Here is a 288358-nt window from a genome sequence, read left to right on the forward strand (position 1 = left end):
GATGCATTATGTGTACAGCCTCACTTCTGACATGCTTCCCAGGGGAAGCGAATGATAAAAAGTACTGTGCTCTTACAGATCACAGGAAGAAAGACAACCCACATACACACCCCATGTTCCACACAGGGTGAAATAAATGATTTAATTAACACATCCACGCTTTGGAAAAAGCACGTAAAACAGGTAGAGCATTGCCAGCAGTCTTCGGGCCAAGCGCCTTTAACATCCCTGCCCAAATTCCTCTATGGACAGCAGTTTCTTTAGTTCTTCTCAGCTGTGAAGGAAAGCTGGGAAATTGGACTGTAATTCAATTTCCAATGCACGCATAATCAATCTCCATTAGGTATGGCACACAAGACCAGATGAAGTAACATTAGTTTTCCAAGGGTAAGCCCGAGTGCTTTGTTAAATCAAAACCTAAATACTGGTTACTGTGAAGGAAAACTAATTCACATTGGGGAAGTTATGATCAGCAGTACCTTCACTTGTAAGCTCTGCTGCCAAGGAGAATGAGCATGTAACAGAGCAGAGACGGGCCGATAGTTCTTGAAGCATAGGAGGAGCCCAGCAAGCACCAGAGGGCCCTCAGCCAAAGCACATTAGCACGTCTGAATCCTTTCACCAATTCTCTAGAAGTACAAAGCTGAAATTGGCTTGACAAAGAATGCGGAAGATTTTGGGAAAGGCAGGTTTAAACATGGGTCTATTGCCATGCCCGATTATGCTGTATTGCCTTCTGTCAGATTGATTTAACATTAGGGTAGCGACTAGCAGTTTTGGGGGAGAGGGGGAAGAGAGGGCTTATATTATAGAAACAGTCATGCCTGTTTCTTATGTAACAAAATAATACTGATGAAATTACAGTCACCAATGGGTTCCTAAAATTTACATTTGCTAAATCCACATGAACACACCATGTCTAGAGGCATTCTATTTCCATCATTTTCCTGCTCTTTACAAGCTGCTAGAAACAGTACTTTTCAGACTTCGAGGCAACATTGCTTATAACAGCCAGAAAGAGGTAGGACTGCTCACATATATTTCTTAAAAGACCATGAGAGAATTAAAAAAAATAATAATCCTTCAGCTATGTTAAATACATAGCATATAAAAGATTAGCCAAGTTGGAAATGTCTGCCAATTACATGGCCAAATTAAATACATAGATAATTGGTACCAAGTTAAACTCCCATCTAAAGGGTTGTGAAATCGCAGATGGCAGAAGTGAAATGAGGAGGAGGTGTAAAGTTAGCCCTGATTATGTCTTGTTTGACTTGACCATTTGAACAGCTAATCCTTTGCTAACATATCTGGTTTTAGAGATATCTCATTTTTATGAGATTGAATCAGGTTTTGCCTAATGTTATATGCAGGATGGTTTTGATGTGATCTCAGGTTTGGGGTGGTGGCAGGTTGTTTTATGCTGCTTCAGCTTAATGAATCTTTAATCACACTGATGGAGAAAAGTTAATAGAAAAATTAATGAAAACACAACATCAGTGGCTGTGATGTGTAATGAATAATAATAAGGAGAACAACAGATGCAGTCTGTTTGATGGCCCAGTTTAAAATACTTCATGCTCAATTACAGAGACACTCATTTCCTATAAGGCAAACAGTTGGATAAGAAATAGATCATAATTTTCTGCTTTATGACTACTATATAGAATACCTAAGGTCATAACATGGATGATTTGCAGACAACAATAGTTCTTATAGGACAAGGAGCCCCAGCTCTCACCTGGCACACAAAGGTACAACCAGGAGGGCCCCAGGTAGCCTTGGGAAAGAAAAACACCGAAGGAGAGTTTGTATTTTTTTTTTTTACAAAAATCACCACAACAAGAAGAGTTTGTCCTTGAATTGCATCACACAGATGCAGGTTTCCTGGTTAAAAAAGGAGGTTGGGGTACAATTGTGTCCTGCACAGCTACACACTCCACCTTCTCCACTTTCTTGCCTCCCACAGGGACTATACCTGTCCGTGCTTCACCTTCACTGTTTCTCTTGCACAAGTGAAACTTCCCCCTAGAGAAAAGCTATCTGAAGGCCCTTTATTTTGGTGACATCCTCTTTTGAATATCCTAGATATCCATCCCTCTCACTCAGGCAGAAATACAGTCCTACTTTACACAAGGAACTCCAGGATCTCCATATAGTCCGTGCTCCACAACCCCCCTCTGATTCGAATTATAAAAAAGAAACAAGCCCCACACAAGTAGCAAACCCCCAAAAAACCCCAAACCAACAACTCCCTCACAGAAGGTCCAGGCTAAACTATTCAGTTTGAAATAACAAAGTACAACATTGTGATTTCAACTTCCTCTATTATAACCTACAGTATGAAAATTCTAGACCAAAAGTATCTGAAGACAAAGTGTGTTCTTTATTCCTCTGTTCTCACAGGGTTCTGTTCAGGTTTTGAGGGTGGGGAGGTATGTTTGAGTGTTTTATTGCTTCCATTTTTAAAAAACTAGAACTTAGTTCAGCCTCTGATGAATTGGTACTTTTGAATGAGGGAACAGTCTGCTGGGAAATCTATGACTGGATATACTTCAGGCTCTTGCACAGCAGAAGTTCAATATTACTTTAGATAACCTGACATGAACCACTTTCCGAGCTCTTTAAAATAAGCCTGCAAACTGACAAAGTTACTGCATATTAGTTTCATCCAGTACAAATTTGTATAAAGGTGACGACTCAGCATTAGATTCAAAGACTATTCTCATAGATACCAGAAGCTAACTGCATCTGCCTGTTGTCTGCACAGGGGCAAAACACCTCAGAGAAACAATTGTTTGACTTATTAAACCCACCTGAACAGCTCTGAAACATAAGGTCACTGTTTTAACGGGATCTTGTTTAGACACTCTCCCTCTTATTGATTTGGGTAGAACATAAGGGCTAGGAGTAAAGCTGAAAAAAGCAATATGATTTAAACTAAATTACTTTTACTTGCTACCCAGGGCAAAAACACAATGAGGTCTGAAATAGGTCAAGTCCTGTTTTATCAGCTGCCACCTTAATCAGTCTGGATATGTGAAGCTAATAACCATCCATTTGGCTGTTTTATCTAAACAAGGTATTCTGTATTATTGGGAGAATCATTTTCAGATTCATGAACTTGTAAATAATCATTTTTGAAAGAGCCTAGTCAGAACTGGGGTTTCATTTATTTTTCGCTAGGTGCCCTACAGGTACAGAAAACAACATTACTAAAGTCTTAAAATTGTATATTAACCAAAAGGGGTACATATCAAGACTCGTATCACCTAGAACAAAGATTTTAATGCCAGTTAAACAATAAGCTGGTACCTGCAGAGACCAAAGGAGCAAACAGGCTGTATTGAATCAGAGCAAAGTCAATCCAGCACTTAGTTCTGTTTCTAACTGAGCCCAACAGGAAACAGTTTAGGAAGAGTGTAAGACTGGGGAAAATATATCCCATTCTTTCCCCACAATATACTTCCAGCGTCTCAGGATCTAAGGCTCAGGGGCTTTTCAAACCAGAGACAGTACTTTTGTCTAGATATTAGCAAATTGCTCTTCCAGAAGTTTGTCTGTAAGTTGTGGCCATCGACAGCAGCATGCAGCAAAGAATCCCACAGTTTCACTTCATACGATTTAAAAAAAAAGCATCCTGGCCTCAAACAGACATAAACAAGGAAGGAGCCTCCAAAAATCATTCCTAGACAAGAAACTGAATAATATCAACCTCCCACTGCAGCTACAGAATTTTCCACTGCATGAAGAAATTACTATCTGCAACATTAGAAATAAAAGACAATATTAACTGAAACATTGCCAGAATGCCTCCTATTTATTGGTTCTTGATAGTTCAGGTTGCCTGTAAGATACAGTGAAACATTCAGGACTTGCATAATCCATAAGCATATGACAGCAGAATGTACAAGCCAATGCCACAACAGTACATATGCAAGAAATAAGGGAATATAGATTTGCAGTTCACTTCTGTAATCATCCATGCAATCGAACGTACACAAGAAGCAGCTGGCTGTCTCAAGCAGCATTACACCTGCTGTTTCTGGGTGAGTTGTCGTCTTTGACATTAACTTTGCGCTGCTTCAGTACAGAAGTTTTTACCTATCCGAAAAAGCTGAGATTCTCCACAGCAAAGGCACATGGGCTAGGAGGACATAGGCGACAGGGCGGTACTTGGTACACCAAAGAACATAATTACTGCAAGCTCTTTATCAAAGACAGAAGACAGGGTGGATGAAGAAGTTTCTGCTTCCTGGTGGAAGTGTTTGGTCATGGTAGGAAAAACAGGAAACAAATCCACAAGGCTTATTTGACACTGTCAATCTTTCCAACACTCCCCCATCACATTGTCACGTGCAGGCTGTACTACTTGCATACAGCCACTGCGGCACTCACAAAGCATGCTGGTAAGAGATGGTGAGCCACCTCGAGCAACAGAGCTAAAGCACCACAGCAATATTTTCCTACACTTCAAGGAAAGTATTGTTTCTTTCCCATGCTACTTTTAAAGGAAGGAATGCAACTTCTCAGAAATCTCACACTCAATGTTTTCCTTCCTAGAAGACAAGCAAGGCGTAATATTATCACCTTCCACTTCAGCTTCCAACACACATCAGCTAGCTCCAGTTATCCTAAACTATGGGACTCACCATTCTTTTTTGATGGGATAATTGGATACCCACTAGTACATGTACGGTAAGGGAACAGCATACTGCACCTTCCCAAATCCAAAAAAGCAAGCTTGGGAAATACTGCCCGAGTCTTAACCTGGAGGATGATTCTGCTAGTAGGTGGTGATAGTTTTGAGCCCCTTTTGTTTTCAGTACAGTTTGATACAACCTAATGAAGAACAAAAATAATGCAGTTTCGGCAAAGCAAGTCTTAGGGGTTTGATGGGTTTTTTTAAAGCCAGCTTTAAAGTTCTTTTTATGTCTTTTGTTAATCTCTCTGCTAGCAGGAAGTAAAAATCACAGAAAGAGTCCAAACTTAAAAGTAAAAGTGCTTAAAAGTGAAAGCTCTGCTTTGACTTTGGCCATTCCCTATAGTGAAAACCTTAGGATACCCATTCAGAAAAACAGAACACAAAACACAAAACGAAACAGCAACAACAACAAAAAAAAACACGCAGGAGAGAAAGGCAAACAAAAAAAATCCCATGCAGGTCTACAGGGAGCCACCAAGCAGGAAAGAAATCCACAGCACTGCTAGTAAGTAGTAAACATAGCTCACAAAAGAGATCATACCAGTTTTTTACTGGTCACCATTGCAAGAACATTTCCTGAAACAGTAATGTGCATGTCCACATTAAACATGTATATTGCTGACCTAGCTGTGGGTCATCTTTAGCACCCCTCCTACAGAAATACCTGCAGAGACACTTCTCTGTGGCCAAACCCACCAGCCCATCACAGCTCCAGCATCTTACTGTCTATGCAGACACCAGGAACCCTCCACAGCTAGTTACTCTGCCCAGCAGCAGGACTGAAAGGAAAAAAAAAACCCAACAACAAAAAAAAACAAAACAGAGCAAGCAGGTAGGGTGTGTACAAGGTAAGAACTTCAGTGTGTAATAGATCAAGGACTAAATAAACGGGGTTGACCTGAGAGCCAGACTACACAGTAGTAGGATTAGAGCAATACTCTGCACTGAGGTCTCCTAAGAGCTATAGTAGGAGGAATGGGATACTAGGACAAAGAGGCAGGGACCCAACTTTCAGAAGACGCAGGGAAAAGCATTGGAATATGCAGGAAAAAAACCCCACTGCTCACAGCATGCACATTATTTCCTTCACAGCATTTCAGAATATTAACCAATTGATTGACGCAGCACCCCCATTCACTACAGTAGGAAAATCCCATCTCCCAAACCAATCCAAAACAATCACAGCTTCTCAGACACCAGAATTACAGGATAAAGGAACTATTCAAATTAGTACTCACCAGGACTGACTCCCAGAACTCTACTCAGCCCACCATTTTTCTTCCTTCCAGAGGGAGGAGCACAAGCTGTCAGGAGGATCAATTATACACAGCTGCTCCATCACCACCACCAATGGCAGTAAGGAACGCACAGGTGCTGCCTAACAAAGCCAAGACTTATTCAGAGTATCAAGCTCAAGTCTCCTTGAAATAATAACAAAACTCTTCAGGATGATTGTGGAACAGAGACTTTGTGTGTATCTGTGAGGGGTATCTAACCAAAGTTTTAGTTCATGAGCAAAAGCATGAAAATAGAATAAGATGTTTGTCCACCTCTTTCTGATTTTGGAGCATTCCTGTAAAACTGGAGGGGCGGTGTGTAGGGACACTGACATGTTTGTTGCTAGTTAAATCTTTGTTCCCTTCCTCAGCCCTTTGTAGAAGTGTTTATGGAGCAGGAACCACTCAGAAGTTAACAGTGTGCTGCATACAGGTCAGTCCTCAGCTTGGGAAAGGGGATGTGGATGAACAAAAGTGCATTAAACAGTTCGGGCTCCTGCCAGCTTTTTCAAGCCTCAAACTGCACAGCTCATTTATTTAAAACGATATCCTCGAGGTAGCTTAACACCAGCTATGAAACGCTGTCAGGGCAACAGAGATTGGGATCAACCCTTGTCGCTACAGAGGCCCCACCATCCATATTTAACACCCACTCCAATCTCTCTATGTTACAGTCAACCCAGAGAATCTTGCCAGAAGTTTGGAAATCAGGAGGTCTCAAAGCACCGGGTGGGCATGGCTCCAAGCCATTGACAGTCACCCATGGATGAAAGGAATAGGGTGGCACAGTGACAGAATGCCTTGACACAGAAGGTCCATTTAAGGCTGTATTCCCTGTTTTCACGCTTAGATTTGTATTTACACAAAAAACCACTGGCCTTCATGATGTTTTTGTTCCTGCTTAGCTATCCCACATGCTTAAAATGTATCCACAAGGACATTGACTTTGGTCATGGGCCCCACAGGGACCCTTGATGTGTGTGTCCACGTGGCAGCATCGTGGAAAGATAAAATGAACGAGCTATCAAAGAGTGACATTAGCGTACAGGAAACCCCAATGAGCCCACTCTCATTCTGTTAAACTACAGCAAGCTGAGGACACAATTTTCAAATGCAGCCTCCCCAGGAGACTTCATGTGCTTTATGTTTTTCAAACCTTGCCTTGTTGGAGATATTTAATTTCACAGTAGGTCTGCTGAGACTGAGGTGGGGGGGACACCTGATGTTTTTCAGCCCTTCTTCAGGTGTGTACATTCATGCCACATGCCTTCCTTTCCAGAGGACCTAGGAGTGCAGTGCATCTGGGCTTACAGGATACAGCCATATTTAGCTCTGTCTTGCAAGAACCTGGTCAAAATTTGCCCCATTTTACAGTACTCTTATTAAAATCTCAGCATATAGGACAGCATAGGTAAAGCAGGAAGCCACGTCTCATTTTCCATCCTGCAAGTGACTGCTTTTTCTACACAAGTCTAGGAAACCAGGCTGCTGCCACCAAAATGAACCCTGGGGCATACAGAGAAAAAGTTATTGAGTGATGCACTTGGCTCCACCAGCTCTTCTTCTCCCATTCTCTGGCAGCCATACAAAAGGCAGCGAGCCCAACTTTGGAAATGTCTTACCTCTTTACCTTCTCTTATCCATGTTCAAACTTTTCCTTTACCAGCCAAACTCTGGATCTGACCTCACTTCCATCCCACATCTTGATTTACTCTGTAAGGGAGCTTGCAGCAGAGCCTGAGCAAAGTTTAGCACTTCAGTAGCGGGGACAGCTGCACTGGCTTTAGATGGAACCATGTGCCTCCAGCTAGGCCAGATTAGCTCCTCTGCCAGCACCACTACCTCTTGCTTTATTGCCCAGGATATCTCCTGTGCTATAGCCATGCCTGTCCAAAATGCCCGGTCCTGACATTCAAAAAATCATCACCAGCTGACATGTGATATAGTTACATTTCTTTACAGAGACACATCTTTCTGTGGCTCTTTTCAGTCTTACATGAAGGAAAAAAGAGAGGAAAAGAGCCCACAACGTGTATAATGATGCATTTAAACAGAAACATAAGCATAAACCCTCATGAGGAGAGTCTCTTTCCAATGAAAGGCACTTCCATTCTGCTTCCTAGATGCTGTGTCTCAATTTACCTGTAAAGCCATGTACACCTCAAGTGTATTTCAGAATTGGGCATGATTTCATGGGAGTCAGGAGACCTGAAATCTGTTCCTATTCCTGCTGCTGAACTGTGGCCTTCATTGGGTCATTTCCCTTCTCTTCCCACTCTTTCAAGATTAAAATTCTTTTGGGGATAATTTCACAAACCAGCTCTGCTGCTGAACAGAGCCATTATTCCTGCTGCCTTACCCATGAAGTCTGCATGGCTGCAAGCAAACCATGGCATTGACCCTGGTCAAAACGACATAGGGTTTTTTTCTGGTTTTGAGACTGCTAAGGGCTTGGGCTGGGGAGTGGACAAGGATGGGGCAAAAGCAGAAAGTTCATTCTTCCCCTTGTCTGACAGGAGCTTGTGAAAAGACCGCTCACACACATGGTCTCAGCAAGAAGCAGCTGCCCAACCTGCCTCCTCTGAGCAGCTCTCAAACTGGAGCTCACAGCCAACAGGCCCGGATGCTGCCTGGCTCTGAGTTTCCTGCTTTCTGCCTCCACGATGCACTCTTGATAAACATAGGGAGCCACAGCTGAGTTCAGATAACCGTCATCTTGTGCCCTGAAAACATACAGAAAATAAATACTTTCAGGTGCCTTACAAAATACCTAGCACTGGGCAAGGCTCACAGGCTGTTGAGGTGCATAACTCCCTCCCCCTCCTCTCTGCTCACTGAAGCACTGTGCAAGAGGGAAGAAAAGGAACAAGCACAGGGGAAGCGTGCTTGAAATTGGACAAACCGAGTATGTATTTCAAAGGTTTCACAGTAGCAGACAGCAGCAGTACAGTTCAGATGTATTTAACATCATGTTAATACTCAGCCTCATACCCTAATGAAAAACAGTGTGACATTATTTATTCATTCTAAAATAATTTACATCTGTGATGGTGAGACTGAACTACGGCTCCAGCAGAATCTTATTTTTCTTACCAGCTGTAATGAAGTTGGTTTCACAGGAGCACTCTCCCAGTTGTAATGAGCTGCCTGTCTCCTGCCACTACAATCCAGTGAGAGAAATAAGACCAGCTGAGAAACACTTTATACTTTGATCTGTCTCAACAAATCAGTTCAAGAGCTCTAAAACAGAAACCCCAGGGAGAGGGGAAGGGGAAGAGGAGAAGTTCAAGCAGGGAAGTTTTAAAGCTCTATTTGATTTGTTTCACTAGAGCTGTGGTAGTTAAAAAAAAATCACATCTGTCCATCTTTTTTGAGCTTTCTCAGCTCTTTCAGGCCCTGCTACACTCCAAACTTTGGGCAACTTTATTTCAGTGATAACTAAAAGAACAAATATATATATATAAACTTGACATCTTGAAAAGTCAGGTTCTATAAGCTGGCTGGGTTGGATTTCTCCTGTTGCCAATATATCAACCACCCTGTTGTCAACCTTTTAGGGGAAAAAATTAATTGAGCAAGAAAGTACAGTAAGAGAAGGCAAAGGTGGAACCACCCAGGTTTTGCTCCTTGCCTTTGAAATTAAGCTGCTCTGAATGAGCAAGGCATGAATCCTACATCTGAGGTTCATCCTGCGCCCTCCTTTGCAACACTGGGGACAAAGAACTGATTACAGCTTTGAGAATTACCATGCTGACGTCTCCCAGTTTTAAATCAGCTACATGAGAGAACTTTGTATTTCTCTTGCTCTCTTGCAGTCTTTTTGTTTCTTGTATTTTTGTTACTTGCTAACTTGCTGCATGATCTTGATCAAACCCCTTCACCCAAGTGGCTCCATCTGCTAAGAAATGATGAGGCTAGTCTCCTTACACAGGCGGTACACAATGAAACATCTGGGGAAAATTATTATCAAGAGTTTGGTGCTGTTGGAGAGGGTTTCTTATATTATCAGCAGTTCCCCTGAAAGAGGGTAGAAATTTTAAGACTTTTTAGCAAAACAGAACAGAAATTAGAAGGAAGAAGCAGACTTCAGTCATGAAGCTCCACATTATCAGCATCCAAAACTATCCTCATTTTCCTGTATGTCAATGCTATCACTGCTATTTCTAGATACCAGCAGACACCAGGAGTTGAATCCATGCACAAAGATGGCCGTAGACGTGCAAACCAGTGATGTCTTAATGCAAGTTTTACGTTGTGCAAAGCAGGGAATTGTATGAACTTTGCAAATCTAGTCCCTGAGACAGAAGTTTTCCTGCCTGTCTCTGTTCTGTAATGGACAGCTCTACTACACACATTCAGCCAGAATGCTCTTTCAGAGGCATGCCAGTTAAAGTCACGTTTGGTACCATCTCCTGTATCTTAGCCAAAAGCATATTAGCTAGCCTGAGTGCCAACAGCAGGTAAGATAACTTATGTTGGGGGAAAAAATATTTCCCAATGTATTGGCTGTATTTATGCTCTTAATACCACATTCCATTTCCAAGAGCGTTTTGTATCTATGAAGAACGGTTTAAAGAAAAAAAAAAAGTTTATAAAATTATGAATTTTAAATCTACAGAATTCAGGGAGAGATTCAGAGGTGGTGACAGTGCTTGGAAAATAACTCTTCCCTTCTCTTCTAATAGATGTTCAATGGTGAATAGCGTTCTAAGAAAAATGCACAGTTGAGAAAGCACACATAAGAAGGAAGAAATAAAAATGAGGGAATAAATAAAAAGCATTCAAGTACAATGCTAAATTAGCTAATTATTTACATTTTTCCTTGATGGTTTTGGTGTTTGCCACTATCTTACACGGACTGATAGCAGAGACACAACAAAGCTGGAACACAACACAATTTTAATTAGCTAGGTTTTCACAAGGACTTTATGTCAGTATTAAGCAACTTCTGTACATGTCCTACCTCTTTCTATAGAATCATGATGGAAATTACGAGGGTCAAAAAAATGCTGCTACCTTGTATAGCAGCATCCAATGCACTAAACACAAGCACTCCCCAGTGCCACGGTTGCTCCCCTAGCTTGCTGACTAACATTTCTGACAGGAGCTAGAGTCAGTGCTCTCTGTGTGGTGGAGCGAGCCTACGTTTAAAAGCAAAGAGACAGCATGGCTGTGCAGGAACCCCCCCCAGCGCCCAGCTGGGCTGGACACTGCTCTGGCTTTCAGGAGAGCACGCATCTTTGGGGAGAGCATGTCTACGCTGGCTGAGATTGGAAAAATAACGCCGGCAAAGTTGTTCTGTCCGTTCCCTAGAGGGCCCTGCTTCTTCTAAAAGCCAAGCATGTGCAATATTTATACCGGTCATATCAGCTTACTTCGGTGCCGGCCTTTGCCAAGCAGTTATCGCTGCTGGCTGGGAGGAGGCAACGCCGCCTGCTGAAGCCCAGTTCCAGATTCTGCTGCCGCAGGCATGGGGGGCAGCTCTTAATGCCTGCTTCGGCTGCTATAAGCAAGCAAGAAACAAATGCAGGATTAAGTGTTGCAGCAGATTACTGAGCAGGACGCCTGCTTTACGGTGACTCTGAGCTTCACAGATGCCAGGATGGCTCGGTCCACACAAGTGACCAGAAGGTCGCATAGCTGCATGTCTAGGCCCATCGGCATTAGGCACTATTTGCAAGCTAAGTGTGGATGTGAACGAAAGCTGACTGACAGGAATGTGCATCTGTTGAGGCAGTTGGGCCCGCAGATGACATTCATTGCTATCTGAAAACCAACAACAACGTGGGTCTCTGCTGTCGGGGTCTTAACTCCTGCATAGGCTGGCGTGGGACCCAGATTTTCTTACAAGCTGCCAGCCACCATTTCACTCTGAAATAGACCAACTGAGAAACTGGACACAGACAAATGACTGTTGAGAAGAAATGCAGTGGGTAACAGACTGAAAAACAGAATGGTTGTGAACCTCTGTTTTCTGGGATTCAGAGCCACGTACACTGAACCGAAACCCCTGGCTCCATTATTCATCAGTGGCAAAGATCACACCCCAGGACTTCCCCTTGGTCTTCCCACAGCTCAACATTTTAATAATTCTGAAGAAATAAGTCATTCTGTGAGAGAACATCCCAGACCTTCAGGCCTCTTCTCCAACTGCTACCCATGAGACACACTACACTGATGCATTTCAAAAAGGCTGTGCTCTGCTCTGGTAAAATATTTGGGGTTGGGGTGTTTTAACCATAGCTGGCACAGGGCACTGGCAGTCCAGTAGTTGCCACCCGTCTACCTGGAATGATTTTTGTGCCCTGGGTATCATTTATCCCACTTCTCACTGTGTAGAAGTTAGATGGCAAGCTGCACTAAATATCTTGGCTCCTATATTGTCAATAGAGAGAGAAATGGGGACTTGCACAGAGCAGTTCATTCCACCCTAGAATATTGCATCCTTACAGATCTCTGTAAAGGAATGTCTTTATCATGAAAACCTGAGGATAATAGCTCTTCTTTTAATGAAAGCAGCAGCAGCCAAGGGAAATATTCTTTATTGGTGGCACAGGTTGAGAATCTCTAATAGTGCCTTTCCTGCCTGTTTGAGCTCAAAAGTTTGGTCCTCTCCCACAGAACCAGTCCCATAGTGTGATTATTAGCATCTGTTTCATCTCCTTTCTGGATCTTGAGGGTGCCAGAGTGTTAGGCATCCTTTTCCTACTGCTCTTACACATATTACTGGTATTAGAAATACCCTCCCTAGTACCACGCGTATGGCCACAGCTGGCTTCTTCATGCACTGCAACACTGTCCATCAATCATAGGCGCAGAGAACATGCAGCCAGGATATGACTTCATTTGCAAACCACGTTGGCGTCAGATCATGTACATTGTTCATGCTGGTGCACCTTCACAAGCAAGCATGAGTGCAGGCTCCTCGCTTTAGCCAGCAGCTTCACAGACTTTGCCACGCTCATCTCCAGGGGTCAGTACACATGCCTGAAGCATACAGCAGCATTTTGTCTGCTCTGAACCTCCTCACATGCTCCCAAAAACTAGCTGCCATCACACCCCTCCCACTGAATCTGCAAACTGTTTGTTTTCTGTGTACAATGTTTCAGAGCCCCTTCAATCCTAGCTACCAGCAGTACAAGCTTATTTACCTAGAACAAAACTGTGCAGCACAAAAAAAGAAGGGAAAAGGGGGAAAAAATGCAGTAAAATTTCTCTTTCAGCCACTCATACCGGTCAGTCAGCATCCACAGAGCTCATCACAGCAGAGCTGAGCAGCTTGCTCTCAGGTATTTCTGCTGCTTTTGAATGCAGAATAAATTTTCAGTTCTCACAAAAAAGGCCTATTTCTTCACACAAAAGTGTTTTAAAAGAGCCACTGATACCTTTGTAGTTAAACCTTAGCCCCTGCTTTTTTTTAAAAAAACATGCTTTATTGCTGAGAAGAATGGTCATAAATTACAGTTACACCAGAAGAGTCCTGTGTTGGATGAGTGGTTTGAAAAAATTGCAGCATCCTTTTGCACATTTGTACTTAGACAGTTAGTTACTCTCACTAACAGACATTTTTGCTAAACAGATACATACATCTGTTCAGACAATTAACCTTCCCACTCAAAAAAAAAAAATAAATCCAAACCCCAATTATTTCTTAAGAAAAGAGAGGCAATGCTTCTAGTCCTGTACTGCAGAATATCTGCTATAGAGTGAGGCAGGTTTCTCAAAAATAGAGCCCCTGTCCATGGGAGCACAGAAGCACGCGAATAAATAATAGAATGACTCTCAGATCAGAATTTTTCCTATGCTGTATGAATGCTTCATGTCCAGAGCTCATTCCACTGCTGTGTGACAGCTCTGATGTCTGCAACATCTTTATTTGCACATCAGCAGCAACCTCTTTCACCACATGCCAACTACATATAATCCTCAAGTCCCAATGGACTGGAAAGATAAATTCTGTTCAAGAAATACTTAAAATGGACCTTTTTTACTGCTCTCCATCCCCAGGACAGCAGGAAGGATCCAGATTTATCCAAGCATCCAGATTTACCCAAGTGTTGCCCATATAATTTTGACTCCTTTGTAGTTTCTGAAACACTCCCTGGTAATTTCAGCCTAGTGGAAGATGGCAGCAGCCCCATGACATGTGGTTTTCTGATATCCATGCCAATAAAATAACTATCAAGCTGTGCATAGCCCATAGTCCTGGGAATATGCTGCCCAACAAGTTTATGCACCCAGCAGGAAGCAGGACTGTGGATGCCTGAAGCAGTTCTGGATTACAACGTGCTGCATGTCTCAGTGCTGCATCTGTGGAGATAAAACAAACTGAAAGAGTGTCCGTTAACACACACAGGGGCTTGGTTCAAGTGCCACATCATCTGCTTCACGCAGATGCGTTCCTGCTTGCTCCACAAGAAAGACACCTCACCTCAAGCTCAAGCGTAGTCAGCACTTGACCCTCACTGAAAATTTGGGCCAGGGGGATTCTGCATGCTTGTTGGCCTCCATTTTATTTACTGTTAATGTGATTAACTGAGAGTGTATGTGTGAATTGCTCTAAACTATTATTTATAGGAAGCTTACAAATATCCAGCACTTTCCTTGAAGGTTTGATCTCCTGGCCTTTCAAATGGGTGACACAACCTGAGGGGTTGAAAGCGATTTCTTTTTATTTCCCGATGGAAATATTCTCTAATCTATTTAAGAAGTTTTTATCTGAAAGGCAGAATCTGTCCAGATTTACCATTTAGGTTTGATCTCAATGTCAATTTTTTCCCTCCTTGTTTTTTAGATAAGAACATCTGTTGTGCAAATAACTGCATGAAATTTTGCACATCAAAGGATTGTACTGTGACCACCCACCTCCCGACATTGCATCCCATGACTAAATCCTATCCTCAGTGACTCAGTGACACTTAGCTTGGAAAACAGGAGCATGGTTCACAAGAAATTTTGTAAACCCTTTGTTTTTAATTGAAAGGCTTTAGAAAAAAAAATAAATTCTTTTTCCTCCACCGAAAATTTTTACTCATAGATACACACAGGCACAGAGGCCCTTTCCCCCGACAAGCTCCACCTGGCATAAGATTTGATCCTGGTGAAATCAAAGTTAATGGGAGCCAAGCAGAAAATTTCCAGCCTGCTATCAATTCACTTGTTCTTCCTACTACATATTCAGTGGCCACTACCTAAAAAAAAAAAATAATAAATTACCAAGGGATTTAATGTACAGTTGTTTTCCACACAGATAAAAGCAGTTTTTCCACAACAGTGGAGATGATCTGGCATAGACCTGCAAGCAAAACTTGGGTATGGCAAGTGCCTGGATTCACACCCGTATGATTCACACCCATATGATTCACCCTCAGGGTTAATACCAGCCATGTAGCCTTGGGAACTGTGAAGTCTGCTCTTTATCTCAAGATCCACAGTCCTCTTTGAGGGGACCTTTTTTAAACATTCCTCTAGGCATATATATAGTAGAGTTCAACAGAGCTTATTTCTGCACTGGGGAGCATATAAGTTTGCGATAACATTATCTTCTCCTTACATTTCCTTTATATGACTGTCTTTTGTATAACTGCACCCACGGCATAAAAGACAACATTTTTTTTGTCTTATTTTCCTAAATCTGCAGCCTCCAAAATTACTCCTTAAAACCCCAAGGATGAACTGAGATATAGTGCTTCATTAAGCACTTGTAGGTTTGCAGCTGATCTCTCCAAATGCAAGCCAGGGAAGGATTCAATACTGCTTTTCAACAAGCTATCCCTAAGTTTACCCAGGACACCTGTTCAGCTTGAAAGCTAATCTTAGGTGTTCTCTGGCAGTTTATTCCTGTAATTCCTACATCAATTAATCACTCAAGTCAATGACAAAACACTATTAAAAACACCCTCAGCAGCAGCTACACCTGATGCTCAGAAAAGCCAGGACTTTTGACATGAAATAACAGATTATATACCAAAAGCCACCTCAAAAGCACGTATTTCTGTTATTATCAATTAAAGCAACTCTTAGCACGAAAGCATTGCTTATGCATAATTAACCTTTGCAACAATACTGAATGATTATGTGTTACAAAGAAGAAATGAAAGATGATGAAAAGATCATGAGAAATAAACCACTGAAAGGTTTATTTCACCCTCAAGATGGTATTACGTCCTGCTCTGAAGAGCAGAACAAGCAGATGAGTAAAGCCAGTTGTGGTTACCCATGCAGTCAGGGGCATTTGGCACTAAATAAACTGAAGAAAATTATCCCAAAGTCAGATGTACCTCCTCCTTCTGATCCTTACAGGATTTGTTACAGGACGGACTCTATAAGGTGATATTAATTACTTTTTTTTAATTTGCTTATTAAGTATTGGGTAACAAATGCTGCTTTAGGGAACTGCCATACTTCATCAGATCAGAGGTTCATTCTCAGTCCAACACTCATCTCTAACAGTGTCTGAGGAAAGGTTTAAGAGCTGGGGCAATGGTACAGTGACATTTCTTTAGGCTGCTCTCTGCCTTTGTGAACTAGACACTGGCTGGCTGTATTTAGCAGCCTTCACTACAACTTTCTTTTCTGACCTCATCCACCCATTTCTGAAACCACACCCAGCATCCCGCAGCAAGGAACGCCACATGGTGTCTATATCCTCTATGGGGAAAAAAGAGCTCTTCCTCTGTTTTCTTTGTTTGGAGACTGATGTTTCAGTAAGGTTTGGGGTTTTTTTTCCTACGTCCCCTTGTCCTTATATCAGGAGAGGTAATGAGGAGTCATCCCCTTCCATAGTTGGTAGGATATTGTAAAAACCCAGAAGAGCAGGATTTGATTTCCCCCTCTGACATGCAGTGGAAAGCAGTATTTTTAGCAGCGTTCATCCCAAAGTCAAACTCTGCAAAAGACAGAGCAGTATAGCGACAGTTCATGCCACTCACTGAATGCTGGGCCAACCATCTTCAGAAGCACCGGGTGGCATTAATTACTTAACCATCAGTCCACTGCCTCAGAGGCTCATTATATCCACTTTTCTGAAGAATGAAAGGAATCAGCAGAGAAGAGAGCCAATTCTTACAGCAAACCAGAGACAGAAATCCAATTAGAAATGGGAATCTTTTGCCCTGCTTCGGGAGCAGGCATCCCCAAAACTGTTGTACCACCTGTATTGTTGTAGGTGCAGGTGATATGCATGCAGCCAAGCTTCTTCCTCTCCAAAACACTCCAGGCATTTCTGTTGCCTGCCGCGCAGCATGAGGCTCTTGGATCGCTGTTAAGGCACTAGTCAGAGCCTGGGTTAATTTTTGCCCTAAGCTGGACACTGCCCAAGATTAGATGTTGATGTCCTACAGCAGAAATGTGGGTTTAGATAACATAGGCCAAGCAGGTGTTGAAGGCTGTGAGCATTTCTGAAGCATGGTCTTGGGGCTAGGTGTGAGTGGCATATTCCTGAAGACCAGGGAAACCAGTATCCCTCTTCCTTGCCAGTCAAGAGAGGAGCTCTGGGAGACAGCAAGCCAGAGCTCTCAGCCCAGAGTGGGCATCACCCTCCACCAGAGCCTCTCCACCAAGTGCTAAGGGAGGAAACTGGTTTCCCTGCAGTTAGCCCAAAGAGGCAACACAAGCCACAGTTCCTCAGCCTTGTGAATGGGAGGGCTGAAAGGACACTGGCCAGTGTGTACATTGCATTGCTTTTGTGAATGTCAGTAAAACAATTGCACTAAAGTATTCAATGGCCATGGTGTGAGCCACCTCACATGCTACAGAGCAGCTAAGGGGGCAGAGAGCAAGGTGCTTTGGGCTTGCTGCAGGCTCCATGTGCATTTCCATTCCTTGCTGCTGGGATAATTCATGCGGTCTTCCTTTGATACAGGAAGCTGTTCATACAGAGTTAAACAGAAACAGAAGGGAATACAGTTTTTAGAAGGAAATCATTGACTTCTCGGGCAGCACAAAGGGCAAAACAATAGCAAATGGCATCTGGCTTCTGTTAGGACATACAGCCTCTGGAAATTACAGCCCAAATGGATTAGACCCATCCAAAAGGCTGATCAGTGTCATCTGATGCAGTCAGCTTAATTCAGGATATGCCTCTTTTTTTTTTTTTTTCAGTGCAATATAAATTAAAAGAAAACAAAACAAGACAAAACCAGAAAAAAACAGTGGCAAATTAAATATGCATGGGGCCTAGGGAGAACTTTCCGTTGACTTCAGAATATAAAAAAGGAAAAAGCAATATACAATTACCAAAGCAAGTATTCAGCAGGTAAAAGTAAAATGGAAAGAACAGTCCCTAGCACCACAACAGGGCTGCCACAGAGCAGCTGCCTGAGCCTGCCAAATTCCAAGGGAAGACGAGAGAAAAACAAGCCCACTGTGACAGAGCAACTCAGAGGAGAGAGGCACGTCTTATAAATTATTTCACTACTATGAGCTGGACTCTGAATTCAAGGTGACCAGTTGCTGAATTGCTTGAACTAAGTTCGGCCAAGTGAGTCTAACAGCACTCCTCTTAAGGGGATTGCAAGCAAAATATTTCCAAGGACTGAGAAAAAACCACTGAGCTTCACCTACCCATTTTTGTTATGTGTGTTTGCAGGTCACTGTTTTTTTCTCCTCCTCACCTTCTGCCAATGCTGAAACATCTCTGGTCTAATAGCAGAAGGCTGCTAAGCAATCCAGCTCAGAACATTTTTATTAATGAACAAAAAGTTTAGGAAAAAAAACTTTAAAATATTGTATGATTAAAAAAATTAAACTAGAAAATAATTTTTGTGCTTCACTTGCTATAGAAACATAATTACTTCATTGTCTCCAAACAGAAAACCTTCCAGCATAAAGCAAATACGTGCACCACCACGTGAGATGTCTCCCCCATGTATATAGTACCTCAATAATTAGGGCATTCTCCATAGCTGAGGGAGATCACATTCCATCTCCTCCTGTGCCTAAGGAGATTCAAACTCTTTGGAGATAGAGACAATCAGAACATGTAGGCCATTTTGGGGTGGGTGGCTGTGACCTCCCCTGAAACTGCTTGATTTTACATTTAAAAAAGTGTCATTTCAGCAGGAAGGAGCATTAATGTGCAGGTGGGAGCTGCTGTCACACGGCCGAGAGAAGTCAGTCAGCAGGACCCCTGCTCCCACAGCTACGTGCATGTTTTACACAAGCTGGTCTTTGAACTGGCAGGGACAGTTAAATCATTGGAACTCATGGCCATGGTCAGTCATGGGATATGCTGTTTGCCGAGGGGACGTGACCAACGGTGGTGTAAGCACGTGAGGAGCTTCTCTTTAAAAAAGCAAGATTCTGAGGCTTTGCTTTCTCACTCCCTTCCCCATCACTACTGAGAGCATTTACAGCCCAGCTTGCCATCGATCTATGATGCTGAGAGTGGACTTTTTTTAGCAATGAATTCATAGTTCCCTGACACGAAGGAAGATCAGTGAGGTAACCGTAGTGCTTCAGAGAACAGAAGAAATGCGACGTAAATATAGTGATTACCAAAGGGTCTTTTCACTCCAGACACCACATGCATGGAGATTCACCCTCCCTCCTCTCGCGTTCAGCCTGGTTACACACAACCTGTCCTGTGCAAGGTCACCTGCAGGTCTTTCCTGCTGGCCTCTGGAGCCTTGACCAAGAAGGACACCCATTCATTCAGCTGTCAGTCATTCAGCAGCAGCAAACCTAATTATGTGTAATTATAGTAGTGTTAAAAGAGAAACCCCCATAGTATATAAAACACTAAAAGGAAATAAGCCATACAATGCAGGGCATCTGAAATGAGAGCTCAGGGTCGTGGGCAAAATTTTAATGCAGTGTCTCGATTTAAAAAATAAAAAAATAAAAATAAAAAATCAATCAGTAGGTTCTCCCAAGGCATTTCACCTCTAATTGAAGAGTGAATTGTGTTTACTTACCTGCTCATGTTCTTGACTGTCTCTCTGCAAATGAATCGTGATTACACTACATAAAACCTGGTGTTTGGCTTTCTTATAATCCCATAGGACTAGATTCCCCACTTCCAGACACATATGTAAAAAAAAGACTGAACTCTAAAAGATACCTGTTCAGCGTACAGAAAAGAAAAGCGTTTTAAATATGGGTTGTACTCCTTCCAGTTCCTGCCTCCAAGGCTGAAGCATGGAAAGGAAAGGCCACCCATCTTAAAGGTAAAATAAAAGCTGTTGCACATTCAGATTAACAATGGTCAAGGGCATTGTAGGCTGCTGTCAACTCGGTTGTACCTAAAATTGTACCATGGCACATACAGATTTTATGCACAGAAGGATCTCAGGCTTTTTTATGATGCGTATGCATAATTCCAGAGTGCTCAACTCCTGCTTATTTTAAAGGTGTTCCAAATGGATAAAAAAATACAGCTTAAGTGAAAAATGACATAGGTTTTTTTTTTTCTGGTAAACATATTTGTGACTCAGATGTGATCACTGAAGCAGAATGAGGAACTCCATGCAGCATTTATGAATGAAGAATAATTTATCACAACAGGCTGGGAATTTGAGTGAGCATGGACATAACAATGAGAAACACCACAGGAATTAAAAAAACCTCCCAAAATTCTAGAAATTCTGGCACACCATTGTGCTGCATGTTTTAAGAGCCAAACCCCCAAATATATTGTTCATTCCCACTATTTGACCATGATGGATCAGATTCTGGGGTTGTCACTTTTTTTGTTGCAAAATGGCTTTATAGCTGGAGTATGAATAATTGGGTAGAATATGTCTTTGCAGCAGAAGAATTACTGGGTACTGTGGTTGCTACAGCAATGATCTTCCAGCCAGTGGATGGGATACCATGGGGCATCTATGTTGTCTTACATACAACAGTTGTATAGTCTCCTGAAGAAGTAGGACTTAGTAGAGGCTTGTAGCAGTGGTGAACTGCATTTGTGACATTAATGGCCCTAGGGATGGTAAAAGCACAAACATAGTTTAAGATGAACTGGTACATCATTCACTGAACATTTTCTGGGTGTCTATGCTACAATTTCTAAGTGATCTTAGCTGTTATGGTGCTGCACACTAAGACACAGGTATGTTGCCTTCTCACCAAACTCCCATAAGCCCATTAAGCATCATTCCCTCATTAGCTTCCCCTGAAACAAGACAATGCAGAACCAAAGGGAAGTTCACTCACTCAGAAACAGAGGAGACCAAGCAGGTGGTAGAAACATGACCTTTCTCCATGAGGTCAAATATCTTTATTGTGATTAAGCACTACAATACAGTATATATCCATAAAAAAACTCTATAGTGTATATAAATTATTCCTTCCATTCAGTAATTCTTCTTTTTTTTTTTTGTTTGTTTTCATTTTTTTTCATTTCCATTACAGCTTTGGTACAATGTGATTTTATTATATTTTTAAATACTTTTAGCTTCACAAACTCAACACAAAGTACAAAACTAATCCGAATTGGGGATATTACAATCTACACAGTGGTGTCCAGTGGTAGGAAAAAATCTTACCTCAATGAATTCATGTCACTAGCTAAGCTATAAAGGCATACCTAGCAGACATGACAAAAATATGCACCATTAACCAGCAAACATTTTTTTTTTTCAAAATTTATTTTATTTGATTTTTTTACAGATTTTTCCAGCAGCAAATCACTTGAGCATAGTCAGTACTTATGTCCTCAACTGATTATCCTGTTGTATTCCTCTTCATTTGAAGGCCATGAGTTATTTGTCAAATAATGCACCGCTATCCTCGTATATCCACACTAAGCCACAGTGTCAGTACTTGACCTGCCACCCTGCATTGTTAATGCTTGCACAGTTTGTCCTGCAGCTGGCAGAAATAACTGGAACGTTATTGGAGGGGCAGTGTGGGGCAATCAACCGTAGGTTGTTCTGTGGGGCAGGAGGTATGACATTACAGTAGACAGGCATTCCAGTGGCTGTAAGTGTTCCTTGACCTGATTGATTAGGTAGCATGATTGGTTGTTGATATGATTGTTGCGGCAATCCTTGAGAACCCTGGGTCATTGGCACCTAGGCATGAATATGGAAGGGCATAGCAAAACAAAACAAAAAAAAAACCAAAACAAAAACAACAAAAAAAAGTGATTAGTAAACAAATCAAAGATCCCAAGTATCACTATTTTCCTTCTAGCTGAATTTGAGTATACAACATACTTTGTCAAAACATGCCACCTTCTGATGCTCAGAACTGGTCACATCACTGAGGATTTTATTTGTTGGTGAGGTTTTAAAGAGAAATCCCTCTGTTCCCAGCTGATCTAGCTGAATATGAATTTCTGGGATCAGTGCAAACAGAAAACTCAACCCTGGCATATCTCAGCCATCTAAAACATCTAAAACCTTTCACTTGATCATTAACCTTTAAAACACATTTTCAATACAGTAATTCTGAAGATATAAGGGGAAAATTTTACCCACAAGCAATCCCCCCATTTCCATCTGGGTTGCTGCAGTGCTTTCAGAGAAGCTGAGAGAAAAGGTGAATGGCTGCTCCATCAGTGCCATCTATTAAAATGAATTAGATGTCGCTTAGTTTCCTGACTTTCCAGAGGAAATGGAAGCACAGGCCACCTTTCACAGGCTCTTGGCATGTCTCACAGAAACCAGGTAGAAAGTTGGGGAAATAAGTCTGGGTAACTCAAGGACTTCATAAAAATCAGTCCACTGCCTTCCCTCTCCCCAGAACCCAATAAATAAAAATCTATCTGATACAGCTTGTTATAGAAGACACGGTGAGATCCTTGGCAGGAGTCTCCACAGGTGAGTAATTTTCAACAGGGTCAGGCAAAGCCCTCAACTTCATTACAGGCAACAACACTGGACTGGCAGGAAAAAAAAAGGAAAAGTAACAAGAAAAGAACGGTCTTCTGTGTTTTGGTTTTTATAAAATTCATTTTCTTCACAGGGAGAAGTGTAATTCCTTCATAATTCCTTCATTCTCTGTGACATTTTACCCGCACTGCAGGCTATAATAAACAGTTCATTTGAAGAATTCCCAACACAGAATGAAAATCGGGAGGACTAAGAATACGTAAACAGGAAGCAAAAAAAGATGATTTGACTTAGAAGTGTATTTATCAGGAGGCCTCCTGCCACACGCTGTCCTAATGAAGTAATAAAGACCATTCTGGGATTACAAAACTTAATTTAATTAAGCACTCTCTGAGAAAAGCAGTGTTTATGGCTCCCAAGTACCTGATAAGATGACATGGCTGGATACTGCACCATCATGCCTTGCACCTGGTTTCCCTGTTGATTATTCATCAGGTTCTGGCTTTGGGGTGGCTGCTGCATTCCCATGAGACCCTGGAACCCCTGCTGCTGGTTCGGCAGGACAGGCTGGTAACCTGCGCGAGAAAAGACGTCTTCAAATACCCTGTCACTCGGAGGGCCCAAATTAAAACTGTTCTAAGGAACAACAAATGATCTCATCGTTTCTCCCCACATTCATCAAAAAAGTTGCTGCGTTTCTAGAGAAGCGTTAGTGGAAGAGAAAATTGAAGCAGAATAAACAAATGCTGTGAGCTGACAGCCCAGGCATGCTAACACGAGCAGGCAGTGCACTTTCCTCATGTTCTTCCACCCTGTGGCAGAGACCACCTTGAGGGAGCTCTGACTGCAGCACAGGCTTGTAAAGCCCTGAACGGACACAGGGTGCCCTGGCTACTTCCACAGAGGCAGAACTCCCACTGTCTTCAAGGACACCAGTACTCAGCCCTCACAGTCTAATTGGGTAGTTCTCTTTCAGGTCACGTTTCCTACCTTACCCTCTTACCTTTCCTGTAACGCAGCTCCCTCGCATGATATAAACACAGAAGGCTTTATTTAATTGCAAAGAACGTCCATATACATACTGTCTCCTATTTGCAAGGATTTTTATGTGATCAGAGCATATTAAGGATCATATTCCACTCTGCTAGTTTCATGTTTAGCAAAAGAGGAAAATCATAAATTAGGGAGCATCTGGTCCCCCTGTTGCTTGGTCGGAACACTGCTGAGACAAGCCACTACGCAGGGCTGAGAAGCTGGTGCTTCTGTTTCAGTCTGCAATTGGCTCCATGTTCAAAATCACCACAACATTCCAGGTTGCTGCTGGGACAGCTTCTCTAGGACTAGCTGAGAAATGGGTAAAGTCTGGATGATCTGGAGGGTAAAGCTGCTAATGAGGCAGAAGCGTGGATGGGAAGTGAAGTGTGAGTGGTGCCCTGCTTGGCAGCAAACAAGATCCAGCCTGAGAATAAGCCTTGCTGGATGGAAGCGGGCTGGCTGGGTGATGCTACTCTTTGGAGATGAAGGATTTTGCAGAAAAATGGGAAAGATGCAGAAAGATCTTGTCCTTGAAAAATACAGCCAGCCACAGACATTACAAATTTATGAATAATTTCTCCTTAAGACATTCTGTGTCCTTTAGCACTCATATTTTTTAACGTGCAGTTATGCAGTGTGCTATTAACTTTGTAGTGATGTTCTCAGAATAAGCATATTTCAGGCAAAGAATTATTATCAGATGGAGCAACGCTGTGTTATTTTTATATGAAAAATGTGTGTCACGTCTGCTTGATTTATATGTATGAATACAGTACATGGTTCAATATATTTCACGAATTGGAAATCACCACCCGGGTATTACTTCATTATGTAAGAAAAATAAAGTAATGAATGTCTCTGTTTCTGCTGATCTATTGTCAGCTGATAGCCTTTCCTCAAAATCTTTTCTGATGCCAGAGAAAGGCTGGGTAGCTCTCATCAATTTTTTGGCATTAAAAATGCCTTTCCACAAATATGAGATTAACATCTCCAGTCAACTGAGCAAAATAAAAAAAATAGAAAAATAATTCTATGAGTGATTAACTTGCTGGGATATAGCATCAAGCATCTCCTAAATGCACCAAATTATTATACATTCAAATTTGCTCTTTTCCTACGCACAAACACAGTGTCAGCATATTTTTAGTCACAAAAAATACCAACATCAGAAGTGCTGTAACTGAGTTTAAAGAAGGCTTATACAGCAATAATAAAATCAAGTCCTTTTCTGCTCCTGTATACCAATTATGGGCGGGAGGGGAGAAAGGACAGAAATAAAAAGTTTAGCACTACTATTCTGGTATTTGCAAGTTTAAGCAGAGATGAGTCAACTGACAGCGGAAGCAGCAACAGATAATTCATCTTATGTCACTCATAGTTGTCAAAGTAAATCCCAGATGTTGTAATGAACTATAGATTGATGGTGGACCAGGGATCAAGTTGGGGAATGCAATCAACCGTCAGACCTGGGCTCACAGGGTTGGACCGTGATGCACTGTCACAGGGTGGTGGACTGGTGCTCTCCAGAAACAGACAGACAGACACCACTGGGGCCAAGTAGAGAGACCTTCTGTTATCTCTAGTAAATATAATTGCATTACCGTTACTTTAGTCAGACTACTGCTGATACTCTACATGTTTGAACATGCAGCTGTCTCTCCATCTCAGCTTTGTCTTCCACATTCTCCAATAAAACAAATTCATTACCCAATACAGGCATGACTATCAAACCGAAACAAAAATTTATGGAAATTACTAAGTATCTACCCTTATGCTGAACATGTAGGCATGATCTCATGGGGGTATTACTATAAAATGTACCTCTGCCCTCAAGATCTCCTCTGTATTAGCAAACACTGCTTAGTACAATGGCACAACCACTCCACATTGTAGATGCAGGAATACAGAAAGGGTATGGGTTAAGAGCTGAGGTCCACTAGGCTATGGATTATTGTTTTAACAATATTATTACTCTTCAAGGACTTCAGCAATTTCTCCTGCCCATCGGGCATGTGCACTCTCACCCCTGTCCCAACTTGCAGAGTGCTGCTTATACCCCTGAGTGTCAGGAGACCTCTTTCCTACTCCCTCTGCACACCCTTTACAATGCTCTGTCCACACAGAGGGCCCTCAATACAAGCAGAAAAATACTTCCCACGCACTCTAACACAACTCCAATGTGATTAGATGGGAGCAAAGAGGTATTAATGTACAAATCTGATCGCCTTGTCTCCTGAACCTTCTTTGCTGGTAAGGGAAATAAGGTCACTTTTTTGGCCCAGAAGGAGGTACTGTGGTCTCTTGACCATTGGCTCCCTTGACTTATGCACATAAACAGGGATATTTAAGAAGGTTCCTGGCCTGCCTGCATTCTTGCAAAGATGCTGCTGTCATATCTTCCTCACTTAATATTCGTGGACTTCCTTTTTATGATCAGTACCCTTTGGAATACAATGAAGTAATTGATGTCAGACCTTGATGCAACACCCCAGTACAGCATTTGGGCAAAATCCAGCATCCTCTTCAAGGCTCTGCAATTCTACTGAAGCCACTTCACCTGATAGCAAAGTCTGACCCTTTGCTACGTTAAATATATGAAAAAAGATGTAAGTTCTTCCATTCCATCAAATATAAAAACCTGACAAGGTACAAAAATATACTCAAACAGTGCAGAGGGGGTAGAGAGTATTAGAGGGTGAACTGATTTCTTTACAACAAGCTCTATAAGCAAGAGAAAAATGCTGTGATAAAACAAAGAAGCCCAAATCCATTCTGCTGAACAGCTTCTGTTTCAGTACAAATGCAAGGGGAAGGAGTTGGCACTCTACATGGCAATCCATTTGAACAAGCAGTTCTAAGCATCAGAAACCAACTGCTCTGAATTTCCTACCTCCGCAGCCCAAATTCTGCAACTCTGACTCTGCATACCATGTAATATTTGAAATGCATCATTCAGCATTTATAGTATTGTATTGATGTCTTCATATGTTTTTGTGCCCTGGCCAGAGAAAGAATGGAGATGGGAAAATTAAGACTCTGCATAGCTGATAGCCTTAATATATCAATGTTTTAGGAATGTTCATGAAACTGTATCATTCTAGCAAATATTTTTTTTTTCTTCTTTGAGGACACAGACTACTGGAGATTGGTATTGCCCCAGAATTATTTATTTTGTATACACACACCAGTTTCAATCCTCAATTCGGCTCTGCCATGCACTTAACATGCTATTTATTTTTCAATGAAACGAAAATAATAGTGTTCTCAATGTCTCGGGAACTGACTGCAGTGCACGAAGGCCTGGCATTGCTGGGCAGAGATGGATGTTTTGGAGCTTCACAGGTGTCAAGAAACAAGTGAGAACAGGAAGTGGCACCATACTTTCTGCAGGAATAGTTTTCTTCATACTTGCTCTGTTGCTCATTAGCTTTCACACTACATAAAGTGTAATCCTTAAAAGCCTCTTTACTGTCCCCAGAGAACATACATACGTGGGTTATTTTCTAATGGCAGTACACATCAGATGAACCATCCTATTACTGCAAGCTCCAGGGCCTCTTTACTGCAATTATATCATCCTGCTCTATGTTATCTCTGCTACAAAGGAGGATTTTTTAAATCAGGGCAAACATGAGAGACATTGTTAAACAACCAGAGGAACAAATCGTGCACAGAATTTCAATGAACACCTCAGAGGAAAAATAAGCCTTGGATTGCAGTCAAAATGGAAGAGGCCGTTATACCATGAAGGTAATTCTCTGAACCTTTACAGCCTGTATCACCATGCTGACAGTCAGCTAACTTAAACACCCCAGGGGGAGAAAGACTGCATGAAAGACCCAGAGATGTTTTAATTTCTTAATGGGGCTAGAGAGCTCAAAAGACAAAGCACAGAGGTTACACCTCTGCCAGTAATGTCACCTAGTGCTGGTGATTAAAGCGTATTTGGTGCTCTGCTGGCCTCAGCATACATCCTTCATGAAGAGTACATCCATGTTTGAGGGGCTTTTTTGTTGCTTATTCTAGATTTGAAGCATATATTAGCAAGATAGCTTTGCGATACGTGTATCGGCACTCTCTGTAAAGAGTAACCAGCACTTGGGCTGAAGAACACGGCAGCCTGGCCTGAGTCGCTGCAAATCTTATCGTACTCTTGTTGCGTTCTTATTACTTCAACAGAGTCCTTGCATCTAACTCCATCACATGCAAATGCAGAAATCCACAGCGGTTTTGATGTGAAGTAATTTGAGAGCTCATCTGCTCCCTTCCCACTTCACTCAGTGCAGTGCTGGGAGAAGCCGAGCCGTTGCCACCAGTAAATCCAAAATGCCAGTACCTTGGCAACACGCTGCAGTGGCTTAGGCAAGTAAAGCCCAAAAGAAATTCAAAAGGGAAACCTCAGCAGGGCTAACTGGGCTGGGTGTGATGCTACACAGATCTAGTTGTGCTCCTGCTCACCCTGCAACTACTGCAGTACCTTTGTGGTGCCCTACGCACGCCTATTATAGACCAGGTCAGCCTCTGCTGCAACTGCCACCAGGAGCACCAGGAAGAGACTGAATTTGGGCTCCCATGGAAAAGCCAAGGGGAGTGAGCACCACTTCTGGGTGCGGACACAAAGGAATACCCTCTGATGTACTGAAAACAATCTAACGGCAGATTCTGCACCCAGCCCCATGTGCTGTGCTCATCACAGGGGCTTATGTTTGAAGAAGACTCCCCAAAACTGATAAGACCTGAGAAGAGAGCTACAAAAATGATACAAGGTCAGAAAGCGCACCTCTGCCTGGGAGACCTAATGATCTCACTCTGCTCAATTTATTCAAAAGATGAAGAGGTATCTGCTGGCGGAGAGTTCTTGAACAGAATAGAAAACGGTGTAATAAAATTACATGGTTGGAAGATAAACCTAGAACTGTTCAGATTAGAAAAAAAAAATCAAAGTTTCAACAGACCTTATAATTAACAAGGGGGCAATTTACCCAGAGAGGAAGCACATTTGCTATCACCCGAAACCTCTAAAACAAAGATGGACAGCTTGCTAGAAGATATTCATCAGTTTAATAAGAAGTTCTGGGAATAAAGAGATGATTATAGTGAGCTCTGTGTCCAGTATTATTCAGAGCATTAAATTACATGTTCCAAACTTGAAATACTTATGAAAATGTTAGCCACTTAACTCTTAACACTTTTCCTGTCTTCCAAGGAAAATGACTAATCTATTGCTTGTGAGACAGGATCTCCTGCCCAGCCTCTCCTCCCTGTGATCACACACTGGCAATGCCACCCAATTCCTTCTGCAGGGAGAGAGTTCATCTGTGCATGGTGGATATTCTAAGGGCTATTTCTGGCCTATTTTAGTGTACTTTGCCCTGGCTGCAGTAGTGTCCAGTAGGTTCTGTAGGCTGAAGAACATGTTCGGTACCTATTCCCACAATTTTGCTAAGGCTACATTTTCCTTTACTTTTCAAAATAAGCTATGGGTAAAGTACTGAAGCGGCTAGATGTAGCTTTTACTCTATAATCACAGAAACTTACAATGTCCATGATAAGTTACTACTCAGAAAAGAAAAAATGTCACTGTAAAACTACAATTCAGTCATGCACACATCAGTAAATTTGGTAAAGTTTTTGGCAACTCACTTATTTGCCAAAAGCTCTGAGCTGGTCCATTCCAAAGTATTTGCAAAACTGGAAGGAAGAAAAAAAATGAAGCAAGCAGTTTGGCAAGATCAAACGCTGTGCCTTAGAATCACAGAATAGAATCATAGAATGGTTTAGTTTGGAAAAGACCTTTAAGATCATCAAGTCTAACTGTTAACCCAGCACTGCCAAGTGCACCACTAAACCATGTCCCCAAGCACCACAAAGAACCTTTTGATTCTCAGACACAAAATGTTATCTGTAAAACACAAGGAAAGGAAGCCAGGTTGGGGAACCTTGCGTTTAGGACAGTTGGCCAAGCTGTGGGAGGTATACACTGAAATCCCTTCCCAGCACCACTCAGAGCAGGAATTTGAGGCAAGGGATTTCTAGCTGGCAGAACAAAGCCCTTCCTGCTACAGGCATCCATCAGTCCCTCCTGCTGACGTTCCTTACCTCACATGAGACATTCAAGTACGGAATTGCAACCAGATGTTTCACCTCCTACACTGAGCATCGTCATTACCAGCTACAAAACCTCCCCATATACTGCCTGCTCTAGAGGAGTGCTGACCCAAGGCGTTGTGCTCAGGCTGTTTTCTCACGCTCAGCTGTTACATGTTAGATTTGGGTGGCTGCTGGGGAAATTGTCTGGTTATTTTTTTTAATTATGCAGTTGGTCATTACCTGGACAGTTTCACCGCAAATGATGGACTAAAAGTCTCATGGAAAACATAAAATTAAGCTTTAAATTTAAGCTGATTTTGATTTTAGCCTCACCCCAAAGCGTCTCTGCAGTTTGGAATATTCTCAAACAAGATACACTAATGTCTCCCTGCAGTTATATCATTTTCTGTGTGAGTCTGAAGATTTAAACTGCACCTTGTGCAGCTGGAATCCAAAACAATTTGTAAACAATTCTGTAGTTTAAGCTTGGATCTAAAATCCAAGGCATGCTGCAAACCAGATCTGCCACAGTTGATGGATCCACTCCTACCATGCCTGCTTTCCTTCTCAAATACACATAAAAATGTCTTGACCTAGTAAGATATTTGGGCTTTGTGTTCCACTTGAAGGCATCACAGATAATTTATGGGCATGAACTGGATACCATGTGAGCTAGAAGGACAAATATGTAATAACCGAATGCTAAAAGTCCATCCCTTTCCCCTCAAAATGTAAGACCATACCATTATTTTAATTAGTTTTCACACACAAACAAAGGAAAAAAACAAGAACACCTATGCCTGAAATAAAAGTCTTCAGAAGCAACAGATAACTTGGAGGTATGAGGTGGCTTATAATACACATAAAACAGCACATGTGGCACAGACCACACCAGCATACAGACTCCTTCCCCGTGGCACTCTGCAGGCTCAGACCCTCAAAAATAAGAGAAGCCTTTCACATAAGCCGCTTACAGTTTGGCTTCTTTCAACTTGGCTAAAAGCACATCCCACTCCAGCAGTACAGCTTGCAGGGGAAAGCATGGGGTATTATGCTAGTTTTGTTTTCAAAATTTAGAACTAATGACATCGATTCTTTCAAGTTGTGCGAGACCAAAACAATTTTTAGCTAATGGCACTCCAGCTACATTCACTGAAAACACATAACACAGTAAATACACTCCTAAGTGACCCGAATAATTCTCTGCAGAGTTGGGGTTATAAAACTGCAGGATTTTGAACTTAGAGTCTTGACACATAATTGCTGCCAGAATCGTAGCTCCCTGATCCCTAAATTTGCCACAGCTTTGCTAAGAGTACATTCATGCTTCCTGAACCTGGTAACAGACGTTTGTTGGCAGACCCACAGAGAAAGAGCCATATTCAGTTGCACCGAGAAACTCAGCAAGATGTATGTGCATCAGAGATATGAGCCAGTAAGATTTATTATCACAAGAGAAAGAAGAAAAATACTGGTTAGAGGACAGCTTGTCTGTCTTCCCCACCTCTCTTTTTCTCTCTAGTTTATAAAGCTACAAATCCCACAAAATCAATAGGGCAAAAATATCTTCATCCAGCTTCTTCTTTTGAAATTTGGAAATCTGCTGCAATTCTGCATTATTTCAAAGCAACCTATTCATTTTATTTGGTAAAAAGTGCCAATGAAAATACTCTGATATACAAGACACTTTTTCTGGATAACAGCTCTGAAATCCCCCATCTGGCTAGTTCTGTCCAACTGCTGGAGCAGGACCCGTCTTCTCCAGCTGAACTGCCCCTCCCTGTCCTCTTCATTTATTCTTCCTCAAAAAGCTATATAAAATCCTGGGTTTACTTGTTTTGGAACCCTGGGGCTGGAAGAAACCCAAAGCACAGAGCATCTCAAGAAGGGATGGTTTCATGTGCTACTTGAGACAATGCTACCAACCGGGGGCACTTCTCAGCTGCTAACAAAATGGGAAAAAAATTAAGGGAATAAGGCAACTCCCCTAGCAATGCAAACCCTCCCCGTTCAAAAGCTGTGCAGGCTCAGGGCCTCACAAATCTATTTTTTAACTCTGCTTGTCCTATATAAACCAGAATAGGTACATCTTTACAAAAGCTAAGAGAGAGCGCTTTGTTCACAGACTTTCCCAGGAATAGTCACTGCTTAAAACAAATGGCCTCTTCTGGGTGGCAGAAAGCTCCTGTTATGGGGGTTTAGATTATGCCAATGAGAAATAATGAAAGTTATAGTGTATAGCACACATGAGACTTAAAGCTTCTTACATGTGAATGAAAAACCCATCACATTTTCTTTTACCCTTTTTCTATGATGCCAAGTTCCAACTGCGGGAGACAAGGAATAGCATTACCTTTTAAAAACCATTTATATGCATGCTTGCTGTCCCAGGAGGGCAAAATGTTTTTGCAAAGAGCACTGAACTGTTATTTAGAGCCTTCTACTTCAACATCCAAGCAACTACCTTTAGGGCAAACATGCAAAATCATGGATACAATGAATTTATGGATCACTTAAAAATGCATACCCACCCTTCAGTTACTTTTCCACACCTTGAAAGAGTTGTTTTAAAACTCAGTGACCTCACTACCAAGCAAAAAGGCCTAGACAAATAAGAGGTATGATTAAATACTTTCATTACGTACCTAATGAAATCACATACTGTAACATCTTCTGAGACTAAAATTTTAATTAAGGCAGGCTGGCATTTTGGCTTTCCCCCCCGCGCCTGTCCCCATGTTCCAGGGAAACAGCAGGTAAGGTCAAACAAAAAGCTTATGTGATAAAATTGCATGAGAGCACTCCTTGGAGACCTGGCATTATTAACAAGAGCATGAAGAAGGGCACAGTCGAACAGTTCAAAGATAAACGATTGCATTCAGTTTACTTTTTGCTATCAACTGGAGAACCTGAGAACTGTTATTTGACAAGAAACGTATATAAATAAGCATCAAAAAGAGCTTGGATAGATATGAATATAGGAGATTCAAGGTTGGGGAAATGTTCTTCTTCAGTTTAAAATCTGGATCTATTATTTTACTTCTCTGCTCAAAGGATTTCCAAATTATAGGGACAGCTTTAAGAACAACTTGCTACCAGTAAGTGGCTTGAGGCTGAAAATAAACCCGTTCTTGCTGAGAACCTAAAACCATGTCATTATATGACACTTTAATCACTTATTTTATTCCCTTTTCTATACACTTTTATTTTATGGTTTGAGACCATTTAGCACTGCTCCTGTTCTTCAAAAACTATGACAAAAATTATTTGCTCTTCTCCTTGAAGATAAACCTGAAAATAAATGGAGGGGCATCTCTCAGACACGGTATGTAACTCAAAGCTGCTGTGAAATTCAGAAAAGAAAATTCTATTTTTAAGACAAAATCCTTCTATCTCACTTCAGTAAAAATATAGAGGGAACAGCCAGCTGCAAGCCAAAATAATTGCAACACAATAATGCAGGGCTCCATTACAGCAGCATAATTCTGGTAAAGCAGCTGATCCAGGATCTTGGCACTTACCCAGACCCTGAAGCCTGACTTAAATGCATTAACCCAAAGTATGTGCAGCTGTTTTGGTAATCTGAGGCTTCTGCATTTTATTGGAGACAAAAAAACCCAAAAAAACCCCACAACAAAATCTCACTCAGCCAGCAAATGACACAGGTGATATAGAGAAAGGAGGAAAGTATTTATTGCTTTCGAACTAAGCTAATCCATGGAGTCACGTGGGTTGGCAGCTCTGGGGAGATGGGCTTTGGAATGCATTTCCCTTTGGCCAGCACAATGAGCAAGGTCTACACTGGAGTGGTGTAGATGCCCAAAGCCAGCTGAGGTTCCTGCAGGGAGGTTACTACAGGACCTGGAAAACATTATTCTGAGTGGGGTGAAGCCTTCTCATCCCCATAGAGCTAAGCCACTGAAGGCAGATATTGCAAGCTGGTGCGTGGTTCTCATGACATCAGGGAGGTCCCGAATAGTGCTAGGGAAAAACTAAGTATAGTCCTTCTGCTCTCAGCCCCTGCCTGCCAATCCCACCGATGTTAACAAGGGTTAATGCAGATCCATGGGCAGGCCAATAGATCATTCTGGAGAATTTGTGGGTTGCTCTTAAGAGACCTTACTGCTTAAAGACCAAAACAGATGTATATCTAGTCATAGCCCTTACTATGGCTATAGACTGTTACACTGCTGTAATCTGCTGCAATTCCCCTTTATGGGATTTTTGATTAGCTAATATACAGATAAAACACCCATGTAAAAACTCATTAGCGTTGATAGTAAAATTCCTTTGGCATACGACATGCTGTAGGTCTTGCCTCATATTGTAAAGTGGCATCTAGAGAGATGCCCCTCCTAGCAAAACATTATAGTTTTCATTTAGAATGACTACATGACATTATGTTCAGGATTCTGCTGAATTCAGAGACAAAGTGTCCATACATTCTTGCAGAAAAATTGTGTTTTCTTGAAAGCTAAGATTCACAGTGAACTGTGAAGAAATGAAGCATATGATTTTTTTTTTTTTACTTTTTTTTTTCAGAAAAAAACCCAAAGCAATAGCTTTGGCTGAAGACTGCAAGAACAAACTGCTCTTTTCTCATCTCTCTATCCAGAAAACTATATTTTGCAGAACTGCAAAATGTAACCTTTGTTACAAATGTATTCATTTTTACATGGGAATATTTTTCATATGAAATGGAAAATTCCTGTAGTTCAGGGCAGGAATATCAATGCTGTAGCTGGTACAAACTTACACTTGGTATAAATTCAAACCTTTATTAAAAAAAAAAAAAAATGGCACTAGCAACTCTTAGTATACATACACATACACACACACGTGTCTGTATCGGTGGAAGCAAATATCAGATAACAAGGAGAGCTCAAAAACTTAAATAGTAGCCTGTTCATTGCAATCACTGGGCTCTAACTTAACTGCCTGCTTTAACGGTGGGATGCAGGGCACGTGACAGTTCCAGATTGCATGATGCAGCGGTCCAACTCAGGGCTGCCCGGGAGAGTTCATATAAATAATGAAAACAGTCAAGTAACATCAACTCAGGATAGTTCACTAGAGAGACTTTGTGATTGCATTGGAATGATTTCTTCACCTGAGTCAGGTGCCAATATGATCATTTTCCCCACCGAGTATAACAAGACTCGCCTTTCCAAGGACAGCAGACTTAGAGCTGTTATTTCCAGCCAAAAGTACCTGCAGACATGAGTGATGGGGCTCAAGATACAGGATGATCACAATAAACGTCCAAGTTACTGATAATCAGCTAGGCTACATGAACTGACTGTGCACAACTGCTCTGTGCTGAATGCAAAGCAAAGCAGGAGGTGGGTTAAGCCTTCGTGCATAAAGCAGTCTGAAAGCACATATGGTCGTAGCTCCTTAAATGAACAGTACCCTGTATAATACTCCCTGTATGTACCTGTGTGTGTGTTTCCATTCTGTTATATAAAACAGTTCCTGGCTATAGCGTAACAACTATTTGCAATACCCATTGGTTTTGTTAGCAAATACATAAGAACGGTGTGTAACGTGACAGCTAGCCATTCCAGCAAAATTTTGATTCAAAAAAAGAAGGAATACAAAATCAGCAGGATCAGATTTTCCATGCAAGCTTGAACCCACAGATTCACTGAATTTCAGCAGGTTCACCTCTATGTTACAGGAGTTTGATTTTTCTGGATTGCCCCCAAATAAATAACAGCAGGTGTGAGCAAATAAACTGTTGATCCCCATTTATTGCTCTGTAACTTAGCTCTTGATATTCTTGAAATATCTACCAGCACAAGCCCAGGCTGAATCTCTACCATGCCAGCTACCACGCAAACTCCAAGGAATAGCTCCAGTCCCTGCACTGAAAGATAGTGCATTCCTGAACAGGCAAGACAGCTGTAGATGGGAAAATAAGCACCCGGGAGAAATAACTTGCCCAGAGAAAAACAGCAGAACTGCACAAAACCTTTCTGGAAAATACGCCAAAATGTCTATCCACTGCCTTAGATAGCACTAGTGCTTAGAGCCCCAGCCTGAGCAGGGAGTGCTCAGGCAGGCTGCTGCTCACCAGCACAGTCATGGAGGGACGGTCCATGTGCTTTCACTGCTTCTACCATGCTGTTTGCTTCCACACAGCTTCAGGTACAGGCTCCTGCCAACCTCCTGTGCACTGGAGGAAGGCTGCAGTGTGCTGGTCGTGCACAGGTCACAATACTGTGCAGCATTTTACTGAGGGCAGAATGGGGTAAATAACTGCCAGCACCATAAATTCTCACTAACAGTCTCCACTTTTCACTCTCCTAAGCTGGGCTTTGTTTGTGACTCAGCCTCAAGAAGCGTTTTAACAAACAGAACACCAACTGTAAATACCACCTACAACAAAGGCACGGCCGCTACCCGATGGCACACTGCTTCTGCACACATCTATAGCTTAATGTATCAAATCACTGAGCAAAAGGAGTTTTGTTTACTTACCTATAACACACGGGCACAGCAAGTTATAGGCTACATCCCCCAGCTAGATACAAACAGATGTAAGGATGATACTGAAGCCAACAGAACTTTGATGGAACATATGTCTGCCCATATGGGTCCAAGTGCAAAAATCTCATCATTTCCAAGGGCACCCATGCAGAACGTAATCCAAAGACTGTTGGGGTAAGCAATCAACTTTAACCAGCTCTGCAGCATATTAGGAGCACTCGCCTGCAACATAGTCATTACTCTGGCCACTATGCAGCAGAGCCTTTAAGCATTTGCTTAACTTTTAAGCATATGAGACTACTTCTTGATTTCAGAGCACTGATTTACAAGCTTGGATACACTTCTGGACTGAGGCCAGGGAACTCAGCCCCTTGAAGGAAGGGCTGGGGAGTCCTGTAAGGAGCAGGGAGTTGGACATGGTGATCCTTACGGGTCCCTTCCAACCCAAGATCTATGATTCTATGATCTCCAACAGGGGAGATACTGGCACATTTATTCACAGTGTATTCTTACTATTCTTTAAAAGGCTCCTGCGAAACTTGACCAGGCAGGTGGTAATCAACCTAGGAAAAAGAGGTCCCATTCCAATAAAATTCCGTTCTGCAATATACAAAACCAAATAATTTCTCAACTCTCCTTTTGCACAGTCATTGCTTAATCTAAAAAACCTAGAAGGTAGGGCAAGATGGGACTGTGTCTGCATTCACATATGGTCAATGCACATATCTGTACATATATGAAAGCACCATTAGACTAAGCACTGGCTATGTACCAGGAGATGCCAGCAAAGAATAAACCAAATGGCAACCAGGGATGAGTCTAACCTACTTCACTTCTATGGCACAGGAACGGAACACTCCCAGGCATGTTTACCTTGCAATTAACCCCCCCTCCTGTTTACTAGCAGACCCTAGTTTACTTCTCTTGCCTTTCTTAATTAAAAAGAGCTGTTAAAGAAATTGGGTCAGACCTTTTCTGCTACTAAAGCAATCATTATCATTAAGACCCTCCATACCCATCACTCCCTGAAGCAGAAGACAAAAGACGTGTAAAGTACCTGCACGTACTTTGCATCAGTCTCTGTTCTAGGCACCCCCTCCACTCTGTATCACTGCAGAAATGTAAACAGCAATAGCAATTCTGCCAGGCTTACAAAAGCAATACATCAGATTACTGCACTAAAAGTGGGCTGTATTATTTAGCTAGAGCTTTTTCTTGGAAGGAAGTGAACAGCAAAATCTACAGATGTAGTCATCCCAGTACCTGGTTAGCTTCACCTGTGGCCAAATTACTCATCTTACAAAGGAGGGAATAAGTGAGTAAAAGTCAAACATGTCTGAAAAAGTAAAAATATTCCTTTCTTACATTCCAAATAGAACAGTACCAATTTCTAAAATGTCAAAAATTTTGTTTGATTTACATTTAAAAAAATATTTTAAATTAGATGCAACAGTTTAATTGTCCGTAGGCAATTCAGAGCTTTGCTTCATCATTTGGTTTGCCTTGGGGAGGGGGAAGAGGCAAGTCTCATTTCACAGGAATTTGAGGGTTTCTTTGTTTTAATTGGCCAAAGAATCTGCAAAATAACTTGTTCATACAGTTTTATAAACTCTTGATAAATCAGACGGCCACATCTGCAAAGCATGCCTATCTCCACATCACAGGCAAACACATTTTCAACTCTTCCATTTGGTGGGCAGAATAATGTGAACATTAAAAAAAAAATTGAAAAAAAAGAATTAAAAGAAAAAAAGGAAATTAACTGTGGATGGAAACCTTCACCTTTACCTTTTCTAGAAAGGGTTTAGTGGCACTTTTGAAAATGTGAGGATTAACAATTGGAGCCACAAACTCCTTGTGTATTCACAAAATAAATGAATAGATATGATACTGTCAGCAGCAAGCTTTCCTGAACAGCTGTGCCAAGAAATCTTGGCCCAAAGAGATCGAGAGAAAGAGAAAAGGGACAGGATGGAGGTGGCTCCAGAAAAGACTGCATCATTTCTACATTGATCCCCAAGTCTCTGCCAAGTTGGCCAACAGGTTGACAGTGGTGCTTGGGACAAGGGCAGATGTCACTCCACCAGCCCCTGCCTCGCTCGCATTAGCAGCAGTATGCAGCTTGAGCAAGCCTGGAATCAGGCCTGTGGTCAACAGATGTCACAATGTTCAGCCAGAGCAAGGTTTAATTCAGCTACAGTGAAAAAACCAGCCAAACCTCTTTTTGTCCTCACTTATCCCTGGCTTTCACTGTAGGGCACATTAGTTGGAAAACTCCTGCTATAGCCGGTCCAGTGTTACTGCTGCAAAAGGGTATTTTGGTTAACCCAACCAGTGCAATAGCCTGAGAAGGCTGATCTGCCAAGCAAAAGCTTTTCATGCAGACTTGTTCTGCAAAACTCATAGGATCAGTCCTGATGTCCTTATCTTCCCTCAAAGTATCTGCAACTGTGCAACTGTACATGATGCAAAATTTACTTTCATTAGCCAAAAAAATTAAGTATAGCACAAATTTAACTGTAGGAAAGTTTCCTGAATATTCATGCTTTGTCTGCTGTAGGTCTCTCCAGGGTGGTATCTGCTCTCAGCAATCGCTAGGGCAGAGCTACCACAGAGCATTTGCTGTCACACAGCACACTTTTAATGGTTTGCAACCCCAGCAAAGCTGTGTTTACAATTTTCATGGCCAAAAGTATTTGCAAAGTCTGATCTCATAATCAATGTCAGCTAAGCATTCAGAGCTATGGGAAATGCACAATAAAGACCATAAACATAGGAAGTCTTCAACTCAGCGTAAATACTGAAGATCAGCCTGGATGTGTGGTCAAGGTAGATTTGAGAGCCAGCTGCAGAACTTCCTTACATACTTCATAAATTCTGATAGCTCTTTTTTGCTTGCCTGGGACATAGTACACCCTGAGTGCATTACTTCTCCTTTCTGTGTATTAGTTTTCTCATCTGTAAAGTCAGGTTTTGTGGGGCGACTTCACGAGACATTTTGAAATCCAGCAGCGCTGAGAAGTGTTGTATACTCAACTGATAAAGTCAATGGAGAAACAACTATCTCCAGTATAACATATCATGTGAAGAGACCTTTGAGTGCTGAAGTCACTAAGAGTTACATATGGAGTTTTGCAAAATTCTCAGTTGCATGAAGAACACTACTTTGATCCAAAAAAGGCATGTTCTTTTTCTGTCAGCACCTGCAAGGGTAGGGCCAAAGCCCCAGAGCCTGAAGTCTGCCAATAGTGGCAGGAAGGTGAGGAAGAGAGCATAGTGAAAGTCATTTGCCAGAGCACAAGTCTTAACTACAGGTCTGTGCAAATCAGAGATTTGTCAGCAAACCAGTAGAAACGGGTATTTTAAAATCAACCCTGAAGGGTTTGCAAAGGCTTTGTAATGCTTGCTAAAAGGCAACCACCAGCTCCCCAGGCTCAGCTCAGACAGGAGAGACGTCTTCTGTGGGAAAAGCTGGTTTTACACAGAATCACAAGTGTCCTCCATCCTTAGCTCCTCTGATCCTCTGAAACGAGATATGCATGCAGGCAGAAGTATATATGCATTCCTATACATGCAATCATTGAATTTAATGCAGCACCATCTTCCAATTCGACCTTAGGCTAAAATACTTATTTCTTGCTTATGCTGTCTGGGTGGGGTAACTGAACTTCACATACTTCTTCTGGGGCTCCTCAAAGTCAAACTGCAAAGCAGCTGCCAGAAATTTCTCTCCATGTAAAATTTACAATGTGCATTTCTGAAGTGGTGGCTGATGTGCCTAGCCAATCAGCTGAAAATGTCTGTGTAGCTAAAATTTTTGAAAAGGAAAATCACAGGATCTGCAAACACATCTGCAAAATGTTCTTTAGCAACAACTGCTCATTCTGAGTGCAGACCTTGAGAATAAACACTAACTTCTGTAACGGCAAAAGGACAAATGTGAGTCATACCTTCAGACTACTCCTCATGACAAGGAACTTAATCTACACCTATAAATATTCCTTACAGTAGAGCCATTGTTCAGTTTTAAAAAATCAGCATAACTTCTTCAAACTAAACCCCAGATGAATACAATCTTCACATTTTAGCAAATATATCTGCTGCAAATAAATAAATTCCTAATTATAAAAACTGACTAGTTTATAGTCCTTGTTCTCATGTTCTGGAATGAGCTATTGCATCAATTAAAAGAAAAGCACTTTTTTCCCCATCATAGGAGAAGCCACGGATAATTGGTTCATAAATATTCACTGGTATTTTAGGCATGGCCATAAAAAGGAGCCATTTTACTGGCTGTCCTGGAAACAGCACATTTAATGTCAAAGCACCCCTGAGAAAGGAAAGCTGAGGAGAGGCTCTCATTGCAAGGAGTTAACAGTGAGATCCTGAAGGAGCCACAGGTCACACTCACAAACAGATCTACCACCGTGGCATGAGAATAAAAATATAATGGATGAGCTTGTGTCGGTCTGGAGCTTACAGTGATGTCAGCAGGAACCTGCCTGGCCGGGAGGCTGAGCTGGTGGGTGGTAGCAGTCCCACGCAGCACACCTGGGACAGGGACACGGCAGGCAGTGGGAGCACGGTTGGTCCTTGCCCAGGAGAGTGGATCTGGCTGCTGAGACACAACTTTCCCCCTCACCAGCCCATGCCTGAGCCAGGGCACCACATCACAGCTCTGAGTCCTTGCGCCGCTCACACTCCCAGCTGTTTTCTATGATTCCGGGGAAGGACCGGCAGAAGAAGGAATTACGCCTTAGGCCCAGTTAACGACTCATAACTTCCCTGTCATGACACCCTGCAGGTCTCAGGTATGAGGGCTCGTCTGCAGCTGCTTTCCAGATTTGAGGAAGTTTTTATTTTAAATCCACACAATTGATTAGCTTGGTGGATATTCTGCACAGACAGCAAACAAACTCTTTGAGGCAGGGAGGCTCCTGCACCTCCCCCCGGTCCTGCCTGCTGCAGAGCCTCCCCGGCCATGGATCCCTGTGTAGCTGCTCTTCCTGCTACACAGCAGAGTGGGAGACAGAACAAAGCTACCCCAGCTGCATGAACTGCGTAAAAGAATGAAAATGAACAAATTGAAAACAAACTGCAAGTGTTCTTAGAGCTAATTAATAATAAAAATAATAATTAGAACTATAAAACACATCCCATAAAAATGCTGTCTTCTTTACAGAGCAAGGGAAAGTTTCCATTTAAAAAATCATAAAACAAAAGAATGAGGGCTGCTCAATTTTTTTTTTTTTTTGATAAAATAAGTTATGATGCATTACAATTTACACAAATAAAGGTCCAGAATAATATCAAGACTATAAAGCATGAAGATAACATATTGTTCTGGCAAGTGATAAAACTGCTCACAGTGACAGCTGTGATTTATTGAAGCAATTCAAATACACTTTGAAAGTATATTAGCTTCGCCTCTGCCCACAAAGGGCACATTTTAGCAGGGCAGGCCACGTCGGTGATAAATTACATACCAGCAAGAAGTGAAGGCAACTGGCAACATCAGATGCCCGAAGGCCCTGAACTACTGCGATAATGTGTTTTTCATGATAATACCGCACATGCAATGGCATCTGAGCACCTAAGGAAACACATCAAAGCTGTATTTTCATTGGCTTATAATGGTGAGAGTGGCTGGGACTTCCCAGCTAAAGCTGGCGTACAAAGCATTTACAAATTGGCTCTGGAACAAACTTTGGCAAAGAAGGTCACAGTTTAGATGCTACCTTTTAGGGGGAAGGTGGAAAATAGCTGCCTCTTGCTTCCGGGTTGTAGGCACTGAAGCAAACCACAGGCTGTGGACCTACAGGCTGCCAGCACACCACAGACCTTGCCTGCGCCTGCCTGCTGCACGACTGCGACAGGACTGGTAAAGTGACCCATGTGCTGCTGTGGTTTAGCTGTGCTAATACCCAGAATGGGATGGGGACTCGGCCATGTGGTCACCATGGCCATGCTGGCACCTGCACTGCCACTTCTGCGAAGGAAGCAAGTTACTGGGCACACTTGTTCACTGGTCACACCAGTTCAAACCCACAGTAAGAGCCAGGCTCTTCCGATGGCTCAGAACAGCACTGGGAAAGGAGCACAGAAAAAGCACCATGCCAGTCTCCTCCCACAGCAATGTTCTACTACTGTAAAAGCAGTGAAAAATTATTTTAGTTTAAGACACTTTGGGCTAAACGCTACCCTCTGACATTCTAGCGCAGACAGTCAACCTAGCCTTCAGAGGGTGGTTTGAAGAGGACATCTCCCTAGACAGAGCCAAGGCAGGCTCTTCTCACATTACCAGCGAAAGTTTTACAAATTGGGCCTGCCTTCAATTATTACAGTCCTCCCATTTTGACACACCAGGAAGCTCATCTTTGTGTCTTTACAGCTCCTAAATTAAGAGCAACAAGAGAAATTAATGACTTGGCCAAAACAGTTACATCTTGCTGTGGATTAAAAAAAGTTTATCAGCAATAATACTGTAATTGGCTTATCTCCAAAAGATAAAACACATTTATCAAAGAGTTTGTTTCTGGTGTTTGAACTTCTATTTCATCCAAAACATTCCCTTGGGAAGTGATAATGAGTATCTATCTATTTCTATGGTACCCATTACTGTATAACCTGAGGACCTTGGACGTATCGCATACTTACAGAATGAGTTCATGTAACTTTTTAGAGGAAGTTGACCATTTCTTGAGTTTATGCCAGTAAATGCCTGACAGAATCATGTTTCTGTATTTAGTCTCTGTATGAAAATCATCCCTGTGACACTGTAACTGAAATAGTATAAAACAACTATATACAGATTGATACTTTAAAACTAGGCTAGCTAAACGCTTTACAGATCGAGACCCGGAGAAGATGCAAACCTGGCAAAACTTAGTAGTTATTTCCCTGATTTCCCTAAAGCATATGGGAAGGAAGAGCTCAGCACCATTTTGAACCTGCCCCTTTATCTATTTTTTGTAGCTCTAATCTAATGATTATAAGAAATAACTTTTTTTTTCCTTGAACTGAAATTCTGGGTAGTACAGATATTACAGCACAGTGCAGGCTATCACTTCATTTATTTATGGCTCTGCAGCACCATTCTTCTTTAGAAACACTTGCAGGAATTAAATTGATTGTATGTTAAGTGTTATTCTTAATAGTTTTTTCATTGCTAGCTAATGGAAATATGGATTCAACATTATTTTAAGCTTAATGCAGTGTAAAAGAATTAGTTTAGTACACTGTAATTATGATTTTTTTTTTACAGCACTTAATAGAAATACAAGGAAGAAATAGATTTCTTCAAGCAAGAGAGAAGAACAGCAGCATTTTGTTTTTTCAGCAACAGCTTGAATATCAAAGCTGTAATGTGGAAGTCACTCCTTTCTCTTTCTTGTCTACAACCTTCAGATTTACATTTGTCACTTAAATAAAGGAACGTGTTTGTAGCATGCCTCAAATTCTACCTTACCAAAAGACCAGAAACATTCTGCTAAACTTTACATCCGAGCAGAAGAGGGATTCCCTCCTCTCTTCTGCAAATTGGGTAGGAGATAGTAATCACCACAGCCCCTGACTTGATTTCAATGACAGAAGACATGAGAGTACCCTTCCCTGCCCCACCACATGCCTGCACTTGCCATTCTGAAGCAATGAAATAACCCTCACAGCATGCCAGTAATCAGGGCAGTAAACGTGACCAGAAAATTCTTATTTCTATTCCTCCCACAAGTTCTAATCCAGAAAACATTTATTTTATCCCCTGTCCCCTGGAAAATTTCATTCTTAAATAGGTTCCAAATCTCCCACCTTCCCAAACACCCATATCTATGTTGGTATCTTCAGCATGTCTTTTGGGACATTTTAACTGGAAGGCTAACTTCCACATGTGGGCACAAATGTTACTTTGTCTGAAGAGCCCAACTTACTGGAAAACTGTTGCTCCACCTCCTCGGTCGGCTTCCCAGGTTCTCCATGCTGCACAGCCTCTCCGGCCACAGCAGCCAGCCTAGCTGCTGCAGCAGCAGTTCATTTTTCTTCCATAGGGAGAAGGATGGTCTCCTGGGCCTTTGAGATCTCATTACAGAACCCAGCATCTTGTAACACAGTGAGTGTGACAGACTTACAATTTCATGCCTCTCTTTGAAAGAAAATGACTAAACAGAGAGCACCATCGAAAGGAGAGAAGGCGGTTTCTGATCTTGCCATCTGCTCCTTGCTGTCCCCTTCTCCCCATTTCTCTAAGCTGCTGAGAAACTTGCTGAGGCACACAGTCCCCCCCATCCCCCTCTCCTTTTACTAGGTGTTCGATAATAACCAGGCATGGCTCTACTTGAGGGCTCTAGCAACTATGGCAACACAAACAACAAGTTTACATGAAAACTGGAAATGCTCCATACATGTCAGGTTCCTTAGGTCTCCAAGGAAAATAGTAACGGGGTTCCCAGGCCTAAGACAGTGGTTCTGGAAAGCTGCCATAAAAAGCCAATACTGTGTAAAAGCTGAGAGTATTTTACTATCTGCTTTTACAGCCTAGTAACCGTAAAGCGTCCTTTTGCAGTATTGCCCTTCAAATGAAAGGAAAAATCCCCCCTATATTACATTCAATTTTTCAGTTTCTGTTATGTCAATATAACAATCTTTTGTAACAAGGAGACAAAAGCTTCTCCATCTTCTTGGGATCAATATTATTGCTAAAGCAAGGACAACTGGTATCTCTTTGTTAAGGTTCTATTTTGATGTAGTGCCAAAATACAAATACAGTTCTAACTCAGTAGATAATAATCTGCTTTTCAGATCAAAGGCTGAAGTGCCCAGGATGGAAAAACCTACATACCCTTTAATCATGCAGCACCATTCTCTCCCAAGCTCTGCACACAAATAAGTAATCTGATGATGCAGGATGATCTGTGCAGATGCACCTGTCCCAAATGTCACTTCATGCCAGCAGAAGGTTAAGGTCTGAAGTAAAGAGAAGTCCCATACTCCCCACAGCTCCCTTCATGCCAGCCCCGCTCTTCCACAGGGTGATCACAGCAGCTTCACTACTGAAGGACCCTTCAGCAGGGAGCTGCAGTTATTCCTAAAGCTATGGATGCATGAACTGTAAGAAAAAGCTTGAGAAATCTGGAGCAAACCACACAAAGACATCTGTACAGAGACAAGCAGGTCCCTGAAATAAAAATCAAGCACTGAAGACAGAAATTGGGCATTGCTTGGCTACAGCCGCATTGCCTTAAAGGGTCACACTTCCAGCTTTTTAAAACAGGAACCCAGGTCGATGCATTTGTGTCCATATGGTCTCAGAGAGCACCGGGGTGGCATGGTTAAATATTCAGAAATGAGAAAAAGCTAACACAAAAGTAGCCCCTACAATGTTAATTCCAGCAACTTAGGCATATATGAATGAGATGCAGTATTTAATTATTACCTAATAATTATATATATTGCAACAGGATTTGCCCTACAAATTGCCGAAGTGCCCCTCAGCAGTATTTCTAATCTTCGTATTTCCTAAGCTGCAAACCACGGGAGGACTTCAAAATGGTTTTGAGCATGACAGCTTTTAAAGACTACCTCATCCCTCACACAGGTCCAGACATGGAAGCGCACAGACGAATTGGTATACAACGTTAGCAGTTTTGCCCAGGTGGATCATTTGTGACCCGTGAGAAAAACCCTGTGAGAAGTACGCTGAGTAGGCAAAGTGAATTTCAGAAGAGCAAGCCTCGATGAAATCTGCATTTGATTTTGCTGGGATACCTCAAAAGGGCAGATGTCTTGTCAAACGTTAACCTCCTGCCCTGGGGAGAGTTGGCACTTGAAGCCACAAGTTTCCTTTCCTCTTTGTTTGATCATATGAAGAACTTACCTGCCTACACATGTTGTCCTCATACTCTGAAGTCACACACATGGGGCTTTTGTTAATTAGATAAAGGATGTTTGTCTTTGGAAAGAAACAGACTAACACAAAACATATTGAAAAATAAATGGGCAAAAAAGCTCCACACAAACTCATCTGGTCCTGGGGTCAGCTCAAAGCATGGGTGTTGAAGATGTGAAGAAACCACAACTGCTTGCTGGTTAACTGAGATCAGAACAGAATTTGCTGTTCCTTGGGAAGCAGCATTGCTCAGTTTTGCTCATGCTCTTGCCTCAGACATGGGAAAGCAAATCCTTATACAGGAAAGCATTCTAAACATGTAAGCAAGTCTTATGGAGCAAGATGGGGTTCATATCTGTGAAATGATTACCTGAACAGGAATTGATGTAAGTATGTGCTTCAGTGCCCCACAGCTCCACTGCAGGGAAAAAAAGAAAGGACAAGTCAAAGGAGGCAGATGGTTTTCACATGAAAGCAGCCGAATTGGGGGAACTATTTCAATAAGCCTTGCCTGTTTCATCTTTCCTTCTATCATATAGTGACTGCTCTTAACGTCACAAAATTTTTTTTTTTTAAAAAATAATCTTAAGCATTTTTTAAACAAGATTTGGCTGCTGGTACTAGGAAGTCCCTCATACATTCATGCAACAGAGGGCAACTCTTGAGGCCAACACAATTCTTCCCAAGGACACCAGCAGCCCACGGGCTGTGTTTCTAGTATGATAGACACAGTGAGTTGTAGAAATTGCAGGTGTTTAGAGAAACAAGGTTTTAAAAAGGATAGATTCAGTATCTTCTTCTTAGTTCTGTCCTTCTTCAGACACTAGAAAGCAATAGAAAATGCTTGGATAGCCACTTTTTGAGTGGTAAAGGTAAAAATTCAGCTGATAAACTGAATACTGAAAGAGTGCTTTTGGTACCTTCACTGTGCAGCAAGACTAAGGCAGTTTCTTAAGTGCCTCATGGGGATTCTTGGAAAACAAATGTAAAACTGTCCCTAGTTTCAAAACCACTGGAAATACATGACACATGACCTTGACCTAAGAAATTGAACAACCTGGAACATTACAGCTTTTGCTCATTTACAGCACAACCCAACTATGAAATCATACACATGACCCCATCTAACTGTTGGACTTCTGGGTTCCACTCCACTAATATAGTTCTTAAGATTTTTGAAGAGAAGCCAACTCTTGCAAATTAAGCAGATGGTATTCTGAGGGCTGATTCCTGGAATGGACGCCCAGACATTCCCTGCTTTTCCACATCCAGGAAGCCCTGCCTTCCCTGCAAATATTCTCTAACCAGCAAGCTCCATGGTCCTTGCGCTAAACAATGGAGAGCTGGGAGTCCTTTGACTTTCAGGTATTAAAAAATAAATCTCATTTCAAAATTGCTGAACAAGAAGATAACGAGATATTCTTGAATCTGCTAAAGCAGAGTCTGAAATCAACCACCTGCCCAGCAGATCTACCAATATCCAACCCTGTTCCATCACCAGCAGAGAGTATATGGTGAAGTCATACCTCTCAGCATGACAGGTGTATTGCCAACACAACACATACAAAAATTAAGCTAGATCACATTTCTGATGATCAAAATTTATCGAGATTTTTCACTTTATTACAATATATTATAAGAACTGGGTTATCACTTCTTTCATCTCCAAATTAAACATCTCCAGACCTAAAGATTTTGAAAACACTTGTAACAATGCTGCTGTAAAATGCATATTCAACACAAGTTCTTGTCATTCACTTTTGTGCTTAGCGAGTGCAGCCTCATTTGAGCTATTACAGTAACTACTGACGTACTTGCACACCAAAATGTAATGAAATGAGGTAAAATGTGGTAAATGTGTAAATAAAATGAGGTAAAATGTGAGACCCCTTAAGAGGGTATCAGAGAAAGGTTTTGGTTTACTGGCCCCCTTTTTCGTGCCATCATTCTTCTTGACCTAGTTTAGCCACCTTCTTGGCATACAGTAGCTACCACAAGTGTACTAAAACTTTAACAAACCTATGAAAAATGAGAAATTCAGTATTTCTTTCCATCGCCAATGTTGCGATCACCCAGTGAAGTGCCCTGCTGTGATTGCTTCACAGAAATACAACCACTTTGCTCACTGGAGAGTCAGGCTTTTTCCCTCTCTCATTTTCTCAGTTTCTACTTGACAGATGTCCTGAATCTGTTCATTTACAGAAGGAAACTCAGGAAAGGAGTTCTTGCTGATTAATTATGACCTACTTGGAAACAGCATTTTACTAGTCAGTTAGAAACAACTCTCTAAGGCAAATTGTATTTCCACATGTCCACACCTGTTTCTTCAATAAATCATATTCCTTATTTACACAACGGGCCATATTACAGCAAAAATGAGCTGCATAACGCATTTCCAACACCACTGTAAACTCATGTAACATATTAATGAGGACCAAGCAGAAAAAACAGAGGGAAGTTGAACTAACTTTTCCCTCCTCCATGCTTCAAAATGGTCAGAAAACTCATTTGTTTGAGGTCTAAAAAGACTCAGTCCTACCACACACTGCTCATCTGACTAACATTCTTAATAAAAATTAATAGCTCTGCACTTTTTCTTCCTTATCATGTAACAAGTAAATACATCAAAGGGGGAAAAAAAAGGGAAAAAAAGGTACAAACTAGCCTTCCTCAACTTCTGTCCAATTGAAGTATACCATGTCAGCCTTTGTAGTCTTTTGGTTAGTCTCAAGTTTGCATAGAAGAAATGAAGAGTGTTCGTGCAGTTACACATTACATTCACCTTTTACATTTTATAAAGCTAAGAAGTCTCTTCAGTTTAGTTTGTAAACACTCCATAGCTCACTATGAACATAAGACAAATTGGATAGAAGCAGATGAGTCTTTATCACTCGTGAAGTTTCCACCACAGTAGTATAAATATGGTTCTCCGCAGACTTATGGTGTCTCCATGAAATCAGCGGTACCAAAGTGCAGACCCAACATCGCCCTACAAACCCACTGCTGTTAGCTATGGTTCTTACTCCTTATATCGCAAGGTCCTATTTCGAGGCAGATGAGCAATTCAAAGAAAAGCAGAATAATATTTGTTTTATTTTACTTAGGAATGTTTTCTTCCTTTAATATGACCCTGAAATAGCAAACTCATGGCTTCCCATTTTTGAGGAGCTAGGCGGGGGCTTGAACAGCTCCTGCCTATTGCTCCAGTAGGCAAGCATGCTGAGGCAGAGGTCTGGAGTAGAAAAATACAGCTCTTCACATTCCTGCATTTATTTATTTTTCCACATCCTTTGCCTTTCCTTATCAGAGAAAGCATCCTGTACCCTGCCCCATGATATGAACTGATGATCCATCCCATACATGCATCATTGATCCTTTCACTGACCAGCTTTCACTCAGTTGGCTGAAAAGCCCCAAGGTGAAGTGAGGTTAGCAATGCTGCTTTGGGATCTGCAAGGCATGCGTGGGAGCTGCAAGGAACAGTAGTGTGGCACTGAGGGGAAAAGTGTCCCCTGAAGCTGCATGGGCGGGAGAGTGAGATTCAGGGTAAAGCAGCTCTGACTTGTATCTTCAGCCCCCTTAGCAGCTCACAACAGAGCAGAAACTTTATATGATGCAGTATCACTGAAAAATTTGTGGAAGGCAGCACTGATGATATGGTGCCCTCACTGAAGAGCAGGAAATTATTCAAAAGATGTTAATACACCCATGCACCTTGGACATCACCTTCTCCCTCCATAAAACAAGTCCTATCATCAGAAGCCTTATGTGAGTTATAGCTGAGAGAGTGCAAGAGCATTTGCCCACGCCAGCAGTGCAATACAAATCATCTGGTGATAGCTTGGGTATAAAAGATGCTTTGTAAAACCCGGCTCCACTCTTTTACACACAAATCACAGGCAAATTCATACTTTTCTGGAACAAAGAACATCATGAAACCTAATTCAGATTTCTAATTCCTGCATTAGATGATAATTCTATTTCACCAATTACTTTTGCCTTGCAATGTAGCTGCATTTATAATTATTTATTGCCCAGCTCAAGGTTAAGTGAAGGAACAACCTCACTGAGATCCTGTTTAAGCCCTTATTTTTCACAATGTGCTACAAAGATTAATTGCTTTCTATTTCTTCAATAGAGACAGAATTAAAATTGCCATTTGATACAAACTATTAACACAGCAATCATTTTGAATCAACACATTGCTTCTTATAATTTAAAACGTTTCCCTTCTTTTGCTTATTCTATAAGGTTGTACTTGGTACCCTTAAATTTTTTAATTTGTGGAGGTTCTTTTGTAAGACCTGTAAAAATCCAGTCTTATGCACTCCTGCAGACTTGGTACCTGATGAAAGGTAGCTCTCAACAAAGAGCAAACTGGAAATGCAGCATTGTTAAGCAGATGCTATTGAAGATGTTCTGTTTTACCAGCATGCTACTTGGAAGCCCTGAGGAGAGTGCTGAAGCATATAATAAATTGTTTTGATGACACAGGTTGACAAAGAGCAAGGATACATACATATATATATATACATATCTCCTAAATATTTGCTTGCTCAGAAATGGCTACCTTATTATTCTCTTTTTCTTAAGTAATGCCACAGGGGCTAAGGTCTTTCAGAAAGAAATGATTTGCAACATGCAAAAGACTGCTGTTGTTTACAAGCAAAGTCCACTACTCGCTTGTCATAATGGTTGTGGGTTTTCATTGCATAAGCAAACATAAGGAACACTTACACTAAAGATAAGGAGACGTTCAAATACTTGCAAAAATATGAATTATTCCAAACAGTAATATTTAGGAAAGCACACTTAGGGTTCCTACACATATGATCTCAAAAGCTACTTACTGTTTTCAGCACTCAGCAGGAACTTGGGTGCCCAAAGTTTTACAGGTAGCGAATGAATGAACAGCTGCCACAGTAAAAGCTTCTTTCTTTTTCTGATTTACCTAAGCTAAGGAACCATCTAGAGATGGACAACAGTCCTGAATTGGATGGCCACCACAGTGTGTGCCTTAATACTCTTTTAGCCCTGGATGCCAGCTCTATGCTGGGCATCAAGAGCGAAAAGAAAATCCCTTCACATTTATACATACAGTTCTAGCACAGAGGGCTCTCAATGCTAGCTGTAGCTCCTTGGTATGACTATGGTACAAAAATCATTATGGCACAGATTGGCTTCTTTTCCTTTCCTTGCTCTTAATGAGTTTATATGATGGTAGTCAAAGGACTGTATTCGTTACTAAGACATTAGGATACTGGGAACTGCATTGAAAATAAAAATTAGATTAAATATGTAAAAACAGAGAAGGAAAAACTGTGTTAAAGTACTTCTAATCTTAGCTCCTTTCAGATAAATTGGGGTAAAAGCTTATCTAAATTTACATTTTTCAGGTATGGTTGCGTTAGGGATTCGGACTTCTTGGATAAAAAGGAATTTCCATTCAACATACTGAGCAGTGTGCTTATTTGTCTCTCTATCCTGAAAATAATATTTCTGATAAGGATATAGTCATATCTTGCCATCAGCACATAAACAGAAGCAGAAACAGAAGCTCTGAATATTACTAACCAACCTCTATTTGTCAGTTCTGGAGTGAATTACTGTAAATTGACTCACATTTACAGCTAGGTCTTTAGACTGGGAGCAAAGGCTGAGTAAAGAATCACCTCTTCCCCTTCTCAATCTACATCCTGTTGGCCACAAAGGAACACTCGCCAGTCTGCAGCAAGAAATCCTGTGTTTATCTTTATCACTCATAATGATAAATGCCAGAGATACCCATTGGAAGTGAAACCTCAGCAGGGAATATGTATCACAAGTAATAACAGAAATAATCAAGCTGTTGTTAGATCCAGACACGCAAACAGCAAATTCAAATTCTTTTATTTTTTGTCCAATACCAATGACAGCTACCAGCCATCACGCATTACAATTAGCTCACACAGCAAGAATGCTATCTGTTCTGGTGCATAACGAGCAAGCTGCAACAGACAGCAGGACCTGGGGAAGAGCTTAAGAACTGTTTGGAGAGGTATCGGGCATCTTTGCCTATTGTGGAGGAAACCAGCTCCTTTCTTTAGGAAGAATCAAAGGCTGCTTCCTTCACACACCCACACTATCAGCCTTAATTCACTTGCAAACAAACCAAAGAGAAATAAAATCAATTGCTCACTTGCTGTACTAATGCATAGATTCTATATATCTAGTGTTGGTGAGTCAAAATGACAAGGTCCTTGCAATTGCAGAGGGATGATGTTCTTGCGGACGGTTTAGGCAAAACAATAACTGACTGTAACAAAGGTCGAACAAAACTCAGGTAAAAGCACTGGGATCATTTTATGGTTACTGCTGGTCAGCAGAACACCACTTCGTTACTGGGACGTTGCTCTTGAGTTCCTCTGCCCTAACACTGAACACACACTGTGGCCCTTCTTCCAGGCAGCTCATGCTCATATACACATTCTTTCTGTCATGTCCAAATCTAAATAAGTGTCCTATTTATTAAGTCTTACAACCACAAAGGGTGCTTCAATTCTTTAATCCTCAGTCAATAGCAACTGTAAGGGAAAATTCTGTGCCCCTCCCCCCCCCCAGTGCAGATCTCTGGTGTGCATTTTGAGTATTCAATTATTAGCTTAGACCCAAAAATCCTCCTGCACTTCTCCATCCTGGGGCATGCTTTCATCTGCAGGAAAGTTACAGAAAACTGAGCCCCCAAGCTTATAGACCTACTGTGAGCAGAATGCCTGAAGCAGAGCTGGCAATGGCCTCTGCCCCTCCAGGGAGGCCTTCTAGCATGTCTGTCAGTGGTAGGGCTCCACTAATTCTAGCAATGGCAGGATGGTACCAGAAAAGACAAAATACAACAATTTAAAAAAAAAGAAAAAAAGAAAAAAAGAAATCTGTCTTTGTTCTCAAGGACTACAATACAAACCTCCAAATTATTCTGTGCTGGAAAATTCCATCGGAAGAAGCGGAAACACTGTGCATTGATCCAACACAGAATTAGCAATAGAGATGATGTATAACTCTTTTTGGCAAAGCATAGACAGAAATACAAAGATTCTTTGTAGACATTGTTGAATACCTTAAAACATTCCCTACACCTTAGTGGTGTGGCCTCTGCAACTTTTACAGAGGTTATTTTGAAGTCCTAACCGCCACACAATGCTGTTAGAAATCTTTTCTCTCTCTGCTTGCTCCTGTACATTAACTGACATGAGATTAATACATGCTAATCCTCGGGGGGGGGGGCGGGGGGGGAACTAATCTGTATATTAGTGTGAAACCCCAGGAACGCTGTCAGAAATGGCTTAGAATTTAATTAGTGCTAGACAAGTTCAACAAAACTTGAGAAGCCTTGAAAGAAAACCACAAATAAATGCCTGTCTTTAAGACTCTTATGGTTGTTGAGCCTACCGGTATTCTCTTCCCTCAGTATTTGCTCTCTCTTGGTGTGAATGCTGAATAATTAAGCAAGTCATTTGAGGAAGAACAAAGCTTTTTTGACAAAAGTGATTTTGCCTTTTAATTTTCAGAATCAAGTATGCTGCAGGGAGTGTGACCATATTAATTCTGCTATTAATTTAAATTACAGATGTTCTGTAAAGCTGAACACTGCTGGTTCAGTACTGGTGCAGCACTATTGCTTAACGTCAGAAGGACAACAGGATTTAGTCTTTCTAAGACTTGATATTTTAAAACTTTTAAGTCCCAGTTCTCAATTTCTCAGCAGGATTCTGAAAGTCTTGAACGCAATACTCAGTCACACAATCCTCCTCTAGCAGTAGGGGAATGAAATCCAGGGTGCAAAACTCTAGGTAGGAAACTCCCTATGGGTAGTGCATAGGAAACACTGAGGAGGTGGATGGGTCTGGGAGCTAATCTTCCTCACACAACATATAAAATAGCAAAATACCATAAAAGCAAGACCTCAAAATTGAAAAAACCAAAAACCCACATAAAAATATATAATCAGGACTAAGTGAGTTTCTTGCTTTACGTCCTTCTCTTTCATGCGCTTAATTCTCTGTTCCTTCACACCTTTAAAGAAAGCACTGTAAGAAAGAAGGAGAACATCCCTGAAGAGCAGAGATCTTGGTGAGCATTTCCCCTGCAATGCACAATATGGGTAAAAACCCTGTCAGGCCTAGGCACCTGGGTTTCTCATACCATGGGAACGTCTGAAGTTGTAACCAAATCATAAAATTAATTGAAAAAAAGACAAGGGCTCCTTCTTCTCCAAATGTAATTTAGGGGGAAAAACTCCAAACTGAACAAGCCTGAAGAGCAGTCTCCTAGGTTTGCTACAAGCGCTTCCATGGCACAGAATTCTCCACCACAGCCGGCAGGAGCACTGAGCTCTGCCTTGCAGACACTCTTGGTATGAGACACTCAGTACCATCCAAATGGAAGTGCTTGTAGGTAAAGCTTTACGTTTCCGGGCAACTTAAACATAAAATGCTTGGACAGAAACTAACAGTGTGGATCACTTCAAGATCATAATTTCAAATTTAGCCTTCCTACTGCAATTGCTGCAAACTCCTTGATCCGCCCCTACTATTTCATAAAATGCTTTTAAATTTCAAAGCCTTACATCAATGTTAATGAGCACAGTCCTACACTTAAGTATCTAAACCAGTAGGGCTCTTTCCCTCCCGTTCCTGCCAAGCCCCTGTAAAAACAAGACACACATGCCTTGCAATGCTTTTCAGGAGCAGCAGTATCCGCTGAAAAAAATACAGCGTTAAACACAGACGGACACCTTTAGTACAGATCTGTTTCAATAGCGCAGTAAGCAATTACTGTTGGAGAAATAGTTTCTTCAGATAATTAGATACTTAAAAATTGAAGTTGTTATGTTTATACAAGCACAGAAATTATAGACTGAATTATGCAAACAAATCTATCATGGACCATGAGCTCCTGTCAGGTTGCTAATGAAGGTAGAAAGCAGCAATCTTTCTTTATAAGGCTCTCTAATGACCATGATAACACACCATATTTTTTTTTAGTGCTGCACATTTCCCTTGCACATTTTTTTCCCTCTCAATATCAGTTTATAGTGACAAATGCTTTCAGAAGACAAAGGGGATGAAAAAGACTTGAAGATAACACTCTTCAATTATGCTGACACCTAAATGATTAAATTAAGCAAAAAATCAGTATTTCATTGTCAATTTGACTCTGATTTTTGCGTAAACAAATTTATGGACTCTGTTAAGGTACATTTTGTCTTCACTTAAAATTTGTTTCAGAGACACATTAAAGAGACAATTACCTCTTTTTCCTTACTGGAAGCTATAAAGGCTAATAATACAGTACTCCATCAGAAATATTACCTTTCCTTCAAGACAAACATTTGCTGTTTACAGAAGATCCATGTATACTTACATAAGAAAGGATCCTACATCCAGACAGTGTTCAGATATATACTTCCCTCACATAATGGCTTCCTTTGCCTACTGTACACAACCGACTAGACCATTTATAGGAAAAAGCAGACATTTGCTTTGTAATCTGAGCCTTCTCGTGTTATCTGGGCACTGGAACAGGTTATAATGGCAACATTAGTTGAGTCTCAAATTTATGAGAAATCCTAAAACATTACATTAATTCCAGGAATCACAGACCATCCAATTATGCCAAATGCCATCTTATTTCTCTGGAAATATTATAGTGTAAGCTTTTGGTTGGAAGATTTTTTTTACCAAATACTACAGGTCTTCACTTTAATCCCCTCAAAAGATGATCTTCATTACTGATGCAAAACACATGCCATGGATTTTTTACCTTACAACTGTGTGATAAACCAAGCTAACTGACTATTGGAACTAGGCCCAAACACACACCTACATATTATTTTATTCATAAAATTTCTGTTGCACTCTGAAATTATCTGGAACACATGAGGCAAACATACAACAATGAATCAAAGCAGGAAAAAAATCATGTCATTTGTTGCAGCTTGTTCGTTTGTGAATGGCAGTTAGAACAGTTGCATATCCCAAAGTAATACTCATGTACTTATCTAGTTCATGTTTATGAAGCACTTTAAACATGAAAAATCCTCAAAGCGCACAGCACTTGCTATAATGAAAGAAAATACAGATGCAGATAACACATTGCTGATTTCTTCTGTCATGACAAAATAAAAATAATTCCTGATTTATCATCCATATAACTCTATTTTATTCAAACACAACAACTAGGATTGAAAGCTTTCAAATCTATCAGTATAAAGATAATTACTGAAGAATGAAATACTGATGATGCTAGACGTGCAATTTATAGAGTACTCCTAGCTGAGAATACAGAAATAATATTTTCTTCTGTGTGGTTACAGAAATGGGCATTTCACAGTATCTTAAGTATCATCTGTTATAGAGCACAGAAATGAGTAATAGCAATATACCCAGTCTGAAAAATGAGCATAGGATTTTTGAGAACAGCTGCCTAACACACACTAAAAACCCACCCAAGATGTCCTCCCCATGCCAAGGTGTGACAGACACTGGCTTCATCCTGGCCCCACTCAATGGCAACACTTTGAAAAACTTTGCACTGAGCAGGACTGGACACAAGAATGGTGCAGAAACAGCATAATGAAGAAAAGCAACAATGGTGTATCTGAATGAAAAAAAGAAGTATTTCTGTTTACAGACCATGCTACAGTGCTGTCAGATGCTACATTTTGGCTTGAACAGAAACAAGTGTAATTCAAATGGCAGAGGTTTTTAAAAAATCTTTTTGGACAAGTCTCTGTACCATGCTTCTGCCAGAAATGGGTCACTTATGTTCTCATACAAGACAGCACTTAAAGGAAAAAAAAAAAAGTAAATAAACACACACACAAATTCTCATCCTTCTCTCCAAATGATTTATTGCTGCCAGAGCTCTAATGTAATTTTAGGTGAGCTCATCTTTTTTTCTGCCCTGGAGCCATTTTAACTTAATATTGCTCTTCTTCCAGAGCCACGAGAGAGTACAGGCTCCCTTAGCCACCACAGATGCTGTGCTGACATTTTACTTAGCTGTTTGCTGTAAAAGTCATCAATATCACTCTGCTCCTGAAGAGACCTTTTCTAAGAAAAATGAAAACAAATTGCTGGCATTAGATCAGACTTTGACCTCTGCAGCCCAAAGTGGGGGAAATAAGATCCGAATGCCTTCCTGCTGCTTTGAAAGCTTCCAAAAGCTCCTCCAAGCAGGCAAACTTTTTTATTTTAATAAAATATTTTCTGAGGTGCCAGGCTGATGCTGCTGCCATGTGAAGCAGCCGGCAGGTACAGGCAGCCAGCCTGGGCTCCCACAGGCTGCCTGAGCTGCAGCCATCCTCCCTCTGAAGCAGCACAAGTGTTGAGGGGTCTTTAGGGAAACCATTTCAGAAATCATTCTTTCATCTGCCTCCTTCCCATCTGTTCCCCCTTCCCATCCTCAGTATTCCTGACCTGCACGCTGTTTCACCAGCACTATTCTCTTTCACGTGTTCATTTTCCTGCCCTAGTCCCGCCTCATTCCTGGCTCTGGCACAACCTGCTCACGTGTTAATGCATGGGAAGGGAAACTGCAGTCTGAAACACTCGCTTGTTGATTACCATTTTCCAGTCATGTACAAGTCTCTAGGAAGATTTCAAAGCTTTTTTGGTGTTTCTGTGTTTTGGGTTTTTAAAACTGGTTTCTGAAGGAAAATGAGTGTGATTGCCAGTTTTCCTCAACCTTCAGAGTAACGTTCCGAGTTCATTGTCTAATTTCTGTCACATTTCACAGAGAGATGAAAGCTGCAAAGATATGACATTTCTAAAGTTTCATAAAAATCAGTGGCTTAAAAGAGGAGAGGCATGCCCCAGCTCACTTGCCCTACAATCGAAAGACTGCACTATGAGCTAGCAGTTATTTGCTCTGGTTTTAGGTGCTAGTCAATCTGCTGCGATGGCAAAACACCATCTCCTGCCTAGCGAACAGATGTTGGGCATCGATGATGAGCCAAAAGAGATGAGGATTTTACAGGTGGTCTGAGGTCACAGGGCACAGGAGTAGCAAAATGTATGTGTGTGGGGAGGCTGATGGTAAGAAAAGCAGATGCAGCAACACTGGGCATGAAACCACCTTAAACCATCATTGAATCATTTGGTTGTTTGGTATCTCAGTGCTTATACTGAGCTTCCTGCAATAAGTCTGTAACATAAATAATATGCTTTCCTATACTTAATTTCTTTTTTGTTTTAGTATAAATTAAGTGACAATCTTGAAAGCTATTTATTTTCCAAACACAAAGGGATGCAGTGGAACATCAATTTGAATGATTCTTACACAATCTCCAAGAAAAGACCTTGCAGTATGAAACTGCAAGCTGCTTCCTGGCATGCCTATCACACACTCGGACGATGACTACAGGAAAGGATGCATCTGAGCCCAAAGGGATGAACCAGCTTGAGGAATCTGTTCTCAGCAAAGTCTCAAGATCTGAGAATAGCTAAACGCTTAAAATCATTGCCACAGCAGGGAGTCTAAACTGTAGTCACAATGTTTTCATTTTTAAACAAGAGATAAAAATAATGTTTCCAACTGAGCGGGCAGCTGAAAAAGTGAATTGCAGGAAAAGACTGACATGCTAGAGATTCTACACAAACTCCTTGACTCATGTTTTCCAAACACGTAAGGAAAACGATGCAGCAAACACAGAAACAAAATTAGCATTTGCATCTCTGCACTGTCTGTACTCAAACATAACAGCTCCCATGCTACAATACATCTTCAAAACTAGGTTTTCCTCAAGATCAAATAGCTGGATCTTATCCGGAACATCAGTCAAGTGCTTCAGACAATCTCTTGTGCACTTCATTTACCATAATCTCCGCTATGCTATGGATGTAGCATTAAACTGACAAATATGATTTTGTAACAACCCACTAGACCCAGATAATGTCATCTAAGTTGATTTGCACTTAGGTTCAAAGATCCAGTATATACGAATAATATGTATGGCACCAGACTGTCGGGCAGAAGAAGCCAGAAGAGACAGATGACCTTTGTGCAATACTTCACCTTCTTTCTCAGGAATGTATAAATACAAAGGTATGAAAGCAGACACAGTCAGCCACCTCTGACACTGACCAAAACACCACCAATTTTATCAGAATATAGAATAGATTAAAAAAAAAAAACACCAAAAAAGTAATCAATTGCCTATAGTTATAGCTGTGTTTGCTGTGTCTTTTGTTTCCCTGAGCACCTGAGAGAATGTGAACAAAATTTCCAGCAGTCACATTACAGAAACAGGTTGACAGGCTGGATGCCACCCTAAGTCTTGTTCACGTCTGATGTCTGGGGTCTTGACTTGCACCTTAAAAGACTTTCATATCAATGTCTTTGCAGGGAACCTGCTTTGCCATTCAGAAAGGTTTCTGCCAAACCCAGTCAGAACAATGAATGCTTTGCCCTACCAGGCACATCTGTAACTGCAAGCCCTATCTGGAAACAACACCCCCCCATACACCTTGGCATTACTGTTTGAGACTCCCTACGAGGGGAGGTGTGAACTAAATAAATGTACAATCAATAGCTTAATATATATATATATGTATATATATATAAAATCTCCAAAACCCGAAGAACTGTTTATTCTCTTGAGAAGCAAGGATGACTTCACAAGCACAACCCCTGCCCTCCCCAGCACACACCAGTCCAACTCTGCCTTCGTCCCTCTTATTCTGGTGTCATCAGGAGTGACATGACACAGCAGGAAAAGAGACCGGTTCACTGTGAGACCTGCTACTCACTCTCTTACAGTGTAACGGCCCCCCTTCCAGCCGCACATCGCTGTGGGGAGCTAGTCCTGCCGGGCACCACATGGACCACCTTGCCACTCCTCGGGCTCATGAAGAGCAGAAGGTGGTGGAGCGCGACCAGCCCTTTCTGCATCACTGCAAACCTGTCCACCATGTAGAGTCTTACAAATGTTTGGAGAGTTTGCATGATGAAGGATAAACCACAACAGCTGGCTTGAACATGCAGTGTGACTGCTCACATCAGTTCTCTCCTAGCTCTCTCTGTGCCCTGTCATATGGAGCACAGACACTGAGGACACAGCACTGTGTGCAGGACAGCAGTGGTGGAGAACACAGCCTCCACTCTTCCACCGCTTGGTATCTCCAAGCAAAGAGGTTTTCAATTTGTAATTTTCACTGTAGTTTTGAACAGAACAGTGACCAGCTTTCTCCTCCGCTGTTCAAATTCATAATTAAAACACAATCAATAGGTTTCATGAGCAAAGGCACTGCGAGCAGCTGAAGAAATGAGTAACAGATCATGTATAATGTAAATACCTGCTTGCTGTGCAGTCTGTGGGATCTGTTGACTCCGCTGTGCATTGTACTGAACTGAGGCAATGGGTCTGTACTGCTGAGTTGTTGAGGTAGGGTACTGACCAGATGGGTAGTAATACACTGGCATCTGCAAAGAAAGAAAACAGCAGCTAACTATGGAGTCTACAGCTCAAAGATTCACAAAATAGAATAACACTGAAAGGGGAGCAAGAGTTCAAGTCAACCATATTCGTGGTAACAGTAATCAAGAGGAAAGATGTGCATCGTGTCTCTTCAAAAATTGCTGCTTGCTTTCAGCTTTGCTAGGAAAAGGGCTATCAGTGCCCAAATTACTTCTCCGATACTTTAAGAAACAGAAGAAAAAGAATTTTAATTCCAAGAGACAAAGACGTACAGGATGCATAAAATACTACATGCATATAACCGAAGAAAACACAGTAAAATATAAATGCTGCAGAAAAATGGATGCAAATACCTTCAATATCAACGCGATACATATAGACAGCATATTGAACCATTAAATGAACTCTAGAGAAAACAGTCAATTTGAAACAAAGAAGGTCCTGGAGTGAACATATATAGGAGTGAGAGAGAGGGAAAGATGGAACGCATGTACCCTTAACGCCTGTAAGAAACAATTATTAAATTCATGCTTTTGTTTAACAGCTACATCCTTCCTTCCATGAACATTTCCCTGTAAAGCCTCTCTTGCACTTGGTGTGAATGCAATTACAATTCAAAAAACAATCAGTTGTTTTCTTGCAGGAGCTGAGGGTAGGCATTGAGTCAGCAAGTTCTGCTAGGCAGCCTTCTTTATTTTCTATTAATTGTATCATTACAGAGCAACGTGTACTATATCACCATATTACATAGGTGAACATGGAAGTTTGAGGGTGACTGGAGCTAAAGACTTTTCTTATACACGCCATACCACCATAACTGAGACATTTGAGCTAAACAGCTTTCAGCTGACCCTTGGCAAGTTCAAAGCACTCAAAATTTTTCGTTTTCAGCTGCAGTGGATGCTGTAGGTACCTAACACCGTTCAGCAGCCTATGGTATCAGCAAACTGCTGAGGGACACAGGCTTGGGAGAACATTGCTTCTCTTGTGACTGTTGCCACATCTGTCAGCATTTCTTTATTAACCATAAAAATATTTTTCTCCCTTTATGTGTAGCATTTATCCTACTCAGACACAGGCAGAGAGTCATACTAAATGCTTTGGGTTTTTTTTCATACAAAACCAAGGACTATTTTTGCCACTTTTATTTGCATGGAGGAAATGTTCCTGGAACAGCTCATTCAACTTGATCACCCTTAAAGTATTAGCACAGTAAAGGTAACTGCATCATTTTGTAAACTGCTAGGACATCACAAGAGAGAGCAAAAATTTTCTGAGAGACAATGTCAGAGAAGAAAAAACAGGCATAGATACAAAGGACTAGGCAAGAAGAGGGCATGGATGGCTAACTGGGCAAGTAGAAGACTACTGAATGGGTAACTGGTGGGAAAAGTATCAGGATCAACAAAGCTGGACTTCATGGTGAAGTGAAATCCCCAGACCAACTGACAATCAATATTATCCATCAATCAAGAGGCTGAATATCCATTCATTCTTCAAGGTCTTTTCATTTTCTCTTCAATCAATGGAAATCTTTTTTCTTTTCTTTCCTGCCCCTGGGTGCCTGCCATCCACCTACCCCCCACCCCCCAATATCAGCCAGGTTCAAACAAATACCAGAAAAACAAGAACAGTTTGATTGGAAAATGATGTGAGCTATCCTCCCTCCAGACAATACCATGACACCTAATGGCTACAGCCTGCCCTTCAGTCATTTGTTTTGTTAGACTAAAGTAACAAAAGCAAAATGCCTTTGTAAAATCGACAAAATTATGATGAATTTGTTTCTCTGCAAAGAAAAGCCACAAGGTATAGGAAAGTTGACCCAGACATTTAAGGACCAAATCATTCTTTAAACATCATAGAAGCATAAATCATGGATCAGGCAAGTTTAGTGTGATAAATTCATCTTGTGGAAACCTGGTCGCTCTCAGCAAGACTCTACAATAGGAGACTTAAAAGAAGCCAGAAGACTCAGTCTAAGTCAATGCAAATAGTTGATCCTTCCTTGGAGCAGGAGAAAGAACAGACATCTTCTCAAAGATTCTTTATTTTCTATCACCGTATTCTACAAATTAAATATTAAACCCCTGTGGAAATACTCTCACTTCTCCTGGCAGCAGCTTAATCTCACTTAAAGAATTTAAATTTATTTGATTTACCCTTAACTTCCTCATTTTCCTTGTGCAGACAAGCCCCTAGATATTTGAAAATACACAAGCATATGAGAACAATGTAAATTATCTCCTATGGAAAGATTTTGCAGGTATTAACTTTAAAACATAGCCTAAAGAATATAGGTTTTGAAGTGAGGTTTATAGTTGAACATGGTTAGCACAAAAACATGTATGTGCACTGAAGCATTCTCAGTCATTTCGAAACACGTATTTATTTTTGCCACACAGATAACACCTCATAGTCAAAGGGGTTTCTCCCTTTCTCTCATCTTCTCAATTCATTAGAATACACTCGTTATATACTCCACTTAGGGGCTTATCAGAGTGCTATCTACCAGCCTGAAAAATGCTAGTAGTTGGAATATTGGGTAAAAAAGAAATAATTTCACTTAGAAAGATTAGTAGATGAATTTGCCAGTAATCATGCATGCACACATGACTTGCAAAGAAGTAGTCTGGTGTTTTGTTGTTGTTGTTGGTTTTGGTTTGGTATTTTTTAAGATGTCAGACATTAAGAAAGGCCTGGTCTAAAATATAGACAGGGATAAAATAGGTCTTTCATGGCTGAAGGGTTTGGAAGGATCCATTTTCATTTATCTTGAGTACATCTGTGCATCAATAGTTGAAACATATTATTTGTCCTTTCTGATATTACTTCAGTGAATAGTGGAATCAGAGGGATCAGAGATAACAAGTATCACTTACATCGCTTGCTGTGAACCTCTTGAATTTTTTAGTTTCTCATTACATCAGTGTTAGTAACACCTTTGCTTATGTGTTCTTCAACAAAAAACATCACATTTCTGTAGCAGCCTAGTGACATGCTAAATTATACTTGGATTGCTTTCCCATGTGAATGCACAGTCTAACCTTGGACCTTTTGCTTGTATGACGTATTTCATTTACAGAAGCAGGAAGTTTCCACTGCACTAACAAGCATGCCAACACAGCTATATGGTTGTCCTAAACCAAAAAACCAAACAAAACCCACAAAAAAACCAAAAGACATTTTTTTTAAGAAATAATCTAAATAAATGCTGCTGTCTTTAGTCTAAAAGCATTGTACGTTGATCTTAATCCTTGAACACTGCGAACACCCCACCACTTCTTAATTATTGCCATTGAAATAGTTGACAGATGATCCTCACTTCCTGGATTTTCTTATTTTGAAGGTGAATACCTTCCTTGTTTGTAGGTTGACCATTCCAATGCATTCTGTTTTTTCTTTCATATATAGCGTTTTCTTTACTTAAAATCTAACAGGACTAGGGACATCACTTCAGAAACACTCAAGAAATGTCACAACAAGACATTACTTTTTCCTCCTTCTAAATTACTTTGACTATAGATGATGGGCAGACTCAGTATGATATTGGCTTTCTGCTTTGATCTGTTCACATACAGTTTGAAACCCATTACCAGGCTGAGTCTCCCTTGGACTGCTCTCTAGCAGCACCTCTTAAATTTACAGGTATGTTGTTTATTTCCTCATGGTAGGGATAGGATTCCACACATCTTTAAGGCTGATCTCACTTTGCTAAACTATATCCCTACTGATTTACAGCTTGGTTCTGCTAGGTATCCTACCTTCTCTTAATGTTGTTGATATCCAGTTAGGTTTGGATTAACACCTTCATTCAGATGATGAGCGATGCTGACGCTACTATGAATAGCAGCTACAGTGCATAAATGGGAGTGAAGAAAACAGAAACCACAGAGATGTATGGACACATGGAGGTATCATTACCTAACTAACTGGGATCAGTCATTCTTCAAGGATTTCTCTGTTCCCCACCCACCCCTTCCATCATAATTACAGTAACAATTCAAAAAAGAAGAAAAAAAAAAGGGGGGAGGGGGCTTGTGTAGAACAATGGTAGGATGTCATCCAATATAATTTTTGAGATCCATCCACTTGCAGTGACTCCCCAACCTTCTTCAAAACAAGCTTCCTAGAGAAGACATGTTACGAATAAGAATTTGTCTTAGAGTAGTTATGGAGTGTCTAGGAGGGGGTTTCTGCAAAGACACAGCTAAAATTAATGATGATACAAAATGAATTCAGGTAAGAAATCCCTCAACTAGCGTATTACTTCTTCAAACCTCTCCAAAAATTCATGCCATCTCATTTTTTGACATCATTTTGCCAGTATACCTTCCAGAAAGGAGGAGTCAGGTGAAAATTAATTTTAAGGGAGCATATCCTTTCCCACTGGCATAGTACTCGCATTTTTCCCATTTCATCATTTGCAGAGGCAGAGCAATAGCAAACACCACTGACAGAATGTTGCAAAAAACTAATGTGGACCCTTGTTGAAGTGCGTGGGCCCATCAGTGCTATAGAACCACCATTGGAAAGAGAAGAAAATTGAAAATAGCATAAAAAAGAAAAAGTAAAGATGTACATTTGCTATTTGTGATACAGAAAGCAAACAGACATTTGTTGCTAAAAGTCCCTTTCAGCAAACCCAGACTAATGGTTGGGTTTTTTGTGGGTTTTTTTCCAGTTGGCTGAACAAAGACAGATCATTATTTTTAGGTTATTAAATCACGACTCTGTTGTCAAGATGGGGAATAGGTGTGATGAAAGAAGCAGCAAAAGAAATGTAAGGGGTCCTCTCAGCATTTCTTAGGCATCTCATTTCAAACTCAGTCTGCTTCTACTTTGATACAGACTGGGAGAGAGAGTCCTGCAGAGCAGCTGTACAGCCACATTTAATTAAACTTTAATGCAAAACCTAAAAATTTAAATGCAGTACCATTGGGTTTGTAGGCTTGGAGGGCATTTCTTTCTCCTCCTTTCAGCTCCCAAATGAAAAGATCATACTCACAGGACCTCCACCCAAGTTTTCACTATTACCTTCCAACAGTATACAGGACATAACAGCCAGCCTACTAGAACCCTTACCAGCAATGCCATTAGAGTCAATCCTCTTTTTGATGGGTATAAATTCAATAGCAACATTTAAGATATAAAAGTGCTTTTACATTGATTGCATTGCATTGATTAATGCATTGTATCATGTTTTGCGTGCATTATCATATTCATCACACCCTTTTTTTTTTCCTTTATTTTTTTTTTAAAGCCTGCCTTAGACCACCTGCTTTGGCATCAAAGAGCAACCTTACTACTGCATCTAAGCCCAAAAGTGTAACAGGTGACTGAGTTTGCCAATAGCCACTGCCACAGTGAAGTTTTGCTCATGGGCAGAACAGGGAGTAGAGTCTAGCTGCCCTGCACAGAAAGCTGAGCTGCTAGGCAAAAAACCCTATTGTTTCCCAAGGCTTTGCTCATCTTTTTATAAGACAGATCCCCTATTTGCTGTAAATGTACTACAAGCAGCATCCAAAGCACTGTGCCAAATTCTAGGGCTGAAGAGAATGAATTAAGACTTGAAACGTCAATCAGCAGTTCCCACCTGTGCAGGTGGATGCAGAGAGCTGCTGCCCCCTCTCCCTCCTAGCAGACCAAGGCCACTGCGCTCTCACAGTATAGGGACACAGGCAGCAGGGACTAAGCCCCCCGCACCCTCTTCCACACAGGTGTCGGACAAGGATTTTTTGGAATAGACACAAGCTGGAGATGAATGGTGCACGCAGTGCAATGAATGCAGAGAAAGCTGACAGCACTGAATTTTTCACCTTGCTTCACCCCCTGAGGACAAAACATTCCCCAGTGAAATAATTGAAGTTACTGCAAATCCAAAAGATATTTTTCTGTCTTTGGTAACTTTCCACTTTTTTACACTGTAGGAGGAAAGTGCCCTCATCTGCCGTATTTGGGGTGTGGACAGAGACACAGTGGCTGTTAAACATACCAGTATGGTACTGGTCCTCCTATATATGAAAAGGCCTCTCTTCATCACTTGTCCTCTGAAGTTACCTGCCTCTCTAGTAGCACCGGAGCAAGTACTAATGAGGGAAAACAGCTTCACAAAGTAACACTGCATCAGACTAAGTGAAAACCCTGCATCCTGCTGCACACCCAAGGGTGAAATCCAATGCTCCCGCTCTAGGTGATGAAGGCTCAGCCACAGGCAGGCAGAAGCTGCAGGCAAATCCACAGAAGCAGCCTCTGCAAAGTCAGCCGAGGTAGGATCTAGCAGAGAACCCAGGGTGAGCTGCAAACCTGGTCTCACCTAAGGAGGAGAGGAGTTGATGCAGGTTCCCCTTGGCACAGCAGGCAGCGTGATGCTGCAGCCCCCTCAGCTCCCACAGCAAACCCCAGCCAGCAGGGCTGGGGAACGCATCGCTTTGCCTGCTGCGGTGACAGCTTGTAAAATGGAGGTGCTCACATTTATCTGGTTCACTAGAAGTGGCGTGAGGCTTGACTAAACGATGCTTGAAAACACTGACGGCACCAGGGGGTTGTACATGAGGAGAAAAGCCTGGACAGCCTCTACTTACATAAGAGACACAGTCTAGATGAGGAGATGGATTCATCAGGGGATTCTGCTCTTCAGGTCATTTTTTCCTCTCAAAATTTTAGAAAAACACTACCTTTGGCAAACAGCAAGATCTTTTTCTAGCAATATTTTCAAATTTAAAAAAAATCACATTATATTGAACTTTTGCTCTTTAGAATTATTTTTTGTAAGCGTTCTCTCAGAAAAATTGGCTGCAAAGTTTCTAACTACAGAAACTATGGATGTCACAGTCCTCTATGGGATGTCAGCATCCAGTACTCTTCACATTTATTTTATTGTTAATTAGTGATGTAATTAACTAGATCTCTAGCCCACTTAAAACATTATAACAGTATAAATTCTTAATTACTGTGGCAATACAGAATCCCATTAACAAACACAACTGGAGATTTGCAGTAAGAAATGCAAACAAAACAAACAGTAGGGTTTACACTACTACATTAAAAGAAGTTGTGAATCTTTTTCACTTTATTTTTTCTAATTTTCTTCCAAAGGATAAAATGAAAACAGGAAAAATACTATTAAAACCATTTTAAAGTAGAATTTAAATGAATTTATCTATAACTGGATAAAGAAATTTGGGGTTTTTAAGTGTATGCCTTGAAAATAGGCCAGAAAGTCATCTGTGCATTTTACTTCTTGACAGTAATCACTTTCAATATTCTGTAAAGGTACCCAGGAGACAAGTAGAGATGTTTGGTAGTGAACAGTAAAACATAATCAGTCTTCAGGAAGACAGTTAAAATTACTGATCTGTGACATCTCACATGTTCAAGTCAATTAAATATGATTAATGACTACCTGGGCTGATGTGCATGTTGCTCTTTTGGTATATATGCAGGGAAAAGGGACTATGGATATTTACTCACCCTCCTCCTTCATATTCATGTGCAGATGTGTCCTGGAGTACGAACATATGTTCAGAAAATGGTTTGAAGATAAGGAAGGACTTACTGTAACCCAGGAAACAATAGGAGCTTTGCAGGTTTCCTGCTGCCTAAAAATCTGCTAAGCTTTTTACCAGGGGAAAAAAAAAAATTAAAAATCCAGAGTCTGGATAATTTTTTTCTGTTCTTTTTATGATGTTCTAATGAGTGCCATGCCAAACTGTTAGCAAAGGTTTTGCCTACCTGAGCAGGTGGTGGTGGTGGTTGTTGCACAAAGCCCTGGGGCGGCGGCGGCGGCTGCAGCACTTGCTGGGATACTGGTGGACCTGAACCTGTAAAGCCTCCTGGGGGAAGCTGCTGACTTGGGGAAGCCATAATGTAACCTGTCTGCTGGGCAGGCTGCTGCAAGATAGGCGATGGGTAGACAGGACCAGAAGGTGATTCGGGGTTGTCTCCTGACGATTGACGACTTAAGCTCATCTGGTTAAACTGTGTTGTCATGTCATCTCGCTGCAGGGCAAAAGGCAGTAGAAAATGATGTAGACATGATGTCTGCAGTAGACACGCAAATTAGCAAACCAAAATAGGTTCAAACAGAGCAGGAGGGGGAAAGGAATCACTCAGCTCAAATACGTGCCACACTTTGCATGGCTAGCTACAAAAATTGAGGCAATTAAAATGAAAATCACTATAAATGCTTTGACAAAGATGTCCAGCCTGCAAGGTGAACGGCATTGCTTGGCACAAAAGCCAATTATTTTGGCTTTTACCCTGCCCTCCCCTTTTATTCCAAAATGACAAGTGAACTTTATAGTGTCCAAAAGAAGACATTTTAAATATAAAGGGCATGAAAATAACATTACAAATACCTCTTCCCCCATACACAAGATCCCTCAGCCAAACACATGCGGGTAATTTCACCTGTGTTTCAAAATGATCCCAAGAGGAATTCAGTAGGATTCAGGCGTGGACCTTTTCCTTTTTGGACTGTTTTGAAAATCCAAGGTTGTAAACATAAAGATGGTAAAAACCTCTAAGCCTACAGTGGCTATTTCAAGTGGGGTTTTTATTCAGTGTTGGGAAGAAACAAGTATTTTATTTGACTGAAGGGGGGCAGGGGGAATAAAATCTGTGATAGAATGCATGTACCAAATAAAGTCAATGGACCTGAGTCTCATTACATGCTGGTAATGATACACAGATTCTAGACAGTATCTGTTCAGTCTTGCAAAAAGATCCATGCTAATCAACACTCTCAAGTTTATTCTGTGAAGGTCAAAGATTTACAAATGTGGCTCTCTGCATATTCATTTGTGCCCACACCGTAAGACTTTTAATACTCAACATTAAAACATACTTTATACAGCAATAAATCCAGCATAAAACTCCATTGTGTGCTAATATGCAGATTACAGTCCCTTCCTTATGCCCCCTCATGGATAGGGAATAAGCACTATAAAAATGCTTTTCACTTAGAACATCCATGCTGTTTTTTAAAAGGAGCCTCTTCGATTTTGTTCTCATTCCTGCGGTGTTCATTCTCCAAAACCATCCCACAAGGTATTTATTGGCCGGAAACTTCAAAAGAGAAAGAAAAAAACCCACGTTTATTTGTGGAAAGCAATGCCAAAGATGGCAGGCTCACCCCCAGACTCTGAGAGTGGATACCATGGGCCAACATTTTAGAGTACTCCTGGAAGATCTTCAGGTTGCATAAGAAAGTAATGCTATTAACTTTACCATCATCCTACATGCATATCCAGGCAAATAAGTTGTCTGTCTGAAGTTGTTTCTGTAAAAAGCTAGGATATTCATTACCTGGACGGCGAATGACTGCAAACAGATCCTATGAGAAACTTCACTGAGTCTGGAATGTCTCTGGATTCGCACAGCAGAGACCTAGAGCTTCAAGCCCCTATAATTTATATATCGTGTGCATAATTAATAGACATTGAAGACATTAATTCAGGTGAAGTTTCACTATTAAATTAGCCACTAAAAATATCAGCCTTCCTATGACTATCACTAGAACAACCCGAGATGCCTGCAAGACACTTTTCAAGAGAATTAGCACTGAGATATGCAACTTCGTATGTTCAGCATGGAACATTTTTTATTGTCCTTTAAATGGTACCGCTCATCTACCAGGCATTAATAACATCATTTTAGCTGCAAGGATCTGTTCAGCTTTGTTTCTATCTCTTACTATAACTATGTGACAACTCTACCTTGGGAAAAAACACAGTCATAAATAAAATTACCAGACAACAGAAAAAACAATCTTGTAGTCCCTCTTAAAATGTCAACTTCATTTTACAACAGTATAATTTTAGCCCTGTAAGCACCAAGCCAGATTAAGACTCCAGAAGAGCACTCTACTTATTTTTATTATATGTCCATTGGTGCTTTGTCATGATGCATAGCGTACCACACCTTCTGCAGCTGGTTCACCACCACTCTATTTTCCAAGTGCTCTGGTATCGTCAGGGAATAAATCCAGGCAGTGGATTTAGTATACTGATAAAATAATATTAAATAAAAAAATAACAATTTCTAGAGGTCTCTTCTCCAGTCTTTATGGACATAAAAGAGGGATAACCCAAACCTCAAATGCTCAACTTAGAAATTTAAGTTCCCTCGATATAAAGTGGGGAGGCACAAGCTCCTATCAGGCTCAAGCACAACAGAACATTTTTCTGGAGGCTCTGCTAACCAGCTGGAGAGCCCTGCTCCTAACATCCTCCTGGTTAGATAACCATAATCAGCAGCAATGCTCTTACAGAATGCTTGTCAGTACCAAAAGCGTTAAGGCAAACAGGAATTTAGATGAGGCTCTCCTGTGGGACACCCCTTGCAGTGCTTTACAGAGGCTCTCAGGCATCCTCATGCTCACACATCCAGCTTCAACTTCAAGGAAAGAAAGAAAGAAAGAAAAACATCTTTAGTACCACAGAAAACTGCTGCGTTGGAGAGACTGGCAGGAGATGCTGGGGAGGATAAGAAACTGCTGGATATTGGACTGACTGAGAAGATGGCTGCATTGCCTGAACAGGCTGCAAAATAAACACAATGAAAAACAATAAATACAACCTACTTTGAAAGAAACAATAACAATAGCCATCACTAATTCTGTCACTGAGAACAAAGGTCTCAACCACAGCTCTGAAAATGCAGGTGACTCATTGCCAGCCCAAGAACAAGAGGTCAGGTACTGCAGTTTTCGTCTTCATTTTAGCCTTATATCAAGAAATTCTGTATTAAAGATTTTTCTGCCTATTTTAAGATATTTGATGGCTGTTAGATTAAAGGAAGCCACAGCTATACCTTCTTATTACTGAAGTAAAGCAAACACAAATTATGATTCTACATTTAATTTACAGAGATAAAATCGAAGAGCAGCACAGTATAAGTGTAGATTTGAATTTTTCTGATAATTACTGATTTAACTCTGAGTGTGTCATAGGCAAAGGAATAATGCTATAAAGCTGCTTTGGCAGAACACAATAGCTAAAAAAAAATTGACAAAGAACAGGCTGAGAATTATCAACAGACAGGCCCGTCAGCTTGGAGCAGACATCTAAGTGAAAGAACAATTTTCTAGAACACTGTTACCATGGAATAGCTTTACTATTCCTTTCATTTTAACCTCTCATTTAACTTGAGTCTTACACAGGTTTGGTACTACCTCCATCTTCTAAAACTGCTAGGACCAAATCAAGAAATAAGAACCATATTAAGTCCAAACCCAGTAAAATCAAAGCAACTGCACTGAATTTAAACATTGTTTTTCTGGGTAACTTGGGATGAAACTGTGCCAAATTATAAAGCCACACAAGAACCACAGTAGATCTTGGCTGCTCTGTGAGTAAGCAGGATGTAGGATTCTTGCTTGAGTAGTTCCCGCCTGCTCTGCTCTGGGACAGCAGACACACAATCCACAAAATTAAGTCTGAACCAGACCCAAACCCTGCTGCCCATGCTCAGTCACATCTGGCCACATGCCATGGCTGGCCAGGGGCCAGAGAGCTGACATACTGTGGCAGTGTGCCCAAACCACGCTGCTCTTCCCCTCTCCTGCTGTAGCTCCAGAGCTTCTACTTCAGAGAAGGGTCATGGCCAGAATACAGGGTGCAGGCAGAAGACCCACAATCTGGGTCAGGGGTGCTCAGAGAGCTGCCCACCCATAGATCAGGCCTGACATAACCAGATACAGACAATTTTTTAAAGCCCTGTGTACTACTTGATTCTTTGACTCAACCCCACGGCTGTCAAAAGAGACAGGGAAAGGTTCCTGCCTCTTTGGAGAGAATTATAGACTGCACTGGTTTGAGAATGAATGCTTCAGCAATTTCTGGGCATTATGGGCAATTTCTGCAAAATAAATTTATGTATACACCAACTTGCTTAACAGTCCTTTTCAAAATGAAAGCATCCTTTAGATGGAATTGAAAAAGTAATCTTGCCTCTCCATCTGTTTCCCCCACATTAAAAACACAGATCATAAGTCCCATTTGTTTCAAAAGAAAGTAAAATCCTGATATTTTGTCTAGCTGCATCCATCCCTCCTACCCTTTAGGTCATCCTTTGTATCCCTGAGAGTTTCTCCTCTTTTTCCAATGACTACCACACCTACCTGTGTGACAAGGTGACTTGTCATTTGCTGCTGTGGCTGCTGAACCTGCTGAGGCTGCTGGGATGAAGGCTGCTGCTGAGACTGTCCCACCATCTGGCTCCTCATTGTCTGCTGGCCACTGGGAGGATTGTATATTGCCGGTGTCCCATCAGGATTTACAAACGGTTGACCTGAAACAAAACATCCTGCCTTTGCTGAAAACTTTTACAAATATACTGTTTCCTGTATGAAATCATACAACCTTGCTTTACCCGTCTGGTCTTCAGCTGACCTGCTACAGCAGTAAAGAGCTCATTACTCTCAATGCCTCATTACAGTATCACCTTTTATTTTTTTTTTCATAGGCAAGGCAGACAGCAAGTATCTGTTTCGGCTGTATTACTTTCCAAGGAATGGGTGGAAGGTTACTACGACTATAAGATGATTCAGATGCTATGGTTACCTGAAGACTTTCAATGATCAATCAGTTGATACTAAAATTGAACTCTGGAGCAAATACTGGAGGTAGAGAATATTCACATACATTTTATTGCCACACAATAGCAGTCAAATGTACACAACTATGCATGACATACTGTAGTTTATATGAAAAGAAAAAAAAAAAAAAAGAAGAAAAAAACCCATCCTCGTTACTAATTTATTTACACATTCTAATATCATATTGCTGTACTTCTGAGTGTTGTGGCCTATGTAATCAGATGAGACAGCACTGGAATTTATCAAGGAAGCAACATTTAAGATGTTTTTGAAAATCTGTTATATAGAGGACAAATTCTGTCCAAAGTTCTTCTAAGCTGCTGGACTCTTTTTACTTCAGATATTTTAGCTGGGGAAAGAAACTTTGTAAAAGTAATGTGTTTTGTTGTTTTTTTGGTTTTTTTTTTTTAAATAAAATTACCCAAGTCAATGACTCATAAACAAAAAAGAAATGTTATTTATCTGTAGCAAAAATGTTTTCCATGACCTCAGTGACCTTTTCACTTCCATCATAAATTCATAAATTAAAGGAATTACAGATTTTTTCTATGAGAAAAAAGGAATCTTAGTAATGAAGTATAACATTTGAAGTAGATAACTAAAGTATGAATATCTGAGACAAAAAGGGAGATGCAGTGACTGGGAGCAACAGTGAAATAATGAACTTCTGATTTGTTCACAAGCACCTCTACCATTTCTATTTACTCAGACTTTCAGTTCCCTCTTATTAGTCATGATCAGAAATGTATGAGGAGCGCTGGCTACAGAGACCTTGCCTTCTCTCTCTAAAGCACCAAGACTTTCTGGATGAAGTCACCATACTCTACTGGGCACGTCACACCCACAGTGAGAAAGGTCACAGTTAGAGTGAATGGAAAAGAAGCACGGGGAAGTACTGTCCTCTAGTCAATTTCCTGCTTCTTGCTGTGAACACATGGGGTGACAATGGCACGGACTCCCTAGATTTGGGAGTCCCAGGCTCCAGAAGTACTTCAGGAGACTGGGGAGGTCAGACTGGGTGAGCAAGATAACAGGCTCATGAATCCTACACCAGACACTCAAGCGAAGCTGTGAAGAACATTTCCTGTGGCTCGGCAAAGTATGACAGAACTGAAAGAGAAAAGGTGTAGTAATGCTTTTAAAGATGAAAAAAAAAAAACCTTTCATGAAGAAATCTTGAAATAACAAATGAAAAGGAGAGATCAGATGGCAACAGGGAAGACATTTGTAAGTTACGAACTGTGGCCCTGATAGAAGGGCAAAGATTGCAATGTCACTTAAAGGAGTAAGAATGAAACGTAAATGCTCTTAAATTGTCAAAGGGGTTAAGTCAGAGAATGTGTCAAGAGGAATTCTTTAAAGGGTAAAACAGACTGGTGAAGCAGCTGAAATAGAGAGTAAAACAGCATAGCCACATCAACAGTCTTTTCCCAAAGCAAGCAAGAAGCTTCTCTGTCTGGGGAAGTAGAAGGGTAAAGCAGAGGAGAGGAAACAAAGGAAATTGAAGATATGGAAAAGTGTGGATTGCCAACACCTGAGAAGGAGCCAACAGGTATAATCAGAGCAGGGAGATACTGACAGTATCTATGGATGCTATTAGAGGCTTGCCCTGTTAGTGACTATGTAGTGTGAAAGGAAGCAAAGATCTTTAAAGGACACGGTGTTATGATCAAAAGAGAGAAAAAGACTGGAAATAGCCACTCTGCAAGAGAAGAAGGAGCTAAAGAATGGTGTTACACAGGAAAAGAAAATCTATTCATTACAGGAAACAAAGCTCCCTTTTTCCTTTTCTTTAATCTGACTTCTCTTCATCTATGTTTCTGACAGCATCCATCACTTTGATAGTCGATCACAGCATCCAGCAATCTAAGTCTCCTCCCTATGGAGCTTCTTTTGTAATATTACCCTAATAAGATGCAAAGATTCTGAGCCCAAGGAGTGGCAAACTTGCAGCATGTATTTTGTTGCATGTTAAAAACACAGTAGACACTGCAGCATAGCCTGACTTCCAGCACAGGTAGCAGCGTGAAGCTATACATCTGAGACAAGAATCTCAGTCTTCAAAAGAATCTGCTTCCTCCATTTTCTTTATTAGGTATGTATTTACACGGGAGCCACAGAAACAAAACACAGGGTTTGAAAGAAACACAAAATTATACATACATAAAAACACTTGCTCCCTGAATGTCCGACATAATAAAACACATGGAGCTCTCAGTGATGCCTCTGCAGACAATGAGGCATGCTAGGAGGGGACACAAGGTGCTCTGGTCTAGTGACAGTATTGAAAGACATTATACCTACAGCAGAAAAAGACTAGGTACCAGGGAAAAATGCAAGCTAGCTGCTGCAAATTGCTAAATTGACGAAACAAAAGGAGATGTTCCTCTTATACAGCTCTTCTGGCTTGCAAGTGTAGCGAGCTCCAGCCTCCTTGCCGTGGCCAGTAACAAGGACAACCTCTCAGCTGCTGTTGGGCTCAAAGCAGCAGCAATTCCTTTTGTTTGTTTCTCTCAGTCCTGTCACCTGAATTATGGATGACTTCTGTCTAGGCCTGCTGAGTTTTGTACAGAAGTGGACCACATAGTACACAAAATGCTTTCTTCTGTATTGACTAAGAAATGCCAGTGCTACAGACAGAACTATCAACTACCAGAACAACAGAAATGAGTAAATTAATAATGATGGGTTTTCTCTTATGCCCACCTATCATTCTATCCTCTGCCCGAAGTGAGTTTTTAAGAAATGTCCAAAATCCCCATTCATGATGGCAGCATTAGGCTCTCATGTCAATAATGTAATAGCTTGAAGAAAGTGTACCTCAACAGTAAAAGATTGAGAAAAGTACAAGTTTGTGCAAGTTACTAAGTCATCTTTCCGGAAAGAACTTATCACACTGAATCTAAACAAACAAGAACTCCTTCCTGATTTTATATATGTTGATTTATATAGATTAGCTCCAGCTACTACTATCTCTAAATACTCATGGAATGCTTGGTTTAATAGTTTGTCAATGCTGTGTTTTTCTTAAATACTGCAACTTTCAGTTTTTCTTGACTGAATTCTGACCAAAAAAATTACTATTTTTAGCTGTGGACTCACAAATAAGCTTTGCACATTTTCATCAAAATACTGGAACACAGGGGTGTAATATATACAGAATGCTGACTATATATATAAAAAAAAAAATCCCCAAACAAAAAGCTCCTGAATGCTCTATTAAGAACTTCGGGAAAATATTTTGGAGTTCAACTCTCAGTTTCCAGCATAATGGTAAATACATTTCACTGAAGGCTTTGTTGTTTTAAACCCAGCATAACTCAGCTAAGGTTGACAGCACAGCTAGTCATGGTCACCGAATCACTGAAGAAGCATCGAAGCCTCAACCTCCCTAAACCTTTTGAATACTGTCAGTACAATACTGTGGGGAGTAATAGCATAACATGATCTGGACCAAGGAGGTAACAAATTGCCTTAACCTTTCAGCAAGCACTCAAGCTCAAGCTGAGTGGTCTAAAGCCCCCACAGTGCTTGGGTGACAGCAAGTGCCTCCTTTGTGTGCTGCAGCACTGCTAACTACCAGGAATTGAAGAAATTACAACTTTCTCTTATCACAAAGCTTCTGATTTAAATACAATTGCTAATCATACAGCTCACATAACAAAATCAACTCTGAAGTGCTAATTCAAATGCAGCCCTCAAGCCTTTTGAAATTCTGCTGTTAAGCACAATCTCTAAGACTTTGATATTGTATTTTGGTTGCACTGTATCTCAGCATGCTCAATATGGAAGAGTATCTGTCCTTACTGAAGCTAATGGGATCTTGGAGGATTCACAGCCAAGGAGCGCCAGGGTTTTTACGAGATGAATATCCTGACCACACAAGTGTGTTTTGTATCACTTCCCACCGGCTATGCCACAATCCAGATTTGCCTGCAGATTTGAAAAAACAACCTGCCATATGTCATGTCTATGTATATTTGCTACTTACTTCCTCATAAAGTGCCTCAAGGAAAATAATTCTAGAAACAACAAATTTGCCAGTTCTCTAGATGACATCAGAAACAACCAAGGGCAGTACCAGGCAGGAGAGCATCGTACTGACCTGTGTGCGGGTTGAGAAGGATACTGCCAGGCGGTATCCCTGCAGCTTCAAGTGGAAGAATGATATAGCTGGTGTTGCTGGGAGCCACCTGGCCATTCATCCCGTTCTCAGGGTAGGACACGTTGCCTGAAGAGCTGGCCGTCACCCCGGGCACAAGAGATGCACTTTGGAGAGGCTGATGTAGTCGTGACAGTGATCCTGAGGAGCCAGCACTGCTGGAAGACTCTGAGCCTAACAGAGAGACACAACCACAGCAGGGGGGTTACAAGGGATCCCAGTCCCCATCAGACACGGTGCATATGCAAGGACAGCCTTCAGAGACTGCAAAGGCAAGTGCTAGTCCATGCCCAGCTATTAGGAGTGGGGTTTTCACTCCCCGCTGAGCTCAGTATCCAGTTGTATTTCTACAATTCAAAAGACCACTTTCCTCCTGCAACATATGCTTCCCTCAGCCAGTAAAAAGCTTTATCAAATAGAACACAAAATACTCAGCATGTATTTATAATGCCAAAGCATTGGTTCATAAGATATAAAAACTAAACAAAGGGTTTGTAAATTAAAAAGAAAAAAAAACCCATGACAAAAAACCAACCCAGCACAAAACCCCATCAAATATTTTCTGTAAGGAGAAAACATAAACCAGCAACTGAGTTGTCAGTCAAGTAACAAGGTAGCTGTGCCATGCATGTATTAAATTAAAGCTAGCTAAGATGCTACTTAAAACGTTTGCCACTTTGGTCTTTCAGCATCTAGCCTATTAGAATTGATTATCCAAGATAAATCAAACATGTGAAAACCTGTAAAAATGGGGTGATGCATTATTCTGAAAACAAATATAATTTCCAGATTTCAGAGATTTTACTTGATTAGGTTTCAATTTGCTTCGTGTAAAAATGACAAGAATCTCTGACAGCAAAGGTTCAGGTGAATGGCTGCCTTCAAACAGGATGTTAAGGCAAATACAAGGGAGGTGTGAAAGCAAATGTCTGTATGGATGCTTCCTCCCAAACATAAAGCATACTTTAATTGCAACCTCTTTTATTTTACTTCTTTGCACTGTCTGTGCATGTTACGCTAATTACTAACCTCCTTAGTGCCCTCCGGCACGTATAGACAAAAAAAACCCACCCAACAAACAAACAAAAAACCAACAAAAAAACGAACTCAGAGTTAGATTTTAGTGAACTTCTTTCTTAGAGAGCAAATTGCATCCTGTCATATTTGGGATATTACAAGAGGACCGTGCAGTAGACTGCTTAAAGACTTGGATTTGTTTTCAGTCAAATCCATATTGGTATCCAAATTTCAGGTTTCCTCTGAAGAAATCACACCACCATCCTATTACTAAACAGAAGGTCTTTCTACAGATTACTGCGGATTCCTGTGTAAAACCCATTTTTATTCATCTCCGAACTTCATATTCATACGGCAGCTGCTACTGAGACAGTCCTTTTTATGAGCTGTGCATTATTTGCCATCGGCAGGACCCTAAATCTGTTTCTTCAGTATCTAATTAAGAAAGCAACAGAGGTTTTAGAGGAAACTTTTAATTTCTATAAATACACTTTAAAGTTGTATTAGTTGCTATATTTTTTCCCCTCCTTGTAAATGATGTTGGAAATTTAGAAAGAGTATTCCTGCAGGGATAGTTTTATCTATTGGATCATTTCCGATTTCAGTATTTCTACAAATTGCAGAGATACTCCTGAAGGTCATCCTCATCAAGCTGCAAGCAGTATTTGGCATCTTCCTCACTAATGTACATGCAGAGATTAATTTTTTCTTCTACAGCAGTTACCACATTCTTTTCTGCATTTTCCTGCCCCTTCCACATGCGTTTCATGTTGCTTCTTTGAGTACTTGCTTTACTTTCTCCTTTATTTCCATCACCTACTGAATTCAATGGGTTAGAAAGCCGTCTGCAGATGCAGGAGTGGCTATGAGACTTCATAAACCTGTTATTTCTAAGCATGTAAGTAGTATCAGGCTTGAGTTCAGACTTCTTCCTCCCCATTTTGTCCTATTCCGAAGAAACGCCACCAGCATGAGAGAAGGTTGAAGATCTGACATTCAACTGTTTTTTTCTTCTCCCCCTTTCAACTGCTTTTAGGGCAGAATCACAGATTGATCCTTACCAGCATCCATACGTTAAAAGCCAAAGGACTGCAATGAATTCAGATGTACTGTGGTAGGCAGAAGTGAAAAAACCTCTGGAGCTATCACCCCTTACTGGGCGAGATGATAGCAGCTTTAAAAGACCTGGCATCTGCTCTCCTATGTCAGTAGATCAAAAGTTGGTTATTTTGAAGGAACACAAATAAGACACAAAACCATTTCAGCACTTCTCTGAATATTAAAATGTATATATATATATCACAGAAATCACTACTTTACCAATTTTGCCCCCATTTATCCTGAATGATCTGTTTTCATTTTTTTCCATCACTACACTTATTTCCTATCATTTGAAGTCTAGACATACTAAGGCAAGTAAATTCCAACACTAATGTTTGGAAATTAACACCAATTAATCTTGTCTTTGTAGCTCTGATTAGCTGTTTTCACGGTGTCCAAATCTGGAATAAGAAACCACCACATAATTAATTCAGTACTGTAGCAAATGGGAAAAAAAATGAACTATCTGACTTTATTCAGATTCACATTAAGAGATGTCTTGCTAAAGACTTCTAAAAGGAACTTTGACTAAATGAGATTTTTGCCCCCATGACATAAGCCAACCGTTTTTTTTTTCAGTATGTAATGATGGCGACTTCTTCTAGATTCTTCTATAATTTTCTTGCTGCTTCACAGCTGACATAATAATAACCTTCATATTCTCATCAATTTCCATTAATATATTTTTAAAGTATTCTGAGAGATACAGCAGTTCAAAGAGCGATGAAAGAAAGACAGAAAAATCACCACAAATGCTTAATAGCTTAGAGGGTCTGCAGAGGGAGAACATGGAGGTACCATTAATTTTCCGATATTCTGAGCACTAGCGAGCAATGCAACATGTCTCGCTTTATTTTCTTTGGGTCAGTATTCAGTATCTGATGACTTTGAACACCTCTGCTCATCTCACCTTCCAAGCCAGAGGTAAATTTTTCACTTCTTATCAACTAGACTCTCAAGATCTACCCACTACTTGCTCCAGACAGTCAGTTATTCAGGAACAGCAGAGCACCGATCGCCTCTGGAAGTGGTTTTGTCTTGGATATAGTTTCTTGGCTTACAAATATTTATTTTCACTTTTGTAAGTCACTGGTATTTCTGTGTATTACAATGTATTTAGACTTTTTAAATGATAATGGTACATGATAACATGAACATGATTATTTCTTTGCAAGCTGCACTTCTAAAAAAAATATTGATGTCTCAGCACAGTCAGTTGGTGGGAAGAGTATGACTAGAAGCAGTTGCCTCTTGATTTATTGCCTGTGCATCAACATTCCTACAGTTTCTTTTGGACTCTACAAGGTCCAGACGACTAACACCCAATTAAAGAAAATCATAGAGAAGCAGAAATCCATTTCTAAAAATCACAGACAAATTTATAATTTACAGGAAACTTTATTACAAAGAAAAAAAAAAAAAAAGAAGAAGAAAAAGAAGGTGGTTAGTGTATTGAAATGCCTGCAGTATGCAGTATAATCATCTTTCCCCAGCAGGAAAAGCAAAGAACACCTAACAGGAGAGATCAGACTGTGGCTCCAATTACTTGGAGCCCTGCCAAGGAAGCTAACAATCCCTCCAGATCTATATCAACACAGCTGATACCCCAGTGCAACCAGCTTTTTGTAAAGGGGTGGTGGGGGGAGGAGAAATACTTCAACAGATGTGCATTCCACCGAAAGGAAAAAGCATTAAGAGAAGCTAATGATGCAGTAGTTGAAACGTTTAAGTCATCCAACAATAATTTAAATAGATACGTAGACACAAAAAGGACACTTCTTTGAAAAACATCTTGTCTGCCCTCCTAATAATGTATATTAAAAGCTGTTGCAATGTGTCAGTGACAATAACATGGTAGTTGATGTGCTAGAATTTCTCTTCACGGATGTGTTAGAGACTGCACAGGTACATCTTTGGTGGCTACAGGGACATCCATTTCACTTAACATTCTGCATGCTTAGTCAACCCTGGAAATTCCACTATATTGCTGGAAATCTAAACTAACCATTTTGTATGATGTCCTATGTTGCAGGAATGCAATGTGATTACAATTTGTTAAATTATTAACTTCCCACTCATTAGTGAATTATAGCCTAATACATCTCTACGTATCTCCTAAGCTTTGAAGAACAAAGAAGAAAATTTTATTTGCAATACACAATATGTGTTTTTCAGTGGAACAGGACTTTCTAAACTATCAACAGGTGCATGAAAATAACCATCAGAACCAGTAAGATAAACATGTAATGGGTTTCAAACAGCCCTTTTTGTGAAGTTTGGAAGAATGAAGTAACATAATTCCTTTGCTAAGCTCTAATCCCCATGCAGCTGAGTGCAATTAAAGTCTAACACTAATTCACATTACTGGACTCTAGTGCAAAGAACAGCATGTTCCATGATCTCTCTTCACCTAAGGGGTGGCTAACATCTTTCTGTGCTTCAGTTTCTGTTTGTCTGCTATGTACCACTAATTACTGATTTATCAGAAGTTAAAGTTAAGGGCAACACATTTAATTTTGGTGACAACATTAAAAATGATCCAGAAAGGCTACAATGCTAGTATTGCAGCACTGTTATATACTCTCAAAGGCAGCTGTGAGCCATCTGTGAAAATTCTGAAAGTGTTAATGTTCCCATGCTCAAGAAGGGTGTTTGACAACGTTTCTGAATAACTATCATATATGTAGAATAATTTTCACTTTTAAAATGGTCACAAACACTTTCCATCATATAACCAGCGAAGAACATTTTGACCAACTCATGACTTCAGACTGATTTCATATGTACTATATACAAGACAAAAATGGTTTAAATTTATTACTGTGAAGCATAAAGCACTTCAGAGAACAGGCTACTACTTTCTTTAGAGAAGAACTGGGGTAGAATTGGTGCCTACCAGGTGCCCTGCCACACTACCAGGGCAGTGTGCCTAATGTTAGTAGCTACACCTCTGCAATCTCATTTCAATAACTGTAGTAAAGACACAGCAAATAAACAAAATCCTCCAAAATAAAACCACGATCAAGCCTTAAATGTGTACTGAGCTACGGAACACCCAGCATTCCCTATAACTGGAGCACAAAGTGATGATGATCTAATGCAAAACAGACACAACAAATTGTCACATGGTACCTATGGAACCTTAGAAAACATGCAAACAGCATGTGGGGGCTTCGACAGCTGTGTGAATGCACTCAGCATTTTTAGTGAAGGAAGAAGACTTCATTAAGATATATTCCCCATTACTTTTTTGAACAGCCATTCTTTTCTGCTTTAATGCCACTCAATATGATTTTTGAGAGAAGAATAGAAATAGGAAACCAGGTATTTCCTATGACTTTCCGCAGGCTGACTGACAGTTTGACTTTGTGTCCTGGCTTTGAAGGTGTAAGTTTGTTTTGACATCTAGCCTTGCTCTTTTTCCCCACCTCTTCCTTTTAGTTCGTTTCTTTTTTACTCTTCTTGTGCCTCAACTAGCTTTCAAAATTAAATATTTTAAAAATGTCAACTCACTCATAATATGTAATTGCTTCACAAATAACACAGAATTTTAGTATCAGTGATGTTTTAAAAATGCATTATAAGAGCTTTCATTTGAAAGCAATTTTGAGTTTGGTGCAAGGGAGTGCAGATGCATTTACAAATATTGGCATGCTTCTGAAATCTCTCCTTTAGTACATTTTCTAAGTACACCCTTTAACACGCTTGATTTTAAGACTAAAACAGCTACTTAAAAGCATTACTCTTTTGCAGTTAGATGTCTCAACCCTCCAAACTGGATTTCCCTGACACCATTTTAAATGCTCTGCACCTCTGCAATACAATGCTGCAAAGAAATGTATTTACCTGCACTCTACTAAAGATGAATAATATATTAAAAAAATATAGTAGGAACCTGTGCCTCCTCTCTAATTCACATATATTAAATTGAATTCTGATGCCATGGAAAGATTCACGGGAAGCAAAGAAATCTGGAAGTAAAAACATAGTTTACTTCATGCCCCACTATATAGCCTATTCAGTCTTTACACAAATAAAAAATACAGGAGGGTGTAGTTTCAAAACTACATACACACTTGTTTTGCTATGTTGCATATATATATATGGAACAAGCCAGAGGTAAAGAACTATACTGTACTGATTCAAAGTCAAATTAATGTCTTAATTCCATAGGATTTCCCATAAATAAGGATGGAGTAAAGCAGAAGAAGGATATTAATATTAAGAAGGGATCCTTATGGGTCCCTTCCAACTTGAGCTATTCTATGAATCTGAAGATAATAAAGCCAGTATTTATCTAGAGTCTCAAAAGAAACACAAAATGAAAGCATTAAGAAGAGGCAGGATATTCCAAAAGCACCCGGCAGCTTTATGACCAGCAGCTTTCCAGCCAGCCGGGTTCCTTTACAGCTGTGACATGTAACACACACACATGGGGGGGGGGGGGGGGGGGCCTGAACCTCAGGGGGAGCAGCAAACCCCGCCGGGAGCTGGCGGCTCACAGGGCAGCGCCTGGGCAGAGCCGGGCAGGGCCAGAGCAATGGCGGCCAGGGCCCCGTGAAGTGAAACAGGCAGGGTCACAGGAGACCCCTCTCTGAAGGGGACAGAAGGCCCCGTACGGGACCGGACCCACAGCTCAGAGCAGCTGCTGCCCCACTGGGGCCCAGGTTAAAGATAGGAAGGGAAAGCTTCCTACCCTGGTACGGCCCTCAGATTACCTTCCATTACGGATTTTTCAGGTAGGCAGCGATGAAGTTGGAAGAAGTAGCCCAAGATCTGCTGTTTGTGAAGGACTGGTGGGTGATGTGATGGCTACAGGCTGTCTCGGGTACAGAGATCACGAAATGGTAGGGCCCTCGATTCTCAGAGAAGTAAGGAGAGGGGTCAGCAGAACTGCCACCGTGGACTTCTGGAGGGCAGGCTTTGGCCTGTTTAGGAGCGTGGTTGACAGCGTCCCTTGAGGGGCAGTCCTGAAGGGCCAAGGGGTCCATGAGGGCTGGACATTCTTCCAGAAGGAAGTCTTAAAGGCTCAGGAGCGGGCTGTCCCCATGTGCTGAAAGATGAGCTGGTGGGGAAGATGACTGCCCTGGCTGAACAGAGAGCTTTGACTGGGACTCAGAAGAAAAAAAAAAAAAAAAGTTTATGACCTTTGGAAGAAAGGGCAGGCCACTCAGGAGGACTACAAGGATGCCATGAGGTTATGCAGGGCAAAAATTAGAAGGGCCAAAGCCCAACTCGAACTTAATCTGGCTACTGCTATAAAAGACGATTAAAAATCTTTCTATAAGTATATTAGCAACAAAAGGAGGGCTAAGGAGAATCTCCATTCTGTATTGGATGTTGGGGGAAACATAGTGACAAAGGCTGAAGAAAAAGCTGAGATACTTAATGCTCTCTTTGCCTCAGTCTTTAATGGTAAGACCAGTTACTCTCTGGGTACTCAGCCCCCTGAGCTGGAAGACAGGGACAGAGAGCAGAATGAAGCCCCTCCTAATCCAAGGGGAAATGTTCAGAGACCTGCTAACACCTCTTAGACACACACAAGTCTCTCAGGAACAGATAGGAGCCACCCAAGGGCACTGAGGGAGCTGGCAGGAGTGCTCACCGAGCCACTTTCAATCATTTGTCAGCAGTCCTGGCTAACTGGGGCGGTCCTGGTTGACTGGAAGTTAGCCAACGTGATGCCCATCTACAAGATCTGGACAGGCTGGATGAATGGGTCAAGGCCAATTGTACGAGGTTCAACAAGGCCCAGTGCTGGGTCCTACACTTGGGTCACACCAGCCCCAGGCAGTGCTACAGGCTGGGGGAAAAGCAGCTGGAAAGCTGCCTGGTGGGGAAGGGCCTGGGGATGCTGGTTAACGCCACCTGAACATGAGCCAGCAGTGTGCCCAGGCGGCCAAGAAGGCCAACAGCGTCCTGGCTTGCATCAGAAACAGTGTGGCCAGCAGGACTAGGGCAGTGATCTTCCCCCTGTACTCAGCACTGGTGAGGCCACACCTGGAATCCTGCATTCAGTTTTGGGCCCGTCACTACAAGAGGGACGTTGAGGTGCTGGAGCGTGTCCAGAGATGGGCAATGAAGCTGGTGAAGGGTCTGGAGCACAAGTCTTATGGAGGAGTGGCTGAGGGAACTGGGGTTGTTTAGCCCGGAGAAAAGGAGGCTCAGGAGAGACCTTATCGCTCTCTGCAACTACCTGAAGGGAGGTTGTAGCGACGTGGGTGCCAGTCTCTTCTCCCATGGAATAAGCGATAGGACAAGAGGGAATGGCCATTTAGATTGGCTATTAGGAAACATTCCTTCACCGAAAGGGTTGTCAAGCATTGGAACAGGCTGCCCAGGGAGGCAGTAAGTTGCCATCCCTGGAGGTATTTGAAATACGTGTAGATGTGGTGCCTAGGGACATGGTTTAGTGGTAGACTTGGTAGTGCTAAGTTAATGGTTGGACTTTATGATCTCAAAGGTCTTTTCCAACCTAAAGGAGTCTATGATTATATAAAATTTAAACTACATTCAAGATCCAGAGGCCCAGAATGTAGTTACCAAGTCAAAGGTTCTCAATTTATTCTGAAAATTCCATTCCCCGGCATCCTGAATCATGGCAAAGGCTACCACACTATTTTGGGAATAGAAGTAAAATCTGACCAACCCAGGTTTGATAAACTGGTTTTAAATTAAGTACCATCCAGAAAACACTCTCAAGCTGAAAGAGCACTAAGTGCTAAGTATTGATTACCACTTGTCCTGTACTATATGTATCAAATGAACCAAAGTGATGGAATCATCTGATGGGCCCATTATTTATTATGCACTTTTACACAAAAATGTAATAGAGTAGCTTAATGGCATGGCTTGAAATTACTTAGATCCAGACCTGTGACTCAATCATATGTTAATGTACCCGTGAAGTTAATACAAGTAAATGCAGAATTCCCACCAGGTTCATAGTCTCCTTAAAGGGTACTTTCATTTAATAGGAACTAAACAAGAAAATGGAGAGATGGTGGGACCTGTGTGAATCCAGTGCTTCCGCCTGTTTCCACCACAGCACACTGCCTCATTGGCCAGCAGCCAGGGAGAGGCTGTATTCCAAGATACAGATGGTATGCTTTTTAGCAACAACAACAAAATGTTTTTGAATTTCTCATCAGATATATAACAATTAATTTTTCGTGATTCAAAAGGATTAATATTAATAAAAAGATAAAATCTGCATTTTGTCTGAAAGGAGCACCACCTTTTCAGGCTACAAGTGCAGTCAGTGCTCAAAGAGGTAGTGCACATGCTCTGCTCAGGGGAAAGCCTACCTCACCTATGATTTGCATACCTCAGGCACCAGGTTTTCTTCTTGATTCTAAAAGCTCAATACCAGGTACCCAGACACTAAAGTACATAGATGGACATACACATCTGCTACACACAAGGAATACCACTGTTCATGTAAGTTACCACCTAGTGCAACCCTGGGAGTTGGACTAGATGATCTCTGAAGGTCCCTTCCAACCCAAACGATTCTGTGATATACCACACTCAAGTAATTTATTGCCACACAACAAAAAGTACTGTGAACCCAATACAGTACTAGCTACCTGTTTTAGACAGTTTGCCGGTACTTCTGTTACTTGATGAGCTATCTCCTCTTGTCAGGACAGTTATCCCACCAAAACTGGCTGTTTTTGTTATGGCTGGCTTCAAATTTCGATTTGAGCTGTCAGAATCTGTGCTGCTCCATGGCCTTTGGTGGTCTGTCCACTTCAATTCGTTCTCCGTACTGCTCTGTCGACTGCCAGATGCCTTCCCCATGCTGTCTCTGTTACCCCTATAGATATCAGGAAACAAGGATTTATACACAAACAAAACTGTGTCAGGATAGAGTCTATCTTTAGGTATCCTGCAGTGCATCTAATGAGAAAAAGAAAATAACCTGCATTTATGAAAGCACACATGAAACAGGGGATTTGACCCCCATACTCACCTGCTTTCAGCAAGTAAACGGCTATAAATATTTATATGCGCAGCACTTCACCACTCCCCTTCTGCATATATCCTGAGAGCACTTCACCAGAGGGGGCTGACATAGCATTGCTGTTGCCTCTTGATCAGTCTCTTCCCTAAGCAAGCCCCTTGCTACTTTGCTGTCCCATCATCTGTAATGTTTTTCTCACTAATTTCACCTGCCCTCTACCTTTGTCTTCATATCCATCCTACTTATTTCTATTGCACCTTGCCCCCACTCATCATCTGCTCTGTGAAGTCATCCAAATCCCTCCCTAAACATGTGTCCTCCCAGTGTGACCACAAACTCCTCAGTGCTAATGCTCCACTTAGAGACCCACCAGCTGGGGTTTGGGTTCCCCCCCTGCATACAGTAATTGCAAAAATCTCTGGGTAGAGACTGTCCTTGAACAGCTGCAGAGCACCCAGTGTACTGTGAGTAAAACCATAGTAATCTGTGAGCAGAATCTGGAGGAGAATTTGGCTTATTTATGGTGAACCACTTACAACGTGCTGCTAAAATGACAAAATCAGCATGCTTACCACAGCTTAGTGCACCACAACCATTATCCCAAGTGGTGCTAGTAACATTGGTTTTTGGAAAGCTTTTAGAAGACATTTTCCATCCCTCTGTCTTATTTTACAGTATAATACCTCGCAAGCTCAAAGCTCTTTATACAAATCAAAAAGATGGGACTACACTTTTTTTTTTTGGTCCTCTTTCTCCTTGCAAACATGGCTTCTGCTTTTTATTTGGAGAACCTGCTGAGCTGTGTCACTGGGGACATGAAAGAGCGGTGTGTCAAAGATACGTTTCTTGGCTGTGATCAGAACCTCTCACAGATGTGATCAGCAGTGTTAACCTGTTGACCTTTGCTAGACCCAAACAGTAGAAAAGCATGAAGAGGAACAGCACACAAGCAATAACATAAAAGGAAGAAAAACATTTTAACGAGAAATTGTCCTTAAGATTTAATTGGAAAAAAAAGAAACCCAAGTATATTATTTACAGACTCTTTTGCACTCTTGCACTTAGAAATTGACAGTTCTTTTGTATTTACATTCTAGTGGGAAAGAAACAGGATGTTTTTGTGTCCCAGTCATCTGTGGGTTTGGGTTACACAAAATTTCTTTTTGGTCCCCAAACCCGAACAGATATTTGTTATTAAAAGTGTCTGTGTGTAAGATGCCTCCTTACTCTTGCATGTCTAATGACTCTCAGATCATCAAGGCTAGGCCAAAGCATGGAGAAAAGTTTTTCTGCCTGTGGCAATGGGACGCAGCTCTGGATGCTTCAGCACCGATACTTGTCTGGTGCATTCTCACCACCTCCTCTGTGACTGCTGGGATGGATGTACAGTTGGCAGCCACACATCAGATAATCCTGCATCCTTTCCTCCTCATAATGAAAAATTATGTAATATAGAAGATGCAGGTTTGAAGCGACATAAACTATCACTGCCAACATATGCAAATTCTAATGCCTACAGTCATGTAGCGATCACCCTACTTCTGCCTAGCTGTCCTCATGCCTTACTGGCTGAAGGACATGCTTCTGAAAGCATCCATTACTTCTGCCCACACTGCTTAACACTTGTGGTAGCTGATGACTTTAAAAGCAGCTTGGCATGTTCAGCTCTTGTTGATTTGAACTGAACCTGTGAGAGCTCAAGGTGTGGGAAGAGAGCCTTTCTAAGCCTCTCAGAGGAATACTGTCACCGCTAGGTTGGGTCTTCCACTGATCCACTGTGTCAAGTGAAGAAAAAAAAAAAAAAGTTCTTCATGAAAACATGGATTGACTCGTACTGATTGCTTGTGGCTTGGGACAAGATTTGGGATACAGGATACATCTGAATGTTTTCTGGGCAGAAGGAATTGGAGTTTGGAAGACAAAGTTCACAGAAAAAAGGTTTCAAAATATTACTGCTTTAGATAAGGGAACTTCAATCAGTTTCACCTCATCATAATTCTACTTCAGCTTTTAATAAACGAATGAAAGGAAAAAAGGTCAGTCTGGGCACTAGTCTGCGAAACATGCCTGTTGGATATACTAGAGCAAAATGAACTTCCACCAGTCACAGTAACCCCCAAACTGTGGCAGTTTGACCAGCTGGGCAGCTGAAAAACTCATATGGTTCCCGACTTAATGATCTGTAAAACCAAAGGAAAGGGTCCCATTGCCACCTCCCCATTCAGGGAGCGTGCGATCAGCAGGGTAAGAACTCCATTCTCCATGCATCTTTCCAACCAGAAAAATGACATACCTGTCAAGGTCTCCCTTGGTGAAGACACAGACAGAATCACAAGTGAGAGTTACTGTGAAATGAATATTAAATGAAGTCATACAAACCTAAACAGCTGTCTTTTCTTATGGGTATCATTGCATACACTACTGTCTTCCAACAGCCTACTGAAAAATGAAAAGAAAGATTATGGTAACAGACATGGTAATTCCAATTTATCTGGTCTGTGAAGCTACATTTAATATCAAGCACCATCTTCCAACTTATACTAGATTCATAGTTTAAAAGAACAAGGCTAAAATTGATAGCCATGTTGTGTGTGTGTCCCCTGCCACGACCCCCCACCCCCCCACCCCCCATAACTGTGCACAGTCACATGAACATAAGAAATGTCAGCCAGGGAGGCTGAAGGCCATGTAACATTTCCTGTTACTGAGCAAGGTAATTCTCAGAAGGCAAGGAACCATACATCTACATCCAAAAGAAAATTCATAAAAATGTCACCTAATAAGAACATAAAAATGCAAGCCAGCAAAATACTGCATGTATAATTTTAAGCACTTGCTAAGTCGCTTGGAAATGTCTTCAGCTCAGAGAAATGCTCAGGTTCTCTGATGAAAAAGAAAGGCAAAGCACTTAAACACATACCTAGTTTTCAACACAGCAAATCAACAAGATCACTCATGTGCACAGAGCTAAGTACGAGCTTCAGCGCTTTACCTCATTGAACGTTGTAAGGCATGCAGCAAGAAAAAGCAGTGTTCTGAGGAACGCAGCTGAAGTCTCTCTCCTGACAACAACAGCGTAGGCAGTAACAGAAACCCAGTTTCCAGCCTGGCCCGTTACTGGTCTCCACTTGGGTATGCATCTTCCCACCAGGAAAGCCAGTCAGCCAGCTCAGGGGTTCAAGCAAAGCAAACCATGTGCAAACACCAGAACTGGCCACATTTTCCCGCACACAGGTGTGGGATCGAATGCATAAAACCAGTGGAGGCCTGTCTATGAAGCTCGTGGTTTACCCCATAAAGGTCCCCACCCCACCCTCAGCAGCGCAGTGTCTGAGCACTTTCCATACTGACTTGGGAACATGAACAACTACATGATATTTATCATCCCAATCTCTCCAGACAGGGAAGAGTCAGTTTATGGGAGCATCTGCTTTTTGCTTTTTGGGTTCCTTTGTTGCAATTTTGATTTATTTTGATAAAACATATCTCCATAGTCACAATACAGAAAAAGTAGCAGAGGCAATATCCCTGGGTCTCAGAATAAAAGGTGGTTTGATGACAGTGGCTGTTACCTCCTGAGGGCCTTCCCTCATGCCACTTTTAGGACTGTCCATTAGGGAAGCCGGTTTATACCCTTACTGTGGAGTCATTTTCCATGGGAACAGCCTCACCCATAAATACATCTGACAGACAAGAGGACGGACAGAGATAGAAATACTGTGAAAGATAGCCTCCCCTTCTTCAAGGGGATGATAATTAGTTTTAAAACCTGGCCAGGACAGACCTGGGATAGCACTGCTCAAACACTCAGCAGTGAAATTCCCAGCTTTTTGGTTAAAATCCTTATCTGCCATAAAGATGCACAGTTCCCAGGATCTTCAACACAGTTAAGCTAACTTATGGCTGCTATGGAGCTAACACTTCATATTTTGTAGATCTTAAACACGGTTTCTTCTTCCTTTGCTTTAAGTGGATTTATTATAATGAAAAGAACATCCAGAAGTATCACACAGTAATGCAAGGTAACAGCTGGCTCAGATATCACCATTCCATTACTGCAATGCAGCAGCAAAGCAGGTCTGGTCTGGGGGACTTCTGAACCTTCGCAAGCACCAAGTGAAGTCAGCGCTGCCGCTCAGCCCCACAGGAAAGCATGTTAAACAACAGAAACACAAGCGTGGTGTTTCATAAATATCATCATCCAGCCACTGCTAGAGTGCTTTTTAAAGATCGATAAGTTAAATTCTAAAGGCACTCCAAAGACAGATTGGCCATTTGAAATGAAACCTTAGGTGGGCACCCCCTCCCTCCCACAATCTGCTTTTTAGACTGTAATGCAAAGTCTCAGGAAAGAAGCAGTAACACCTTATCTGCTCAGACACAATACTGCAAGGCAATCTCTCTTCCTCCCTCTTCAAGCACAAAGCACTGCAGATAATACAAATCACAAATTTGCTCAATAGTCTTCACATTAGGATAAACTATAGAACTATAGATAGACAAAATAATAAAAGAAAACGCTAAGTTTAACACAAAAATAAAAAGCTATTTTTTACCTGTTTTCCACAAAAAGGTTTTCCTGGGAGCAAACTGACTGAAAAATAAAAAAGGCATTGTATCAGACGTTCTAGATATGCTCTGCTGTTCCAATTCCTTCCTTGATTTTAGAATTACCTCCCCTGTTCAGGCTTAAGGGGATTTCCATTCATGCACCATTTGCATTTGCAGAAGACAAGAGGGAAAAAAGGTCAAGAATAAGGTCAGGCCAGTAAAATAAATTCCATGCATTACAACACATTGCCAACGAGGGGTCTCAGTTTCGAAACAAACTGAAATTTCACAGTCCTGAGGTCAGAAGGCGGTATGTGCAAAATACTGACCATTTGAGGGGAAAAACATTTTTCCTAAATAACGTAAGGTTCCACTGGTTTGCCCTACCACCTCAAATAAGATAGCAGAAAAGCACAGAGCTGCAGGTAAGAAGGAAAAACAGAAGGAAAGCATGCAGGATTGACAAAGTTCTTCAAAGGGAGAGAAGATACTGCAGTACTGAGAAATAGTATGTGATTTCACATTTTATAACTAGAGAGGAAACAGTCATACCCATGTTGAGATATAAAATGATGATAGCCATCTTAATAATAATATTAAACAATAATAGTCTATTGCAAAAAGGTTCTCTGCTGGAGGACTTAGATCCCAAGAAAGGTGAAGGGCTCAGAAGAAATAAATCCTATGGGCAAGTATATAATTCTTTTACCATTACTTAATTTTTTATGCAGAGAAATGAAGCTGTGCTCAATTTCCCATGAATAATTCTCCTTCTTTGATTTTTTTTCTTTCCCTCCTATTTCATGTTCACTACAGAAAGTGCCTTGTAGCTGTCACTGGATTATATCTCCTTGAGGTAGAGAAGAAAGGATAGTCAGTACTTGCACTGAATTTAAACAAAAGGCTGGCAATGGGAGGAGGGCACCAGAGATCATACCCATTACTTCTGTAATAACGGGACTCAGCTCAAAGAATAGTGCAATGCCATCATTAGCTGTGCCAGATTTTAACAGCATGGGTTATGCACAGATTTGGGATCTTTCTGTTTGGAAAAGGGTGGGCTTATAACCTACTCAGAGCACTGGCCAACACCAGAAGCAACACCCTGCTCATTCCAGTGCTCCAGCAGATGCATGGGCAAAATTTTCCCTTGGCACCGAAGCCAGTGCCATCCCATCAATTTACACAAGAAAGGAATTCAGCCCTGAGAATGCAACCTGTTTTCTCTTTAAAGCTGTAATTCGCCCACCCAGCATCCGCATCAGGGAACATGTGACACCTCCCTGGTCTTCCCAGGCAAGCTCCCACCTTGCACTCCTACTAAACACACAAGGCTCTGGGCTGCATTGGTGGCGAGTGCGTCTCTCCTTAGCACAAACCCCTAGATATCAGCAGCAAGATCTCCATTGCCAGGGACCAAATCTCCATCAGCTACAGCAGACCTAGGCTTTCACCCTGGGCCGAGACAAGACACAAACTGTTCCATGTACAAAGGATTCTAGTGGTTTTACAACTGTCTCTTTTCCCATTTTATGTACCTTACAAGGTTTCATTAACAACATGGCTGCGCAGACTTCAGCATAGTCTACCTACCTACGAGCACAGTGAAATCACCCTGTGGGCCTGTACAACCTCAGCTGTGGGGCTGCATCTTCACTTTGAGGTTCATGATAGGCATTTGTGCACTGACCTCACTGCACATTTCCAAAGCAGCATTATAGTGACTCTTCCAGAACAAGCAAGTAAAAACCTTTGCTAAGACTGGAGTACTGGTCTGTGTCCCCACAAAGTTACAAAAGCAAAGGGGCATGCACCTGTCTGGCTTTTTTTTATTTATTTTACTTTTCCAAGTTTTTAAAGAGACTGGGGCATAAGGCAGAATAAATATCTGGGTTTTCTATTTTACCAAGCAAGTGGAGAGGTCTGCTCCCTTTTTAGGGTCTTCATGGGAACCTCTATCAACTGCGTTAGTCTTACAAGACAGAGTCCATAACAACTCCATTTGTCCTCCTGGCTGATGATGCTGGCACAGGGCCACACAAACCCTGGAAACTATGTTTCAGTACAGGTGTAAGGCTGAAAGGCAGAGAAGACAGGCACTTTTTTTTATTACATTATTCCTACTGTTAAAAATCAGATAGCTAAGCAGCTCTGGATAGCAATTTAGCTACTACAAGGTCAGGACTCACTTTCCTGATCTATAGCATCGATAATGCTCAATTTAAAACACCAGGAAAGCTTAAGTACACAGCACAGCTGCTGTCATAAACATTCTTAAAACACTTGGTTCTTGTATACCCAAAGACACTGACAATAAACCTACAAAAGGAAAAAAGTTATGTAAGATTACCTACAAATCTGCCTCCTTGGAGACCTTTGTGTGCAAGATTTCCATGAGGATGCTCTGTATGACTAATTGGCATTTATGAAATGAGTATTTCACTCTTCCTATTTTTCAGAACCTTTTAAAGTCCTAACTGGAAAACACGAATCAGCTCTGCCAGTGCACTAGGTACACTGGGGGTTGCTGCTCTTGTTTTTAATTACATTAGCCAACCCAGATAACTATTAACACGCAGCAATATCCTGCAGTGGATACCATCAGGTGATCATTTTCATGTCAGTTAACAAGACGTGATAGATCTCAGGCTTCCAACTAATGCTTATTGCTCAATTTGCAGCCACTAACTAAAGCTCTGTACAGCAGCATGGGAATTTTAGTACCTATGGGTTTATGGAAGCCAACATGAGGCATGCCTTTGTTTTGGTTTTACTAATTTTAAACCCTCTTCTTCCTAATCTGTTCCTACTAGAAGGATAGGACAGTCCGAAGCTACCTTTTCAAATATTTCTTTCATTACTCTCTTTAATCAAAGGGTGATAGAGATCCCCAGTGTTTTCTTAAGTAGGAGAATCATGGTTTATTTTATGTAAATGATCCAGCTCTTCAGAATACATTCTTTATTCAAAAATAGTCATAACAATTAATAACAAAAAACAAAAAGCATGGCGTATTTCCTTTAATAAGTTCCATGTGCACCATGGGCAACATTTGTGTAAGTAATAAAACATCTACATTTTTCAGTGAATACACAATGATTACTAGAGAATACATTTATGAACGATGGTCCTTATGTGATTCTGGCTCATGAGGTTATACATTGCATTAACCTTGAAGAATGAAATTTCCCCCATGTAATTTGATTGCTAGTCTTTAGAATCAATTTTCTGCATGCTTAAAAGCCAAATGTAGTGTACCATTTACGCATGCATTTGGGATTCCTCAGTTAAATCTACAGTCTGAGTTAATGCATAGGGAAAGAACAACACGTACTTTTTTTATTCTTTTAGATTGTTTCTTTGTCTGTCTTGGACAATTACTTTTCAACTTGCTAAGAGTAATCAAAGCAGTTCAGACAAGAAACTACTGCTTTGCAAGACCCAGATACCCCAGGTCCTCTGCTCCAGTGCACTTGGTTGTAAAAATCACCAACGGTACAACTCAGTTTCAAAAAAAACCCGCCATGTTTTAAAGGTTTACAAGGAAGATTGTAGGCTTTGCAATTAAAAAATAACCTTGAAAATAGCTTTGAGCATAACAGAGTTTGTGCAGCACTGTTTTACTGTTAGCAGCCTGAAAAGTTTGAGGTGCACTTTGTAGTTCTTATTTCAGTGAGCTGGAATGATCACATTTGTTAACTAGTTATTTCTTCACTGATCCTTTTATTAAGATATCACATTAACATGCTTCTCAATCCCTGTCACTTGCTATGACTCTACACATGACTGGAGTCATTAAAACCTCCAGCTCCCCTTGTCAAGATTTATGATGGCCAACACAGCAGATGGAAAACTTGCCAGAAAGTATAATTTAAACTGACTAATATCAGACTAATAATCATAAGGACTATTACAATGATGACATTATTCATGAACATATTTATTTTTGCTAAAATCTTCCCACTTGGAAATGAAGATATCTGGCATACTACAGTGCTGCAAAAGCAAAGGAAGGACAAGGAAGCTTTCCTTGGCTGGTATGTGGGGGCCCAGGTTAAGACATTTTTCACAGCAATTGAAATATGGACAGAACTCTTTGTCCCTGTAACCAGACTGCCCTTTCTTCCTAACTTTTGGGCTGATGTGTTACCCAAGGAGTTTCGGGTACCTCAGACATGTTTAGAGAGGGGGTGCTAGGTGCAACAAGGTATAGCAGTACTCTTGACCTTCATGACCTTTGGGGACCTCTCATGCAAGCTCTCTTCATGCACACTCTAATTAGAAGTGAAGTATCTATAATCCATTTGCTAAGGTTCATAAGCAAGGCACTGATAAAGGCTTGGCTACGGCAGTGTAAACAGTATAGAGACAATAAAAATACCACATGATTAATCCCTCCCTGTCAATCTTTCTACAGCTATAATTTGCAGGATGACAAGGCTTAGGTACCTACCTCAGAGAAACCTGGGGAGAACTGGATTAATTAATGATTGCAGAGGGCTTCAAAATTATAAAGTCTTACATGCAGTAAGTAGCTACCTATAACAGGAAGCCATTGCTCTCTTTCCTAAAACTGACCCCCCAAAAAACCCCCCCAAAAAAACCATTGTCCACCACCGCAGCCACTGACATCATCCTAAAAACACCTCATATCTGTGAGGAGTGCTCCACTCAAAAAGCTCAGCTAAGACACATATTCCTGTTGACATTATTAGTACAGCTTGCTGCAATTCACTGCACTATGATCTCACTAACACCTGCAACAGCAGAGAGAGAGCGCAAATGAGTGGGTATGAGAGAGAGAGGGAGAGATATCTAACATTGCTCATCTTTACAAATGCTCACTCCCAATCCATTTATACTGCCTGCCACAAACCACGCTGTTACTTAGGACTTGCCACTTAGAGATGCTAACCCAATGGACCACAACAACCTCCTGCTGTGGGCAATTAAAATGCTCACTGATTGCCTGTCTTTAAAACTCAAGCATCTCAAGACAAAACCAGCAGCACATTGTGGAGCCAATTTCAGCACACTTTTCCAGACACCTCCATTTCCAAGCCTGGCATTTCTAGCTGCTGCTTGTGATAGAAACTGCATTATTTTGGCAACAACTTTCCATATGGTATTTTTAAACAACATTTTGCCTCATCTGAAGTCTGCTTCAAAACCCAAAGATTTTTTGCTTTTGCACAAGCTCCTTTGTAATAACCCAGAAACAGCAACTTTCATACAGGAAACAGGATGCAAAGAGACTTTTCTTTTGCAGCCCTTGAGTGACTCAACTCTACCATATATATTGTGACAGTATTTACATCAGACTCACATGCTGAAAACAAAAAGTAAACCAAAAGGTCTCTGCTTTTACTAGAAGTGTCTCAGTCAAGAAAAAAAAAGTGCGAGGCTAAAAAAATCTAGATGTGGCAAGCTACTTACTAAAAAGCAAAATTCCTTATCACAACTGAGAGACAACACACACCTTAAAACTATACAATGTATTCTGCTAAAGAAAAGTCACTTGGATGTGTGCAACTCCAAAACCAGAGCAAAATAAAAGGGTATCTAAAATAGTACTATTAGCCCTGCAACATATGAACAGTTTTAATTTAAAAGGACACTGTCAAGTATGATTTTCAGTAATAGCTTTAATTGGGTTGTGTTCATTCCCATGTTCCTCTAGCCGGCAGATCTTGCACTGAGATCCAAGATAAAACAAAATGTGGACTTTTTTTCTTTTTTTCCTTTTCGGACCCCATCATTACAGTAGTATAGCAAATTATGATTTTCCTCCTCTTTCAGGAACATAAGGTATTGCTCACAGATGTTTCAAATTTTGATGTTTTCCTCTAGCAACATAGCTTGTTATGCAAGTTCTGTTTTTTTTGGTAAAGGCAGGACTTATAATGCCTATTTCTTTTTATTCCTTTCAGAATAAAATCATCAACGTGACCAACTCTTTCTGATGGCAGAAATACAGTTCCTAAATCGGTCATTTCCAAAAACTCCATGCAACTCCATGTTTAACCTCTGGCTTTTCTTTGTTCTTAGTGTCCTAGTGCTACAGCACCAGTCCAAGGAAACAAAACCATGAGGAGGATCTGCAGAAGGACACTTACAAAATTTGATCCAGCTCAAAACAAATATGAAATAACATAGCTACATGAAATTATTGAGAGTGTCCATTTAAATCACTGCTCTTTGGCTGGAAAAAGAGAAGGGAAAAAGAAGGAAACCTAGACCACACAAATATGAACATTCAAAGAAACAGGATAAGCACTCCCCAGACAACATGCTGGGCCTGATCTCTCCTCTACCCTTCTCCCTGCAACTCTCATCACCTCCTTCTCCAGAAGCCAACCTCCACACCTCTCAAGCTCCTCTTAGACCATCTGCACCAATCGCCCTTCCCTGTCACCTCCAGCTCCACAGGGTCAGTCCGGCTGCGGTGTTCATGTTGGAGGGGGGCAAAACTGTCTGACTACCGGCGAAGGTATGGCACTAAAGAGGCAATTAAAACAACTACTCACATCTTGTGCAAATATTCTCTCCCTCACTCTCTGATACTCCTCTTCTCTCTCTTCAATTGATTTACTTCGTCTGTCATCTCTAAATGGAAGAATTCTGTTTTGCTGAGCAGAAAGAAAACCAGGAGGGTTATATAAGTTGAGCTGTTAAAAACTGCCATTAAGTAACTGTCAGCTGAGAATAATAAATGTTCACTTAAACAAACGAAGCATGAAAACGATAGCTGTCGTTCCTACATGAAGCGCCCTGCAAGGCTGGTGCCTAAGGATTTCCAGTTAGATACTGCCCATGGGTTTGTAGAGCAGGTGGCCAGACTGAGGCTTTCTGCAGGGCTTTTGTGGACCCCTTGTCCTAAAACTGGGTGTTCTCACCCCAAGCCTAAGTGCCATTGCTCTCAACTGCTAAGATTTCTTGACTCTCCTGCTGGCTGCAAGAAGCAGGAGGGCAAGCAGCGCTGCACTACCTACAAAATCAAGGAAGAAAAAAGGGAAACTAAGCTGCAAGAGCTAAACTGCAAACCCTAGAAGAAACCCACTGAGTCCTATGTGCACAAGGAGAAGTCCCAGATGTTCTGCATGACGGTTTTAAGCATTTCTACACCATAAGTAACCCTCCACTGCAGTTTCGCTGGGAAAAGGGCCATTTGTGCCTCCTGATAAATCACAGTGCACGAAAACGGCTGTGCCATAGGAGGAAGGAGAGGAGAAGAGGACCCCCGGCAAGAAATGCTGCACTGGCAACTGGGTTTCAAGTACCGCTCCTTCTCCCCCTGCACCCCAGCACCTAGAGAGAGGTCACGCTGCTTTCCTTTGGCTGATCCCCCTGTTCACCACACCCTGAGAATGCTTGGGGTTTGTTTTCGGAACCAAATCAGATGCAGCATAACTGGAAAGGCTGCTATGTGCAACTGAAAGTCAAGGAAATAAAAGGCAGGGGGCGGGGGGAGAAGAAAGAAAGGAAAAATCAGTCTTTTACTGAAAACATGAAGGAGAGTGGAAATGAGAGACTCACTGGCAGGTCCCTCCACAAATATAACCTAAGTAAAAAAAGCATACACTGTCATCTTACCTGTGAGAATTTTCACATAAAAGCAATACACATCAGAAAACTTTTGGGTTGTGGGGGTTTTTTTTGGTTTTGGGTTTTTTTTGTTAATATGTTCCACATACACAGCTTGCACTGGATTGAAACAGCACAACACCCACTCTTAAAGGTAGCACAAACACACACGTTTCCCTGGCGCTCCCCTACTCGTTGGGCTCACCTAAGGTAAGGTAGTGTTAAGGCACAGGCAACACAGAGGGGGAACGTCTGCCACAGTACATGCACAACAAGCAAGTAAGTTTACACAGACAGTAAAAGGTGGTGAGGGCACAGGAGGAGGGAGGGAACTAAAAGATGAAACTGATTTATTTTTGGTCAAAACAATTTAGGATGGTTTCAAAAGAAAAAACAAAAATCAACCTGCCCTCACCATCACATGTTTGCTTAGGGCATTATTTTTTTAATATATTTTATTTCCTCTCTCCTTTTTGGGCTACATCACTTTATCATCAGTCCATACTGAAATCCAACTCTGAATAGGTACAATGGAAGGAGGAAGCTGTAGGGAGCGGAAAAACTGCCATAGTTAGGCAAGACATTGAGAGATGCGACTGACACAGCCTTCCACGCAGCCCAGAGCCGCTGGCATTCCCCCTCCCGTGGGCATGCAGCAAGTCCTGCGCCAAGCAAACCACCCATGCAAACCCACACACTGCCACGGCTGAAGCGGCCACGCCAGGGCTCGATGCTACCCATGGTGGTACGTACGCCGAAGGAGGCGGGGAGGGGGACAGGGGAGGAGGAGAGCAACAACAAAAGAACAACAATAACATCAGTCAGCCCACCTTCAAAAACAGAACAAATTTCAGCAACTCTCGAACCGAGAACCAACCTGATTGTCTTCTTTATCAATACTAGAGTTATCTCGCTTCAAGATAAATCGCTTCTGGGATTCTTCACCTTTTTCATCTTTTAAATGTTCAGAAAACCTTTGCTCTGGTCTGCCAGCAAAGTAAAACATAGCAATAAAAAAATCTTTCTTTTGGTTTTGCTTTGATCTTTATTTCTCAGTGCTCTTTGTTTTCACAGAGGCATTCAGTGCAAAAGCAGTTAACATTTGTGGTCATGGTGAGACGCTGCCTATAGCTGTCTGAGGCTGCTGTATCGCTGCTAACTGTTATTGCTATAAATAGCTTTTGTTGTTGTTGTGTAGCAAGAAGCAGGAATCCAAAGTCTCAGTCACTGAAATATTTAGACCCTCCTCACTGTAACTGAAGGACAGGGAAAACAAATTAACATACTGTATGTTAATTTGCTTCCTTCAGTAGCTGTGGCCTCTGGCAACACTGCTACTCAGTGAAGCCTATCCACCTTTAAAAGTAAGGAAAAACTGACAGAAGTCTTAACAACAAAACCAAGAGTTTCCTCACTCCTAATAAACAAAACAGTTAATTGGAGGGATTGATGGTGTTTTGTTTAAACAAAATATCTCACAACCATTAAATGGGGAGAATACTCCAGAACAACCATACAGTATCAATTATCTCACCAATTTAAACCCATCCAGACGTTATTTTATTTTTTTTTAAAAAAAGTTAAACACCACTAGTTAAAAGCTCAACATTTTCAGGTTTGCAAGCTGGTAGGACGCTGTTCGATGTTGTCACCTTGCACAAAAAGCAGCATCTCATGTCACCTCACCCTGTGCAAAAAAAAAAAAGTTTAAGCATCTCATGTCACCAGGCTGGTCACTGACCACACCTCGTAGCTGTCATTAAGTCACGCTCCAGCCTGCATGACTCCCAGCCCAAACGTTTTACGTCCCAGCAATGTTGATAGAGCAACCAATGGCCTCAAGAACTGGGCTGGATTCATATGCTGCTGTCATCCAGCTGAGGGTGGCTGCTACCACACAAGTTTTTTTTTTTTTACAAAGCAGTAATATGCTGTGTCACACCATGGTTTCTCTCAGGGAATGCAAACCTTATACTCTGTGCTGAAGGAGCTGCTAACAGCAGTACCGGTAGGAGATGCTCCTGCCTAGAGACCCACATAAACAAGACACAAAGCTTCCACTGACATTAACTGACCAGTTGTGAAGAAACCAAAAGGCAAAATTCATGAAAGTCAGTGACTTTGTCACTGAAAGTCCTCTGCAGACTTTAAAATAAAAACCTCAGCTTCATCTTATTTCAGAATGAAAAATTAAGCCAGATGCACAGATCAGTCACCATTTTGTTGCTATAGCATTCAGATTTAATTAGCAATGGATTTCAAGTTGAAATACAGCACATATTCGTGCCACAGTTACAGCCCATTACAATTCACTTTCAGATGTGCAGGGAACGTTTATAATGAACCGTTAGCAATACAGTATTAAGAGACAGCAGCTCTCCTGCCTTTCTTTTTGTAGGAATTTGAAGGAGTCACACTTCTGCTCACAATTTGCATTTTTGCCACAAAGCAACAAAACATACCAGCCCAACTGCCATAGATCCTGAAAAATTAAGAAAACTTTGTCACGACCCATAGGTGCTAGCTTTTACTAACAAGTATAGGACCCAACACACGAAAGTCAGCAGATTCCTCTGATGCCCTACTAGCTGCCTTTTGGGAAAGTCCAGAGGAGCATGGCTTTCTGCATAGTTCTCTAACCTAATGGGTCATTCGTGATGCTTCCTCATAAACAGAAAGGCTACAAAGCTCCATTAATGGATTGCTAGGTGGGTTGTTCTGCCTTTGCTCCCATTAATGAGCCTACACAGCCAGAAACGAAGATTCATTCCCTCAAATACTCTGATTTGACAGGACCAGCTGAGGAGTGTTATTTTTCTGGTTTTACATCCTAAAGCACAAACAAAACCTCTGCAATTGTACTATCAGTGTAAAATACATTGTAAACTACCTGCTGAGCATCTAATAAACTAATACCAAGCATAACAACTAAATGGGAATTTACATCGTAGAGGAAAAAAAGGTAATAAAAAATTAGACAGAAAAAAAATCTTGAAAAAGCAATTTGGGAAAATGTGTCTTTGGAACTACTCACTTGGTTTTCATACGTCATAGCATTCTTTTCATTTTTAAATCCCATTTTCACTTTATTTACTATTTATAAATATGCTTCTACTTGTCAAAAGAGAACAGGAAAAGCACAAGGTCAAGCCAAAAGCCTGAACTAATGATCTGGTATGTACCTGTTAATAAAATTAATCTACAAGCCCCGTAGGTGATTAATCTCTAGATGTTGAAAGAGGTTTGCTTGGGCAGAGAGACTCTGCAAATCTACAGAGCATTACAGAGCTACCAGCATCATGAGAAGGTCCTTCCCTCCCAGTCATCGCTGCAACTCTGGGTCACCATTACCAGTGAGGCTGCAAACAGCATGACCAGCTCAGTTAATAAGGATGAAAAGCTTGAGGGAAGGCCGCCAAGTGAAAAATAGGGTACCACAAATAACTTCAGGCACGCCAACCTGCAGGCCTCCCTCAAACATTAAAAATCAGAGAAGGACATTTAGTTGAAAGAAATGTAAACTAACTGTTTTAAAGCAGATCTCAAGACTCCAGTGATATTTACACGTTTTTGTGGTTTTTTCTTCAGTACTGCTTACAGCATCTTCTTTTTTAACACCTATTGCAAAAAGGTATTATCAGTAGGATACAGGTGGCAAACAATGTTTAAAACCAAGAAGTGGAACCAAATGCTCTAATCATTTGGGTAGAGAAGAGGTTGACTCTGCAAAGATTTGTATCTCGTCCTCTGATAGAGGTCAGTACAAGTTCTGTATTCACAGCTTTAAAGTTTCCTGTAACTGTATAATGCATTTGCTAAAAGGAAGCAGAGATATTGTGGCTATTCTGTTAGAGAAATCTGTTGCATCAGTTTATGAATCCACCGGTGAGTCGTCTACTTGGAAATGGAAGAAGTTAACATGTAATTCTGAGTAAGATGCAGTATATTGTCAATACTAATACACTAATACAGTATATCATTACAGTAACACAGCAGATGCAGTGATTTCATTTCATGCAAGTCCTAAATTAATAACAATCACATTTACTTCTCTTCTGAGCTTTTTTAGTCCTAACACTGTCAGTAGTAGAGTCTGCACAATATACCAGATTGTGTCCACAAGTGAAGTTATCGAGCTTATTTTCAGTACTGACATAAATTAAGGTCTTACTCAAGTCAAAGCATGGTTTACAATTACTATCACAAACCCACGTAAAATCAGGAATTTACTCACTATTGTCACACTGGTTACCTAATTTACATCTTCAAATCCTAACCACACCTCAGTTTAATTTTAAGTGGTAACAATGGGATTTGCATACCCTTTTTGAAGAGACACCGAGTACTTCTGAAGACCCTATCACTAACTTGAGTATTCTGCTTAGGGGCCCACTACAAAAAAACCCAAACAAAACAACCTACAATACCTATCCATATTGGCAGATTGACCCTGGCCACACAGGCCACCCATTTACATGCCAACAACTGCTTGCAAGAAGAGAGCCAAGTAAATGTATGCTTACAAAGAGTGCTGCCTGCCTGTATGACCTTCAGTATTTAGCCCCCATGTTTGGAATCAGTGCATTGCTTCAGAACACCATTACTCCAAAAAAAGCTTATGGAAGAAATACCAGTTCCCTTTCAGGTCAATAGGATTTTTGCAATCTGGGGACTGTACTGAGAAAACTGGGAAGTATGACCCAATTACACCTTAAAGACTCAGAAACCAGCACACAGGGAGGGGGAATCACACAAGATAAAAATATGTAAATTTTGGGGTGTTTTGTTTGTTGGTTTGGTTTGGTTTTAGCTGATATAACCTTTTGGTCATCCAAATTTTTATTGCTTGACAATATAGGTGGAAGCAAAACACCTGTGCCATAAAAATGCAACTTCAAAAAACCACAGCTGCATGTGAACTCATTTAATATTTCCTCAAAGTTGTTAGGTAGCTCAGTTAGTCTTCTTTCTGGTAACGTGTTTCAGAACAAAACACCTGGCACATTTCTTCCTTCCCGGTAAAGCTCTTGATCAGGTGCTACAAATGCTTTAAAGAAACTAGATCTCAGAACGAGTTAGTGCTCTTTGCCATGCATCCTCAGGTGGCTGCACAGCCCCCTTCTCACCCCCAGACCTGCCAGTAAGCGTAGGCACTTTCAACAGCCAAGACAGCCTCCCTTCTCCATCCTGCATAGCAAGGTAGCACCCTGCTATTCAGGTATGTGCCAGCAGGATCCCTACAGGGAATCAGCTTCAGTAGGCATCCTGCAGCATCCAAGCCTTTCACCATGAAAAGCTTCCCAAAACTCTCTGAGTATTTGCAGACTTCTTCAAAGTCTGTTGACACTCAAAATCTTTGGAAACCTTTTCCTAATCCATTTTCTTTCACAGCGAAAAGAAGAGGATGAATTATGGAATAACTTTCTGGGGAGTGATCAGTTTAACCAACTGCCAGACACAGTATGTACCAGGCACTGTTAAGCCTCCTATCCAGTGTTTTTGCCTGGTTCCAGAGCACTTCTGCATACTTCACTGAAATATCAGGTCCAGACTTGGGGAGAGTATTCGAGCAAAAATCTCAGGGCAATACTGATTTCCCATTTCTAGTGGCTATGCTCTTCCTCATGTAGCCAATGATCATTTCAACTCTTTCAGGCTCATTTTTATGTCGGGAGATCATTATAACAGTCACTTCAAGATATGTGTTAAGTTTATTATCTCTGTGCTTGGAATACTTTAACTGTGAGGGGAACCAAGCACTGGCACAGGATGCCCAGAGAGGTGGTGGAGTCTCCATCCATAGGATGGTCCTAAGCAACTGGCTCTCAGCGGCCCTGCTTCAGCAGGGTCAGGGGGGGTTGGACAAGCTGACCTCCAGAGGTCCCTTCTAACTTCAACCATGCTGTCATTTTGTGAAACAGAATCAGATATACAGTAACAAATCTATAGTAGAACAAAACCCCATCCTACCTTTTAGAAGTTTTTTGTGCCTTCTTTTTCTTTCACAAATTGGCCATTATCATTTACCTTTCTCATTTTATAGTTACTTAAAAGCCACCTGCAGTCCTTACTTAAGCAATGCCCAGCAAGGATACTCTTCTGGACTCAGTCTTCACAAAGAAGCCCATATTTTGGAAACAGTAAAAAAGGACTAACCAGCAAAACATTTGTGTGTGTCAGAAAGGAAAAAAAAAAAAAAAAGAAAAAGAAAAAGATTTTGATAGCAACAACCATTATAATACTTTTTTCTATCACCATTATGGTGACCTTAATGTGAGATGCTTCCATTCATTTCAAGAGAGTTCTTCTCAGTTTATCCCTGTATGACAGAAAACAGAGTTCACCCCTCAGGCATATTTTTTTACATGGACTCTTTAAGCAGAATTTCCCATTATGTGCTCATTTAATGCTTTTGATTCTGAGTCAACCACTGTAAGTAGTAATGAAAAAAAAAAAAGCCCCAAACCTTAAGTACCTTAACCAGATATTCACTATTTAATCAAATTACAGATTTTAAAACATAATGCAGTGTGGTAATAGCTACCAGGATATACAGACTAAGGAAATCACAGGGCATTTCCTTGCGTCTGCCGTGTTAGAAGCAAACTAATGCAGTTTCATAGACCTCTATTTGCATGGGAGACAAATACTGGGGGCGGGGGCGGAAATCGGCACTTATTTAATATAAGTTAATTAGCTCTGAAATAACCTGCTAAGAAACAGGAAACACAGATACCAACCAAAAGGACAAATGGAAAGAGACAAGCATGAGCTTTGAACGTTACAGTTTTGAAGACTTAGTCACTGTATTAGCAGAGCACACAAGCAGTCTGGTATTGTCAGGGCTGACATATACAGCACATAAATCTTTGTTATGAGGCATGTGTTTCTGAAAGCTCCACAGCACACAGGCTGTTGCAAGATGCCTTTCAAAAGAACCAACAATATCACCATGTGTGGAAAAGATGGGTTTGCCAGTACAGCACCTGATGTAGTTAAAAAAAAAAATATCCAAACTAGCAAGTGCTATAGCACATTATTTGCAAAAGCCTCATAGGTAACAGCAAAGCAGCTGTCTGGAGGAATACAATATAGGATAGTGAGTTCAAAAGCGGAGATCGCTGTGGTGAGCAAGAGTATATATATAAAAAAATTCAACTTCGCATTTGCAATGCAACATTCATTTAATGCATGTAATGGGGGGCAGCATGCTAATATTCCTCTCCAGAATGAATGGCAACACAAAATGAAAAGTAGGTAGGGTAATGGGGCTAGGAAAGGGCAAAACACCACCTCCAGGTACCCGCAGGATCATCATCCAGCACGCAAAATAACTGACAAAACATTCTTACACAAGGATGCCATCAGGAGAGCAACGGGACAGAGGGGGAGAGAAGTGCTGCTGCCAACCAGATTCAGAGAAGTTGTGAAGATTAGGACACTCTTATGCAGGTTTTCTGATGGTTTAATGGTGTTTTCCTGTTATTTGTGCTTGTCTTTAATTAAACTGACTGTGCAGTCCAACATCACGTTGGCGTCTATTCTGAAGACACGCTGTGACACAGTATGGTGCCAGCATGGTGGCCTTTCTTGTTTTGCTAGTTTGTGACTATCTACTACATCTGCCTGCTGTGCTGGTTGTGGTTTGATGCTGGAGGCTCTCCTAGGGTTCTGCGTTAACGCCGCAGTAAAACTACGTTAGCATTACTGTTTCTTTCCTTTACCTTGCAGGCCAAAACGTTATTATCTGCAGTACAAATGGTTGTTTTGATCTTGGAGGCATGGGAACATATTCTGAGAGTTTGAGAATTTACAGAACTTGGAAGCAAATATCATTGTCAAAAGGCCCCTACTTAATGACATAAGACAGAATTCCAGCCCAACAGGTTAAATTAGTTGATTTAATTCTCTCAGAACTATGTTTTTTCAAGAATGACGGCCTGGAATTACAGCCTTCAAATAGGTTTCATGTATTTAGGGGTTGATAGATGCTAAAACACAGTTTCAAAAAGCCAGAGTGGGAATTTAAATACAGATAATTGTTAAAGAACAGAGCAGTTACATTATTACAACTTAATACTTAAAACACTCAAGATGGCATTTCAAGCATTTGAAGGTAAATGCCTCATTAACAGATTGCTGCTTTTATAATATGAGTCACTAAGAACTTCTCTCATGATGATAAAACGCAAAAGCCATCAAAAAGAAAAATCAACCCTGTACAAGACAGTTTCTTCAAGGTGCCGCCTTCTCTGTAGCACAGGGGCAAAAACCCCCTCAAATACTACACTTTTCCTGCTTAAAGATTGCATATTCTTTAACACTTTTTTTCAGAACAGCATCTGGACTGTAAACATTTTGCTTTTCAAGACGCTCAGTCCAAGCACTCCAGCAGCATGATTTCAGTGGGGCTGGCACCAGTAGATTTTCCCATTAGGAAAACAATAGCGAAGCTGAAGGCTGCAGGATGGATCAAGTCGATGTGCACCGAACCTCCTCCTTGCCAAGTTATTTTGTGTGTGAAGCAAGCAGAGGGCCAGATCCTGAAAGCTTTCAAAGTACACAGTATTTAAAGAACCTGATCTAATGATGAGGCATCATCGCACAACTCATGACATTAATTTCAGGTTTAATCTACGCGTGCAAAAAACACAGTACATCTTGACTCCCTGAGAGCCTGCCTCAGTATATTGCCCCAGTATTTTGGGGCCAGAATATGAGAATCTAGCTCGGAACTCAGGGGAGAAGCCAGCAGGCCAAGGCCATGCTGAAATACCAGTTCTGCTAGATGGGGCTGAAGCACAACACCTTCTCTCAGACAGGGACCATTTTAGGAGCTTCAGGATGCTGTGCTGTCCTCCTGCGATCAAACCTAAGATTATTTCTGTATCTGAGGGACCAGCTTCTCCTGCTCCCACTCTCCTGTATTGGATTTAGTTCTTGATATTCAAGATGTCTGCTGAGACTGAATATCTTGCACAGCACCAATTTATTTCCAGCTATTAGAGGCTCATAAGTGGTAGCATAGTTTATTACAGGATTCATTAATATTTGATTTTAAGGATGTGGCATACCCTGTAAGTGGCTGCAAATTACAGTGTTGCATAACTGCTGTGTTCTATTTAAAATTACATTTTTTTTATTTCAGAAGTTCAAAATTAACAAGGAAAAGAGAGAGAAAAAGGAAGCAAATTCAAGATTTGAAGACTACCAATAAAGGCAAGATGGTTCCCCAAAAGCCAACAAGCTAACAAAGAAACTATTAGTCCTCGTACAATGCCCCATGCATGCAAATTAATACCATAAAAAATACTTGTGCTTACTTCTACTTCAGGCCATGAACATTTTCCCCATCTCCAGCAGGAACACTCATGGATCACCAGTCATCCCCTGAACAAACACTGGCCTGAAGAAGAGTGCCTGGTTTTAATGAACTGTCAGAGACAGCCTCACAAGGCTACCTTGGAAACAGCCAGCACAGACAACTGACTGCTTATAAAGACAAAGCTTTCTCAAAACTCCAAACAATACTTTTTTTCATTTCTAGTGATCACATCATATTTTCCTACATTAAACACGACACAGGCAAGCATAAAAGGCAACTACTAAAAGCAGTTTGGACCACCTCTCAAATTCACTTGCTCATATATCAACACCTCATTCCTGAAATGCCCAGATTTAAAGACATTACTTCACCTACTACTGACATACAGTTAACTCTGAGGAAAGCATAGGGGCTGTTTCAGGTTTCCAGATCTCCCTCCAGTGATTTGAAAGTATAAATGACCAAACAGCACCTTGATTGATGGGACTTTCCTGCTACAGCTTGGACAAGACATAAAGACGAGGGTTAATTACTCATGCAAGGACGAGCTTTCCTAAACCAAACTACCTACTTGCGATTCCACAGTACTCTCTTCTTGAGTAACTTCCCATCTCTTTACACACAGCAGGTGAGAATAACCTTCTAGGTGTATTAAAACTTACACTATTAAGTGGTGTGATTGTAAAGCTTCAATAAGAAAAAAAATTTAAAAATGCCAGACGTCTTGTGATTAATGCTTAAGTAATATTTCATTTCAGTATAGGACAGCTGTAAAGTACATGTCCACCTCAATTATAAACAATTTAGTTTTGATAAATTACATTAGATGAAAATTTAATATTGGAGCTATTAGAACTGGTTCATTAACCCTAACATCTCATTTACAGAGTAAGTAATTTCCATGGGTCCAGTACATGGCTTACACTCATTGAAGTAAGAATGAAGTCAGTATCTAAGGGTCAAATTCAGCTCAACGTGAAATGCAGTCAGTATTTAAGGGTCAAATTCAGCTCAGCTTCAAGTGTACCAAGTATCATTTTTTTCTTTTGTATCTTTCATGTAAAACAGGCACATGACTAAAATGAGAGTGCTTGCTCAGAAAAAAAGGCTGTCGTAATTCAAGTATCATTAAAATAAAGAACATAAACATTTTTTAAAAAAAAAAAAAAAGACTGGGAGAAAAAGCAGCTCAATTTCTTCCAGATGAGCATCAAGCAGTGAAATGATGAATGCACACAACCTCAAATGATGCATTTAGCAGAACAGTGGCAACTTTATGTCCAAAACAAATGCCTGTAGCATAATAGTAAGATATTGCCAAAATCCCTACCAGTTTTTAACATATGTACACCCTGAATTACTTCTCCAGTCACCATGTGACTACATAAGAGAAAGGCAATTCCTCCTGCCATAAAAAGCTGAGGCACTGCAGTGCACGAGGAGACTCAGGCCCCTGCTGGAGGCAGACATGTCCTGAACCTCAGTGCAAAATATCTAATTCCCCTTAACGTTTTTCTGAAGCGTTTCATGGGAAGTTGCCCACTTCTTGCATGTGAAAGCCTTCCCCTGCTCGGTGTGCAGGGATGCACTGCCCAGCTCCACAATGGGAAAGGCCAGAAAGGAGCTGAAGGCTAAAACCTAAACATCTCAGCAATGACTACTGGGACACTGGGCTCTTGCATCCTAAACACGATTATTATTGCACTGAAAAAAGTTTCCTTCTAATCATGTTTCTAATTTAATCCCAGACTGAAATAAATTATTTTCGTGTGACAGAAGAAAGAAATCCATGAAAACCAACATAATTTGTTACTTACATGCTACATGTTACTATGCAGCTACATAAGCTCATAGTTATTATTATACGTTATTGTTTTATTGATGTTCGTACCAAATTCTTAGTTGCATAATGAATTAGTTCATCTTAAACTGGAACAAAATGTCTCAGCCAATTACAGTGTTATTTCTCAGTTATACAGTTTTTCCATTTTATTTGTATACATCTACTATGTACCTTTATATTTCTCTACACATCTGTAACATATGATGCCAGTACACTGATAAGGCAACCAGAATTGTAAACCAGAGGGAAAGTATAGATGTCCCCAGTTTCTGCTTATTTCTAAGTAGTCAAGGAGCAACTATTCTGTAGTGAAGATGGGAAAAAAGTACTTACAACAAGAAATAGTGGAATGGAGCTCACTCCATAGTGCCTTGAAGTAATGCAAGACTCCAATGAAAAAAAAAAAAACCGAGAAATAATGGTGTTCACATGTTTTCCTGCATCGTATGGCTCATAAAAGTGATTCTGACCTCATGAGATCATTACTCTGTGTACATACATGATAACCCAAGGACAGCATAAGGTGCTTATGTGCAGATGCAACACCAGGCAGCAAACCACTTGCCAGATAACTATTCTGTATTATGGGGCAGGTGGGTACAGGATAGGGACAGACACCCAAAACCACGCTTCAAATGTTCTAGCAAACACCGAGTTGCTTTGACAGATTTTACAAAGAAGAGACCTACGTGTTCAGGTACACAGTTGTAACTACTACCATACACCTAATTAACTAAAATAAGAGCCAATATGAACTGCATGTGAAAAATCTTTCCCATCAGCAAACAACTCTTTAAAGAAATTGAAGTCACGTACACCGAATACCTTACTCAGTCAAGGAAAAAGGCATACTTCTCTGCATTCAGCATCTCAAGGAAGTCTTGCCACTTTAGCCTCCAGTTTAAAAAATGTCTAAACTATTCCTTATTGAAATTGCCAGTGTTCAGTGAATGCCATTTTACTGACATGCCTGTAGGACCCGGTACCAAAGTTCAGATTCTTATCTTAAGACGGTGAAATGAGCACAGCACAGCTTTACTAGCATAGGTGTTATCTACAGCAACATCACTCGGTGTATACACAATAGAAACTTGAACAGAACTTCTCTTCTTTGCTTGCGATTCAAACCACCCCCTCACAGAGGGGATAGAACAACAGATTGTATGGCATAACTACAAAAGTCTTGTAAGTTATTCAAGTACATACTGTACATCATGTCTCCTTTTGCTGATACAGTTCAGCCCTAGATTATAAGGGACCCCTGTAATATACATAACATCTTAGTACTGGCCAAAGTTTTTGATGCATCTCAAAGGCACCAAAAAACCTTCCAGCTGGGTCAATATTACATTAACATTTACTTACTAACAGAGTAGAAAGAAAACCAAATAATAAAAGAATCATAACTCACGATGCTCTGGAAAAAACATTAGTCATAACTGAAGACGTGAGTATTGGTATAAAGTTCGTAATAGGTATGTTACACCCTCAGAATGTATGAAAATGTCTAAATACAACCATTATACATCATAAGCACTCCACCTTCTCAATTCTGACGAGCCCTGCCACTCACGCTTATGTAAGGGACATGAATGCACATGTGGGCTGTGGTACAGACATACTTGTCACGTGGTCGATGATCTCAACCAAATGAAAACCTTTTTCATTTACCAAGCCCACCAAACACTTCACCTACCATTTCTCCACATATCTACAGATAATTAAATGAATGAACCTGATTGAACTGGTATGTATAATAATATCAACAGTTCTTCAAAAAGCTCTAAAGTACTTCCAGCTGTTTGATAGGAATTACAAGGAATATACAGAATAGAAGGTGGCACATACACATATTTTTGGCTCCAGTATGGGATGCCCTAGCATACTGCCTCAATTCCCAACTTCTGCTTATATCATATTTCACTGTCTTAAGTCCCCTGTACACTTCTGTTAATCTTTAGCTAGACAACAAGCAGACACAGGTGACGGGCAAATATACATTACAATGGTGACACAAGAGCAGTTTCATGCTGAACAAAGCAGGCTTCACATTTCAAGTAGTACTTGAACTCTTTGACTATAAAAACAAAACCACACAAAAAAATATGCCTTCATTTTCTGATCAACTTCTCATGTATACTGCTGAGAATAAGATTTCAGAAGTTGGGACAATTTAGTTAGCAGGACTTCGTAAGATATGAGACCAATAAAAATGGTATTTATTTTTCAAAGTTGTTATTTTTTAACCTAGTCTTAATTTCAAAAATCATATAAAAAGATATATCTTTAAAAATCTACTATTCTGTAATAAGAGCCAGAGACTTAACTTTATGAAGGTTAACAAACATGTGAGTAGTTGAAATTATCTCTGTGTTTTAAAATTTCATTTCATAATAAAAGCTTCAGAAACAGTAAGACTTGTTCACATTCCAACAAAATTTTAAAAAGGCACCTTAGATTGAGCTTCTCATCATAAATACTCTTCAGACTGCAAAACTGTCATATGGTCTGGCTGCATTTTTAAGAGAGATTTCACTGAGGTTTCACAAAAGCTGCAGGATATAAATCCCAGAGAGATTCAAGTCCTAATGCATTTTTACCATCACATTCCCCTCTCTTTAAAGCAGCCCCAGACAAGCTGCAGCCCTCCTTCCAGCTGCAACCTCCTCAATAAGCACCTTCTCAAATTCCAAACCCCCAAGAAGCAGGTACTTTAAAAATGCACAGGTGCATGGAAATGGATATATGTTGCCTTAAGATGGCCAATTAATGAAAGAAGTGAATTGCCCCCATCCACTCCGTTCAAATCCCCTGTACCACGGGCACCACATCCACTCTGTACCACGGGCACTTCTAAGGTAGAGTTGTCACCAGATTGTCCTAACCACCCCCTTCATCTCAAAGCCATTAACTCTTTGACACTTCTGCCTCCAAGCACCTGCGGGCAGTGAGCACAGGAGGTCTCTGCTGAACAAAATAAATGCACCTCACTGCCTGGAGCCAGGGAACAACTCATCACCTGCAAGTGCGAGCACAGATGTCACACAAACCCTCATTTGGCCAAAGAAATATGCCACAAGGTGCTTATCCAAGCACACATGGTGATTCCGCAGAGTCATATGGTCTTCCCAAACAGGCACATGCACAGAAGTCACCACCAGTGCAGAATTTATGAATTCTTGACTATGCAAGGATATTCTCTCCTCTCCACAGTATGCAGCTAAAGTACTTTGGAAACCATATGCCATAAAGAGATAATTTATTGTCAAAATGCAAATCTTCAGAAAATCTGCCTGTGGGGCCTCTCCATAAATTCACATAAAACTATCAAGGCTCAGGCTCACAGCAAAGCATAACCACGCTGAACAGCATTTCAGCCACTCTCCAGATTCTCTAGTATTCTGGATACTGTCCAAGCAGTAATTAATAGAGTCAACACATTCCCAGTATTTGGTGTTGATTCTGAACTGCACAAAATACTCTCCTCAGAGTACTGAAATGCAGAACACATGAAATCACATCGGACGCTTTCAGATGTAGAACTTACAGTATTTGCTGCAGATAATAAAATCTCATCAGCCCTTATTCAAGCTGGATAATAAGAATCTATTTTCTGTCAGAGCCAGGGACATTTTAAAAAAAGCATGCGATCTCCTCCAATTATGAAAAGAAAGAGCTACTTCTACAAAGCTTTATTTTACAGCAGTATCAAAATAATGTAAATAACACACTGGAAGCACCATGATGCCATACAAGCTTCATATAATCCAGTTACCTACCACCAAATCACTGCAGAAGAGAAAAAATCTGCAGTTTGTGTGGTGCTTACAAAACAGCTGTACTCAAAAGTCAACAGAGGACTGGGTTTATTTCTGGAAGATCTACACAGGAATGGTGTCAGAACCAATCTGTCTGGTTCTGTGCCTCACCTCCAGCTTGCAAGACCACAGCTGAAAGGCTTATCCAATCTGTTATACCCCTGCAACACTGGCCCGCAAGGATGCCAGTTTATGTCTAGCAAACAGCCTTGCTAGCTCATCCCAACCACGCCAGAAGCCACAGCTTCACTAGGGCACTCTGATAAAGTTTTGACTGCTGAAGACTACTTCAGTGTCCTCTCCAGAAGAGCTGTGCAAGCATTTCCAGCAGCGCTTCCAGCGCTACCCATTTCTGCGATGCGCAGCCACACCACCGAGCAAGGCATTACCAGGTATTAATGTGGTATTACCACATTATCAAGTCAACCAGGAGAAGACAACACTGGAAGGGAAGATCTGTAGCAGCTGGTGCACTACAGAGGTGACACAGATGTGAAGGGAAAAGGGAGAGCTGTAAAGATGAAAGAATGCCTATAAAGCATTCAAAGATGATTGACTGTGTTTTGTTTAAGAGGAGACTATTTCTTTTTTTTTCTCACTTACAGCTCAAAAATGGACACGGGTTTGCTGCACACCCAGCTTTTTCTTATTCATACCCAAACATCGCCCTTGCACAGGGCTAGGTATTACTAGACCCAGAGGCTAAGCCTTAGCAGCCTTAGTGTTAGTTTTATCAAACTACTGTAATTCCCTTGACTCCTGGAAAATCAGGCTGTTCGTGCACACTTTATTCAAACCCTTAAAAAATTAATGTCTAAGTGTTGTTTTACAGATGTCCAAGTATCTCAGGCATAGCCCACGAAAAAGATCTGAAATAAATTGTCCATGATCTAAACTTACTTCACACACATGGAAGATTTTCAGGGCTCTGTGAAATAAGAAATACCTATGTGTTTGGCTCAGGTTTTGATCTTGCAAAATTAAATAGTCCCTCTAGCCTTTTACAGAAGAAGCTAATGATATTAAAAAAAAAAAAAAAAAACAAACAAAAAAAAAACCAACAAACCAAAACTCTCTGCAACTGCATCTAAGTAAATCACCTAACTACTGGATATGTAAATAGAAATAAATGTTTTTATTTCTCCTACTAATTGAATACAGGAAGTACATAATTTTCAAATGGGGCTTTCCTGTTCCAGTACCAGACACCAAAACTTCATTACCCAGTTGTAATTACTCCTTCTTCATTATATCGTTTATAGGTAGAGAGAAGAGGAAAGCTATGGGTCCATGATACACACGTGGCACTTGGCAGAACAAGTGATGCTGATTAGGCAAGGACACAACTGCATCTTTGCTGAATTAGCCAGGGAACCTCCTATCGAGCTTTTGCTAGCTTCATACAGGTTCGTGGAGGAAAGCATAAAGCATGCCAGCACAAATTTAACCTGCCAGGAATTTTGCAATTCATTTGAACCATCAGAAGGGATTTATATCCCACAAAAACTCTGTGGTCAAACGATGGGATTTGAAGAGAAAATAAAGTGGAACCAGGAGGGGAGAAGAGGAGGAAAAGGGAATGAATGGTGGCAGGTGGTGGAGGGGAACCAAATCCCAGATAATCAGGCTGGGCAGAAAATTACTCTTGAAGCAGAGTGAGCCAGAACAAGGGAAGAGGTAATCTTCCAAGTATGTTTGGGTTATTTAGGAATATAGCCATATGGTATCAGGTGACATGTAAAGCAATGAGCTCATTTCTGTAGCAAAGTGGTGGCTCTAAGGAATCAGGGAAAGTAACATTCCAAGATATTGTGGTTAAGTTCCTTGCAAGAGACAAATCGGGTTGATTTCTCCTTATACATCTTTAGATCCTTAAATAACCTCTCAATGCGAGCCCTGTCCTCCCCTCCCCACCCTGGAAAGCGATACACAGCACTCACTCCTCCTACAAAAATAAAAGAGATTAAAAAACAAAAAAGATGTTAAAAAAACCCAAAAAAACCCAAAATAAAACAAAACAAAACAAAAAAAAGCCACGCAGTCATGGTACAAACCAGCTCTTGTGAAAGGGAACAAGTTAAAAACACAACAGAGTTGTTACTTACATTCTTGTATTGCTGGTCTTGTTGATAATTACAGATTTTCCCGTCTGATCCACATTGTGATCCATTCCAAAGTAAGCTGCCACTCTGTGCACTAGCATCCTCTGATACGATGACATCTGAGGGAACTTTTTATAGTGATTACTGGGAAAAAAAGAAAACAAATCACATTGATAATTACATTTCCCTCTGAGCTATAATTAAATGAAAATAGCAATACATTCAATAATTGAGTGGACAGAAATTTAACTAAAAACTTCTTGTAGCAAACATTTATATGTAAATGTGCAAATGAAAAAGCAGAAAAAAAATGAATTATTGTTACAAGTTTCTAATAAGCACATTTCCATGCGCTACGTTGGGACAAATAAAGCTCATGCTTCATGGTATCTACTGAGTATTCTGTATCTCGAGAAGAACTCATCCCCCAACCCCTCATACACACACTCATGCTCCCTGCACGAAAAATCCTGCAGATTTGTTGAGACACTGGCAACAGCTTTCTGCCTTTCTCCTGAAGATCAGGTGCAGGGCAATGATGGAAAGATCTAGCAAATACTCCTTTTTTTCTCTCTTACTGACAAAACACTTATTTCCCATCAGCACGATTTCTTCCTTTGCTGCTATCCCTGCTGTCTATTTTTTCAAGTTGCAGAAACATTTTATTATAAAGAGCAGACAGTAGCAAGAATCCCTCCACCCAAGTTCAGTTTTATTTTCCAATGCTTCGGAGTAACATTGCATACAGGGAAACCCATGAAGTTACGCATTCGATCATCTTCCATACTGACAGCTTTAATTGTATTTTTGGACCTAAATGAGTGGAGCCATTGCAACTATGATGCAATGAACACCAAAAGGCTTTCATTTACATCTATTGTACTTTAAGCAGTACCATCCGTGTCAGGAAATAAAAGCTTGGTCTTGCAGCACGCCAGTTACAGTGCTCAGGAGCACTGTAGTCCATGAACGCATCCCTTGCACAGCTCGCCTTGCTACACACACACGTGACTTAATAACCAAGCGTGGAACTCTACTTACTTGTTGTCACTAATAAAATCAATAATTTCTTGTTCCATTTTCAAGAGTATCATTCTGTCCCTGTCAAAAAGAAATGCAAAGATTTGTAGTATCGACTACCAATAGACATATTAGATGAAAAATCAATGGTATCAATGTTTGGAAGGCAATTTTGCAAGTGTTGTCAGCCCTCTTGATTACAAATGAAATATGCTTTGCCCTGGCACAGCTGGAGAAGATTGCTGCCTGCTTTGCTACACCTTCGCTGACATACGTGACAGGTTTAGCTCTTCGTTGAGCTCAAACATGGTCTGAAGAGTGCTTCCAGCCACATCAGGCTGTGATCAATGCTTTGCATAGAAAGACTCTGCTATGGATAGCTTTGGTCCTTTTTCACCCCCTTTTTTGATGGAAAATAAGATTTCCAGCTAACCTTGCTCTTTCATGAGAGAGGCTGCTACCCACAGAAATTTCCAACATTTTGTCTGAGACAGATCTTACACGAGGCATTGATCTGCAGGCAAGAAGACTGGGCACATCTAATCTAGTTAGAGAGCACAATGCAGAACAATGCCTTTGAACTATCGCTCCCAGGAGGCAATGCTACAGCATTTCTCAGTCAAAATGCTCTGTTTTCAACTGGAAGGTCTCAGATGTTCCTTCCTCCCCTCCTCTCTTGCCAAAAACATTCAAAAAATTCCCCAGCATATTTCCACACATACATTTTTTTCTAAGCTTGACAGAGTCCATCACTCCTTTTGAACTTTCTCGTTTTGTGCAGATAAAACAATTCAAGGACCTTCCATCATCTATACAAGAGGTTATGCAAGCTGTTAGGTACCCAGTTGTTCCTAGTTCTCCTATAATTGCAGAATTATGTGGTACCTATTTAACGGATTCAGTTGAAATGAATGTTGAAAATCACAGCATATAAAAACATTACAGAACCTTCCTTAGACATTTAGAGACAATTCAATAACGAGATGAGATTGTTGCTCCAAATGAAAACCGTGGGAATGCTGACAGCAGAATTTGGCACTGTGCGCAGGATTTTAATTGTGTACAGCATTGCCAAAAGAAAGCTACTTTATATTCGTATTCAAGTCTCCAACTGCAATGGTTATAATGTATTACTGCTAACATCACACAAAGCTATATGCAAGAAGGTAAAGGACAAAGACCAGGTGTCACTGAAAGTGAAATTAAGCAATAGGTGACTGCATGGGGGAGAAGTTGATGACTTTTTACTGGGTTTTTTTGCCTACCTCCTTTACATTTCCCCTCATAACCATCTCCAGCGCTAACAGAACACAGTCCACAGTTACGGGAGCTCAGAGCACCAACTATCATTTCAGGAGTGCCAGCTCTAATGCAGAAAATACCTACCTGGGGTTATTCTTTAATGTGTTAATGAGAAACTCATGCAAATCTATGCCTGTTGAGTCTGTGTACTCTTGACTGCAATCTGAAAAATAAAAACAAACACACATTTATTTCGTGTCAACGATTACGATTAAACTAAACTATAAATCAAATTCCATTTTCCACCAACAATCTGAAAGCGTATGCTCTGAAAGAAAACATTTGTTTGGATCTCAGCCAAGAAAGATCTACACTTAGAAGCACCGGGTGGACGTTCATGGCTCCTCTGTACCATTTTACTGAGAAGGCAGCACCAAAACTAGAAACCAACAGAAGCTGCTGGTCATTTGAAAAATCACAGGAAACCTTCAAGGCCACTCAAGATCCTGCCAAACTACTAAACACAATATTTTAAAAAGAGAAAACAAGAGTTTTATTCATCAGTGTCTCTTTGCATCATTTCATAAATGCTGTACACACAGGAAATGAGGCATCGTGCCAGTGGGAAATGTATTTGCATGAACAGACTGAAATCCAGTGACGCCCAAGAGTGGGCGGGTAACAGGGTTGCATGACAGCAGTCAGAATTAATTTTTCAGCATTGTTATACTGCCTGACTCAAAAGTACACACAGATCCTCAAGCTGGCGTGAACTGTGAGAGCTCCATTGAAGCCCAATGGCAATTCACACCAGCTGCGGATCCACACCCAGGTAGGCAATGATTATTTTTGAGAGATTACACTGCAACTTTATACCACAGATTAATAAACAGATTTTTTAAAAAAATACCAAATTTAGACACAAGATCTTTTCCGAAGAAGTCTTAGTAGCTGATAATAGGAGATTGCAATGCAGGTTAAACATCATGGATGGATTTCCTTATATTATTTCAGAGAAATTCTCCATGAGAGAAGAACAATAGTTAAGAGGATTGCTCTCTACTGCTTACATTGCACAAGTGACATGCCAATATATTATCATTAATGGGGAAAAAAAGCATAGTAGAGTCTTACAATTATCTTATTATATGATCACACCTATATCTGTTTATAACGACATGATTAAAGTATTCAGAACAACGATGTTCAATTAAACAAAATTAATCATCTGTAATACCAAACCTCAGTTTGGAAAGTTTCTTCACTTTCAGAGTCCAATGTTTGTATAGAAAACACTTTCATGCATACATATTTCAGGTTCTGAATCTTCTCAATGTATGAAAACACTTCTAGTGTGTACTTATAACAAATTTTAAAAATGCATGCTTATAAAAACTTAATATTTTTTATAACAGTAATTATAGCAATTTAAATTCTAAGTTCACCTTTTGATAACATTCTGATCTTGTTTTTTTCACTGTTTTTATCTTTTTCTTTATTTTTATCCTTCTCTTTTTCTTTCTCGGAGTCATCTTTACTAGATTTATCTTCTTCTTGCAAGCTAGGAAAACTTGAAAGCTGCAGTTGGATTGATTCCTGTTGGGAAAGAAGAAAGATAAACTTAGGGCCAGACTCAGTAAGCTTCCCATGGCTTCTAACCTGCAGACATTTGCATTAAACTATGTATAGCTAGAAAAGCTGAAGCCAGATACATTTCTTTCCTATTTAAAAAATGATTTTTTTTCCAGGAGAATTAATGACATCTCAGAGGCCAAATTCTAGTGGTAAGTCTATTTCTTCTCTAATACTTGAACACTATAAACTTGTAGCCTACTTATATTAAAGGCACTGTATTAGTCAACACTAGTAATTATCACTTATCAAAACAGCGACAAGTATTTTATATGGGCTTTCTTAAGTAATTCTATAATTTAATTAATATTATACATGTTAAATGATGATTGATGGATAGACGTCTGAAAAGTTTAACTTCTTCCTCTAGTAAAAAACCTACAGGTTCATATGAGCTCTTTTGCAGACGTAAGCGCAGTATCAGCTAGACCGAGCTTTCAGGCTCTGATAGTGGAAGAGAGCCAGCACATTATAAACTCAGTTGTATGAAAAAGGGCTTACCAACTTAGCCAGTACTTTAAATATAAAGACATAGGCAGAAGTGCCTTTAGCAAAAGGGGTGAATTGTGCCCTGTGATTTTCAAACAAGTTGTGGTAAGTGAATTGCTTTGAGGCATCACAAGTTTTATCCTCAAAAATTCATTATTTCAGAGACTATGAGTCCCTTCGAAAGCATGCTTCAGCTTTAAAAGTTAATTAATCTGAGAATTCAAGCTGGTTTGCATTTTCTGATTTGCTTCAAAGAACTTGTTTTCCCCCCACTTACAACATTATTTTAAAATGACTTTGTTTTAACAAAACACAAATTGTTTTCTTTTGAAGTTACCATGGCATAATTTATGTATTTTAAGAAACAGCAATCTGGTTGAACAAAACTGAAGCAAGCATACTTCTGTGTTCATATTCTTTGGAAGAAAAAATGGCCAAAATAATACTATATGCTTAAGTAGTGTAAAAATGCACATTCAAATTCAGCTGTCACAAAACTCCATGGTAATGCAGTTTTCTTTAATACAAGAGAGTCCTGCATGCCTGATAATTTTTTGGCATCATGTTAATGAAAACCAAATTCACCAGTACTGGAGAAAATCAGAGTTTCTTGAATGCTAGTAAATTGCCTTCCTTCACAACTTTTCAAGGAATACTAGCATACCAGAAGATTGATACAAAATTTTACAGTAAGGGGAAGTAAGGGTGTGTGTGTGTGTGTGTGTGTGTGTGTGTGTGTTAAGCAACCAGACCGTTATGAATTCAAAAGATGTTTTCAATAATTATTACAAATTTTAGGTTTCTGAATTTTATAAAGAACTACCAATCAGCCACCACAACACATGTAAGACAAGATCCTAACGGAACAAGCTATCAGCATAAACATGCCACAGTAAGACAGAAATTGGTAATTTCTTAGCTTAATCATTATTGGTTTTGTTAAATTCTAATGTGGCACGAAAGACTTGAGATGGAAAGCACTGTAAAAGAGAAACAAAGCCCTAGAACCAAAATTTAACCTGACCTACTGTCCTTAATCCCTGCTTTGTTACTTTTGGCTGACAGTATTAGCCAAAAACTGAGGGCACAGGCGGAAGGACTGGGAACTCCTGGTCATTTGAGGTAAGGATAATAGCAAAATGTTTGATTACCTGCTCAGTAGCACTGAGAGGACTAATGTTATGCCTGCTTTCTTTCACTTCAAATGACAATTCAATTTCTCATTCAAACAACAAACTTTGGATCAACCACTGCCAAAAACCCCTGAAGGATAAGTCCGATTCCCAGCGCTGCCCAAAGCAGAGCAACTGCACCATTGGATTTTCAGAACAGGAGAAAAATGTAACTGGCCATGCTGTTCCTAGGATATTAATCCTAAATTTCACAGTGGTTGTTAAAGTGCACTTATGAAAAGAAAAACAACAGACTTAACACATAAGCACACATATGAACATATAGTAGATACTGTTTTACATGTAACATAATACTTATATATTTGCGCTATAAGAAATACACAAAAGGGCTGTAGAGTCGTGAAAGCAAGCTACTGTATATTTTCTTAGATTTTTATTGATTTTCTCAATAATAAAATACAATATTAATAAATACATTGATACAAGTTAAGTATAGTGAACAACAAAATAAATGTTCAAATTGCAGTAATACACTTCTTGGTCAATAGTATAACATTAAAGGCAACATTCCTTTTAAGTAAGGACATAGTGAACTATCAGGTAAGCGTTCAAGATCAAGTAATACAGGTAAACAAGTTTTTTCCCTGTACAGGAAAATGAAGGCAAGTAGTCAAATATAAATACAAACATCAAGTCTGCAGTACAATCCATACTCAGTAGTTCTGGCAATGTACCGTACATTCTCTGGTAATTAACTCCCTGTGCTTTGTAAACCGTTAAGATAAAACAATAATTAAAAAAAAAAAAAATCGATACCAAAAATAAACTTTTTTTTCCTCTGAAGTGAAAGCAAAGAAATTCAGTTGGCACAGAACTTCCTATATCCTTCAGCCAGTCCAAGGAGGAGCCTGCAGGTCCAGCTTTCCATGGCAAAGCTGAGCCACATTCATCAGTAAAATTCAGCAAGAGCAAAAGTGCAACTCCTACCTAATTATTACATCAAGCCAATTGCGTCTTTAGGAAATGGATGCAGGAGCCCAGGGAGTTTTTTTATCTCCCATAAATATTTCAATATGGCCAAGGAAATCTTAGCCACAGCTGCTCAGAGTCAGGTAAGACCAGAGGCTGTGTGTAATGGGGGCAACCCCTCCTCCGCCTGGTGTCAGGGTGCGATCCAGACAGGGATTTTGCCTCAAAACCTGCCAGCTTCTGACATTTAATACAGGTCCTGTGCAGTACATTATAAACTACCATGCGATGCTTAATACAATCTCTTTATGTTTTCCTTTTCATTCTCCATTAAACAATAGAAAATACAAATGAAAGCAGAACAAAAGCCACACATCTTGACTAACGCAAGTTAAGCAGAAAGTATATACCTACAACAGAACAACTGATAAAATAACCTGCCCATCTACTGCACAAGCATCATCGTAGAGCAGTAGAACATGTAGACACTCCCCAGCTAAACAACCTGGGGTTTGGTCTTTAAAAAAAAAAAAAAAAAAAAACACACAACAGAAAAAAGAAAAGCCTCTCCATACTTATGAGCAAATAGGAGAGCTGGATTTGTTTCAAGTCAACAGAGGAAACAGTGAGAAAGTACACTTAAATGTGATTTTTTGTTTTTGTGCTAAGCTCACAAGAAGTCACTTGCTCAAGCTCTCTCAATAGCTGATGCCATTTGCACATAAACATCCCATAAATTATAGGCAGTGCTGATGACATTTTGGGTTAGGTTTTGTTTTTTGTTTGTTTGTTTGTTTGTTTAAGCCTTGCCTTTACCAAGCAAGCAAAGAAGCAAAGAAGAGTATTTGAGGTTTTAACTTTTGCTTTTTTGAAGTTAGTTTACAAAGACTGCCACCAGTGTTATTGTCCGAGGTGAAGGGTGCAGGGGACAGAGCTCCACCAGCTGCTGGGAATACAACGCTACCAGGACAGGTAGACTCAAATACACACTTTTCGGTACTGGAAAGTCTACACCAAGAGTTTAGAAAATGATTGCCACTCAGTGGGAGGCCTCCTTGGCTCTGCCAAGGTATTTTAGAGAGCGAAGGACCTGTGAATTTTATGTGAAGGGGGACACTGATATGAACTGGAGTCTCAGAGGAATCAGAAACCAGAGCATATTCATAACTGTATCTGGTGCAGCCTTGAAAGAGATAGCCTTAGAGAAAAGAACATATTAATATTCTTTTTGATTATTTTTTTAATTTTAAAAATCTGAATTCTTTTGAATTCTTTTCCATTTGCTGAAATTTTCAGGGGGTCTGGAAAAAAAAGCAAACAACACCCTGTGATATAGTACAAAACCGATATTTCAAAATAAAGTTCACGCTAAACCAGATAACGTCATACAAATATGTTCATTGTCGGATGTAATTTTTCCCCCAAGAAAGACATTGTTAAGTGCCCAATTAAGTAACATAATCATGCAACTGGAGATGGAGGTCAACCATGCAGATAACAGCAATGATTGCAAGTGTACCTGATTATCATGAAGATTTTCTGCTCCTGGGCGAGGGGATGACTCTTCGCATACAGCAAGACTCCGGACGAGTTTTCCTTTAGCTCCTGACTGAATAAGAGAGAGAAAAAAACAAAACAGAGAACACTACTACTGACCCCAAGTCACAGAAGCTGCACACATCAGCTGTCCCTAAGCATCCAAAGTAACTACTACCCACCCAGCCAGCAAAACTGTATCTGCCTTTAATGCAGATAGAAAAGGATTCTAAGCAACCAGTTGTTTGCCACACAGAGTTAGGTGGCAGGTTTCTTTTTGCTTTTAATGATTTCTGCTACAGTTCACTCACTTCCACCAAAAATCCTAACAGCAAAAAATGGATAATCCAATATTGAAGGTAATTTAACAAAGTTAAACTCAAAGGTTCCTTCTCTCATTTGTTTTTTGGTTGGGGTTGGGTTTTTTTTGTTTGTTTTGGGTATCCCCCCCCCCTCTGCTTCTAGTAGTATCATAACCAAGGAACAGAGACAATTAAAAACCTGCAAGTTTTACGGATCTGCACTTGGAAAATTAAAATAAGGTTTTCAGAGTATTTTTGTTCCTAAAAGCTCCTTTCCTCCCCCTTAGGGAGCTAGTCAGTCCCTGCTTCTTTATGTCAAGATTAGTCCATTAAAATAAAATCCAAACAAAAATGTTAATTACTAAAGCAAAAGGAATGAGCTTTTTCCTTCCCCAGTGGTGCACAGAAGCATGCACACTATAAAGCACAAGTGCACAGAGAGCCCAGAAGCATAAAAGTATGTTGGATAAATAAGGGGGAGCCTGACACATTTTATTCAGAGGAAGTCCTCTGCCTTTGTGCAACTAGATTATGGGGTGGGGTGGGGCGAACTAAAACCAACAAAACCAACAAAAAAACCCCAACCACCACACCAAGTGATGAAAGGCCATCATTTCAATTGCAGACACACATTTGATTGAAATTCTTTATCCTACACCATGGCATGCAATTCCAAATAAACAGAGATGGACCCTTACCTTGGATCTCTTTTTCTGCTGGTTCTGATTTGCACCTCGTTTCTGAGTGTAGCAAAAAAGAGAAGCAGTTATCCCTTCAGTGGAAAGTGTGCATGACAAGAGCATTACCAATAAATAAAAAGACTAAATCACTCCTAAATGGTACTTTAATCGGTTGGTCACTGCAAAAACAACTTCCCCAAACCCAGTCTGGAAAGCAAGGAAAACCAAGAAGCATCTCTGCTCAATTTATTCATTACAGGAACAGGTATAAACAATAAAAACACGCTGCAAAGTGGTCTGTATTTTTGCATATAATAAAAATGTAAGAAAACGCACACTTCAGTAAATGCTCCCCCCCTCCAAATTCCTCTTAAATTGTAGTCTCCCACTTTATTTTTATATTTGATTGAGCAAAAAGGATTAAAAACCCCTCAGCTGATAAAGTCTTCTTATCAAATTACCTTCTTAGGCTTTGCATAACAACTTTTTGTTGGCAGTAACACCTACAAACCAAACCACATATCAAGTAATTATTCATTAGTATACCTGCAAATTCATGACATCAAGGTAGCTTTCTAAATCCCCAAAGAGGGAAAACAGTCAAGTATTTCACCAAGCTTTAACACAGAAGTCTAGAAATTCTCAGAAAAATTAAATAACGCAGCAGCCTAAAGAGCTCGAAAGGTATAACAAATAACACGATTTATTTTATAGGGAGATAAAAGGACTCAAAATAAAAATAGATAAACAAAAATTCAACAAAAGATAAGCAGTCTCAAAATAATGAGAGGAAAATGGGAAGAATAGGCAATGAAAGAGATCACAGAAATGGAAAGGCGACGATAACACACTGATATTTAACGCACTCATTCACCATTCCTATCTTACCTGCAGCTCTGTCTTGGCATCACTCAGCTTCTCCTCCTTCTCCTCTACTTCCGAGCTTTCAGATTTATTAAGGATACAGTTGTCTGGGTTCGTTTCAGAGATGGCATTCTCCTGCTCTTTCACAGCTTCCTCTGCTGTCTCCTGGTTCAATTTACCTTGCTCAGACATTCTTCCAGACAGAAATTAAAATAACAAGATTTGGTGACCTGAAAGGTCAAGATATCACGACACAAACACACACAAAAAAAAACACTGGGGGTGAATTTTTATTTTATTTTTTTTAATGCCTAAGTAAGTAAATTCATTCCCTTTGATAAACAAATGAAAATATGCAGCTCAGGAGCAGAAAGCTATGTATGCCCCAGTTGAAGATACGTACTGAATCGTATATATATGAAGATATACTGAATCTACTGGATAACGGTAGAACTGCATCAGGTTAAAGAAGCAGAACTCCAATCTAAACAGTCTTGGTGGAGACCCTCCCAGCCCAGCCCCAGGACTGCCCAGGTACAGACAGGGACAGTGAGGGATTCTCCGCTACAGAGCTCAGTGGCACCAGCCAGGAAAGACCCATTCAGACCTCCAGGTCTCTGGCATCTCAGTGCTCCCCTCCTCTATATCTTTTTTCCCCCCTCCTTTTTTTTTTTTTTTTTTTAATAAAATAGAATAGCCAAGCAACAAACAGAAATAAAAATGAAACATGAGGAAGAGCACTGTTTTTAGTGCTCAACCATGCATTTTGTACATTGCAGAAGACCATGGAGCTCACTACCAGTTTAAATTTTTTTTTTTTTTTTTGAAGAGGTAATAATTCAACATAAATATGAAATCTAAATTTGGCAATAAAGCTTTCAGGGTCAACATTTTCAGGCATCAAACTGACAGCTCCATTATTAAAATTGTAAGCCTCTTCCCAAACCCCATGTCACTCTCCAGCACTATGAAAATCCTACAGGAAGCCCTTGGCAGGTATTTCTAATGAAGATATCTTAACTGAACTGCATTTATTCTCAGCTCACAATGGGTTGTTGTACAGAAGCTTTAAAGGCTTTTCAAAGTTAAAGCCTATTATTATTTTATCTCTCTTTCTCTCTCTCTACCCTCAACTCCCTCTTGAAACCTCCCCCACTGATCAATTGTCAAATGAGACTCATGAATAATTTAACTTTTCTTTCCCCATCCATTTGGTTTAAGAAGTATCTTCAGGAAAAACAACTGCAGTTGAGAGAGTTATTTCAGAAGCGGTCTTTTGCAATACCCTGCCACTTCTCAACAATGAAACACTGGCTATTAAACAAAATCACACTTTGCCGTGTTTCTTTTTACAGCTTGTAATTAACATTCGACAGATCTGATATCGCTTACCTTCAGCTTTTTAAGGTATAAGTGAAAAAATAAGACATACCGAGTTTTAAGAACTTATTTTTTTCCAATAATTGCTTTTGTTTTGACACTGTAAGCAAATAAAACAACAAAACCTTTCCTACATAATCTTCTTGTTTGGGGAAGATTATGGCTTTCACAAGAAACGAGGCTACACGGTTCACAAACAAACTGACTGGAAAAGGAATTTCACAAATGATCTCCCAATCGGCCAACTCAAGCTTTGAGTTGTTCTCCATCCTCCCACCGCCCTCCCCAGGAAGTTCCGCAGTACTGGCTATTCTGAGGTTACCCCTGAAACTGGAACCACTTTGCTAAAAATGCAAAACATGATGAATGGCAAGACCTGAAACTGGTCTGTTAAATAACCCTTAATTTGTTAAGGTTTTTCATCGAGAGATGGACATGCATGCACAAGTTCTTCATGGGATATTACCTCACAGCTCACCTCCGTGCTTACACAGTGTTCACAAAAACATTTACACTCATGGTTTATCAGCTGCACCAAAGAAGCCATTTACCTGAAAAACTGCTATAATTCCCACTGTCTTTCTAACGTCTTCTGTTGCTCTTCGCTGGTTAAGTCCACACAAATGATCAATGACAACGTGAGTCCCATGTCCCCATTAACAGTTCAGAATGCCAATCTCCATGCTGGTCCTTCAGAGAGTTTGACGAATCATAGTCAACCTGGAAAAAGACGAAAAGTAAATAATAACAATGATAATGATCATGGTACAAGGTAAGGATGCAATACACAGGACCACATTTCTAACACTAATGACCAGCTTCAAGCAAATCACTTTCACAGCTTGATCCAGCTCCACCTGTCTCAAAACCGACTGCTTCTTCTCTAATGAAGGCTTGAGCCGGCTGTTCAAGTCATAACAGCTCCTACGCAAGGAGCTAAAATTAACAATTGCATTATGCACCGAAGATTACTCACTTCAAATTTAACCTTTTTTAGTGAATTTCGGCACTTTTCATTTAAAAAAGCATATATACATATTTATATGTAAGCTCATCTGTTTGCTTCAACAGAAATCAATGAGGCTGTGAGGAAAAAGGACTTGCCTGCTTTTGAACTACGGCTTCTGCTCCAATTAAAATTTCAATAGTCAAACGCTATTGAAAAAGAAGCTAGGTGGGTGCTTTTAGAAAGTGACCTGCTTTTCCAAGGGAGTGAATCAAGATGTTAATTTAATAAGCTGAACAAAAGTTTAAATGATCAAGAATGGGAGAAGAAGGAGGATGAAATCCTGTTCCCTGAACAACGGCACCAGGAAAAAAAAAACCAAAACCAAACCAAAACCACTTTCTTTCTAGGCACCATGTGAGTGATCTCCAGGTTACGGTTTGGAAAATAAACCTGAGAGAGTCACCTCAGCCATGCAATTTATGCTGTTCATCAGGATTGTCTTTGCCAGCTGAATAGCTGATCTGAAGGAAAAGGAGTATTTTTGGATGAACCGGACCGATTTACAAGCCATGGCCATGTGCCGAACTGTCTTGATACAGCAGGCACCTCTTCTCAAGGCTTGCGCGTGAATCACAGTTGAAGCAATTAGTGCAAATACACAAAAACAGCAAACAGGAGGAAATATGTATCATTCCACTTGGGCGGGTGGGGGAGGACCAGCCTGAAAATCATCTTACTCTAATATTAGATGCTTTGTTTCTGAGGCACAATATAAATTGAACATGGTTGCATTTGCTGTACAGTACGTGACAGCACACTGGAAATCACCACGTTAAGAAAGCTGAATTTCATGTGCCAGAAATGGAACTTAGCCTTTCACAAAAATCAAGCCCTGCCCTCTCCAGGGGCTCAAGCACACAGGGCAGATCAGCAGGCAGCTCTATGAACTACCACTGCCACCCTGCAAATTTATATACATAAAAATATTTCTTTTCCTCAAACCACTTAAAAATTTGCACTGAGTAACACAAAGTACGTCCTCTAACTTGCTTTTTGGTATTTCTTGCAGGATATTTTCAGAAATGTTATCTCATTGACAAACAGAGGATTGTGATGGGAGCGGAGGAACAATACGGAAAATTATGCCTAAGCACTCAAGCACATGCAAATGTATTTCACGGAGGAAATACTCAGAGAGAAACGACTGAATAAACCAGACTGAAAAAACCTTTCCTCATAACCATCTTCCATTAACCTTTTCCCTCACAATTCCGAAAGAGAGGAGGAAGAAAAAAAATAATAATCAAACAAAACCAACCACAAACTAAAAAACCCAGGGAAATACAGTGCAATACAGTTTCACCTGGAAAACAGCCAGCCAGGGGATAGACCACTGCAATCAAAACCCTCCAAAACCAACCAGGAAACAGATAACCGTACCAAAATCAGGAGGCAAATTATTTCAGGACTCTTCAATGTTACCATGCGCTGTGAATTAACTATTCATAAGGCAAACAAACAGAGCAAAACAAAAACCAGACAACAAACCAACCAACCAAAGGGTATCATATCCAGCAAGTGAAGGCACCTGCCAAGACTCCAATAAACAGCATTTCTGGTCTTGTGCCACAGGTGCTTAACGTAATCTTATCACATTTTACCAAAGACATATTTCTTCATAAACTGAGTTCCCCATATTGTTACACTTAAGATCTCTGATGCCAACATCATTTTTCATTGGCAATGCATGAGAAGACCATACAATCTTACATTTAAACAACAAAACCACCACATAAATTTCCCCAAGAAAACATGAGCAAGTAAAAAATAAGCTTACAATCTGCAGCTGCCCTTTTTTTAAACCTGCAATGACAATGTTTCTTAGGATGTTTTTTTGAAAAAAATCCTTCATAATTATCTTCTGTGGGGGGAAAAAAAGGCAAGAAGAACCGAGACACATACAGGAGTCTCAATCAAACTTCCCTCGATATAAATTTCCTCCTCCTCCTCCATTAGGCAATTTACAAGTGATGACTAATCATTTACATACTACAATACGTAAGATACACTTTTAGTTGTTTGGGTGGGTTTTCAGAAGGAATCAGGTTTTTGTAAAAATACTTCAGGGAGAGTATAAATACCAAAAAGGAATCAGTCAGAAAATAGTCAGAAAATAGCCACTAAGCATGAGGCGTTTTGATTGAAAATACACCTCTTTCTCAAGCATTTCCAGGATATCTAGTTATTCAGCGACAAATGCACTTTTTACTATTGTCAGTCCTACAGTGACAGCACTGCTATCAAAAAACCACACTGGATTATTCCCTTTCTTGCACATCAACAGAAATGTCAGCAATGATTTGACTGTCAAAACCTTCAGTACCGAGGTGACGCAAAAGACTGAACAAATGCACTTGTGTTTTTGATCCTCAGGTAGAAACCGCAAAGCTTGTTGCTAGGCGAAAGCCACCGTCTTCATTTGCAAGCGGCAAAATTTCATAGGGGTGTGGGGATCCTAGAAGCGGTCTACAGGAGCTTGTGGCAAAATTTCAGCCTCTAATTCCTTAAACCAAACTAAGTATTGCATACCACAATGCAACAGAAAATACAGGTGCCCACCAAGCCATTTGTAGACCCATTTTAATCGAAACATAATCTCTTTATACAGAATTTATAAGCACCAGCTGATCAGCATACACTGTGGGATGGAAATGCTATTTTCTTCTGAAATTGCTTTCTCTAGTAACAGGGTTTTCACTTTAGAAACTGAGGGTACTACCAAGCTTGAGCAGCTATTGCCAGAGCTCCAAGAAAGGGATGGAAGAAGGCACATAGGGTCATATACGTTCATACAACACATACCATATAAATTCCAAGAGAAGTGTGTGGGAAGGAATACACTTAATTCAAGAATTTTAAAAAAACATACCCAGAAGAAGAGCTGTCAAAAAAGAACAGAACAGAAAAATGAGCAAAGCCATTAAGACAACCCTCTCAATGAACATCTGATAGCCGACCATCAACCCAAATTAAAGAGAGACATCTGAAAAAAACCCTAAGAGCCCACCACAGGTGAGCCAGCCCTTTCAGTATTATGTACCTGGAAATGTTTGGATGGTCTCAAAGGTATCACATACTGAAGCAGGAATTTTGAGATCCTTATGCTCCCAGTAGGTATCAACATGTCCTCTCTCAGGAAAGGAGATGAGCAGGCTTTAAGATCAAACAGCATACTTTTAACCAAGAGCAAGCAGCAGCAGAAGGCAGGACTGAACACTTCCAGAGTGAAACCCAATTATATTTTTTTTTCTCCAAATAAAGCTGCGAAACATAGAAGTAAAATCATTTGACCCTGAACGGCTCCTGTAACTGAAAACTGGCTGATCTTAGCAGTACCTACAGGTCAGGATCCTTCTCATCCCATAATGATTCTCCACTTGCATGAATGGCTTGCAGGTACAAGCCCATGAACTGGAAGCAGAGATGTCAGTCATGATTTCCACTACGCAATATATACCTCATCCATACATATAGAGATAGCTTTGACTCATTATTGCTAACTAATGCATCAGATTCCAGGAAACCATTGGAAATAAACTATGGCATTATCTTAAAATTATCAGCATACATAACCCTCAATGCTGCCAAATTCTCATGGCTTAAAGCATTAGTTTCCAATTAGTTGACATCTACATAAATATTCCAGTTCCTATCATCAAGTAATATATGACGATCTCAGACTTCACATTGAAAGCAAAAGCTTCAACTCTCTACAGTGGCTTCAAAGAAAATCTTCAGAATATAAAACGTTGTTCAAAAAAAAAAAAAAAACCCCAGCAAAATCAAACAAACAAACAAACCCAAACCCATAAACCCCACAAAAGCTAAGTAAAATAAATCCTGGAGTTTGAGTTTAAACACACTACTACTCAGTTGTCAGTCCTAGTCTTCAGGACCTACACCATTAGACAGCTGGTACTGCGTGTTCCTTCTCACTGTTTTCCTACATTTCCCACAGAAATACATGTACGTACTTGGAAGCTAAAGTTTGCTGCTGCGTATTAGCACAGCAGAATAATCATCCATGCCAGCTCTCACACCAAAGTGCTTTAGTATGAAAAAAACTTTTAAAATAAAATTAAAATTAAGGCTGTGAAATACACAGAATCCTACAAACTCACTGGTTGTTAAAAGACTGAAGACTAAACCTTAGGAAAAAAGAGCAAAAAAAGTATTTTTAAAGGAAATGCTTGAAGCCTTAATTTTATTTCCCACCTCCTCTTGTCTTTACTTTGTCCCCTCTCCATCATCACTACAAAAACAGATGTTTGCAAAAAACAGTTATTGCCCACATTTTTCTGCTCCTATGTGCCACAGACCTTTGTGGGTAAAAGGTTATTTAGACTTATTTACTGTTGGCACTTTAACAGAGACAGACTGTCAGCAGACACATTTTTTTTTTTTTCCAGGAGTTACAGAAACATAAGCATCTGTGTACAAGCAGCAGTGCAGAGGCCACTGACCCACCTTAAGCAGGCCAGCAAACAACCATCAGCAGCAACGGTGTCAAATTTGATGAAAACAGGGTGGATTGAAACATATTGGATCGGATCTCAGATCCTACACAACAACCAGTCGTCTTTTGAAAGAGGCAACTAGATGATATCAGGAGCAGCATCACAGCTGAAGGCTATCTTGGAATAGCACTGGCTTTCCTTCCAACCTGCACGTGAAACCCAGTATTTACAAATCAAAGCAGGGATTAATAACCAAAAAAAACCCCAGAAACAAAGCAATCTTTTGTGGTTTACACCTGATCCCTTTCTTCAAAGGGATGCTCTTGTTCCTAATAGATTGTCACTAATGTTTTCCACTTTAACTCCCTGTCAGAAGACCTCACATAAATATCATCACTTTCAGCCAAATAATAATGATGATGATGTTCCCTCTAGCTTGTCACACTTCTGCAAAGCTAGAAACTTTATCCAGGAAAGTAAATATAGATGGCTTATAGGGAGAGCCTGCTTTGTTTTAATACTTAAGAAAAGGCTCAAAAAACCCCCAATGTTCTTTTATCTGTCATGATGACCATTTGAAGTCATCCAGGATCAGCATGAAAAGATATGAGGCTTTGAGTGATCTGACTAATAAACATCAATCATACAAGTTTACCAGGAACTAAGTAACACCCAATCTTTTAACAAGCTATCAGATGTACAAATCAGCAGCCTTGGAATGAGTCGTTTGCTTTAGTCCAGCCTTCAGCACTGCCTCCTGCACTTCAAACACATGCACCAAATTGTATCTCATTCCCAGGCATAAACCTGACAAACTTCCCTAAAATCAAAGTCATTAAACTAACTGGTCGCACCGTTAGGTGTGGAAAACTACACCTGGTGGAAAGCTCCCATGACTCCAAACACAGAGACACAGTGGCTCCCAGTCTCCTTCCACTACACAGAAGTAATTTTCCTCATATCCCGTAATGAAAAGAAGAGCCAACATAGGCAAAAACACAACTCAAAGGGAAAGGGGGACTGAAACTCATCTTCCCAGATAATCAGATCTGTTTCTCAGCTATCAGAAATAATTGTATCACAAATTCCCCTTGAAAGACAGAGAGCTTTAAGGTTAGAGAGGGTCTAGGGAGGATGCTCTAGTAATTTTACTGCAAGGACGTTCAAGAACCTCACTGCCTTGCCAGACACCTTCTCCATTACCCCACTGTATGCATCAAATACTTTGTACTTTTTTCTTCTTGTGCCAATAGTTCTCTATTTTTAAATAGCTTTCCTGATTTCTCAATATTTCTCTTTTTCTGTGAGAAATAACTGCACATTGCCTCATTATTTGCTGTTAGGTTTAAAGAAGCCAATTCCTTTTAATTGCCAGTTAAACAGGTATACACTGCTTCCACTGCTATCTACATCTAGTCTAATTTTTATCAATTGACAATCTGCTTCCACATTTCCTTACATCTCTTTCACACTCTTCCTCCGCCAGGACCGCACTCGGAGTCAGATATTTCTCCACCCATTGATGCACAGTGGTGAATGCACTAGAGGAGCTCTGTTTTCACAAACACTAAAAGCCAGTTTAAAGACAATGAATATCATAAGGATATCCCAGAAGGAATACTGTCTTTCCAATATGAAACACTGATCAACAATGCAGCACAAATGAGCTCAGGTTCCCCACAGAGGGGTCTTGGCAGTGCTGAGGGCAATCAGAGCTACTGCAGAGCCTGGGAGCTGCCACAGATTGAAGTGGTGGGACTACAGATACGCAGTACAGTCTAGGTGAGATAATTAAAGCCCTTTGTGGTACACCATAATGAAATCTGGATTAATATATAGCTTACATATATTTTGTTCAAATTAAAATTAATGTATATAGTTTAATGCAGAAGTTCTTGAAACATTTTTTGTTTCTTCAAGTCAAGCTGTCACTACTCTTTCTTACTTTGATGCCTTCTCTTTAATATTGCTGTTCTCAGGTAACCATGGATTAAGTCCATTTTGCTTTACATGCAGGAACTATAAAATTAAATTAACCTATTTATTTACTCAGTTCCTCCTAAAGCTTAAGGACTTGTTTAGAAAATCTAAACATCACACACCTACATTTTGAGCATACATGCCTTTGAAGAATTCAGTCTAAGCAGATTGCAGGTTACAAATGAGTGGCCAGCTAAGCTGTCATGCCTCACGCACTAATAAACCAAGTGCCAAACTCAAATCAGCTGAGTCCAAGGAGGGGCATAAACCCAAATAACAACAAAAAAACCCAAAAAACCAAAACACAACCCACAACACTCAAACAAACAAACAAACACAACCCAAAACCCTAAATAAAACAAAGAACATAATTTTGTACGGTACTAAAATTTTTAAAAAACTGATATTCAGGACATGGATGGCCCATAACTTATGACCAATTGCTTTACACTTCTTCAAACATCACCAGTGAATGGAGGCATAACCAGAATGAAAATGCTGCAGGAACAGTCCAAGTTCCTGAATTTCAAATAGACTTTCCCTGATTTTTTTTTTTCTTTCCCAATTTATATAGTGGGCCCTATATGTCATCCTACCATTTCTTGACAAATTAGGTGCATTTTCACTAGCACTAGCTTAATTGGCGAACCCAGATAGAAAATAATTGCTAACAGCAAAGCAGCACTATGCTGATGAAAGTCCTCCGCCTAATAACTAGAATTGCCTTAGCAAACACTGACTGCAAAACAGCAAAAAGCTTTCACATAAGAACTGAAAGAAAAAAAACACAAACATCAATTCCTTCCAAAAGTCTCTTCTGATTACTAGAATTAAATGTAGTAGCTATTCCTGTTTGTCCTAATATCACTTTCCAAAACAAAATTCACCTGAAGCTAAAGAAAGTCTTCTTTCAAGAAAACAACCAAACAAAAAACCCCCTATAATTCTATATGAGATTAAAACCCAAGAAAAATAAACAAAAAAACCCATGGAACCAACAACAAAAAAAAAACCCAACATCATATCACACACTACAAGACATTAACTCTGCTGCTCAGAAACCGTGCAATTATACTCTCCATAGTCAAAGACCATTGAAATCAAGCTTGTTTTAAAGTAGATTTTCCAAGCTCATATTCCAACTAATTTGTATAGTTATCGTTCAAGTCTCTTCTAACAAAGGCTAGACCCTTTGAGAGTTTCTAGTACAAGATTATTGTATGATTTTTTAATATATTGTTTTACTCATTTATCAACATAGGAATGCTGCCATTGCTTCTTCTCGATTGTGTTTATCAGAAAACATATTGGAATACAAATGCTTAGTTGATGGCTTTTGGTAGATGGCTTACTTGATCTTTAGTAGATTTGGGAGAGCAACATCCAGTGAGAACAGTTCATGCAAATAAAATCCCATCAAGTAAGCTAACTTTGCTAGACACCACCATTCTCCCTAAAATCTTGCAAGGGGTATAGTCAAGATTTTGGCAATTTTCAATCAAATCTGAAGATGTTCCCTATTTTTAACTTTGACTCTCCTAAGAATGATTACTTTTTCCCACCAGATCCACATCCCCCTTTCTCTCATTGTTTAAAGTCCCTCTGAAGAAAAAGAAAATTAAGGCAGAGATGTTATCTTACTGTCCTAATACTACAGGGAAATTATAAACACATATAATATATATGACTATCTATATAGTTATATAAAACATAAATATATAGAAATACACAAAATGTACATTTTAATCTATTAATATTTGTATTTTATGTAAATACAGTAATCCCATTTAGCTGGTCCCATTTTGGCCAGTCTCAGGCAACGGAGTTAAGTGGTAAACACCACACATTACAAAGAGAAGCCTTAAGCATGCCATGGATTGCACTCAATGGTCTATATTGCCATGGTCTCAAAAGAAAATTAAGAAAAATGCCAATTGTAAGTGTAAATTAGAAGTTAAAATGCCTAATGATTAAATGCATGTTAGAAAATCCAACAAAACCATTACACATTTCTGCACAATGCCCTGTTCACTTCAGTGCCAGATATCCTCAGCTCATACTCACTTGTAGAAATAACAGGGAAATCAACGTTCCTATCTTTTGACAATTCCCTTGACACCTCTAAAAATATTGTTAGAGATTCTCCCCCTGTTTTAAAATCCACCTTAAGACAGGTACTGATACACATCACGTTGCCTCATTAGCAGCATCACTACAACATACTACACATTGCAATCAATTCCTGAAGAAACAAAAAAATCCTACTATAAAACACCAATCAGGTGTCTTATACTGTCACCGTAATGGTGAGAGGAAGAAATCCTCTTTAAAAGCTTTTGCAATAGTCAAGAGAGAAAAGGCAGAAACATGGGTTGACAGAACTGGCAGCATCGGTTCATGGATCTTCAGCTTTGGCTTCTGAAAATACCTTGCCAGAAATCCTGGGGTTTCTGCATTATGTTTGCCTTTTCCAGTGGGTAATTCCAGGCTCCATGTGATCTTGTGAGCAAAAGAAAAGGCAGGAAAAGCAGTTTGATATCTGTTTGTGTTTTTCAGGGAAGAAATTATAACATGTATGAGAGAGAGCTAAGCAATTTTGTTAAAAATTTAATTGGTCACTCCACACATGCCAAGCCAGAAAGCTTCATGAAACACAAACTAATAAAAGAGAGCAATGAACACACAGCAGAAATCAAATATTCATGCCAATATCTCCAAGGAATATGTGCTATTAAATCTAAACTAGAAAAAAAATATTTACTCAAAAAGGACATACAAAAAACAATCAGAAAAAGTGAAGGTGGTGTGGTGGTTTTGGTTGGGGTTTTTTTTGAGTACTTTAAATCTTGTTACACAGATTGAAGTCTCCACAAGTTCAAACATGATTTTAAGAAAACTTTTATAATATCCAAAATTGTGTTTACCTGCTGTGAAACAATCTGTCTTACTTGGCACTAGAAACCACTAACTACATCAATGATCCAAAAATACTGAGATTTAAATTACAGGAGAGAAGTGTGGGACTGAATTTCTATAGCCTGTAATAGATTTGATTTCCATCGCAGAATGGCCATATCATCACATTTTTTTCATTGCCGTGCTCAGTATCAGAGAGTAAACAGAAATACGATTATAAAGCACAACACTGGAATGGTTGAGAAGAATATATTTTATGAAATTTGAAGAAGAAAAATGCAGGTGGTAGAACTTTGCTGGCTATGACAAACTGATATATATCAGAGACAGCTCTAAGCTACAGATTCTTTAAAGTAAAGATGTATTTCCAGGCTTGCGTCCCAGACTGGACCTTAAATGACTGTTTAAATGGGGCCTTCATTTAACAGCCTTTGGAAAACAAAAGGCTTTTATTTCAAGAAGATTCCTCTAAGATTTCAGAATTTAGTGAATACTTTGGAGCTGCAGTTGCCCTAAATTCTTTTTTAAAAAAATTCGTATCAGCTGGCTATGAATATTAGTGGTATTCAACCATGTAATCCAGTGTCCAGTGACTTTTTTTTTTTTTTTTTTTTTTGTCCCTCTACACATTTAAAGAAGTCCACCTGTGAAGAACGTAGTTTTCACCTATTCAGTCATTTTGAGTCTAGGCTGACCTTCCCCTTCCAAGAACTGAAACCATCACCTCGTGTAAAACACAAAGTCAGTTTGGTCAATACTTCTTAATATGTAATGCTCCCTATTGGAGCCTCAGGATTTATTGTGATACCTTCAAGATTTTTAAAGGCTGATGAAACATGACACAACTATGAGAAAGGGCAAGTCAATAACCATGGCAGTTCTGAGGAATTGTGATCCTTCTTGCAAATCACCCTTCCTAATAAAATAGACCTTATCCTTTGCATGTTTTATTGTAACATGTCAAAGTGCAATGGCAAGAATTTATGCCCTTTTCTTTTCTTCTGACATTAAATATTACCTGCCTATGAACTTACAGCAAAAGACAGTAGTAAAGTAGTAAAACTAGCTTACTGTACGTTTTGCTTAATTTATGATGTGATACAGCAAAACAAATCTTCTGATGAAATACTGATTTAAAAACTGTACCTACTGTATGATTTGAAACACTGAGAACAGAGAAAGAGGGAAAAATCACAGTTTCATACAAAAAAAATAAAGAAAATTAACTATTCCACAAATGGTATAAGTACTACAGTATCTCAAAATCACACAAAACAATTAAGAAATTTGCTTTATAAGAATTAATTTAAACAAAACAAACCCAAGAAATAAAAACCTCCACAAAATCCCTAGTAAATATGCTCTATTTCAAAATGTGGTTAACACGGCCAGGGACTTTTGCAAACTTACAGATACTCCAAGTTTTAGCAGAAAACCAGCAGGAACAAATCCAAATATAATCACACACTAGCAACTCTACTGGAGAATCACTGGACTTTCAATAATGCATGACCTTCCAAAAAATCCATAAGATTGAGTGAAATCTTTCATCACATTATAGAAATGAAAAAAATTTCACTCTAAAATATCAAAACTTTTTCTTAAGAAATTCCTCTTTGTGGCTAAATGAGTAATCAACTGACCATAAAAGTTATGGTAATATCTTAAAACAAACTTAAGGGAGGACTTGAAAAACTAATTTCATAACAAAATATATTTGAAACTACCTTCAGCTGCTTTAAAGAGTTTACTTATTTTCCAAAATATTTCAGTTAAAATACTTGTATCTCTATCTTCTCCTTAAAATTAAAACTTCCAGAATGCCAGCTGGATTTCTTTTTGCTGAACAGAATTAACTGGGCCGCAGTTTTTTCCTTTTGCTATTGCCTAGGCTTCTGTGTTGCATTAGTGACTTGTCACAGCTCATACTGATGAGCATGGGCTTTCACGTGCATGTACAATGTACACAGAATAACCTGACAATCATTAATTTTCTTCCCCTAAAAGCGCAACAGGAAAGTTAATAGAACTGTTGCATACCTCAAAATAAAATAAAGTATCTAGCAGTAAGTTCAGTGCTGTAATTTACTTTTAAGCAAATACATAGTTGTCATGAATCTGAAAACTTGTGGGCACAGTATAGGTTGTCCTCTGAGTATCCAAGTAACTTCTCTTTAGGAAATTTCCATGATTTAGGAAGAACTAAGAACAGGCCTACCAGCAACTCGTGTAACTGCACCATGCAGTCTGACACATTTCAGGCTCAACTAAACTCACCAGCAAAGCTAGGTTTGTTTCAAGCTGAGAATTGTGCCAGAAAAGCCCTGATAATCAGAAACTCCTGCATGCATGGGGATCTGAACCACCTCAAGCCCATGATTTCAATAAAGCGTTACATCTAAGGGATACTTTTTGAATCAGAGACAACTAAATAGATAAACCATCAAAGAACAGTAATATTTCTGTCTTCTTTCTATCCCTGTTCTGAATCTTGGTTCTCCTGAAGAGACCTGTTGGGTTAGCTAGCCAGCTCATAGAAAACCAACATACAAGTTCGGACCTCGCTGTTAATAAAACCAAATATTCTTATGGTCATATACTATCAGTCACCTTCATCTTGACCTATAAGCAAGGAGTCTGGAAGTTGTGGCTGTCAGAGCCACTGTCTCACAGTACATCTTCCAACAACACCAATGCAAGATTATCAGCAGCTGCAAAGATAACACCTGTGAAAGCATGAAAAGCGGTGCCTGCTTTTCAAATATTTCAGATAACACCATGCTTTTAAAGTCTATTTTGTCATTTTAACTAAAATTACAAAATGAAATGGATTGCATCCTATTTGATGAGGGAAATACTTTTTAATCTGTGTGTTTATCCAGCATCCTCCACATTTTGATAGGACCTGCTCAGAGCTACTATAATAGAGGAAACAAGTCTGCCAACCAAAACGAGACAAGAACATGGAATGTATGTTTAGGGACAAAAGCAAATCCCTATTAAAACTGTAAACGTCCTATCAGCATTCTGTTAATCAATGTTAAACTGCAGTTGCTCAAACTGTAGGACAACAAAGACTCAAACATTCATTAACTTCCAAGAGAAGTTGGACACCAAAAGATCACACACCCTTATGAAAATTCCAGCTCCTTATCATAATAAGATACAACAGGATTTCTGCACTTCAACTCCAATTATACTAAATTAAACAAGATCATTGTACATGCAATACCCTGCTGTTGATTACAAACTATCCTGCTGCTCCATACGAACTCCTCTTGATTTCAATGGGAGTCACAAGAAGAGGATGATGGTAGAAAGCCTGAAGCATGATAGTAATGCTGACTCTGAAAACGAAGCTATCTTCAAACGAACAGAAATAATCAGACCCTTGCACGACCAGTTTCAGGTCAATCTTCCTGTCCCTGTAAGTGACATAAGAAAAGTCCTCATTTGGCTGACAGCTAAAACACCCAAACATCAGAACCAAATCTAACAGGGTAAAGCAAGGATGAGACTGGAAACAGGCTAAAAGGAGACAAAAACAGCCCAGGAATCCCACCACTGGACTAGTGAAGAGAGCAAGGCTTGCTATGCTGCCATAGAAGCCTGGTGATTTTAGTTAGCTTCAGCAATCACTGTGAGTTTACTTCTGCCCAGTTCAGGGTTTTAGTAAGCCCCCAACATCTACATGGTGCAGCCTCGGCAAGGGAACTGTTAATTGTACTGCAGAGCACATGAACCAAAGGCTGGCTAGATTGCAAAATGGTACAACTCTTACCAGTCGGCAAAATAGAAGTGAAATTTAAGTATCCCTTTATTTGTATTTGTAAGCCAAGAAAGTAATATTTCAATCTGTTTTTTCTAAAAACATTTATCAGAGATCATTTGGAACTTACAGAGATATAATGCAGCCATTAATGGGAGCTCACTGTTTTATACTTCTCATTTCACTGCACGCTGTTATTTATTTCTCCTTGTATTAGTTTTCATTGCCAAAACATTAAATGAAGGAGAAGGACTGGTTGCTAGGCAGAGTTCATAGGGGTACCAAGATCACATTCATGACCCGATTTTCATCACCAGTGGGCACAGGAAAAAAAAAATTACATGCAAAAGGAAAAAATACATTAATGTTGCATGTCAAAAGAGATTTTAAAAACACAGAAGTCAAGATTTTCAAAGTGATGGCTCCCACGGCATGCATAATGTGTTATAAAGAATATTCCATATTGCTATATTCTAGGTTTTATGTCTTAATACATATGTGCAATTTAGTCTAGTTATGATTGTTGTGGGAACCATAAGCAGCCATCCTGACAATTTCGTTCTCAACTGCAACGTTGTACTAATAGAGGTTGGTACTTAATCTCCTTGTTCATTTCAAAAATGAGGGAGGAAAAGATACAGGGAAACAGGGCACAAAAAAGGAAGAGGAACATTATTCTATGTATTCTAATTATTTAAGTCCATGGTGAATTTGGTATTTAAATAGAGCTGACGGTGCCAAGTGTTAGGAAAACCAGTACTTACAATACTACATTTTTACACCACTGTGCAGGCAAATCCACTATCCCTTGTATATATTACTTTGCTATGGCAACTCCAGTGCACATTGACACCAACACAGTCAGATCCCCTTTATCATGTTCCCAGTTACAATGCACCCAGCCAAGAAAAGACCTACGTCTCTCAGTCAACTTAAAGACCTTACATTTTCCATTAACAAGTCATACTAAGATCTTCTCTCGTCAAAGGGAAATTCTTCAGTCTACAATAATATGATACCAAAAATAATACTAGGTGACAATGAGTTCTGAAGATGGACAAATTCAATCTAAAGGGCAGCAATGTTCCTTTTCTCCTTATCCCCAGGAGAGACATCCGAGGTCTATGGCCTAACCTATCTTCATAACCCACGTGAGAAAACATTGTCTTGTAACTCTTGTGACATTTGCTGGTATATGTTGTTTATGCAGGTTGCATGTTTATTACTCTCCCATCCCCTTTTCATCTTCTCAGTACAGACAAAGCCTGGGAGACTGCACAACAGTTACATCAGTGGGAACTGACCAACACTTTAAGTACTACTACAACATTTCTAAATAGTAATCATTAGCATGTCTAGCTTTGGCAATCATTCTAAAACAAACAAACAAACAAACAGTAAAGCCCCCAAAACCCCACCATCTCTTGCTCAGAGAGCTTTGTGTTACATATATAAGCTTTGCAGTTCCCCTCCCCACAACCCTGTGTTTCCCACACATTTAGACACAGAATACTTATTAAAGAGCAGAAAATTCTAGCCACTGGAGAGTCTTCCCTTGTCTCTTTTGTCCTACAAATATATCCAAACACACTACTGCCTTCTGGAACCTCAAATTTCAAAGCTACAAAAGGCTAAGACTGACCTAATTTTCATTCAGAAGTGTCTCTGAAGAACAAAGAATAGAGAGGGAATGTACTGCTTTTTTTTTTTTTTTTCCTTCATCGGATTTTTCCCAATCCTTATCCACATCATTACCACCTTAAATCCAGAAAAGTTTTAGCCTGCCTCTAGCCTAAGTGGAGATCTAAGAATAAAAGGTCTAAGGCTCTTTACATTTGTATATGACTACGGCCAAAGACAGGTGCAAAGGCTGCCAAATGTAATTGCTGGCAGGTTACTTTATGCCTAGTGTTGCATTTTTTTGTTATACAACCAAAGGTTAGAATTTGAAAGATTAATGGTCTCCTAAAAGACATTGCCTCATTGAACTGCCCAAACTTCAATTGTCGGGTTCAACAAAGGCTCTTCCTCCTTTCTTGGAAACCTTTGTTCTGGGAAACATTTAGACCTCACAAAAATCAAAATGCCAAGGCACTGATAGAGTAGAAAAATACTGAGACAGACTAACCAGCCTCCAGCAAACATACCAGTTGCTCAAAAGCTCAGAATGAAACAAGGCAGGATTTCAAGTGCCAACTGAACGATACCTGTCCTAGTCATACTAGTCCACCAAACCCCACAACTCTCTCAAACATACTTGTGTTGACCAATAAAAATTTGACTTTTAGAAACAAAAAACATACCCCAAAATATTTACCCACCTAGACGCACATATTTACAGAATCAAGCTTCCTTCCCTGCAAGTGGCTTGTCACCAGTTTTATAAAAATCAAAGAAAGGATAGCTACGTCAGAAGAAAGTCAACGATGGGTCTTTTCAATGATGGTTCTAAAACCAACATGAAGGAAAAGCCCAGAACTTGTAAATATTCCGTCTACCATGTGCAATTCTGCTCTACACTGCCCAAAGCACACTTGACCGGGGTGCCACGATAAGAAGTTTTAATACTTATCAAGATTGACCTGATTCTTGGCTATCTTGCCTTCTACCCAAAAATTCTGCACCTCTTGCGTTCTGACTACAACCAGAGCATGACAAGATTATTGTTCTGGAGGCTCTGGCATATAATCATTTTCATACTTCGGACAGCCTAAGAAACGAAGTATCTAACATTTCAGTACATTGCATGTGCATAAATGGGACATGTCAGTTTTCAATTTACATGGCTGCCTAAAAATACTCTTCTCATCTTATGATATACAGAACAAAGATTATCAAAAAGGTTACTGAGCAGAGAAGAAAACCAGGAAAGAAAACACAAAGTAAAACAAGAGTTTCAAAGGTATTCTCACTCCTATAACTTTCTACAAACCAATTAATCTTTATCATAATAAAGGTACAAATTTGAAGACATAGCATTTACCAATGAATGCTTCTCACTCACTGTCAGAAACAATGTGCCTTATGTTCCTGGGGGAAAAAAAACAACAAAACAACCACCACCACTGATGCTGCAAACACATCTGCCTCCCATGCTCTGTTTGGCTGCATGAACATGTATCTCTGTCTTTATTTCTCTGTCTGCCTCCCACCTATGCCTGTTCAATGTAACTGACCCTTTTTTCAGCATGTGGTTCTAAAAAGAGAAGAGTTTAATAAGCCTTTGATCTTGGCCATAAAATCTAGACACTCATGTAAAACATAACTCTTACAGTTATTCAATTAGGGAGGCTAGAATCAGTATTTTAAAATAATTTGTAAGACTTCTCTCCTCCTCAGAGGGCTTTTCAATACAAAAAAACTTCTGAAGCATGAAGTCTCAGACCAAACAGAAATAATTAAGAGAGGCAGTTGCCATATTTTTAGAAGTACAGGACACGTAGCTATCCAAGCACTGTTCACAGAACACCGTAAGATGGCTTGCATGCTGCTGGTAGGGCACACACTACTAGAAGACCTCCTCTGGAGGACATTCTTTCACTTCCCTTCATTATCAGATGTCTTACTATTATCGTCTGTACTGTAAGAAAGATCTCTCAGGTTATTTAACTTCTGCATAGCCACTTTTTTGGGGGTTGCCAAAGGTTCAAATGCAATAAGGAGAAACCTGTCTCAATTTCAGTGTCAGTGATTTTCTCAATATGCAAACATATAATACCTTGTAGCAATTGATTCTGATATCAGACTGCACTGACTTCTGGCCACAGCAGAATTAACAATATTTCAGCTGAAGTTGTGATTGGCAAAGCTACTGTTCAACCTCCCCACACCACAGCCTTATGTGGTTGCTGGCTGTAATTCCACCCGTGTATTATACACCCTATCAGGGGCCTCAAGATCAGCTTACCTTCCTCTATGCTGAAAATACTCTGCTGCTTTCCACTGAAATCAAAGCTCTTCTCATTTAAGTCCAAACATTTGCATGAGCAACCTCACAAAACTAACCAAAACATGAAAAGGCATTTAAACATTTTTTTTTCACATTCTCTGAAAGTAAAAACACCCAAATAATTTTCTTTTACATCCGCTTCTTCAGTTTTTATAATCTCTTATGGAGTAAGGCTTGTTGACTTACTATGCTAAATATTTGTAGCAATCCAAGTATGTGAACCAGTACTGTACAAGAATGAATTTCATATACCTAGTTAGAATCTCTTACAATTCAGACGGGGGGTGGGGAGGAAGGGAAAACAAAAAAATAAAAGAAAATAATTACATAGTAATATAAAGCCTGAGGTCTGAAGGGATAATTTAAGTACATTAAATTTATTTCTGTTTCAAGAGACACAACATAAAACTTCTTTCAATGGTCTTTAGTTCCTCTGCCAAGCACTTCTCTGACTACGTTCCAGATTCAAAATTACCTCCCAGGAGAGTATCTCAGGTTGGAGCTTGCTTTCATTGTTTCTGGGTTTGCTCCTATATTATAGATTATTGGTTCCAGATGTAAACTGGCCATGGTAAAAAAAAAACTTAAAACTACCACAATTTTGTCTTCTTGGTCCTTTAGGAGATTCTATAGGAAACGAAGAGACTCAATTTGCTTTTCATATATGGACTGTCTCTTGGGGAAGTCTGATCTCAAGGATGCACCATAAAACTCACAGACCCCTTTCTCTCCTGAAATGCACGGCTGTGGACACTTCTTACTGCTCCAGTTCGGTGAAAGCACTGAATATTTATTTGATACTTCAGAATCTTTGACTATATTTATAAAATAAAGGAACAAAAGAAGCTGACCGGGGCCCCTCTTTTTAAAATGAAAAGTGATATTACTATATTGATTTTTTGTTTTCTCTTTTTTGGCAAACGCCACATTACACATGTATGTAACCGATGTGTAAATGTGATTTTTTTCAGAACCAGAAATGCCATTAGTTTACCTGGTTAAAGTTAACCTAATAATTTTTATTCCTTCCTTCTATCTTCACACTATTTTAATGCTCACGATCACAGTGAATGCAAAAATTTAGTTGCAGTGAAGCACAGCTGAGCATCATATATATATCATCTATACATACAAGAAATCTGGGCATGAGAAAAACAAGGCAAAACAAGTCACTGAACAATGACTGGAGTCGTATTTATTTTCACATGGTTCTGTGGAAGCTAATGTCAGCTGAGTATCATCCTACTGGGGACAAATGGGTAGTGACGTCCTGTAACCACTGACACGCACATAATTTAACAATAAAACATTCACAACTGTTTTAGTAGATCAGACCTAAGTTTTTTGGAGCATTAAGTCCTAAAGAAATACACATGCAGGCTAAATAGTGACACACACGGAAGACTATGCTTCTGACACACTATGGACAAGTTTACTGAATGCAAGTGTACCTTTATCTGTTTAGATGATGAATATACATTCTCATCAGACAATCAGAAAACGAACACAACATCCTGTAACTCAATCTATACTTCACCATAGCAGGAAAGCATTGTCTTTTGGCTATACTGGCCAATATAAAAGGTTTTATCAGGCAATCTTACCTCTCAAAGAGCAAATTAATGCTAAATACATTAATGTTTTACTGCTGCCACAGGCTTATTTTATTACCAAAACTGGCTTTGGAATTTATGCCTCTAGCCATCTGGTTTTTGTAAAATTTAAAACACATTACAGATTTTTGACAACATAAGAAACTATTAAAGAAGTGAACAAAGAACTCTCTATAACAGGGAAGCTTCTCTGGAACAGACAAGCAAGACAGAACAGGCATAGGGGTGTTCCCTGGTTCACAGAGGTGTAGGAAACTGATAATCTCACAGTATCAGAAATATCAAAAAACACAAAGGAACTTAAGGACAGAGAAACAGGGTGTTACTAAAAACAAAAAGAAAAAAGCTGGCTGCAGCTAGCTCCAGCAAGCAGAAAACTAAAATTTCCAGTAGTTAGAAAAAAACTTGGAGACCAGGAGAGGCACGATGCTCCATGGCAGCTGGAAAGAAGTATAACTCCTGTTTTAAATCAAACCCTTCTTTTATGTTGAGAACAAAACTGGAAGAGCAATTAACACACTTGTCCAAGCCACTCATCCATGGCTGGTATCTCCTTGGACAAGCAGGGAAACAGGGGATGCAGCCTCTGGGTACCTGCTGCACAGCAGTCAAAACTGCTCCTCACAGTGAACCTACAGCGGCAAGGAGAAAGACTGCAAAAAAGCCTAAAGCTAATGGCACGGAGCAGTTATAAGAGAATGATTATGTGCTTTAAGAAGAAAAAAGAAAAATTATGTTATCACCCAAAAGCCACAGATTTAAGCAGTGTATAAGCCAGTGACACGAAGAATTGGTTGTCTCGGTACACAAACTTCAGTCACGTCCAGGCCACATCCAAGTGTGAAACTGTGATGCCACAGAAGTCAGTGGAAGTTTTAAAGGTAAAAGCCAGGACCTCTCACACACACAGAGCACAGCAAACCAGACAGGGTCTGGCTTTAAGACACTTCTGTATGCCAGCCTCCCTCCAGAAAAACCCTGTCAAGTGAGAAATAACAGATTCTAATGCAAAGTAAGTGTCTCAAGATAAAGTCCAAACAGAGATGTAAAAGGCAATTAAATTCTATTGTATACCTATGCAATCATTACAATATCATATATTATCATAACACACTTAAAAAGCTGTTTAGAAAAACATTTAAATTCTAACAATAAACCACATAAATAAAGGATTCATTTAAAATTTCAATTATTTTAGAATCACAGCTCTATCAGGAAAACTAGTATTTTTGAAACATTGAATGGAACTTAGCACAGGGAAATATAAATAATTATTGTTTATTAAAGGGGGAAGACCTTTTATAAACACTCTACACAAAGATAAAGGCACAAGAGGGAAATTCACATGCCTGTAACAAAACAGGTCAATTCTACTTTGTAACTTTTTCAAAAGCTTCCCCCTCAAAATGTTTTGTCTATTGACCTGCAAAATAATAAACTACCTACTTCAGCGAAAGCTACACGCAACACAAATCTGTCATTTGTGGATGCATTCTTTTTACTTGTACATATCATCAGGTTTTTTTAAAAAAACAACAAACCAACACATTGTTTGAAAAACTATCCTGGCAAGGGCTAACCCTGAATACCTGCTATACATAAGCACATATTTCTACACATAGAATACAAAATAAACCAGTTGAAAGAAACCTATCTATTCATTTGAGCTTTGCCTCAGGTACTAAAAATCTTAAACTTTAACATGGTTGTGACGCTCTTTTTTTTAAAAAAAAAACCAACACAAACCACACCACATGGTGACTTGTCTTTCAAATTCTGTTTATCTTGTAACTGTGCAAATTCTTCAACATTGTCACTTGCTAAAACTGCCAGAAACCTGTTATTGCATGATTTGTCTGGAAAAGAATTACTAAATAAAGGCAGTAATACCCAACAGTGACAGTGGAGAGTAACAGCAGCAACAGGGAAGTGAGCATCTTCATATTCACTGTGGATTGAAGGCATACCCAGAAGTAATAACTGTGACTGAACTAACTTGTGAAAGTACCATAATTTGATTGTATCTGCCAACAGAGGCAAAATGTATACTCCTATAGTGCCTCTTTATTATAAAAGATGCTGAAATGCCACAATCACTAATTAAGGAGAAACAACACACTGCGGGAATAAGCACAAAAAGTGAGCATTTCCTTCCAGGTGAGGAGACACTGAGGAATACAGAGGTTAAATGAGCAGTGAAATTGGTCAAAACAAGATCTAGAAGGGTAACCAGCATCCTTTTCCCCAGGTACATAGAATTGTTTAGGTTAGAAAAGACCTTTAAGATCCTCAAGTCCAACCGTTAACCCAGCACTGCCAAGTCCACCGCTAAACCATGTCCCTAAGTGCTACATCTACAGGTCTATCAAATATCTGCAGGAATGGTGATTCAACCACTTCCCTGGGCAGCCTGTTCCAACACCTGACAACCCTTTCAGTGAAGAAGTGTTTGCTAATATCCAATCTGAACTCCCCTGGCATAACTTGAGGCCATTCCCTCTTGTCCTATTGCTTGCTACTTGGACAAGAGACCAACATGCACCTCACTACAGTTCTCCAGTGCTTTCCATCCTACAGTGCCCCCTTTAAACCCAGACACTCTTGTGGCAGGTAGTGAACATGCATGTATGAAAAGGAGCCACTAATGAACAGTAAGCATATTTACAAATACTTTTTGTTTATACATGAAGATACAGGGCATGTGACAAGAAACCTAGAAGCTCAGCACTTCTAACAGCAGCATTAATGATCAGAAAAAAACCTTCCATGCTTCTTTTGTACGATCTCCTGAAGCACATTACAATTATGTAGCCTCTAGATCAAACCGTTTTAGGAACTACTACTATAACATGGTAGGTAAAAAAGTGAAAGTGCAAGAGAAATGCTTTTGTTTATGCAAAATTCTGTCTACATGATCCATTCTGCTATAAATCTAATTAAACTGAAATAGCACTTACAAGTAATTTATAATAATGGCTCAGATTCATCTCCTAAGAGTAATGAACAGAAGTAAGCAGCATGCAAGGCTGCACTGTAACACTGACAAACACAGGGAAAAACAGGCAGTCATATCAGCATCTAAATACAGACGTGATGGCGTTTTCGTTATTTACAAACACAGCATTGAAAGTGGACTGCTGTTCTTCATTTTCCTTCTACTAGCCTGATCAGCAGTGCCTACACTGCTCACACCATCTTTTTTTATTTCATTTACACAGGAGGAGTATTTCTCTGGGGTATCTTGAGGCTTGAGTACCTCAGCTGTACACCCATTAAAGCACACTACAGAGTATCTGTGCAAACTGAAGAAGGCAATCTGTAAGGACAATCAGCTCAATTTAACTTCTAGTCTGCTTTTGTTACCCAAGTTACAATTCACTGCCAGTGCTTTTCAAAGCCTTGCTGGGAATATTCATTTATACCACAGGTTTTATCCTCACTGTCTACCATGTGGTACAACCACCACCATGTTGTACAGACGTACTTTGGATCACTGCAGTTAGTTGTTGGACAGCTTACTTTTCATTGGGGAGCGCAAATGGTGCTGAAAGCGCATTAAAAAAAAAAAAAAAAACAAAACAACAAAAAACCCCACCACAACACCACCATTCCTTCGTTTTCTTCCTCTGTTCAATCCTCAAATTAATCTTTGTTTAAAAGTTTCACGCTGATGAGAGATGGCTGGCTGCCTGTTCTCCTTCCCAAGGGATATCCATGCTTCTTAAAGCTGAGCATGAGGAAGGGAAATTCAGTGCTGGAAAATGTGAGGAATAATAAACAATAGGGATTTCTATTGCTCTAATACCTTTCTCTGAGTTACTGCATCATAGTAGACCATTCCCCTCTTGAAAGTGTTTTGTGTTACTTGCTCACAACATACCCATTTGCTTTTTGGAAAGCGCATTTTTGGGGAAAGCTGGGTTTTGTGAGGGTATTGGTATGGCATACAGCTCACCGACTGATACTATCTGTAGCATTTGAATTTGTAGCTATTCCCACTGTCAGAAAAGCCCCTTTGTAAGACAAATATTTTTAAAGGTGTTTACTGGAAAAGAGTAACTCAAAATTATTCCAATAACTTCAGGCAGGCATTTGGAAGTACTGAAAATCTGTGCCCTTCCTGAAAAAAAAACCCCAAACAAACCCAAAAACCAAACCAGGACAAAAAACTGTCATGGTATTTCACTGTCTATATGACAAATACTTCAGAAGGCAGCAGCCCTGTTTACCTGCTAGTGACCCAACAAATGCATCCTCTCTCTTGGCAGACTACTTAGCCAATTTATAAAAGGATCGGTCTCCTTTTGTTTCTTGAAGCAAACAGGTATTTTATGACTATCACACCCATCACCTATAGGCTATGTGGGGCAGAGAGGAAAAGGTCTCCAATGGCCCATTTACCACTGCTGAACTTTTTCCCCATACACACACTTCACAGCCAGGCATCAGTGGAGGAAGGTCTCCTACAGAGCCAGGTACTCTTACAGCGTCTTCCTCCTCGTCTTAAACTTGGGGGGTTTCTTGTTTGTTTGCTTTTCACCACATCTTGTCTTTACTGGGATGCCAGAAAAAATAATGTTTTAATCAATAGTTTCTTTTCATTTAGCTGACACTAGTGAGCACAAGCACGGGGATTGTCAAGACTGCATTCTGCATCTACAGTCATTTTGGTGGGCTTAAAAACACAAAGGAACGTTACTTTTATAGCAGCTTCCTGTGCCACATAACAGGAGTTCACCTGTTCCAATGTCTGAATTAGCAGAAAGCTAAAAATAAATGTTTTGCCTGTCTATCTTGCAAATGTAATCTAGCTGTTCTCCTATTCACTGCACTGGAAAGGCAGTTTAGCAGCAGATCGGCAATGCAGTCATTTGGGAAACATCCCAGGCTTAGCTTTACTCAGCGATATAAATGTCATATCTCAAACTTAAGTGACCACAAAATATGTGAATGCACATTTTGGAAGGATCTTTTAGCAACATCAGCTTCCTGCTACAGAAACAGAATCCAGTTGCAGATTTCTCCGAGTTGCAGCAATAAGGTTATATGAACTAACATTTTCATACCTTTAATTGCAAGGATTAAGACTAGAGAATTAAGTCAATAAAAGCAAGAGCTTTCCTTCAGTCAACTTAAACCTAGGCTACAGGAAAACACAAGTCCATTTCACTGCATTCCAGGTCTGTGATATTACAGACATATAAACATATGCTGTTAAAAAATCAAAACGCTGAACTAAAGGATTCAGTTATCACTGAGTACATGGAGGAGTATTGGCACCGTTATTCATGGAATAAATGACTTGTTAGTATGACATCCCTCTGAAACATGGAATGACTCCACATAGCACAGAATTTTGTCTTTCAGTGGTGAGAGATTTCTTCACTTCAGTGCTGCTCGAGAGATAACAGCACTGACCGTCCACCAGTCTGGAGATCAACCCATTAAAAAAAAAAAAATAAAAAAAATCAGTTCATAACTGATATACATCATCAGTTCAGACTGCTGCCATCATTCCATTAGGTTTCGGAATACTCAGAATGGTACTTTCATAGTAAACTGACAGTACAGCGGACTGTTAGGGAACTAGGCCCTAATGGCAATCAGATTACTGAAAAACAAAGAAGTGAATTAAATCTGTAATTGGCAGCTAAACACATGTACCTCTCAACAAAATGTAGGGGGGGGTGGGGAAAGATTGGATTCCCAGTTAAAAGAAAATAAAACATTAAACTTTCAGACAACAGCAGTAAGCCATGCTCCTTCAAATACATCGGTCTTCCATTTCAGTGAGAAATTTCAGCCATCGGTTCCTTTACTTCCCTGTCTTTACAAGGGGCTTCTATCTATGCATTTCACAAAAATGATTTAGTATAGATCCTCAAATGCAGACAACTAGATGTCTTCGTAACTATCTTTAAAATCAGTCTCCTCCACTTTTGACCAGGATCTGTGGCTATGCAATCATTATAATTAAAGTGATGAGAAGAATATGTAACCTTCAGCTTTTGGTGCAGTTTCCAAGCTTATTCAACAAGCATCCAGACATGAAATATGTAATAATTCTCCATGTAAGAACACCATTCATTTTTCCCTCTTTTCATTGTGCAACCCAGTAACACAGTAAACTGCAGCCAATGAACTGCATTAGGTGCTAATGCCTGCTGCTCACACCACGGACAGCAGCCCATCTGAAAGGGCACAGGGCCAACATGTAAAAAAAGTCTTCGGCAACACACACTGTCAAAGGCACTTAATTTTGTGTCATTTCCATTATGCTTTATTTCCTAAGAGCTGATAAATATTAAATTTATTTTAAATATTACTAATTTGAGGGAAAAAAAAACCCTACATAAATAGACTGGGATTTTAGAATGCAATATATTCCAGGAGCTTCAAATGTACACGTTTCTGTGGTCCCCAACGGGACCCAGGGACACTGCTGTGAGTTGCACACATGAAGAAGTTCAAAAGCACAAGGTCTTCTTGATTCCAGCACAAACCCTTTTGTTTCACAGATGCAATCAGAGCTGTTTTGGCACTCCCTCCTTAAGAGGCATCAAAACAAAGTCCAAGAGATTTGGGAACCTGCATATTTTGAATAACGATAATATGCATTATATTACATGTTTTGTTATAAACTGACTGTCCAGATATCAACACAATTAAATTACTTTTTAAAGTGCAGTACTATATGATGAATAAATCAAAGTTTTCAGCCATTTCAAACAGGGGCAACTGATGTAGACTGAGGAAAGAAGAAAAAGCTGGGAAATGCGAGCAAATGATGAAAACCCAAGAAAAGTCAGAAAGGTCAGTTTAATAGAGGAAAGTTCACACTAGGGGCACACCTTACAAAAGCGAAGGGCCCGTATGAAGAATGGTCAGATGATGTAAGGAGCAGAACAGACAAACGATGTATACATGGAAACAGGCAGGAACGAGGCAGAGACATAAACGCTTAAAACATACATCAAGAAACAAAACATGGAAAGAGCTTCTATTAGGACTGCACTGAATTCCTCTAATATTTCAGTTCCTGCGCTTTCAGCAACCTTTAAATCAGGGCTACGGACTGGTTTTAAGGAAGATCCCTTGCGTGTACATTACACTTAAGGATGCAGTAAGTCTCCTAACTTCAGTGTGCTTTACTTCACACACATTGCTGTTGCCAGAAGAATAGAACATTAGCTCCCCTCCATATTTTTTATTTTCTCTGCTGAGGTTGTAAGACTACTTGAAATTATCTCCATTTTCCCAGTTTTACACTGCTTAATAGCACCTCAAGTTACTGGCCCCAAAATAAACCATCAGAGGTAAAAAAATGGAGCCTCGGAATTCCTTTTATTAAAATCATCTGTCTGGCAGTGAACAGACATCAAAATTGCTTGTACATGCAGCTGATGTTCTGAGAGGCGCTGGTATGTTACACCATCACCTGCCAGCCTCATTCCAACTACTGAGCATAGGTAATAAATGACATTACATTCCAGGGGAACATTTAACTATGCATCAGAAGTACTTGGGTCACTTATGCTCCTCTTGTTGTGACCTCAAGTCAATGCAAATCTAGCAAGCACGTTCCCGTGCCGTAGAATTTGACATAACACACAACGGAATTGCTCGGTTTGCTGTCATTTTTTTAGGCAAGCCAAAGACTCAGGTATCACTGCAGTTACCCTCAAAGTACTGAAGTAATAACAGATTTCATTTTTCCACATACTGAAATGGTGCTGTTTAATCAATAAAATGTTTTGTTAAGAAGTACCTATATTTTACTGTCTTGTTTTCTGACACACTCTTATACAGATAGTTTTATTACAGATGGCTTTGAAGTACCTGACAACATTAATAAAGATGTGACACAAGTGTATGTTATTAAATAAACACAAACAGGAATAGGCGCCAAAAGAATCTACATTTTGACTTTCACTGCCTGGACATTGAACATAACTAATGTAGAAAACAGCAGCAATTATTTTAACATACAGCTCTCTAAGAAATGATCTGCAGAGGAAAAATTATAATTAGCCTTCGTGAGTACAAATTACGTTCTCTGTTCTCCTTCCTGAAAAAAACCCTGAGGAGTAACAAACACTTCAAAGAAACATGCGGGCTTTGAAAGAGGTAGGTGCTTGCCGCATCTTCCTCCCGCATTGCGGAAACGATCACAACGAAAGACTGAGCGGACAGGGAGTCTTGCAGAAACCACAGCCCCACGACTATGGCTACATGGTTACCGGTAGCATAACCACAGGTAGCCAAAATCTGCATCAGGATCTGTGTCTCAGTCTGCTCTTTTCTACCAATCTTTCTCCATTAATACAAAGCCCTTTACAGAAAGGTGTGAGTTTATGTAGTCATGGGGCACATTATGCTATTTCAGTAAATACCTAACTAATTTATGAGCTTATAGCATGCCAAGACAAGAGCTATTAAGGACAGAAACCAATTTATTCTCATAGAACTGGCTACATACTACTAAGCCCACGATCTTGCATGCCTCCCCAGGACTCACCCACCAGCTTCACACACTGACATTAAGCCAGGCTAAGATGCACCATCCCAGCGCCCGCTGCCTTGTAGCTGCCCTCAGACCCTGGCAACAATTTCGTTATCTTCCTTTTTCTCTTCTGCCAGGTAGGTGGCAGAAAGGAGCAATACCGCAACAGCAAAATCAGAAGACGTAAATCATTTACAATTCCTGTAACCTCAGATTTGAGGAGATCAAGTGTGATTGCAGAGGAGTAGTCACTTTGTCCTGATCCTTCACGCAAAGACAGGGATCACAGTGCACACATCAGAAATTTTTAATTATTTTCTTTTTAAATCAGAAAACAAATTATACTGAAAGGAGGCTACACACCTATATATGTTCTCAGGGTAATTCAAAACTCCAGTTACTTAATCTTCAGAGAATACCTCCTGAAAGCCCTCCTTCCCTTTGCCGTCCTCCTACATCTGATGCCACATAACCTGATTTCACATTACAAGCAGTACTAGTGCCGTTAATCCTCCTTTACGCCCCTTACCCCACCACTCCCTTCCCTCAGCCTCTGATTTTGAGATGATTGCTTCAAGAAGCGGGTCGTTCAAGGACTTCTTTCAAATGCTGTCATTCTTATCAGTATGCAGATTAAACAAAAGTTACATTATCCATCAGTAATAATTCATTGTCTTCATTATCTAACAGGATTCTTATGCTGCTTGCCACAGTTCTTGTCAATAGAGACCACTCCATTTCGCTGCTCAGATGCAAAACAGATTGCTATACCATAGTGGAAAAGCACATTGAGATACATAAAGCTAGTAAGTACAATGCATTTTCCAATTCAGTTAGACTTGTTTTCTATGAATTAAAGTTCCTCAAAAATCATACCTGAATTAAACATAGCTTCATTATCAATTTCCTCATAATAGCATATGTTATGAAACACAGCATTTTAAGATGCCTTAAGTTACTCACTATGCTTTCCTTTCAGATCTACATTCACAATTCTTTATTTTGTCGATAGGAGAAAGCTCTGAATTTTTCTTAAAGGAACAAACCCAAAAGCATGAAAGTCGGACCTCCTCACTTCAGATTTCATGGCTTATAAAGTACACAAATAATAAAGCTACCAGACATTTCCCGGGCTTACGTTAAAATCTGTAGGGAACCTTTAGAGTGGACCAATTTATTTGATGTGTTTCTCCTACAGCCTTTATGACACAATAAACATTTCTGACTCCATGACAAATACTTTATAATACATTAAGCAAACTCATTCAAACTATTCTAAATGTTATGCCAATGGCAGTGTATTTAGAAATGGAACAGTCGCTTGAAAATGGAAAAACCTTAAAGTTTAGTTTAAGCCACTGCAATTTACAATTTACTTTTGTGCAACTGAGGGCAAAGCATTTCAAATTAAGTTCAATGGCACAAACATCCAAAAAGCACGAAGTAGGCATATTCTCCAGAAGCACATCACACTGTACTTATTTCACGAGAGCATCACCACCAAAGTCGGCTACCCAGTAAAACTTCCCATTGAACTCCATATTAATTAGCATGGAGCATTTAACTACATAACGATGGAATTGTATTTCTAACATGCTTCTAATCACTACAGTTTGTCTGCATTAGCTTCATTCAGCTGAAAAGCCTTGCCACCTCCCTTTACTCAGGAACCAACTGTGCTAAGTTTCCTCACAGCAGACAAAGCATTACACCATGAGAAGCTCTGCAAGTCACCAAAACCAAGATGCACGCACTCCCTGCAAAAAAAAGCATGACAATCTGGCTCTCATAGTTAATGATAAAATGAAAATTTACAAAATGCTTTCTGTATTGAAGGCACAGGGAGACTTCAACTCATGAGGCAATAAAAATAAAAATACTGCAATAGGATTAATTAATGACAAAATTATTAGCTGTTCAAGCATGCTTTTGATGACAGAATTTAATTCATAGCACATAAAACTGGCTCTGATGATTTGATGAATCCAGTAAAATCACTGCTGTGTGGCCATAAAGACTGGGATAAAACAGAAGCCTGAAAGTAGCTGATTCATATATATTTGATTTTTATGTTTTAGTATAGACTGCAAACAAAAGACTTTTTTTTTTTTATTATTTCTCAGAGTACTTAATAGTGGGGAAAGGGGTGTAGAGGCTTTTGTTAGGTTTGGGGTTTTTTGTTTAATTGCTGATTATCTTTTTAACACCGTCTTGCTGACCATTTAAGCTTTTCTCTGACTCAAAGGCTTGAAGGCATCCAAATGAGGGAAAACAGTTTTATCAGTCAGACAATGTCACTAAGCTTTGACAATTTTAACACAGGCACTGTATTATCAGCTCATAAATAAATCATAGTATTGCCTAAGACTAAATGAGAAATATACCAGAAAGCATTAAATTACAAGAATACTTGTCATAGGATTTTGCTTTCCCATGGTACTCTTCTTCTTAACTGTGACTCTTGGCCTGAAAAGATCAAGAGCAGACATCTGATTTGGAGAAAGAAGCATAAAAGACTCCTAGTTTCTTTGTGAGCAACATTTTCTTTCACTTATAAAAATGCACTTCTCACCTTACATGCTTCAACATATGCTATGTGAACATGTCTGCCCCGAGAACAGTCTTGCGTAGTTACTGCCTCCATATATTGCCAGTGACTAGAAAATACTCTAAACCCCCTGCTTCAGAAAGTCATTGGATAGCCAAATCATAATTTTCAAATTCCCAGCTGTCACTGCCTAACTACGCCTTCTGCATTTCAGCTAAGTCATGCTGCATGTCATTATCACTCTCTCACACTTCATAGCATCTTCAACGTTAACAGAAAAACCTGTGGATTGTCTAGTATTTTCGTATTTTTCACAATGTTTATCACAGTAGCAATTGCTTCACCTGAACAGTCCTTATGAACTCACTCCCGCAAAATGTTATGTTGTTTACTCCTTGTTTCTTTGTATTTCTCCCCATATTTAGTCTGCTTCTTCCTCTCAGTAAAAGGGAATTTAAGTGTTAAGTTGGGGGCGGAAGTGTGATGTAACATTTTCATATACCAGCTTATTACTTAGGAATCTGGAATGATCTAACATAGCTTAAAAATCTCACCATACAATTAAAAACCAACACATCTGAGTGGAAGGAGACCTTTTCAGCAACTCCTTTTTCCAAGGAACCATAAAGAAGTGTACTGATGATGGATTACCTGAAAGCCTGGAAACCACAACAGTGAAAAAGGAAGCAGTAGTAAATATTGGCAACATTATTAACAGGTGGAAAAGGGCAATTGCGATAAGATATTATGAAAGTGTTTGCTAAGGGCTTCTTTCCTAAAGCTGACACAAAGCTCCAATACTCTTCCCCTGGCATTAATCCAATACTTAACTTTAGACTGCATATGCCGCACAGTAAGTATTACAGTATTAGGTATTCTTATAAATTAAGCTAAGGAAAAATGTAGGAGACCTCTAGATATAGGGAGCACTCTTACACAGGGCCACTGATAGTGCATCATCAAGTTTACCTACTGTAAAACCACCACATGAGATAATGTGGAGCCTAAAACTGGAGTTACTTCAAACGCTGAAGAAAATTAAGAGCAGTTTAGCTCTTAAGTCCTATAACTAAGCGGTTTGGACCTTCACTGACAAATGAGGGCTTACTTGGCAAGAATGCCTCATAGATGTTATTTATCAAAAAAATGAGTCTTAATTAAAGCAGAAAGTGTTGTAGTTTTATAGAAGAATGTATTTTTTTTTTATTTTTCTAATCAATTATGTGTGCGTGCACACTGGCATACTCGCGCAAACCACAGTGTCTGTTATTCTGACTTGGGTGTAAGCCCCCTTCTTAAACCCATGAAAAACATATCCTGCCCACGAACAGTAACCAGTATATCTACCTGAATTTATAGGCATGTTTAATATATTTAAAAAACACAACAACAAAACAACATGACCAGACACGAGTCATTCCTTGCACTTGATCTGAGGGCATTTCCTTGTTAGAAGGGCTTATCATTAAATTATTATGTAAAAATATATTTGTAACATGTAAATTTATTTACATCTACATGTTTCTAAAAGTCACCATTTCATATATGAAGCGGAAAAATTAGAAAACAAAACAAAAAGCAGGAATTAATCAGGCAGCTTTATCATCCAGGGGTGACCTGTGCTGCTGAAGACTGGAATAGGTCTCATTTCACAACTATAAAAAAAACCACCAACAACAACCTAGATGTGTGACCTCACATGGTTTGCATAATTTATCCGCAATTCAATTTACCCAGCCTTAAAATGGGGAAATCCTACTTACCTGGATTGCAGTTTGTCATCAAAATAGAATGCACCCTAGAAATGCATGTTACCATACAAAGGTGTCCACACACAGTACTTTTAAGTCTTCAGAATCAAGTGCTCTCCACTGGAACATACAGAGTCTTTGTCATGTATTACTTGTTTGATGAATGTTTCAATCTTCTAGAAGAAAAAGTGACCCATTTGCTTGACTTACTACCTGCTAAGAACATTAATACATAACTTGAAATCTAATAAATGAATGAACAGGGGACAAAATGATTTTGCAAGTTTATTGCACGGTAGTTACATTACTTCTCAACTGGCCAACCTTTAGTGGTATTTTTGAAAATAGATTACTTAACACAAATAGCATTTCCTTTAATTAGTTACGTAAGTTACAAATTCTCTTTACAACTGAGCAAATAAATTGAGCTGGGAGCACTCACTGGATCAAGCCACTCATTCCTGAGTAGTCCCTATAAACAAGGGTTTGCCAATCTGCCAAAATCATTTTCCTGCTCTGAAATTAATGCCATCAAGATCAATAATACCACTCAAAGCAAGTTACAGATCCTGTATGTCTCAAGCAGAGGGGCGTATCATCAGCTGGTGTGAATCTATACTGTTCTTAAAACCAATGGAACTACACCAATTTACAGCTGCTGGAGATTTGTCCCTGTGTCTGTCTTTAGCACTCATAAAACCATTGAACTAAACCAGACACACTTCCAAACATAAAGCTCCCACTGACTGTAGGAAGAGTGATGCCTACAGAAGGAAAGACTGACTGTAAGCACGCCATCCTAGAATCAGTGCACTTTTTTTTCCCCTGCCCTATTCATTGCAAGTTTAAAGTTAGTTGTTAAAATCATAACCTGGGAGGAAGCCAAGAATGCATCGGATCTTAAAACTTCTTAGGTTTCTTTTATGTACTTCCAGAAATTCTTTTTAATAACAGTGATTTATCAGGCCAAGTCCAGTTTACTGCAGTCATGCAAATAACCCCGGTAAAGCCCACAGGAAAAGCAGCACTGTCAGGAAAACATGATTTGGCCCACAGTTTTACCACAGCAGGATAAAGTTTCAAAGCAACTGTTGCACTGTTCTCTCTCTCTGAGCTCTATCAGTTACACCTGTGTTAAAAATCTCATTGTGTTTCCTCTATCACCCTTATGTATTTTTTCCTTCACGGGTACAATGCAGCACAACACCTGCCTGAGCAGCCCTCACTGGCATACTTAGCCCTGGGCCAGTCAGAAGGACTAGCACAGAGCAGAAAGAAACAATTGCCTGAAAAATGATTTTGCAGGAGGGGTACTCAGCCGTTTCTTAGACCATCATCCAGTAAAACTGTAGGCAACAGAGATAAAATACAGTTGTTTTACAGAAGACATCTTTAATCAAGGCAAGTTTCTCTATATGATTCTGAGTGCACGGACTGTTGCGGATAGCTAATAAATGTATTTCTGACTACAGATACAAATAACTAAACAAGGCAGTTCTTCAAAAGTATCTACATACATCTTGCATAACGGCACACGCTGTAGTCATCTATAGGTATTTTCCTTTACACAAATATCGCAAGAGGTTTACAGCTGCTCACATTCTGCGAGCATTACATGCAAGAATGATTTTTAATATCAGCTTAATTAACTTTTAACTGCAAGGAAGAAAAACTCAAAATCACTGCTTCAGGAGGCTACCAATAAGAACATAAATAGTTAATCATCAAAACTGGTTAGCACAAGACAAAAAAAATATTTTGAAGATGTTCCTTAGCGCTACTCCACTGTAAGACATTTCAAAATTGAAAAAAGAATTCAAATGGAATATTCCTCAACTTAAGTATACCCACATACAATCAGATTTATCAACAGCACAAAATAATTTCCTATCTACAGTTTGTTTCATACAACTTTAAGATATTTTTTTAAATCATCTTAGACGCCACCAGTCCGATTTAAAACCAACTAATCGATCACCCTTCTGCACAGCTGCATTTTCTTTCATTAATGTAATAGAAATATTTGAGGGATTTCCGTTTTTACCTTTGCATTTTTCTTTTCCAGTATCCATAACCAATCATCGCTCTGCTCTTCCATTATGCTTCGCATATTGCAGAGTGAGAAGCATCTTCATTAAACAGTATTAAAAATAGAACACACCCGATCTCCCCACCGGAGCATGCTCTGACAGTGCTGATACCACAGCTCTCAAGGTAACCATGCCCAGCTGGGAACTGAGAGGCAAAGTCAGTGCGAGATTAGCAATTTGCAAGCCTAATTGTGCACACAAACTTGCCTCGATCCGTGACGAAGACTGCTAAAACAAAAAATCAGCGTGCAGTTAAATTATGCGACTGAAAAGTTGCAGGTCAGTTTACAGTATTTCTTTTTCCCCTCCCCATCACCCTCAGCTTCAATGGCTTTGTACTTGCCTAAAAATTTACATACGCCATTTAGAAGAATGCACACCGGGCATGCATCTAGCTCTGTGCAATGGTAGAGAAGTCAAACAGGTGATCAACAAACACTTGTGCCGCTCTTCAATGCCTTTGTTTCCCCTCTCGGCACATTTACAGCAATGTCACACGCGACAGCAGGATGAATTTGAGCAAACCCGCACACACCTGGAAGCGCAGACAGGAGGGAGAGCAGAGGCGCAAAAACACACCTAGCACAGGAAAACGCACCCGAAATTTGAGTGTGTTCCCCCCGCTGGCTGAAACGGTAAATGAATGCAAACCAAAAAAAAAAAAAAAAAAAACAACCAACCCCAAAAAAACCCAAATCGACAATTAAACAAGACTGCGCAATGGCTGCATTGGATGAGCACGTCTTGGTTACATCTACAAGCCACATCGTTGAAACGCACACACATACAAGTAGGCAGAATTACACTAAGTGGAGTAACATTAACTGGTTGGGGTTTTTTTTTCATGAAAACAGACAGCTAAGATACCTAACAATATGACTGTAACTCCTGGAGTGTGATCCTCCTTCACTGCATGCAAAAGAAAAAAACAAAAACAAAAAAAAAAAAAAAAAAAGGAAGAAAAGAAAGAGAGAGATATGCTAAGGAAGCATCAAGTAATCTGTTGCCCTCACCTCGCCACCCGTAAGAACAATGCCAGTCACGCCAGCCGAGGCTTTCCCACCAGCACTGCGCGGCTTCTTAAAGCCTATCCCTCGGTGTTCGCACATCCGCGAGCAAAAGTTGAGGGTTTTACAGTTTGATACATTTTAGCTAAAACTACCACTGGGCGGAGGAAGGTCTCCTCCTCCCGCTCCCGCAGCTCCCTCCGCGGCGCCCCAGCCTCAGCCATCCCTCCCGGCCACCGGCTCCGCGCCCCAGCCCCGCCACCGCGCCCGCACCGGGGCACGGGCGGCTGCCGCCGGGAGGTACCGGCCGCCGGACGGACGCGGAAAGTTTGCAGAGGCGCCGCCGCCCTCCGCCCGCAGCCGCGAGCCCTGCGCGCCGCCCTACCTGGCGTTCGCCACCTCTACCCCGCCGCTCCCAGGTCCCATGCGAGGCTCCGGCTCCGGCACCGATACCATCCTGCCCCGCTAGGCTATGAATGATATCCCTTTTCCCCCCCTTTTTTTTTTTTTTTTTTTTTTGTTTTGTTCTCCCTCCCCCTCTGGTAAATACCACATCTTAAGAGTCGGAATCCTGCGGTTGCTATAAATAATTGCACATCGCATGTAATAAACGCAAAGCCCGTCTCCATGCACAGCTCCTATTTCCCCTCTCCCTCGCTTCACATGCTCCAGCCGCCCTGACCTCAAAAATTAAAAGATCACGGGGGGTGGGGGTTGGAGGGGGGGAAAGGGGGCGAATGGCTCCAACGAAATGACAGAAAACACATGCTGGAAGGAAAAGGAAAAAAAAAAAAAAAAAAAAGAAAAGAAATCGCAACAACAAAGGACATCACGCCACACAAATGTCTACAGATTCTGCTTTGGCTTTTTTGGTTTTTTTGTTTGGTTTTTTTTTTTCTTTCTTTTTTTGTTGCTTTTTTTTTTTTACCTTGCCTGCAAACGGGATCTGCCCCCAGCGTCTTGGTGGCTCGGGTTATTTTTTTGTTTGTTTGGTTTTTTTGGTTGGCTGGTTTGTTTATTTTGCTGCAGATATGCTGCTGTTACAGTACAGTGCCTGTCTTCCTGAAAGACATGGTCTCTTCCTCCGCCTCCTCCGCGGAGGAGATCCGCGCCGCGCTGCGCTGCTGGCCGGGCGCGGGGCTGGCCGGGCGCGGTGGCCGCGGCGGCGCCGCCCGACCCCCGCCTGGGGCCGGCTCCCCTCTCCTCGCCCTGGTCCCGCCGCGCTGCCGCTGCCCGTCCTCGCTGCCGCGTCGCTCTGGGCGCCTGCCCGGCTGCCGCTGGCTCGCTGCTCTCTCTGCCTGCCGCCCGTCCTTTATCTGCCGCGCTCCCCGCCGTACTGCCTGCCTGCCACTCTCTCCCTCTCCCTTTCTCTCTCTCCCCGCCCACGCAGCGTGCTGCGCCTCGGACCGCAGACAGCGGCGCGTTTCTGTCGCTCCTCGCCGGCTCCGCGCTCAGCGCCGCCGCGGCTGGTGCTGACTCGGCCGCGCCAAGGGCCGCCGCGCAGGAGCCGGGGGCCCCGCCGCCATTGCGCCCGCCGCCCCCCCTTACCCCACCCAACCCCCCCGCGGGCACATGCCGCCCGCTGCGTGCCGGGGCGGGGGGCATCCGGGGCGGGAGGGCCGCCGGGGGGCTGCCTGTGCGCGGGGTGGGTATGGCTGTCGGTCTGGCTGGCTGTCGGCCCCTCCGTCCGTGTGGTTCCCCGCACGCCGACCCCTCCAGTCACACCGCTCCCCCCCCCCCGCCCCAAGCCCTCCCCGTCAGCCCATCCCCAGCCAGGCGCAGAGACAAAGCACCGGAGCAGGGCTAATAAGGAGAAAGCTCGTTAATCTCCTCCGATTCCTTGCCATTTGCTCCCACCCACTCCCCATCGCCCCCACCCCCAAGAGAAGAGGGAAGAAAATGGGCCCTTGACTCCAGAGGACAGCTTTAGCGACGGTCTGGGGAGGGTGGGTTTAATTATTGTTTTTGCGGGTGAAGCCTGATAGCATCCGCACTGATCTGCCGAGCTGCTGAAAGGGGTTAAAAAAAAAAAAAAAAAAAAAAGACTGCAGCAGATTTTGGGTGGTAGCAGATGAGCCACTTAAAATGGGGCACATGGCACATGATCCCCTTTCCCCTCCCCTCCCCCTCCCCAGCATGTCTCTATCTGGGATCTGGCTCGATGATATTTCTCCAGGAGCCTCGCCAGGAGCCTCGCTGCACACCGTTGAGGCAGAGGCAAACAGACATTTCACCAGCACATGCATTTCCAATACATAAAACCCCTGCTATCCATTTAAAAACCGAGCCTTGTTTTACCCAATTGAATACATCCAGGCATTCGTTCTGCACCCAGCCGAGAAAAGGGCATTTACCTCTTTGCTAGGTGACTATTAATATGCAGTAAAATTATAGCTGTACAACGCCAAATGTAATTGCCATAGATCATTTAGAGCAGATCCAGCAATTCAGCTGCTGGAAATGCATGCTCTGTGAATAGCCATGCATCTGGTACAATGCCCTCTACTACAATAACCTGAAAGGAGACAGAAGCGTCTGGTACTAGCTGCAATTAGTAATTCTACACATCAAAAATAAACAGTCAATAAGTACAAAGCAGCAAGGTCCTATGAAATATAGTGATCATTTCTGTCTACAGTGATACAAATAACCCGACTCCCACAGACAGACAATTCTTATTTAAAATAAACAGTTAAAAATGCACTCCTTTCATCATGTACTTTCAGAAAGCCCTTGTTATAAAAGACAGTTTGCCAGAATTAACGAAATGTAGGTGTACCAGTCAAACACAGACAAATACACAGAAGGCTGGGAGGTAACATTTGCTTTAGTAGAAATTATCCTGGCACCCCTGGAATCCCTCTTTCCCCTCAGAAGCAAACACCTGCTTTTACCAGGGACCGCTGAACAGAATCAGACTGGAAGAATACAGCAAGCAATGAACCACAACGGGGTGCGCATTAGCAGCCTCTGGGTGCACGCCTCAAGTGATCAGAGGCATTCAGCCAGGCACACCAAAACCCGTTCTGCTAATGCATGTCCTGATGTGGCTTACTCCTAGGATGGTCACATGCGGCTCCATCTACGTTTAATGTCATTATTTAACGTTTCCTACACCGTGTCCTACAAGTTGCATCTGAAAGCAAAAAGACTGGCAGAAAGGCCATAAACGGCACGAGCATGCTACAGCTGGCAATGGGGGAAGGACCAGTTCTTTACTTTTGAAGTGTTTCTTTCAGCCATCTCCACTGTGGACCAAAGTTCGTTTCCCAAAATAGCTATCAAGCTATTCTATATCAAATAGTTCAAAACTATTTTGAACACACACTGAAGTGCAGAGGACTTCACCTGGCTGCTGCACATCATCCCCTCCCTCCCCAGAAGGGTACCCAGCTAAGGGAGAGAATGCGGCTGCATGAGGACATTAAAGCGGTACTCAGTCACGCCTTCACTAGACGGCTTGCAACTCGCCTACAAGGAGGAGTGGGGGTGAGGGGACTGAATGTTTCAAAACCTTACCCCAGTCACTAGACACAATGAACATGTAAAACAGCCACGTGTCCACAGCTTGTCTCCCACCGCTGGGATACTGGTGTGTCTTCAGGGTCGGAAGCGTCGAAGCTATGCATCAGATCTGTAAGCAGACAAAAATTCATCCAAGCTGTAGTCCTGGCAGTTCACTCTGTCCTGTGTGGCAGGATGTGCTTAGGGCAAGTTACTGAATGCTAAAAGATGCCAGCTGCAGCAACACCAAAAGAAATACTCCAGAAAGAAAACCAACCAGTGTCACCCCAGTATCATGCAGCTAGTTTTTCAACTGAGAATGGTGAGCAGCATCAAACACTGCATGAAATTACCTCCCTTTGTTGAGAAGTCGCCTCAGACCTTCTTGGTCAGATACGAATCTAACAGAATATGCACCTTACATCCTTTCTTCAGGACTTCTCTTAGTAGAAAGAAAAATCACAATCATGGATCATAGTATCTAAGATGTGGGGAACCATGGCAATGGTTTACTGCTGCCTGTGCTGAGCTGTAAACATGCACAGGGATAACTGTCCATTTAAGCCTCACAGAAATCAGCAAAAGCTGCATCTTTAAGCAGAGGCAGAACGAGACAAACTTTTCAGATATCCAACACCTTTTTCTGCCCGTTGCACAGCCAGATGTCAGTGGTAATCAGGAGGGAAAAAAAAAAAAAAAAAGACACAAGACCTACTTCTTCAAATACTTTCTTGACTAAAGCATTTAATTAACCCCCAGTGCATGCTCTCCAGCACTCTGGTCCTGCAAAATGCTCTGGTGCAATAGGACTACCCTGCATCAGTGAATCATAAGTGTGCTATATGTACACAAAATTGCAACAGGCAACACCAAATGCTTCAGCTGGAGGTATCTTTGAAACATGACAACAGTTTATATTACTTGTTCTCTGTGAAGCCCACTTTCTATGTTACCTCAGTTTCACTTAGAAATCAAGAACACCTTAGTGACTCTCAAAAACTGACATTAGATCAGAGGTAAGTGATGTCGGACAAACATACAGAGCTTCACGCAGTTCTGCAATCACAGGAGATTCCTGTAATAGAAAGCATGCAGTGTTACTTAATACATCAATAAAAGCTTGCATGACTGCATTTTCTTCTGCCTTTAGTAATTTTTCAGTGAAACAAAGCTAGCATATAAAGTCTGTTGTGTTTTGGAGTTATGGAATGATGCAGAATGAGGCACAATAGTGTAATGCACTAACTTTCAATGTGTTCTATCATAATCTCCTGTAAAAGTGATCAATCTCAGTTGTTGGGGTTTTCTAAAACATTTTACATTTTTATGTCCTACATGTTACAAACAAATTAATCATGCATAATTTGCAGATGGACTTAAAAATACTGCGTTTCTATTTAAAATGGCACTTGACACTATGTAAATATAGCCAAATTGCTCTAGTTTCAAACATGTCTCAGGAACAGCTGAAATATTTATGCCAGCTACAAAAAGGAAAATTAACCAAGCAATTTGTATACAGCTTGTACTGGTAGCTCAAATTTCATTAAAAAAAATGAAGCTTTATGCTATTCCCACTGAAGTTAGTGAGAATTTTGCAATGGACTTCATTAGGATTAAGATCAGGTACCTAAATCTAAGACACTCTCTTTGGAGGAAGATCAATGAACGACACTTTAAAAATATAATCTGTTGCTAGAGGAGCTGAGGAAGGTTTGGTTTTTTTTTCCCACTAAAAGCAAAGCATCATTTCTTTGTGTTTGACATTTCAAATCCCCCCCTTAGTTTCTTTTAGAAATCCCAAACTGTTTGATGTGCCGTATCTGTGTATCTTGAAAAAGATATTCCGGTGTGGAGTTCCTCACCCCACAAAAAAAAGTGGTCTGGTCCCCCCCTAAGACCAGAAACTGTAGCTCCTGCTCAGCTGTGATTCTCAAAAGAAGATTAGCAGGTATTTGAACTCTAGCTTTGACATCTAGCATTGGTGCAAATGGTCTTTCCTGTTGTACCCTTTTCCTTAATATATGTTTATAGGCAGGAGGACTGGGGGACTTTCAGAACACAGTGTTGGAGGGACAGTGGACTGTTTCACAGGCTGAAGGATGGCTGGCAGCTCAGAAAAGGAAGTTCCAAAGCAAGCCAAAGGCCACACATGGGGCTCAGCCTGGTATCCTGACAGTCATATTGTAGACAACATTCCAAAAGCTGTGACAGTTTGAGAAATTCAGGCAGAAGAGCTCAGTTGCTCTGGACAGAAGAACATCTCTGATGTAGGAACATCATCATGGTATTTTTTATAATATATGTGTGGTGTGCACGTTAGGGAAAAGAGAAAAAACAAGCTGTGGTGAGTAAGAGGAAGAGCAGTAAGAAGAGAGAGTCAGCATGAATGTTGTGAGCTGTGGTGTTAGGATGGGCCAGAGAGAAAATGGTGAGAAAAAGAGGAGGAAGGAGAGTCCCAGGCAGGGAACATAGTGAGTTGGTTATCTTGAGACCTGTGATTCATTGTGGGGAATGTGCAGTACCTACACATATGAGAGTACTGTAGGGAAGAAATCAGGCTGAGGAAATTCTGAAGTCTTTCAATAGGATTTATGAGCTTTAATAATCCAACGGCTCAGGGTCACCTAAGAGCCCAGGAACTGCTTGGCTTACAAGTATGAGTGGCTCTGAGGAGACATATGACAAACATAGCGTCTGCAGGAGGGTAGTTACAGTACTCAGCATAGGAGTCATATGAATCAGAAACAAATTCACTAGCACAAAGCGGTTTCCCATCAAGATCTTACCAAGCAAAGTCTTCGTTGCAGCTCTTTGTCTAAAGCAAAGTATAAAAGCACAGCTTTCCTCCCAGCATACCGAGAAAACCAGACAAGCTTTGCTGACAATTTTCAGTTACCACAGTAAGATGCGGGTAATACAGGCTTTCGATACAGGTATGCCTCTCACTGTTCAACCATCACTAGACCTACATCTGCCTTTAAGGTGTCCTGGCAAAAGGGATGCTTGGGGACTGGGGTACTTCATGGGTGAGCAAGTGGATCCAGGAAAAGACAGAGATGGGGAAAAAAGCAAAAAGCAATCTCAAGAAGAATCCCCATTTACCTTCTAGAAATCCTGCCAAAGCAATATTAAGAATAGCAGTAAAACATGCTTATGGAGCTGTAGGCTTGGTTTAACACTCAAAAGTAACACCAGAATATTTAGAGAAGACCATCACACCAGCTGTAAGTAGACAGAGAACAATCATACAGACTGTGAGGTATTTCACTTCAGCTATTTATGTCATGTAGTGAGGAGCCTGGGTCTTGGTAATGTTCAGCGCATCTCTGTTCTGTGTTTCAGTCAGGGCACATAGATGCAACCCAATGCAATGGCTGGTAAATAAGCAGTGCTGCTGTACAGACTGGACACCACATGAAAACCTAGAGAATGAAGTTGGCAAATGATTTGGAGGTGAAGACAAGACAACTTGCTGTGCCAGTCAACCCCTGTAACCCAGAGTACTCACCAACTACCAGTTTCTCCTTTTGACATTTCCCTGAACATGTTGCCCTCTTAATTTCTGCTTCTAGAACATCTACTATTCTCTGACATGCATATTTTGAACATAACAGTTTGAGAGAAGGCTCCCACTGACATCAGGCCCAGACATACCTTACAGGTATGTTGTAGGTATATTTTTGAATACCTGCGGTATCAAATAACTTGATACTACACTAGTATGTTGATACTTTTCAACCAGATACCATTTTTCAATTTTTCTTTCCTTATTTTTTCAAGAATACTGTTTAACATCTTGCATCAGAATGTCTAGAAAAGGATGCTGGCTACAGCATCTGTGTAAGTTCGATGTTTCTTTCCTGCTGCCCACCCTACCTCATTGCAGTATAGTCTGAGGCTCAACTGGCCAGGAAGCCTGACCTCCAATGAGCTGACTACAAACATACATTAACCTTGGGACTTCAAGGTTTCCTACCACCCACAATGCCTAAATGTTGCACTTGCATTTTAACCATAATATAGAGGAAGCCAATTGAGGACCTCCCAGAGAGTGGCACTGCCCTTGACTTCTACCTCAGACCTCTTGTGGATGCACCTGCCAGGCTGGGTTGCTAACTCAGGGCCATAAACATGAAGTGATGCAAATCAGTACATCACTACAAAAAGACTTAGAAATTATTGCTCTTTTAAGACCTCCAATCGAAAGTCTAATTGTAGAAGAAGGTTGGGCTTTACCTTTGCTAAGGTCATTCCCACTCAAGTTGTGTTAGAAACCACAGAAGCATTTGAGAATTGTCACATGGTTATTAGGGCTTCTCCCCACAAAATGGTGACAGGAAAGTGCATCTAAAGCAATGCTGGCAGCTTGGGCAATGAACTGGAGGAGTTGGAAGACATGTGCAGCAGCAAAACTGTGATAAAGTTGCCATCATGGAAACATGGTGGGATGATTCACGCAACTGGAATGCTGCCATGGATGGCTGTGAACCCTTGAGAAGTCACAGGCAAGGAAGGAGAGGCTGTGGGGTAGCCCTGTATGTCAGACAGTGTTTTGTATGCCTAGAGCTTAATGATGGTGACAGTAGAGTTGAGTGTTTATGGGTAAGAATCAGGGGGAAGGCCAACAAGGCAGATATCCTGGTGGGAGCCTGTTATAGACCACCCAGCCAGGATGAAGAGGCAGATGAAACATTCTACAAGCATCTGGGAGAAGTCTCATGATCGCTAGCGCTTGTTCTCATGGGGGGCTTCAGTTTACCAGCATTCTCCTGGAGAAACTGGCTGCTCATAGCTTGGATGGGCAGACTCTTCACTGGATAAAAACCTGGCTGGATGGCCAGGCCCAGAGAGTGGCGGTGAATGGAGTTAAGTTCAGCTGGTGGCCAGTCACAAGTGGTGCTCCCCAGGGCTCAACACTGGGGCCAGTCCTGTTTAAAATCTTTACCAACGATCTGGACGAAGGCATCGAGTGCACCCTCAGTAAGTTTGCAGATGACACCAGGTTGGGGGGGACTGTTGATCTGCCAGAGGGCAGGAGGCTCTGCAGAGGGATCTGGACAGGCCAGACTGATGGGCCAAGGCCAGTTGTACGAGGTTCAACAAGGCTCAGTGCTGGGTCCTGCACTTGGGTCACACCAGCCCCAGGCAGTGCTACAGGCTGGGGGAAAAGCAGCTGGAAAGCTGCCTGGTGGGGAAGGGCCTGGGGATGCTGGTTAACGCCACCTGAACATGAGCCAGCAGTGTGCCCAGGCGGCCAAGAAGGCCAACAGCGTCCTGGCTTGTGCCTGAAATAGTGTGGCCAGCAGGACTCGGGAAGGGATTGTCCCTCTGTACTCAGCACTGGTGAGGCCACACCTGGAATCCTGCATTCAGTTTTGGGCCCGTCACTACAAGAGGGACGTTGAGGTGCTGCAGCGTGTCCAGAGATGGGCAATGAAGCTGGTGAAGGGTCTGGAGCACAAGTCTTATGGAGGAGTGGCTGAGGGAACTGGGGTTGTTTAGCCCGGAGAAAAGGAGGCTCAGGAGAGACCTTATCGCTCTCTGCAACTACCTGAAGGGAGGTTGTAGCGACGTGGGTGCCAGTCTCTTCTCCCATGGAACAAGCGATAGGACAAGAGGAAAGGCAAGTTGTGCCAGGAGGAGGTTTAGATTGGATATTAGGAAACATTCCTTCACTGAAACGGCTGTCAAGTGTTGGAATAGGCTGCCCAGGGAAGTGGTGGAATCACAGTCCCTGGAGGTATTTGAAATATGTGTAGATGTGGTGCTTAGGGACATGGTTTAGTGGTGGGCTTGGCACTGCTAGGTTAATGGCGATATTTGATGATCTCAAAGGTCTTTTCCAACCTAAACAACTGTATGATTCTAATAGAGACATTGTCTGGGTCTAAAGAGTGTAAAAACAATATAATGTCTTTAAGATGTGGCCACTAGTATTGTGGATAGTCACATCTTAAACACTGTTGCACCAGGAATAATTAAGAGAAAAGCCTGAAAAAAAAAAATGTCTTACCTAAACAGGGATGAACCTGGCAGATTACAGATTAATTCTCAAAATCTGTAATCTATATAGAAATAGATATAAAGGTCAGAATTGCACTAAAAGCAAAGAAAAGAAAAGCTAGTTATTATTCTGTAAAACAGTGATCAGCTGTGTTTAACCTCCTTCTTCCCCCAGCTTTATTAACCTGTTCAGTTAGAGAAGCAGCAAACGACAAACACTGGTCATGAACGCTGCTCAAGAGATAAGGAGGCTCTCCACCAGAGTTAAGAGTGTAATGTAATTTGCTGTCAGATCAGTTCCCCTCACAATCTGTGTGAGATAGTTGCCCCCTTTAAGGCCATGTTGTGCTTTACGTGTAAAACAGTGTGATGTGCTAAAGAACAGGAGCAACCTGAAAAAAAAACCAAATCAAACCAAAACAAAAATCCCAACCTGTGCTAAATCACACTGGTTCCAAAACCAGCCCTTTACAAACTACTGGAGGCAATGTATCTGACAGCATCTTTTTACAGTTTATGTATCATCATATTAGTTTTGTGTATGCTCGGTAAAAATGACCAGAAAAGGCACAGATGTAACCATAATTTAGCATAGTCAGAGTGACTCTGCTTTGGACTTAGGACAGTAAGATGCCAAAGATCCCAACAGTAGCAGCAGCCCTACAGTAAGCAGAGAATAATTCCTGCTGTGTCCTTTGAAAACCCTCTCAAGTTCTGTCAGTGGTGATAAAACCAGCAAAAATGTGGCCTTTGTCATGCGACTGGGGAGCCTTTAAGAGGTTTTTCAAGGAGCTATGGGTTGAAATCCTACTGGTGTAATTATTTGCTAAGGGGTGGGATTTGCTATGTTGCACTGGCCGAATGTGCTTTTTTACCCCTCTGACTGCCCTAACACCTTAGCACACGCCCTTTACCCGTGAGCAGAGCATACTGCTTTCCAGCACACCCTTACCCCTCCACTTTCACACATTTGGGGCCATTGCTCATTTCCTAAGACTCTAGCAGAACATGAATTTGATTAGCTTCAATTTAGCAATTTGCAGTGATTCTCTTGAATGCTTTGGAATCAACTGTTGTCTTGGCTAGTTGGCTGCAGGAAAGAGACAGTCAAAAATGAATGACTGTTTATGTGAAAATTAGGTCCATTCAAGATGAAGTGATGGGGGAAGTATGAAATCCCTCAACTCTGTACTTCATGGACAGAATGCAGAGACTAGTGCTTAAGCTTCCAGTGCTTTGAGGCCTTGGATCTCTCAGGTCCTGGAGTCTTAAGCATAGTTACTTCTCAGTCACTGCCCTTAAAATAATATAGTTCCCCCAGATTTTCTCCAGCTGCCTTCTTTTTGTTTCGCCTTGCCTTATCCACTAAATGTATTTAAATTTTCCTTTGTTTGGAATCTACATTTTTTCACGTCCTAAAATTATAGCCTTTGCAATGTGCAATACTGTAGAAAGTCCCTTCATTGAAAGAGCAGAACATGGTACAATTTTAGCATCATATAATTTCCTTGCATAATTGTTAAATCATTTTCTTCCTTTTCTCCCTCCCCCTCTCTTATATTTTTTTAAAGGAAAGAAAGATTCAAAGTGCATATGCAGAGAGAGAGACACAGACAGAAAACTTCACAGCCTTGTAATACCATGCTACACTGCACCTCACCTTTGTTGCAACCATCTTGCATTAATGACAAGACTTTCCCTATCCGTTGCTTCAGCCACTCAGCATTGGACTTTGTACTCTGCAAGGCACTATTGGTTCAAAAATGCAAACCTTGTGTGTTTGTGACATTGTATTCCCAAATATCACATCATAAAAATATTAAAATAAAACTGTTCATAACATTTTCCTGTGCACCATCTGGGCCTTGCAAGAAAGCTGACATTATCTGTCAAACTAAAGATAACCACATTTTCTCTCTTTTGTATCGTTAATGTTTGTCATCACAAATTTCACTTTAATGCTCCAATTACATTATGACATTCTTACAAACTGAATGGCACTAATGACTTTCATTATTATTTACACACTTCCTTAATTATAAGGCTCTCCCTCTCATTCACAACATGTTCTCCCTCATAACACTCACTCTGATATAAAGCTAATGAATTTTAAACTTTCTATTACATAAAAGCTCATGATTAATTACCCAGCTTCCCAATCTCTTCATGATGCACAATGCAGGGCTCTCCTGCAGTGATGCAGCAAAGGGGGAGACGTAGGGAACTTTTATTCCCTCCTCAGTGAAAGCAAATAGAGAGATAAATAGAGTATCTTTCCCTTTACAGCAGCATATGCAAATTTAATTGAAAACAAATATACATCAAACCATTCCTCAGGAGAAATCTAAATCTCTCTATATTAGCAGCATGTAGTAAACAGGATTATAATGCCTATTATTATAATCTTTAATTTTTCATGACAACAATTTTGTAATCTAGTTCAAGCAAATGAGAAAGTAGCAGTAAAAATACATGGCTTTGACATAAAACGCCTTAGTTTTGTATGCTGTGTCACCAACAGCAACCATTTTTTATGTGGTTTTAATTATTTAAAATACTGGACGACTCGCTGATAAAAAAGACAAGACAAAAAAGCCCAAGGTTGGGCCACACCTGATGAAGGGCAGTTGTGACAAATATAAAATACTGACTTCAGACTGACAAAGGTAATACAATAAACCAGAGCCTAGAAGACTTTGAAAGACATGGTGGGGGCACTGAACAGCATAAGAATGAAATTCAGAACTCAGTATTTAAGCAGTGACCCAGGCTGCAACCTGCACAAGCTCTACATGTCTCAGCGCCTGTGCTGCCAACCGACATTGGATTCCTGCAGCCAAATGTAAACTTACTGACAGCCACAGGGGGGAAAAAAGGGTTAATAAATAAGCGTGGCTACTCTTAACCCATTTGCTGGCTAGTCAACTTGACCTTAAGATTACCAGGAACTTGTGCATATAAAAAATTTATTTCCTGCCATTCCAAGGGAAGTTCCCTTTTATGCCTCTCCCCTGTTAGTAAAGCAGGAGCCAATATCTGTGCAAATATATACATAATACAAATAGAGGTATAGTCCCAAATGGGACAAAAGCATGTCCTGTCATGACTGAATCAATGGATAGACAGCTATGAATGACATATTTGTTTAAACCAAGCACGGGATACCTAGAAAGACGAAGATGCATTTGCCAGAGCCATTTACCTATGTGTTGCCTTTATATTAACTCCTACTGCTGATCTCTTGCTGGGACAGATAAGGAAATTGGCTTTGGTGTGAGAAAAGCCTGTTCTTTTTCTGTTTTTCTTTTTCTATTTTAATACTATATGCTTTACATTTCTAATCAGTTTCCAGTGTCACAGAAAACCCTGGAAGCATATTACACTAAATAATTCCCTAAAAGTTTGGTACAACACAACAATGCAGTGTAGCTTCAGCCTTGTGAAAATTCTGAGAGATAATAACCATGCTTTGCTCTGCTTTTGAACACCTCTTGATGAGTATGGGAGCTATGTGGTGCTACAGAACAAACAAAAATTTCTCAGGGCCTGATCCAAGGCCCACAGAGTAAACTATATGTTCACCCTTCTGTTTTCAGTTAAGATCTCATTCCATGGCTGCTACTCGTCAGCATTTCAATTACCTGAATTATGAAACTCCCTAACATCAGAAAGCGTTCTATTGTTTAAAAAAAACCCAAACTCAAAGGAATCAAAAATCGGTCCTTCCATTCGCTTTAGTGTTGTCTTGCATGCTGTGTATCTTACAAGAAGTTATTAGGAATACATTATGAATTAAAAAATATAAAACACTTCTATTATTTCTTTAAATCCATAGCTAGAAGCCAGGCTTTAGAGGGCAGGCAGGCTTTTGGTAGAAATTCAACAAATAACAGAGATGGCAGAAAAAGAGACAGATGCAGACAGTAGGTCTCAGAATGACATTACTTTCTGATTCTAATAAAGTTCCTTTGCTCAGCATTCAAAAAAACCCCGGCAACTTTTGTGCTATTCCAGCTTTGCTCAACATATATTCAGGGACTCATCATTTGCCCTTAGATACTGTATAACTGCTCTGTGTAAATGGATAGAGTGCTCCTGAAATTCATTTTTATCAAGATTCATCTGCTATCTGTGGCTACTGCTGTTGTTCATCTCTTGTCAGTGACTTTAGGGTCAAGAGCACTGGACTAAGATATCTATAGGATATGTAATTTTACATTCAAAGCCTCCTGACATTTTGGGCAGAGTGTCAGGCTTTCATAAGGGGCCAGATTATGCTCCTCAGTCAAATTTACATGCCCATCAAGAAATTTCAGAACAGTCCTGTTGAGACCCAATTGAGTGCATGCACACAAAAAGTTCTTTGAACAGCGTAAGAGAAGTCCTATACACTCTTGAAAGATTGGACCATGACCCTAACCTCTGTTTTATTTGTTGATGGCTTATGTTGCAGATAGTTTTCCTTAAAGTACAGTGAATAATGAACCACAGTAGCTGTTAATCTTGATGATTGGTTCCATGTAAAATAATTTCTATGTTTAGACACATTCATCATTTCCCAATGTTATCCAGGAATAATTGCACTCTGAAGAAAACGATGTAGTGCTTGGACTTCTTCATGTACTTGACTATTGGCAACAGCACTTACACAAAAGAAATGAGACATCACAAAGTAAGACACAAACATAACCAAACACTTACGCTAATCTTTGTACAAAGATATTAAAGCAACTGCAGAAGGTTGATAATGTCAGAATAGGTAAAATTAGTCACAGTTTAGTAAGTGGCGTGAGGGTTTGCAGTTACAGTTTCATGGCCCATTTCTAATGCAAACCAAACTTGTGATAAGTTTACAGCCCACAGGATCAACTGATTAATATGACAATTAAAAGATAAATGTATTTTAATGACATATGGCATTATCCTTATGCTGCGAAGCTTTCAACAATATTTCTGTTTACAGTAACATTTATGTCATAAAATTCTAGCTATTCAAGATAATTAAATGTGTTTATATCACCACATTACCCCAAAGAGGAGTTAGCCACAGGCCCTTCAAGATTCCTTATGAAGAAGGAAGGATTTATTAAACAATTTGAAAGTGAGATAGGCATGGCAAACAGGAGCCTTGTTTCAAAGCTGTAACTCTATTACATGGCCCTGTGATCTACTGTTTATATGAGCATGTGAGGCATGAAGCCTTCTCCCTAGCTTGCCTCTTCTGTCAATGTCAGGAGAGCTTCATGGCTCGCAGAAGTAAATGACGGAGAGGGGAAGTGCTTCATAAGCCTGACGATAGGGCAGAGAGAAAGACAAGACGCCACTATGAAAAGTAATTAGTGGCAGTGGGGAGTAATCTGCTGAAGCTTGTTCTTACAATTGATTTGGTTGTTACACACTATATGAGATCTCCACAGCCCAAGATGAGCCATGCATCACCTGAAAAAGCTGCATGTGAAGCAACATCTTTAAGCAGGAGTCAGGTCTTGACTTCAAATATCAGGGTTCCACTCCTGATTCCACCTTTTATTTAATAGATAATTTTGAGCAATTCAACCCACCTCCCAGTGCCTGCCTTTATTCTTCACACCTGTTTCTTCTGCTCTTTCTTATGGCTATTGAAATTCCGGGGAAAGGACTATCCATCATTATGAGTTTACGTAATGACAGTCTGCAAAAATGTAACTTTCTACATCCCAGTCTGAAAATAGTCTCATTGAAGACGATGGGAATTTTACATTGATCTCAGCAGCAATCTTGTTTGCCAATAATATCATCTGTATGTATTCTTTTGAAATGTTTGGTATTGATTAACACAGTTTTTAAAAGCACAAACAATAAATTATTCATTTTGATTTATAAAGTAGTTATAGTAGGCGTTTATCACAGGCAGAGTATTTTCATACAAATCAGAATACTTAGAAAACAAGTCAAAAAAACACCCAACAGATAGCTTTTTCCTATATTATAGCTGTAATTACTTTCCTATGAAGGTAAACAAAACTGGGAACCTCTTTCCTGAAATGCCTCAGAGAAGAGATGAATCTTGAAAACCAAGAAAGCCAGTGAACGCCATTAAAGATAGTGTCTTCGTGGAGAACATCTTACCAGTAGCTCCCCTGTATTAAAGGCACAAGCACCTCTGACTGTTTATAATACAAGTATATCGGACAAATGGTACTAAATCTGCAGGAGTAAAATGACAATGCTCACCAGTATCTGACGGAACTGTATATTACTTGAGAACCTAGATGAATTTGATTCAGGACAGATCAAGACAGACCCAGACATTTGAAAATACCGCAAATAAGGTCCTTAAGTCATCATACCCTGCTATGGAGAAAAGCACGCATTAGGGAGAAGAATTTTGTTAAAGATAGGTGCTGCAGTGAAATCATAGCTGTACAAGTGATTTCTTCTTGTGTCTGCCATTCTTACTATTTCTACAATTTTCTACAAAAAAAATCCTACTTGTCTTTTCAGTGTCCTGCCTTTCTCCTGCAAGGAGCTGGCAGCTTTTAAGATTGATGGCAGGGATGGGGCAGGCACCCAGCCTTGCATGCCTGGGCATCACAGCCAAAAATGGTGTGCTTATTTCCAAAACAGCAGCAGGGGAGTCATAGCACGGCCACCACTAAAAGCATCACAAACCCCTAAATAGCAGAGCGCTCTCCTTTTAATTGCAGTGCCCAGCATTTTTTTCCAAGGGTGAGCATTTCTCCAGTATCCCCTGTAGGCCTTTTGTCAGCTTCTGTGTACTCTTGGTTGTTTTGCTGATGCTCCTCAGCAAACATCATAGCTGGTAAAGCCATACATATCCACACAGCCATTTGAGAAAATAGAGAGAATTAAAAACAGACAGTGTTTTGATGCCAGTCTTCTCCATGACTTTTATCGAACACCTGTAAGGAAGGTGGCTGACAGCTGCCTCATGTCTAGAGCAAGATGCCATGCTATGAGTGCAAGAAAAATTACATTTTCTGGTGATATTGGACTTCACTCACAAAGCATGAGGGTAGCACATCTTGTGAGTCCTCAAGATTAATGATTTATGCTGTCTTTCTCTTCTCCATTACCCTTTACCTCTAAATAATTAGCTTTTTCAGACTTTCTTTGCATTCTATTCCTCCATGTTCCTGTCCTGTGTCCCATGAATTCTGCTTTCTCCTTTTCCTTTCCCTCTCTCCCTATTCATGCCGGAGGGTATATCGTGATGAGGTTCTCTAATCAATTGTCTGACTCATTGCCTTATGGCAGAATATTGCCATGGCTAATGACTAATATGACTGCAGGATTTCCAAATGTCATCTTGTAAGATGTTACAGACTGCCTATTAACTATTTTTTAGCCTTACCAGGATTAGCTGGGTAGCAAAATAGAACAGCATGATTTAGCACAGTGAACTCTTTTCTCAGCAGCTGATTTCTATTTATAGGTATAGCCTAAATAAAACAGTATAGGACAAAGTATTGAGAAACGCTTCATTTGTGAACAGCTTTTCCTATGATACTCAAAGTGTTCATTTGCACAGTGAATGACAAAAAATAGTGGTTGAAACTTTCTAATTCTTGAAAGACGGCAGTTGATATTTGCATTCATATTATGATTCACTATAAAAGAAGAAATGTGTGAAACTACCAAGACAAATAGTTAGATGCATTGGGTTTTGTTTATGCATGCCAAAAACTTTTTCCTCCACATTATAATTTTGTGATGAGCAAAGGAATAGCACAGCACATTTTCCCTCTACAACTCCTGTGTCTCTGCAACTGAAGCTAATATTTGCCTTTTCAGTGAAATGCACTTATTCTATGATAGCAACTTAGTTTTATTTTGGGTTGACTTGAAAGCAACAGACTGACTTACAATAATAGGAACTTTTCACACTGATATGGAATTATCACAAAAAGCAGTAAGAATAATCACAAGAATAACTGTAGATGGTTTTAAAATGTGACAATATACAGAGGATGCTTTGCTTCAATCCTAATGCCGCCTAAACATGTCCAGTATTATTTACAGGCACATGCATTAGTCCTGATAATCTTTTCTTGACACGCTCATGTATGGTACTGCAGACATTCTCACCCTTTTGCCTTTTTCAAATTCCTGCGCTGGCATGAACAAAGAACTTGCCAATCACAGGATTTTGATACTTCCTCTGGGCAATCAACTGTTACACTCCTGCAGTTTGACCATTCCTGAAAATACATTTACATTCGACCAGTTCTCTTGCACAAAACTAATTTCAGCATTGACACATTTCCCAGATATCCATTTATAAATACTTGCTGACGCCTTCTTGATCAACTCATCTGGTCACCTTGACACTGACAGTAAAATGACATGGATGTGAAACGAGCATCCTAGGAGATATTGTGAGAAGGCTGAAGTGGTAGGGAGTGGGTTTGGTTTTTTTGCTGCTGATTTTCAGTGAATTAACAAGAAGCATTATCTTGGGTATAAAAGAACAGAGCCTATAGCTAGAGAAGGAGATACAACATCAAATTGGGAAGTGTACTGTAAAGATTGGTGTTAGAAAACTAATGAATAATGTCACAAGACCTTAAACTAGCTAATCTCATTGAGACAGCTTGTTAGATCATCAGATTGCCTAGCCGAGAAACCTGCTTCCATTACTGCTGTGTTTGTGGTGTCAAACCCAATTAGCGTTTCTCCAGATGAATTTTCATTCATTAGGGCTGGAAAGCCAAGTAGAAAAAAATGCAGTGGAACTGAATTTGTTTCCCTTTCACTAGCAGAGTTTCTCTGTACTTAGGTATCACAAATATGAGAAATATACACTGAGATCAGCTCTATCTGAGAACTGCCAAAGCTCTGTTCCTTCCCCACAACCCTGCAAGCTGTAGCTTCTCTGACACCTGCCCTCTAGCCCAGAAGCAGTAAGGAGCTCCACCATATTAACCTGAAAAATCCAACACAGCAGGAAAATTTCCACCTCTCTGCTTAACCAGCACGGATTTGCTGTCAGCCCTCATCTCAGCCAAAACTGGGTTTGCCCTCCTTCAGCCTGCCCGTGTTTCTAGTTCATTCTCTGTGTGTTTCTTTTTCCCCAAAGCTGAACATGCTAAGGTAACCACTGCAGACTCCATCGCGTGGTTCCACCTTGGCACGCTCACATCAGGTTACCCTATCTTACGATACAATAAGAGTCACATCACTACCGGTATTTCCCCTAAAGCCAGCATCTGGTAGAAGAAAGCAGAATTTTGGCAGCTGGAGTGAAATCCAAGCCCTGCTGAATTCATGCCACTGATGTCACCTGAGCCTAATTTTTACTACTCATCTTTACAGGAGTGTTACACAACATTGGCCAAGTTTTAAAAATTGCTTATTTCCTGTTTTGTAATGAAAAACTTCTATCTTAACCTCATGCAGTGCATCTATTAAACTGCCTGGAAAACTGCTGAAATATTAAGGCTATTAGGTTGTCTCAGTTTTTAAGAATAAACACTGCAGTCATTTTAATTTTTTTCACTCAAATGCAAAACTTTCCAGGTATTGAGTTTGTAGCAACATTTTCAATGTTTCTGAAGCATTATGAGGAGAACCTGTAAATTTTAAATAGTGACAATCAATAAGGTTTGAGAAATATTATATTAAAACTTAAATCTCAAGCCCATGATCCTGACAGAGTTGACACTTAGTATGTACTCAGTCATCATAATTTTTATCATTTTTCCTACTCTGTGAAAACATTGCTGATCTTGTTTTGGCTGCCGACTATCCAAATATACTATTAAACTCCTCATTTAATAAGATAAGCAGTTTGTAATGGGATTTAAAACTCTAGGTGCAATGCAGCAACATCAAACACTTGCATAAAACTCTCGCACTAAAATTCATATTTTTCATCAAAAGGGGAGGCAAGGGGTTGTTTGTTTTTTAAAGCATCTGTAGCTCATGATAGCAAAGGTTCTATATTCAGGAACACACTTTAAATTAACTTGCGGTGCTGTTAAAGAAGCCTACTCCCTCCAGCTGAACTGAAATTAGGTTGATTTCTTCCCGTTTTTTAACAGTCAGATAATCTGAATGTTCGGTTTTGCATCTGTTATACAATTGCTTCTTTATTCTGAGTCATTTGGTAACCTCTAAAAATAGTTCACTCTTCTTGAATTAACAACATAGTGTTATAGATCATGTAGACAGAAAAGCCTATCTCCTTGCTTCTGCATAGCCAATATGCTACAGGGCTCCAGTATCAGAAAAGTCATTGCAGTGTATCTTAACTCTAACAGATGTTACTGCTGGCCTTTTTGAGAGCTGGAAGGAAAAATAAAAGAAAGAAAAGCAATGGATTACAGGCCAAAACAATTGCATGATTCAAACAGTAAAATGCTATGTCCATGGAGGTGGGCTGTGAGGTAAAAATGTTTGCTTATAGCAGCTTGCTTTGGAGGTTCAACTCCTAATTTTTTCAGGTCAGTACTCAACTGTTTTTTATTGTGCCTGGAATAGCAGGTGATACTATTTTTGCAACAGAGGAACTATCCATTTTTCAAACATCCCCAGTTTCTGATGGAATCAGAAAATTCAAGTTCCAGCTCTCCCAGTGATGTCCTGCACATAGGAGTCCCAGGAACAGAGGAGTACATTCATTTGTTGTTCTGGAGGACTACTAAACTATTATTTGATACTCAGTAGTTGATGTTCTTCTAGGATTATTACCTCAGGTAAATTAGATTCTCCTTTGTTTTCCTTTTTAGTTATGTGATATATCTTGAGAGAATTATTTTCCAGTGAAAACATTTGAAATAGCCTCAGCAAGCTGGTGAGATGAGAAATGGCAGCTGGAAAAATTACAAAAGTCCAAGTGAAAATATGTTTTAAAATATAATTTAATCAAAGGCAGGCAAGATCAGTCATGAAGTTGGAAAGGACTTCGAGATGAATGACAAGTCACTGTTAACAATCCAAGCTTTGTTGAGAAAACAAACCAATTTGAGAACAAAAAAGAACAATGTGCTGGAATGTCATGCATACAGTATAAATACAGTCCATACAATTAATCCATCAAAGAAAGAAAAATATCTTTTCTGTTGGTGCAGCTTGTGGGAAATCCTAGCCTTTTCCATGTAGTTCCTCAGAAAAAGAAACATACAGTTACTTGTGTCTCACCTTCCCCTTACTCATATTCTAAGAGCTTCATAATATTCATGGGATATAATATAGACTAAAATTTTCATTGAGAAGGCAAAGGGGATCATTTTCCTTATGCATCTGAGGCCTTCCTGAAAGTGTTTGTTGTTATTGATACCAGCTGCCATCTGATAGATAGTTTTCCCTTTATCTGTTCATTTTTGCAAAGGGCCTGCTATGAACTTTCATCTCCATTTTTTCCTCTCTATTGTTCTGTCCAAAGGGTCTATAAAATAGCAGGAAGCATACTCCATTTCTACCATTAAAACCAGGACAGCCTTCTCTTCTGGGCTGCAAGAAAGGATGGCTTTATCCCAGAGTGAAGTAACTGCTTCCCTCCAGGAAAAAAACACACCTACAGGTTCCCCCTACAGGACCCACGTCAGAGCCTCTGCCTGCTACAGACAATGTGAACCTACCCTGTACTGAACTTGAGTGGTGAAAAGCTCCAAACTGTCTCTCAGCTGTTCTTGTGCCCCACGGACTCAGCGTACTGTCATGCCACATGCCAGAGCAGACTGTGTGCGGACACAGCATGAAGCTGTAAAATCGCCTCTCTGGTTAGCTGTGGCTTTGCCCTCTTGTGATTTTAGTCTTTTCAGGTGATCCATTTGACCTTAGGAAAGAGAAAAAAAAGGTACATCTCTGCCACAGAGGTGCCGTAGAAGGTCTGTGAAGATTCAAACCATGCTCTGTGTGTTACGTAGATGCAATCAATCACAGTCCCAAGGTCTACCGACCTTCATAAGGTCAACTTCATAAGTGAAGTAAGTTATACTGGTCTTCTTTCCCAGCCTCTTCTATAACCAGCAAATAACTTCAGTCCCTATAGCATGCTATATCCTAGTTTCAGGAACAACCTCAACTGAGAAATTTCTTCTCCCTCTAGGTAAACACCTACAAAAATAAGATGTCTCCTGGAGTCTACTGTGCTAGAGTTGGGGTGTATTGTTTTCATTTTACTGCATTTATGTTTCTTGTAAAGGAAGGGGCACTTGTGAGATATGCACATATACACCCCCATAGAAATCATCCTAGTGGATCTGATCCTACCAGAATCCTACCTCAGATCTTTAAGTGAACTAAAAGAAATAAATAAGTCTTCCCAAGCTCTTTCCTAGCACTAAACATGAGAAATTTTTCTTTATCCATACAAATGACCAAGATTCAAGTGTATGAATTTGGTAACAATACCCCCTAGAACTTTGATGTCATGGCAAAGAGCATTTATTTTCTAATGTTAAACATCCACATTTATAAATTCCAGCAGCATAGCAATACAGAGGCTCTTCATCTACCTGTTTGTGACCGTTCACTGCTTTATGTGCTTTTATTTCACCTGTGAGTCATCTTATTTCTAAGGTAATCAGGTTTTTCACTTCATATAAGAGCTTTCCTATGCCTTTATTCATTGTTGTCATTCTTTTCTGAAATACCCTCTAACCTCACAGAATCCTCTGTAGGATAAAGTGAGCTATTCTATACAGGTTACTCCAGATGAAGATGTATTTATGAGAGACTTAACAACATGTCAACATTTATCTTTACTGTTCCTAATCACTCCTAATTAATATTTTTAGCTACAAATGCACATTGCCAATAAGCCTGCATTTTGATGTCCATTTTCCCATCTTACTACTGTTAGTGCAAAAATCCTGTAAGGGCTGGCTAGTAAACAAGAGACATTTTTTGAAAGATTGCCAAGATTTCAACATTCCACTTCAAAAAACAGGCTCCAAGGAAGAAACATGAGAGAAGGTGTGCACAAACCACACAGAAAAGCTTGAATGCTCTCTCTGGGCTCTTCATGGGCTCCCAGTGAATGTGAAGCCACCAGTTGCTCGGCTGTAGAGGATCATAGCCTGAATCAAGCAAAGCCATCCATCTTTCTTTTTCTTCTGTTATGAAGACTAACAGATCGTTAAGATGCAATTTTCTTTCTCAAGAACAGTTGTTTAGATCCTTTCACAGACCTCCTACTATTTTATTATGTGGCGTATATTGCAAATTTAACCCAAATATTTGGAACAAATGTTTTCTTTGTCTATATACTTATGTATATACATTAATATTTAAAATAGGGAAGTTGATAACTTCCAGTTAACAAAGTTAAAAGCAGTAAGATTCAAGTTTAACCTTCATACAAGTTAAATAGTCAAAATAGCTTTTTCTTAAAATGGTTTGTTTTGGATAATTAGAAATCAGTGACATTTTTAACAAAAAGCCAATACCTTTTCATATAATATGATGTATTATATGCTAAGTGCTCTTCACTTTGTAACTTTTTCACATTACAGTTTCCTATATTTTTCCTTTTTTACTTTCATTCTGTGAGGCAAAAGATGGGAGGAAAATGAACTCACAGCAAAGACTGAGCTCTAGTGAAGCAGTTGATTGTCTCCAGAGAGAGTTATTGAGAAAACTCTGCTAGCTTTCAATTGTTTCATGAAAACTAATTTCATGAAATTCATGAAAAATGTCATGAAAATGACACTTTAAAACCTTGCGTGTGTAATCATGGCATATGTATTAGGTAACCTTCATTTAAGGCTGGAGGAACATGTGAAACAGCTTAGAAAAAACCAAAAACTGGCATGAATCTATACTCATTTATTTTATTCTTTTTATGATTTACTGAAACATATTCTTCACCAAAGGCAGTTAGCAATATAAGTAGCAACTCAGTGGAGTGCTTATGAATATGTCTGAAGGCTGCAGCCTCCTAAAGAGATGTTCAGAGCTCCAAAACCTCATGTTTTAGATAAAGGAATGCATCTTTATTTACTTTTTGATTTTCAAAACTTTTGGCACAGAAGCGCATTTAAATGCTTTTCTATATATATGTGCTTGAACAAGTACCCAAAAACACATGCACAAGCACAAGTTAGTAACTCCCCCTACTTTTCTGTCTTAATCATATAATCTCAGGCATCAAGCAACCATTTGGCACCACAGCACAGCTGCCTCCCTACGTTATCTTTTCCATCCAGAATGAAGCCTGGTTCTGTGGATCCCTGAGCACAGTAAGCACAGAACCGGGATTACTATTCACGGCTGGTGCTTCCAACATGTGACTGTGCAATGCTGTCCCTGAGACAAGAAACACACTGTGCTTAGCGATGCTAACAGGCAGGCAGCAGTCCTCCTCAGCTCTCAGTAAATCTTTGCTAACGCTGTCAGCTGGAGGTCTGGCCATACATGTTGCAAAAGTCTGGTCTCCTATCTCCCGCTTTAAAAATCTTATTTCCTCTTTCAACAGAAACCAAGCTACAGGCTTATGTTGGGTAGCAAATGTTGATGTATCAGGCACAGGATGAGTTTAGGAGCATGAGTCATGCTGTTGGGATGTATCTCTGGACCTGCTTTCTAATAGCCACCTCTTCTATTATTTGTCTTTTAAAGAGAAATTCACCATTTGTGAAAACTTACAAGGACTTTCATTAGTCCTAAAAAGTCCAGCACATCAGAAATGTTAAAAATAATTATAACAGGTTTTTTTATCTTTAAAACTAACTGCTTTGTCTTTAAAAAATCTTTACTCAAAAACATTGCTTGTACTTTTCAGAATTAAAATGTGTTCAGATTTTGGAACTGAAAACATGCAATCTGACGTGAAGCTTCTATTTTTTCATAATCCATCCAAGACAGAGCTATATAATAGATAGCTGTATGAATACATTTTGAGTTAAATTAGAAGTCTTCATTTCTTCTCTTCCCACCCCCACCCCCACCCCCCCCCAGGATTGCAAGAAGCTGGAAAATCCACTTTATACCCAAATCTGCTGTGAACAATGGCAAAGCCAAGTGTGTGAGATGACTTTCTATCGTTTAACTTCATAACACACTTCACTGGGATATTCCCTGGAAAATGCAGAAAAGCTATCTGGAACTGTGCATCTCAGCTGGGTTTTCCTCCTTTCATTTTGCTTCATGAGAGCACGACAATATAAAGAAGCTATAATCAAGGAGGTTGCTGAGTTACTGAATTGTCAGTTAACTCCTATAACACATAACCTTAGAAAATAAATCATATCAATATTTTTGCCTGCAGTAGTCAGAATGTAAGGGTGAAGTACATCCAGTGTTGTATCATAATGACTGATAGATGATTTAACGAGACTGTAGGCATCAATACACAGTTGGCCACAGAGATTCACAAAAAATAGACTTCTACAAAAAAAATTGCTGCTGTGTTCTTCAGTTTCTGTTATTGTCTGGTTTAAAAATGCCATCAACTAAAGGCTTAATTATAAACAGAATATATAATTGGACACCTGTCCTAATCACCTTCATTATCTTACAAATAACATATTAAAACATGTAATTGCTGCTGATATCAGGATTTCTTTTCAGGCATTTTATTTAATATTTATTCTGTCCACCATTTAGTTCTATTATTTATCTAAGCCTCCTTGGAAAATCAGCTTTTTTTTTTTTTTTTTCTCTCTTTCCAGCAAGACAGATTTCCTTCCTGGTGTTTACAATCCGCTGCTTTCAATTGCTCATTGTAACTGATGTTTTCTTAGTCACAGCTTTTCCTCAGTTCACGCAAAATTCCTTTTATTTGCCTAAGTGGGATCATTATAATGATCAGATGCTTAAATACCAACCCCCTCCATTAGGAACACCGACAGTATTTTTGATGTTGTAAATCACTATCCTGGCGTAATGAAATGCAAGATTAGGGCTCAAAAGCACACTCACACACATACACACACACACAAAAGATGCATGCAAACAAATGTGGCAAGATGGTAACTGTACATTAAATGGCAATCAAGTATTTTAAAGATTTCATGGTATTTTTCCATCACAGATATACTTATTCATCTATCCACAACCTTTCCATAAAATAGATGTTGCATCTAGAAAAGACCTATGAAGCAAGACACCAGGACAAGGGGAGCAGTTGTGTGAACCCCGCTATTATGTAGGTGACACGTGTCAGAGGAGTGACTAGAAGGAGGAATCTTGGCACAGAGGGGCTGAGGTTGGCATCCACGGCCGTGCAGTTGGGATGCAAGGGAGCAACAGGCAAAAGATACCAGCAATGAACAAGGCAATAAAGATCCGCATGAGAGAGGTTTCACTGAGAATCCTAAACTTGCTGTGCCGAAGGAGAAGCCCCATTGTGGGCTTCATTGTTTGTATCTGTTGAGTTAGGGGAAAAGGGCCAGACAACTTTTCTTGGCATCTTCATTGCCTGTGAAATGGAGGAGGGACAGCTTGATTGCCAGAGATGTGGAGAGGCAATTAACGACAGAAGGAGAAGGCAAGATGCATGTATACTTCATGTTCTTCTTCAACTGTTTCAGTGCTACGCTTTTCTAATGCCCTTTGCCAAAATACCCAAATTCTTCATTTGATAGTAAAAACTTGCTTCTCAGCTTTTTATTGTACCACATCAGTAAAATTTTACTTTTGAGAAAATGACCACTTTTTTATTTATTTCTATCTTTCTGTGGTGAAATGACACCTCCCACACACACATACACACAGTCTCCTGCTATTTAGATATAGCATGCCCTAAAATGTTAATTAATACTGTAAAACTAGTTTGCCTCCTCAAACAACTGAAAAGCATCTTAAGCTGTGATCCATATTTTTTACTTTCTTGTTTTTACTTTTAAGCATGTGTCTCTACATTTGTGGCTAACTTAAGCTTGCAACTCCTTTATATGATCCTTCCAGTTCCAATTAAGCTCCTAATTGAGGGAGGTAGCCCTCAAAGCATGATACACAGGAAAAATAAAGCAGATAGATCACTGTGAATGGCAGTAGTAGCATACAACTTCAGTATTTAACTTCCAGCTTACCTACTAAGAATATCCATATATTTTGACTTCCCACCATGGCCTCTTCATTTCCAATGTTGGGGTTTTTTTTAATTTACTGATTACCACTACGCACCATATTGTAGCACAACGACAACAAGAAATTGCACCTGCTACATGAATTATGTATGCTGTTTCCAAACCCCAAAGAATAAAGATGGAAACAACAAACGATGTGTCCTGAATGGTGATCTAAAGGTTACTTGATGTAGCTCACCAGTCTTGCCAAGAAAAGCAAGCCCCAGAAGAAAGGAGAATTGATACCAGTGGACAGGAAGCTTCAGAGATGCTCTAGGACAGAACAGCCTCCCTGACTGCTGCTCCAGTAGGAAAAAAACAAAAAAAAAAAAAAAAGGGGGGGGGGGGCGGGGAGCTTGCTACACTTGGATTTTACTGACAAGTCTCTGAAGGTGTCCAAAAAAATTAAAAATTTACTGAACTATGACAAAATAAAGGGTGAAAGGTGGTTTCATGTAAGTTCTGGATCGAAAACGGCCCCATGCATTGCAGAACACCATTGACTGCCTAAATACAGTATGCAATTTCCAAGAAAGTCCTACAGAACCTCAGTGATCATAATTGCTTTCTGTCTCACAGTACTAGGGGAGCCAAAGCTGTGGTGCATATGGGTGAGTGGAGTCCCTCAGTACTGCAACACAGAAGTCTAACCTGGGGCTGACTGAGAAGAGTTCATCAACTCAAAAGGAGTGGGGATGAGCTGAATTTTGTGATCTGCTGTTGACAGCAACCTCCAGAGCTGTGAAGTCTGAGAAATGAGAGCTACTAGAGTATCCCGAGGTTGTGGTAAAGACTCATTGCTAAAGGCCAGTTTTTTAATATCTTTAACAGAAAATCCAAATACTGTTACATCCATTGCATTATGTGATTCCCACTGTTAAACAGCACTGCTTCCATCACATATAGAGTCTGATAGAAGGGGTGAAAAACCATAGTCAAACTAGGCTTGGCTATGAAAGTATACAACCCCCGATAAGAAATGCTGGATCCTGTTATGATGTTGAACAATTCAGGTTAACTGAAACTAGGTCTTCTTGTCTAAATTGTTCAGAGATTTAACTATAACAGAAAAATAACTGGAGTTTGGGTTTGGTTGTTTTTTGGTGTTCGCTTTTTTTTTACCTTTACTAATCTTAATATCATTAAGATACAAAAAATCCCTGGAAAGAAATCAAGAAGTTTCAGCGTAACTTGTAAACTGGTCACTTGTAGTGTTTTGCATGCATTCTTCTTAGTCCCAAGGTAAATGTGTACTACAGAGTTCAAGGAGCATCTGGATGACGCTTTTAGTCATATGGTTTGGTTTTAGGTAGTCCTGCGAGGAGCAGGCAGTTGGACTCAATGATCCTTACAGGTCCCTTCCAGCTTGAGATATTCTATGATCATAATGAGCTCTTAAAACATAATTAAAATGCAACCTTATCAATGAACAATTGTACTATGGGCAATACTAGACCATCAGAGAGCATGTCAGATACCTAAGCTGCCTATGCCATCAGGTCTTATGCAAAGAAATAGTTTCTCAGAAGAGGGGCTAACTGAAAATAAAACATACTTTTTTTTTTTTTTTTTAATGTTCCTTATAAGACCCTTTTTTCTTTCTCTTCACTGTTTTCAGTTGTTGACAAAACCTTGGCTCTGCTTTTCTTTGACTTGGCTTCTCAAACATTCTTCATATGACCAGAAATAGCTTTCTGTATCATGAGAAAAGACAGTTATTGGGGTGGGGGGGTGGGGGGGGTGGGGGGAGGCGGGGAGAGGGGCAGGGGGGGAAGCACTAGAGGAAGCTTTGACTTACTGATGATGCCTATATAATGTCTGCTGTTTCTTGTTGCCTTGTTTATTTTTACCTGTTATCACTAGACTCAGTGGCAGAAAATACTCAGGTGATCCTGACTGGGAATTATAACAAACTTGTACCTCACTTGCAGGACAAAATTACTCAAGGCTTTTTCATTGAAAGGGAGAGGCCATTATCATCCTGGCTTATCAGCCCCTGCTTTGCTTGTCTCCCTAACTTACAAACAAAGTTGTACTGCTCCTAGCCTTTTTATTAAGTTCTGACATTCCCACAAAAGAAATTAGAGCTGCATAAAAGGAAGAGAGGATTCAGAACCTCCAGACAAAATGCAGAATAACTTTGCTGGTTTATATTGTATTTGGATTGTTGTGTCCTTGAAAAACAAAAAACTTTAGATTACTCAATAAATTGGGTAATCTGGACACATCTGGTTATAAGAATCTAACAGTATGAGTACCAAAATGCTTTCTGTTGTTTAATAGAAGTAGAAGGTCCTTATTGTTCAATGGAGCTAAACAAGATTTTGAGCTTAGGCTAGGAGGCAAGTTTAGGCACTTCATAAATTTATTAATATTTTCCACTGCACTCCAGCCAGTAAGAGACCACTCAGGACTGTCTCCTTAACTCTGACTTGACACAGGAGGTAAGCAAGAACCTCCACTTTTACACATCTGCTCCTTTTTATGCTTTTATTTGATGTGAAATTTTCTTTCCCCTCGTGTCCCTCACATGCCATTGTCACTCCACAAACTGAACTCCAGAATCACATGAACAAACCCACTCGCTGGATAAACTGCTTCAGTATTTCTAATCATTAGCACCAGCTGCCTAGCACATCCAAGTGACTAAATGCAATTATAGGATGTTTGTCAAAAAGTGCGGTTCAGGGAAGGAAAAATTCAGGGAAAGAAAGAGACAGAGGTATCACTCACAGCTCGCAATGCAGCACAATTATGCAATTTTATCATGGACAGCAAGGCTACTTGTAATTAAAACAGTTTATTACAAGACAGCCTACAGCAGAGATGGAGCAGGTTCTAGTATTCACCCTTAGAATAATGGGTAAATTTGTACTACTTCTTTTCTAAACGTAATGGTGAATTTAATTTAGAAAAAATGGTTTTGAGTGATACTGAGAAGAAGCACATATTAAAAACTCTCCATGAAGAGTCACAATTAGGAAAAAAATAATAAATAAGGCAAACTGTAGTCATTCTTATAAGGAAAGAATCTTATGGAAGAGTTTTCTGCAATTACAGATAATTCTGTATGTGCAGTGATGACAGCCATGTGATAAACTGCAGAATATCATAAATAGCATGCTCAACTCCACCTTATTGATTACTTAACTCTCAAGGCTACTTCTGCTTTTTTGAGCAGCTTCCAATGGCCTGTACAACTTCAGGTTACTCCCTTTATGAGAATGCATTAGCAAAGAGTTTTTAATCACATGGTCACCTACTACTGCTTGGCAGATGCCTTGCACCATACAACACGCTGGATGGATGGTACTCACTTTATGAGAAGCTGGTCAGTGTTTCATTTCTCATCAGTGTTAATGGTTCGGCTTTGTACTTTACTCCTTGCTCTGAATATGACAATTTGCTTACAGAGTTTTCTTTGGCACATACCACTATAGCATTCGAGCAGTTTGGGAAATAAGGCTGTGGGATTAAACGATGGTACTAACTCCATTTTAAATTACCAGAATTGAGGATTAGATTTTAAAAACAGAGGCTAAAGAGGCATTTGACTTGCTTAGAGTGTTTGAATGCACTTGGCATTCAATGACATCTTTTATGTCCAAAGCACATCTCCCACCAATTTCATTTGATGCTGTGAGTCCTCAAATGCTCATAGAGATAAGACCCTTAGGTTTCTGTTAAAATGAAGACCTTTCACTCCTAGTTGAAAGACTGGTTTCAGTAAGGTGCTGCTTCAGTTGAATTTGAAAGGCTTTCTGATGTTACTGCCTCTCAGCTCCCAGTTGCTGCAGCTTACATGGAAGTTATATGCCTTCAGCTGAGAAGGATTAGGTAGGAACATTATGGCTCCTATTCCATGTAATGTAGAAAAGAGTCATTGGATCCATTACAGAAGCAACCAGTGAAACAGCAGTGTGGCTTTCATATTATCAGCAACTGAATCTCATTTCAGAGGACGTTTTCTGTTTTAAGGCAACAGTTTGTGAAAGTATTCAAATGGGACTTGTAAAAGCTTCTCTGTCTTTGTCTTGTTTTAATAAATATTGCATCAGAACAACATGGCAGAAGCAAGGAAAAAAAAGCCCGCAGGAAAGCATTTCACTATGATAATCTTCTTTCTCCATTTTTAGCTCCTCTATACAATCCCTAATTTCTGCAACAGGTGAGGCAGGGGATCTGTAGGTAAACAGCATCCTTTGCTGCACAGTGTGTATTTGTTGCTGTATCAGAGGTATTCTTTGCAATGAAAGAGGCATGAGTCAAGAGGGAAAAATTTGATCATGCAGTTAAAGTCTATTTTGCAAAGAGTAAATTATTTATGTGCAGAGCAGGGAGGGGCTAATTAAAGTGACACAGGCAAAACTAAAACTGTTATTTCCTCATGGACATTAGTAGGTTAGCGTTCAGGTGCAACAACGCCAAAAGGGAATTAAACACATATTTTTCTGGGATGGGGAGAACTTCACAGAAGTTTCTAAAAGCAAAGCTTGCATCCAAGGTCCTTGAAGAACCACTTCAGGCTGTGGAAATAGTGCATTTGCATGGATTCAAATGTGATGCTTTGTTGTAAGCTCCTGATTGTGACCGTGACCTGTTTCTCATCCAGCTGGACTCATCTCATGATCATTCTCCCTGCATAGCTAATCACAGCCTCCAAACCTAAGATTTATCACAGACCCATTCCTCTTCCTTAGTATCCGAACCCTCATCAAATCCCAAGCGTAGCAAGATTATTCTGATACCCCTCAGAATACACAGAACAATGCCATTTATATAGTTATTCCTGGTCTTTTCCCTTTCTCTCCAGATCTCTTTTTCAGCTTTTCCTTCAGACTGATTTCTAGTCACTCAGACTGTACCCCCACTGGCTCTCCCTTCTGTTACTGCTAGTGATCCAGAGAGTCACACTTAGCTCCCATAACACCTTTCTGAGTGGGATGGGGACTGAAGCTCACCTTCCTTATCTTTTAAAATACGCCTGGAGGACAGAGCTCTAGTTAGGATTGAGGCCTGTATACACCAAACTTATTTTTTCTGAGCCAAAACCAGAATCAAAATGGCTTTTTCTTTGTTAGAGGGATCAAAGCAAATTGGACAAACAAAGTACCAACAGAAGTAAACACAGCTGTTCAGTTGTCAGTGACTTGACTGATCAAGCATTTCAAGGAAATGAAGACCAACTGAAAATCTGTGCAGATAATTAAATATGTTATAGGCAGCAACACATACTAAAGAGCTGATAAAACACACAAACCCTGTTCTTGAGAAAGCTATGACTTGTTAAAAGACCCTCATGAGAGATGTGACATAATATGATCTGTGCATGTCAGACAGTTTCAGATAGTAAGTGTGAGCCAAAACCTCTGTGCAGCATATTATGACCCAAAAAAGACTGCGAGGGGCAGAACATCAATAGTCCATCGGTATTTCCTTAACAGATCCACAGCAGTGTGAAGGCTGGCAGTTTACACTCACTGTATAGCTGCAGCTCCAGACAGCTAAATTATTTAGAGGATTTAGTTTACAAAATGCTGTGAAAGCATGAAAAAAATTAGCTAATAGAATCAAAAGAAATTTCTATTGCACATGTCTGAACAGTAGTTACAAAACTTGTAATTTCAGTAGATGCTCATGGGAAGAGCAAAAATGCACATCTCCAAAACAACTGCTACTTTCAAAGATCTGGTTCAGGTCGTTGGGGAATTGGGGCTTTTCAGGAAAGTGTCAGAGTGGTTCTTCCGTTTGCTTGCTTTTAGTAAAGGAAAACTAGCCTTTTTTTTATTATTTTTTGCCTAGCTTTGTTCTTAGAAACAGATGGATGGCATTGGATGAAATTTCAATGAAATTTAGCCCAAAGCATGCACTTTGGAGTGTTTCTATTCAGAGAATGGCAGAGGGTGAGGCAGATCTATTAATAACTGAAATAAGAAAGGGTTGTATTTAGGTGTTGTTTTTTAAAGGGTAGTGTCTGGCTGTGCTACCTGCTCCACCTACAGCAGTATCTGCATGGATGACAGTGGCTGGGCATCAGCATTAAGGGTTATCTTCCTCACGGTACAAGAAATATAGTTTCTGGAAAAATTCTGTGATGGTTTTAGGCTGGTGTTTTGAGGGTTGTACTAGAGAGGTATTGTGAATATTAAGAGTTTTATTTCTGCTTCCTTTTGCTGTTATTCATCAGACACATATAAGCACACGCACCCTTTATATTCCATGAATATGTGTATAGACAACAATCTAGTATAGGGATCTAGAGGTCTTTCTACAAGCTTTTCTTGAATCCTGCCATATTCATGATCTGCATCTATATACAGATTCATCTCAAGCACTGTCTAAAGATAAAATTCTTGAATTCGCTAAATTAGGAAGTAATTGCTCCTTGATACTTAATATTATTTTTAATACTTAATAATTTAGCCTTGCTCTTCAGCCTTGAAGGTTGTAGGCAGATGCTTCTAATCTTAGCAGAATGAAGAAACATCAGCAGCTTTTGTGCTACATGATCACATGTTCCCCCTTCCTCCCCAGGCTGGAAGGTGATGCTGCTGGTCACTGCATCAGGACAGCATATGGGCCCCAGTCAGACTAACTGTCTTTCTTCCCAAAATAGTCCCTGGAGCAAGATTTTCCCCTGAAGCTTTGCTGTCTGACTGAAATGCAGAACTGGGATCTAGCTCATTTGAGAATTTAGCCTGAATGTCAAACATTTTTGAAAATTTGGCTCGTAGTGTATTAGCACTGTAATATGTCAGCGCTGGATATTTATAGTGCTCTTAAATCACTTATTTTTGTTTCTGTTTGAAGTACTGATAGTAAAGCATCCAAGATCTGACCATTACATATTAATGAACAACAACAGTAAAATAACTGCAAAGACCTATCAGGACTCCATTTAACTTCAGAAGCCGTAACAATGCCGGGTTAGCACTTTACCTTGAATGGTGCAGTGATAGCATAAAACCTTCCTAACCAGTTATCTAGGGTCAGCCTTAATGGTACCATAAAATTGCTTCAACATGAGGCAATTTCTGCTTCCTGAGAGCCATGTAAGTTTGCTGTAAGTGCATTTATACATCTGAGTATCTAATGAAAATAAATTAGTAAGAAGAACATATTTGCCCAAATGTAATATAAGGTCTTAAATTACTTACTAGTCTGATAAAACCCTCTTATTTCAAAGAAACAATTTAGAATAGAGGAATGAATGCATATAAAGCACCAGAATATCCATTTGTATCTATTCTGCAAATATATATAGAGATTATATATATATTTATATATATAGATTATGTGTGTCACCTTGATAAGTTTGAACTAACTTTTGCACTTTAAGCCCGATTTAACTATACTGTCATGTGTGAAGAGCACTGCTTAGGCTCCTGATATTGATGCACTTAGACTTTCAGAACATAATTGATATTTCCATGTACTTACAAGTACATTTGTTAATTAGTTTTTAAATTAAAATATAATTTTAAATGGATCCTTCAGTAAATTTAGCTTCTCACAATTGCCTGTTGTCTTGTCCCAAGCAATTTTGATAGCATAACGATGAACAGTCTTTGCATTTTCTATACAATTAACACTCAGATACCTTCTGCTGTATCTACCTGGCTAGAATAAAATGGTCATTTTCTTTCCACTACTCTCCATTTCTAAAGGTTTATTTTTCACTATGGGACTACTAAAAATAATTTCAGTATCTCTAGACTGACACAGAAAGCAATGGCCATTTTGTAATGGGTATCTTAAGAGAAGATAATGATTGCATGTTATCTAAGGACAATCTGATTTAAAACAATGGCACAAAAATGCTGTTATGAAAACAGGAGCTTCTTTCAAGCTTTCAGAGGGGAAGGGGAAAAAAAAAGCATCAGCCTCTGCAGAAAGATAGATACTGAGCTACATGTGAAAAAGATTATTATATATTGTTGTTAATTCTTAATCTTTGTCATACAAATAAAACTACTGACGGTGAGATTTACTGTAGAAATTATGTACAAAGACACCATTGCACTGTACTTCATTCTAGTGTCCATGAATATAGGAGTCTTTAATTTCTTACCTATCTCCCTTTCAGCATATCCTTAAATGGACACATCTTTTATCAAGTGCACAGATGGTGCGATGAGGCTGTGACTAGAGTTCTGCTTTGATACAATTTAAAACTTAACTAGTGATCCTAAAATCTGTACAAGCTCTTTTTTCTCTCTAGAATATAGCTTTTGCTAGTTACACAAAGAAAAGGACTGGTAGAAAAAGTGGTAGTCTTTCATTTTTGAAAAAATACACTGCAGACCAGATTAAATGATCCCTCTGACAGTTGTCTCCGTAAACAAATGGACATTAAGAAGTTTGTTACACCTTAATGGTTGAACACTGAAGAGATTACAATGTCATATGCTGTAAAAGGCAATGGGCATCTTCCCAACAGAAGGTAGCTTTTATTTCTGTCACCAGGACAGAGGTTTTTCAGCCACTACATTTCTTACTGAAGATGTTTTCTTACTTTAATTTCCATAAAGCTGAGATACTTGAATGTAGCAAAACCAGGAATTATCGTTACTATTTTAGAAAATTATTGTGGAAGATGTCTTTCTTTTTGCATAGGGAACACTGGAGATGCCAACAAGGCCAAACTTGAAGGGTTTTCCAGATGTTTGACTATTAGCTGTGATTCTCTTCTAAAAAAGTCAGGAGAAATTAAATGTTAAATTCCTCCTTTTCTCCCTCCACTGAAAACAAAATTAAGTAAAGGCTAATTCCCATCACTCATAATTCAGAAAAAGACGGTTAAGAGGAACAGAAGTAGAGTTACAAGCTTACATGAGCAGTTAGGACCCATAGGCTTTTCAGCTGACACATAATCCACCTAATACCCCCAAATACTAAATAGATCTGTTCAAGCTTCAGACGAGTCAGGGTTGAGCTGAGAGCTCACAACATTTAAGCCACAAAGTCATCTCTGGGACCACAGGTCCACTTGACTCTCTCCAGCATGCTGCAAATTCCATCAAATGAAGTTTCCAGCTAGAATTTCTGAGGTTGGATTCAGATAATTCAGAAAGGCCAAGTTCACCATTCTGTGGATGCTCTTTGTAGCTCTAATCCCTCCAAACCAATCTGAGCTCATTTTCAATTTCATGGGCCCAACTGGCTCATGCAGCTGAGCTTTAGGAAAGTCTGTGAAGTTGAAAATTGCCATTCTGCTGAATGCCTGCAAGTATAATGATATATGTATATTTCTACCTTTCTGCAGAGAGATGTTACTCACACATATTCTTTGCATATCAGCCAACCTGTAAACCATAAACAATGAAATTTTTGTGCCAAGGCATTCATGCTACTGTGTTTTTTTAAAAAATATATATTTGTATTGAGATAGAATCCAGCACTTATGCTCCACAGTAAATAGAAGCCAACATTCAGTAAGCATAAAATCAAATCTGAGGCTGAAAAGAAAACAATACAATTAATTTTTTACTGCCTATTCATATTCCTCTACCCCTCAGTTACTACATCGGTAACTTTTCCTTATCCACTGATAAGTCTCCAAAGAAAAGTTGAACATTTTTTTATTCATATAAAAGCCCTCTGTCTAGCAATGATATTTCCCTCTGCTTAACATTTAGAGTGCTATAAATATTCTGTTATATATGACATTAACAAGTTTAAAAAAATTTCTTTTAAAACCAAAGGCTAAATTTATCTTTCAGTGTACTTGTCAGACCAGTTTGATCATGCGACTGTGTTGCCTGCACTGCCTAGTGTCATTCCCCTTCTTCCCTCCACTCCCCACAGAACTGACAAATTCCTCCTGGCCTCTGGGACATGTTCTCAAACTTTTAGGGTCATACGAGTTTCACAGAGAAGGGTAGGCAGGCAAAGCCCAAGCCACTGCTTGTACTGAGGCAAACACAGGTAAGAGCTGTTGTCTGTTCTTTTGGGTAGTGGCCAAGCAGACGAGCAGTGCATGCAGTGCTCTCAGCTAGCTAGCCCCAAACACATCTCCTCCGTACCTGCTGCGAGCACCAGAGATGACAGGGAGGGCACTGTGGGGGTGAAGCAAGCAGACACAGGGCAAAAGAAGAACCAGAGCAAAGCCATTCTGCTCTTCAGGGACTAATGAATTTGCTATAATACCAAATGCTTTAGGCTCAATCTTCCTATTTCCAAGTTAGCACAACTGCTGTTGGAAAGCATAGAGTACTTCTAAATAAAATAAAATAAAAAAATAATTAGATATTAGTCCATATTTTGCAAGGGTGGGGTGTGCTATAGTCTAGCCCCGATCTCTTCTTGGGAAGAAGATCAGAGTACTGGCCTCATGCACTTCTGCCTTTCCCCTGTGCTGAGTCACCATGTCTGCAGTCAGCAATCATGGGTATTAGGCCTGGGACTAGACGTCTTGGACATCTGTCAAGTACAACCCCCACCCCTCATGTGCTTTCTCTATGCGGATCTTCTCAGCTGCAGCAGACATGTCCTAGACTTTTTCTGCACCTCATCTTGCTCACATCCAGCCTCCAGAACCCCCCTGGCTGCAGGACTTAAGGTTTCTCGGGCAAATCTTCCCATGATGACATGTCAGAAAATTTTGGATTCACAGACTTAACAAAGAGTCCTTCCGTCACATCACAGTCTCAAAGCAAACAGATGGTTACAGATATCTGGAAATTAGGTGATCTGTCTTCCAGTACATATTGGTCATACTTCAGTGCCTCCTCCTGCCTTGTGATAGCCCAGGCAAGCCTATACTAATTCAATCCAGCAATCACAGTCTCAGCCTGGTCTCCAAACTACCAGTTCTTGACACAACCCCTTCCACAAGCCTGCTAGGATTACTTCATTATTGATGAATGCGACATTCTTGTTTATAATTTTCAAATTAGTTTGCCTGCAGACGGGCAACAGACACTTCAGCACAAAAAATTTAGATGCCATCTACTAGTTTACCGAGGAGCAACTTATCCTGAGACATAGTCTTCCTTACTTTTTGTTTTTCTTGACAGCTCCCAAATTAAACTAAATATTCTGGGAACCAGGTCAACATACAGTGCATGAACAAATCCCAGGAGCTTAAAATCACAAGTGAATATCTTTAAAAATCAGTCTTATTACAAGCAACACAAAAAGTGCACAATATTAAAAAAGGAAGTAAAAACCCCAACTGACAAAGAGAACACATAGAAGAAAATCAATTTTAATATTCTTCTTGAATTTCAAAGAGGGGACTCCTTTCCAAATCAGGTTAGAACAGGACAGAAGGCTAATGCCGTATAATTATATTTCTAGTATTTTCAGTGGACCTTTATGACTTATGCTAAAAAGCCTTTTCACCCTCACAGACAAGTTGTTGAAACTTGAAGGGAAGACAGTAACTTCAACATCAGCTTCTTATCATACGGATATTTCTCATCTCACACTGTCAATATTATTATTTCATACAAACTGTCACAGAAGTGGAAGAAGGTATTATGAGAGAGGAATTTGAGTTCAAGTATTAAAGAATAAATTCTAGTATTTGTAAAAAGTTTGAAAAAAGGAATGCTGAGGGGAATCTTCCATACGCTGATAGGAAAATCAAGCTTCCCAAGAGACAAGTACAGCTTCTTTATAGTCATCATCTACAGAGGCCCTACTCCTTCTCCCAGTGGATCTTTATGTCCTTTTCAAGCTTACACCAGGTTTTCAGACATCCTGAGCAGACCAGGGCGACACTCAGACTCTTTGGTTGAGAAATTCTCAATATCTTTGTTTGTCTTCTTCAGAGAAAGAGTTTTTTGTTAAAAGAAAATTCTTGTGAATAGGTGCTTGGTTTTTCTTATTTTCTCAAAATTTTCATTTTTGAAATTCTGAATTTGCTACAAGTTCTGATAGTTTTGTTCAGAAATAGATTCTAATTATTACTGTGTTCAAATATTACATTGTGAGATGATAACTGAAATTTTCCTATTTTTCTATCTTTAAAGCCAGCCATTTAGTGCTAATCATAATATTTTATATTCTTTTTCTCTTTCAAAGTATTTTATGTCTGTATAATAATTAAACATGTTAATATAAGACAAGACACCCAACTTGGAACTGCAAAGTAAATGCCTGAAATCATTAAAGAGAACTTAGCTATGCCATCAGGCTTGGACGTATCATTAATAAAAATATCTCAATATAGTGAAAAATATAAATGTTACCAATTTAGTTTTTAATATGTATTATGATGGCTAGAGTTCACTAAAAATCATACTGGTGTGATATTAATATACAGATTGCCATAGTAGCTGCTGTCCCTGTACTTTCAAGAGATGTTAGACAGTGATTCATTTATCCTGAATTTACTGCCAACGCCTCAGTCATTTTCTTGCAAGAGTCCCAGTTTGCTGCTTATGAGGAGAGTTATCAGGGGCAATATGTTGCGATCATTATGGGCTTTCCGGCCTGTATGGCGCAGCTGGTAGGAGCAGAGCAGGCACTCAGCTCCGTGCCAGTGATGGCCATGGACCTGTCGTACAGCCAGGCAACAGCCGAACACACCAAAAAGTGACAGTACCCCTGGAGCTGCCTGTATTCTGCTGGACTGCTGCTTTGCACTTGTTTTGGCCTGGTATGACAAATGTTCTTCCTCTGTGACAATTCTCCCATTGCAAGGTAGAGGCAGGCCGCTCTTTCCTAATTCACTGCTGATGGTGGGAAGTTGAGGCGCTCCCCTCGTAAACCATCTAGCAACTAATTTGTTAACAGCTGACCAGATCTCCTCTTCCTGTGCTCCACCTCTAAGACATAAACTCACTTGATGGATTTTATTACGTGCTGTAAACTTGCCCAATTTTCATTTCCCCCCTGTGTTCATTGTTCTGCGGCATTTCACCTTTCCAGGGGAGGGGAGAAAGGGGAGCACAATGTAATGTGGTTTGATTTAAATTATTACCCTGGTGCCTGGTTTCTTTGAGATGCTATTTTCCCTGCCTGTTCTAACTGCTGAGCACAATCGCTACAGCTCAATTATTAAAGAGATTCTAAAAATAGCGCCATGCAAAGCTGTCTACAAAGAAAAATCATTCAAACACAGCAAGAGACATAGCCCGGGCAGCAAGCTTTCACCATTATTAGCTTTTTAATTCTTTCTCTTTTTCTTTTTCTGTCCTTTTTATCTTTTGCTCTCTTCCGTCTACCTTTCCAGTCTTTCCTTCAGCACAGTAAGAGGGACTGCCAGGACCTTCTCTCTGCTACCCTAGAAATCTGCATTAGCTCATACACACGTTGATGTGATGACGGCATTTCCTTTTCAGTAAATACCAACATTCACTAATTCTCATTTTGAGAGGATCATTAGCCTGCGTGCAAAGGAGTATAGCCAAAATAATAAATAAATAAATGCAAGTGCTAGTATTTCTAGCTGTGAGTCTTTTCATGCACTTTTCAGCAAAGCTCAAAACAAGGGCATGGTTAACCATCTGGAAGCCTCAGAACTAACATTTCCCTGCCAGGGATTTTCACAAGGCTGTGATTCACTTGATAATTCCTATTTGGGAAAGCATTTAAGGCTATAGTTAAATCTCTAATTAAGCACAGGTAAGCACTCCCCTCAAGGAAGGTGTCTCTTATTTTGAATCACTACGTAGGAGGGGAGGTAGGAGGGAAGGTGACTAGGATATCTGAGAAGGTTCAGCTTATAGTTGATGTGGACATTCTAAATCCTGGCTACTCTTTCAAAAGATATCTGTAAGGATAAATAAGGAAATTAAGGCTGATATAAAATAGTGATATGCTAACCTCTTTTTTGTTGTAAAAGTTTCCCAAATGATTTCAAAACAAACAATAGCAATTACATTCAGATATAGAGTTGTGGGAGGAAGGAAAAGCAGAGGAGGAGGGAAAGACAGGAGAAAAAAGCTAAAGGCTTTTTGGCCCCCACCGCGAAGCCTGGATGGATACGCACTATGTGTACATATGCCTCTTGCTCCAAGGCAGAAGCCACATCACTGTTTCTACCAGCCTCAGCAGGAGCCTTTTAAGCAGAACACTGGTGGGATCACACCAATTTCACCTCTGGTGAGAGTGTGCCTCTGGTTGGAAAGAAAATATCTTCCTCCCCCTTCCCATCTACATCAATTCTATAACCCATTAACATTCAGACTAAATCTGCAGCTACAACCTCTCCAGCAGGCTACACTTTGCAGGAACAGCTCTGCCACCAAAGCCGTGAGGACTGCAAAAGTGTCAAGGGACTTAGCCTGAAAATTAAAATCCAGGGGCTATCAGCTTAGAGGTTGTGTGGTGCATGCAGGACATAACAGCAAGGAGTGAATATAAATCTTGTAGTAGTGACAGCTCTGAACCATTTTACTCTGCTTTTCACAGTGAGCTTAGGTGGCCATACACCACTTTCACATGCCCTGTCATATACAAGAAGGGTGTTAACTGCTAATGTCAACAGTGTGAAGCTGTTCAGGAATTTTTCTGCCAGCTTTTGCAGCAAAGCAACCTATTTAAGGAGCATATGATCCCCAATACTGTGCCTCTTGTTTGTCTCTAAAGTACAAAAAACAGATGAATAGTCATACACATCTTGTAAGAAATTAATGCCCATAGTCATTCTGACCTAGATGCTGTCAACTGAATACATATGTCTCCAAAGCAAAATACAGAAAAATACAGGCTCTTTGAAAGTTGCTCCTGTATAGTCACTGGGTCTTTACCAGGTTTTAATACCAATTTCGGCTATCCAGACCAAGATAAAACCACAGGAAGAACAAACATTTACTAGAACAAAATACATTTCACGTTCAAACCGGTCATTTGGGATGTACAGCTGCCATCATGACAGCTGCCATCATGAAGAATATCTGAGTTTACCACAAAATGAAATTTTAGGTGAATTCTTTTTTTTTATCAGGAAACAAATAAAAAGAACAGCTGATTTTTTTTTTTTTCCTGTGGTCAATTACACATGAGATATTTTGATCAGACTAATTATTGCACAGTGATGTCTAAACAGTAGAAATGAACACTTATGCGAGGAGAAGTTGGATAGTAAACTGTTTCTATATAGCCTATATGTTTTAAGTTCAGCAGGTGACTTACACCATAGAAGAAGCAAAGCATTGAACCTTAAAGCACAAAACTTGAAATTTACCTCCTCTCAAAAGTATCCAAAGTAACTTGCACAACACTGCCACAAGCACCAGTACGACATGAACAGAATCTCCCCCTCAGGTTGACTTTGTCTTAAAACATGATAATTATTCCAGCTTGAGTTGAAAAAATGCGCAAAAGAGCATTACAAGTAACTGAAAATATAACATCTGTGAAGTACTGCTGATTAATAAAAATAATAAAAATCAGATATAAAATATATCATCACTTTGTTAATGACAGATTGCTCTCTTTAATTAAACCACCATAACTAATTATTGGCACTTCCTTTAAAAAGGGAAAGTTTGCCAGAAGCACTATAAATACCAGTAATTCACTCTACAAATACGAATAATTCCTTTCTATTGTGGTTTTTGGCCACCTGACTCATGTGCAAGTGGAAGCGCCACTTGGTCCATGCTGCCAGCAGAGAGGGGGAGCTGGTTTGAGCAAGGCAGCAAGGAGAGCTGGTGGCAGAGCGGGGAGGGGACAGAGGCAGGCAGTGCAGGCAGGGATGGGTGGCTGCTAGTCAGCTGGTAATGCCGAGAATGAAGAGACATTTTACACTGGTTGTTGCACTGATACACAAAGAGCAAAACACATTTTCAGCCTGAATGGCTTCAATGAGATCAGGGAAAAGGAAAATGCTCAACATGTCTCCACAAAGAGGGAGCGCAGCGAGTAGCACAATGTGCCGCAGCCACTGTGAGCCTGCTCCAGCACTTGCTGCCAACCTCCTTGGAGACATGCTGAAGCTCCCTTACATTTCAAAGGTGCAGGGCAGGCAGCAGCAGAATTGGGTTCATGACATCTCCCCTGTATTTACATAGCTAATACATCGCTGAATGCCATCGGCTTCCCTCCTCTTGCCTGCCATTCAAGTCCAGCCATTAAGCACTGAATGAGCTAAAAGTAGCTAATCTGCAATACTTTTCACATGCCATAATTTAGTATGATTTGTTGAAAGTGGCCTTCTTTGACAGCCTCATTTACTGTAGAGATGTAATGCCTTTCAGATGTTTATTGTGAGCGATGTACCCGCACAGTAGCATCAGCCTTTGCTGATTTTATTATTGCCCTGCTGGAGGAACACAGATGTATCCTTCAGGTTTTATGAAACTCACAACATTCTTGTCAATTTAAGGATGAAAGACCTAAACCAGCAACGCTCCACCTGGGTGTTTTATACATGATCTATCCTATTTCTCATACTTCCTTCAGAGACTAAGTTTGAAAATAAGAAAACAAAGCTGGGAATCACTCTCACAGGGAAAAGCTGTCCTATCAAACCCCACGCATGTGATATGGAGCCCAATATTCTGCCCCACTCCCTGCTCACAACCGTGTGGAACTCTACATCAAATTCCCAATAATGGTCGGGGAGGTGTTTTTTGAGGCCCTTTTTTTTTTTTTTTTTTTTTTACAACTGTCATTAATCCTAAAGGAAAACAAGCTACAGAAAAGTGAGAGCTTTATTTTTAAAACTATAATTATTATTTTTTGGCAGTGTCACCACAGCTGCTGCAGGCTGCTCTGGGGAAGGCGGAGCATGAGAAGCCAAACACAAGGTTCGCTGCCTGCACCTGGAAACAGTTTAGCTGCAAAGAGCTGGATTCTTGTTCTGCTCAAGTACAATACACCTGCATGGGACCCCCGATGGGGGAGCAGACAAAGTGCTCCAGTTAGAAACTTCAGGCTGCTGGGAGCAGTGCTTTGCCTGCCAAACTTTTGGAAGAATTGTGCCTGCTCTCCAGGCAATGTGGAGGTGGGAACACCAGCCTCCAGACCTGCCTTTTCTCCTGTACTCCACTGCGGTTCTTCATTCGCAGGCTGCTTTCCATCCAGGTTGAGTAATGCTGCATTACTCTCTTAATAAGCTATACAGAGGAAGAGACCCCAGAAAGATTTTTCTATAGCTCAGTTTTCAATTTACAGACATATACCCCGTTCTCACAACATGGTTCGCAGAGGAATTGCACGTTGTAGGATCACAAGTTAAGAGAGTGCAAAAATAACCACCCCAAAAAATGGAAAAAAGGAAAACAAACCAACCCCAAACCTGTCACCATTAGCTAATGGCTATGATATTTTAAGGCTGAATGAACTATGCTGGCTGCTCATGCATACAAAACCATAGAAAACACTTGACAACAATGAGGTCACTGAAGGCACTTTAGGCAGAGCAACCACAGCCTACAATGCTTGGCACATCTCACACAACCTGGCTGTTTGCTGGTCTTTGTCAACCACGGAATTAAAGGTTTCTGTATAGATCCTGGAATAAATCCATCCCAGCTGCAACATCAGGGATGAATTACATCTGGATTTTGCACATATTTGGTAAACTGGTACTCCAAAGACTCTACTTGCATTTAACATAATGTGGATGTTTTCAATCTCCCAGGCTCTAGATTGTAAAAGGAAAAATAAAATTTTAAAAGTATTTCGGCACCTTGCAGTGTGAATTTTCCTCTGTTTTCCACTCTTTTTTTGTGTTTTTTTTTTAATAGATAACATCTATTTTAAAGCATCCAGGCCAGAACTATGATCAACAAACACAATTAAACACTGCTTCAGACTGAGGCATGTGCCAGATGGCAAACTGCCCCATATAAAGGTACTTTTAGTCTCTTTCTATTTATCTCTCTCTGCCTTGAAGTCTTCAGTATTAAAGAGCAATGAGATTTTGGGACAACTGGGTAGCATGCTGGGAAAAAGGAGCAAAAGGACCATTTTATTTTCTTGGCATACTCTATCTACAAACAGGTTTCCTACAATAGAAGGAGAACAAATGAGGAACTTCAGTAGAAAATGGACAGCTAAAGTCTTATATAAGGGACTATTTATGTCTGAAAAAATCAAACTGAAGTAAAAACAGCATCTGAAATAAAAAATGTGAGGGAAAATTTAAGACAGAAAATGATTTCCCAATGTTAATACTTATCACGTCAGACAGAACAACTCACTTTTTGATGGTATTTTACTGCAATATTCCAAGCTATGGAAAATACGAAGTTTCATTATAATGATGATTGCCGATTCTTTTCTTTATACCACTACACCTGCCAGCTGAGTGCTGGGTAAGCACAGGTGAAGACACCAAGCTTGTAAAACAAAATGAGCTTTTTAGCAGGAGATCTTTTTCCATGAGGTAGAGACTGCCTTATACCTACTGACCTTGGGCATGTGGGCAGTCTTCCCACCACTTACACCCTTTCCTCCAGACTCCAGAGACTACTTCTGGCTTCAGCGGTTGTTGCTTGGTGTCACCTGCAGGCATGAGCGGACTCTCTTACCATGGTCAGAGGTTACCAGAGCATCACTTGCCTTAGCGAAATGAGTTTTATCACTGTTGGGTCATCTGATGCTTCTTTTTTACCGTAGCTTGTATGTCTTCAAACGGGATTCCTTGTCACCCTGCATGTTCTCACTCATGCCCTCTCAAGCCAGGTCAACTGATGGAGACTGCTATAAACCTACAGTTGCTTTTTCTGCCATGTTCTTTCCTGACCCTGAAATCACGGCTCTTTCAAATGACCAGTATCCCGCTGCAACTGGGACTGTTGCCTTTAACCACTGAGCTTCAGCAAGTACAGTGACAGCTCAAGACCACAGCACTGCCAGCTTCAGTGCCTCCTGCAGGGCTCCAAGTGCCACATTCTTTACAGTCTCATAAACCCCATACGCCTCTTTTCTAACTATATTTTCATCAGTGCCGAGAAACGTCCCTGTATTCTGTTAGGCTGAGCAGGATCCCAGCAATTGGTCTCCTTCTTCCTCTGTCAGAGAGATTTTGGATTTTATGCTGAGATTAGTCCCATTGCTACCCAGCAGTGAACAGTACTCTTGCCCTTCAGCTGTGATAATCTCCAAATAATCCAAGCTATCCTGTTGCTTTATCATCTGTCTGCATATGCCCATTTGCCTCAAAGTGATTCTCTTGGCCATTACAAGTGCCTGGTAGCCCAAGCTCTGCCACATTATCCAGAGCTGCTCCAGGCAGTATTTGGTTTGCCTGTCAGTCGTGCTCCCTGCTTTCCTCGGGGTCTCACCTGCCAGCTCACACTTCTACGCCTCATGTGCCCCATGATGAACTACAGCATGACTAGACTCAGCATCTCTCAAACTTCAGGGAGAAAAGGCTTTCTAAGTTTTCTAAACTGCAGGTTACACTTCATCCAGACGGTTTCCCAGAGCCTCCTTCAAGCTCTGAGATCCTTTTAGCGAGCTCTGCATACGCGATCCTCACCTCCCCAGCTGTAAATGCATTTTTTGGAAATCTGTCACGCTTTTAACACTTTGCCAGTCTCCAGACTGGCAGATGCCGATGCTCACAGATTAGCACAAAAACAGCAGAGACCTGGAGGCTGGAAGGTAGTCCTTGGGTTTCATCCTAACGCGCTGTGCAACCCTAATTGGGAAAATACGTCACAAGGATACTGGGAAAATGCATTCTTCCTTGCATAGCATATGCTACTTAAATAAAATAAATAGATAATAACCCCCATGCTGCATACCAATAAGGCAGGGTATACGAACGTGACTGAAGGAGCCAAACGTTTAAAGTGAATATGCCAGTAAGGGGGAACATCAACCTGAGCTGAAGGGAAGCTGCTGGCTGGATGATAAACACAGGCACGGCCCTTTCCTTCAAACTCAGCGTAGCCCTTGGATATTATAGCAAACTCTTGCCTTCACATGATGAAATCCTGAGCCTGGGTGGGAAGGGAGGGGGGGAAAGGAGCTGCTGGGGCAGGGAGGGAGGGGGATGAACCACAGTGCCTCTGAGTACTGCTAAAGTGTAAAGACATTAAAGGGCCATCAGCAGCTCACCAGCAGAACCCTGCATTTATTACAGCATAGCAAATTTTCAGAGATGAGCTCCTTTCGTTTGGGTCTGCAGCTGCTTCTGACATCTCCCAGCTGAAAAGGGCTGAGCATTCTCACAATATTAAAAACTCAGCTTCTTTTCCTCTTGAAACTGTAGAGAGGAAGAGCAATAAAAAAATGAAATAAAATAAATAGTCTGCTGTGTCCTGCCTGTTTACTTTCAGGCATAGAGACTGTATCAGATTTAACACGATGGAAAAACCGGAGCCAAAGATTTGTTTCTAGAATCCATGCTCTCTCCGAGTGTATGTAAGCCTTATAAAATTGAATATGTGACTCTGATCTTTACAGTAATGCTGTGAGTCATCCACTAATGGTCAGTCTCCCCCAGTTGGAACTCATTATGGGGCGAGACTCATTATAAATAAATCCTTTTATCAGAAGAATTATATTCCCTCTGCTTGTTCCAGGTGCCTAAATAGCCAGGGTCTAATTAACTAATGATGCTGGCCATACTGCAAACCCTGTTTACAAGATGATGATACCATACATGTATTCAACATCCTCTGGCAGCAGACCAGGCAGCACACATACAAGATCGTGGCTTTAAAAGATCATTTTCCATAGGAACAGGTCAGAGATGACACAGGCACCACATTTGTCATGTAGGCAGCAAGTAAATGAGACTGCACTGCACAGCAGCCTATACATACACACAAAGTACATATTAATAGATCAAAAGATGACTCTTGTCCCTACACCACTCTGCTTTCACTGATGTAGGCTGGCTGTTAGGCTCTGCAAGCACCTTGCCTTGTTCATCAACACTTGTTGCATTTACAATCTTAATGCCACAGAAGGACGAAATCAAAGAAAACACCACAACTTTATCACACGGAAGCAATATCTCTCGACTGGAAACAAATTGCCCAAGGGGTCTGACCGATGCCTCCAAACAGAGGAATGTTTTTGAATGAAACCAGGCAAGGCAGGTGTCTAAAGAAATGTTTGATGCTGGATTATATGGTCTAACAGAGTAATGCCAGGCAATTTAGAGACCCTGCCTTTCTTTTCTTGTTTTAATAAATTCAAATGTACGGTATTTAAATAGATACCTATAGAAAAGATTAAACTAAGTGGAAAACACTTTCAGCTATAATGTAAAAAAGAAACTGTGTGATCTACAAGCAATGTTAAGATGTGCTAGTCAACACCAAGTAACAGCTGTTCTTAAGGTTTAAAAACAGAACCGATTAAAATAAGTATTCCAGCTATTGCAAAAAAGACCAAATGAAAGAAAAAAACCAGCACTGTGTGCTCTTGACATACCAGAGGAGAATACAGAAAATAAACTCAGAACTGAAAAGCCAGTAAAATAGGATGTTAAGCGAATTTTTAGAATTCTATGCCTTGAGAAAGTCAAGAGCATTTTTGTTCCCAGTAGTCAAGAGCATTTTTGTTCCCAGTTCTGAATGAGAACAACACTTCAGCTTTTTCTCTGAAATAAATCTGGAGCTTTTTCCCCAAAAAATCTGGTATCTCTGTTAACAAAGGCAAGAAGACCAGAGTGAAACTGAGGAATCAAATCACTGTCTTCTCTCCCAGACCTCACGGAGGCAGAGTGGCAAAACCCCAAATGTTGTGGTCCCTGCTTCACCTGACATGTGCCTGGGTGGCTCCAGACAGGTACCATGTCCCCAGTCCTGCTGGGGTTGGTGGGCAGATTAGGATAAGGCTGGGAGAAAGTGGTGAGGGTGAATAACAGGTTATGGAAACCACTGCAGTCGCACTCCCTTTCATGAATCTGCTGTCCTCTGGTCTGGCAACCCACTCATTATAAGGAGGTTTGGGGGGTGAAGAGAAAGAGCATCTTAGTCTTTGAGATTATCCTCTCATTCAGTGCAAGAACTCCATGGACGGTAGGTGCCAGGCAGGGCAGATCCTGACATCTGTGTCTTAAAAGCCACCCTCCTTCTGGAGGCTGATTCAAAATGCATTTTACATACGTACACATGCAAGGGTTAGGAGGGAGGTATGACAAGAAGTGAAACGTACCATAATCTTCCTCACCCAGATCTCACCAAAGGAAACAGACTCCCAATTCAAAGAGGCAGATGCACAGATGCAGCTCTCTAGAGCTACATTGCAGATACAAGTGTTTTTGCAAAGAAGCAACAGAAGGCTTGGTTATTCTGGGCCATCTTCCTATACTGCTGTTTAGGAGTAGTTTACATTTCTTCAAGAAATGAAAGCGCTTTTAAAGTATTTTTTTTAAAGAAGCTGTCAAACTTTGCAACTGCAACTTCTCTTTCCCTCTCTTCCTTAGTTGATTAAAAGAGAAAATCAGGGAAAAAAACCCTAAACTTTTCCCAGAATAAAATGAACTTTTTTTCATGTTTTCTAAAAAACCCTACATTGCTTGCCTGTGGTTTTGGTTGGTTTGTTTTTTGTTTGGGTAGTTTGTTTGGGTTTTTTTTTTTAATTTCCTGTCTTGCAGAAGAGGAAATCTACATTAACCCATCTTTGCTGACATTTTAGGCCCTGGAATGCCAGAAAAATATGAGTGGTTAATTTTTCTAGCTTTCTTTTTTGTTTAAAACTCTTCATCACTGGCATATTAGTCAATGTCTGAAATGTTAAAACCAGAATAAAACATAGTTTTTCTTGTTAAAACAACAAATATGTGAATTTTTAGTGCCAAGGTCTTTGGCCACTTAACTACAGCACATTCACAGCTGCCATTTTTCCTACCCTACTACATAATTATTGTTGATACAATTTATCATGTCAAATAACTATTTTTAATATTTAAGAATTATCTGACTGAAACAACAGTTTTTCACAATATGTGCTTTCTGTTTTAACATCAGAACTCCTACTGCTATAGATAACGCCTATGTGCTGAGAAGAGCTGACAAAGTATTCAATGAAGCATTTTTTTGAGAGAATCTGGCACTGGGTTTAGGTCATTTGCAGTGAACATTCCACATCATTTAAAACATCTCACTGAAATTCACTTTTTATTACAAAAGATCCTTTTTCAAATCAAAGTGACTTTTCATTTCAAAATGGATGCTAATGGACAACAAAAAGAAATGAAAATAAAAGAATCCCTGAACTGACCACATGCAGGTTCCCCCCGCCCCCCCCAGGTTTTGTAGATTCTTGAACCCCAAATGTTTCAAGTTATGCAATGTTTGTAAAACATTGTAGCAGAAACATTTGAATTATAAACATCAATATTACCTCAATTACTTCACAATTCTCGTAAATGTGAAAACAGTTCCCCTGCCTGCTCCATGGACCAGCACAGGCACCCTTTCCCAAGCAGAAGAGGACCTGCTTGGACATTTGGAAATGTCTTGCTTGTTTGCACCACTAAAGAGAATCAAAGCCTCAGTACTCATACTTCTTTTTTCATTCCAGGGGCAGATCAAAAACATTCAGATTTCCTAAACAGATGGCATAATTTTCAATTGTGGTTGCACTGTCTGCATGTGTCCCGTACACTGCACAGATTATTCCACACAAGTGCTTGCTGGTGGCGGACCCAGCAGCACGTTGTGCCTTTGTTCTGCTCCTTGGCACTTCCATAAAGGTCTCCCCTTCGGAGTAGTACAGGCTTTCTGTTGCATCTATGTCAGCAGCATGTGTGAAGCCCTGCCATGTTTTAATGGTGTAAATATGAAGGAAAGGCAAAGCAAATAGAACAATAAATAGGGACACGCTCTCCCCCTGTTGCTATTGCTAAGGTACTATGCATTTTAAGCTAGGAGTGCCTGCTAGAAAGGTGATTTGAGTGTTGGGGGGTGTGTGTGTGTGTGTGTGTGTGTGTGTTATAATAGCGAATTATTATTTTGTTAAAGCATCACTTATACCCGGCATCTGTTCCGCCAGGTTTGCCAAGTAGATGTGTTTGCACTGTGGGATCCCTGCCCACCACCCGGACTATCCGGCTGGAGTTCACATCAAGGCACCACCATGAACCAGGTCCTCCGGGTCTGAGGGGGCACAGCCTCCAGTCGCTAAACTGAAGGGGTGTATTTGTCTAAAATAACATCCTTGATGTGTATTTTTTGAGCTCTGAAAGTGATTTGGGCTAATTGCAAATAGCAGCTTTGCTTCAGCTGTGATCTGTTTTCCGTTTTTTCCTTTTCTGAACACTCATGCAAGTTAAGCATATTCTGGGGACTGTCCACTTAGTATGTGCCTCTGAATGAGTGAAAGTAGTCACCTGTAGGTAGGAGGCTGTCCTGCTTCCTCAGAAGTGGTCCCTCTGCTTGTAGGGTGACAGCCATCAGGCAACAGGGACAACATTGCATCTTAAGGAACAAAATTTACCTACTTGTTTTATAACCCACGGACAAAAAATAAAGAATAAATACCTCATAAACCAAAAACTTTTTGGATTAGTATATTGCAAGCAGGAAACACAAGGCAGAAATTGTCAGATGTATTATCTGAATAATTCAGCCAGCCCCTTTCCCTGTCTACGTAGCTCTCTTTGAGGAAAATGCTAAGATTAAGTTACTGAAGGTAGATTACCATCAATTTTATTGCCTGTGTCTGAATCATATGGTCACCCCCACAGTACTAAAGTAACTCAGGGCACTAAAGTCAATGGAGGTAGGCTGCTTTACGCCAGCAGAGAAGTCTTCCTATGCCTGCACCAATAATAGCTATGAAAAAAACCTTAAGTGGGTTTACTCATGGGTGAGGGAATGTGGGTGGAAACAGTTTCTCGGTAAATCTAAAATCCTGGCCAAGGATTCAGAAGGGGATTATTGTTACAGCATCCTCTTATGAGCTGTGCTGAACTGAACTTGGTAGAAAGGTGTTAAACTTCCCTTTGCCGAGAGCACTTTGCAATAATCAGTTTATGAAAAATTTGATTTGGCAGCAAACTCTTGGCAGTTTCAAATCAACTGTACCTATTATACCCCAGTCACAAGTGGATGGGCAAAGGTGGCTCAGCACATCAGTCTCTCCTCCCCGGCCTTGAAATTTGCTCAGCAATGCTGGAGGAGGGAAAAAACAGTGTTGTGTAACTAGTCTCCAAAACCCAGACAGCCATTAAGGATTAGAAGGAGAAAAAAAGAAGTCAGAAACAAAAGACAGCCAGCTGCAAAGCTTCTGGAAAGAGCTCCCAGGTAGAAAGTCTGTTTGCACAGGCTTCCCAGGGCAAAGAAAACAGCCTGTGCCCTGTCACGACAAAATATTCACCCCGACTGGGAAAAATGTAAATGATGTTGAAGTGATAATGAGCACTTAAGTGGATTTCTTCTTGAAATGAGTCACAGCTGTTGTCAAAGCTCCATCAACCTGATTGCTGTAGCAGGGTGAGGAGAAAGCTCTCAGGAATGCCACCTGAAAGCCTTTGCCGTGGAAGAGTCATCCCACCAAGCCCAGGCAGGGGCCTAGCAGCCCAGAGCACGGTGAACATCTTCCCCATCCAGCTGGGAACAGGAATTCCACCTGCCTCCTCTGGGGAGGAGCAACGGTCCCGCCGCACACGCAAACCATTGTGCTATGGTGCATTGCTGTGCCCTGTTAGTAGAGTCACAACTGTTTTTCCACTAGAAGGCATTACTGGGACCAGGGAGAATAGGCTGGAGAGGAGGCAGATGGTATTTTCTCTCTAATTTTGGTGTTTGAGAACAGAATTTGCACAGTTTGTTCCTCAGTCAACCCTTACTTTCAGGATAAAAAACTGTTACCTGCCAGAACATGAATGGTTTTAAAACATGCAATCAAAAAAAAAGGAAAAAAAAAAGCTTGCAGAGGGCGAGCTTTTATCTTAAAGAGCTACCAAATTTGCATTCCTGAGGTCTGATGCTATGGTTATTAATCAGATGCTTTGGGAATATTAAAGACTCTTTCTCACTAATATCAAATGTGAATGTCCTTTCTTCCTCAAGTTTTCCCAACAGATCTTCGAAGTCCTGGAGTTCCTCTCATTCTTAATACACACTGTGATTATCGTGTACCTGCAGAGGTCTTCTTTACACCTGGAGTTTTATATCTTCCCTTCTCCAGCAGATCTCTTCTTCTTTTAGCTAGGGCTCTATTTCAGGTAACTGCTATTCTATAACCTAATTTGCCCATTTATATCGATACGTGCCCTGAGAAGAACAGAATTTGGAAGCTCAGCCTGATATCTGCTGTGCCCATCCTCTGCTAACTTACATGGCATTATCCTGTCATGGGAATCTGCAGCCTAAGTAAAAGCCCCAGCTGCAATTAAGTGAAATCTCCTGCTCCATTTGAGGTAGCCAAATGAATTTGTGTTGCTCATTCCCATCTTCCCAGCTGTACTGAGGGAGAGGCAAGGAGCAGATGAGAGTTCTAAGGTGCAGGGGCAACCCTTGTGCAGAATGAAGCTGCTCTTCTTTCTTGGTAGAGCAAGCTGGTTCCAATGTACAGGAGCCTTTTCAGGGATAATGCTGTAAAGGGAGCATGAAGTAGTCTGCTGACAAAGTAACAGGAGAACTAATTCCCATAAGACCTGAGAAAGCCATGGAGAAACCTTTGGAAATACTAGGTGAGAAGGCAAATGTTATTCTGTATATTCAAAACACAGGCCCCTGGAAAATCATGTTTGCTCCAGGAGCACCTGATGCCACAGCTGTGCTGACGCAGGAGTCCCTGGCTTCCTCAGGCCATGGTCCTCTGGCTCTCCCTCATAAGCACACACACACACTCATTCACATCATCATTTTAATTAAAAATCTCCGAAATCCAGCTTCAAAGCATTCCCCCTTTTCCCACCTCACTTCCAACCAGCCACCACTCACTCCCCTGAAGGTGTAAATAGGTCAGGTGTTTCCATAGCCACAGTGAACCAAATAAGCAGTTGGGGTTCAGCAAGCAACGTGGGTTTTTTTTTAATTGTTCCAGTGCCAGGTAGCACGAGGTGTGTGGCACCACACTGACAGTACCTAACTACCTCCTCTTGCTCATCGGCGAGGTGATGGCTGGCACTGTCCCCTTCCCCCCTCAAACGTGTTATCTCCTGTGAGCTTCAACAGGAAGCTCCCCTCATGGGGTAGTGCTGATGAAAAGCACATTTCACGTGGAAAATGTTTCTTCGCATTGCCACTGCAAGTATTAATTGCCAGTTCCAATGCAGCACTGAACCTGTTCACACAAGGTGTAATTAAGTTGTGACTCACTGCTGCAGGATGCTGCAGAGGCCAAAAAGTGTAAAATAAGCTTAAAGGCAGACTAGACAAATTAATGAGGGACATGGCTAACAAACAGGGTGGTTGCAATGCCCCATTGTTAGCAAGCCCCTCCTAAAATTCTCAGTGCCTGAATATGAGGAGCTGTAGACGGGAGAGGAGGTTTTGGTACTTATGCCCTATTCCTTTCCCAGAGTCCCTGCTCTTCCCCAGAATCCCAAGAGAGACAAACAGATAGTCTCTCACCTCCTCACTCTGCGTAACAAACAGAAAAATTGGGATGAACTGTGGAGATGACGGCTCTGAATCTGAGCAATGCAAAGGTGCCTCTGACCTTAGTTAATGACCTGGAGGGGAACACCCAGGACACCAACGGGATCAGCCCTGAGCTGCATTTGACCATTTGTCACAAGGCATTTTCTGATATCTGATTTTTTCTGTGCAGTGATTCATCTGGCTACTATGGTACACATCAGTTTTCACTCAGGGAAAAACACCAGATCTTTTGCACATCAGAGACTGAATTATTTGTCAATAAAATTGCCCATTTAAGACTGATTTATCTCCCTTTCCAGGGACCAGACACAAGGATGCCTACTCTGGCTGGTGTTGCTCATGAAAGATCTGGCTGGAAGATTTTGCCCCATAACCTGTCACCCCAAACCACCCCCATCTCACCTGTGATGCTCACTGAAGCCTCCTTGCAATGAAGAAGAAGGTTTTACAAGGAGGAGCCAGACCAAGACTTTAAGCAGGCTGCCTTTGTGACCAGCCTGCCCGGGGAAGCAGGAGCCATACCTGTTTCCCCATCCTATAGAGCAGACATACCAACTCTTCTGCAAATAGTGAAGCATCTGGTCCCCCGATATGAATACTGCTACAAAATTAAAATAATAATTGAAATATTAATAATCTAAATATGCTATATGATCCTGGGATTTCAGTTCAGGGTCTAATGGCACATGGTGGAAATATTGCAGCTTCTTGGGTCCCTTGTTTATCCTCTGGGCTAACAAAGGAGAAGGAGGGTCCACACCAAGACCTCCTCTCTCCTGTAACCAAACACAGCCCAAACCTCCACAGAGGGAGCCTGAGCTTTCCTGGCAGAATTCTTCTACCATAAGCTTACTCAGATACATCCTTCTCTAAAAAAAGAAAAAAAACTTCTTAGTTGTACTTCCCGCCTTTTGGCAGCCTGGCTTACCACAGGGAGTATGATCGTATTGCCTGGGCCACGCTGAAGCCAATGATGCTCTTGATTTCTGTTCACTCATCTCAGCAAGATGGGGCCTGAAGCTCTCGGCCTTGCCTCCTGCCAGCACCACTGTCACAAATAACCGGTGCCAATCAAAGCAACAGCTCTTCCTCTTGCCCCTCCACGTGTCTTCTACTCACACAGCCAACGGGGCCTTTAAATACAGGGTGTTGTTGAGGGCCTGACAGACAGTTGGGAAGGTAACAACCAGCTCAGCTCTCTGCTCTTCTCCAGCTCATTGGCTTGACACTGCTCTTATACTCATGTGTCTACAAGCATGAAAAGGGAAAGGATTTTAATTTCAAGGCAAAATTAATTGTTATGTGAGGTTTTGTATTTAGCTTCCAGTCTTTTGCAGAAACCTGATAAACATAAGTACCCAGTTTGAAAATATTGATTTTTTTTTTTAATCTCCTCAGTATATTTTTTTCCCCTAGTAGAGATTTTCTTGTTTAACAGCCTCAGAACTGGCATAATATACAAGTATCACCTTGTCATGACAAATAAGCTTTACTTACTCATTGGCATTAGCAATGTCCACGCAGCCCCAGCATGTTGTTGTTTCAGCTCATTACTGCACTGTCAGCAAAAGGAGAGCTGTAGGGCTGAAATTCAACCCCAGATACGTGTGCGCTGTTTGGAGCCTGCAATGGGGAGCAGTGTTATGGGTGGCTGTAAAAATGTTCTTCGGAAAGTCAAAGAGGACATAGCATGGGTGGCAGCAGACCTGGTGCTCCCCTCTAACTTTTTCTCTCATCTTTAAGAAATAGGATCCCTCACCTGTTAAAGTGGGGATAATCATATTCACAACTAGTCTGTAAAGCATACAACATCTGCAAATAAAAAGAACAGTAGCAGACCAGATAAAACTACTCCCATTAGTCAGCTGTCTTCTAGGGAAACTTTCTTTATGGCTCAAACAGATTCTTATAATTAAGATAAACATGATATTGGAACCAATATGTGTTGTATATAATTACCTACAACACAACCCCTCCCACCCCATATCTCCTCCACCCCTATTTTTCTCTTATGTAAAACCGAGCAGTCTTGCTTATCAACTAGATCCAGCCCTATTAGGGTTATCTGCAATAGAACAAATATTTGATCATATGGTTTAGGGAAAAAAGGATTAATGAGGAGGCAATGTAATGCAATACTCTGGAAGCTATATTGCAGGATTTAATATTGTATACTCCAGTGGTTGGAAACTCCTGCATTATAATCTGGTGATGCCAGTGCTGCACTGAACAGCAAGTAATCCTAAAATCCAGTTAGCTTTGGCTTAGCGTACTGCAGCAGCACAGGAAATAATAAGAATCTATCAAGTCACACTGAGCTACCATAGTTATGGGACACGTTGAGGAAAAAAATCTTTTGTTTTGCAGACCTCGCTTTCTAAATGCCGGTACTCAGTAGGCCTATATAACAACTGTTGGGCCATTGCCTAATATTGTAAGTCAAATCAGAGGTCACTACATGCCTATTCCAAAATAGCCCTCCATCCCTGCCAAGCCCTAAGTCCCAGAAACCTTTATCATAGATGAGAAAATTGGGAGATATGCAATCAGGTGCACAAGAAGGCATTGAAATGACAAAGCTTCTAAAATTACAAATTATGAAAATACACGTAGTATGCCATTTAAAGTCAATGCTGATTTTATAAACACTCTCTTGAACAGTTCTAGTAATCCCCCTGTAGACACCAGCACCCCAGTTGGGAGGGGACATTAAATGCTTTTTTTGGCCCCTCCCTTATTGACTAACACCACCCATCCCAATTACCAGTGGCCCACAAAACCTCACATTTTTAGCAATGTAGGCTCTGGAGACTAGAGCTTGACTGTGTAAGAGGGCTCTTTTGGGGTGCTGGTGGTGTTTTTTTCTGCAGTATAGTTGTCCTCTAAACATGGACAGCAGGATAGCTACCATTACATGGAGTGGGATTCTTGAGGGGGAAAAAGCCACCAACCCCCCCACACACACTGAAAGTATTCTGAAATGCTTTGTACAAGACTCTAAACATCGAGGCTAGGCAGATAATTTTAGTGCTGTCATTCTCTGGCTGCTCACTAACCCTCAGACACATACTAGGGAAAAAAAAATTTCAGTACGACATTGCTTATGTATTCCTTCATTCCTTAGGTGTTTATAAGGAAAATAAAAAGGAGGGGACACTTTCACTGATTTCACTGGTTTTGGGTAAGACTTCTGAAGCTATCTTAAAATGTAAAAAAACATAGCCAGTGTATTCTCTACATTCCTGGTTTTGTTTGGTTTTTTTGTTTGTTTGTTTTGTTTTAAATAAGAAATAGTAAACTCTTTCTTGAACAATCCCTTCCAGATTGATAAATCAATTAACAGATTTCTTAATCAAAAAATTTACTAATTTTTTAAGGCTGCACCCGGGTGATATTTATATACCCAGCAAAAACTAGCATGGAGAGCTTACCTAATTGACCATTGCAGCAGCAGCAATAGAGGTCTGTTTTCTGGTGTTCAACTAAAAATGAGCAAGAGAGAAAAATTCATAAAAAAAAAAAAAGAGGGGAGGGAAGTAAAATACTATAGAAAATGGTAAACAGGAACACTTGGAAACTCCAGGGCAGAAGCTGAATCTGTGGTCCTCTGTATATTACCATGTATCACATAAAATGAGTGAAAGCCTGGGGCAAACTGTCTGACTGTCCCAATCCTCATGGCAGCCCTGATAAAGTGCAAGAAAAGACAGTGTTTTAACCATGGGCACAGTGGTGGGGGCCCAGCTCCAGATAGAGACATTAGACAAGCTGCAAGGGAAGCTGTTTTCTAACCTTAGCTATGACAACTGAGAACCTACCTACAGCTGCAGCAGTACTTGACTTGGATCTGGATCAGCATTAGATTACACTGACTGTGTGCAGGAAACAGTGTTATTCATACCTGGGTATTACAAATAAGAGTCCCTGCTTCCCTACCTTTTTCCGTTAGAGAAATAAAGTCAGAAAGTATTTTTGCTCCAGCACGGCCTGGAGGATCTATAACAACATAATTATTTATTACCCATCATTGCTACGCAAACATTTCCTACTGTGTCAGAGCAACCATTTATTATATCATTTCTCTCTGAGGTCTCAATGTCATCCGTCACTGGTAGTCACCTACCCTGCTCCCACTCTGGGCCTTTGCACTGCATGGGCATCCACCACTGTGGTTGCCAGGGGCCTGGGCTGCTCCTGTTTTCCATTTCATCACTCTTCCATTACCACTTGACCTGCCAACGTGCTGCAAAGGGTTCAGTGAGGCACCTGCTTTATAAGCCTCCTCTATCAACATTCTCTTAATACTGGAGATGTCAACCTGCCTGTCTGGGGAACACCTCATCCCCTTCTCCCTTTGAAAAGAAAAGGATGGAGATTTCATTCCCTGTGAGTAACCATGCTGCCGTATTGCCCTCCCCTCCATGCACACATATGGACACCTTTAGCCTGAAGACAGGGAAACACAGATTTTTACCTAACCTTTCTTAATCACTGCAGGGAAGAGGTGGGAGTGTAAGCAAAGGTGCAGTTGCCATTGTAGCAGCAAGGGAGAGGTGTCTGAACTTGCCACGAAAGTTACAAGGGAAACCTAGCATTACATCCGAAACAGACCTAGATTCAAATCAAAGGCATCTAAATGTAATCACTTATTGTAAGAACACATTAACATTACTCCAGTTTGCCAGTTAAGTTTATCAATAACAAGTGAGGCAAGAACAGGAGGCACCCAGACAACAACAGACTTGGCTCCATCTGGGTACGTCCTCCTCAGACCTCCCCAAAGGATGGGTCACGTAGGTCACTTAATTACCTCTACAACCTTTGGTAAGATCGTTCATGCATTTTTTTAATGTGTTTCCAATAATTTCCCCTCCCTCTTTGGTTTTTAGGAGGTGAGAGTTTGTAAACAGTACACAACTGTAGCTGTAAACAAACTCGTCTGGAAATTGCCTTTGCTCTGGGGAGCATCTGGTAGAAAATCTGTCCCAGTCTTCTCTTCCCAGTTTCCCTGGCAAACAGCTTTTCTCCCTTGCTCTTTGTCTCCAGACCTTGGTGAGGAGGGAACAGGCCATCGTCAGATTTTCTGTGCCAGAAAGGGAAAGAAGTGTTCCTTTACAATTTCACAGAAGTGCAGGATTGTCAATATCTGACCGAGGGATACCTTGCTTGCATGCTTGGTTATCACCAGCTTCACCAGCAGTGGTGTCAGAATCCTAACAGGGTCAATTTTATGAGTAGCTAGGTCATGCCTTTGTATGTCATAGAAATCATATTCTCAAATGCATACATGTATATCTACTCCTAGGGCATAGGAAAAGGCAGATGTGTGTAATGGTTCAAGAAGCAAAAGAGATTGCCTTCCTCACTAGCTAGCTTCCCTACTCACCAGTGTATGCCATTAGAGTATATTCTTCTATTTCCTTAACATCAAAGTAAAGTAACTCTGACCAGGTAGTGCGTTTACAGCAACTGCGGGGATTCCCATACTCTTAGAAATATAACTAGATTTTCTCATAATATGTTGCAGTGACATTAAGAGCTACATGCCCAAGAAATTAGTAGAATGATGGGAGAGTAAGTTATGAGTATGCTGTACTACATAACGTAATACAGGAGCCCATAAACACATAATGTCATTTTCCTATGAAACCGATACATAATTTTAATTAAAAAAAGAACTGTGCAGATACAGCAATGACTGTATGACCTGCTTGGTATTGAAAGGTCAATTGTAAAACTTACTTCAATATGCCCTCTAACTGCCACCCAAGATAGAATCAGATCTGATTTGTGTACAAAGCAGGAGAAACATTATATTCTTCTCAAGCCTTTGTAACTCTGAGCATTTTCTCATAATGGTTAAATAAATAAATAAACTTTTTATTAATGTGCTGTCCTGTCCCCAGCACTGCTAGAGATCCACATGCTCATTTTTGCTTTCCTTCCTGGGTGCAAGATCCTTTGCAAGGCATCAGAACTGGCTCTCCAGGGACGCAGACTGCTGCACCTCTCCTGAAAGACTCTTAGCTGCTGAGTTTAGTGACAGTGAAATCCATTTTCACCTTGTATTAAAAAATGGCATCAAATTTGCAAATGGCTTCTCTGTGAGCTGCTTAGAGAGGCACTTTCAAAGTGGCAAATAAATTAATTTCAGAGGGAGGTGGCCATGTATTTTCCCTGTGCCTTGGTGTATCTCCCTTCAGCAAAACACCAGTCCATGGCACTGGCCCGTCCGTCCCTGTGCGGGAGCCCCATCCCAGGCACGACTGAAGCACTTGTTTGAGGCGCAGCACATTCTGCTTCATGTATCAAGAGAAATAGAAACCAGGGCGGGTGGATGGGGGGAAGCAGAGAGGGAGCCAGAGAAAAGCTTGTCTGGAAGCATGAGTCAGGGCGTTATGAGATGTATGGGATTATCATAGTTTACATAGTGTCCTCACTGCCAACCAGCCACGTCAAGTCCCCAGCACGGTGTTGGCGGTGGAGAGGTCACGGGTAGCGGAACGCTAATAGTGTTAGAGTAGCCCAGCGTCCTCAGTCAGAGGCACCAGCCCAGGAAGGGTCTCGCGCCCCCACCCCACCCCGAGACATTACGGTTCCTGCAGCAAAACGCTTCTGGTGCGCTTTGAGGCCCAACCACACACACACAATTGTCACACGTAGCACTGAGAAAAGGCATTGTCTGTCTTTGTTGTCAAGAGCACATTCAAATTTTAATGGCCTCAACAAAAACCTCTCCTGGAAGAGACTTAGACCTGGACTGTGCCTAGAGACACCTGACACTTGAGAAGTTGGAGCTTTTTCATCAGTTCCACATTGCATTTATTTGGCCCAGATAGCACTTATTTATTTCACAACTCCCCAAGATTGTTTCGTTGTTACCCATGGATGGAAATAGTGAGGACAGTGCAGATCCAAAGCCTGCCACCATCAAGGGAGACATTCCCACTGATTTCAGTGTCATTTGCACAAATTCAACTCTCCAGGAGAACTGCTGGGGCAAACCTTCTGCCCTTGGTAGTGCACCAATTCAGAACAGAAATCACTGGATTTCAGACAAGTCTCTTTTTTATTTTTACTTTTCCCCTTAATTTAGAAGCAGGAGCAGTATCTGGTTTCCAGCAAACGGTAGACTGTCACACTGCAGACAGAGCCTGCTCGACTCCCTAAGCAAACCTGCCTTGCTCTGTCTGTGAGCATGCACGTAGGCACCATGCGGGCGCACACCCACATTGTTCAGCAGAAGTCAAACTGAGGCACACAGATCTCTTCTGATCTGCCTGACAGCCCTGCCTCACCTCACACAATCAACAGAGAGGAGTCACATAAAGAGAACAGGACACTAGAAATGATCCTGTGAAGCTTTAAGAGCCTTTCAGCTCCCCCTTCCTCTCTCCAGCCTTTACACTAAGTAAACACCACCTGGACATTTTGTTGGTCTTGCCAAAACTACTATGGTTTGGGGTCAGGGGGTGAGGGGGTGGATAGAAAAAAAAAAGATGGGAGACTTTAAGGTATTATACCCAAGCAGACCCTTTTAGAGCAGAGCAATAGCACTTCTTCTCCTCCCCACAAGTGCAGTCAGCACATTTGATTTCTTTTTCTATATCTCTCCCATGTTTATTGTTAAAACATGCCATCACCATCTAATCACCACTGGAATTGAAAATAACTGCACAGGAGCATTCTAAAATTAGAGATTGCAGATTAAATGTAATGCAAACCTGAAGTGCTGTGCTTTAAAGACACTACGGCCAACAGATGAGCAAACACAACCTATATCTGCTAAAAACCACCAGCCCGGGGCTCTGATGAGACCTTCTTCTTACCCCATCCATACAGCAGGAGTAGTCCCATCCAGGAGCGTCCCGTCTTTCCACTCCAGAGGAATCACAGTTTGCTTCTCCCCGCAGCAGCCTCCCTGGGTGCCCACCACCCTGCTCCACGTCCCACAGACAGCTGGGGCCAGCCTGGGGGGCTGGGGCATCGCAGCGACGGGACACAGCCCATCCTGATATAATGGGAAAGCTGGTGCCAGCGCCAGCGTCGGTCTGGGCGGGATTCCAGCGTGGCGGCCGTCCCGCACCTGTCGCAGGGCACCAACCGGGGCAATCAGCTGCGCGGCTAATATTAACCACCCGCACCGCCAGCACCAGGGAAGCGCAGCAGGGACGGGAGCATGATCCAGGCACAGAGCAGCTTGTATGGAAATAATTGTCCAGCTCGGCCTTTAGTTAAAAGGGAAACAAAAATAAGAGTGAATATCCCACCGGACGAATAACCTGTGCAGAAGTCCCAGAGCCCTGTGTAGTCCTTGGCCATTCATCACATTAGTCTGCTTTTCTCTCCAGCAATGGTTTTGGTCCTTCCAAAATTGCTGGCCACAAATAGGAAAGGATATATTCGTATTTAGTGTCTCTGCTACCTTGGCACTGAAAACCTCAGGTCCTCCAAGAGCCAGAAGAGAAATACCAGGGTGAGCCTCAGCCGTGCCGAGGGTGATGGTCGCACGATCGCACTACTTTGTGGCAGGCTTTGATTTCTGACTGCTGGGAAAGCACCATGACAGACAGTGCTGTTACACAGAGCAAGAAGGTAAAAGAAGCTAGTGCTGTAAGTGACTCATAAAAACCAAAATTGAGAAAACCTTCCCGCTCAGCATAACCTGCAATGATAATAGAACATTAACATCCTGCTTTAAATAAAACACACACAGAACTGGGCCACTTTTTTTGTGTTGTTTTTTTTTTTTTTTTTTTAAAGGAACTTTTGCAACACTTTATTTCCTCTATCTATCTATGGAGCCATGGATATTGCAGGGGTTTCCAGGCACCAGGGGATGCGATGAAGGCATGCACTGCAGCAGCGATAAGCACCAGAGGGCAGCTTAAATATGAACGTGAGCTCCAACTCCAAATTCTCTGACCAAGCAGTTTACAGCAGATCTTCCATAGTCCTAGCTGTAAGCTTCTTTGATGCATCTATTTTGTTTCCATTAAATAACTATGTCAAAGATGAAAGGGGCGGAAAGCGAGAGTCTCAAGGCCCTGCTTTCTACAAGACCTATACGGAAGGCATGGGACCCAGTGGTGGCAGTGTTTATGGAGAAATATAGGTGGGGAAACTCGTTATACTGGGTTGTGAAAGGTGTAAAGTCTCACTGATGGCTTCATGCTGGCTGGATTGTTATTTTAAACCATGTCAGGGACCAGATGGTGCCTTTTAAAAAAAAAAGTGATTATAAGCTAAAATTTAAAAATGCAGCAGAAGCGTTTGTAAAACTGTAGGAGCATTAAAGGGACAAACACTAACAGTATAGGTGGAGAGACCTCTGCTTCTGAAGAAGCAAGCTGCTGCAGTCTGAGAAAGATAAAATGAAGCTGGATGTTTCCACTTCTGCAAAACGTGGGAGGCTTCTTAGACAGCTAAATTAGAGAGAAAATGTGACACAGCTGAATCCCTACATTCCCTTCGCATTCTGTGAGTAACCTTTTTGATCCCGGGGGAAAAGAAACTTGATTAACTTCCACAGCCAAGTGTCTCTTTTGATAGTAATATATAGGTCAGGCCAAGATCTGGGCAGGTTCTCTCCTTCACTACTAGCTGTATTGTTTTTTTACCCAACCAAATCAAGATAGGCTCGCCAGACTGCAATATGCAAGTATTCTCTACTCATTCAAGTAATTCAGTTTATAAAAAATGTTTCCATTTAGCCATAACATGTACCTTTAGGTTAAATATTTAAAACATATTTAATGTTTAAATCAACTAGCATTATTAGTAGATTTGGAAAATTCTCTTTCTAGTTCACAGCCTTTCAGAGAAAAGATGTCAGGTGATGGAAGCTACGTAATTTCTCTTACGGAATGTGGATTGAGATCCACTTCTTCCAACCCTTCTAATACATACCAAAATGGAACATGGAAGCCTGCTTTATCCTTATGTGACATAATCTGTTAGGTGACCATGTGTGACCACCTATATAAACAAATAACTTTAATTATTCTTTGCTTTGTTCAGTTTCTGTCAAAGGCATGAAGCTTCCTGAGGAAGAAAATTACAGCCTGCCTTAAAAGAGAGAAGCACGAGACGTCAGTTTGGTGATGGGTATTTGCGGCTGAGGCATGGGTTACATATCCATTTCAGGAAACGTGTCCTTAGCAACAATTATCCAAATAATTCAAGATCAAGTGAAGACCTAATGTAGATACAAAGCTTGAGTGCAGGTACAAGACTATCTCACCTCTGAGCGTCTGCTTTAAAATTGTATTATATATAGGATAACGTGCCCACATCTGCCATTAGAAGGTAAGCATATCAGCACAAAATTTGACATGCAAAGCCGTATTTTCCCAGATAGTTATAATAAACAACAGAGATATTCAGGAAACTACTTATTTCTTTTTCAGTCTCAGCTTCCAGCATACTGCTTTGCAGTTTAGCAGCAAGCCAACCATTCCTGCAGGCATGGTGTGTTCCCTTTATGGCCACCTCCTAGCTGTAATTCAAGAACCTGAGCACAGCTGGTATCATCACTCAATATTGTGCAAGCACTCACAACATGAAACAAGCTGCTCAGACTCTGGCATGAGGCTGGTGTTGGACCTGGATGTGCCTGCGTGCAATTCCCACAAGAGATTTTACTTTACTATTGAGTCTTCTCACATATATGTTGATATTCTTTTTTTAGAGTTATCACAGATTTTCTAGCAAGTGTGTGGTCTCCTATACTGTTGACAACATACCTTGCTATGCACTATCACGAGAATCAGTATTACAGTAATGAAAGGATAGTCCAGCCCCTCAAACCCCTGTATTTTGAAACATACACCCAAGGATATGAGGGGGCAAAAATAGGTATGATCAGATCCACAAGAGTTGGACACTCAAAAGCCACATTTGGCTTCTGCCTTGTTGTGGAGGTGCCTCTAGTTTTTACAACTGTTCCAAATATCTGTAACTGAGTGTACTGGGTTGTACTTCATTACAGCAGCACTAAATGTCTGGGACTGTAGTTTATATTGAAGATTAGGTCAATCAAGGTCACAGCCTACATCTCTCTCCTTCCCTCCCCACCCTACCCCCGTCCCCCAACACCTGGTAATCAGATCTGTGAGCCAGTATATGAAAAAAAATGTTAGGTTCCTCTTCCCTGTCTAAAGCGAACCAAACCCAACAAAAGGTCCTACCTACCAAGCTACTGCTAAAAAGCACTCTGAGGGAGATGTCTGCAGTTTCAAACTGTTGCTGTTTTAGTAGAACAGGTAGAAATAATTTTTATAAGACAAAAACAATACGCACGTTTCCAGCCAGTCTGTAGATATAAGGGAATATTCACATATTTCTGCAACAGGACATTTAATTTGGCAGAATACCTTAATCACTAGAGACTTATTTTTGAACCATCAGCCACCCTTTAATTACCCAGACAAAAATGTGAATGTTTTGATGTATATCCTCACATGTGGTTACTAATAACAATCATGTTTTTGTTCTGTTACAGTTTATCAGTTCATCTGAAAAATAGCAATACACACAGCTTTTCATCCAGCGTGCAGAGTGGTGCATGTGATGTGCAGGACCGTGTTGTGGGAGATAAGGCTGAGCAGTAGCTCCTCTGAACTGCTCGAGTCCTAGAGTGAGATTTTCAGAATGTCCTAGCTCCGTTCCTACCAAGTCTGTAATTATGCCACCTCTACCATTCTGGGGAAGGCTGGATTGATCATCATGTTAGCACAAAATTAATTCCAGGCCAAGCCTTCTGTGACAGATTGGCTTAATGGTTTCTAAAATAACTCCCTGGGACTTTGCTGCACCTACTGGCAGAGAAGCAGCCCCTCACTGTATCAGAGTGCAGTGCTGCACCAGGGGTAGTGGTTGTGAACACACAAAAGCAGGGATCTGTCAGCATCCTCTGCTCCCTTCACTACAATTCAATATCTTCTACAACAGCAGAGGTCAAGGCAAGAATCTAACCACACAGTTATGCTGCTCTGCTACTGAGATATCTTAAAGAAATTTATATAGCATGAATTGAAGCAACTGACAGAATCATGGAAGGAAGACAAGCATATTCCAAACTACACTGTATATTTGCCTGCAGCTGAAAGCACATCTCCCAAACAGCACAGAGGTATAAAGCTCCAATGCTTTTTGCTTGCAAGCCCAAATAGAAAAGGCATCTGAGAGTCATGCAAAAATGCAGTGACAAAAAGTTTTAAGTCAGAAAAGGAGTTTAGGAAAGTGTAAGGGATCTCATCAGAGGAAATTCATATCATGCCATGCAGAGTATATTTAGGTCCTAGACCAGGAACGCAATACACTTTTCATTTTCATACACTTTTTGACAGGTCCTCAATGCTGCATCAATGGCAGCAGCATTACTGGCAAAGGCAGCTCCTGGTTCAGCCCTATACTGAGTAGTGCTTCGCAGCAGCTTGTACAACTCCCATGGCACGTGTATCACCTTTTGGAACCCCTCTGTGCCTGACAAAATCTTCCCCAGGCACAGGCTCGTGCTGGCCACGTAAGGTCTCCAAAATTTCCTAGCAATTAGTATCACAATATCACAATTAACAGAATGGCAAATATGTGAAGGCAGGGACATGAAGATACACAGGCAGAGAACAGATGTCAGAACTCATAAAATTTGGGGCATAGAAGACAAGAAAGAGAATAGGTGTTGAAGAGGTAACACCGGATTGTGACCCAATTTGTAAACTGTAAACGGGGGAAGAAATGATCCCATGGCCTCACATCTTTGCTTTTCCAGACCAACACAGCTTCGCCGATTGCATCTCAGCCACCAGGGACTTGTGCAACTTCTGCTGTTTGACAAGAACCTAGCTGTGTCGATGAGCTGACAAATCCAAAATGCCTCCCGCCCCCAGCCCCTGCTGTGTGCCAAATTGCTATGTGTGTGCTTGTGCACCACTTAGGATCCATCTTCGGAGGTTGCCAAGAATGCCCCCCTCCCAGTCTCTCCAGCACAAAAAAGCAAGCAAAGAGGGAAGCGGGGGGAGATGGAGAGGCAGAAAGAGAGGGAGTGTGCTGTGCGCTTAGAAAGCCAACTTTTATTTTTAGAGACGTGAAGCAGTGCTTGAGCACAGCTTGTTTTCACCCCAAACAGAAAAGATTGCTCCCAAAAAGAAAAAAAAAATTAAAAAAATAATGAGGTGGCAGCTTGGCATTAGGCAAGTACCTAAAAATGCCCTTGAATGATGCAAGAACCTAGATGAAGCAAGAGGGAGAATTAAGAAGTCCTAATGAGCAGAGGTCAGGGCACACATAGACCCCTTGCAGGTGCCTAAGTGGCCACTTCCCCACCCCACCTCCAGCCCGAGGAGCCAATTCACAAAGGAGCTCACCCAGAAAACAGGCAGGCAGGCTGCTGCAGCAGAGGTTTTGGGAAAGACCACTCTGTTTAACTCACTACAGGTGCCGTGATGTGGTCCCAGATTGCTGTTTAGACCTGGATTTAGTGAGTGCTGCAGTCCTGCCAGGAGGAGGAATTGTGTTGAATTGCACCAGCTGAAGAGGAGAAGAGGCAGCAGAGACGGACAGGGGGAGCAGGAAACACAAGTGTGCCACAGGAGCTCAGTGCGAGCTGCTGGCCTCAGTACCTGACTGATACAAGCTGCCAGCAAAACAAAAAAAGGGTCAAAGGATGAGGCACTAACAATTATAGATTAACGAGAATAAGTACATCTGAAATACGCCTGGTAGGAAACAGGATTGTATCGTTGTTATACGGGTACATGTATCTGTGTTCTGGTTGCTTTTACATATACGTTGCTCTACTTGACACAAGGGAATACGTGCAAAAAGAAGCTATTCTGACTGAACTGAAAAATACATCAAGCCGAACACAGTTCAATTCTTGTTAATTCTCAGTCTCTCAGGAAAACATGTTTGAATGGTTTCACGGATGATTTTGGGGAACCTTGAGACTTTTCTGTCCCTTCTTAAAAGAGCAGGGGCTTCAAAACAACACTAAAAAGAGGAATACATATCTTTCCAATTGCTCTTCAGACGTCCATATACTGCAACAGTCTCCTTCTTCATTCCTCTTTTGGTAACACAGAATGAGTTTCCACAAGTCATGAGGGGAGAGGTGACACTGAAGACTAGCAGGGCAGCAAGAAGCCAGCTCCTCTGCAGAGGTGGGCCCCTGCACAGCATGATCGCTTGGCAGAACACACAGGTGAAATGCCAGCTGCCAGAGGTCTGGCTTTGAAGAGCAACTGTAATTTCCAATGCCTGTGTTGGGCTGCTGTGTTGGGCACAAATGGAGCAGAGCATCAGGAGCTTATCGAGAATGCTTGACTAGATGCAGCATTACAGCAAGTACAGCAGTTCCTCTATTTATGAGCAAGATGTATTTTCCTGAAATATAACCACTTCCAATCTCTCTCTCTTTTTTTTTTTTTTTCTCCTCATTCCTAACCAGCAGAAAAAGAAGATCTGCAACAAAATGGACAAATCCATCTTTGGATGACAAGGCAGGCTAAGGTTAGATTTCTTCACTGCCAGGAACCTTAAAAACACCCTGGGTTCATGTTTGGAGGGATCCTGTGGAATTTTTAACCTCTCATTTGTGAAATGATACTACCCACAAGTTTAACACTGTCAGAAGCCATTAGCAAATACAAATATCTTCCAGATGAAGAGCTTTTACATTTTCTCTTTAAAAACGCCAGTGGTTTTATATTCTTAGTGTTCACATTCCTGTGTTGGTTAGCAACAGCATTTCCAGCTGCACTGAAAATGTCTTGACAATACAGGGAGGAGAGCAACTTCAAGGCAGCATTACCAGCCCAGCAAGCCATAATTATATTTCACTCACAGTTCCCCTTCCACCCCCAAATTATGTGTGAGGCTCATTGCATTCTGTTGCCAGATCTACCTTTAGCATCTCTTACAGAGCCAACTCAGAACCACTGAGTTCCCCTCTTAGAAAGCTTCCTACTTACAAGCAAGAAACAGAGCAAACAAAGACTACTACTGACTCCAATCCCTGTTTCTGATCTATCACAATCACATCCTACTCATTAGCGTTACTGCCCCCAGTTTTTGGATAGAATAAGACATCCTTGTCTCGCTAAAGTAAATAAATCAGTTTCCCCAATTCATGGCATTTATTCTGTAACATTTTTATTTATAAGTTGATTTGCTATAGTGGGTAACAAATTGTTGCCCTACCCCCATCTATATCTGTCACTAGTCTGCTTTAACTAGCAAGACTAACACTGAATTGAACAGACATATATTAGTCTCTTGATTAGTCTCCAGCCTGGAATACACCGTTGCTGTCAGTCTGGTATTCATATCTCATGGCCAGTGATTCCTTACATGGAATAAGAACATCTATTTAAATAGTCCTGTATGCTTCTGGAAGTTGCAGCACAAATATAATAAAGTTTATTGTCATCCTCCTGCTGAAGCTGGTTTTATTGATAACTATTTCTGTGAAAGTAATTTCTGAAGGCTGTGATTTAACCACTGAAATAATAAGAAAAAGGAGAAACTTGAAGAGTGACTTGCTGCCCAACTGACCATGGTCTCTCTTAGATATTGTTAGTTTGTAGAGCAGCAGCACTGCATTACAGCTTTCTTTCTCAACAGCTCTGTATAATTTTTTGAGATTGGCACTGCACAAAAAGCACGGCATGAAAGATATCTTGAAAGATTGGTTCAAGTATGTAGAAGATTTTTTTTTTTTTGCTTTCTCAGGTTTGCCTAACAAAACATTTATGCAAAAAATACTGTCAAAAACACAATTCTAAAGATTTTTAGAAGAGTGAAAAGGGGAAGGAAGTTGACCAGTGCCAGACAACTTTCAATGACAGCACTTTTGGTCTCCATCCCCAGAGTTGCAAATACCAGACACAAGTGCTGCATTGTCTGCTCTCAACAGTAGAAACCCATCTAGCAAGTCAGCCTGATTTGTGAAAACAAGATCATGGACCATACTGTGTCATTGCATTTTATGCAAACCTCCCCTCCTCCATCAAAATTTCAGTGGCAATGGGAGGGGTGTTCAGCTCTAAAACTGATAGCAGGATATGGTCTGTGGGATTTTGCATAATACCTGAAGGTTTATCCAAAATGGGAAACATTCAGACAAATCTATGAGTAAACTGGCAGCTAAGAAAGTTTTGTTTCCTATGACTAGGCATTTTAGAAGCTGCTAGTGACTAAAGAAAAAACAAACAAACAAAAATCCCCCCCACAACTCTACCCACCTTCCCCCCTTAAGTCCCCTTCCCCTACAAGCTGGCTCACCCGTGCTTTTGCTGTATCAGGGAAAGGGACTGTTAGGGCAAACAGCGGTCAACAGTCAGTTTCGACTCCTTGTCTTCTAACACTTACTAAGACATGAATGAAAGATGCCAGTCATAGCCTGGGCAGTAAAATTGTGGAAAGTGTTCTGACAGGGTAGGTGGTGTTCTGTCTCTTTCTTTCAAGAAGTCCGTGAGTTGAACTGAGACACACCCTCACATTTCTTAATAAATAAAGATGAAATTCAGGATTAGCATGAGGAATTGGGATTGCCCATTTTGTTATGTGCATGTGGCAGCCTGGAGTGGTGTGGTGAGCAATGCCCGGAAAGTCACACTCACCTCACAGCCCCAGTGTATGGAACAAGCTCTAGGTATGAATGCAAACACATTTCTGCAACTCAGACCTAATCCACTTACATTACATGACAGTTAAGCTGTGTTTAAAAAATGTTTGCAATGCAAAATAAGTTATGCTTGTTATAGCACCTCTCCAAATATAGCAAAGCACTGGCCAAAGGGGAGCGGAATAGAGGGAGGCAGTCTGAAAGGTCATGGGGAAAAAAAAACCCAACGGAGGGGGAGCACAAACCCAAAAGTAAGACGGGGCTGGCCAAGGATGCTGCTCCTGCCAGCTGCCTCGACTGCCTGGCAGGTACTGTGTCATGCGCTTCTGGTTGGGCATTTAGGAAAGCAAGAGGGCCATGTCTCATTACAATTCCTGCTTGCAACTGTTTAGTAGAACCACCGTGAAAACCTGGGATGGATGATATACTGACATTTTAGAAGGAAATAGCGAGCTCTTTATTAAAGGAACACCTACTGTATAAGGGAAACAGAAGGCTAATAGATCATGGGCCTAGTGGCGAGTGAAATCAGCACTCATCTTTTTAAATGAGAGACTATGAGCGATAATCACTCTTTCTCATATTATACGTCACTCCCCTGGTCTTTAAATGACAGTAATAAAGCACTATATTTTTGGTTGCTGAGCATTATCAATGTATTGGTATATATTTGTATTCTTTAATACTTTTTAAACACTACAATATCAATTTATTTGACATCCCTTCATGCCAGAACCACAAATTGATGAACTTTTAGTTTAAAATGGATGATAGTAGGGAAAGAGAACAGAATGCAGAACATGAGGCAATTGTGTAGCTAGACAATTTATAACACTACCTGCCTTCTGCTGCCTGGTTATTTATAGCTGGGTGGAGAGATAAAGGAAAGAAGGATAGTTGTAGGGAGGACAGCTTAATTTAAAACATTGTCACTTGCTCCTGCTAAAGTCAGGAGTCAGGTTCTCAATACACATTAACAGGTGCACTACCTCTGAGCAGATCCGCTAATAACAAAATCAATTTAAAACAAAGTGTTCCTAAAAGAAAGATGAATGAAGAGGGAACAAAAAAAAAAAAAACAACCCAACCGGAATACTCTTTTTAAGTGTGGACCATGACATTTCAGCTGGGTACTGCTGGCCACTAAGACAGAAATTAAAAGTGCCCCCAGTACCCAGTTCCATGGCAGAGAAAGGGTTATATATCTGGGCTCTCAGATCAAGGCTTCAGCCTGCTAGTTCTTCCTCAAAAACTGTCCAGCAGCACAAGCTGGAACAGCCGTAGGCAGAAGGATCCTCCTAGGATCACCCAGCAGACAGGTAACACAGCCAGTTACAGATCATCTTTCCATTGGGTTTACAACACACCAAGCCAAAATGCCTCCAATGACATAAAGTAATTACACCTTAAATATGAGGGTCAGCGAGAATAAAGGCAAATCATTGTTTGGATCCAGTTATGTGAAATACAGATCATCCAGGTTTGCTATTTTATCTTTTTCCCTCTCCACACCCACACACTGATTCTCTAGCTGGCTAGGTAGGCATAGCTATGCCCTCAGCTACAATAGTTTACAAAATTTTTTAATGCTTTATGTATGAATATTTAAGTACTGTCCACCACCAAGTGCACACAAACAGATTAAAACAAACATTCATTATGAATCTAACACGGGTAAATATAACCACTTGCATTTCAGAAAAAAAATGCAGTATCTTTCCTGGCTATGTGCTTTTTATGGATGCTAAGAATTCATAAAATCTGCTTACATTAACGTAAAAAAATGAGAATATAAAATATGTAAAACACCCCTGAACACAGCCAGATTTTTCTCTATTCTTCATTTGCGTTAATATCAAATTAATCTGGACTGAAGTTGGTTGAGTTACACTAATGTAGAAAGAAAAGCAGTCCCATTGCTTTTAACTTGGGCCCTGCTTGTACAGCCATCCATCTATTAGAAAGAAAAAGGAACAGGCACTCAGTCATGGTCCAAACTGTTGTAATAGAAGTGCTGCAAGCTTAAAACTAGAATTCATAAATCCACCATGCATGTACCTTTGGAGCTTTCAGTTTCACACCAGATCTCAACAAAAAAAAAACAACAAACCCCACAAAAAAAACCCCAAACACACACAAAAACAAACAAAACAAAACAAAAAAAAGGAAAGTGCCAGAACATCAGTGATACCTGCCATGAGAACAGAAAGCCTCTAAAAAAAAAAAAACCAAAACAGTGTTCCTAACCAAAACACATTGTCATGACAATGAGCAGTAACAACGCTGCAAGAATCCACTGTTGCCAAAAGTGTTCTCGAAATAAAGCATAGCAACACATTAATTTGCAGGCCAAAGAGTATCATGAGATCAGGTAATATTACTGCATGACTCTGTCCTGATGACAAGGATTATAAGCAGAACAGAAATGATGGGGATAATACCCAAATGAACAACATCAATAGCTGAAGAAATAATTATTTCTGCAACTGGTGAAAGCCAGCAAAGCAGCACTCTGCTGATTTATTAGTGCAGAGCAATAATAGGATTTTATCCTTATTTTGCACTCCCCTAATTCTAACAGAAACATTTGGATAGGACATAGCAACTTTCAACATTCTGGGAGTGTTGGTTTATTGCTTGGGTTAGGTTTGTTTCTCCCCCCCCCCCCGCCCCCCCCCCCCCAATCATCATGCTCAAAACAGAAGAGAAAACATAAATAGAATTGAAAAAAAAAAAAGTCATATTTATCCTCTGTTTTTGGACTTTGCTTCCATTGCTGATTAAAACATTTGCTTCCCGTGTTTTCTTTTTTTCTTTTTAATTTTATTAGGGTTATTTTCCAAAGATCTCACGGAGGAATACTTACTTGTCTATCTGTGACTGGAGTTACTAACACCCAACCCACTGGCAGTAATTCAGCCAAAAGAGAACAGCCCTTTTCAGAGGGCTGTGGCTATCTGCTACAAGACCCTGCAACTCTTCTTCCTATACTGTTTACAGCTCCAAAATATGCAGAACTGCCTCTCTTCTCCTCTAAATCCAAGCCTTCTTATCCTTCTGTCATCCTCTCCTCCCTATCTCTCCCCCACTCCTCTCTGGGTTTTTTTTGAGTAATTTTATTTCTCACTAAATGCCCCCTCCACCACTCCATTCAGCAGTATCATTTACTGCATTTGTGGGATCTCACTGTAATTTTACAACAGTGCACTTGACAGGATAGTCCCAAATTACATTGTTAGCTAGTACTCCAAACACCTTAGAAATGTGGCCAATCCATTCATCAGCAGGGGAAGGTCTCAGGACCCAAAATGCCCTTGATAACATTTGAGCATGAAAACTGCTATAGATAGAGTGGAACAGCATGTCAGGTGGGTGTCCGGGGGTTAAAAGAAAAAAAAAATCTCAAATATTTAAATACATCTTGCTATAAACTGCATGAACACCTTATTTTTTTTTTTGACACTTGTCTTTTTAAAAATATATTTCTGTTTTGACATCCCAGTTCTGAACATATTTCACTCCTGCCATCCCACTGTTTGTGTTTTGAATAACTCAGAACAGACGAAGCGCTGGTCCAGAGACAAGAAATCCTCCAAACATCTGTCAACCACTTCAGCCCCGAGAGCTGAAAGCAAACTCCGCCAGCAGCTCTGCTCTGCCCACCCTGCTGCACTCGGAGGCTGCAGGAGGTGTTTAATATGCCTTTGCAGCCAGCCAGGCAGCAGAGGATGAGGGAAACAGCACGGCTCAAAGCTGCAATGGTATAGCAGTGGTCTGAGGCTCCCCAGGATGTGCAGAATGGGGCAGGAAGAAGGTTACGGATAATAAAAAGTCCTGATGGTCCTGCAGCGATGCTGAAAAGCAGAGGAGTTCAGCATCCCGTATCACAGGTAGGGGCTGGGAAAGTAGAAAGGAAGGAAAATTCATCCTCATGCAGAAAGCACACTTGTGACTTAGCTGTGATTTTAATGAGACCAAAGGCTTTACGCTGGCAATCTGCACAGTTCTTTTACCACGTTACTTCAAGGGTCTCATTTCTTCCTAACCAACACCTAAGCTCTCATGGGATGAGAAAAGACTAGGCAAAAGCAGAGACTAGAGAACTAATGAGGAAAGGGAAAGTGTCTAGAGTTGAAAAATGGTTGAAAAATGCCCAGGATCTCCCACACTGGTCTCCAGGGAGTCGATCGACCCTGTTCAGTGGTGCTGTGCCTGGGGTGTGGGGCAAGGAACACGGCAAAAGCTGGGGTCACAGTGCTTGGGGTCTCCATCTGGGGGGCTGCCTCCTCGTGCAGCCCTGGATGGCCAGAGTGGGAGGACCAGGAGGAGCTGGAGGAGGAGGTTCTGTGACTTGGTGAGCCCTAGGGCAGGCTCTTCCATAGGGAACGTGCTCCCGAGCTGGGGACCTGCATGCAGGGACTCATGTTTAGGGATCTGAACGTGACACCACAACTAACCGTACAAACTCCAATTTTAACAGGTTTTTGTGCCCATCTCTTTAACCTAAAATTCTCTACAGTCTTCAAGATTACACACTGAAGGCAAAACCCTGCTCCAGGGCTGACAGGACAGGTGTCCGGCCCTGGTGCACTCTCCTTCCTAGATGTGCAAAATCACTAGGGACATCTGGAGCACATCACTTCCAAAAAGCACACTGCTCACAGGAGCCAAGAAACAGTGCTCAGGGTCAGCCTTTAGCTAGATAGGTCTAAAGCTTTGCCGTACTCTTCTTTTGAGTCAGCAATGCCCTGTGCAGTGGCAGATCTGTTTAACATCTAAAACTCATGAACATCAGTTTAAGAATCACAGCTAAGCTCAGTTTTTCTGGCTGACCCAATGGGTCCCACCACTGTTCACCTCCTTTACCCGCTGCCCTGATTTCATTTTCTTTTCAGTAGCTGGTGCAGTGCTGTGTTTTGGATTTAGTATGAGAATAACGTTGATAACACTGATGTGCTTGGTTGTTGCTAAGTAATGTTTATACTTAGTCAGGGATTTTTCAGTTTCCCAGGCTCTGCCAGTGAGAAGGTTGGAGAAGCACAAGACATTTGGAGGGGACACAGCCAGGACAGCTGACCTGAACTAGCCAAAGGGATATTCCATGCCACAGAACGTCATGCTCAGTATATAAACTGGACGGGGTTGGAGGCAGCAGTTGGCCAGGTCCTGCTGCTCGCTGCTCGGGGACTGGCTGGGCATCGGTCAGTGGGTGGTGAGCAATTGTTTTGTGCATCACTTCTTTGATTTTTATTCCTTTTGAACTTTAATCCTTTCTCCCTCTCTCTCCTTTTCATTTCAATTGTTTTTATTATATTTTATTTCAATTACTAAGTTGTTCTTATCTCAATCTTACATTTTTCCCATATTCTCCTCCCCATCCCACTGTGGGGAGCAGAGGGAGCAAGTGGCTGCGTGGTACTTAGTTACCAGCTGGGGTTAAACCAAGACACATGCCAGGACTTTTTGGTGACATCAGCAGGGGTCCATGTCCCTCTCCATCTCCACAGTCTTCTGCATACTTGCTCAGTCAGGCTTCAAAAACTGACCCTAACGTATCAGTGTAAGGTGTCTGTATATAACAGTAACATTTTCTCACATATACCCAATGCTGAGAAACCATTTATAAAGACCAGGAGGTATACGGACATTCAGCGAAGGCACAGATTTCTGCAGATGAGGTTGAAGACAGTGTCAAACAACTCCCATGCCTGTGTCGGAGGGTTACTGAGTACAGCAGGCAGGAATCCTGACATGAACTTACCAAACGGCATTTCTTACTGAAAGAGGGTGGACAGCAGTCCCCTCCTTGTTCTTACAAGAAAACAGGTTTTGCTTTCTTTTCTAAGCATTGTATTTTGACTCTCCATCAGAAGTAAAGCGTCCACAAGATTTCCTGGCCTTTCAGGAGATGCTAAGCCCTTTAGTGTTGGCTGTGAATGTGACAGATACAGTCAATATAATCACAAAGTGGTCATAAGAGAAAGAACATTGAAAGACCATTTAGAGTTATGGCCTTGAAAAAAAATAGTGTGAGCAGGTTAGAGAAGGTTTTCCTGAGCAGCAAAGTAATTCCCAAGTCCTTTAGCTGCATTTGTTTGCTTGTTGGTTCACAGAACAGCTAAGGTGTCTCACAGAGCAAAACACATCATCTCCTGGAAGATGGAGGCACTATTGGATTCCTGTTGCCATCTCAAGAAACGGGACAGCAGAGAGCAGCAGGAGACATGGATGAAATAATGACACTCAATATTTAAATTCACTGGTGATCTGAAATGAATGAGTAGTGCTGCAACCACATTAGGCTTGGGAAGAGACAGACATCAGCTTTTTATCATCTGTAACTAACGCTGTTTTATCTAGTTGCTTCTGCATCTTAGCTGTGATAGACATTTGAAAAAAATCTGCACAAAAATGAGACAATGTGCATTTCTATGTGCAAAACAGTTCAATTATTTAGGGCAATTAAAATATATTAAAATAACTTGAAAAGGGAGCAGCACAACTTAAGCAAAAGCTTTAACTTTGGTAAAAGTAAATAGAATATTCTGCAGTGAAGTTAGACTAAGAAAACATACACAACTGAAAACTAAAAAGAGATCTTGGGATTTAATGTCTATTTTGAAAGGTAATAGTAGTTAGAAGGCTATTTTGCTCCACTTCTTAAATTAAATAAGCATGTATTAAACTTCATGAACAAAAAACCAAAATAAAACACAGCTGTTTCTTAGTTAAAATAATTCAAAAATTAAATTCAACAAATGGAAGAAACTGATCCAGGGTTTCAGGGTGACTCTCAACCAGTTGTATTTTAGGAAGAAGTAATAATCTAGAGCCTAAAGCATCACAGTAAGGAAGGAGCTGCATTCTACTCTTAGCTCTATCAGAGACACCTCGTGTGACATTAAAGAGGGTATATATGCTCTATGCCTCAGTTTCCCCAGCTGTACAGAAGGAAAGATAAAACTTTGAATCTGTAAAGTCCTCAGGCTTATGAATGCATATCGTAATGTCAACCTCAGCACCTCCTGAACGCAAATAGCTTCTGCTTTCCAAAGCGGAAGCTGTTGGCACGTGAGAGGAGTAGCACTGGGCTCGGAAAGAGCAGTGTGAGCTCACATGATGCAGTTTTCAAGCACCCTCTGCTCAGGTAACCACGGTGCGAGCTACCTCTGACTCGTATTTCATAAACAGACATTACTCAAATTTTTCAAGTAAGTTTTCCCCCCACCCCAAAAAAACCAGTGACTTTCCCTTATAGATACCAGCTTGTTGGTCCTTTTCTGCTCTGGAGATTTAGCTTGCCATGTGTGGCACAAATTAGACGCAGTTTGCTCCGCTTAACCACAGCTTTGAAAACAGCAGTTTGACTGCTGCCGCTTGTTGTGGAATTGAAGCGCAGATCAGCCACGTGGCTCATCACAACTTGTAACGCTATATCTTTTTATCCATGTGCTACAACCATCTATAACACCTACTGCTCACATCTGCAAAGCCTTTGATGTCTATATGAATATATGTATGCACACCCAGAGATATACACATGTATATCTATCTACCACCATTCATATATTGTCTAAACTAGAATTCTTAATAGTGGTATTCAGCAAAGGTTGAATGGGTCACAGAGGTCCTTTAAAATGTGGCTAAGTGGGACCTGTGATGAACCTCTCTGTTCATAACGGTCTTAGAAACCTGGACCCACTCGGCTGCCAGGTCCTCACAGCCTGAGCCATCCATCCCAGGGCAAGACGGGCACATGGCCCTCACAGAGCAGCTGCTCCCTGACACAGGTTACAACAGACATGTTCTGTCCTAAATACTGCCAGGCAAATCTCAGCCTGAAAGAGAAACCCAGATATCTCTTCTATTAAATACCTCCAGTATTTAAAGAGAAAACAAGAGTACGGGGAGCTGTTCAAAGTGGCAGCTGAGGATACAACTGAGTAACTTCAGTCATCCTTGCAGATGTCATTAGATGTGAGACACTAGGCATTACACAGAAATGAGAAGCTTAGTCATCTGTTTTTTAAGACATGAGAGACATCTTAATATGTTTCTAAATTCACTGTCTTTCAGAGGCACAGGTCTTATTTTCACTATGGGGCAAATGGTGGACAAAAAGCCTATCTGCAAGCTGTCTTCTCTCTTTACCCTGAAAAGGAACTGGTGGTGAGCCCCTTGGATGGAGGCGGTTAGGTTCTTGCAACAGAAAGACAGCCTGGGCATGAAATCTTTAAGTCGGCAAAACCCACTGCCTTGAGCATGGGAAGCCATTTGATTCCCAGACCTCTGTTGCAAAAAAACCTGCCCGACAATCATCAGCACTGCAGAAACTCGTTCTTTCTCCTTCATCCTTTTGCATCTTGCTGGTCCCCACTGATGTTGCACAACAACTGACGCGTGCAGGAATATTTATTATACAAGTTCTTTTATTGTCAGTTTTTTCTTGCCCAGTTACTGCTTTGCTTTCACCAGCTGAGGTGCTTGAGACCTCACAGAAGCTCAGTCCAGCACGCACCTGTCAGCTCTCTAGCCTGTCACTTTTTTTGACGTGTTCTAAGAGAGACTTTACCCAGGCATCTGGATAAATACAATTCTTTGCTCACCTCTGGGAAAGTAGGAGTCTTCCTTGGGCTACCTGTGGGAAACAAAGGGTGCAAGGGATTTTAAACAGAAGGGACATCTATGTGTAAAGAACAAACAGCGTTCTGGGAAATGGGAATACTAGAAACTATTCATCCAGTGGCACTAGAAGCACATACATTTATGTGTACAACCAGTTTGCAGGAACATTAAATCATTCACTATTTTATTTTTCACGTGAAACTTCTCGGTTGTGCATTATGCTCTATATTCCTGCAAGTAGTTTATGATAGGACAAGAATTACTTTAGGCAGAGATTTAGAAGGAAAATCAGAAAACATAGCATTGTTTCAGATCTTGATTATGCAGATTGGCTTTACTCGTAAGGAAATTAACTCCATGCCACAGCTGCAGGGACTAAAATTACAGAACAATTGATATTTTGAAAACTTTGAAAATCTGCCAAAGGAAAAAATTACAAGACTGAACAGCAGCTTTTATAGAATCAAAATAAAATATTTTACTGATGAATTTGTTGAGTGGTTTTTGAAAAAAAAAAAAAAAATCTGTGAATTTATGTTGATATACCCAGCAAATTGTCCAGCCACATAGAGTTTAGAAATTCATGTTAAATAAAGAACAAATTTAAAAAGTCGTGGCTCATTTTCTAGGCCAAATACGCAACACAACCTTTTGCTGAATGTTTTAAATGTTCTTTTAAGTTTTTTTCTGATCTTTTTGAGTTCTATAATACAGCTGATCTGGGGCAGGGGGAACCACCAGAAAACACAAGACTCTTCCCATACAGTGTTTTAGTCCAGACAAAAGGAAGAAATGGAGGAGGCCTTAGGATAAAGTAGAATCGAAAGTGTATAGACTACTTTGAATATTTTTGAATTATTGAGGATTCTTACAGATTCTACCTATTATAAAAGTAAGCGTTGCTAACAGTCCCAGGACTATGCCTCAGTATGGTAAGAAATTTCTATGTTTCAGTGCCCCAAAAAGGATGGCAGCCAGATAGGACCCACTGATGGTGAGCAGTTAGAGGAGAGCAGCCAGATGAAATGTGCTCCATAAGCCCATCCACAGACACCCTGGAGACTGAGCAATCGCCAGCTGAAGCTACATACATGCAACTCAATAACAGTTTCAGTAAACTGGCTTGCAGGTATCAAATCTGCCGATATGGCTATGATGCATATTCATTATACCCAAATTGTTCCAAGCCCCTCTGAACTGCCATCTCGACTGTCACTTCCGTCAGCTCAGTCACTCATTTTTAGCATTATTCCTTCACTTCCTCTGAACGGAATGCCCCAAAGGAATAGACGTGCTGCATCCAGTGCGTTCAGGTTACAGAAGTAACTGATGCCAGCAAGGCTGGTCATACAAATTCAGGGCGAGATTGCTTTGGAAGAAACCTGTACTAAAGGATTCAATAGCTAGGTAATCACCTTACGCCAGCAAAGGGAAGAGAAAGAAATAATTCTATTATTTCTTTTTCCATCTCCGCTTTTGTCTCTCTTATTTTTGGAAGGAGGATAGGAAGTTCTAGCTGTTCATGGAAACACAGAAATTAAGCAAAAATAGTGTCATATTTTATCAAATGGAGCAGTTGTCAAGTCATATCATTCAGTTGTTCGTTACTGCAGCTACCACAACCAGAAGCCAGCACTTTACAATCTAGGACAGACATATGTTTTCTTTGCTTCTTAATACTACAGGCAGTGCCTCATACCATAAACCTACCATTCATTACAGGGAACTGACAGCTTCTTCCCCTAAGGAGGCCGAGATTACTTAAGTCTGAAATGCCATACCCTGTCAGCACAGGTGTACAGGAAAGAAACTAATTTACCGACAGACTTAGTAAGACATAAAAATAACCACTGTCCAAAGTTGATAATGAGAAAAAAAAACCCCACCAATAAAAACCAATCAAAAAGGTCTGATGCTCAGCTGATAGAAAGTTGTTAATTCTCCATTTGTTTCATTGAGGCTATACTGTTAAGACCTTCAGAAGACAAATCGCTTCATGCATAGCTTGCAGACTGTTTAGCGTGTGGGATGTGCAGCAACAGAAAAGCATTTGTAGGATGCTCTTGCTGTGTTGTTGCTAGTCTCTGCTCTCATATAGCCATGATTGAAATACAGAGCACGACACAGTGGTGTAGGGATGCAAGAGGTCCAACATACAGCAAGCATCTAAAATGACTGACTTCAGTTATACAAAGGTTTCATCTAGACTACTGAAGCCAGTCTAATTATGTGCATTTATTCTCCATGCTACAGATCCCTTTGGTATAGCCCCTTTTAAGTGGTGATGTCAAGCACATCATTTATAAGACAGAATTTGCTAAAAGAGAGGCAGATTTATGATATAATGCCACACGACATGAGGGAAAAGTAAGGCTGGAACTGGAAATTCCTGCAGTACTGTATGATGCATTTTGCCCCAATTCAAGCTCCAATTGCTAGTCTTTTTTCCATTTTTTTTTTAAACCCCTCTTTTTCCCACTCAGGGAAATGTCAGAAGTTTACAGAACACCTGTTTAGTTACCCACACTTTGTTCATTTTAAGTTAGAGCAGGAGAACATTTGCTGACTCAGACATATAAAAATTACATCATTACCTAATGAACTGTTGCAGAACATTTGAATGTAGCTGACTGTGAGGAGCATGAATCTTCCAGTCATTTAGACAGGAGTAGTTCAGGATAGACAATATTAATTTAAGGATGAGTCAGTACCAGTCTGGGACCTAATGATTTGATTCAAATTAATTTAAATCACTGGGAAGAAAAAAATAATACTAAAATTACACATACTGCAGAATATCAAAACAATCTTTTCCAAGATCTGAAGCACTTAGGGGCTTGTCGTTGCTAGGCTGAAATTTTCTTTTTCACATTGTATTGTACGTGCACAGTCTTGCTCAAGTGCAATGGTGCAGATTGCATTGGTTAGATTCACTGCTGCCCCATAGTCCCTCTGAAACAGAGAGATCAGGGGTTCAGAAAGTTTTTATGGCAAATGGGGAAAGGTTTCTGCCACTCTTTGATGCAGGTGACATTTTGGAGCAGGCAAAAAGAGAGAAAGGACTGGCAGAGTCAAACTCTAGCTGATCCCTGATGCTAGAGAAGGAAGGATTTGGGGGAATAAAGTGGGAATCAGAGTTATGTTTTTATCTTTTCTTTTTTTTTTTTTGGTTAACATTATGGAAAGCTTCTTTTAAGACTTCCCTGTGGAAACAAGATAGCCTTGGGTTGTCTTCATATACATCAGGCCAAACAGACCTCTGCTCCTCCAATATATTTGCTTCATTTACACCCTTGTGGAGAACTTGTGAAGAAGTCTGCAAGTAAGATAAACCTTTCCATGCTAACAAGCTGAACCAGTCAACAGATTATTTATTTGCAGAGGTCGCCCTGTGTTAGGTAAACAGAAAGAAAGTGCTGTTTAACACTTCTCTGTAATGTTTTATTCACTGCATCTCTTTCCTTGCCTACTCTTGGAGCAAAGTCACCCATATATTGGCATCCAGCAAACCAGGGAAAAGAGCAGGATCAAAACATTGCATTGGGTTTATACAGCATTCTGGGCAATGATCAATTTAAACCTTGTGAAACCACGAGCCGTGTCACGTGCTGCTCACCTATAGTACGTGTTCAGTAACTGGGCCTTTTGTTGCTGTTTGTTCCATATACATGCCCAGCTGTCAACACGATACCTCTTACAGCAGGGCTTTTGTAGGAAAGGGGAATATGTAGCAAGGGAAAAAAACCCACAAAGTTGTTAGAGCAAAGAACTTCACAAATCTGCCTTCCCCAGAAGTTGTCTCATGGATGCTTTAATCCTAAACTGCTGAACGATACCTTATTTTTCTCTCCTTCAGAAGACCTTGAGGGAGGATTACTTCTCTGTTTACCTTTTAAAAGATCGTTGATAATAATTGGGATGGAGGTGCAACAGAGAAATTCTTTATGCTTCTGCTTTTGCAAATTATAAAGAAGCCTTTTAATTAGGAGCTTGCTTGCTTGCTTGCATTTTAAGTACAGGATTAAATGCATGTGCCTTTGCCCAGTGAGCCACATGGCCTGCCATGCTCCTGAATTCTTGCGTGACTGGTGACCTGATGACACAGAAGATACAGCCTTTGTTCTCCATGCCACAGCAGCCTGGACTCAAATCCAAACAAAACAAGATTAGGAGACTAAAATGAGCTGTGACTGTATAAACTGGACTGTAGAAAGCGATACAGGGTTGTGATCAACAGATTCAGGTTTGTTGCTGACTCTGTCAACAGGTTGGGGAGGGGGAAAATTAATAACTCAGTGACTTTCCTGCATCTGTTTCCCTCTCTGGAAACTGCAGCTCATGATATTAACCTCCTTTGCAAAGGACCGATAAGAAGCACCACGTAAAACCTTTTCTGACTATTGTAAGCAAGAGACAGAATTTACGATTATGCCACATTCAGACAGACTTGTGACCAAAGGCAGTGTTTTAACAAAAGTCTCCAAAGATAAATACCCACAAAAAGAAATTTATTGCAGCATATATTCCTCTACAAAAAGCTGACTTTGAAATACTTGCTTCACTGACTGCACTGGCTCCTTCACTTGGGAAATTTGATTTTTACCACTAGCTGTGCTGCATGATATTTAACCCTTCAGGTTCTTCCTTTGCTGCAACCTCGTCAGTTAACCCAGCCTTAGGTTGTACAGCGTACGAAGTGTTTGCACACTTCGCTGTATTCACTGAGGCCTCACAGCTCTGATTGCAACTCTCACACAATTTCCCAGGGAAAGTGAATGACTGAAGCCTCAAACTCTGTGTTTGTCCACCTCAACACAAAAAGATGCTACTGCACAAACATTGTCGGTGGCTGCATGATCCATGGCAGTTAGTCCAAGAGATTTCATAACCATCTGACTTTTGTTTTCAGCAGCCTATATCTAATTCATTAGAAGAAGCTGGTAAATGTCAGCTCTACAAACGGGACAAAAAATGATTCAGTCCTCTCTATATAATCTGTCTAATAAATTCAATAGGTGTCACTTTTGTGGAAGGGTCTATATACCTCAGCAGTAATTTGTCACCAAGAAACAGTTTCAGGGCGTTTCACAGTTGTGTGTCAGTGTTTATTTCAGGCCTTATCTTCAATGAACATTTCTTGCTAAGAGAAATTAATTCCTTGCATCTGTCACTATAGGAACAAAGCAAATGCACTTTACGTAGAAGCCCCATTATTCAGTACATTAGGCACTGATATGACAGTTCCCCTCATCCCACAGTTACTCACAACAATCAGTAACCTCACTCATTACTAAGATTTGCAAAATTTAATATTGTGGGGGTAGGTATTTTTTTTTTATTTTATTTTATTTTTGGTAGTACTTTCAAATATTTTAAACCTGACAAAAAACAAACAAACAAAAACCCAAAAAAACCAACCCCAGAAGAGCCCACCAGTGAATGCTACATCACCATTTCAATTCATCATGACAGATTCAGGCCATTTGAAAAGTAATGGTAAAACCAGAAAAAAAAAAAAAAAAAAGGCAGAGGGTTTATTGAGGGGACAAGACTTCTGAACTATACCAAAGTATACTGGAAAATATTTGAAATGCGCAGATGTGTTGGCAACATGGCTTTTACTCAACTCTGACCTTTTAATCCTAGCCTGCCCTCAAATATAACAGCCTAAATAAATTCCAAATCAAGACAAGTTATGGACAACTTTCTAAAGGAAATAGTTAAATATTAAAAATTCAGTTATACCATGTCAGGGTATCATTCAAAGCAGAGGGAGGAAAGGAAACGCTAGAAACACCAGGAAAGAAAAGCAGACAATGACTTGCTCATCTGATGTTTGCTGCAACAAAGAACCAGGGAGAGTCACACACAGGAGCTTTTCAGTCAGCTGGAGGAAAATGAAAAATGGAGGAGAAAAAAAATTATATTTTTTCTTTGTGATCTGAGTTACTGGTTTCCTGAATCATGACCACACTGTACAAACTGCTAGGTGATGAAATTAAACAAGCACAATAGTTACGTTACACACTCTGAATATTTGGAAAAAATATGTATGCACAGAGCAGTCACTGCAATAAGAGAGGCAGTTCATGCTCACTGCATGTTGCATTCATTTTTTTCTCAGTGATGCTAGGAAATATATTAATTCTGAAACCCTGCTTGCTAATCATTTTAAGTAAACACTGGAGAAAACTCAATTGGGATGAATTTAAGCAGGCACTGCAGGAAGCTTATTCTGGGAGAACCTCACAAACCATCAAAGGGTTACTTTCATCCGATTTGAGACAGAAAAAACATCACATGATGCACAGGTCCAGTCAGAGCTAACTAACATAATATAAATTGCAGATCACCACAGTGCAAAAGACCTCCTTTGTAACAGATGCTATTGTAAGAGCTGCTAACACTAGCAATATGATGCAGAACAAGTTATTCCACATGCCTCAGAATTAACGATACCCTTTTTTTAATGGTTTGTGCCATACGTTTGTATGTACTGCTGCCATATTAACAGCTGTAACTTGTTTCCAGTGTCTCCTGCTCCTGGGCTCTGCTGTTATTCTTCCTTCCCCTCTACCAGGCCCTCTAACCCCTCTGTTGATCCCCAGATCTCTCCTATATCCCTCGGCTATCAATTATGCTTCAATCTATCTATGTACTATCATGTTACGACCAGATTTGTACTTTGCTTGTGGGTGGCAGGCATAATGGTTTGGATTTTTTCCCCTTTTATTAAGCACTAATAAGACCTTCTCTCCTCCCTTACCATGAAGTGTCACTCAATACATAGGAATACATTTTTGAGACATCCATGCATTTGTTAAATTCAGGGAAAATTAGCAAACAGGTTCAGGAAAAGCCCAATGATGCTATTGTAAAAGCAGGCTAAAATGAGCTACAAAACCATCAGTGAGATACAGGCATTTCTAGCTTAATTCTTGAGCCAAAATAGGAAGCTATAGTCAGTGACAACGAATCTTGTATCATTAATTTCATCTCAGTATTTGCAACCAGCCTGGACTTTGCAATATATATAGCTTAAACTGTTCCCCAGTTTTCATTAATTAAACCAGCTAATTTTTCCTCTCATACAAGCTCTTGAAAGAGCCCCAATGTCATTCTGCCCTCAAAAACCACTTCATGGCAGCCTAGGATGAATACAGACACCCTGCAAACCACAGCCCTCCTCACCAGCTGTACTCCAAGGCCATACAGCCTTCACCTCAAGTGTTTACATGAAACACAGTCTTCAAACACCTTGAATTCACCCACTTTAAAACAAAGAAATAGTGTGAAGTAGCTCTAATGCTCTTCAAAAAAAAAACCAAACTCCTGAGAAATGTTGGGGTTTGATCAGTAATATTCCACTCAACTAGTTGAAATCTAATAGTTAAATATAACTGTCTATTAGCTGCAATTGCAGGTTTTTTTGTCACAACATTTTTCAATAATATATCTCTGCTCTGAATTAGCAGAGGCCACTGAATGTTTTCTTAATGACTAGCGTATAATCCCTGAAGCGCTGTGCAGCTGTTTTTCTCCCTCCTACTTAAATTTCTAAAAAATATTTGAACCTCTAAATAAAATGCTCTGGGGTTTGCTGAGTTCCCACTGTTTTTTAACAGCTAGCTCCTGAATCATTCCAGAAATATCCTAGCAGCTCCTATATCAGGGGTCCTTTGGACCACACAAACACAGTTGCAAATTAAGATGTTTTTCTATTTCCAGATGAGTTTCATTCACTCCAGGGTAAGGAATTGCTATTATTTTCCCTTTGCCTTTATACTTTTTCATACATTCATACACATTTCTCAGTCCCTTGCCTCTCTGGTCCCATCGCTCCATGACCTCTTCAGCACAGGCTGCCTCTCCTCTCGGGCACAAGCCTCTTGCCTAGCACACCAAGGAACCAACTCGGCTACTATCTCAAGGTGTCACTGCCATGATCACCACCCAAATGTATGCAGATGTAGAAATGCAACCAGTCTCATTCAGAGGAGAACTTTTGAAGAGCACAGAGAATATGGTGGCATTGTAGCTACTTGGAAACCAACATATTTTTAGCTTAATTTAATTGGATTTTTTTTTAATGGATATACTAGTTTCCAGGTGTCTGAAAGAAGAGGATTATTTTCCAGACCAGTTGGAGTATTTCTATTGATCACTTGAATTCATGTTTTCTTTGCTGGGTTAATATTTTGCCATTCTTAAATGCTTTAAATTTTAAAATTCATTTGTCCCCCTCGTCAACTGTTGCCAAATGAGATTTCTAGTAGCTTAAAAATCCAGAAACAGGCTGTTGGTTCAACAGTATTTTACTGCCTGTTGTTTAAATCCAATTATTTAGTATCCCTGGAATAATGATAATGGATTTATACATCTAGTGATCATTCTATATTTGCCTCCTTAAACTTTGTTTTTTCATTATCGCCTTAGTGTTCAACAGCCACTGTCAAGCCATTATCCAGTCACAGGTTCATAACACATAATTTGATTAAATGTATTACAAAAATATTGAAAGGGTTTTTTTCCCCATCATGTTTTACCAGAACAATGAAGAGATGCCATGCACAACAATTGCCTCCTTACAACAATTCACATAGAAACGTTCTTTGTTTGCAAAGCTTCTTTGTTCTTTGTCCTGTGATGCTTAATTAAGGATATAATGGAGAATATTATAGTCATTTTAAAGTAATTTGGAAGTAATGATGCCTGAGGCAAAGCATGGAGTTCTATTTAACTCAACATACAAGTGTTGGCAATGGCCTTTACAAATGGACCCTATTGTCATCACAATTTTCAGAAATAATTTGCAGTTCCTCCCCTCCCATAACCGTACTTTTAAATTTCTTGGGTGCCATGCCTCTCAGCAGTATAAAGTTGCATTTTGAAAAAGCTTATCTTTCTCCCTTATTAAACAGCACGCCTTGAAGTCATTTTATGTTGGCATAAGGCTTTCCTGCCAGAGGCACATAACTCCTATTGCAGGTTGTATGTTGCATCTATCAAGTTAGTGATGTGGATTGCAAAAACATGATAGCCGTTTATGCTAAATAAAGAAGATGTAGAGATGAATTTCATCCAGGAATCAACCAACTCATTTCCATGAAGACTCGCTGCAGTTTTATGGGTTTTCAGGAGACAGCTCTTACCACGTCAGTCTGGTGTTGAGGAAGACAAGGACGGGGTTGTTACTCAGCTACATAGCCACATCAGACCATGCTGCGATACACAGAAACTGAAATAAGGCTACAGCCATTATCAAGTTACCATCCCTGGCTGGCATCGGCATGGTTTGCAGGTCCTCATGACAGGTTTGCACATGGGTGGTTTGTCCAAGCTTGCTCTCCCGTTCTATAGTCTCTACCTTCCCCTCACCCTTCATGCTCTACTGAGTCTGAGGGGAATTATTTCTGATATATACAGCCTTACTATGAAGGTTTCCAACATAGATATTTTCCATTTAAAGAATGTTTTCATAAAGAGTATTTGGAGTGTAGTAAAATAAGGCGTTTAAGTGAGTATTATACAGATAAACTATATGCTACAGGTTGATGTGGTGAGAGATTAGGTACTTCCAATGGAGATTTTAAATTTGCCTCAGACTAGATTTTCTTAACATTTTTAGCAATGTAAGGAATCAGAAAACAAACAAACAAACAAACGCACGCCACCTTAAATTCTCAATTAGAGCACCTTAATCATACAAATCTGCTCCCACAGGAGAAAGAACCCTGGACTGAGGTGAGCCAGGCTATATGCTGGAGCAATGAAAGCCTGCCCACATTCCCAAATATTTGCCTAAATCCAAGCAAGATCTCTCCAGTGTAGTTCATATTTCATACTCATTTTGCTTCTTTATCGAAACAGTAAATTTTGATGCATAAATCTGTGCAATGTGAGCTGGATTGTGGCCTTTAAATTCCCATTCCCCAAGGCAAGGCTGCCAGGCACAGTGCAGCTAGTTTCATTCTCTTTTGATCAAAAGCAGGTCACAGATGCAAGTTTTCTACTCCAAGAGTTAGTACATCTTGAAATCTTCTTAGGGAAATAGTACAGCCAAGGGGACCATTGGAATCCTTACATGTAAAGATACAGGTCATACAAGTTGGAAAATTTCTCCAAAGTCTTTTTCCACAGATAGGACACCATGTTAAAAATACTAGTAACTCAGTGAAACCAGCAGGAAAAACTCCAGAGGAGGTTTTTTTCCAGGTAAGTCCTTAAAAATCCAAATTTTAGTGCTGTGTAAAAGCCAAAATGTAGAATTTACCTGGCACTCCCAAGCTTAAGTGGCTAGATAAACATCTCCCTATCATCTGGAGATGCCACTTGGAGGCGAGCCTATGCCCAGCACAGCTAAGGCTCAAGTTGCATAATGCAAGGGGAACACATTTCATCACCACTCTGGCTGATATAAATTTTTCTACCTGCCCCATTGATCAGCTTTTAAGTGCTCCCCCTCAGAGCAGGGCCACGTATTCTTTATGTATTTATTTCTTTTCCCCCAGGCTGGCATATTGCTTCTTAGGCGAAAGGAATAACATAAAATTAATTTTGGAGCCACGCACTCCAGGGCACTTCACATTAAATGGTAGACACTACAGGCAACTAGACAGCACTAATAGCACCTGAGGCAATTTCCTATGTTTCTTCTCAGTTGCCAGCTGGAGTCTGGGCTAAAAATAGCCTTGCCATGACAGAATAATGAATCCTAGAGATAAGTGTATTTCGCAGCAATGCAATGAGGTCATTATCTATGCGTTAATGGATGAATGAGGTGGTAAAAGGAGGGAAACTTATTGGGTGGTACAATAAAAATGCAGAATGAATGAAAGAAATGTGAACAAGTGTTACTCAAAAGGTTCTGAAAATCGTAGCCTGCTTTCCTGTTTGTGTTAGCATAGGAATAATTTACATGACATTAAAAATTGAAAATACTCATAAGAAATTCTTCTTAGCTGGCAATTCGTCTGCATAAACAGTTATTGCTTTCTTAGCTCTGTGAAATTATTCTGTTTTATCTATAGAACATTGCAGTAATTGTACCATATATCTGATAGTTACAGTACCACGAATAGTAAGGGAAGCATATTGCAAAACTAATCTACAAAACAAACAAAACCACCAAAAAACCCCACACCCTAAACCAACCAATCAAACAAAAAAAACCCTAAACCAAAACACTCTGGAGGAAGTTACCCAAATCCAAGTGTTCTGAACTGCTTGTTGCGCAAAGTATTTTCCTCCTTCAAAAGTTCAAGTAAACAAAGAACAGTATACCTACATTCGTACTACAACGATCTGAGCTGAAACAAGAAATCTGCACCTAGACACAGTTGGTTTGGAGAGGGGATGAATTTAACGCTACAAAAAGTCTTGTTATTGCTGCTGCAATACCTGATATCACTACACCCAAAAGAAAGGTATTTTTACGTCCCAGCCTGTTGAATATCATCATTTAACAATTTGCCTGCTGGCAGTTTCAGCATTCCCCCTCTTTAGAGACCAGCTGGTCATATCTTTCTTCATTGCCTTTAAACACAGCACTAAGTCAGAGAAAGTACGTTTTAATATTCATATTTAAAGCTGACCCTCATTTCTCTTTGTTGAGGAAAGAGCAAAGAGGTTTCCACTTGGGGAAAACATCTTCTTTCCACCTTGAAGATACTTTATGTGACAGTGCCTGAGTGAGAAAAGATGCTGAATAGATAAAGAATAAACAGATAAATAGTTGCTGAATAGTTAAAGACAAAGAAAGCTGAGAGCAGTTAATGAATGATATAGTTAGTCCAGCAGATATAGGATGAGAACTTGCACTAGAGCACTCACAGGGAGCCCTTGACCCAAGCAAGCATGGACCCTGCTAGGTTTGAATTGAGCCATCTGCTTAGGCCCAGCAGCAAAGCTTAATTGCTTATTGTGCAACACTACCAGAACACAATTTTGCTTGGTTAGAGCATTTAATACAACCCAACTTTAGGTCTAGGACTACCACGTATTAGCGGAGTAAAGCAGCAATTAGATCTTGCATGGAAGTATGATACGTAAAAAGCAGGAGAAAAAACTTTTAGAGGTAAACCAATTATTGGTAACTCACAATGTAATGAAATCCTTCAGACTAAGAAACAGACCAGCCCTGATCCTGCAAGCATTTATTGTCGTGCACTTCCCTGTCACAAGTAATCTCCTTGGGATTCAATGAGACTTTGCATAATAGTAAAATTAAATGATGTATCATCATTTTGAAGGCACACTTCTGAAACAAATACCATCTACAGTGTCTGCTGTTTGCTGAGCAGAGGAGAGAAAAGAAAAAATACCATCAGGAAACTTCTCTGACAAAGGTCTTGCTTTTCTCTCCAGCTGTGGAGGAAGAGAAGACCTTATCATTAGATCTATTGCACAAGTATAAACAGTCTAGTGAGCAGGATATTTTCCAGTAGAATAGGTTGACATAAATGGACCCAATAGAACTGGTAGGCCTGGACTCACCCCATTTTTGTTTTAGTTTGATTTCTTTGGAGGGAGGCCAGGACAATGAGCCTTCTTATGTGAGTCCTGAAGTTAAACAACTAAAGTTAACCTGAACCCCGGTATATACATACACACAACGACCACCTGCAGATTTTAGAATCTGATTTTCAGTGCAACTGTCTAAGTCTGTGCATTCACGTTTCTTTCTGCTTATATCCACCCCAAATCTGCATTTTTTGGAGAAAATTCCTTATATAGAGAGCAGGCTGAATATAATGCTTTCGTCTACCTACACTGTACATCTGCTGGTGCTTCAGCTGATGTGACACCTGGTCTTAGCTGGAATAGCCACAGTAGCCCACGACCCAGCCAGCCTCTCAGAGAGAAGATCCATAGTGAGAACTATGGAAATGGCCACGTGTTCTGCCCCTCAGATCAGTGATTCACTACACCAGCTTAAACTCCCAGCAAAGATGGGTTTGGTCTGCAACACCAGACTGAACTGTAGCAGCTGAGGTGCAATTTGCTCCCCTCTGCCGGCTCTGCCACAGGGTGCTCTCACTGAATGGCCAGACAGGAGGGAAGTGGTAACATCTTACATGACCTGCAGTTATTTTCTTCTGCACACATTAGGTAGGGAGACCCGACAGAAGAGATGCATCTTCTGATGGTGAAAACACAAAGGTAATGTTAACAGTGTCTTAGACAGTGGCACAGCATGAATCCAGCTAAAGGAAACCTGAGAAGCTGTGCAACTAGGGAGGCATGCAGCTGGACTAAGATGAAGATTCACCGCGTTACTCATCCTTTGTTTCCAACCTATCAATGAAAAGCCCAGCCTTGAATTTTGCTGTAAACTATGACTTCAACTTATAGTAAGTATAGGTTTTCTCTCTGGCAAGTCTGGCAAACTTTGAATGTGCTATTTCAATAGATAGAGTGAATATGGAAAGGAATGCACAGGCAATGCCTGTCATAGCCCAACACTAGAAAAGATGCCAAGGAAAGGAAGGGCCAGAGATCTAGGTATGAAATGGATTGGCAACAGCAAGGAGATTATTGTCCTTAAATTCTGTGTGTAGAGCAATTCCAGTAGATCCACAGCCAGACTTTTCAGTCTTCCCAGCTTTCCTGGCTAAGTCAAGATTTTAATGCAGCTTTTTCATCTGTGATCTTGGGGTTTTCACCTGTGACCGCTTTTTTTTTCTGCAGTCTTGGGTTACTGCAAATATCAATATGGTAAGGATGGAAGGATCAATGTTGAACGAGAACAATTACTAAACCTTGATGGCTAAAGAATCTCTCCTGATATGTAAGGCAAGTTTTTAAATAGCTGATACAGTTGTAATAGATAATCTACCCACACATTACAGCCACAATATCAGGAGGGACAGGAGATCATTGGTGCACATCATAAATAGACATTTTTAAGTCATGCAATAAACAAGATCTGAGATACAAACCATTAACAGCAACAATTGATTAAGTTTTCATGGATCTAAACATGTATTATTAATTTATTAACTCTTTTCAAATATTTGTTTAGCATAAAGGAACATTTCCAAACCAGTACTGATTTTTAAATTTTTAAACAGGGTAGTGGAATACAAATTAGAAGAATTTGCCAGAAAGCCAAATAAAAACCCCAAAGGTATTAACACTCAAACTTTCTTACTTCTTCAATGAATTTGGAAAGAAAACCAAAACCACCAAAAAAACCCAACCCAGATTTAGAATTTAGTATATTCTAACTATTTAAGTAACAATAACAATGGAGCAGTTATGAACTGCAGAACAGCACCCTGAGAGAAAGGAAACGTTTTGAATTTGTAACAGGTGAGAAATGGTTAAGTAGACATTTAGTGAAACACAGCTGAATCGATGCTGTGCATAATGCAGCAAGAAATAAGGGACAGAGGGGAAGGAAGCATATTAGGGAATTGAGAGTTTCCATTACATGCTCCTATCAGCACGTATGAAGTATTTTTCCTTCAGAAATTTTGCTTCCAAGCATATTCACACTGCTTGGTATGAAAAAAAAACCCAACAAAACCGAACAACCCAAAACACCAAACAACCCTACTCCAAAAATACTTAGCTTAGTATTTTCTCTCTCATACATGCCTGATGCAACACTAGATGTGTTGCAACACTATTTGATCAAGTTACATACTTATAGTAAGGCAGACATTACCTATAGAAATAACAGCACTACTAAGTACCAGAGACATAGGAACGTGCATTAGTATTATTAAATGGAAATGAGCTTTTAATGCTTCCTTTCCTAACGCTACTATTGACTACAGCTGCCACTTCTCAACTTTGTTTTCTACTGACACTATAAGCATGTGTCTCCACTACCCTCTGTTCTACCCATGTTTGATAGTTTCAGGGCTGGCTCTTGACAAAGACACATGAGAGACCATCTCTCCACTATCTCATGTGATACACAAAGGCTTCTTTATCTTTGTTTCTCTTGCAACAACACAGGAAAAGAAAGAAGCAGGAATACTCCCAGTACTGGGTAGGCAGCATTAATTATGGGGTACAAGACCTGCCGAGAGGAAGCAGACACATCCCGGAGAGAACCCCCTTAAGCTTCATAACCGGAATAAACACAGCATATCTGAAAGCTATTTGTAAATTCAGCCAAATCTGAACAAAGTAATACATTCAACAGCATGCAATATTGCTCTCAATTTAAGGGTTGTGTCCCTGCTGATGAAATTTTCTAATCCAAGCTACTTGATTAAAATTCTGTGATTAATATATGCTTAGATTAACAGCTCAACTGCGTGCAAGGTATCCTCCAATACAGATTTAGATAGATTTATCTCATATTGCATTACAGATGTCATAGCCAGACACTACCAATACCTTCCATTTTGAGCTTGTGCGTCAGTCAAGTGTTTATTAAAAGGTGAGAGTGTTTGGGGAATTTTTCTTCAGTGACAACAAAACAGTGCACTTTCAATTTCTCTAAATAGGTTTATTTGCCCAGTTAAGCTGCCTGGCTTTATTGCTTCAGAAAATGTAATATTCTTCAGTGTCTCTTCCCAAGATGCCACATACCCTACCTTCTCCTGCGCATACTGAAGCGGGCCTACAGACCAATTCAAAAACGTCAGAAAAAGCAACTCAAACTGAAGGGACCTCACATCACAGCCTTAGATGTTGCCTACATCAGAAAGGTGCACATGCAGTTATCCACGTGGCATACACTTCCCTGCAATACCAAATCCTGATGGTTATATAAAAGGTACGGTAAAGGACAGCCACACAGACATATCAAAAGAAGTCTATCAGACTTTACCATAAGGGTAGGTGGGTGAGATGAAAATGTGTATAAGTAGATTTCTTCCCCGTATATTGCATCTACACAAATGTCTTTCTTCTCTCTTAAACTGGCACAAACCACAGAAATTGGAGCAACCCTGAAAATAGACGAATTTCTAGCATGAAGTCTCACACAGAGGACACAAAGTAATCCTGCCTTACTGGCAGGCTCTCATCCAGTTTACTTTACCATATATTTCTGAAAAGAGATATATTACTGCTTACTGGAAGAGTTCATTCAGAGCGGCATTTTTCCCCACTGTCACTGTAGAGGGTAAATGTCACAATGGTTCATCCAGTTTAAGTTGTGGCAACTGCTCCAATATCTCTTTCAATACCACAAAGACAAAATGCTTTGAACCAAAAGCCTCAGATCTGATCTGGAGACAGTGCCATGCAGCCCTTACAGAACACATCAGACAGGCTCAAAATGAGCCTGACTCAACTTTTGTTTAGCATAGCTAGAGCTCAGGGTCAGCCCACCCGCTGCCCCAGCCAGCAACATGCTGTTTGTGATCTGCTTCTTGGCTGCTTGGGTAAACATTAATGTGCCATAAAACGACGTAGCACGTGGAAGAACCTTTTGTTCTACGCTTGTAAGATGTAATTTCTTTTAAAAAATACAGAGAGAGAGAAAGAACGTGAGAGTGTGTGACTTGTAGCATCAGCTGAGCATTATGAATCCACATCCACTGTCATTTTTGAGAATATCTGATTAAAATCAAGAAGTCTATAATAGCAGCCATTACTTCAACATGGAAATTAAGGGTATTGTTAATTCTTTTCAACATGTATCAGCTCCCTTCTAATTGGATCTATATTCATTACTGAAACTGAAATTAAAGAACAGCTATGAAAGGCTTTTGATGTCAGCTGTATATATCATGCCTTGAATTAAGTTACAAAAATGGTTAATGCATTATATGAATCTTTAAGTACCTATTTCATTCCATTTACTTGCACATGTCCTGAGTACCAGAGTGCTCACTGAAGTACTGCACTAATGCAGCAAACTTTTAGAACAGGTAGAAGAACTCTTTCCATTTGAATTGCTGAAAAATGCATACATCATGGCACCAAACCTCCCTGAAATCTGTTGGTTTAGAATCAATTTGTCTGCCAGGTGCAGAATCTGCTCAGTAAACAAGGTACAACACAGGGAAGAAATAGACCCTTTATTGCCCATCAGAAAAGCCACAAGAATAAAGAGTAAAAGCTGGCTGAACTTGGGTGAGTGTACTATGCATACCCTGGCCCCTGCAAACATTATTTTTTTTATCACCCCAAATGAACTGACGTAGAAAAAAAAAGTGGAAGTTTGTGCTCACTTTCAGAAGACTTTACCAGAACCTCCCCTTCCTTCCCACCCAGCTTAATTTTCCCTTTTGTTGTTGTGGTTTTGGTTGGTTTTTTTTTCCCCCCAGTGGGTCAAAATGAAGAAGAAATAAGAGTGTATTGAACCAGCCTCTCAAACTGTTAAAAATCCCCTTTCTCCCACTTTTGGCCATAAAGCAGTAGTATATGACCATTTATTCTTCTGCCTTCAAAACCTAAACCCCATGGCATGCTTCCTGCTTGCCCTGTGGGGCACAAAACCAGGTGGGAGGATGGCTGAGTAGTTTCCCTCACCTTAACTAACCCAGACTGGAGAGGCAGAGGAGGGAAGAAGAGGTTGTCCTGATACTTTGGGTTGCTCCCTTTTGAACGCAATCCCATCTTCCAGATATCAACAGCCAACATTCCAACTAACCGGACAAAAGAGACAAGCTCTTCTTGCCTTGTGAAGCTGGGTAACATAAGGAAAGGCAACGCAGCAGCTGTTCCAGCACACAAGTTTGCTGCACTCTGAGCTATAATGGAGCGATTTCAGCAAGAGCTGGCAGGAAAACAGGGAATGCCGTCCAGAAACCTGCCCCTGTCCACGTGTAACAAACCAGCATCACCCAGCAGAGAGGGATCAGACATCTTTTTAATAGTCCTTCTTCTTTAGATCGGAGATCTTTATCTAGTGGTTACAAGCCCCTGAGAGTGGCTCTTAAGAGCTTTAATAAGGGGATCAAAGCATGCTGATACATGTTACACTTTTTTTTATGTGGAATTACTAGAGAAGGCTATCCCTCTGGTAAAGACTTTTAAGGCCCACGTCAAAAAACATGTTCTGTTCTGATGCTTTCTCAGAGAAGTCTGGAGCAGACTAGCCTTCACTGGACTCTAAACCAACATTAAAATAGTAACATACTTCTTACGAAATGTTTTTTAAAAAAATCCCCCTATTCCCCCATCAAACCTGAGCTGATCCACTAGCAAAATATGAGTATAATTTCCAACCTGAGCATCTTTTCCTTCTGGAAAGCCAAGTTCCTTGTTCTGTGGGAATATCCTGCCTGAATCTCCCTGCAGCCAACTGAAAACGATCATCAGCAGCAATTGTTCCAGTCTCCATATTTACCTCCTCTGCCTGTCCTTATCTTGCCTGCTGCAGATTTACCCTTTCTGACTTCTCAAAGCAGCACACCTGGCATGTGCTCAGCCTTTCAGAAAAGAGGTGGACAACCTATCCATATTTTATTTGGCAAGAACAAAACCTTGAAGTAATTAATGTAAAGCAGAGTAAAGGATACCTGGCTGAAGAAACAGTATATTCCATTTATGCCAATTATCCTGGTTATAGTTCATCAGTTTGCAGCGATAAAAAGCCATTAATGAGCTTTGTCACCGATAGCATTACTTTCTAATCTTAATTCTTTTTGGATTATTGGCTTTAAAGCCACTTCCATGAAGATAAGTTAATTTATACTAAAATTAAATTGTAAAGTAATGCTTAGATGCAGCAGTATCTACATAATAAAGCAGCACTACAAATATTCACTTGAATAAAACCCACTAATTCACTTGTTATTCACAAGCCCTGAAAATTTGTTTCCTAAAACATTTTTTAAATAAATCACAGCGATACATATAGGATAAGGGGGAAAAAAAAAAAAAAGTCTTTAAACACATCCTCTCATTTTCTATTGACTTAAAAGTTTGTATGAACTCTGCTGGCTTTCTCCAGCATGTTGAATATTTTTCCTTGCCTAGTCACTGCACTTCTCACAGTGGAAAATAATAATACAGCAGCCCCTCCTTGGATCAGGGACCCCCATGGGGGGGAAAAACCCCATTTTTTTTCTCCAAAAAATTCATGACAGAAAGAGCTGTAATAGGGAGAGTCAACTAGAGACGCAAATGAGATCACGAAGGAAGTAGCTGCTGGAGACACTAAAGCAGGACATTTAAATCAGGGGTTTTTTTGGCTGATAGTTGGATATTTTTATTAAATGAGAAATTTCATCACTCTGAGCAATAGGTCCTTCTCTGGAGCATACCTTATGAACTTGAGGGATATGCTACCCTTATTAGCAGTAGTACCTTAGTAGTAAGGCTATAGCTAAAAAAGACATACAGACTTGCTCACCGATTGCACAGCAAGTAACTTTAGATCTCTGAAATGAAACGCAGAACAGAGAGACAAACCTCCACAGGGATCCACATATCTAGATTTAAGCATCTACCATAATTTCAGACATTCTTGTGCTTGTGGGACATGTATGCAGTTAGTGGATATAATAGGTAACCTGCGCCAGACAAGATATTTGATGTAATAGTGTTATTTTAGGTGCCTTAAGGTAGTCCACAAATCCACCTACATTAACACCACTGATTTTGCCTCTCCCCCACCTCCTTGTTCAGTACACAAAATAAATTAAACATCTAAGAATAAGATTAAAAAACACATAAACTGCAGAGAGAGATATTAAGTAGTATCCCAAGAATAAAAGTTGAGCACAGGGCAGAACAGAAACATCACAAGTAGCTAAATCAGGCTTTAACTTCTACATTTGTATATAAGATGCAGTATATAGCATCTTTGCCTAGGATTTACCTGGCTGCCAGGCTCACAGAGTAGGTGCTCATATTCCTGTAAGTTTTCCTAATTGTAAGTCAAGGAAAAATGCACAATGTCCTCCAGCATACTGTAGTGTGGTTGCAGCCACATAGCTGCAGGGCTCATCCTTCTTCCTAAAAGATCAGCTGTGCACACATAGCTCCAGCTGTCCTGCAGGACCAGCTTTAACTTGTTATGCACTCAGGGTCTGCTTCCCCCATCAAGCTTGTTACAATCCTGGGTGGACATCCCAAATCAGTGCTTCGTCGCAGCCACGACTTGGGAACTTTCACATTAAACATGAGAGGCTTGAAAAGTTGAGGCACATCCAGGGTTACATGGGGCTGTTGCTGAGAACACAGAATGGTTTGGGTTGGAAGGGACCTTAAAGATCACCTAGTTTCAACCCCCCTGCCATGGGCTGGGACACAGGGAGGTGGCTGTGAAAATGCCTAGCTAAACTAACAGGTGAAATGATTCAGGCCAGAAAGATCTGCTTGGAAACTTCTCTGCTGCAAGAAAAGTGAGGACTTGTAAAGGAAGAGGAAGTGCACGGAACAGTCCTTCTTCCCCTGGGGAAAAAAAAAATAGAAGAAAAAAGAGATATATGCAATAACAATACAGATAATGCTGACCTATGCAGAATCCTGTCTGGCACAATTTCTCACTTGCACAGCTGGAAGCACAGGTGCTGTGGATGGTGACAAGGAAGGGGGAGAAGGGAATGGGCTGAGCAGCCAGGTGGTTCCTTTTCTAATCATCTGCAGTTCATGCACCCCAGCAGAAAACACTAACCAGAAAGGGCTGCCTTCAGCTCCTTGTTCCATTGCAGTAAATACGCTCCTAACTGACAGATATGCACTTAATTCATGACATTGCAGAAAGTTTCACTGGTTACATCAGAAGAGCCCTGCTGGTTCCAGCCACCACTGCGCAAGCAGAGCACCCTGCTAGGTCCAGTGGTAACATCAACCTAGATAACAGGGATTGTAAATTCTGTTCAAAAGAATCACTGTCAATCTTTTACTGAAAGTTATGATTAAGAACTTACAGAGAAAAGCAGATTTGGGTTTTGGAAGAATTTTCCTAAGCAAATTTCTTGAGGCTTTTTTGCTTATTAATATTCTATACTGAAAGAGAATCAAGTACTAATGAGCAAGTGTGCTAAATGGGAAATAGGTATCTTTGTTGCTCATACATCTTGATCAATAACTCACACTAGTGAGTTACAGGGCCAGTTCCCTTCTGCTGTCCACTGGCAGAATTCTGTGACCTCGGGAATATAAAACAAAAAACCAAACCAACCAACCAAACAAAAAAACCCCAAAACCCAAAAAACTGAAACAAAACCAGGAGTAGTTAAGTCCTTATTTGAGATTAGGAAAATACTTTGAACTCTATCCACATGGTTTTTGTTATAGTATATTCTTAGAGCTTCTGGTCTGAAAAATCACATGCACATATGCGTAGTGCACGGCTGATGATAATGGATGGGGTTTTGAAGATTGTCCAGATCAGCTACAGCCTTTATCATCAGCAATCCTTTTTAGTTGTGGGATGCAGCAGAGCTGGGACAGCACTGAGCACTTCTGAGGTTTCCACCTGCCCAGGTGAGAGCTGGGGCATGGAGGTAACAAAAGATTGGATAATTTGCCCCTCTGTAGGGCGTAAATCATTTCAGTCTCCAGGACTGTCAGATAGAAAGTCTACCAAATTTGGATCTTAAAGACTAATAAAGGGAAAGAAAGAAAGAAAGAAAAGCCCCTTTAAAACTGCAGCTATATGTAGGATGCTGCTAGATGCAAGGGAGCTGCCAGTTTACTTAGTGTACAAGTATGTAATTAAAAGCCCTTTAAAACCACCACTTATGCTAAAAAAAAAAAAAAAAAAAACCACAAAAAAGCCCACCACCACCCCCCAAACAAAACCACAACACACAAAATAATGAAAACCAAAACTCCAGCTATAGAAACAGAAAGAGTTGTTATTCTTTACTGTACTTCATAATTATGGGCAATTATTTGCTCTTCATATTTATGAGATTAAAACACTGCATCAAGATGTTCAGATTTGCTTTGATCTTTCTCAGGCCATAGAGTATATGGCTTGATCACAATCTTTACACAAAATCTATGGGAAATACTGAAATTCTTTTCTTTTCACTAATTTCTTGTCATGATTAAATACAGAGTGCAGCTCAAAAATAATTTTGGGCAATAAAATTACCAGTAATTAAATCTGTACTGTTAGTTTCCCCCCCCCCCCCTTTTTTTTTTAAAGCTTCTTTTTCAAGGAACAAAAACTTCAGCAAGCTCTGTCAGTTTTTCTTCTTCTGAAGCTTTGGATCTCTTAGCTAACTTGAAGCAAATATGACAGAACAGCAGAAATATTAAAGATAATTATGTTCCTGAAAATTTCACACAAATTGATGGCTGGCTCGATTGAGAAGAAAGCCAAACAAGTTCTTCCCAGGAGGAAAAGGGCTGTAGCATGAACTTAACCATCATCTGTTATGCTTGACCTGCCAGCATCCACCCAGCAGTTTACCTACTCAGTGACTCGGCAGCACGTGCATCCCTCAGCTCTGTGCCCTGCACCTCCAGCCTCTTGCTCACTGGGTGGTCAGGGGAAAAATGAAAGTGAACCAAGAGAGAGCGGAGCCATGAGAAGACTGTGAGGAGCCCCGCGGTGGGTAGGAGCACAGGGTTTAGCATACAAAAGCACAGAAAAGTTGGCACCTCAGTTTTGCTCCTCATGAACTAACCTGACTTTGTTGCTTGGGACATTTTTCTCTCTGCTGTAAAAAGAAATTTCTGTCTTATCTGGGGGCTCTTATTCCTCCCTAAATCAGTAGTGAGGTTTAGCCTGCTGTGGAGTTGGTGTGCTTTTTTGCCATTCAGTGGCTGTTCAGCTTTGTGGGACAAAATAAAATGGTTGCTTTTGTGTGCTGCCCAGTAGACCACGTTGCTTACACCAACACTACTGTCAGGACCAACCAAAAGTGTTCAAAACAATAGCAGTGTGGGAGCCACCAACATGATTTTAGTGGAGAGCACCCAACAGCAGCGGTTAGTGCTCATTTCTCCAATTGCCTAAGCAGCCTCTGGCTGCTCAACCAGGGAGAGAGATCACGGGATCATCATGTGCCAGAACTGCTCTGTTTGCACCCATCCTACAGGTAAACAGAGAAATTTGTCTCTAGGGACATCAACTTGCATTATACTTTAGTTAAAAATAAATTTTGGGGGGGTGTAATGGCTACAAAATGAAAACAAACTGACTTTGTTTCAAAGCTGAACAACCTCTTCAGTCAGCTACAACACAGCCTTTCCTTCTCTCTGGCCACAGAGCAAACCAGAAACTCCACAAAGATTATTTCCTTTTACTTGAGGGAAGAAATCTAACATTAAGTAATAATCAATACCAGACAGTAAATAGACCAATCTCTTAATAGATTGCAAAGGGACTTCAGAGGTCTTTTCACTGCACAGCAGCTGCTTCCAAAAAAAGGCAATTGTTTTTTAGAGGAGTGGAGACAAAGTGTCTGTGCCAAAGAAAGGTCACACTTAACATCAAGAATACATGCTAAACCTCAGAAAGCCTAAAAGGAGCTAAGTTAGTACGGTGGATCATTCTCTAATTGGACAAGGCACCCTGAAGCATATTCTGAAGTCACTACTCTGCTGTACAGAAACCACTGCAATGCTTAACATCAGACCTATAGAAAGTAAAAGCTCTCAAATAATGCAGAGATCAATATGCAACAGCTCAACCTTTCTTAAGAAGATCCTAGAGAATTCAGAAATAAACTTTCTCCAGGTGAAATGCAGTCTGAGGCAGTGCTGATGATTTGACGCAATGCAGAATTGTCTGTATTTGCAGAATAGCCACAGTTGCTAACACAAACACCAAGAATTAATGACCAGTCACATGAAAACAAAACTAATCACAAATATCTGAGATTCATACACACTAAAATTGTTACAACTGTATCCCAGTCAGATCTGATCACATGATTTGCTACCCTTTATTTTCTCTTTTTACACTGTTGTGGTTTAACCCCAGCCGGCAACCAAGCACCACACAGCCACTTGCTCACTCCCCCTCACCCAGAGGGATGGGAAGGAGAATCGGAAAGGAATGTAAAACTCAAAGGTTGAGATAAGAACAATTTAATAAGTAAAGCAAAAGCTGCGCACGCAAGCAAAGTAAAACAAGGAATTCATTCACTGCTTCCCATGGGCAGGCAGGTGTTCGGCCATCCCCAGGGAAGCTGGGCTCCATCACATGTAATGGTTACTCAGGAAGACAAACACCGCAATGCTAGCTGTCCTCCCTCCTCCTCCTCCTTCTTCTTCTTCCCCCAGTTTATATACTCAGCATGATGTCATATGGTCTGGAATGCCTCTTTGGCTAGCTTGGGTCACCTGTCCTGGCCGTGTCCCCTCCCAATTTCCCGTGCCCCTCCAGCCCTCTCGCTGGCAGGGCCCAAGGAACCAAAAAGTCCTTGATTTGGTATAAACATCACCCAGCAACAACTAAAACCATCAGTGTGCTATCAACATTGTTCTCACACACCAAATCCAAAGCACAGCACTGTACAAGCTACCAAGAAGAAAACTAACTCTATCCCAGCTGAAACCAGGACATACACCTTTGCTCCCTCCCAAGTCCTTCTCCATTACCACTCTCATCTCTTTCCTAATAAACAGCCAGTTCCACTTTACACTTTCCCATGGGCCCAGTTTTGCTGATTTTCCACACTTATTTAATATTTATGAGGCAGTAGTGTTACATTAATTTCAATATTGGTCAGCAGTTCTGTTAAACTCCTACCCCTTGTTTTGTTATATGTGTAATGTCTCTCTTTGCTGCTGTTTCTCATGTAGTTGGAGGTCATGGCTGGCCTTTTGTCGACATAACTCAATAATTGCTACGCTTTAATTCATCTGTAATATGGATGTGGTCATGGTATGTTTTCTAATGCCATTTTTCTGCTTTGTCCATTTAGACAAATGAACAGTGGACATCTTTTTCTCTGTTCATGCAAAGCACCTGATTTCTGATGAAGGCATTCCAGTGATACTGATGTAAAATTAGGCATACAGAAAAATAACAGCACAACTACACATCCCCTCAAAACACTGTGCTTAACCTTCCTCTACCTACCAAAACAGAGCTCAAAAGTAGAGCTCCTGTCGTGCCCTGAAGTGAAATAGTGCATAAACCCTCAAGATTATTATACCTTTCAGTGATTCTCTTCATCTACTTGCTCCATCCATGCTTTCTGCTTGGAAAGTCCCTATGTCTTGCATTCCCAGGCTATTTAGGAAAAATAAACATGAATAAGATAGATGAAATCCACAGGAAATTAATATTTATAACAGCTCTTCTGTTGTGGTTACAGGGAAAACAATCATAGAGCTCCTATGGTTGCCTGTGTTCAGATGACAACATTCAACAGCTGCTGTCCACCTATGCCAAATACCTAACCGAACCATACCTTCCAGCTTCTTGGAAATGAAAAAGGAATGCACACAAGAGAAGCAGTAGTAGATCCCATCTCTGATTCTGGACTGTAGAGCTGCAAGAATATACTTTGGATGCCAATAAGCTTTTTCTCTTTGGTTTTGGCTAAGTTTCATTTTCTCCTTGCTGTAGTTTAACTGCAGCAAACAAGTGTTTTTCTTAATTAGAGTAGGTTGAGTTTGCATTAGCCTACCTCGAGCCCTAATTAGCCAATCATTCAAGCCTGGAGATTTTATTCTGATGAACCTAACTACAGATGTGAAAAATGTGAAGTAATAGTTGGGAACTGCTTTTCTATTATATCTTGTTGAATTGCATTGATTGGTTGCTCAAAAGCACAATTCATTTAAGAAATAAAAACAAAATAGTGCAAATGAAAGAACCTGAGAAGGGACAAGAGGAGCTTAAAATTGACAGTCTACTCATTCTGCATACTTTGCATTCAAATGTTTAAAAAAACCCCCACTTCTGGCTACAAGTGAAATGCGACTGAGCTGTGCTCTAAATTAAAATCTGGCGATACCTTTCAATTTGATAAACTGTATAATGATGTCCGGAATATTTAGAAGTACTACCATTTTGCATGGAGGAACAAAGTCTACATGATATCATGCCCTTCAGCCTTCGTGGTGTTATACTGAGAAAAAAAATATCGCTAATTATAAAACTATTCATTGAGCTTAGGATATAGCTGAAATTGCTGGCTCAGATACTTGATTTTTCCTGATGTTCTGCTCTATTACATGGCTGAGAAGGTAGCAGATGGTTGTAAAAGATTCAGACAAGTATGTAGCTAAGGAGAGAGCAAATACAGCTGGGTGATTTTATCATCTGTACAGCTTCCGGGAATATGGAGAAATGTACTGAAGTGGTTAACAACAGGATCTGGAAGGTTGGCATAAAAGCAGACATGGTGTGGTACGGGCTCCATCTTAAAGCAACCCGGAGATGTGTTGAAATTCTTCACATTACTCTGGATTTCTGACAAATTCTTCACGTTATTCTGACACCATTTATTTTCTAGATTTAGTAGTAGGACAATCCTTGATGACATTGCTGCCCTATGGCTTTGGTACTACATGCTGTTCAGCAGAGGCTTAACACCAGTGTACGTTCTTTGACTTTCCATACAGACACCAAACTTTCTCACAGCAACTTACAAATTTAGGACTTAATTTAAAACGTGAGTAGCATATGGGAGGCTAAAAGTTGAAAACTATAGTCTGACATAGCAATGTATTTTACTGTGTACACTACTGTGTAATGCATTAGCTTAAAAACCCAAAGTGTTTCATTTCTTAAATCTGAGAAGGTTAAATCAGGCAAGTTACCAGTGGTGAAAGGTTGCCATTAAAAGCTGACTGATTAAGTTTGATAGGAAAGTTGGAGGCTGAGTTTGTCTGACCTCCAGAAGCAGTGGAAGACTCTAAGGAATATGGGAGGGCTCTGCCAAAGTCTGCTGATCCACTCACAAGCACTAGGGTGTCAAGGCATATTAAACCAGCAAATCAAAAAGCACAGCTGATGGATGTATTAGGAAATTTGGATAGTAAAGGGCTGGTTCTTAAAAGGAAGAAAGCAGGGGTATTGCAGTTTAAAAAGTAGGCAAAAAAGTCAGTATTAACTCAGGTCTGTTGGACAGGCGTCAGAAATACTAGGCAGGTTGGGAGGCTGTGGACAACTCTACTGAGCTAGTGGAGGCAAGACAGAGTAGAGCTGTGAATCCAGTCTTCTGCAGCAGAGAGGGAGACTTTGTGAGGACAAAGTGGGTATGACCTCAGGTAACTGGAATCTTCCCTGGAGCTGCCATTAATTCCCCTGGTGACTCATTTAAGTTTGTTTGTTTTACTGGTACTCCTCTTCTAGCTCTCCTGTTGACTTCTATCATACTGTTCTTATTTGCGTTTTGTGGATTTGAAACACTTGTGAGTTCTCCGAGGACAAAAGAAGATGTACTGATGAGAGCCTCTGCTGCAGAGAAAGAAGAAATGTATGTGACAATGACAGCTCACTTATGGTGACCTAAAGATTTATAATCAGAACAGCTTTGGACATGCCTGCCTATCTGTGGAAGGTGGACAAAGCCTCTGCTATCTTTCTGCTATCAGAGGCGTAGTACATGAACATTAAGAAGAGCACCACCTAGAAGTCATATCCTTTGAAGTGACTGAGGAACATATCAAAGAATATGTCAAAAAAGTCTACAACTACACAATAAATCAACACGAAGTAGCAGTCAGGCAAGCAATAAGCCATGACAAATGCAGGTATGAGAAATAAAGTCATACAGGACTGAGATAGACATCTGGTATGTATCTCAGTGGGTTTTTTGCAGAACAAATGGCAAAGAAACATAAATAAATAGCTCATTTGTGATCCCGTTTAACATACAAAAAGTGTAACAACAACAAAATTTCCAGATGCGAATAACTTTATGTTTCTAGTAACTTAAGTCATGAAATTCACCTGCTTTATATCCATAAGCAGCTTGTTTTATATGACTGTTACTTTTAAAATATTATTCAACTCATTTTCATGACGACTAATTTTAAGATACACTTTTCCCAAAAAAGCAGTGGTAAGTATTTGGTATTTAGATGGCACAGGATTTGCTTTCTGATTATGAATGAAGTAAGACAAGAGAAGGAACACTTCGATCTCTGGGCCTCTGATTTGCCTACGGAGAAAGCAGAAGTGGTCTATGCACTTCAAGCTGAACATGAGAAATCTGCACATCTTATGCCATTTTATTTCTGTGTTGCTGGGACTGAACATTACATCAGAAGGCTATTGTTAAAATAATACATAAACCATACGAAAAGGTGGTTTCTACCTCCACATTATTTTTTTTCTCAGAAAGAGGAGTTCATGATTTTGAGGGCTTACCCTGCAGAGATTTAGGTACAGACACAGCAGTAAGTAACTGCACAAGCCAGGGAGAGGGGTGACACCTCTGAACCTAAGGTCCTTACTGTGAGCACGCAAAGGGACTGATGCAGTTCATTCAAGTAACACTTTGCCCACATTCCAAACCCTGTAGGATGAGCTCCATAGAAATAACGTATGTTGCATTTCCATCCATAACTCTTAAAAAACCAACCCAATACAACAGGTGGCAGAAGAACCCCAGAAGCAATGACAAAGACACGAAGATCCAAAAGCATGTAGTGCACTCGATTGCTCTAGGAGTGAGCAAGCAGTTTCCTGAGCAAGATTCTCCCTTCCAATCTCCCCTAAAATGGGATTCCCTGTGGAACTGGCAGCTCTCCAGATTTTGTCACCTGTCAGGCTTAGTGTCTTCAAAGGGACTGCTGTACAAGGTGTTGGTTGCTGAACAGAACAACTGTTTAACCTGCTGATGCACGCCTTAAGTGAAAAGGTCTCTCTGCAAGACTGAACAGCCTGTCCTGCAAGAAGAGAATCATCTGGAAGTAGTATCAGTGTGTAGTTTAAGCAATGAAAAGTGTCAAATACCGACATTTTGGAAGAGCCCAGGCTGAAGAACTTTACAGAGACAATAGGCCTGTCTGGTAGAGCCATGTCTGATAGGGATTGACTGATCTGAAGTCCATTGTGCTCTCTTCTCACACATGGGAGTTACCAAACCAATAAATATGTAGCTTTTAATGTGGGTAATTTTTTTGGCATGCATTAAATCTCTGTTGATGTCATATTGCCAAAGTACAAAAACCAGGTGGAAGCATTTTCATACAAAATAGAGTTCAACAGTTAGTAAGTAGGCAGAGACTGGTTTGTTTAATTTAAATATTGACAGAGACACACATTATTTGGTCTTCCATCCTATATGGAATTGCTCTTACATCAGGATTACAGAATTTCCTAATGAAATTAACTGCATCCACATTTGAATGATGCACAGGTTCATTTCTTTGTCTTTTCTGAAAAAAGGATTTCCAAGAAATGGGAAGCCTGAGCAGTGGCAAAAGCAGCAAAGTGAAAAGCACCTCCTGATAACCTATTCATTGATTTTAGGTTTTTGCCTTCAGGTGTGACAGCTGGAAGAGTTTACCATCTTGAAATTGAATATAGACTCCTGGCAGAGGATTGTCAGCACTTTCTACAACACAGCGAAAAATAAGAGAAATTGAATAGGCAAAACCCAAGTACACATCTTTCTGAATTTCTTTCAATATTGTCTTGTTTTGAATGTACCTAAAGAGACCCTCATGTAACTGATTTTGCCAAGCATATAGTCTACCATAAATAAAAAATTATTATGCCTGGAAACCAATATTTCTTGACAATGTTTACATCTGGTGCTCCACCTGCAAAAAATCAATTATACGCCATGCTTTAACTATTTGCTTTTTCTCCTACTTTGTTGCAAACTGGGGTTCCCAGTTTATTTTTTTTCCTCCCTGAAAACAACAGTCACAGGAAGAAATAGATTGATGCAGACTAACTGCGTGGAAAGAATCCTTGTCAGGGGTGGGCAAGAAGGCGCTCATCTCCTGGTAATTTTCACTCCAACCTGCCCCCTCTTTTTCCTTCTAGAAAGACAGAGCCATGTACATTTTTTTTCAGCAAGACATCTATTCAACGGGTTTAGCCCTCCTTCCTGTTGGCAAATGATCCATGGATTCATTTTGATTTTCATTAATTTGGTGGTTATTCAAATATACTGAATGAATGGATTATGCAAATGTGACTGTTGCTTTGAGTGTTTGCTCATTATTCATGCTGTGTGATTGATTGTCTAAGTCACAGGGTATTGTTTCTGCTCCAGGAGTGGAGAAGCCCTGCAACCAAAAGGAGCTTTCAAGACAGCCAAACATCATCAGGGCAACTCTTCACACAAACATCAGTTATTACCAGTGTCTAAAACATTTCCCCTTTGTGCAAAAGAAAAAGTGATATAAACAAAGCCAAGCCTTCTGATATACAAAGAAAGGGGAAAAGGATAATTAAATGAGTATGCTAGATCTCCCCTACACAAATTTTCATGATTATGCAGCACTCACGCAGGAACAATCTTTGAAATTATTTGAATAGTCATTTGCAAATACAGGAAAATAATTTTTCATGTAGGAGATCTTCAAAGGAAATGTCTTTGAGACTTGGTCAGTGATTTTGCTGAGTTGATGAGTTAAGTTGCCTTAAATTCATGTTCTTTCACAGATAATTTCTAACATAAACAACTTCATAATATCACCTATTTTGTATGTGCACAAATCATCTATTAATAGACTGCAAATCCCTTGAACATATTTTTTCACCACGTATTGACAGCTACTCACTGACAATAGCATGCACTGAAATCAGAAGCTCTTGAGAAAGAGTGGCCAAAGCAGCCAAGTTTATCTTTTGTAAAGGAACTCATCGCTTAAACCCAAGGTCACATATATGTAATATGAATGCTGAGTGGAAGCTACTTCAGCCTGTTCTTCTAAGTCTTCCTTTTTGTTAACTCTTACAAAGTAGCTGCATTTGTGAAGGTCTTAGGTAAAAAAAAAAAAAAGAAAAGCATCTAGTATGTGTTTTGCTCACTTTATCATGCAGATTAATAGAAACTGGAAGAATATGCTAACGAAGAGATTATTCTATACATTATTATGTATGGAGACAGAATCCTGGGTCAAGTAAATCCTTAGTATGACACCTAAAGTCACCGTTTTTGTTCTCTCTATATTTCTGCATGTAAGGGTGGTTTAGGGTACTTCCTTCCACTGAAAATGTCCATCTACCTCCATGTGTACTGTGTTGCTTTCTTTAAATATTACATGTGATTACACACACACACACTTTTTACAGGGCCCTTACATATACCATAGCCAGCATGAAAGCACATGGGAACAGACTCAAAGCAATACAGCTCCCAGAAATCTGGTATTTCCCAATTCTTTAGTACTTAGCCTTTATTCCCCCGCCTCTCCCCTCCAAATAATGCTTCTATAGCAAGTGCTGGTATATATTCTTATAGTAAAATGCATTGAAGATCTTTTTAAAGCCATGTGGATACTGCGCTTTAACAGATTTGCCCTTCTTATTACCTCTGTTCTGCCCTGTTTTTTAACTGTTCCTGCCCTTTTATCACACACCCAAAGAGTCACCTTGTGACACCCTTCTGCAGTCCCTTTCTGTATCAGCTGACCTTTGCTAATGTATCTTGAAGCTGCCTCTACCCTCTGTTTCAAAATCCATTTTCTGCCCTGCTGTCTTTATAGCAAAATATATTGATTCCTATAGAAAATCCATGTTACTTCCTCCCTTTGACCCCTGCTTACTGATGATGTTTGGAGGGATGGGAACTTTGTACATCTGGAAAGCACCTGCAGCACTGGAGAGATTTGCGACAAAAAACCCCAGTAAAAACTAGAGACCCAAGTAGTGCTTGGAAAAAATGCTCCAGTTTATGTGAGCCAGCACTGCACCAAGAACAGCTATTGCACTCCTCCCCTAAAAGAAAATCATTATCCTTATGTGTAAAATGGGTTCCCTGTTGCACACTGAATAACTTTGGCCTTTAATCTTTTATCTAGATCTCAAAATGTAGTATCTGCAGCATCACAGCTCTTTACTTCACCTAATGACTGAACTTTCTGATCCCAGACATTTAATCTCTGTATTTAAGCACATCAATCTGGCTTGGAAAATGGGAATTGCAAACCACATACTCCAGAATAGAAGCCAAAGTCTCCCATTACGTGAGCAATGTGATTCTTTGTTTCATCTGAAAGGACAGATAAAAAGCAACATCTAAATATCAAACATCAATGAATACTGCCCCCTAATTTCCCAAAGGAAAATTAGTGCACATAACTCTTCACACGTTTACCCAGAAAAGGTCAGATCAATATCTAGTATCTTCCAGCAAAACTCAGTTGAAGAGGTTAAGGCTATGCTGATTTACACCAGCTAAGAATTTCGCCCCTATGTTTACTAACATGCTAACTGCTGTGGTATTATTCTTCTGTCTGCTGACTTTTTCATGAGTTTACTAATATGCAATTTATTTTGATGTATAGTACAACTTCCTTCAATTTGCTCTTGTAATTAAGGTACATGATCAGCCACTTGTTATTCAAAAGCATGATGAACTGTTAAGGTCTGTTTAAGAAAAAAAAAAAAACAAAACACTTTGCTTGTACAGCAGACCGGTGGAGGCATTTACAAAGCTGCAGAGATTTAGAGAAAACAATTTTGAAGTCCGTACAAACTAAGTACTTTGCACAGGTATATTACGGAGCTCTTTTCCATTTCTCAGCCAGAACAGTGACTCTGTAATAGAAGTAGAAACATAAAAGCATTAAAGTTTAGATGGCCACGAAGTACACATTTGCTGCACAAGTATTCCCACCATTAATTAAAATGCATTGCAGTCCTGACTGGAAAAAAATATTAACCCTTTTCCAAGGCAGGTAATTAGAGGAACACTGAATTAAAGTAACAATTTATTTATTTTACTGGTATATTGCATTTAAACAGTCTCACTGAATCCCAACCTGTATGAATAACTGAAATCATCACACATAAAAGGCAAGCTGGGTTTGTGGCATTTTTACCTAGGTCTGAAGCAGGAGAGATTACCTCACGAGGGAGCCTGTTCCTAAGTAAACTGCAGATAGATAAGCTGTTCTCAGGAGACTCATCTCAGTGACTGAACTTTCCTGTGCTTAAGGCAACTTCAGAAACATCCAGACCTCATCTGTCACTGCTCTAATATTTCCTTGAGATGAAAACTACTGCATCTTTATATTATAGTAGCGCAAAGAGAATGGCCTCGAAATATGTGTGATAAATATGCTTTTAGGTATGTGTATAAAGATGACCAAAGATAAACCAGGGTTATCCTGCCCAAATATTTATGGGAAAGAGTAAACTCTGTAAAAGGGCAATGTAAAGAACAGGAGAAAATGATTGTTTGCATTTTTAACTTGTAAGCTAAAGCATGAGAGAATTCAGCAACTTGCTTAGAGAGACATAGAACGTGAGTCTTGATCTGATGCAGTTTGCAACCAGTCCAGTGCTTTATGCAGAGATCAGTCATGACTTGCGTGTAAAGCTCAGCCCTTCCTTTCTTATTCTTTTGCTAGAAAGAGTTGTGAGAAGCTATTGGAAAACTGGTAACAAACATTCGTAGAGAATCCATTTCAAAGTGACCAAGTAATGCATAACAGTGGTCTTCATTGTACTGCCACGATTTGCTAACATTCTATTGAAAGTTAATGATTTAACAAGTGTTCTTCATTTGGAAAGGGAAAAACATAAGAAATTCTTTCATGGAGCAGAAAGATGGGAACAATTTGCAGCTTTCTAAACATGAGGTTCTGGCCAACAGAGAAGTACATACCAGGCACACGTACAAAAGGGTTCTAGGACAATTATTTTTAGTAGACGTGCTTACATGAGCAGCAGAAGCCACAGGAAAGCACAAACTAGAGATTAAGTGAAGGTAATGGACTAAAAAAGGAGAGTAGCTCTGAAGAATAGTCTAGGAACAGTACCATCTGGGCAAAATTATGTTTAAAAGATGTTGGCAAAGACATATGCCCTGTTCCATTCTTTGTATGTTTAGGAAAATGGGTGTTTCTGCACCTTTTTGAAATAAAGACTTTTGATTATTTTTTTTTCTACCACCAACCAGCAGAACCCCAAATTTGAATTTTCTAAAAGGAGATAACAGTTCTTCCTCGCTAGACAAGCTTGGTTAATTTGTCTCAATGCACTGTCTGAAAAATAAATACTGTAAGGTTTTTCTTATGATTTTATGTAGCAAGAGTAAAATCCGCAGACCTGGTAGTAAATTTGGGCTTAAATTCTGAACAGTACAAGGCTAAAATTCAGATCTTAGGCACATATTAAAACATGTAAGTAAACTGACTGATTTAAGAATAAGCAATTTCAAATCAATACATGCAACAGACAACTCAGGAAGTTTTAGTCAAGACCCTTTCAAAAGTTTAACACTGAGCTCTGACTTTTAAAAAGTCAGCATGTTCTTCCTCAGGAATGAACCTCTTTTTCCCAAGTAGCTGCATATCTTTGCTAGACTCACCCTTAGAGTTGTGCCATAACCTTTTGGGGAAAAAGTCACTGTCCTGTGTTGAGAGGAGGTTCACACACCGGGCTGTTTCAAACTGGCATTCAGAGCAGATGAAGAATGGTACAGAAAATATGAATGTCTTGAGAGTGTCCAACCCTGATCTTGCATATCAGAGTGCTACCCTAACAGTGGCTAGAAAAATTTCTGCGAAATATATTGATCTCAGCATTCAAAGGCTGTTTCCAGCTCAGTTTTGAGGGTTCAATGAGTCTAGGTAAGGCCTGGATCACTTAAGATACACCTTTGAGGAAATTCAAATCTTCTGAAGCTCAAAAACAATATTGATTTTGAATTTCATTGCCGTTATAAAATTTATTAAAGAAAGGGCAAACTAAGACTATAAGCATTGACTCATTAGTAGAGCAGCACAAGATATAGATTCACTCTATGAATGCAAAAAAATAAAAAAATAGGTTCAAGCACTGGTCACAACATACCTGTTTTCTACTTCAGATGCAAACAATATCTCACATGCCTGTTTCCAAAATCTGACATTTGTCAGTTTCAAACCACCCAGATTTACCTATAGTTTATGACTCCTGAATATTCATATATTTTTTTCTATCCAAAGTATAGATTTTTTTTTTCTCCCCTGCTCACTTTGCAGTTGTCAACAAAACTCCTGTAATACCCACATGGCAATGTGAAGGACATAATCTCTCTCCAAATTAATTAACATATCCATCAACTTCTTGTTTCATTTTTCTATTACCATCAATCCACTCATATGCTTTCCCTCCCATCTTTCATTCTTTCCTCTTTTCCACTTTTAATCTTTTTCTTTTCTATTTTGCCCATTTCTCTTTACTGCTGAATGTTTTACATTTTTTTCTTTTTTGCCCTCTATATTTTTGTTTGTTCAGTTTTCTCCTCAGTCTTTCAAAGTATTTCAGCCATCTTCCAAATTGTCTTTTATCTACTACTATCTCTTTTTTTGACTCTGTTCCTTCCAACCTACTTTCTCCTGTTCTGTTACCATTTGCTTTACATTTTTCTTCAACAGCTCTGACTTTCATAAAATGTTTCCCTGGAAATACCTCAGAAACACTCGCAATGTTTGAGCCAAGACAATGTCCACTCCACAGGTGAAACAGTAACATGAAAAAATGGACTGGAGATCAAAAGCCCCAAAAGATACAGCTTCTCTTAGAAGACCTTCTAAGTATCCAGAGGAATTCCTAATTAAAATAAGAACTGCTTTTGCACCTATAATCATGTAAAATTCCAGGTCTGATTAAACAGCTGTATTGTATGTTGCACTAAACAGACTTAGTGCTATGCCCTAATAATACATGTTATGCTGTATGTAAAAAAAGAAATATATTAGACAACAACTGAAATACTCCAGGGAAACATGATTTAAGGGACTGTCTAATCTGATGTTTTCCACGGATTTGAATATAAAATACTACATGAACATCAAATTATAATCCTACTAAAAGAAAAAAAGCAAATTATAAAACCAGCACTAACAATGTCTAAACTTCAAATTTCTTCAGCACATCCAGAGACAGAGATACCAGTTTTACTGTGACAACAGTAGTATATATGCATGCATATAAGCTTGGTCTGACTCTTGTGTAATACAGTATGTAATAGTCTGGGAGGCGCAATATACATGCTGTGCTAATTGCACTTTGAAGACGTCTGTCCTCTTTGGTTTCTGCCAGGAGCACAGAGCACAGCTTGTTGCATATTGTCTCCTACCTGATTAGTTCAATACATGTGCTTTTAAGGCAGGAGGTCTCCAATTCAGCACTGGCAATACTTATGGCTGCAAATCTGGGACTCAGTATTGTCGATACTAGCTTAAAAAAGCATGATAATATAGAAACTAACTTTCCTTTTTGTGTGTTGCCTGAATTGGAGGCATTACAGGATGACTCTTCTCCACACTAATAATTAAAGCATATGAAAGTGCTAGTCTGGCTTAACCTGGTTTTGAAGACAATTTACAAAGAGAATTCTCATTCCAGCCTGGCTATCTAGAACAGGAAATTTCATGCAAACACCCTCCTGAACCAGCAACAGAGCTATTGCGTGGCCATACAGCAATGCTCAGGCATTTCCTTTCTCTTTTAATACAATCTTCACTGATTTTCTCGACACATTTCAGCAAAGACTAGGCACTATCTTAATTTTAGTTGCCTTAAGATTCTGTTAGAGCTGGGTGTGAAAGCCTACCTCCAGCATCCCCACCGGATGTCTCACTTTGTCTCCTCAACTTGTTCTGCTCTTTGCTGCTGTTTATCCTTAACAGCCACCTCAACTTCTCCTCTTCAGACTTACAGAAACTCCAATAGGATGACAGTGAGTAGCCAAAGCACAGGTAAAGTGCAGCTCCAGTTTGGGAGAGTTTTTCAGCACTCTCTCCAATGTTCAGCATTGGCCTGGTATGGTGACTTTCCTAGACACGTGAAAAATGTGACCTAATCTGTTAGTAATTTCTACTGATTCTGATGGACTCATCATCAGGGCCAGGTCCCTCTACAACAGAGGTTGTCATGTACTGGGATTTTTCCAGTTATATGACTTGCTTATTATTCCCTTGTTAGACTACTTACATTCTTTAAAGCTATGCTTCAAATGATCTAAGAACATTAGCGGAAATGGGTCAAGGCCTGTGTTAAGGATATCTAAACTATCTGGGATTTCTCTGGGTATCCCTTTTAACTGTTAATATGTACATGATGACTACATCCTCATGAGGTAGATATAAGCTAAACAAAAGTAAGTTTTTCTTAAACATGTTTAAGATCAGCATGCATAAGGAAATACAACCTATATGCTGTAAATGGTTCACATTAAACAAAAAGATAAATAATCAACTCATGAACTAACAAGCAATTTTGTGGTAGCAAACAATGGTATTTGAACCCCTTTTTTCACACTGCTTCTCTCTTAGGAATAGCTAAAATTATTATTAGAGGGCATTAAAGGAATACATGACTAAACCAGCACCAGTGGTAACAGGCAACACTTGTCTGTTGCTTTTTCTCAAAGTCCCTGAAAACACTATATGAAGGGTCATTTGTTGAGTCTGTGGGTTTTCCTACCCTAGACTGCTTAGGAAGAGCCATATGAAGATTGCAGACTTTGAGGCATGAAGCACGCTGGCTCACATCAGTAAGGCAGATCATGAAGGAGGAGGCTGTGCCCTTGACTGAATGATGCACATGAGAGGTGCACATGCCAATAGCACTGACAGCCACCAAACACGTGTGCAACAAGGCAGGAACTGGCCCTGGCCTCAGTCAGTGTCTGGTTGGAGGTGTTCCCAGCCTGCTGCCAAGCCTCAGGGCAAAGCCACTGCACTGCAGCATGCTGGTGGCACCAAACAAAGTGGTAGCAGAGTGGGTGGGCATGGCATACCTAAGAAAAAATGAGACACTGCAGGTCTTCTCTGATCTTTCCAGGGAGGAGGAAGACAAACCTTGTGGGGCCCAGGCTGACAAAGAGGGCTTTGCACTGGCTGTGGCTTTTGGCCTGACAAAGCTGAACACAAAACTTACTCCTTCTTAAAGTACAATGTGCAATGCAGAAAGGTCCTTGGATATTTAAAACACGGAGGCAAGGGCACTTACAGGAGGTCAAGAGAGAGCAGCATTTGATTCACAGTTCTTCTAGGTTAACTAAGACAGCTCCCTTACTCGTTTTCATAATACACGCGTTAGTGCAACTTTATTAACAATGGCAAGTCTCTATATACTCTTTTCACTGCTGTTGTCTGTAGGCATTTCGGAAGACAGAGGAAGACAGTAGAATTATTGATTTTAAAATCTCTGGTTTTGAGAGCTGGAGAGCTCACAATATTCTGTCCATTTATCCCCTTCTCTCTTCCCATCTATTCAGCAATAAGTACCAGCCGTATGCATGGCAATCATTCCTATGGCAGAAAGATGTGTCAGCTATTGATGCAGATGTTATGTTAACGTGTTTAACCTACACGCTGTATGTCCACCAAGTGATGACGTAGTGGTTGAAAGAGACCAAGTGGCTTCAAAAAAATATGGGACATTGGGTTCTTGGGTGTGAGTGGGCAAAATGTCTAGAGAGCATTGAAATCTTAAGCCTTTAAATTATCAATTCCAATGTAGATAGCAGCAGGAGATAACTGGAACATAATAAAATAGGTGGAGGGTGTCTTTGTCTAGATCTTAGACAAAGATCTTAGATCATAGAAATATGTCCCTACATATCCCTGTGTCAGCACCTAGAACCCTGCTGTGGCTATGAATCATGCAAAAATGACAGTGGAAATGTTGCCATCCCCAAAAACAACCTAGCATTAAACCTAACAGTCTACAAGCAAATGTTGAACAGATGATGAAAGCACAATGGAGCAATGAACACTGGAATAAACAGTGGCCAGAAGACACCAGTACCTAACTATTTTCAAAGGTTTTTTATTGACACCACAGCCAAGACGTTTTTAAAAGATACATTTTTTAAAAGATCTGCATAGAAGCTTTCTGAATTTTTTCCTTCCCATATGTAATGTAGAACATGTGACACTTTATCCACAAATTTGTCAGATGGGCAGTGTCATGGTACCATGAGTATAAGTTAGTCTTGTACTTAAGTGCAGAAGATGGCTGTCAGTTCCCAGACTAATGTGAAATACAATGTTCAGGGTGTGGAAAGACTCCTCGCTAGGACTTCACCAGGCAGACAAGGCTGTTTTATCCTCCAGTAAAGTACCACTTGCTAATAGTTTAGCTAAGTGCATGCCATGACTGCCTTTGCTTTTCCTTTAGCGTTTCCAGACAAGGGAGGGAGGTTAACAATTGAGAAGGAGAAGGTCAGAAGTAAGCATGTGTCCCCAACTCAAACACCTCTCCCAAGAGTACAGAAAAGGTTCTTAAGAACAAGATCCTTGACTGGGAGCTTGTAAACATCTAATGTTTTGTCAGTTAATTGAGGGATGAAATGTTAGAGCTCTTAAAAAAAAAGGTAAAAATCACTGTTTGAATCTTTTGTACCTTTATAAACCTCAGTAACTTCAGAGCCTCTTTTACCCACTCAATAAATACATACTTCTACCAGTTTTGCCTTAATGTGATTTAAAGGTGGTTTCAAGGTAGCTAGCTAACAGCATGGACTTCAGCTTCTACAGTAGAATGGTCTATAACACAGATGCTCAAGCTTTTTCCTGGTGCTCAGCATCCAAATGCCTTTCTGAGATATAACCGGTGTGCGTTAGTGCAAAAAAACGCACACACAAAAGTGTGTCTCTCCATGAAGCTGCATGAGTTGGCAATGCCCAAGGCTGTATGCAAGTGTCGTCCAGTAACTTTTGTTGGCTGGGTAAGCCATGAATCTCACTTGGCTTGGTTGGGTTAGGAAGAAGAGTGTGCACTGAACCTGAAGGGTGAACAAGTTTGTGAGAGCAATGCAGTCTGGGAAATTTGTGCTGGTTTTTGGCTCCTCACTAAACTCATACTACATTTCTGAATTTACCCACAAATGTTTTGGAAATATATTGGAATTTCTTGTGATTGTTGATTTCAGATAAAGAAATTAAGTTGCAGAAAATATGAACAGTATTCTTTCACTTAAACACATGCCTCATTCAGGGGGCAATCTGAACAATAAAGCTGTTTAGAAATGGGTTTTAGTTGGTTCATCCAAGTAGATTTGAAGGTTTAGCCTGAAAAGCAGTCATCATCATTTTAGGACAGCATGGCACTGTCTACCAAGGAATAATGACTGCAAAGTTAGCTAAATTAGATATGATGAACCAGCCTGAAGCTTTTAGTGAGTTCATTAAAGCACACCATGCAAAACCTTGCTTAGCCAGAAGAGCTGATGTGGCTAGAAACAAAAAGTATAGCTATTTCAACTCAACTAGAAAAGAAGACTGTGGGGACGAACTCTGCTTTGGATACATCTGGCAACCTGAACCTTTCTGTCCATGTTCTGTCACTGCACAGTATGAGAAGCTTGAAGAAAACACAGAGAAACAGGAGCCTGAAGACACTTTAAAGAATGAGAGGCAGCTTGGAAAGAGCAGCTGAATCTGAACACAAGAGCCAACTGCAATTGTGAGGACAGAAAAATGCAGCTAGAACAAGACAAAGCAAGAGGGAAGCCAAGCGAGGGGAGAAAACTGAGCTGCTGCAGAGCCAGCCCCCAGCACCGCAGGATGTGCTTGCCGACCGCACTGCCCACCTTTGAGAGCTGCATGCTCCCCTCCCCTAAGAGGGGTCCTTTCCTGTGGACCTTCTCGTCTATTATATACCAACAGAGGTAGCAGAAAAAACACTAGATACCTGTTTTGATATATAAGTACGAATCAGGGGGACAGGAGGGAGGGTGCTAGTTATTCTCAGTACTCCAAGCGCAGATGTTCTGCCAGATGTTTGAAGAATTACTGTTGTTAATCAACAGATGTACCTGAAAATGACTCTCTTTGCAAAATATGCTCCAAGAAGAGAGGTGATACAGAAGGGAAGACACAAGAAAACTATCACCAAAACGAATGAGTAAATGGAAATAATTGGGATTTTTTCAACCAAATGCTTTCTCTGTGATTCACTGATTCACAGAAATGAAACTTCTCACAGCAGGACTATGACTAAGCATTTCTCAGGTAGAGGCCCCCAGGCGCAGTGCAGACCTTCTGAGCAGACAGGACAGAAGCCCATCCCGCAGTACTTAGTGCTGCAGACATAAAAAATACCTAAATTCAGCCCGTTTGCTCTGGGCTTATATTTCTCATACACACCCTGACCAGCAAGCTACGCAGCAAGAATTTTACCTTCTTTTTTTTCTGACAAGAACTGTGTGTGTGCAGACAAACATGCACACATGAAAATCCCAACAGGATATATATTTTTTTCTTCATGTGGCATAGGAACATTCTTCTTAAATCTCAAAAACTTCAGAGGCTGACAAAAATCATTTTCTACCCAGCTCTACTAAGAAGTTAAATAAAACTAATAATCATATTTCTATAAAACACTAAACACCTATTTATCTTTTCCAGTTAGCTGGTCTGGAACACATCCAAATTAAAGCAGGATAGTGCAAACATATTAATTCAATAACAATAACATCCTTGTAAGTCAGAGCTGATCAGGTGCCAAGCAAGCCTGCAGATATTTCAGAGCTTTCATCTTCGCTTTGCTCAAGTTTGTGTGAAAAAGAGAACTTGTATCTTATCTTTGACCTTACAAAGCAGCCTTCATACATAAACCTGAAGATTTCTAGGTAGAGAGAATAATTTTTATCAAGATGGACTTGTTACTGATGGTGCACAAAATACATCTTGTGGGTATTGCCTCAACGGTGAAATATCTATTAAGCCAGTGTACATCAAAGAAAAGCACCTGTAAATGTTCTTGTTCAGTACGGTATCTGGGATTTCACCAACCACATGGAAAAATTATACTTGTATGAAAGGGTGTGGAGAACTCCATGTATTTTAACACACACCTTTCACACGTGCCCCCAAAAGCTTATAAAAGGTAAAAGAGTCATACTTTCATGACATTTTTTGTTTATCTACTGAGAGAAAACATCTTCCAGGTTTGTTATGCATATTTAGAACAAAACCACAATAGTATTTCTGAAATTCCAAAAGCATGAACAAGATCAACATTTTAACAGTGAAAACATTAATTGTGTTTACAGAAAACCACCTTTTTTTGCCTTACATCTATATTGTATCTTACATCTTCTTTCTATCTTAGGAAACCTCATAGCTGTTTTTTCATCCCATTCAATGACAAAAGAAAGTAGCATGTAGTGATTTAAGACATTTAATCCAAGCTTAACAACTTTCTCCTATTTGTAATATTGCTAATGAGTAGCCTGTCAGGTAGTGGAAAAATATCTTCACAATTAGTCTTGACTTCAACCTCATTTTCTTCTGCAGGATGTTGTAGATCTGCCCTGAAATCAGTGGCATGATAATGTAATAATTTAAGAGTAGGGTAAGAGAAAGTTTGAGTCAAATGTAGCCAGAATATTTTGAAGGAAAGAAGATATAACAGTAGTAGAACAGTTGAGGTTTTAATAAATAATTTTAATACTCACTTTAAGGAAAAACAAAAGTCCTGGTAGGACTGTAAGATGACTGAAACAGACTCACAGGGAAATTCATTTAGCACTGAAATAATCCGGAAAGGAAAGTTAATTCTTTGTCTATATTACAAATGCAACCATGTGCAGAGAAGCCTGGATGTAAACACACACATTCTGGCAGAATGTCCATTTAGCCATCTTATTCTTGTTCAGAAAAGACTGAAGACACTTAGATAAATGTCCTCATGATGCAGAGTTAAAAAAAATATAATCCTTAAATCCTTTCATTTTCTTAAATGTGCTGGTTTTAGAACTAGCTGGAAATTTTCAAATCAGGCCTTAGAAATATTTGTTTACATCCTGAAATCATGCTTTTTCCCTTCTCCTGTTTCAGTCATTGCTCAAGAACATTCACACTTGCAATTTTTTGTTTGTACATATGTTTAAGGAACATCTGTTCTTTGTTCCCATCGGATTGAGATTATTTATGTATCTATGCATGAAGAAGGCCACTGGATATCTGCTACTCTTGCTTATTTTTATCTAACTTCATAAGTTTAAGTCAGACGGAGCAGGGACCGAATACAGCAGGAGCTGACCGTTTGCCTTGCATAGCTGGTGAAATGCCTGAATTTCACGTAATGCATGTTGAAGGAGGCCAGAATTATCACTACCATCTTGGAAACAGAAAAAAAGAGAAAAAAGACCACCTGACTTGGTCGAGATCAATCGTCAGATCAGTGGAAGAGCTTAACATAAACACCTGTTCTTCCTCAACCTAGTTCACTTCTCTCCTTTACAGTGTCTTCCTGTAACAAAAGGCTGAACTATGTTTTTTCAAATAACTGGTTCGAAATCAGTAAGAAAAGAAGGGAGCTACTCAGAAAAAATATAGAGATCAATTATATTCGATAAATGTGGGTCAACAAATAATTCCATCAGTATGTCCTGCCTGAGTATACAATTTCATTTGAATGACGATTGATAAAGGAACTTGGACATCGGTCAGCATACAGTAAGCATACAGGACCCTGCAACAGTAACATTTCTTTTTATTATCATTGAAGATAACACTATTTCCTACAGTGTTTGTGTTTCAGCAAGACAGAATTTTGCTCCTACAACAGATTCTTCAAAACATCTCACAGATGCCCAACCGTAAATGAACTATAATATACTTGATAATAACGTTTATTTGGTAGAAGTCATGTTTGTGATTACCTCTTCTGCCAGGCACAGTGTAAGAATATGTTTAGCTACAGACTTGATGGAGGCAGCCAGATTTCTGTAACAAAGGGCTTTTTTCCTTCCCAAATTCTGTTTTCAAAAGTGTCTGGTATTGTAAAGCAGAAGCAATCATGGCAGAATGAAAGTTCCTGCTTTTTATCCCCGTTTCTATTTACCTGTCTGCAAAACAATCTAAATTTTCACTGCAATTCTCCTTGACATTTCCCTTATCTATTTTCCTTTCTCATTAGCCTGCCTCATGAGAAAATATGGGTGCAGAATACTAAATCAACTTTATGGTCAACACATCTGGTGCATATTGACAGAGAGATTGTCCCCATACATAAAGTCTTTGGTTTGAGAATTTTTTCACCGCAAGTGTAAGAACATGTTCTTCCTGAACTGGAATAGGTTCGAGAAAAACCTTTGCAAATAAAAGACTGTTATTCACCTAAAAGGAAGCAGGTGGCATCATTATAGCAAAGCAACGTAAACATACAAAAAAGAAGAGAAAGACATATTTTTGATCTTTTTTTATGAGTATCTGGTTGGCTGGTTGATTTGTTTTACGTTTTCAATTATATACATGAAGTCATTTTCATTAGGAGGCACCAGAGGAGGAACTGGTCTGTGTCCAAGCACTTGCAATTCTTTTTCCCTTTTGCCAAGGCAGAATATGGTATTGTCAGGGGCCAAGACCAAGAGCCAGGGTTCGTGGCAGTTCCTAGGGACTGATTTCCTTGGATGTGTTCAACAGGATGGGACTCTGATATCAGTTGCAGTTCACAGACATTTCCATGATACATATAAACAGAATATTAAACTGAATGTTTTTATACACAGTATGTCACTGTCTCATATTGTGATCTCCATGACCCACCTGTGGGGTAGAGAAGCTTATACTTCTCATTTGTCACCTGGGGAACAGAAACAACATGACTTGTCTGTAGTCACACAGAAAGTAAGAAGTAAAGGGTAGGACAGGCCTTTCCCTGCTGAAGATACTGCAGCAAGCCCTCAACCCTGACAAAAGCATCGTTCATATTCAGATAGAAGATTCCACCAAAACTGGTGGCACTCACAGTAAACGTGGCTGCTGCTTCTCCACTGCTGGTAGTTTTCTCCAAGTAAAGTGTGATGTGTTGAACCACTTTGAAAGGTTCCTACTAGCTGCCAGCAGGAAGAGAAGATGCATCCAAAGTCCTGAAATTTTCACAATTCAGCTGCAAATAGGATATAACCAGAGACTTCAGAACAACAGAAATAACATACATTGAAAAAAAAAAAAAAAGGCAGGAGGGCAAAGGAGGCAGAACAACCTAGTGTTTCTAACATCTGCTAGCCCCAAGTTTTAGGTATCTGTCCAGAACCTTGCAAATACAAACATGATATCAGATACAAGTTAGTGAATACAGATGTCTTAACTAGATCATGGTTCTCTCACTTGCAAAGTTCCAGTGCAATGATCTGAACCCTACAGGAAATCCACATTCACAGAAGCACAAAAATGACTGAGGTTGGAAGGGACTGCTTGAGGTCATCCTGTCCAACACCTTGCTTAAGCAGGGTCATCTAGTGCTGGTTGCTCACGACCAAGTCCAGATGGATTTTGAATACCAGATGGAGATACCCTCACAGCGAAAATGTGTTTCCTGATGTTCAGAGGGAACCTGCTGTATTTCAGTTTGTGCCCATTGTGTCTGGTCTTGTCACTGAGCACCACTGAAAAGAATCTGCCTCCATCCTCTGTACGCCCTCCCTTCAGATATTTATACACATTGATGAGATCCACCTTCTCTTCTCCAGTCTGAACAGTCACAGTTCTCAGCCTTTCCTCAGAGGAGAGATGCTCCAGACTCTTAATCATCTTTGTGGCCCTTTGCTGGACTCTATTCAGTGTTTCCATCTCTCTCTTGTACTAGGGAGCCCAAAACTGGACACAGGAC

General features: G+C 40.5%; 1 protein-coding gene across 13 annotated transcripts; it reads right to left on the bottom strand.

The window, feature by feature from the left end:
* Nucleotides 1-21166: 21166 nt before the first annotated feature.
* On the bottom strand, nt 21167-165075 carry ARPP21 (cAMP regulated phosphoprotein 21). Of its 13 annotated transcripts, none has more exons than XM_037386792.1 (22): nt 164550-165075; nt 128581-128749; nt 126674-126879; nt 125804-125845; nt 124787-124876; nt 120490-120640; nt 119189-119267; nt 117824-117883; nt 116786-116926; nt 100572-100680; nt 98638-98739; nt 92116-92153; nt 89939-89998; nt 87180-87412; nt 77419-77649; nt 72837-73006; nt 71152-71256; nt 68447-68713; nt 60591-60717; nt 46628-46675; nt 23184-23335; nt 21167-21998 (listed from the first exon to the last, which is right to left on the bottom strand). In XM_037386792.1, the coding sequence occupies exons 3-22, from the start codon at nt 126839-126841 to the stop codon at nt 21741-21743; spliced, it is 2631 nt and encodes an 876-aa protein (XP_037242689.1). In that variant the 5' UTR covers nt 126842-126879; nt 128581-128749; nt 164550-165075; the 3' UTR covers nt 21167-21740. The 13 variants fall into 13 exon arrangements, with proteins under 13 accessions (XP_037242689.1, XP_037242688.1, XP_037242691.1 ...); XM_037386791.1 differs by lacking the exon at nt 164550-165075 and adding an exon at nt 164007-164269; XM_037386794.1 differs by lacking the exon at nt 164550-165075 and adding an exon at nt 163628-163997 and having other exon boundaries at nt 126674-126842.
* Between the last annotated feature and the right edge of the window lie 123283 nt (nt 165076-288358).

This window comes from Falco rusticolus, chromosome 4 (assembly GCF_015220075.1).
Source record: "Falco rusticolus isolate bFalRus1 chromosome 4, bFalRus1.pri, whole genome shotgun sequence".
NCBI classification, from domain to species: domain Eukaryota; kingdom Metazoa; phylum Chordata; class Aves; order Falconiformes; family Falconidae; genus Falco; species Falco rusticolus.

Excerpts from the sequence above, each read along its gene's own strand:
- ARPP21 (XM_037386792.1), bottom strand. The coding sequence starts at position 126,841 with ATGTCTGAGCAAGGTAAATTGAACCAGGAGACAGCAGAGGAAGCTGTG. Across the intron at positions 116,927-117,823 it reads GATTTTATTAGTGACAACAA|TAATCACTATAAAAAGTTCC; the intron begins GTAAGTAGAGTT and ends TTTTTTTCCCAG. Across the intron at positions 98,740-100,571 it reads TTGATAAAGAAGACAATCAG|CAAAACAGAATTCTTCCATT; the intron begins GTTGGTTCTCGG and ends CTTTCTGCTCAG.